The sequence below is a fragment of the Camelus dromedarius genome, chromosome 31 (assembly GCF_036321535.1).
Source record: "Camelus dromedarius isolate mCamDro1 chromosome 31, mCamDro1.pat, whole genome shotgun sequence".
NCBI lineage: Eukaryota > Metazoa > Chordata > Mammalia > Artiodactyla > Camelidae > Camelus > Camelus dromedarius.
The window spans coordinates 14,261,958-14,550,315 of record NC_087466.1 but is presented as its reverse complement, the minus strand read 5'-3'; the positions used below and the strand labels follow the sequence as shown (position 1 = coordinate 14,550,315).

General features: G+C 39.8%; 3 protein-coding genes, 1 non-coding gene and 1 pseudogene across 9 annotated transcripts; 2 read left to right on the top strand and 3 right to left on the bottom strand.

The window, feature by feature from the left end:
* Window positions 1-47,792: 47,792 nt before the first annotated feature.
* On the bottom strand, window positions 47,793-116,350 carry SUDS3 (SDS3 homolog, SIN3A corepressor complex component). Of its 4 annotated transcripts, none has more exons than XM_064481179.1 (13): window positions 116,050-116,350; window positions 114,108-114,177; window positions 111,310-111,365; window positions 109,724-109,795; window positions 106,524-106,543; window positions 105,108-105,264; window positions 99,385-99,480; window positions 98,356-98,417; window positions 98,171-98,192; window positions 96,934-97,039; window positions 90,878-90,962; window positions 87,955-88,040; window positions 47,793-47,856 (listed from the first exon to the last, which is right to left on the bottom strand). In XM_064481179.1, exons 1-13 carry the CDS (start codon window positions 116,189-116,191, stop codon window positions 47,811-47,813), a joined length of 1,020 nt encoding a protein of 339 aa, XP_064337249.1. In that variant the 5' UTR covers window positions 116,192-116,350; the 3' UTR covers window positions 47,793-47,810. The 4 variants fall into 4 exon arrangements, with proteins under 4 accessions (XP_064337249.1, XP_064337250.1, XP_064337251.1 ...); XM_064481180.1 differs by lacking the exon at window positions 47,793-47,856 and adding an exon at window positions 83,997-84,030; XM_064481181.1 differs by lacking the exon at window positions 47,793-47,856 and adding an exon at window positions 84,617-85,137 and having other exon boundaries at window positions 116,050-116,347.
* A 3,485-nt stretch (window positions 116,351-119,835) lies between these two features.
* On the top strand, window positions 119,836-264,259 carry TAOK3 (TAO kinase 3). 3 transcript variants are annotated; one of them, XM_031442819.2, is made up of 21 exons: window positions 119,836-120,118; window positions 186,190-186,290; window positions 189,731-189,942; window positions 195,977-196,048; window positions 196,421-196,522; window positions 199,274-199,319; window positions 200,217-200,313; window positions 203,001-203,114; window positions 204,286-204,377; window positions 212,696-212,789; window positions 213,815-213,896; window positions 220,998-221,165; window positions 223,706-223,912; window positions 234,258-234,392; window positions 242,444-242,680; window positions 244,421-244,549; window positions 248,075-248,278; window positions 254,824-255,063; window positions 256,515-256,727; window positions 262,766-262,948; window positions 263,999-264,259. In XM_031442819.2, exons 3-21 carry the CDS (start codon window positions 189,823-189,825, stop codon window positions 264,158-264,160), a joined length of 2,697 nt encoding a protein of 898 aa, XP_031298679.1. In that variant the 5' UTR covers window positions 119,836-120,118; window positions 186,190-186,290; window positions 189,731-189,822; the 3' UTR covers window positions 264,161-264,259. The 3 variants fall into 3 exon arrangements, with proteins under 3 accessions (XP_031298679.1, XP_064337247.1, XP_031298680.1); XM_064481177.1 differs by lacking the exon at window positions 119,836-120,118 and adding an exon at window positions 128,346-128,468; XM_031442820.2 differs by lacking the exon at window positions 119,836-120,118 and adding an exon at window positions 128,891-129,080.
* Window positions 150,396-150,468, bottom strand: TRNAV-AAC (transfer RNA valine (anticodon AAC)). The gene has a single exon. It is a non-coding gene; the product is annotated as a tRNA-Val (tRNA).
* An 11,744-nt stretch (window positions 264,260-276,003) lies between the features above and the next one.
* Window positions 276,004-276,632, top strand: LOC116150005 (lysophospholipase-like protein 1; annotated as a pseudogene).
* An 893-nt stretch (window positions 276,633-277,525) lies between these two features.
* PEBP1 (phosphatidylethanolamine binding protein 1) lies at window positions 277,526-283,549 on the bottom strand. The gene is made up of 4 exons (XM_064481178.1): window positions 283,286-283,549; window positions 281,989-282,102; window positions 281,200-281,296; window positions 277,526-278,559 (listed from the first exon to the last, which is right to left on the bottom strand). The coding sequence occupies exons 1-4, from the start codon at window positions 283,487-283,489 to the stop codon at window positions 278,342-278,344; spliced, it is 633 nt and encodes a 210-aa protein (XP_064337248.1). The 5' UTR covers window positions 283,490-283,549; the 3' UTR covers window positions 277,526-278,341.
* Window positions 283,550-288,358: the final 4,809 nt, after the last annotated feature.

The window sequence follows — 288,358 nt, the reverse complement described above, 5'->3', positions numbered from 1 at the left end:
ATGAATCCTGGCTATTGTCTGAGAATCTTCTTTTGATATTTTCTGGTAAGATCAAGAAAACACCAACATTAAAACTTGCAGAATGGGTTTCAGGGGCTTGAATGAAAATCCTGAGTCCATAGTAGTGCCCTCTCTTAAGAACTGCTCCTGACAGCAGGACCTGGTTATTTATTGCTGCATAACAAAGCTCCCAACACAGTGCTTAAAACAACAGCAATCATTCATTTTGCTCCAGGATCTGAGGGTTGGCTGGGTGCAGCCAGGCAGCTTTCGCTTGGGACTGTCTCATGCACTTGCATTCACTGTAGCTGAGTCCTGGGTGACCTCAGAGGTTTCTCCACTCAAATGTCAGACACCTGGGCTGGGAAGGCGCAGGCAACCGAGGGCAGGAACTGCTGCGGCTCCTTGAGCATCTCTTCTTGACATAGTCTCACCACATAGGGTCTGCAGGGTAGCCAGGGTTGGTGAGGAAGGCTCCCAGAGCGAGAATCCCAAGAGACACCAGCAGAGGCTGCATGCTCTTCTACGGCGTGTCTTGGATGTCACACAGTGTCACTTCCACTGCATTCTGTTCATCCAAGTGGCCACAAAGGCACACTCAGATGAAAGGACAGGAAACAGACTCCACCTCTTGAACAGAGACATGTCAAATCACATGTGGACAGTCTGCCATAGCGGCATAAATCATACACATATAATACAAACCCACCCGCTCCCAAGGGCCCCAGAAAATCTCTCCAAGAAGCAGCAAGCTCAGCTCAGGATCCTGTTGTCTAAATCAAGTCTAAGTGTGGTTCAGGCTTCTTGCGTGAAATTCAGCAAACACAGTTCCTCTTGATGGGAAGACCTGCGGACTAAAAAGACAGTATCTTCCCTCGACATACCCAACCAACAACGGTGGGCCAAGCAGACTGCTATAGACATTCCCATTAAAAAGCAGGGAGGTGAGAGGCACTCAACAGTCCATAGCAATTTTTTTAATTGAAGTAGAGTCGCTTTACAAGGCTGTGTTCATAGCAGTTCTGAAACCGAATAGGGCATATGCTGCCAGTGCCTTGATTAGGGCTCAGTCCAACTGCCTGGGATGCACCCAGCCAGGATCATGAGTTTTACGGGGGCTCCCAGAAACTCTGTCCCGCAAAACTGCCCCAGGCAGCAAGCTCCATGGGAAGCCTATCAGTGAGATCACCTTCCTGCCCAAGCTCTGTCTTTAATGCTGACTCTGACTCTCCTTTCATTCCTGAGGTTTTTAGTACGCTTTCCCCAAAATCTACATTGAGATTTTTTTTCAGTTGTATTGTGAAGGTTGGGACACATCTCTAGTGCTCTGGTTAACTAGTAACAGGCAGAAGGCCTGAGGTCGTCCAAGGATCACTCACTCCTGAACTGAGAGGATGACAGGAAGGTTCAGTGTAATGAGATTTTGCCCAGTAACTACTATGGGCCAGCAGCAGAATAAACCAGTACATAGCACAATGTCTAGCACACAACAGGTATTCAAAAGTCCTTACTGATGGAAGGAAGAAGGGAAGGAGGGAGGGAGGGAAAGAGGAAGGAAGGAAGAGATGGAGGGAGGGAGGGAGGAAGGGAGGGAGGAAGGAAGTCTATCCACGCCCTCAGGAGAAAACTGACTCATAAATATATCATTGCAGTAGCACAAAGGGCGAGGCACTTAACTCAGCCTGAAGGAAGGCACACTAAGTGGAAGGAACAGCAGAGGCAGACACATTTTCACATCCAGTTATCTACCCTATGAAGGAGGCAGAGGACATGCCATCCTGCCCTGTACACCAATGAGGAAACTGGGGTTCAGAGTTACATTTCTTGCTAGTTGTTTTCCAAAACTGGCAGCCCAGAAGTAGAACTCATGCTTCCTGACTTCTAATCCAAGGCTTGTTCCCAATAAACGAATCAATATTTACTGATACAGTCAATGCTGCAGCCCTTCAGAGATCCCAGGAAGGAAGCCATTTCCTCTCTCATCAAAACAGCACCCGAGGGTAGTCCTCAAGGGCTCAGACCCTGGAATCAGACTGGTTCCCAATCACCAACCTGTTGGTTATTAGACGTATAGTCTTGAGATAATTACTTTAATCTGTCTGAACCGCAGTTTTAAATATGTCAAAGGGAGTAGTAATAACACAAACCCTGAGTAGACCTGTCACCTTTTCCCTCTCCTTTCCAGGACTCAGTCCCCCTCTTCTGGTAAAAATATGGACATATTTCTTTTGAAGAATCACCACTACCCCATTCTCAGTCCACTTGTTTCAGATGAAGTTAAGTTAACCACACCCACAGTTCCAGAGTAGGCACATGACCAAGTGCTGGCCAATCAGAGTATTCCACCCCCAAGCACATGACTAAGGCCTGGCCAATCGGAATACTCCACCCCACATGTGATTGGTTCAGAAATGAGTACAGGACCCAAACTGGTCCAATGAGACACCATTATGGTATGAACCACTGGAAAAGAGAACCTGTCTTCCCAGTGGGTTTGCTGAGCTGGTCACTGGCACTCCTATAACTGCTAGAGGCCAACCTGCCATCACTGAAGGGAGGGGACAGAGAAGCTGCCTGAGAGTGAAGCCAACACAAATGAAAGCACAGTAGAAAGGCAGATAGAAACTAGTGACATTTTATTTAAACTCCTGGATCCAGGCTGTGCCTAATTCCCCTAGATTTTGCCATTTCGTGAGCCAAAAATTTACTTCCCCGCCCTCTCCTGAGCCAGGTTGTCCTGGGTTTCTATTACCTGTAACAAAGGAATCATAGTAGGACAGGAGATGATGCTCGTGGGGCACTGAGCACAGAGCCTCACACACAGCAAGTGCTCAGTAAAAGACTTACTATCTTATCCCAGGCCTGAACCAACTCATCACCCTCAAAACAATTAGCAGAACAGTGGCCGTGACCCTGAGGACAGAGCTGCTGACTTAGGCTGGTGCATTCACTTACTTCTCCCTCACTGCCCCTCAGCTCCCTCTGCAGAAAGCTGCAATGCCAGATGACTCGGGAAAATGGTGACAGATGAAGGCTGGTGCAGCAAAGGTGGTAGCAACTCCTGATGGATAGAGAGGCCACTGGAGGGGTGAGAGGTGGGAGGGAGGAGGCAGTCAGAGACTAAATGAGCCCAAGGGACGTCTGAATCTCCAGACCTCCAGCTGCTGGACAGTCAGCCTTGGCATGGGCAGGTACCCAAGGCTCCCTGGGCCCAGTGACCTCATGCCAACCTCATCCATCTAGCAGGGGCCTGAGACAGCCGCTCTGGCATCCCTGCTGCCTGTACTCTTTGCTGAATCACCGCCTCACCTGTTTCTGCACAGTGAGGTCTCAGCATGTTGCTGAGGACTGTAAGGGCCACTGTGATGATCGCTGCTGTCAGTGGCAGTGTGGCAGAAAAGCAGGGGAGGTCCGGGGTGGGGGCTGCTTCTTGGTTTCTCCTCCTCGATGCTGACCAGGAGGAGGGACCATTTCACCTCCCCATCTTCTCACGGGAGCCCATTCTTTCCCTTGCCCTTGCCTCCTCCCCTGCCCTCCTCCTTCTGCTCTGCACATCTGTGACCTCCCCCCGAGTACAGCGGTCTTAGATTCCCTGGCATCCCTTTAACCACTCCTGTAGACCCCCGAGCTTCTGCGTGCTATGCCGCCAAAGCCCCACTCCTGTGACCTTCTTCAGAGCACTGTCCTTGAGCTACTGTTGCTCCGTCCACCACTTAGAGATGCAGAAGTCCCTGGGATTAGCACACCCAGGGAAGCCCATTGCTAGTGACTTATTCCTGAGTACAAAGACCCAGCTCCTATGCCTCAAGGTAGGACATACTCTGAGGTGTAATTTACATCCCAGAACTCCCCATAGGATCGGGGGGCTGGCTTGGTTGGAAGCCAAGAGAATTAAGATCTGACCATGCCCTTATATCCACGACATCCCACTTAATGATGCAATGGAGAAATCAAAGGCCCTGGAGGTATAGATATCCAGGGTCAAATCCATAGTCTACCAATCACTGGCTATGTGACCTTGAACAAGTCACTTGGCCTCTCTGAGCCATTTTTCTCATCCATAAAAAGGACAACTCACAGATGCCCCTCCCAGGGTTGGTAAGTAGCACATGGTAGAAACTCATTAAACACCAGCTCCCTCTAGCATTTTTCTTTATTCTCCTGTGACACGGTTCTCCCACAGTAAAGGCAGAGATGACGGTAACCCTTTCTGTTTGAAGAGAACTGAGTAGTTGCCAAAGCCCTTTCACGTAATAGCCACCAGCTGCCTCCCCGGGGAACTGGAGGCTTAAATGGGACATTGGACCTGAAGCGCTCTGCGGGCCTTGAGAGAAAAGGGAGGAGAGAATCCGGAGAGTTATTATTAGACATGGAAGCGGGAGCACGGGAGCCCACACACGCCTCTCGTATAATCAAACTGACACTGAGGTTTCCAGTGCATTGAACACTGCGTTCCAGTCCCGGGAGCTAAAAATGGAAACCTGTGAAAACAGCAGCTGGGTTCAAAAGGGAGAGGGCCCGGAGTGCACCGAGCGGGCTCCCTCAGGCCAAAGAGCAGGAAGGACACAGAGCCTTTACCGCCCGAGCTGAGGCAGCAGCGGGCCCCATGCCGGCTGGGGCATGGACCCTGAAATGGGCCGTGACCTTGTGGGACTCTTGGAAAGAGCCAAGTCAGGGCTGCAGCCTGTCCTTAGGCCAGACACTTCACCACTCTGGATCTCAGTTTCCCCATCTGCAAAGTGGATGTACCACAAGGACTGCTAGGAGGATTTATTTAGTTAACACAGGAGAGAACTTCGCAGAGTGGCTGGTGCATAATAAGCGTAAACAGCCATTGGCTTACGTTCTGGGGACCTTGTCTGTCCTCCTCTTATGCCTTCACTTATGCTGTGGTCCCCACTGAACCATCCCCTCCCCTCAGCCTCATTTATTTCTTCCTAACTAAATCCTGTCCATCCTATAAGCCTAAGTTCAAATTCCATTTCCTGGTAAAACCACAGACGTGCTGGGAGAGCCACGCATTCCTTTATTCCCTGGGTACCAGCTGTGTGCCGGGGGCTCTCCTACATGCTGAGCTACAGCCATGAACAAAACGGACAGAAGCCCCTGCCCCCGTGAGCCTCCTTTTTACTGCATATTTAGTTATATTATAGTTCTTCTAATTATATTAATACAACTACATGACAATGAACATTTCTAAGTGGGTCCTTGCATTTTGAGAATCAGCTCATATACTATGAGAATCCCTGAACTGAGGCTTCAAATACACAAATCTTCCCACAAAACAGGCTGCTTAACTGCTCCAGGGCAGGGTGGGCCCCATTCCTCTCCCCAGAACACCAGCTGATCACTTTTCTGGAGAAAAAAAAAAAATTCTGGAGGCCTTGAGTCATGAAATCAGGCACCCATACCTCACATTTCTCTCCCTATTTATCCCAAATAATGCCAGTTTATGCTAAAATAATCCTCTGTACAAACTTGCCTCTCTGCCTGCATGTCCCATATTACTCCACACCTCAGTGACATTTCAGCAGCCTGGTTAGCCCTGCCCAGATCTCTCCCCAGAGAGCAAGAGGCTGTTTTCCGAGTCTGGCAGCCCCTGGCACGGGTGTGTGTTCTCAGATGGAGCTGGCCTTGGGGATCTGAGGGCAGATGGTCTAAATGAACAGCACCCAACTGCCCATAATCACCCTGGTTTTTTCTAACCCACAGACCCCATAATCCCTGGGGGAAAGGAGTCCGCAGTGAGACTCTCAGCCCTGCAGGAGGGAAGGCTGGGAGGCCCAAGATCTGCTGATGAATGCAAAGAGTGTCAGAGCCAGTGACCCTCAAGCCTCTTCAAGGGGACACTCTTCATCCTCCCACAGAAGGCACATAACAGAAGCCATGCAACAGCCTGGGGGTTAGAAGATCGGATCTCCCACCTAACACAACGTCCACTGACCATGGGAAAGTCATTATCCTTTCTGAACCTTGCCCTACCTGTCCATAAAGTGGGGATGCAAAAAATCCCTCCCTAATCTTACAGGCTGCCCTGAGAGGAAATGAAATAATGGTCATGGTAGTATTTTGTGTGACCACTGTCTACTGTGAGATCAGTATTCCCTGTGCCTCAGTTTCTCCATCTGCAACATGGGTTTAACCAGGAGAACATTCCTTAGAGATCTGTTGTAAAAATAGGTGAATGAGGTCAATGAGAAACAAAAGCTTGGGGAAGGAGTAAGTAGGGTGACCAACCATGCTGGTTTGCCCACATACAACCTAAGGAGGTTCTTGGGATGGAAAACCCCAGTAAATCAGGACGAGCTGGTCACTCTGGGATTCAATAAGGTAACACAGTGTCTGGCACCTAGTATGGCCCAGTAGGCATTAATTAGCTCAACGAGTAAGGCTGACATTCAAACCAACAAGCACAGAATCTAGAAGGTCCCAGACGGCATTAATGAGCAACCAATGCCTAGAGCTAGAAAAAGAAAACCTCTACACCACAGGTTTCCAATCCAGTCTACAGACGGGGATCACCCAGGGTGCTTTTGGAAACTCCCTATGCAGGGCCCCCCACCCCCAACCAAGAAGCTCTGCTGTGGGGCCTGGCATCGTTTTTTTTTTTTATTGAAGTAGAGTTGATTTACAGTATTATATTAGTTTCAGGTGTACAACATAGTAATTTGATATTTTTATAGGTTACACTCCATGTAAAGTTATTATAGGTATTAGCTATATTCCCCGTGCTATACCTTATACTCTTGTATCTTATTTTTTTTTATGCCTAGTAGTTTGTACCTCTTCCTCTATCATGTCCCTCCCCGCCACTCCTTTCCCCGCTGGTAACCACTAGTTTGTTCTCTGATTCGTAAAGATATATACACCCCAATGTTCATAGCAGCATTATTTACAATAGCCAAGATATGGAAACAACCCAAGTGCCCATCCACAGATGAATGGATAAAGAAGATCACACACACACACACACACACACACACACACACACACAGGACTATTACTCAGCTATAAATGAGAATGAAATTTTACCATTTGCGGGAGGAGGGTATAGCTCAAGTGGTAGAACGCATGCTTAGCATACACAAAGTCCTGTGTTCAATCCCCACTACTTCCTCTAAAAATAAATAAATAAGTAAACCTAATTACTTCCCCTCAACGAAAACAACAACAACAACAACAATTTTACTATTTGCAACATGGATGGACCTGGAGGGTATTACGCTTAGTGAAGTAAGTCAGATGGAGAAAGACAAATACTGTATGTTTTCACTAAGACGTGAAATCTAAAAAATGAAACAAATGAATGAACATAACACAAAGGAAACAGCTCACAGATACTGACACTGTTATTTCTGACAAGTTCCCTGCATGAATCTAAGGAGCAGGCAGGGATGAGGACCACTGATCGAAAACAAAACAGGCTCCCACCCAAGGGAAGTGCATCCTTGCACAGGTACTGGGTGACTTTTGGGGACCAGTCATTTACTCAAGGTTGTTACGAGGATTAAAGAAGAGAAGCCACCAATAAGAGGCTCAGTAAGTGGTCAGCTTATTATTATTCAGTTAATCAGCATAGTGAGCTGGTGAAGAGCCCAGACTCTGGAGTCTGCCTGGATTCCAATCCCAGCCCTGCCACTTTCTAAGTGTGTGGATATGAGGAAGTGACTCACCTCTCTGTGCCCCAGTGCCCTCATCTATAGAATAAGGATGTGAATTTCTGCCTCAGGGGGTTGTTATGAGAGTTAAAGGAGTGAAGGTGAGTGGCATCAAATAAGAGCTGAATAATCAGTAGCAGACACACACTACTATATATAAAATAGATAAACAACAAAGACCTACTGTATTGTATAGGGAACTATATTCAATTTCTTGTAATAACATGTAATGGAAAAAATCTGAAAAGAAAATATATTTATGTCTGTACATGTATTACTAAATCACTTTGCTGTATACCTGAAACTAACATTATAAATCAACCATACTTCAATTAAAAATTTTTTTAAATTTTTTTTAAAAATAGCTGAATAATCAAGGTAAGGCATATTATTCCTCAGCACACATTAATGAACCCATTTTGCAGTTGAGAAATTTGAGGCTTAAACAGCTTGTCCCAGTTCACCTACCTACTAAGCACTGGGACCCTCAGCTGACAAGTCAGAAATCACTTGCTTTGTCACCCTTCCACGGAGTTCCATACCCTGGCTGCATACCCTCCCTTCCCTGGTCCTATGTCTGTCCCCTGTGTTCTTCTCACCATTCTCACGATTTCTGTTTCTGGGCCTTGCAGCCACAGGCAGACATGCAATGTTAATCACCAAAATGAGTTCTGAGTCAAAGACACAAAACAAACAGGGTCCCTGCATCCAGGTGAGTTTTCCAGGTGAGAATCTCAGAGCCTGACAATCCTGCCACCTTCCTCTCCTCTGTGGAGAATCCAGACCCTGTGGACACCTGGTGACAGCACATGCCAGGCCTGGTCTAAAGGTCTAGAAAATGGCCTACGACTCATTTAATCCCCACAGCAACCAATGCAGCAGGAACTGTGATTATCTCCATTCCACAGATGAGGAAACTAAGGCTCACAGAGAATTAAGAAACTTGTCCAACTGATCCAGCAGTCCCACTCCTGGGCATATATCCAGAGGGAACTCTAATTCAAAAAGATACTTGTACCCCAGCGTTCATAACAGCACTATAGACAATAGACAAGACATGGAAGCAATCTAAATGTCCATCAACAGATGACTGGACAAAGAAGTTGTGGTATAGCTATACAATGGAATACTACTCAGTGATTAAAAAAATAATAATAAAATAATGCCATTTGCAGCAACATGGATGGAACTGGAGATAGTCATTCTAAGTGAAGTAAGTCAGAAAGAGAAAGAAAGATACCATATGATATCACTCACATGTGGAATCTTAAAAAAAAAAAGAAAGAAAAAAGAGGACACTATGAACTCATCTACAAAACAGAAACAGACTCGCAGACATAGTAAACAATCTTATGGTTACCAAGGGAAAGGGCGTGGGAAGGGATAAATCTGGGAGTTTGAGATTTGCAAATCTTAACCACTATATATAAAAACAGATTTAAAAAACACCTTTTCTGTATAGCACAGGGAACTATATTCAATATCTCATAATAATCTTTAATAAAAAATACAAAAACGAATGTGTGTATATATATATATACATGACTGGGACATTATGCTGTATACCAGAAATTGACACATTGTAACTGACTATACTTCAATTTTAAAAAAATTCCAAAAAATAAAAAAAAAAGAAAGAAGCTTGCCCAAGGAACCCAGGGGGTCTGGCTACACAGCTGTGCTCTTAACCTTGTCCAGCCTTCACAGGCAGCCAATCAGTCCTCGATAGAAAGGAAGATCAGGATGCAAGCCAAAAAGACACTCTGGCTTGTCTGTCTGGGTTTTTGTTTGGTTTTGCTTTTCTTTGCTTTTTTGTTTGTTTATTTTATTTTTGTTTTGTTTTGTTTCTCTAGCTTCATAAAGAAAGCCTGAGGCTAAGAGTAAAAGAAACAAGAAGCAGTTTTCAACACAACATAAAGAAGAGCTCTCCAACCATCAGAACTCCCTTAAAGAGAAAGATTACTATAACCATTAGAAAGCATGCTGGAATTATTAAGCATGGTTAGCCCCAGGGAGGTGGTGACAGAGGGGGCTAGAATAACCCCAAAGAGCCAGTTAAAACTTCTAGATGCCCTGAGCTCTGGGAAGATTATATATTCCGTTTTTTTTTAATGCAGAAAATAAGCAAAAGGAATAACAACAAACGCTTCCTTCGAAATATCAAATTCTTTATCCCAACAAGAAAAATGGGGGCAGGAAGACTCCCTTAGGCTGCTCTTGGATAATCCAGCCAGACAGGGTAGGGAGGCTTTATTTTCCATTCCACAGACTTCTCCATTGGTTGTCCTTGGGACAACAAACATTTACCACTTCTGCAGACAAAATAATATGAAAATTATTTTAAATGGTTTGAAAGAGTATTTATGATGGGGGAATATTCATGATGTAGGATTAATAAAAGTAATGTTTTAATTAAAAATTTAGTCAACACTACATAAATTGTGGACAGTGCAATTATGATATAGTAAAAACTGAATATTATTGACTTTTTAACCAGCATGAATCAATTGTGTCAGAGTGGAATAATAAGATCATTTCTGTGAAAAAATTTCCAGTTGCTAATAAAATCCTTTTTTTAAACTAGCTGGGGACGAGGTAGATATACTTAGCTTGTTTTTAACTGATCAAAATATTTCCCTCTGTCATCATCTTCAACAATCTGGTATCTCATTTGATAACTTTGCGTTTTTTGAACAAATTTTTTACTTTTGAAAAGGCTGTAAAACTTTATTGGTGTCAAGCTGAGTTTGTTTTTTCAAGTAAAGCGTTTTGGGTTTGCGATCTCCTTTAGTTTTATCATCCATTGACAGGGATTTTTGGTGCACAGTCACGTTCACATTTATATTCCACTTGCTCTGAAAGTCTTTGGGCTAGATAAGGATTTTCCTTGCATCTGACTCTTGAAAACTCCACAATAAATTTACTCACTGAGGTCCACACTGGTACAGGTTAGCCCAGACATGCAAATGGTCCCGTGGTTTGTTTTTAAACAAGTTCAGTCCTTAACTTAAAATCCTACCTGTTAATCATTTACATTAGAATAATAATGTATATTGATTCTGTTGTTATAAAATTTAAACTCATGTTATATATCTTTATAAAGTACCTTTATAAATGTTTATAGAAGTAAATACCTATCTACAAAGGTTTTATAAATGTGTACATAAAATGTAAAAAGAAAAAGAAATATCAAATTCTTTATCCCAATAAGAAAAATGGGGGCAGGGGGAACCCCCTTAGACTGCTCTTGGATAATCCAGCCAGAGAGTGAGGAGGCTTTATTTTCTATTCCACAGACTTCTCCATTGGTTGTCCTTGGGACAACAAACATTTACCACTTCTGCAGACAAAATAATATAAAAATTATTTTAAATGGTTCTAAAAGAGTGTTTATGATGAGGGAATATTCGTGATGTCATTTTAAGTAAAAAATGACATTACAAAAACATTTCACAATATAACCTTTTTTCTTTCTGTTTATTTTTATATACCTATACATTAACAGTAGTAGAGGATAGAATTATGGGTGGCTTTTATTTTCTCCTTTATGCTTTCAATATTTATTTATATTTTTCTACAATTCACACGTATCAGTTGTATAATAAGAAAAAAATAAAACTGTTTCTGAAAAGGAGATAATCCTTGCCCAGGACTGAGCTACCATGGCTAGAAAGTTTCAAGCAGAGGCAAAGAGGTTCCAGCTTTGGGTAAAGGTCAGAGATTTGAATTCAGAGAATCCTTGATGCTGGATTCTGAGGTTTATAAAAACCTGAATCACCAAGCTAATGATGGTTACATTGATCAGAAGAGAAATCTGGAAAATGAAAAAGATGGTGAGTTTGATACAATCTCAGACACATCCATATAAGCAGAGGATGTAAACCTCGGAATCATGGAAAAGGTCAGAGCTGGAAAGTTAAATGTGGGAATTCCATTGTGAATTCTGACAAAGAGAAAGATCCTCCAGAGAGTTTTGCCCAGTAATTCTCAGCCTTGCTGTACCTTAGAATCAACTGAGCCAAAGAAGTCAGACTCTCTGGTTATGGGGCCCAGGCAACAGCATTTTTAATTAATAGACTTCATTTTTAAGAGCAGCTCTAGGTTTACAGAAAAACTGACGAAAACGTCCAGAGAGTTTCCACCTGCCTCTTTCCCCACCATATACACAGAACCACCTTACCATCAACATCCCCCGCCAGAGGGCTTCACTTGTTATAGCTGATGAAGCCACACTGACACATCATTACCACCCAAAGTCCACAATGTACATACATTAGGGCAAACTCTTGGTATTGTACATTCCACAGTTTTGACAAATGCACAATGACAAATATCCACCATTGTAGTATCATTTAGGAGAGTATCCTTGCCCTAAAAATCCTCTGTGGACATCTTTTTTTTTTTAATCTCCAGATGATTCTTAGGTACAAGGCAGGCTTAAGAATCACCATGGTAGCCAGCGAGAAGAGCGTTATAAGCATTTAAATCTTGAAGACAGCTTGCTCTTGGAAGAATGGAAGAAGTGAGTTCTGAAAGGGAAAGATGAATAAAGAATAGTTTTAGAGAGAACACTGTCATGAGAACCAGGGAAAGGACAAATATTTAACAGAAGAAGATGCAACACGCTGCAGGAGTGAAGACTGAGAAATGAGGAGAAGGAGAATGGAGAACTGTATCTGCAAGATCTTTGGTGGCCTTTGAAATTTCAGGTTCGATAGCGCATCCAGGTGAGGTAGGCTGTGGAAGCAAATCTGCAGTGGGTGGTGTGGAGTGGCTGATGAAATGGAGGCTGCAAACATTTTTTAGGTTGAAAAGAATGGGAATAAGGCAGTCAAAAAAGAGAGCAAGTTCAAGGAAAGGGACTTTCTTTTACATACACATATATAAATGCACACACATACGTATACATGTACCTACACGCACAGGTTTGTAGGCAAAGGAAAAAAATCTGTAAAGAGGCAGAGATCAAAGATGCTAGAGAAAAAGAAGATATTTTGGGGTGAGACCTTGAAAAGCAGTGCCTAGAGGTGTGATGAAGAACACATTAGGTTCACCCACAGGGAGAAAAAAAGAGAATTCGTCTACCTCTGAGGCTAGAAAGACAGAAAGAAATAGTGCTGAGGACATGTCTATAACGGTGAAGAGGTCACCTGAAGGTTCAGGTGTGGTGGCCCCAATCTCTGAAGCAAAGTAGAAGCCAAGGTCACCTGGTGGGACTCGAGAAGCAAGATGAGAAGATAGAAGAGGAAACTTGAGGGCTGAGGAAGGTTGAGAAAAGAAAGGAAGAATTCTTGGAAGGGCTTTGATAGCCCTTATTACAATGCCTGGCACAAGTTAATTGCTCAATACTTAGTTTAGTTTAGTCAGCTAGTTAGTTAATTTTAAGAGGAGAAGATGTAATTTTCTAAAGTGGTGTCTTCACTAAAGGATTACAGAGAGATAGGGCCAGATGAGATACCCTTTTAAGAGCTTTTATCACATACAAGATAAATTTCCTTATCAATTCTGTTGCAGACTCTCTTTCCTTAGGATGTGAGGGCCCATCCAACATCCCTGTGACCCACCTCAGATTTCACCTGCATCTGTGGGGGACAGGACCAGGTCGATGGGGAGCGTCACACATTAAACGCTCCCTTGACTCTCTGGTTTTCTGCCTCAAAGCCACAGGAACAGCCTTCACAGGTGCATTCTACACGTATAGAATCCCCAGGGGTAACCCTTAGCCAATGGGGGATAGAGGCAGTTAGTACACAGCTCTGTCCTCTGAAGGGACAGTGGTTGCCTACAACGTTGGTCTGCTCAGTGATGCTCCTCTTTGTCCCCCCATCTCACCTCCCCATTCCCTCATTTCTGCTTCCTGAGGTAACTTTCTGAATAAACTACCTACACCAAGTCCTTGTCGGGGGCCCTGCTTTGGAAGGAACCCCAACCAAAACACTCACCATCTGCTATACTGCGAGCCCCAAGAGGGCTGCACTGAACTCTGCTGCACCACCCAGGTGCTCCTTCAGGACTGAAGGATTTATTCCCCCAACTGCTGGGTTCCTGCAAGGATTGCCTCAGCTGGAAAGAGCTGTTTCACCCAAGGTCACTTTCCAAAGCTGCCCACATCCAATGACTGATGGTCCTCTCATGTCCAACCTGGGACAGCCCTGAAGGAACACCTGGCTTCAGAATGTCCCAGAGGGTGGGCAAAGGCTTCCATTCTGACCGCATCACAGCTCAGCTGCCCACATGCCGAATCCTGCTTTGTCCCTTCCGCCAACAGATGTGGATCCCGGAGCGCTCCCTAACAGACCTGTAAGTTCATCTCTGCCTCAGAGTCTGTTTCCCAGAGACATTTCTCTGCAATACTTCCAGACTGCATTCTCAGTGCCCAGACAGGAGCTGGCTCACAAACTCTCAGTCTGTAATTACTGAACTAACTGATTGATTGGCAGACTGATTGGAAGGTCGGGGAGCTCTGTACAGAAACTACCATCTCAGTTGTAATATCAAGACGAGAGAAGCCCACCTTCCCCCTGCTATCAGCACCTCTCTGCCATTTTGAAGTCTGGACACACCACCTCTCAACAGTTGCTCCCAGTAGCCTGGGTATGGGGGAAGGATTTCACAGTTTACCTCTCACAGACCTTTCATCTTTTCCCAGTCACAAACCCAAGGTCACAAAAGCCAACCTTGTCCATGAACATCTCAAGCCAGGAGAAATAAAATCTCTATTACATTTGACCGCTTGCTCTTTATTCGGGTGGTTATTTAGAAGAGAGTCCAGGTGTGGGTCCAGAAGATGAAATGCAATTGCAAAAGATACCTGGGGCCAAAAGAAGTGTTGACCTGTAAGCAAACCATTTCCCCGGGACCTAGGTCTCTCTGTATATGATTAATTGTCCGAGGCGGCGAACTGACTGCATTCTGGTTCCTGCCTGTTGAGAAGGGTCTGGCTGCACCGGCCCCTCAGCCCAGCAGCAGGGATCTGGCGGGCTAATACTGGGACTCAGCAGCCTGAGCTTTGCAGCAACATCTGCTTGGGATAAGGCCACAGCAGGCTGGCCATAGAGGAGGCGGCGGGCAACGGCTATGCCTAAATCCTGAAGAATTTCCAGGCTCTGGGTCATGAAGACATGGCGTTGAGTGTCTTCTTTTAGAAAGTACACCTGTGCATACACAGCAATCCTTTAACCAGCAATTCCTCTCCTAAAAATGTATCCTGATGATGAATTAGCTACAAGGATGTTCATCAGAGCAGCTTTTCCAAATAATGGTGCAGGACTAGAAACAACCTAAGTGTCCACCTGAAGGGGATTTGTTTTTTATAAACCAGGGTCTAAACATGCCAAGGAATATAGTCATTAAAATGAGGTTATGCTATACCACTATATTTGTTAAATTGTAATGACATGCCTAACGTGTCGTTAAGCAAAAAAGTCAGTGTGTGCTGTGTGCTTCCACTGGAAGGAAGAGAGGGAGGAAGGAAGGAGGAAGAAGAAGACGAAAGGAAAAAAGGGATATGGTTCCCACCTGGCACCTCAAATTGCCCAATGGAAAATGGCCACAGTCCTCCTGGAGTTCCCAAGAGGCAAAAAATTATCTCAAGGCAATTTCTTCAAGGGCCCCCCTTTTATTTTTAAAGTCAGGAAAGGGAGCAGGAACAAAAGAAGAAAGAGTGGTGTAGTAAATCAACAACGAGGGGCCCCTGTCTTCTGCCTTGAGATCTGCCACTGAACAGCTTCCTGATCTGGGCCTATTTCCACAACGAGGGAGTGAAGTTAGCCTGAGTGATCGCCAAACCTGACACTCTGGACTAAAACTGATTCTAAGAATCTCTCTAGTCGATCCTTAGCTCTCCCTCTGCCTCTTCTCAGCCCTCCACTGCCGCTATTGATGTTCCCTAACTATGCTTAACTCTCCTAAGAGTAGGATGTAGCAGACATGTTTTAGAGCTTCTCTCTTGCCTCACATCCCTCATTTGAGAAGGAACCCATAATTCGGTAGGGCAGGACCAGGCGGATATATTTGTTTCAAGTGATCCTGCCTTCCATAGTCACAGCTGACTGGGCTAGAGCTGGACACATGGCCCCAGAAAAGCCAGTCCCCTTTTCTGGCCAAGGACCAATTAGATCCTCACTCTTTCTTTCTCTCCCCTCCTCTCTCTCTCTCTCTCTCTCTCTCTCTCTCTCTCTCTCTCTCTCCTTTCTCTCTCTCTCTCTCTCTCTCTCTCTCTCTCTCTCTCTCTCTCTCTCTCTCCCTTCTCTCTCTCTCTCTCTCTCTCTCTCTCCCTCTCCACCATCCCTGTGATGGACAATGAAGTTATCAGGCCATCTAGAGCTGAGGCTGACAGTCATGCTGAGTCATGGATAGACAAGGGAAGGCCATTCAAAACAAAGAGGATCTAGAAACAGAGAAGAGAGAACGTGTCCATCCTGGGAAACGAGGGCTGCTCTGTTTCTTGCGGTTTCCGTAGCGGTTTCCATATTTCAGCTTCCATGAGGCCTGGCTATATTTGATTTCCTGTGTCCCTAAGATTCTCAAGTATATCCCTTTTCTGAGCTAGCCAGAATGTTTCTGTTTCTTGCAATGAATAGCCTCTAAGTAAAAATCAATGACTGTGGGTGTACATTATACTTTGTTCTACACCTCTTGCACTTGGCTAAAGGGTCTGGTGTATATTTCAAATGTTGTTAATATACTAATAATGAATAATAATAGCTAACAATTTATTGAGCACTTAGTATGTGCCTAATCCTCTGCCAAGCACATTGTCATTGAAACCTCACACTAAACCTATGATGGCTACAAGTCATCCTCATCTAACAAAGGGAAAAACTGAAGCTCAGAGAAGTTGAGTCGCGTTTCTTAACTTTGGCTTTATCGACACTTAGGACCAGGTCATTCTTTGCAGTGAGGGCTTACCTGTGCACTGTAGGATGGTTATCAGCACCCCTGGCCTCTACCCACTAGATGCCAGTAGCAGCTTTACCCTCTTCCATTTGTAACAACCAGAAATATCTCCAGACATCACCAAATGTCACCTGGGGGGACGGAGGCACCGCTGGTTGAGGACCACTGCTTAGATGACCTCCTGCGGCCGTGGGGGGTGAGCTGGGAGTCCATTCAGACTGTATATGCTGGAGACAAAGCTCTTTACCACTGTCTGCCTCTGATTCGAAATGATTTTCTAAGGATATGGGGAAATACCTATGGCATAATGTTAAGTGAAAACATGTGGACCCCAAATTACATGATCCCATCCAGATAAAAGTCACAGGAAAAAATACCCCAAAATGTTAACCACAGTTCAGTCTGGGTGGTGGCGTTTGGGGTGACTGCCTTTATTGATCCTTCTCTGTACTTCCCCAGATTTCCAAAATGAGCTGTTTTGGCTTTCATAATTAGAAGTAATCAATAGATATTAAAAATTATATTAAATCCCACTTACCAAAAGAAATTAGCAAAGCACATTTGAAAAGGGCTCTGTGACTTCTGTATCAACTGTGTTTTGATTACACGTTTGCTCAGTCGCTGATCTGCCAAACGCCATGAACAGTCACACAGCGGGGTCCCACATCACAAGAGCCGGGCTGGTTTGCTGCATTTCCTAATGAGCCTGGTCTGTGCTCAGGTGAAGAGCAATCACTCAGTTCTCCCCATCGCCTCCTTTCAAATAGAGGGCTCTGAACACTCAACAGAGGAGAATTCAATCATTTTCCCAGAAGCATCTGAAGGAGCAGTGGGGAAGCTTGTTCCTCTCCATCTTCAGGGGAAAGAACTGCTCTTCCCAGGGAACATAACACCCAGATGAAATTAAATGTGACTCACAACTCCACTCTTCTTCCACACACACCAACACACCCACAGCGACACCAGTATCCTACACCAGCTAGTGCGAATTTGCAGCCTGACTCTGCTTGAGGCATTCTGTACAAGCCTGGCGTCTGGATGCCTTCCAACACCCACTGGAAATGGTATCTTCTAAAGCAAGAAGAACAAAGTCTCAAAGCTCACACACGCGCACACACGCGCGCACACACACACACTTTCTACCTGTGTGACCTTGGATTCCAGTTCAAGCTGGTGATGTGGGAGGATCCTGAACTCATCTCCTCCCACAGACACCAAATCTGCAGCTATGTAAGAACAATTTTCCCTGAAAAAAACTTAAAAACTGGCAGAGGGACTCCTACGCATCAGTGAGTGAGAGAAAGCCCACATCGAAGCGGGTAGGAGAGGCTGGGACACAGTGTCACCGTGAGTCCCACCCTTGGTGTGATGACACAAAATCGGTGTGTGGGGGGGGGGGGTGGATTCAAAACCCGGAGCTTCCCCCTAAGGAGCGAAGGGTTTGAACCCCACGTCAAGTGCCCCCACTTTCAAGACCTGTACTTGAGATGAACACCCAAAACATACAGCTTTGAAAACCAACAGGCCTTGCAGCTACAAGACCCACAAGGCTACAAGAAACTGACGAAGAGTTCTTAAAGGGCTCCTGCGAGGACTCAGCCACCGCAGGGCCCAGCACAGAGGCAGCCAACTGAGAGGCGGCGCCCAGAGTTTAGGCAAACGAGGCTCATTTGCTAATCTTCAAGCATCAGCCTGAGGGCAGGCATCTAACTGGCACATGTACAGGGGCCCTCTGGCTGGTGCGCAGCATCTTCACGCTCTCCCTCTGACTCACTCCAGCGGGGGGTTGGGGGGGCGGTTAACTCTAGGCTTTTTTCCCTTTTCTTTTCTTTCTTTTCACCTGCAGACGCTATCATCACACTCTCCCTCTGCCGTGCTCCAGAGCACCAGGATCTCTCAGACGGGAGATTTTACATGCCATCTGGTGCTCAGGTTTCTGAAGCCGCCACCCAGGGGGTGCCCTCTGATCCCCTAGCTCTGCAGGCCAGAGGAGCCAGCAATTCTGGGTCCCCCAGGATATAACAACCCATAGATCGTTCTTGGCGGGTTACCACCCGCAAAGGGGCTGCACAGATAGCAGACTGAAATACACCTCCATCTTTCTGAGGAAGAGGTCTATTTGCTTGCCAGGAGCGTCAGCCTGAGGGACAGGCCTCTGCTGTGGTACAAAACGAGGAGCCCTCAGAGGGGTTCTCAGGAGCGGACAGAGGCCAGGACACAAACTGTGCTCTCTCTCTGCCTCACTCCAGCTCGCTGGTGTCACCCAGAAAGAAGCTCATATCCTTGTCTGGGACCCCAGTTTTGCAGCTGCCACCAGGGGGCACTTCTACATCACTTGGTTCTGGTGACCAGTGGGGGGCTTCCGCTCGTGGGTGGTCCCACAGGACTGCATATATTTGCATGCTTCCAAAGCTCTGCCTGATGGTCTGGCTTCCAAACAGCCTGGATCTAGGTGCTGACTGAGATCCTGCCCTTTGGGACATGGACAGGTCTTGGCACAACCCCCACTACTGGGAGCCGCTGAAAATAAAACAGGTGCTTGGACTTTCACAAAGGTTTGAAAAACAATCAAGAGCTAAGGCAGGGTTGAATGATAAGGTCCGTCTCCTACACCCGCTCCTTCAAGACTGGGAGAGGTGGCTATTTCATCTAATGCACAGACACCAAAATAGAGAGTCAAGGAAAATGAAGATACAAAGGAATATGTTCCAAATGAAGGAACTAGATAACACCTCAAAAAAAAAAAATCGAATGGAGAAAAGTAATTTACCTGATAAAGGTTCAAAGCAACGGTTACAAAGATGCTTACCTCTGTGACATTGAGCTGGTGATGTAACCTCTCAGAGCCCCAGTTTCCTCATCTTTACTAAATGGACATGACAGTCTCTCCTCACAGGGCTGTTTGGAAACTAAATACTACAAATAAAGCACTAAGCATAGTGGCTGGCAGAAGGTAGCTACAATGAACAGTCTGGCCGTTAAGCATGGAAACTAGCAATTTGTGGTGTGGGGTAGATGCTTGTTGCAGAGGGATGTATGAGTTTCCTGTTGCTGCTGTAACAAACTACTACAAACTCAGTGGCTTAAAACAACTCAAATTTATTATCTGACAGTTCTAGAGGTCTGAGGTCTGAAATGAGTCCTTCAGGTGATAAATTCAAGGTGTCAGCAGAGCTGTGCTTCTTCTAGAAGTGTTAGGGGAGAATTATTTTTCTTGTTTTTCTGTCTTCTAGAGGCTCATGGCCCTTCCAACCATCTCCAAAAACAGCAGTATAGCATTTTCAAACCCCAATCTCCATCTCTCTTTCTCTCTTTCTGTCTGTCTGTCTGTCTCTCTCACAACAGACATACCTCTGCTTCTATCCTCATATCTCCTTCTGTGACTCACCTGTCCCCTCTTATAAGGACCCTTGAGATGAGACAACATTGGGCCCACCCAGATCCTCCAGTATAATCCTCCAATCTCAAGATCTTTAACTTTACCTTATCAGCAAAGTCCCTTTTGCCACATAAGGTAACATATTCACAGATTTCAGGGATTAGGGTGTGGATATCTTTGGGGGGTGCTATTCTGCCTACCACAAGGGACAAGAAAGGAGTCCATCCTTATAATCAAACAGCCAGGGCTAATCACAATACTGAGAACATTCAGACAACTTGAGGGCTAGAAGTAACCTTAGATGGCCCAGTGGTTTTATTGAGTCCTTACTACATGCCAGGCCCCCCAGGGGAACCTCAAGGAATCGGAAGGTGTGAGGATGAGGTCTGGGGATCCTCTTCAGGCTACTAACTACTCCTACCTGCTTTATATATTGGATTGTATTTTTTAAAAAATATTCCACTACATTAAAATATTCTTAGGGGAGAGGGTATAGCTCAAGTGGTAGAGCACATGCTTAGCATGCACGACGTGGTGGGTTCAATCCCCAGTACCCCCTCTAAAAAAAAAGTAAACAAATCTAATTGCCTCTCCCCTATCAAAATAAAATAACTAAACATACAATAATTTTTTTAAAGTATATTTCTTTCCTTAAAAAAATATTCTTGAAAAATTCTAATCTAGCCAAATGTTTTCATGGTGAACTGAGGCCTGGTGAGATTCAGTGACTTATCAGAGAGGCAGAGGACGATCACCCCAGAAACGAAAGCTCTCACCCTGGCAGTCACTGAGCTCTGAGCTAATGTGGTCAGTCACTGAGCAATCAATCATCCCAAAGGGAGTAGCACCTAGCGGCAAAGAGCATGGCCTGCAGGCACACACACGCAGGTTCAAGTCCTGCCCAGATACTTGCTGGGCAGTGTGTTTTTGAACCTATTGTGAGGGCGAATTAAGTGAGATAACGCACTGAACGCACTTAACATGTAGTCTGTCATTGTTGGCTAATTGGTGTTGTCATTATTTCCAAATATTTCTTATCTCTTAAGAGTGAGTGCCTCACTCCCTCTCAGCACCTGACTCACCTCTCAAGTCTCATCTAAAATAACCCTCCCTTAGGGAAGACATCCAGACCACCTAGGAGGCATCAGATCTCCTGGCTTACACTCTCTTGGCATTCCCAATTCTTGTTGTAGCCTTCATCCCAATTATTGTTAAACAATTATCTGTGCAATGATTTGTTTGATCCCTGCCTTCTCCTACAATGCAAGCTGCAATGCAAGCTGCAATGCAAGCTCTCTAAGGACAGTTAGGCATATCAAATATTCCGTGTGCTCCCTCCGCATTTCTCAGCCTCCTTTGAAGTTAATTGGAGCCATGTGACTAATATCTGGCTCATGGGCTGAGTACAGAAGTGATACATGTCACCTCTGGCTGAAACACAGAAAAGCTGGCACAGTAATTCTCCAGTTATCAATTCCCCTACTGCAGTGATGCACTGTTCCATCAGCCTGGGCCCCTGAGTGACTACATGGAGGAGCGCCCTCTGTTGATCCACAGTGGATGTGCAGCTTAATGAGAAAAAAAAATCTGTTGTTTTAAGCTGCCAGTATTTCAGAGTTAACTTGTTACTCAGTGCAACCTAGCCTATCCTGACCAATACACCACTATATTCACAGCATTCACATAGTGTTGGACAGGTAGAAAGTGCTCCACAAATATGTGAGGAAAGAGCAAGCCTCTGAAGCAACAGTAAAAGCCAGAACACATGGTAAGTCCTAAGTCAATGGAGAAAGACAGCTCTCCACTATGAAAAATAAAAGATTGGACCACTAAAAAGTGAAACACCAGGATCCCTGTCGCCCAGGACAGAAGCTAGAAACACAGGCTCTCTGACCTTGAAACTGCTGGGCTCTGAGTCACTGTCGTGTTGCTGCAGGTCACAGAAACATTCAGTGAGGCTGAGGACGATTAGGTGCTCAACAAAGTGACAAAATCCACTACAAACAAAGCCATTAGTCACAGGGCATTTAGAAATTGTTGTAATTTATAATATTTATGAATTGATCTGCAGGAACCCATAAACATTGCTCATCAATATAACTAATTGGCATTTATGAGTTTGTTTGGTTGGCTGATACAGTCAGGCTGGTGTCATGACGGTCTTGAAGGAAAAAGGAACCCATGCACACGGGGGCCTTTGGCTGGGGTGTTGGCATTCTGACCATTTCACGGGACTGGACAAGGAACTGAGTGAAAGTGGTATGTTTAAGGAGAGGAGGAAACACTGGTATAGAAGCAAGGAAGATACAGCAAATAATGGGTTGCTGTTAAGCAAGCTACCACAGAAGGCAGCAGAAGCTTAACGACACGAGGAAGCTCTACAGAAAGGTGCAAACACACCTTTTCCCTCCTACTCGTCGCTCACACTTACCTCTCTCTCTCTCTCTTTTTTTCTCTCTCTCTCTCTCCCCTCACTGGCCCCACTGACCAGTTTTCTCTTTCCCCATCTTCATGGGAGAAAAACAGCCATCCACCCTCTTCCATATGTTATAATTTCAGCCACTACGTGTTCAGTCCCAGGGAAGCACGCTAATAAGCCCAGCTAGGGTCCAGAGTATACATCTGAACCAACCACCTAAAGCAAAGGGCTGAGTCTTGCAGTAACACCAACAGCTCTCTTGGTGCCCTCGTGATCAGAGTACTGAATTGGGGTAGGAGTGTGCTTTACTCAGATGAAAAAAGGAATTTTCCAGAAATAAATATCTGTTAAATGAATGGTCCTTAAGATCCCTTTACAGTCTGGAAATCTTAAGATCTGAACTCCAGACAAAGTGGTTTCGGTTAAAACGGCTAACAGAGTGATTTTTGGTGAGGGCTGGCACCATTCTTGAGCTGCAAGCACAGCAGGGCAGCATCTTGTGCCCAGCAGGGCCAGGCAGAAGAGTTGGGTTTGGGGACATAGCAGACCTCTGCAGCAGCCCTTCATCTCAAGACTTGGCCTCCCAGCCCCGCTCTCAAGAAGATAGTGACCCCCCCACAGGGCACCCACATGGGCCTACAGATGACGTCCCGTCGCCAACTCAGCTGAAATGCACTTCTCCAGATCACGCAGAGATGGTCCTGGCTCTCGTCAGCACCGCTCTCACTTGAGCCACAGATGGCAAATGGACTGCTCATCCCCACCCCTGCTCCCCAGCCTGGCTGCTTCCACATTCCTTGACAATAATGCTGGTTCAGAAGCTGGCATTGGAGCCAACCCTCGCTAGGCACAGCAGGGTGGGCAAGGCGGAAGGAAAGCTGGCAATGTGAGAAGTAGGGGCTATTTATTTTATGCCTGCCCCAGCAGCCTGGAAAGTACTGTGAAAAGTGGGCAGCGAGACTGCAGCAGACAACAGAGCTTTATCAGGTAAGGGGTGGCAGGTGGGGGGGCACGGGAAAATTACAGCCCCCCTTGTCAAGTTTCAGAGACACCTGCGTCTAATTCAGCATAAGGAAGAGATTATGGAAAAGGGCTGCCACCTTCCCCAGATGCAGACTCTTACAAATCTGGTCTCTTCCATCTCCTCAACCTTTCTCCAGCTTCCTCTCCATCCCCACCCCACCTGCTCTAAGCCACCATCATCTCCTGCCTGGAGCATGTGACTACCGCACAAACCCTCCCTCTGTATTTGCTCCTTGGCCACAACAGTCCATTCCCACCCAGCGACCAGAGTGATCTTTTCTAAGTTCAGATCAGCTTAAAATCCAACAATGGTTCCCCAAACGCCAGAGTTCTAAAATCTTTCACAGCAGCTCATAAGGGCCTTCACAAGCTGATACTGCCTGACCCCAACAGCTCTAAGCATCAAAGGGGGCTAGAGTATGCAGCAGATGCAATGATGCCCTGCCAGGCCCCCTCGCTTCTACCGTACTGGCCCAACTTCCAAGGGCCAGCCCCTGCTTTCATTTGCCTAATGGCTTTCTCTGGCAGTTGGAGCCCACTTTTGCTCATGTATATGGCAGAATAGAAGGGGCAGGAAATTAATGTCCTCTTACCCCAAGAACAGTCATCAAACAATTATTGACGGCAGATGGTGTATAAATACCCCAGCTCCATCATCCATTGGATGGGATGTTTGACACTGGCCCCCCAAGTTCCCCACTTGCCCACAGTGGTAACTAGCTTCATAATGCATCCTTTCCTGCCTCCTTCCCTTCCCTGTCTCACCTCCCCATTCCTCAACTCATATTCAGAATTGCCTCCCTGAATGGAAATATCTTGCATTGAAATCTTTATCTAAGGGTCTTCTTTAGGGAGATCCCTGAAAAAGCAATTATTTTCCATAACCAGGCTTTCCAGCTATGTACTTTTTTTTTGCTATGTACTTATTCATAAATATTAGTCATGTGCCATGTTCTCTGCAGCCACAGGACCTTTGCACAAGCTGTTTCCGCTGCTTAGCATACACTCTCCTGGCCCCACCCCCACACTCTCACTGCCTTGTCTATCTCCTGGATGAGTTTGACTCTACCCTTGGCTAGATCTATGTTCTCAGGTAGAACTGCTCTGATTCCATTCCACATACACAGATACTCTGATTCCCTCGGAATGTGTTCTCCTCACATTCTATTTCTCTTTCATTTCACTCATCCCACTTGTAATTATTTTTGAAGCCTGCATTCCCCACTGAAATGTAAGCCCCATGAGAAGAGGGACTGTGTTTATGGGATCATTTCTCTATCCCCAGAGTGGAACACAAAATAATGCCCAATGTGGAATCAAATAAGTCTTGCTTTGACTTAAAAAAAAATAGAAAAAGAAAGGTATAAAATCACCCAAAGAAATGATAATTATGTGATATAATAGAGCTGTCAGCTAATACTATGGTGGTAATCATATTGCAATATATAAATATATCAAATCAACATATGTACACTTTAAACTTAGTGCTGTGTATCAGTTATATCTCAGTTAAAGAGTTCCAAAAAAAAAAAATCACCCAGAAACAGAAATGTACAACACATACTAACTGGGTAATCACAGCCACCACCACTCAGCACATACGATGCACCTGGTACCATGCCAATAGTTTCACAAACATCAGTTCACCCTCATAAGTGGATACAGATGTTATCCCTATTTGACAAAGGGGGAAACAGGGTGAAAGAGAGGTTAAGTAGTTTCTAAATGGCACACAAGTAACAAAAGGCAGAGCTGAGATGTGAACCTGGAGAGCCTGGTACCAGTGCACACGTATTTAACCACTAAGCCCTCCTGCCTCTTACCACTCAGGAGTGAGACTCCGGTGGTAGAGAGCTTCATGGCACCTGTATACAGAGCCTCTCCCCTCAGGAAACACAAAGTAAAGAAAAACAAACAGAATTACTGACCTGGTGACATTTGTTCTTTGGACCAGATATTTATTAAGTACCTACTATGAGCCAAGCATTATGCCATGCACCAAGATGGAGTGGTAAACAAGACAGAGGCTGTCCCTGCCCTCCCGAGCCTTACAGTCCAGTAGGAAAGACAGACAATGAATAAACACACAAATAGGTATACAATTACCAGTTGCTGAAATCACAAAAATAAAAGACAAAAGGGCATGGTAAGCACCTAACTTAAATTGGCCAGAGACAACATTTAAATGAAGACCTGAAATGGGAAAAGAATTCAGCCACCCTAAGGGGGTGGATGGAGAACGTTTCCCACCAGACCTTAGGAAAGGCTGGGTGTTATTCTAGGTGCAGGGGGAAGCCACTGGTGTGGATGTGGTCTGATTCACATTTTCAAACATCCCCACCAGACGTCGGGGCACAGTGAGTGGCAGGAAGCAGGAACACAGAGACCAGCCAGAGGCTACAGTGGGTTAGCTGAGAGATGATGGTGCCTCCAGTGAGGCTCTCCAGCAGGAGAGATGGGGAAACAGGCTCTGTTCAGGATATATTTAGTGAAAATCTGCAACAGAATTTAGCGATGAGTTGAGTGAAGGGTTGAAGCAGGTGGGGGAATATCCAAGTTGACTCTCAGGAGCGGGTGACGGGACGTCTCAAGTCTGGTCCAAGTGAACCAACTTTCATCCAGGCAGTTCCACTATCCTCAAGGCAACATCTTTCCCAGTCCCTCCCTTCACCATAACCTCATTCCATAATAAACTGTTGGGGCATTTTAGGAAGGAAGGAAGGGGAGAGCCTCAGAGCTAGTGGTTTTTGCATGCTCATTATGTGTCAGGCATATATTTCCTGCAATTCTCTCAAATATTCTATGATAAAAAGCCTACTATCACCATTTTACCAAGAAAGCTTAGGGGCGCTAACTTTTGCCCAAGGTTCACACAGCTCATCAAGGACAGAGTGGGGTTCAAACTTAGGACTGGCAGCTTATACAGCCATATCGCACCCCTTTGCTCCGCATTTGGACAGGTTTGTCCTTGGAGGACCAGTGGGAGATACTGTCTTTTATGGTGGACTCGAGCATCCTGGGACTGCCAGTGGTTGCCTGAGAGAGCGAGGAAACTGACCAGATGTGCCCCATGGTGCCTGACTCTGAGACCACTGCCTAGAGTCACACATCCTCACCAAAATCCAGCAAACACCCCAGTTCTGCACACCCTGCTAATCTCAGTCCAGACTAAGGAAACAACAACTGAAAAATACCAAGGATATAAAAGAAACTAGGATTTCTGTGGTGGATCCTTTCAGTACCACCAAAAGAGTGGAGAAGGCAGGCCTGAAATGCCCACCTATCACACCCTTGGTCTGTTCAAGCAACTCTCCTCCGATCTCCTGCCTCATTAAATTTTTCACAAACATTATCTCATTCACTCTGTGGGTACAAAGCATTCTACCCAGTCCTACAAGATGAGTAAACTGAGGCTCAGCAAAATGAAATGGCGTGCAAGCTCAGAGCCAAGTTCTGAAGCCAGGGCCTCTCAGCCTAAGCCCAGCAGCCTTTCCAACACCACTCAATGGCTTGCTGTGAAAACCTTCTCAGAAGTTTGCTCTTTATTGATTTTTGCCCTACATGCATTTTTACCACTTCAGCAACAGCCAGGAATTGGAGGGGGAGGGTGGAAAAGGGAGGGTGGGGAGAGAGGGAAGGCTTTAAAACAAGGGTTTGATTCAAAGAGGAGCTGTGATTTGAACTGAGTAGAAATTGGTTTTCTGTTATCTTTGTGGCCACTACATTTGCAATTCAGGACCTGATGCCCATGTATGGAGCCAAACACTGCTACAGTTTTCTGATCAAATCTCCTTTCCAGGAAAACACTATTAAAAAATTCTCTGTAACCAATCAGATAATCTAAGCTCCTCTAAAACACCCATATCACTGAACAAGTTCACAGAGGACTCCAACCCTGATATAGCCAGAAAAAAAAAGCCATGCACCACCACATTTGCAGGGCCCAGGTAGTAAGATAAATTCACAAAGGCCTATGTGGAGCCAAAAGGAAACATACAGGTGCTGGGACACCAATCAGCGCCTCCCCCACCCACATCCTTGCTAACAGAATCTGCCCCCAGTCACAGCCTGCGATGTCCTGTGTGCCTCATGACTGATATCCAGCCATTACACACAAATGCAGGTATCCTAGAGGTTAAAACATTGAACTCCCTCGGTACCCTTGGGTAAGTGACCTCCCTAAATGCCCCTGAGGAGCTTCATCTAAACAATAAGGAAATGTGTCATCTCGTGCAACAGGAAGTCCATATGTAAGGAGGTTTCAGGTCTGGTTGGTTCAGGGGCTCAACAAGGACCCAGGTTCTTGCTGTTCCTCTTCTCTGCCATCTGTGGTATACACTTCATCCCGAGTCTGACTCCTGTCATGGCTGTACCATGGCTGTCAGTGGCACTCGGTGCTAAGGTTTTCTTGTTTAAGTCTAAGAGGAGAGAGAACCTCTCCCCTAATCATGGACTATAAGCTCTTCCAATTATTAGTCTATTTGGACCAATCTGAGTCACATGACTAGCCCTGGACCAGTAACAGTCCCCAGGGAAATGCCCCCAGGGACATTTCGCAATGTCTGGGAACATTTCTAGTCGTCAGGCTGGGTGGGGGATGCTACTGGCGTCTCGTGGGTAGAGGCCAGGGATGCTGCTGCACACCCTATCGTGCACAGGACAGCCCCCACCACAAAGAATTGTCTGGTCCATAATGTCAAGTGTGCTGAGACTGGGAAGCCCTAGCTTAGATTAATGTAGATCAGGGTTGGCAAACTACAACCCATGGGCCACATTTGGCCCACTACCTAATTTTATAAATAAAGTTTTATTGGAACACAGCCACACTCCACCATTTACATATAGTCTATAACTGCTTTCGCACTACAACAGAGAGCTGTCACACAGCTAGTTGTGACAGAGACCATATGCCCCCACTAAAGCTTAAAATATTTACTCTCTGGCCCTCTTCTGAAAAAGCTTGCTGATCCTTGATCTGGATCTGCCCTAAAAGCTGGGGATGGGAGACTATCTAAGCAAAATTAGGGTTCTGTTAGGAAGAAGAATTGATATGGAAGTAATAAACAGAAATGACTACCAAGATAAATTCTATTTCTGGAGATCACACGATAGGGCACAGCTCTCAGCAGGAACCTTCTCAATGAATATGTATTTCCACATAAAGGATTTATTATAGAAACTAGGGACTTAGACCTTATGCAATTTTTAAACTGGTGGGAGGTGTGAAGCCTCCAACTGCACCTCCCTCCCCAACAAAATCAATCAAGACTGTCCCTCATTCAACTCCTACCACAAAGAGACAGAAATGAGCAACAGACAACGGTGAGTTCTGAGCCCACAAAATCTCATGCGTCAGGCCTGGTGTGAGCTCCGTGGTGGGCCAAAGCCACACAGAAATCCGGGGAGGGGCACACACAGGGGTGTTTCAGAATACTCCTGGGAGAGGAAGTCACTCAGCAGAGAGAATCATAGGATAGATGAGCCAGGCATCTCCAGAAAAACAGCAGCCTGACATTAATCCTGTCCCATAACACCCAGGGGGCCTGTGAGATTTCACAACGCATGCTCAGTAAGTCCTTTTCCCTCTATGAGTTTAAGTGGGTTTCTGGTGCTTGGAACCAAAGGATTCCTGAGGAAGATAAGACTACCGTGTCACTGAATACCCAACCCAGGACCCCAGGGCAGGGTACCTATTTACCCACTGGGTTGACTGGCTCCTCTTCTCTCCTTCCAGCTCAGTCGTCCAGGGATTCCCGACCCACTTGGCAGGAAACTGGACAGGCCCAGAGGCCTAACAGAACATTCAAGACTTAAAAATTAAGAAACCCAGAAGGGAAAATGGTACCTGACTTTTCACAGTTATTATAAAGGTTTCTTTTAATGCCAACTCGAAGTGGTTACTGGACTTGTCAGACCTGAGTCAATATCAACTCCTAAAAAAGACTAAGGAGGGAAAACACTTCCCATAAGTGGAAAAAAAAAGTCCATGGCCACTTCTTTCCCACATGTGATAACGACACGACTTTGATCTTCTGCCCACTCAGCCTGGTCTTTAAGTTATCAGAAGCCCCGCACTAAATGCCGTTCCTGTTACTTCCCTATTCGATATTTTAATTGAATGAGAACCATCATATCCTGGCCAATATTCATTCCCCATCTGCTGCTTCTCTGGTTTTTTTCTGGGAGCGCCTGGGGGCAACATTCCTTCCTGGAACAAAATCTCCTCTCTCTGACTTCCTCTGGAATAGATTCTCTTTCCTGAAGCCAGAATCATTTGCCTCCTGGAGGCAAGTCTGTCCTGGAGGAGTCCCTCTGGGGGCCACCATCTGGGTTTCCAGGCTGGCTTTACTGGGTGAAAGGCAGTGGTGCCCAGTGAGTACGTTGCCACCGCTGGTCCCAACCACCCTCCTCAGGCTGAGGCTTTGGAAAAGGGGTGTCTCTCAATTGCAACCACAACCAAGCACGATCAAACAAATGAAGATACCGAGTTACACAAACCGACTTCCTCCCAGCAAGTTCACGGCAGAGACAAACACTTCATGTGAACGTATTCAGTGCACGCACACCCCGACTAAGTGTGGATTCTACAGAGAGAGGTGCAGAAAATACAATCCAAACCCTCCAAGAGGCCAGTCTTGAACAACAAATGCTGCCCAGCAGAAAAACAGCACAAGCCACGTTTGTAATTTGGGAGTTTCCAGTAACCACATGAAGGTAAGCAGAAGGAAACAGGTGTCTCCAGGCATATCTCATACATTATTTTCTAATTTAATCCTCACAACAAGCATATGAACCAAGAACTTTTCTCTCCTCGTTTTGCAGATGATAACACCAAGGACCAGAAAGGTTAAAACTGCTCAGGGTCTCACACTGGTAAGTGGCATCAGGGGAATTTTCACCAGACAATTCCGTTGTAGAGCCTATGCTCCTGGCACACCCAATTGTTGTGCAGAAGTTGTTATTTAGAAAGGCCAAGTAAGTGGTTCCCTTCCAAATCAAGAAGCCTTTTTTCTTCCATCCTTTAATCTATTTCTGGCCTATAAATATAGATTCTGAAAAATCGAGGATTTTTTTCTGTGGCAAACATGTCAAGCCAGGATATTAATTTCAGACCTAACTAAATACGCTTTCATCAGTGCTGCAAACTGGCTCTCTGCTTGTTTGGCCCTTGCTTGTTTACAAAATTCTTCCCTCCAACCTCGTATCTGTTGGTGCCATCTAGCAGAGACACAGGGAGGTTGAGTAGCTAGCTATGGGTCACACAGCTCATAACAGGTCAGAATTAGAACCCCTTCCTGGGGTTCCTAATCCACACTGGGGCCCAAGGATATTCTCTCAGATCTAAACAGCCTCTCAGAGGAGCCTTTCCCCACAGACACAAAGGATTAAAACGGAACATCTTTAGGCATTCATTTATTGAGCACCTGTTATATGCCCAGCACTGGGCTGGATGCTGGGGTTAAAGAGAAAAAGGCAAGATGCCCACCCTCTGAGAACTCACATTGTCCCAGAGGCATCAGACAGAGTGGACAACTAGGGTACCATGTGATGAGAACCAGGAAACGGAAACTGGGGGAACCCTTGGGCAAAGCACTTAACCCTGCCCAGGGGGCTGCCAGGGGATGGGGAGGGTAGTAGTCAAGGAAAACTCCCTGGAGGAGGTGATGACTGAACTGAACCTTGAAGAATGAGAGTAAAAACTGCAGGAGACACAAGGTCAGAAAGACATGAGGCTGGAGAGATAGGCAGGGCCAGAGGGTGAAAGCCCTTGAGTACCCGAGTAAGGAGTGTGGACGTTTCCTTGAAGAAATGAGGGATTTCCACATCTAAAATGAGGGCATAATCCTATCCACCTCTTAGGGTTGTTGTGAGATTAAAGTGCTCCGCATAATGGTTGATTCATATCAAGTGCTCAATAAATGCTTGATAGCTACAATTATTGTTGAAAGGTTTTAGAGAGACTGGTAACATGATATTAATTACTGTTAAGACAACTACCATTAATGAAACACCTACATGTGCTGGACATGGAGCTAAGCACTTTGTGTACATCACTATTTTTCTTCTAAATATCTGTCACTACCTGACGTTGCGTTGTGTACTTGTTGGACTATGCCATGACTGCCTGTCTCTCCACTAGAATAAAATCTTCACGGGGGCAAGGCCTGCTTGTCTTGTTTGCTGCTATGTCTCCAGTGCCTACAGTGGAGAATGACACATGAAGAGGAGCTCAATAAATCACTGTTGGATCAATAGATAATAATCCCACCTATGGTAATCCAGAGAAGTAGTATTTCCTTGATTTTACAAATGAGGAAACTGAAGTGTAGAAAGATCATTCGAGCTGCAATGTGGACAAAAGATGCCAGATGAGAAAGGCTGGAGGCAAGGAGACCAGTGGGGAGGCTGTTTCAGACACTCAGGGAAGAAAACTGGGATGGAGAGAGGGAACTAGATTGAAGAGATATTAAGAAAGTGGGTGAGCAGGCAAGTGAACAGATGGATGGATGGGTGGAGGGATGGGCAGAGGAGTGGATGGGCAGATAAGTGGATATGTGGGTGAATGGATGGGTGGGTGAATTGATGGATGAGTGGATGGATAAATGGGTGGGTTGATTACAGACAGGTGGATAAACAGATCTTCAGAAGGCCCTCATGCTCCTCCATGAAGCATTTTATACATAGAATTTTTTTTAACCAAAAGTAACCAGAACGGATATCAAAATATTATCCAGATGATGAAGGCAAAGTCTGTAACATCATCATATTCAAGGACTATAACAATCCTCTCCAATATACCTTTGCACCAATTTTGTCCAAGGCTTGTGTGCTCAATTATTCTTCCCTTTACCCCTCCAAGACAAATATGGCATAATCAGCCCTTAAGCTGTCATTCCTTCAGCTGATTTCCAAATCCAGAGCACCGAGGCTTTAAATTATTCTGTACCTAACTTGGTTAAGCAGTACCTGGGTCCAGATAGGATGATCTCATTGTCAGGGAAACAGAGTTGGTCTGACCTGCAGAAGCTCCTGCTGCTGCGGCCGCCAATCCAGGGAGAGTGTTAAAGCCAACTCAGAATGGCTTTGAAAGATGAGTCCTGTCCAGTCGAGTCTGAACAGACATCCAGTCATTAAAAACTCCCAGCTGGATCATTCTCCCTTATTAAAGGCAACGCATGGACAGACAGGAGTCCAATCTGTTCTTTCTTTTTCTTCAGCCCCTCCTCCCCACCCTGTTCCCTGTGTCTAGAAAACACACACACACACACACACACACACACACACACACACACTCGCTGCCAAATTCAGGGCTAGAGTACCTGAAATATACTAAGATATAAAGGAAAGCCCCACCTCAAAACAGTTATCTTCCCAATCTTTCCTTGAAATTCCCCCACGAGCAATACATTCTTTTGTGACAAGCATTCGCTGGTGATCTGATGATCGCGTTTTAAATAATATTCAAGAATTCCACAGGCTGGAGTAACTGGAATCACTACGTCGCTATGGGAGCTTCCTCTGGCCTGTAAATTATTCACGTTATCCAGTGTGTCAGTTTGCTAGGGTGGCCGCAGTAGAGCTTAACCAATAGAAATTTTTCTCCCCATTCTGGAGGCTGGAAGTCCACATTCAAGGTCTCCACTCTGTACCTGTCTATGTCCTAATCTCTTCTTAAAAATGGAGAGACACGAGTCATACTGGATTAGGGCCCACCTTAACGACCTCATTTAACCTAAGTTCCCTCCTGGAAGGTACTGTCATCTCCAAACACAGTCGCATTATGAGATACTGGGGTTAGAACTTCAACATCTGGACTTGGTGGGGGAGACACAATTCAGCCATAACACCCTGGACACTGAGCTGTCCAGCATCCACATCTCAATGGGTGGGTGCTGGCTGACTCTGTTCCTTGATATCCCAGGGAGAAAATGGAACGTCATAGTGTGCCTGGCAACACTGGGGCACTCCATAGTGGCCACCTGTTGGGCCAGCTCCTGGACCAGGCCTTTACCCCACTTATAAGGAAGAGAGTGCCACTCCCTCATGCCAATCTGGCTGAGAATGCCACCCTTGGGTTCCCTGTTCCATTACTCACCTAACCTCGGACCAGTGTCTTCTAGGAGTAACAGGGTGGGTAGATCAAGAAGAAAAATAAATTTTTTTGTGGTAAAATATATATAACATAAAATGTATCATTTTAACCATTTTTAGCCTCCACTCTCCTTTTCTTCAACTTGATTTTATTTCATGATTCCCACAGCTCTTCTCTGTGCCACTAGGTTTTGGTCACGATCCCCTCAAGTCCCTCCCTAACTGCTAATCTGGGGGATTAGAGATTGGGGTATTGATTCTGTCCTCCCAGGAAGCCCCAGGACCCCGATGCAGGTTGATCCATTGTTTCCCCTCCTGGGGGTGATACAAAACAGGCAACTGGGGGGACAACGTTGGTTGAATCCCAAGAGTTTTTCTAATGTACTTATCCCAAAACAAAGGCAGACAGCTCCTACATTTGCCCAGCAAAGAAATAAGATTAGTTTCTCTCAGCTGAAAACAAAACTATAATCCTGTACAAGTAAGCAACCAAACACTTATGGAATGGCTATAGAACACGATATTAAAATGACTTTATTTCCCGGAGTTGGACCAACACCCCCACATCCTAAATTAAGGTTCTGCATCACCCACACAGGGATGATTACACTGGATTGGCAGGCATTAGGCCATCTCACATCTCTGGACTACAAACATGAGGTTGAGGTTTGAAGGAGCTGGAGTGAGGATTTTGTGACGGACATTTGTTGAAGGGCTCTGCTCCCCAACACCCCACCACAGAGGAAAGGAGGTATGTCCTCTCATCTCAAGACAAGTGGAGGAGGCCTCATAGAGCTTGATGTAGGCCTCCTGGAGTCTGGTGAACTCGCGGCATGGTGTTGGACCCTCAACAGAAGTCCAGCAAGACAAGAGGCCATGTCTGGAGCTCTCCATGCCAGGGAGCAGAGTGAAGAGAGGACTTCATTGAGAGCAAGCTGCCCCTCCACAGGCAGGGAGGGTCAAACGAATGAGTTTCCTGGACACTAATATGGTTCCCATAGAAGGGAGCTGTCTGGCATCATTTTAAAAGGTATCCTGCCCAGGAGAACCGCTCAGAGACATGAAGGGACCCACGTGAGTCTAGGAGGTTAGCAGCAGAGAGAGCACTGCAGTCAGAGACCCCAGTGGGAGGCACTCCTGGGAACCCATAAATGAGTCAGCTTTGACGCCCACTCTGCCCAGAGGATAGCGATCTCCAACTGCAACTGTACCAGTTGCAGGAGAGCTTCCTCAAGGCTGCCACACCCCCACCCCAATTTCTCCTTTCCACCCACCCACTCTCCTCCAACCTCACGGGGACCAAAACTGCAGCCTGCAACAGAGGGTAAGCTAGCTCCTTCAAAGGGAGAAGGAGGAAAGGTTTAAATCAGATAAGAGATGGGCCTTTGTAGTTACTAAAAGGAGCCTGCCCTTGTAACTGCATGGCTCCCCAAAGCTACAGACCTGGGAGGAATTTCTTCCAAGACCAGGAAAGGACAGTTCCAGAGGCAGTGGACTTCCTTCCTCTTTATACCCTGTCAAGTCAAAACCACCCAACGAACTCATTACACTCGTCACGTGCACTTTGCAAAGCCCCGGGACTCGAAACTATAAAGACTTACAGTCTTGCCTCGAGGAAATCTTTATATAACCCTTTATTTATTATGTGGGAGTCTGTTTCTCTTGGACAGGTGCCTGCGTAAAGAAGGGATCAGGGGCTTGCTGGAAGAAGAAAGCCCACACATAAAGGATAATCTAGACTCTGGGAAGGTGACAAAGACAGTGACGTGGTTTTAGAATCACCCTCAAGTCTCCCCATAGAAACAAAGAGAATAGCTGGGAGAGTGTCGAGGATGCTGCTGGTGCCCCCAAGCCGAATACGGGGCCGATACACCCACTCCACCACACACACTGAGGGATCACAACTGCCCTCTTCTCTGGAGACTTATTTTCAGTCCAACAGGATCCCCTGGTCCAGGAGGTGACATCGCTCAGAAGGCAGCCCGCACCCGATGGCTGACTGACACGGGGGTAGAAAGGAGACCCCCTCACTTAAGGGAGGACTACTCTGTGGTGCAAGCTACACCCCAGAACAAGCTGGCTGTTCATCAGGTTGACGCTTCTCCCCAGCTTTGGCTCCGTCTTTACTCAGCTCCTGTCTCTGCTCTCCCTCTCCTGCTTCCCTCCCTCCTTTTCTTCTGAGGACTCACCAGAGTCCTCACCTCAAGCTCTGCCTCTAGGGAAGCTGACCCAAAAGAAAGAGCCAAGCCGGAAACTCACAGACAAGACCTACAATGAACGAGGTAACAAGTGTCCCCACAAACCCCAAAAGATGAGTGGGTGGGGACAAACCCTCAGCAGCTACTGGCCCCACGTGGTATCAGCGTCTTTGTAAGATGAAACAGAGGGAAGGGAAAGGGTCCTCCTGAAACCCCCCCCCCAAACCTACTGATGCTCACAGAGAAGCAAAGCAAGCCCACCTGAGAACATCAGTGAAGACTCGAATCTGCAGATTCCAGCTCACAAGCAAGCGCAAAGGGACCAGCATGTGATAAGGAAGGTCTGAGTGCTGGTCTCAGATCTAGCAGAGAAAGCTCTCTTCCAGGGCAAAGGCCAGACAGAACTGAGGAGAAACTGCTGAGAGTAGGATCCAAACAGAGCAGGGACAGCAGTGACAAAGGAAGAAGAATGCACAGACACAATGCAGAAGAGGGACAGCAGAGAAAGGACCAGCTGGAAGTGTGAAGCCATGTATTCGATCACGTAGTGAGAACAACTGAAGATGGTGCTCTAGAAACCGGAAGCTGGAGAAGCTCTCCTAGCCTGACTTTTCCACGTAAAAATAGGAAAATTCATTTCACTTAAGCAAGAAACAACAAAGTAACCCCGTCAAATACCATTCAAAATGAAAAAAAATAGAAAATTTACAGACAAGGAAAACATGCCAGAAACATAAGTCCCCCCAGAAAGAGAAGGAAAAACAAGAAAATTACAAACTGATATTGGAAAGGAGCCAAAAGGAATTAAGAAAGTAATTGCTATGGAATATTCATATAATACAAGTCCCTTAAAAAGAAATCCAAAGCAATGAAACAGAAAAAAAAAAACCCTAAGAACCATAATTCAAGAAAATCAAGACAAAATAACCAACAGTGAAATATATCCAAGAAACATTATAGGAATAACAACAACAACAAAAAACCAATTATACTTTGGGCACCAGGCCAAAAAGATCAAGTCACTATAAGGTGAATAAAATCAGGTTGCCATTAGGCATTTTTAACATCAGCACATTATGCTAGAAAAAATGAAGAAGCCATATTTAGGATCCTCAAGGAAAGAAAATGTGGGCCAAGAACTTCTAAACTGACCTTCAAACAAAATTAAATTTTAAAAGTAATTCCAACAAATTCAAAGTAAATTAAAATAAATGAATCTCAATATGCATTCACTTAGTATTATAAACACACAGAAAATAATTCTTCCAAGTAACTTTAAAATATAAAAGCTGACTAGATACCCCTCATAGGGTCTACCTCAGGAATAAAAAAGGACTGCAGAAATATATATATACACACCCACAAGAACTGAAAACAAAACTTGTACATGCATGTTCATAGCAGCATTATATATAATAGCCAAAATGTAGGAACAACCCAAGTGTCCCATAATGAATGAATGAATGAACGAACAAACGGGGTATATGCATGCAGTGGAATATGATTCAGCCATAAAAATGAATGCAGTACAGATACAGGCTCTGACGCAGATGAACTTGAAACTGTTATGCCAAGGGACAGAGAAGCCAGACAAAAGACCACATGTGTTTGATGCTATTTATATGAAATGTCCAGAATAGGCAACTCCATAGAGGCAGAAAGTGAATTATGAAGGTTGGAAAAGAAACCAAAAACCTGAGTGTGTGCTTGATGTGGGTGCACACAGAAAAAAGTCTTCAAGAATCTGTTAAGATTACTAGCAGCAAGCATGTTTAGGCAGTGGAAAGAAAAGTGGCTAGGATTTTTCACTATTTACCTTAATAACATTTTCTAACTTAAGAGTATTTTAAAGAGCATTAGGACTTTATAATAAAAATACATTTTAAACAAAAGCCCTCAAGCAAATTGGTGATACGTACTACAAATGTTAAAACTGTGCTTGAGACAAATTAATAGAGCTGTTTGTGCATATGGTTGTTTGTCTCATTATTATATAATATGGGAAATTTTTAAACTACCAAGGTCCAATAATAAGGCACTGGTTAAATTAATTATGCAACATACATATATTGGAATGCTATTATGCATTAAAATGCATTAAATGCATTAAAACTCATGTTTTCCAAAACCATTTAAGTGAATAGAAACTGTCTATGATACATTTTTAAAGTGAGAAAAAAACCTAACTCTAAAAAGTATTGTATATGAAATCCAAAATTTTGTTTAAAATATTTGTGTGTTTGCACATGCATTACATACAATCAATATATCTGCATGCATCAAAACAGGTCGGAAAAAATGTTAAAGAGGTTACCCCTGAGTTACAAAATTATGGGTAATTTTTATTTTTATTCCTTCAGTCACTTCATAATTATTGTGTACAAGTGTTTTCTGTATTTCCCTTTGTATAAATATGTTTTATTTTTGTAATTAGAAAAGAGCAATAAATGTTCATTTTAAAAAACTAAAAAAGGATCTCTAGAAATGAAAAAGAACACCAGCTTCCTCTCACTCCCCTAAATCTGAATAGAGGTTTGCACTTAACCTGAGCACATGAGTTCTGATCACTGCAGGAGTCTTAAGGGAACAGAGACCAACTGGGGACCTAAGCTTTGCTTCTGCTCAGAACCAGAACCATGTGACCACTCACCATCACCCCTTGTGGCCATCTTCCAAATGTATCAAAACCCCTCACTTCTCTCTCCTTTCCTACCTGGTTCTCCGCTTTTCTACACAAGTCTGAATTTTCCACACTAATACTCAGGGTCACATCCCTAGGTTGGACATCGGTAGTTTTTGCGAACCTGCATCCATCCACTCTTCTCCTAGCAAAGGATCCAGAATTGTCTTTGGGGATTACCACCGTTCTGTTCTCATCCAGTGTGTTACAGGTTGGGCTCCATCCCTAGCCCAGGGTCAGAACATATGGCCCAGGTTCAGTCCAACCAGTACACTAAATGTTAAATCCCTCTGGTCAAAATGACTGGTTCAGGGACCATCATGTGAGCTGATGAAAGCCCATGAGATGCAACAAGAATTTTGCTGGGAATGCTGGGGTGAAGACTGTCATACTTTTCCTGTTGTGAGTAAACATGAAAGGAAGTACATATTCCTAGGAACTGCTAGCAGTCATGCTAAGACCACAAAGGGAAAACTTGCCCATGAATGGGATCAATTCAAAGAACATCGAGCACAGAGATGGAGAGGGAGAAACAATGCACCCTGAAATCACTTAGGCTCCTGGATCCAGGTGTACCCTGATCAACGCCTGGACTTTTCAGTTACTTGAGCCAGTGAAGTCCCTTCTTTGCTTAAGCCAGTTTCAGTTGTGTTTTTTCTCTGACTTCCAACCAAAACCACCAACTAACATACCTGGCTTCTTCTAAGTGTCTGAAGAAAGGGCACCATGCAGTCACATGTATTAAATGGCTTAAACAGAAACCCAGAATCTGAAGACCTGCATTTGAATCCTTCCTCTACTGCTTACTAACTCTGTGACCCTGAGCCAAGCACTTACTCTTGCTTCAGTTTCCTCTTCTGTAAAAGGATATGAACACTTATCTCATAGCCTTGTTGTGAGAATCAGATGTTAGGAATTTTGATTTTTAAGAATAATGGGAAGCCTTTGACAGACATTAGTGAGGAGAGTTCTTCAGTCTGTTTTGAAAAAATCACTTTGGCTATAGTATAGAGAGAACAGGTTGGAGGAGGGCAAGAGTGAAAGCAGAGAGATCTGTTAGGAGGGGGCTTTAGAAGTCCAGGCCGATGATGGTGGCTTGCACCAGGACAAGATTTACCTTATGTCAACTACCAAATGACAGTTGTCAAAATGGCTATCACACAGACCAGCTCTGACTTTCTGCCATGTTATCTTAACATAAATTAATTTCATGCTTAAATAAATTCTGCCTCACCCTAAGCAATAACATGACATCTCGAGGATGATTTACAAGAGATATATACATGATATATTACACATCATATATGTGATAAGTTACATATCATATTTATTACATATCATATGTCATAATATTTCTAGTCTACATTAAAATAAGTACATAACTATTGTGAAGGAAAAGTCGGGCTGGTCTAACAAGATAACTCATAGGTCTAGGAATGTGAAGGAGAGGCTGGACTGGGCTAACAAGATAACCCACAAATCTAAGTATTGGAATACTGATTGATCTGAGTTCTGCTAGACTAACTTGTAAATCTAGGTTAATTAGTGTTGGTTTGCTGCTCATGTTTTTTTTGCTAGCCAGCTGGATTTTCAAAGATACATATTTGGCTTTAGAATGTTGGTTTGCTGCCTCCCCGCCTCCACTTTTGTGATGATAATGCTGCTAAAGCTGTTCCATGCCTATTGGCCTAATACCCCAAGCTTGTACTTTACCCTATAAAACCTCATGCGCACGCCTTGGATGTGCTCAGAGCTTCGGAGCAGAAGCCCCTCTGAGCCCGCCGGCGTAATACATCTGAGTACTCCAACCCTCCAAGTGGTGCTTGTTTCTTGACTGGCCTGTCGTTTCCGTAACACTATAAACTTTTAAAATGGTTATGTACAAATCACTGAAACCCAATTCAAACACTACCAGGAGGAGACAATAAACCACCCAAAAGGATTGTGGGAGGTACAGGGGACAGAAAGAAGTATTTCTTCTAGTTATTCAGAGAAAAAGTGCTACTTGGCATCAAGTAGGGTAATTTAAGAAGGCTAGTAGAGAAGTATTTACCTGTAGATGGACCTTACTTTAAGAGAGAACCCAATTAAAAAAAAAAAAACAAAAAAAACAAAAAAAACCTCAGCTGAGTAGAGAAATTAGAGGGTGATTATTTAAATGACATTCTTTCTTTTACAAAATGGCTCACCACGGAGACCCTTTAAACTGAGAGCTCCCCTACCGAATAAGTGCCTAGTACAATCATTAACTACTTGACAGAGAAGCTGGGGGCAGCTGGGGAGGAAAGAAAGGGTAGAGAGGAATCTTAAAGCCAAGCCCCAGCCCATTTAAGACCAATCTGAAATGAAGATTTCAGAAAGTCTGAAAGTATAATTTAAGTGAATGGGCTAAGTAGGCTTCCATGAATAACTCTTCCACTTAGACAGTGTTCCTCAAGAACACCCCACTCTGCTGCCATTAAAAAGTGTGTTTTAGGAGAACATTTAATGACATTGGAAACATCTCAAAAGCAGGTGGCAAATCAGCATGTACAGCATGATTCCAATTTCAGATTTAAAAAAGAAATTCTATACATGGGTGGGAAAAAAAAACTAAAAGTCTACATTAAAATGTTAACAGTACTTATATTTAGATGTTGGGTTAGATGGATGGTATATATTTTCTCCTTTATTCTTGTATGAATTTACCCAAGTTTCTGATAATTTTTTAATCAGAGAAGGACAATTAAAGGGTTTTTTTTTAATAAGAATTCACTGATGATCTATTATAAATTGGACCAATTCCTTATTGACTAAAAAACTAAAATAGGAAATTTTTTACTAGAAGGGCCAAATCTCTTATTTCAAATATGATGCTATAGTGATAGTTAACATTTGTAATCACTTATTACGTGTCAGGCACTGGGCGCAGCACCTTATATAATCATGTCATTCACAATGCCTCCTCACAATCACTCTATGAGATGCGTGTTTTCACACACATCCCCCTCCCCAACTCAATTCTCCAGACAAAGAATCTGGGGCTCAGAGCAAAGATATAACCTATTCAAGGTCACTAGCTGGCAGGTGACAGAGAATCCAGGTCTCCTTATTTCTAATTCAGGGCTTTTGCCTCCATAGTGTTGGGTTTCCACAGATGCCCTAGTTTATGGGCTGAAAATTTCCCATAATTACCCCATAAATAAGCCATCGAACTTATTTATTCCTTGCATTTAACTTATTATTTAGCATTTAAAGGATACATTACATTGAGAAAGAATCATCAATCTTTCACATAATGCTCTGGTTAATAACTTGGTAATTATAATCCACAGTCACAAAGCTGAACATGCCTGTCGTTTCCATGGTGCCAAATCACCTTTTAAAGAAGAGAACTCATCAATTATCTCCAACCTGCTCATATGGTGAATTTACACCCTCTCAGAGTACTAGCACTTACCCTCATCACTGGAGAGTTCAATAGTAATTGCAGAGCCCCTAAACCTAAGGATTTAAAGGTCAAGTACCTATAATCCCCTTTAACATGATATCAGAATATCATCTGGCCATTCATCAATGCTAACAGAACTCCTATTAGAAAACATTCACTCTGTGTGTTCCAAGACCTCAGCTAGCTCCTTTGTGTATGGGAAGAATAGTAGAACACAATGTTTATCAATTCTATCAATCTTACCAGACCCAACATCTCTTTGTATCAGTTAGTTTCTGGTGCATAACAATCTCAAAATCTCAATAACTTACAAGGGGAAAAAAAACTTATTTTTTTAACTCATGAATCTGTGGTTGGCTGTGGTTCTGCTGAGCTCAGTGAGCTTGGCTCCAGGCTTCAGGTTGGGTTCAGTCTGTTTCAAGGGTCTTCGCATTCTCCATAGAGTGGTAGAGGCACATTTTTCTCAAAGCAAATGTCAGAAGAATAAGAAGATGAGTGAAAACACATGATGCCTTTTGAGGACTGGCATATTTCCATTACTGTCCAAAGCAAATCTCACGGCTAAGCCCCAAAATCAGTGAGGCACACAAATATTCTCCACCTACTCTAGTGAGAAGTACTACAAAGTCACACGGCAAAAGGTGTTGATGTGTAATTCCTTTATAGGAAAGAACGAAGACTTGGGAGCAACAATTCATTCTACCCACTTTTTTATAACAAATTTATTGTAATGTGCCCTTTACTATCCCAAAATGAAATTCAGAGATATTGTAATCTTCATATGTGTATAATTTTCAGAAATCAACTTCATATGTAAATGCTAGAAGACATAGTGAGGTAGTCTGATGTTAGCACATAAACAAAGAGCTGCCGTGTGCATAACAGATAAAATGCAAGCTAATTCAGTGGCGTAATTTTGGCCCCTCAGATACCTTGCCATTGGTAATGTGATCTTTCTGAAATTGTATACAACTATGGATAAAGTTCTTAGCAAAATAAACCACAACCATTCCTTGATGCACACTGCAAGCTGCATTCCTAGAAAAAAACAGAATATGCTAACACCATGTAAAATATACTCTATGTGTAAAACAAGCTCAGATGATAATAAATGAGTTTTTCACCTACAAGAAGGTCTGGCAGGACACTGGAAAGTCAAGCAGAACACAAGACAGATCTTTCCCACACATCACTGAGTATCTAGCTCGCGTGGTCCCCTAAAGCAAATCATGCCAATGTCATGATTTTGTAACTCCCCATCACCATAACTACGAAATCATCCCCAAAAATTTCTGGAAAGAGTCCTAGGGGGCAGTATCACCCCTGTGAGACCACTGGCATTGTATTAGAGCTAAATCTTTGACATTCCACAGTCTGATTCTGAATCCAGACACTGAATCCTACTTACTAGTTGTGTGACTTTGGACAAATTATTGAACTACTTTGAATCTGCCTTATTCATAATGTTGCTTTAAGGATTAAATGAGAGCATGTAGATGGCAAAGCATTTAGCACAAAGCTTGCACACAAAACGTATGCAACAAAAGTCAGAGCCTAATGTTGTACTATTAAATTTACTTATTCACATTTCACAGATGAGGAAACTGGGGCTGGAATGAGATGTCTTTGGGTGTCATTCCTCCTCCTCTCCCTGCTGTCTTCTAGTCTGAAGATGGGCAATCATTAATGTTCTGCTGAGGGTCAGTTTCAGGAGAACGGTAAGGCTGGAGAGGTTGTGGGATTGGCATGTGAGTCCATGAGTGGAGGATCTGGATTCAAATTCTAGGCTAGGATGTGTAGTGGTTTTACTCTGAAAAAAGAACTTCCTTTCACATCCACATCAAGTCACCACTCGGCACCCTCAAGAGTGGTGACAGTGCAGAATGACCCAACAGTGGTCCAAAGGAGGGTATGGTCTTCAGTGGTAATGTCAGGAGAGGTTTTAGAGAGCGGGTATCAAAGAAAGACTCTGGATTCAGGTGCCAGAGTTCAAACACTAGCTCTACCATTTACCATTCATGCATCCATATGACCCTGGGTAAAAAAAAAAAAAAAACTCCCTTGTGCCTCAGTTTCCTAATCTGTAAGGGGGGCAACACTAGTACATACCTCACAGGGTTGCTGTGAAGACTAAGTGAATTAATATATGTAAAGTATTTAGAAAGGGTTGGCTTATAATAATTTCTAACTAATTGTGCACCATTGCACAACTGATGTCCACTCCTAGGTTCAGGGCAGTCATACAGAGCCTGACCCATGGTGGATGACAGAGTGGTGAAAGGAAGAGATGAATGGTTGGACAAGGGTTGGAAGTAACTGTGAATTTTGGGAATGAGATTTTCAGCTTCTGACTTGGCATCTGGAAAGCTGCAGTAGAGTATTTATGCTTATTGGCCAGGTCTCAACCAGCAGACCGTATGGTCTTTCAAAAACACAAAAAAAACAGGGGTGGGTCAAGTTGTGCTCACAGCAGTTAACAATCTAAATGAACTAAAACCATCGGCATCAATCTTATACAGACTTGCTCTAACAAGTATGAAGTTTTTTTTATCCATTCTTATCAACATTCACAGAGGAGAAAGAAGGAGAAGAAAGAAGGAGGAAGTATGGATGAGAAAAAGAATGAGACAACAGGAAAAAGGAAAGCAGACAGAAGCAGAGAGCCTCGTCCAGTGCCTGACACATAGCAGGCCCTCCATCACTGTCTGTTGAACGAGTGGACAGCTGGATGGACAGATGGACGGATAGATGGATGCGTGGATGGATGGATGCCTCATCTTCCTTTCTGCCCCCATTTCAAACTTCAAACCAAGTCGGAAGATTTCCAGAGATGAAGTGATCATCCCTGTTCATTTTTTAAAGTCAACAGCTTCCTTAGGAGGAGATAATGAAAATACTGTGTTTTCCCGTGTTAGACAAATCATAAATATTTCAGATTCTGGTGAAAACTCTGCTTACTAGCTATATGACTGCAGTGAGTTGATTTGATTCTGAGCCTCATTTTTCTCATAGGACCTCTAAGAATCCACACAGCACAGACGTCATATAATATTACAAACAATATGTGCATGAGTATAGGCTCCTGTTTACGCACTATAGCCAGTGCCTAATTTGTTAGTGTTGCTCATTCCAATCCTCTTATCATTATTATTATGCAGAATGTTGTTATATATTGATGACTCTTTACTTCTACATAGTACTCAAGCATTTGTAAAGCACCGTAATGCCATGGCTACCATTAAACATTTATGTGCTCTTTCACAGGTCCTCACCACTCAGTGAGTAGATATCTCTAACCCTGTATCAGTCATATATTCCCCCAGTGATGTTGAGTAACAAGCAAGCACAAAAAAACCCCAGAGCATTTAGCAATAAACATTTATGTGGGGTTTCGCTGACTCGGGAGAGGCTCATCTGATTTTGCTGCCTCACTCGAGTGCTCGTGGGTAACTGTAGGTTATCTACACAGCTCTGCGGATCTTGGCTAGACTCACTGACATGTCTGGGGTTTGGCTGGATGTTGGCTTATTTAGGATGGCCTCTGCTGGGATGCCTGGAACAACCTGGCTCCTCTACATGGGCCTCTCATCCTCTAGCAGGCTAGCCTGGAAATTTTCATACTGCAATTGTATGAAAACTTTTGCAGACTTCTGTCTGCAATGCCTCTAGCATTCCCTTGGCCAAAGCAAGTCACAAGGCCAACAGAGATTATTTAAACAGTGGGTTGGGGGGAGGGTATAGCTCAGTAGTAGAGTGCATGCCTAGTACGTGCAAGGTTCTGGGTTTAATCCCCAGTACCTTCATTAAAAAAATAAATGAATGAATGAATTACCTCCTCCCTCCAAAAAAAATTTTTTAATCTCATATAAAAAAAATAAAGGATGGGTAAATACACTCTACCTCTTTTATGAGAAGAATTAAAAAGGCTGTGAGTACAGGAAGGTTGTTATCATTTGACTTGTCTCCCTAAAATTCACATGTTCATATAATTCCCAGTATAATTCATATAACTCCCAGTATCTCAGAATGTGACATTATTTGGAGATAAGGTCTTCACAGAGGTAATCAAGCTAAAATGAGGTCTTTATGGTAGGCCCTACTCCACTATGACTAGCATTCCTATAAGAACGAGAAACTGGGACACAGACAAGCACATAGGGAAGACAGTGTGCCATCTACAAGCCAAGGAGAGAGAGGCCTGGAACTGATTCTTCCTTACAGCCCTCAGAAGGAACCGACCCTGCCAACACCTTGATCTGGGACTTCTAGCCTCCAGAGCTGTAAGATTACAAATTCCTGTTAAGCCACCCAGTTTGTGGTACTTTGTTAAGGCAGTCCTAGCAAACTAACACAAGGGGTAAAGAATTAAGGCACTAATGCCATCAGTCTTCAGTACCCTATTTCAAAGTGGGGAAACTGAGGCTGAGAGAGTCCAGTTAATGTACCGTCCAAGAGGCATCAGAGTTGTGAGTGGAACCCAGAGCTTCTTTATCAGACATCCTTGCACCTGCCATGAAGGCACTTCAGTTCCCAGTCCTTTGTCTTTCCCTAGGTGGCTTCCAACAGGGAGCCACTGGCACATGCAGGACACTGTTCATGCCCAACTAGGCAACTCTGTGCATGTTGTTTCAAAGTCTCTGTTTTATAGCCCTTAATGATCTAGTAATTGTGTTTATGGCTTTCCAATGAAGTGTGCAGAGCTCTGATAGCCGTCACCGGTTTCTTGAGGGCCTTTTTTTTTTTTAAATCTGAGACTGTACAAAGCTTCTTATAGATTAAAAGAAAAAAGGATATGTGAGGCAAAGAGGAGAAAATTCGGGTCAAATGCTTTTCGGAATGGTTTTCAGCTAACCACTCTACATACTTGAGCCACCAACTACATTTGTATTGAACATACTCAATTATTTGGGATAACTCTGAAACCCCTGGAATGATTTCCTTGGACAGAATAAAAGGAAAGGAAAAAACTGGGTCATTAACTCAGATCAGTCAGGGTTCTCCAGACAAACAGAACCAACAGTAGATAGATAGATAGATAGATAGATAGATAGATAGATAGATAGATAGATAGATATGAGATTTATTATAGTTTTTGGCTCATGTGATTATGGAAGCAGAGAAGTCTAACATCTGCAAGTTGGAGACCCAGGAAGGCCAGTGGTGTAGTTCAAAGGCCCCAGAGCCAGAGAGCTGATGGCACAGATTCTAGTCCAGGTCCAAAGGCCTGAGAACTAGGAGCGCCAAGGACAGAAGACCGATGGCCCAGCTCAAATAGTCAGAGTTAATTCAACCTTCCTCTATCTTTTTATTCTGTTCAAGCCCTCAACAGGTTGGGTGAGGCCCATCCAAACTGGGAAGGGCCATCTGCTTTACTTAGTTCATCCATTCAAAAGCTAATCTCCTCCAGAAGCACCCCCCACAGACAAAATCAGAAATAATATTTAACCAGCAACCTGGGCATCCCATGACCCAGCCACGCTGACACACAAAACTAACCATCACAACGCATTCACAAATATTTACTGACTACCTGCTATGCGCCGAGCATTGTTACAGGTCTTAGAATACAGACAGGAGTGAGGTACAATCCACACACAAAAGAAGCTTAACTGCCTCATTCAGTGTTCACTCATCAAATACTGATTATGAGCATCTACTGAGATGAACGAGACAGGTATGGTCCCTGCACTCATGGGGTTTACAGGTGAGCTGGTGAGAAAGGTACTGGATAACTCACGGCACAATTAAGCAATGACAATTGTGACAAGTGCTGCAAAGGAGAAGCTGAAGTTGTTAGTGACTGCATAACAGGAAGATCCGATCTATTCATTTTGCTGGGGGTGGGCTAGGGTTGGGGGAGAGGGATGGCTAAGGAAAGACTATCCTTAGGAAATGAGGTTTGAGCTGAGATCTGATGGATCAGTAGAGATTATTCAGGAAAAGACAGAGGAAACTTCCTTCTGAGGAGAGAAGAAGCCACCCTGACATCCACGAGCTGGCCTGGTACTTACTATGAGCTTGGCCTCCGTGTTCCTATGAGCTGATCTGCTGGCACTCACAGCTAGTGCTTGGTGTTCCCCTGTTGAAAATAAACAATTGCACAGAACATCAGTATCAGACGAGGCCACTGTGAAACCACAATGGAGCAAGACAATGGAACACAGACCAAACATGAACACTGTCCAAACCACAAATTTGACCAAAATTCCCCTACCCTGATATGAGGGGCTGCTGCTTCTTTAACAATTTACCAAGTGAATTTCTGCCACTTCCTGCCAGTATCCAGTCCCGAGCAGAGCCCTAGCTCCTTAAACCCTACCCAAATCATCCAACCTAAGTCCAGATCCCATACTAAGTCCTTTCTGATACCCTCTAACTGAGATACCCCACACCTCCCATAGTGCAGTTCCCCTCTCACTGCAATGAATATTAATCTTAACTTGTACAACTGCAAGTTTTATTCCTGGTGGTCTTTAGTTGAAGGGCACTTTGACACTCGGTAAAGGCTGTTAAGAGATCTGAGAAATCCAAACCATGCACCAAAAACACTTCTAAATTTAAAGAGGCAAAAAAAAGTTTATTATTTGGATGTTTAATTAATATTTATCATAGCTAATCTATTAGTTTTATGGTAAATTTAAGATGGAATTGTTTTCATGTGCCAGATATACACTTTCACAGTACATTGAGAACCTTTTATAATTAATGTATCTAGTATATCTTTATTTAGATCTGAAGCATAGTTTATTACCTTAAATCATTATGAAGGCTTAGAATTCTCATAGTTCTGCTTCAGGCAATCTCTAGTTGTCACTTTTCTTCAAGTTTTAACCTGTGTTACTAATGATTTAGAGGAATCCATAGTGACCTTGGCCTTTAGCACCTTGACCTTAACTTGACCAAACCAGAACTCATTAATCACTTCTAAAAACGAGACTGTCTGGCAATTTAGAAGAATTTATCCAATTTTTTAATGTGCTTAACCTTTGGCCCATCAATTATAGTCTACAAAATTTATCCTATAAATTCACTGGCACAAAAATCCAAAGATATACAAAGTCATCCATTGTTCTATTGATAATAACATCAAAAACCAAAAAAAAAAAAGGAAAAACTCAAATTTCTATCAATATTCAGTTAGCTAAATGAATCTTAATATGTACACCTATACAGTGGAATACTATGTAGCCATTAATAATAATGCTGAAAATACATATGAATTGGTTTGGAAAGATGCACATAATATACTGTGGGGAAAAAGTTGCAGAATAATATAATCCAAGATTAATACACAGACACACAAACACATGTTTGTATAAAGATATATTTTTATACCATGGATAAAAGTGGGTTCCTTCTGGGGGATTGGTATGGAAGAATTTTATTCCATCTACGTGTTCAAAAGTCATGTTGTATTGCTTTTACCTTTAAAAATACATTTTTTATATGTTCCATTTGCTGTATTCCCTCCCCAGATTTACCAAACACCCAATCCCCCTCCAGGATCTTATCTTCATTTCTTGTCCCTACGTCCAGCCATCAGCTGAGCCAAACATCTCAACCTCTGAAACACTTAACAGAGCTTCACTTTGCCCTTCTCTCTGGCCGGGGTCAGTGTGACCTGGCAGTTCTCCCCGAATCTGTTTCCTCACTGTCTCGACGTAAGCTGTGAACGGCCGCGGGGGACTCCTTCTAGCGTGCAAAAACATAATTCCATTCCTCTGCCCAAAACCTTTTGGCTCTCCTGGACCAACAGAATAAGCCTCAAGCTTTCACTGAGGACTCCAAGACTCCCTTTTACCTCCACTTTGCCATTTCAGGTTAAGGTCAAGCATCCAAGGCATCCGTCACTCACATCCCAGACGCAGCAGCATTAAGGGACCCCCTGGATTTGAACCTGCATTTACATACCTTCAAATCTTTCTCACTTAGTTCCCTCCTTTCCCCTGCCTCTCCTTTTAAGTCCCATCCTACAAATACAATTGTCTTCACTTAACATTCGACACTAAATGTTGCTTCTTGCTTGCACTGAGAGGTAGCCTAGCATGATTGGAAAACGCACAGATTTTGAGCCAGCCAGATGAGATGAAATCTTAGCGGCCGTTTACTAGCTCTGTGACCTTGCTTCACTCCTATCTTGGTTTCCTCATCTAACATAAGGATAAGAAAGCCAGTCTCCTAAGCTAACACTTGCAAAGCACGGAAGGACTGAACACAGTAAACACTTGAAAAAATGTTACTTACTTTGGTTACTGGACTCTAAAATGGTAACTTCCGTCGCTCCTGAGGCTCGTTGTTTTTTGCTCCTAAAGTTAATGCTCCCCTCCCAAAGCTCCCAAGCCTTTGAGTTCCTGTGACTCCTTTTTATTTATAGCATTTTTGGCATTGGTCTCCGTACAAAATAGTTAAGCGGTTAAGCTCTGAAGCAGAACTTTCTGGATTCATGACCTTGACCCTTGGCTTGTGCAAGTTAACTGTCTCTATGCCTCAGTTTCTCCATCTATAAAATAAGGTAATCATAGTTCCTGCCTTAAGGTGAGTTCTTAAGAATAAATGTGGCCATCTCCAACTCCCGGTATTTGGCGTCGCGTTCAGTCTTCGGCGTCGCGTTCGAGAACAGCGGGCGACGAGCAAGCGGCGAGGGGCGGGCTCAGGCCTGGCCAGCGCTCCGGATTGGACAACGCGGCAGGCCCCGCCCCTGCGGGAGCCCCCCCGTCTGGCCGGGCGGGGGAGGGCCCTCCTCCCTCCCCGGGTGACGAGCCACAGCAATTAAAAAAAAAAAGTGATCATCTCCTGAAAATACTTAACATAGTACTAGCACTCAGTAAGTGTTAGCTATATTATTTATCAGAGCGGGAGAATGAGAACATACGCAGCATAGTTCAAATAAGGTGGAATTCATTTTAAAGACCCAGGCAGAAAAATAAAGCTACCTCAGGGTTTCTCAACTAAGCCCTGTTGACATTTTGGGCTAGACTGTTCTTTCAGTGGGGGCTGTTTTGTGCATTTAAACAGTATCCCTGGCGTCTCCCCGAGACAAGAAGGAAGGCGGCAGGGCACAACCCTTAAAAGAATGAGGAGGGGGACACAGCCGTTGAGGAAAACAGGATTAAGATAAAAACTGGTTAGAACTAGACTCAAGATGGCGTAAGATTTGACTTCCAGTAGACCTCCAGCCTGGGGATACTGCTCGTTGTAATATATTAGCAAGCTAAATACACAGTATTATAAGCATACTAGACCAATGTGTTTTCTTAGCTTTTCTTGAAACAAAGACCTTTTGGAAGACAATAAATAACACTTTTAAGTTACATATAATTTCAGGGTGGTTCATAGCCCTCATCCTATGACCATTTCTTGGATCCTGTAAGATTGTACACATACATAAAAATACAACATGCCTAAAATAGTTAAACATATATTGTATCTAGTGTGTTGTCAACACATACACATTTGCCTTATTTGAACTCAATTATAAGAAAAAGAGAAAAATTTATCCTGTAGCTCTTAAAATCAATCACATCAGAATTTGGCCTCAATGCCTTAGAGAAAGTGAGGGCACAAGCAAATGCAAAAAGAAACAAGGTAAGTTAATTCTTGCCTTTTGCCCTTATAAAGACCCAGGGCAATTTAAGGTGATTTTGGCCACATAAGATTTTTGCCCTAAGCATTAACTCTAGAGCCTACCCCTTTAACCTCTCACTCAAGATGTAAGCTTTCCATATCAATGGTTTTCAAACTTTAGGCCTTCACCTATAAGTGGTCAAAAAAATCAATATACTGGGTCATGACCAATCAGCATTTTTTTTTAATTAAACGGAACTGAATGGAAAATATCAGAGTGCAAGATTCACAGTATGATGATTATTTCATGACTGTTATGCTTCATTTTTAGTGTGTATGTTTCTTACTCTGTTCAAAAATGTTTGAAAGATCTATGTTGTGTGCTGCCCAGTGTTGGTAGCCAGTAATCTCACGTGGCTACTGAGCACTTGAAATGGTTGACCAGAAGACACATGCTGTAAGTATAAAACACATGAAATTTCAAAGACTAAATAGGGAAAAAAAAAAAAGAATGTAGAATAACTAATAAGTTTTCTATTGATCACATGTTAAAATATAACATTTAACTTCATGTATATTTTGTTGAACGAAATATTATTAAAGTTGTAAGTAGATAAGGTAGGGGGTTCTTGAAGAAAGAGAACCAGGCATGGCTTTCTTGACATAAGAGAAGCTGTTTTTGTCCTAAGCTGTTTTGTGATCTAAGGCTGGCTGCAGTGCTTGCCTTTGAATAGGTATTAGTAATTAATGATCTTAAGGGGACAAAAGAATGCAGAAACAAAGGACTGTTATCAGGCCAGAGAAGTAACTTCAGCAAAGATAATACATCCGTTGTAAGGACTCCCAGTTCTATTTCAATGGTAAAAATTATCCTGAAGCTCTACCATCAGATCAACTGGAACCTAAGGGATGATGTAGACCTTTGCCAACCCAGCCTCCTGACTTCAGCAGCTAAAGCTTGGACTCTATCCACCACCCAAGCCCCTTCATGAATATGCATACACCCTTAGCTTAAAACTTCCCCAGTTTTGCTCTTCAGGGAGACACTGCTTTGGGGAAGACCCCTGGTGTTCTCCTTACTTGCTGCAAGTAATAATAAATCCTTCCTTCTCCCGTTTTTTTTTTGGCTTGATTATGTCTTTTACCCACAAAGAGGCAAACCCAGTTTTCAGATAACAATATTAATTTCACATTTTTTTTACTGTTATAATGTGGTTACTAGAAAATTTTTAATTATGTATGTGGCTATCATAATATGCCTATTGGACAGCACTGCCCTATATGTGTTAGCAAAGTATTGCGTGTATATACATGTTCACGATATGTTTATAATCTGGCTTATATTATCTTTATATTGCTTTGTCACCATATTACTACCAAACACTTGAGGGATTTGTTCAATGTCAAAATGAGAACCAGCCTTTCAGGGTCAGCTAAAGTGTCTCTCTGCATGGTCGGAAGCACCCACTTTCAAAGCAGAGAGTGAGTACCCACTGACTCAGCCTGACTGACTCCATCCCATGTTGCAGGGCCTTGGCAGCGATGACAAACCTCTTAGGAATGTTTCCTTCTCTTTTTTTCTCTTACTTAACCTTGTTAGTTCAGAAAGGGTTACAGCCATCCTGCCAATGGTTATGTGCTCAGAGTGACCACACCTCTGGATCCGGCAGTCCTGAGTTGTGCATCAGCTTTATATCTCATAGTCTCCTTTGCTCTCCTAGCTCAGGGAAAGTCCCACTATCTGTCAATCATAATCATGACCTTTCTACTCATCAGAAGTGTGCTGCGGGGACCCTCCCAACATGCACCTGCACGCACCTGCCCCTTCTGATTAGTTTCAGCCTCCCTGGAGCCACTCATTTCCCCCCAGCTTAACTCCTTCTGCATTCAATACCTTGAATCATATTGATCTTAGGAATTCTTCCCTTCCTTGAGGTTGATAAAAAATAATTAAATAATCACAAAAAGCCATTAATATTATATAGAGTACTTATCTTGAGACATTATGCTAAGCACTTTCTCTCACGTAATCATCACAACAGTTTTGTTGTGCTGCGAATCCTCCCCCTTTAAAAATAAAGAAACTTTGCCTTATGAGGTGACCTAAATTTTAAGATCCAGGATGTCTTGTTCACTATAGACCCAATGTATACAAAAAGTGCCTGGCACATAAGTGCAAGTGCTCGATCAATGGCTGTTGAATAAACAAGTGAATGAATAAATGGTGCCATACACCACTTTCTACTTTTACTTATGGTTGTGTCTACGTGCCAACAACCTTATTAGGTTAAGCTATTAGTTCCTTGAAGGCAGGATTTATTTTTGGCATTTCCTGTGGTTATTAGCACAATGCCTGACACAGAGTGGACACTCAAAGATAAAACAAATAAATCAATGATTACATGAGAATCACTTTCCCACAACTTCAGCATATGACATTACCTTGCTAAGAACCATTCAATGGCTCCCTATTACCCTTAGGCTGAAGCCCAGATTATTCTTCATGGCCTACAAGGGCTCCCTCACCACTTGAGCCATTCGTTATCAGCTGCACTGAACTTCTTTCAGTTCCTCAAGTTCCGAGTGATGTTAGTGGCAGAGTCTCCACTACCCTGTGAGGACCTTTCACCTGGCCATTCTTACCTTCCCCCAGCCCCCCTGCTACCCCTGCACCCGGCTGACCCTCGTCTAGGTTAGTTTCCCTCAGATGGCTCTCATGATACCCTGCACTTCCACTCTTGCAGTGCTTATTGTAAGGATAACTCAATAATTATTTTTATGTTTTTTTCATCTAGTGTTTATGTTCTGTAAGCCCCAAGGAGCATGTCTGTTTTGTTTACAACAATGTACCTTGTGTTTAGGCCAGAGGTAGGAAACCAGTGGCCCACACACGTTTTTTGGCCCACCCTCCCAATGTTGTGTCTGTGCATTTATGTGGATAGAGAGATAGATAGAATTCTATTTCTATATCTATATCTATATCTATATCTATATAGAACTCATTATAAAACTACTCTAATTTGAAAAGACACATGTACCCCAATGTTCATAGCAGCACTATATATAATAGCCAAGATATGGAAGCAACTTGAATGTCCATCAACAGATGACTAGATAAAGAAGCTGTGGTATATTTATACAACGGAATACTACTCTGCCATAAAAAAGAATAAAATAATGCCATTTACAGCAACATGGATGGACCTAGAGATTGTCATTCTAAGTGAAGTAAGCCAGAAAGAAAAAGAAAAATATCATATGATATCACTCATACATAAAATCTAAAAAAAAAAGGGCACTATGAACTCATCCATAAAACAGAAACAGACTCTCAGACATAGTAAACAATCTTATGGTTACCAGGGAAAGGGGCTGGGAAGGGATAAATTTGGGAGTTTGAGATTTGTGAATGTTAGTCACTGTATATAAAAAGAAATTTCTTAGAAGTTTCCTCTGAAAAAAAAAAGTTTATTCTGTATAGCACAGAGAACCATGTTCAATATCTTGTAATAACCTTTAATGAAAAAGGATATGAAAATGAATATATGTATGTATATGCATGACTGGGACATTGTGCTGTATCAGATATTGACACATTGTAACTGACTGTACTTCAATTAATAAGTTTTTTTAAACTTTAAAATATTTATTTCACAAAAAAAACTCTGTATTTATGGCTTCTCTTGGGAAAAAATATCCAAAGATCTGGCAATGCTGCACATAGGAGTCAGGACAGGCGAGCAGTGCTACAGGAACAACCCCAGACCACTGGTTTCTCACTCACACCGCAGGGCTGATGGGGGCAGGTGGTGGCTCTGCTCCCCATCCCTCCTGAGTTCCATCTGGAACACTGACAGTCACTGGGGCAGAAGGAAGAGGGGACGCAGCAAACCATGCTCACCGCTCTCACCCACAAGTGACACACACCTCTTTTTTTTTTAAGTTTTATTTATTTATTTATTTATTTATTTATTTTGGTGGGGGGGAGGTAATTAGGTTTACTTAGTATTTACTTATTCTTAGAGGAGGTACTGGGGATTGAACCCATGACCTCATGCCTGCTAAGCATGAGCTATACCCTCCCCCCACACACCTCTTCCACTCACGTTTCATTGCCCAAAGCCAGTCACCAGCGTGGGGATAGATAACCCCCTGCAGGGAGGGCCGCTTCAGGAGGGAAACCCGAATATCTAGGAAGCAGTAATCCAAATCTACCCCAGAGACACAGTCAGCTGGAGCTGAAGCGCAGCTGTCTCCTTCCGATGGGACATTTACTCTCTAGTTTGACACATTCATTACTCTTCATATATTACATTCATTTCCTGTGTGATTTAAGTTTGCAATCCCCCTAGTAAAGGGCCATAGAAAGAATGAATAAGTGGTCCATCAACAGGTAAATGGATAAAGAGGTGGTATATATACATATAATATATATATACACACACACACCCCATTATAGTATAATGTTCCATTATATATACACACACACACACACCCCCTTATAGTATAGTATAGTATTTCATATCTATAATGGAATCCTACTCAGCCATATAAAAGAATGAAATATTGCCATTTGCAGCAACATGGATGGACTTGGAGGCCATTATGCTAAGTGAAATAAGTCAGAGAAAGACATGCTGTATGATATCACTTATATGTGGAATCTAAAAAATACAACAAACTAGTGAATATGACAAAAAAGAAACAGACTCACAGGTATACAGAGCTAATTAGCGGTTACCAGTGGGGAGAGAGAAGGGGGAGGGGTGAGGTCAGGGGAGGGGATTAAGAGGTACAAATTACTATGTATAAAATAAGCTACAAGGATATATTGTACAGCACAGGAAATACAGCCAATGTTTTATAATAACTAAAAATGGAGTATAACCTTTAAAACTTCTGTGTCACTGTATTGTATACCTGTAACATATAATATTGTATATCAACTATATTTCAATTTTTAAAATACATTATTAAAAAAAAGAATGAATAAGTGAATAAGTAAGCAAGCCCTTCTGTATATTCTGGCACAAGCAAACACTAGCTCTTTGAGAAGCCAAGCCCTGGCTAGTCAGTCACTGGCTTTCTTAGAACGCTTCTGCCTGGACTAGCCCCACATCCGGTGACTGCCCTGTTAGCTGCCCAGAGGAGGACAGCACCCCCATGCAGTCTCCCCATGATTACAGCACAAACGGAACATTTGTCTCCCAAGTGGCTGAGCAGCCATTACTCACGGTGGGCTGACCCATCTTCATGAAACAGATGAGCTTGGCGGGGTGAGGAGCTGGCATCTCCAGTAGGTGGGAAAACTTGTCGGTGTGCAGCCTCCTTATTGTATTCGTAATGGCCTCGGGATCAAATATTGATCTCAAATGCCTGGCCGCCCACAGTGACAAGAGTCTCTTTGCTCTGCTGATGGACTCAGGGATATGGAAGGCAGATTTCCTATTTCCTTCACACTCGCTTTCGTCACACTGGAAAGGTATAGGCAACCCAAGTTTTTCTCTAAACTTTTATCTCCAAGAGGTCTTAAGATGCCACAATCAGGCACCTAAAATGTGAATCACCTGCAAAACAATCTCCTGTCCCAATCAGTTCTGTTAACGTCCTTTCATCAGGCTACCAGATTTCAGGTTATCTCCTCCTATATACAGCCCCCCAGTGTTCTCATTTGGACACCTGAGGGGACATCATTCTATTTTTACCAGCCTTCCAGATTGTCCCCTTTTCTGATTCCCATCTGCTGACTCTCTCATGTGTGTATGTGTGTGAGTAAACATATACACACATACACATTTATGAATGCATTTGTAAATTTCATTATTTCTTCCCATGAATACTTAGTACAATGCTAGATACTTGGGGTAAATGATGAGGCAGATAAGCAGGGACGCTAGCCTTCTGGAGCTCACAGTCCTAATGGGAAGACAGCAGCAATAGGAAGAAATGGTTATGATAAGTGCTGCAATAAAAAGAAGTTCAAAGACTTTGGGAAGCCTGAACACAGACCAGGAAGGTTCATGGACCACTTCCTGGAAGAAATGACATTCAGCCTAAGAGCTAAAGGTCGGCAGTAGTGAGGTAACTCCAGACAGAGGGACCAACTGTGAGGAGACCCAGAATCCAAACAGCATGGGATCCTTAAGGAACAAATGAGTTCAGTTCGGCTGGGACACAAGTAGCAAGAGGCAGGATGGGAAACAGGTGGGAAAGCTAATGAGGGATGCAAGGGCCGGATTGTATAAAGCCTTGGATGTTCCATGAAGCAGCTGGAACTTAATTCCGAGTGAAACAGGGAGCCAAGGCAATGAAGTGTTTTGCAAGCAGGAGGGTGATGTGATCCGATTTACATCTGCTCCACGAGGATATTCAAAATCCATGAGCTGGAAGTCTTATTAGCACTGACCCATCAGAATGGATTTAGACAGGGTCCTGGAGGCACCCTGCTCTTCTAGGCATTTACCCATTGGCTGCTGGAGGTCTGAAAGGTCCCAGGGGAGAGGCTGAGCTGCCTGGAGGACAGAGGACTCAGGACAGTGGCTCTTAATAACTGTATAGTGTTAATTTACCCCTGCATTAATTATATTCATAAATATCTAAAAATACACATATGAGAAAGATGAAGAAATATCCACCAGCAAAAGTTGTCTTTTAGGATAATAGGCTTTGTAGTCTAGTGCAGAAGCATTTTAATGTTTAAAGAACCAGCATGGCCATCCTGAGGCATACCAGCTAAATACATGTGCTAAAGTCTGCACAGAACAAATAAGCCAGGATGGTATTTTGAAAGATTAACTGATGTTCTTTTCCCCCACCACTCATATGTAATCCAGTGGCCGTTCTCTGTTTTAAGGGGTCAGATCATGGTCAGACCATGAAAGCAGAAAAAAAGTCTTTAAAGTTCCAAAAGCCTGAACCTAGAAGAAACTTCGGCCAGTGGAAAATAAACACAAGGAAGCAGACCAGGGATTCTTGCCTTCAAGATGAGATCAAAGAGGAAGAGGAGCGGAGAACCGGGAACTCCTTGGGGGAGTACGTGCCCCCATCCCACCAGGGGGCGCTATCCACAGCCGCCCCAGTTGGGAATCTGAGTGCTGGGGATGCGTTCTGAGGGATTCACCCAAGAAGCCAGCAAGAATCTGGCAAGAACCCAAGCAGGGAAATAAAAATCAGGGACATGAAACAGTCTTACAGATCTCCTCCCACAGAGGACACCACACCTCACCCACTCCCCATCTCACGACACTGATATCATTTAAGCCTCCGGGAACTTAAGAAAGAGTCAGGCTCTCAGAACCCAGATGTAAGAGGTATTCTCGGGACAACTGGAAATTTTGAATATGGATCAGATTTTATACAATATTAGGAAATTATTGTTAATTTTCTTAACTGTGGTAATGGTATTGCAATCATGTAGAAGAAAGTACTTTTATTTAGGTAAATCATGCTGAACTATTATGGGGTAAAATACCATAACTTCTGCAACTTATTTTCAAATAATTTAGAACGGAAAACATACAAGTTCATAGGCGGGAGAGAGAGAAAACAAATCCAGTAAAATGTCAAGAACTGACATTGAAGGGAGGGTTTATGGGTGTTCACTGTACTAGAGTTTCAACTCTCATAGGTTTTAATTTTTCAATAATGTATAAACTTCTAAAATAAATATTTATAAAATTCATAATTGTAATTATAAATGCCAGAAGTCACAAGGAAAATGTTGATCCAGTAACATTAGTTTAAAATGTGCTAAGCAAAGAAAAATACCATATGATACCACTCATATGTGGAATATAAAAAAATAGGACACTATAAACTCATCTACAAAACAGAAACAGACTTGCAGACCTAGTAAACAATCTTATGGTTACCAGGAAAAGAGGGTCGGGAGGGGACAGATTTGAGAGTTTGAGATTTGCAGATGTTAGCCACTATATATAAAAATAGATTTTTTAAAAAAGTTTCTTTTGTATAGGGCTGGGAACTATGTTGAATATCTTGTAATGACCTTTAATGGAAAGGAATATGAAAACAAATATATGTATGTATATGCATGACTGGGACATTGTGCTGTACATGAGGAATTGACACATTGTAATTGACTGTACTTCAGTAAAAAATAAAATAAAATGTGCTAAGCAGCATAAAGAATTGTTTGTATTAAGGATATTCATAAATTTGTAAAAATGTATACACATGAAAAAGATAAAGAAGGTAAAAATAACAGTTGTTAAATTAAGGGGGAGGGTATAGATCAGTGGTAGAGCGCATGTCTAGCATCATGAGGTCCTGGGTTCAACCCCAGTGCCTTCATCAAAAAAAATTGTTTTAATAAAAATAAAAATAAATAGTTGTTGAATTAGAATGGTGGGATTACCTGCGGCATTTCCCTCTATTTCTCACTCTTCTGTGCTTTTATATTAAAAGTTACTTTTAGATGCTACCTTGAAAAAAGTTGGGATGAGAAGGAAGAGATTCTGAATTGACTCAGATTAAGTAACTTCCACCCAACAGAATGGGAGTTCCGAATAAAAATTAAATTCAATTATGGAAAAGTAAGAAAGTTATTGTTATTTTTGGGTTAGTGGACCACAAGTTTACACAAGTCAGATTTCCTAGCTGCAAGCAACAGAAACCACCCCTGGCTCCTTTAAGCATTCTGGGGGTGATGTGGAGCTCACAGAATCACCTGGAAGGCTGGAGAGCCAGGCTCGGCAAGCAGGCAGGCATAAAGGAAGGCTGGCCAGCAGCCACGACCACTGCTAAATTCAGGCGACAAGAACAGTTCAGAGAGGACTGCCGCAGCCATTGCACCGAGGGTGCCACAGCTCAGACCTCCACCCCTGCTGGCCTTGGCACCATCACTGGCTTCTGGAAACCTACTGATACTCCTGCCATCTCCAAAATAGATCCCCCACGGCCCCTACTTCCGCGTAACACAGCTCCCATTTCAAAGTCTCACCTGTGTGCAGCTAAGTGGTCAAGGCTAGGCCACATGCTCACGCCTGAGCTGCAAAAAAACTGGGAAGGCAATTACCTCATCTTTAGAGCCCCTGCAGCTTAGGGAGGGCCCAGCCTCCGCCTAAGACTCATATAATGCGAAATTTTCCAAAGATAGGATGGAGATTCTGACAGTGGGCACCAAAACATTGACAAATGTCACCATGCGGTTGTTCCTGCTGTAACAACTGGACCAGGCACTATGTAAGAGAAAACAAGACCGAGCCTTGACCTTTGTCCTCCAGGAGCCACCTGAAGACTGGATACTACATCTCAGCCTTCTTTGTTAACCATGGTGTTTGACAGAGAGCAAACACTGAATAAATGTTTGCTAAATAAATAAAAGCAAATGAACAGTCTACCCTGGACAAATCAAACGGCCCCTTTGCTGGCCGGGGCCTGGACAAAATAATACTCCAGGATCATCTAGCAAGAGGGTTCTTGGAATTCATGCTCTTCCCTGAGAATGGCTGAGACTCCCGGGGATCTTCCAGAGACTGTCTGTGAACCAGAAGCTACAGTAAAACTGCACCGATGCACTAAACCTTAACAAAACCCAAATATTAAATCTTGTACATGGATCCACCTAGAAAACCAATTCAAATCAAGTCTGAATCCAAGCATCTAAAACAGTTGAATGAGAATGAAATTTGTTCTGAGTCCCTGCTTAAGGTTGAATTCTCTTATCTTTTAAGCAAAAAGCCCTATGTCATTAGTTTTGGTCATACCCTGGCCTGTGGTGCCATGCTGGGCTATGTCACAGCACACATCAGCAATAATTTTATAAAGGTTCTCCTCAGCTGCCTACCTCTGAGCTTGAATCAATTTCCAGTCACAGTTTGCACATTTCATGCCAAAAGGCTGCAATGGGCGTACTAATGGTTAGTGAGAAATCACTTGTTCTGCAGATCTTTAAACACAGGTAAGAATCATCACTCCTTTCACGGTTTTAGTCTCATTAACTAGATGTAAAGTTGCTAGATTCTGTGCAGTGTCTGGACTTTTCATTCATTCATTCATTCAACAAATTTGCATGGACTGTTTAGTATGGGCCAGGAACTAGGCTAGATGCTGGGGACACGGCAGAGACCAGAAGAGATCTGGTCCTTGAATTCATGGCACTTAAATTCACAGATGAATATGCAATTACAAAATGGAATAGGTATTAGAGGGGGAAAAAGAAACAGAGTGCTGTATGAAAGAATAATAGGAAATCTAATTTAGATTGGAGTGGGGTAAGACACGTCCTTCCTAAGGAAGTGACATTTAGGCCACAGTCTCAACAATGAGAAGAGTTGTTATGGGCTGATTTGTGTCCCCTCAGAATTCATGTGCTGAAGCCCTAAGCTCCAGGACCTCAGAATGTGACTGTATTTGAAGATAGGGGTCTTTAAAGAGGCAATTAAGTTAAAATGACATCATTAGGGTGGGTCTTCACCCAACATGACTGGTCTCCTTACCAGAAGAGGAAATTTAGACAAAGACACACACACACAGAGGGAAGACCATGTGAAGACACGGGGAGAAGACGGCCGTCTACAAGCCTACAAGGAGAGAGGCCTCGGAAGAAAGGAACATGCTGACACCTTGATCTTGGACTTGCAGCCTCCAGAGCTACGAGAAAATAAATTTCTGTTGTTCAAGCCGCCCGGTCTGTACTTCGTTACAGCAGCCCTAGCAAAATAATACGAGGGTTAATCAGGCAGAGGATTGGGGTGGGGGAAGGAGGGCGGCAGAGGGGAGAGTATGAAAGACAAAGACCCAGAGTCAGAAGAGAGCTTTGCCCCCCTCGAAGAACTGAAAACCCAATAAACGGATGTGTTTGGAGCTGAATAAAGAAGAGAGAGGAGGGGACAAAGTGAGACTGGAGAGGGAGGCAGAAGCCAGAACATTTAGGACCTGACAGGCCAGGCTGAAGAGCCTGACGGTTTCCTCTGAACCATAAAAGGAAGTCATTGAGTGTCTTTTGAGAAGGGGGAGGAGGTGGGGTGACATGGTTCGATTTGCATTGTCAAATATTGTATTGTCTAGTGAGTGGAGTCGGGGGTGGGGGTGGGGGTTGCCGCAGGGGGATCAGCTAGCAGCCATGATGGTGTTTGGACCAGGGTGGTGGCGGTGGAGGTGGAGAGCTGTAAACAGATACATATTTAGAAGGCTTCAGTGTGTGGGAGCTGGAGAGGAGGAGGCGGCAAGGATGGGAACTCGGCTCCTGGCTTGAATACCCAGGAGCGCTTAAGGAAACATTTCCCTCTGTGGAGAGGAGCTTGGGAACAGGGTTGGACTTCCAACCCTGCCATCTTGCGGCTGAGATGCCAGACAAGAGGTTTAACCTCTTCAGGCAAAGGCTAAGGTGCTCAACCTGGAAAACAAGGTTCTTCTAACCCCTCAACTGCCATCTCAGCTGCCTTTTCCATCACCTCCCTCCCACCCAATACATTCCAGGCTCTCAGACACACGAAATTTCTCAGTGCCCATCTTTGCTCCCCCTATGTAGAAGCTGCATATTCTCCTCAGAACCCCTGCCCTGTGGAAACACCTCTGCCAAACCTTCCTTGACTCTCCTGTGTTTCCACCTTGACCCCACCTCTTCCTCAGGCAGCTCTTCCTTAGAGGTCCCCCCACTGTTCCCACGTCCCCTCCTCCCTGATCACACCACTGCCATCTGGCTTTTGCCTCCCCCATTCCACTAGAACTGGTTTGACCAAAGCACAAATTACATCCATGCCATTCCCTCATATAGCACACTGTTCTTCTTTTCCAACTCCATTCCAATCTGTAATTACATATTCATTTATGGGTTTCCTTCTAGAATGTAAGTGCCATTAATTCAAGGCTAAATCCACGTTGCTAAGTCCGATGGACACTTCCGACTTTTATCTTGACCTGACTGCACCACAGAATTTGACAATGTATAATATATATCACTCCTTTCTCTCTCTCTCTCTTTAAACATTTTACTTCAAAATTTTTCTATAGAAAAGTTGTAAGAAAAGTTCAAATACCCACATCTCCTTCACCCAGATTCACCAATTACTATTTTTCCTTTTATATGTTTATCAATTTTTTTATAGACCGTGGCAGAGTAAGTTACAGTCATTATAACCCTTCACTCCTAAATACTTCAGCATGTTTCCTAAGAACAGAGATTCTCTATTATATCATCATAATGATCAAATTTAGGAAAAATAACACTGATGAAATACTACTGTCAGTCCATCTGGGCTTCTATGATGGAAGACCATAGACTGGGTGGCTGATAAACAAAAGAAACTTATTTCTCACAGTTCTGGAGACGGGGAAGTCCGAGATCAGGTTGCTGGCAAATTCAGTGTCTGGTGAGGTCTCACTTCCTGGTTCATAGACAGTCATTTTCTGTGTCCTCACATGACCAATAGGAGCAAGGGAGCTCTCTGGGTCCCTTTTATCAGGACACTAATCCCATTCATGAAAGTCCCACCCTCATGAGCTAATCACCTCCCAAATGCTCCACCTCCACGTATCATCACACTGGGGGTTAGGATTTAACATGTGAATTTTAGGGGAACAGAAACATTCCGTTTATGGCCAACTCCTATCTAACAGACAGCATATTCTAAAATTTTTATAAATTGTTCCTATAATGTCTTTTATAGTGACTTTATTCTGACCTAAGATCAAATCAAGAATCACACCCTGCATTTCGTTGTCATGTCTAACAATCCCTTAGTCTTTCTAGCTGTGAATATTTTTGAAGAGTACAGCCCAGCTGTTTTGTAGAGTGCCCCTCAATTTGGGTTGGTCTGATGTTTTGGTTAGATTCTGAATACGCATTTTTGGCGAGGATATTACAGAAAAGAGGTTGTGCCCTCCTCAGTGCATGGTACCATGAGGCATGTGATACTGGCTTATCCCATCATCAGTGATGAAACACTCCTTCCTTGAAGCTCTCTCTTCCTTTGGCTTCTGTGGCTTCCCTCCTACCTCCCTGGTGGATGCTTCTTGGTCTTTTTCAATCCCTAATTGCTGGCCAGGCAGGCGCCTATGGTAGGAGCCTAATCTAGGCTCTGTACACATTAAACTCTCCTAGGTAGCTTCACGTTTCTTCTGTATCTTGACTCTAATCTTCTGTAATTTCAGCTACCACCTTTGCATTGATGGTTCTCAGATTCTCAACTCCCCTCACCCTGGGTCTCTTGCCTCAAATCCAGACCCAGACCTGCCTACAAGACAGCTACACCAGGATGTCAGCACAATGTGCAAGACCGAATACATCATCTTCCCCTGCCCCAAGCCTGCTTCTCTTTCTCCTTTGGGGAATGGCAGCACCCAGAGCCCAACATTCCTGAAGGCACTCAGAACTTTTCTAATTTGGTTATTCAGAGTCTTCCTTCCTGGATTGTCAGTTTCTTTAAATAAGAACTCTGTCTGTCTGGTTTGCTATTGTATCCCTAGAAATCCCTGACACTTGAACATTTCTAATTAGACTCTCAGTTTCCTCATCTCTAAGGCAGAAATAATAATGGATACCTCACAGGGCTTGGGTGAGGATCAAATGAGATCATATATGAGCAAGTCCTTTATAAACCTGACACTATGTCCCCCTACCAAGTTTTGCTTTTTTGCTTTTTATGAGGGGGAGGTAATTAGGTTTATTTATTTATTTGTATTTGGAGGAGGTACAGGGGATTGAACCCAGGACCTCGTGCATGCCAAGCATGCATTCTATCACTTGAGCTACCCTCCCCCTATCTCCCCCTACTCAAAATGCTCATAGATCAGCGGTAGCAGCATCACCTGGAAGCTTATGTGGGCCTTGGGCTCCAGTCCAGGCTTCACCCACCTGCTGTATCAGAATCTGCATCTTAGTAAGATTCCCAGGTGATTTGTATACACAGTAAAGTTTGAGAAGGGCTACTTAATCCCAAGGGAATTACAGACACATCCACTGAATATACCATAACTATTTGTGAACATTCAGGTCATGGTCCTTCCCATACAGGAGGTCTGTCCTGATCAAATGAGGAGATGTGAGGTTCCCGTGAATGGCGCAGCATCACAGAAACAGCAGGCTTTCAGAGCCTGACTCTTGATGCATGCGGTCTGTTTGACCTTGGGCAAATTGCTTCACCTCTGCAAACCTCAATTTCCTCATCTCTGCCATGGTTTTGAGAGCACCAGGCTCCCTGAGTGCTGTGAAGACTGATGGAGATAATGCACATTAAGGCTCATATACAGAGCATGGCATGTGCTGAATACTCAGCTAATTATACTTGTTTTTTAAGAAACTCACAATCAGATGGCTTCCTGTTTGCCACGAATGTGTAAAATCTGAGCTTGTTTATGGGTTTTGCCTAAGAGAAGAACGGGAATTTCTCCTTGTTCTATGTCTGGAACAAATTACCATTTCACAGAGATCTGGATGGGTGTGCTTTTTCTCATCTACTGGTTTTTTTTTGTTTGAATTCCTACTATGTGCCAGACACAAGCTGAATCAAGTTAAACTGTCTGGTCTTTACATTCCCCGGGCTGGTTCCAGGCCTGGAGCACATAAGGTGGGCAGGGGCTGGAGCAGCAGAACAGAAGGAGGGGAAGGAGCTGGAAGGACAGGGAGACAGACGGTTGGAGGCGCAGCCTGGCGTGCTCAGACTCATTCCACCAAAGTTTATTTCAATCTGGCTGGGCTTTCTCAAGCTTCAAACTTACAAGCTCGAAATAATAATTCCCACAGCTCAGCGCCTTACCTAGGTAAAGGTGCTTCTTAAATATCAAGGACCTCTCATACCTAAGATTATTGCGGCTCTTCAAAGAGAACGGCGTGCCAGGTAACATGCATCGTAAAATCACACACTGACATTCTCTAAAACCCCTTTGAGATTCTGATGAACACTGTATTGTGCACCTTCCAAAAGAAACAATCATGCTATAGACACAAAGTTTTGCATACAATTTCAGGGAAGGGGAGGTTGCAGTCCTTGAAAAAAAGACTCAAGAACTTCCCATTTAAAACCTCTAGATTTAAGCCATGTTTGCTTCTCAACGTGCAGATCCTTGTGTATCAGCACACAGGTGCAGGCGCGCGCGCGCGCACACACACACACACAGACTCACTGAGTGGTCAATCACTTCATTTACCTCTCTAGATCCAGAAGCAGAATAAATTAACATTTTCCTGGCAGTAAAGTGGAGACATGTTTTGTCTAGAGATTACACAGATTAAGTCATCAAGTGCCATAATCTACTCCCCAATAAGGCAGAAAGACAGACAAGAAAATTTGAATATAGCCATCCAAATCCCAGCAGGAAACTGCAAATTCACATCTCAGGAGTGTCCTGGCCAACGGAAATGCCCGGTGCTTCAGCCTTCCTCCTGAGAAAAGTGCTCCTCTGATCTAACTGACATTGTTCAGAGGAAAACACATCTTGCATGGAATGTGATTTTAAAAAGAAAGAAAAAAAAAACAAAAAACCCATATAGCCAGAAAGACCAGAGCTGCTTGGAAGCCACTAACAATTTCATTTCTCCTTTATTACTGCTTAACTAAGTAAATGCTCAAAATAGGTTTTTTAATCCGGCGGTAAGCATTTGGCTCCAAATCTCAGCAAAAAAGGAGTCCAATGGTTAAAAGCATGGGACTCATATGGAACCTGACTACCGGGGCTTGGTTGAACACTGGCCCACCCCTTTCTCTGAACCTCAGTTTAATCGCAAATATAATGGGGTAATACAAGCACCTACTTTGCAGGGTTGTTTTGAGAGTTAGATCAGGTGATTTGTGTAAAGACTTTGGCTCAGAACATGGTAAGTACTTGACAGAACCTGTGTCTCTAACATGGATGTCTTCAAACTCCACAGACGCTAATCCTAACGGTCAGAACAAAGAGTCCCCGAATCCCACCTACTCCTTCCCCGCAAATGTTCCATCATACACGACAGCATCTTGGGAATTAAGGCACTGCACCAAAAGCTACAGGACCTGGAAAAAACTTATGACTTTAACTCATCTGAAATTCTTCTGTTTACTCTTATTTATTACATTCACAATGTTGTGCAACTATCACCACTATCTAGTTCCAAAATTCTTCATCATCCCACATTGAAACTCTGTACAAATTAAGCAGTAAATCTCCCTTCTCCCCTCTCCAGCCCCAGGGGTAATGTCTATTTTTTTGTCTCTATGAATTTTCCTATTCTAGATATTTCATGCAAGTGGAATCATGTAACATTTGTCTTTCTGTATCTGGCTTATTTCACTTAGCATAATGTTTTTAAGGTTCACCCATATTGTAGCATGCACCACAATGCCATTCCTTTCTATAGCTGAGTAATATTCCACTATGTATGTAGAAATCACGTTTTACCTATTTATTCCTCTGTCAGTGGACCCTTGGGTTGCCTCCACCTTTCAGTTATTGTGAACAATGCTGCCGTGAACATCAGTGTGCAAATATCTGCTTGAGTCCCTGCTTTCAATTCTCTGGGGCAATACAGCTCGGAACAGAATTGCTGGGTCATATGGTAATTCTATACTTAACTTTTTAAGGAGATAAACTGTTTTCCACAGAGGCTGCACCATTTTACATTCCCAGCAGCCATGCACAAGGGTTCCAATTTCTCCACATTTCTTGTCATTTTCTGTGATTCATTTATTTTTAATGACACCTCAAGACTCTCCCACAAGGCAGTTAACTTACTGTTCTAAAATCATTGAGAAGTGAGTAATTCAGAAGTGAGTTATTCTAGTTTAGTAGTTCTCACCTAGGAACAATTTTTTCCACATAAGGAATATTTAACAATGTCTGGAAATGTTTTCAGTTGTCATGATCGGGAACAGTGTGATACTGGCATCTAGCGGGTAGACATCCTACATGCACAGGACAGCCCCCACCGCAAAGAATTATGGCCCCAAACAGCAACAGTGCCAAGGTTGATAAACCCTAGTTTAAAAGTTAGCCTATAGGCCAGTCTTCAAACTAGGTTCTGCAGAGTCACAGCATTCCAGAGGAAACTTGGAGCCTCTTATAAGGGAAAATATTGGGGTCCAAGTGGGCAAGATTGCAGCACTCCATCCCCACTTCTTCTAGGGCAACTCCTCATATAATTACTTTACATATTAGTCTTCCATATAAGATTCCATTCAAAATCCTCACTTCTCTTTTCTACCTAAAAAAATTCTGGAAAAGTTATTCCAATCCAGTTGCTTTTGGCTGCACGTAACAGAATGCCAAATGAAAGGTGGCTAAAAAATAATGACATCTCAAATTTTTAAAAGTCTGGAAATAATGAGGTTGATAGTTCAATACCACCACAGACACAGATTTTTTTCCATCTCCCTGCATTACTACACTTGGCAAGCTGGCTCCATCCACAGACTTGTCTCCTCATGGCCTCAAGCAGATTGCTGCAGATCCAGTCATCACATCCTCACATAGCCATGTATAAAGGCAGCAAAGGGCAGTTCACCTCTTTGTACCCAAGAGGAAAACCAGTCATAGAATTTAGGCAGGAAACTTCCCTCTGAGTCTCATTCACCTGGGTTGCATCACCTACTCATGCCTAAAGCAATCATTGGCAAAGAGAATAAACTCACTATGTTCAATCTAGGCTAATCAAAGCTTACCCCTAAGGCTGGACAGAGACCACCTTTGCTGAGCTCATGGGAGGGTGAACATTCAAACAGATGTTGCAGGTACTAACTAAACTGCAGGTTGTTTCATTGGTGCTTTAAGACAGTTAACACTTCACTTGGTTTCAGGTGCAAATAAGAAAAACCTGTTTTGTTTTGTTTTTTTAAAGTAGGGATTATCAGCTCATATAATTGAAAAATCCAGGGACAGATATTGCTTTTGGATACACATGGATACTGGTGGTCAAATGCCATCATCAAACATGGTGGTGCTTTCTCCAGTTCTCAATTCTGCTTTCTTCTGTATTGGCTTCCTTCTCAGGCTGCCTCTCCCGTGCTGGTGAGAACATGGCCAACACAAAGCCCCAGAACTGAGTTCTCATTGGCTGTGATTGGTCTGGCTGGTATCACATGTCGATTGCTGAATAAATCACCATGGCTAGGGAAATGGAATGCTCTGATTGGCCATACTTGGATCACATGGCTCCCAACCAGCACAGGGCAGGGATCTCCCATAAGCAGGTAGGGTAATGGATGCAGGGTTTGCAAAATCAACAAATATGCATTACACAGATACATGAAAAAAAAGTATTTTTGGCCTCCAGGTAATCTGGATATTATAAAAATGCATCAATTCATTCCACAAACATCTGTTGAATGCTAACCATACACCAGACACAGTGCACTGGGGAGGTAAATAAGAGTCTCTTCCACAAAGACTCTAACCCTCTGCCACGAACCCACTGTGTGACCCTGAATAAGTCCTCAACCTCAGATTCTCTTGCTCATCATCGGTAACAAGAAATAGCTGGAGTGCTTGACTTCTGAGTTATTTCCACTTCTGTATTCAATTAATCCCATCACTTCCTCCCTGAAAACTGCTTTGAATATTTTTTTCTAGATGCTACCAATCAGACAAATTTGATTCTACTTGCATGGCTTGTTGCCACCAGAGAAGAACAAATGAAAAAGGAATAAAATCAACTTAGAGCCCCTCCATGACTAGGCAGTTGACTTAGGCATCCAGAGTTCACTGACTCTTGGAGCCAGACACCTTGTGACTGACCAAGGTGAGGAAGCCCAGTGGAGAAAGAGGTGTGTGGGCAAGAGGGAGGAGGATGACTACCCTTGGGAAGGAAGCTCTGGGCCACACACACTGCTCCTCCCCAGCTCCCAGCCCCAGCCTAGGTGAGCCACTTCCAAACCATGTCTGTTAAGGGTCCTTGGCAAAAAGACTCATTGTTACCCTCTGCAGATTGCAAGCTAAAATTAGCAGAGGGTGTGAAGCCAACTCCTTCGGAGTGATTGCAGGGCCCTGGAGGTTCTGGCTTCTGTCGATTACTCATGACGCTGGCTTGCAAGGAAATGGTGTCAAGTGCTTGAAATGTTTAGTGACCCTTAAAAGACAGAATATTGCAGCTGAGCCCAAGTTTGCTCTTACAATCTTGTATTCTTTCCCCAAAGTGATGAACAGAGTAATAATGAAGAAGTAAGAGGCTGACAGCCCTCAAATGAGGTGTTGTGCTGGCTAGGCACTGCACAACTCCAGAGGTGCCAGGCATACTGCAGTCTATGAACTCCTAGGTGAGTGGTGCCCCCTAGAGTTATGCAGTGCTCAACCTGTGTAACCTCACAGGGCAGTCCTTAACACTGACACCAAAACTAGGGAGAAGAGGCTGCCATGGCAGGAATGCAGAGATTTTCAATCAACCAACACATAATTTTTAATATTGATTATATACTGAAGTAATATGTTAGATGTATTGGGTTAAATGAAATATATTATTGTTAATTTCATTTCTCTTTACTTTTTTTTATGTGGCTACTAAAAAATTTTAAATCTCACATGTAGCTTGTATCTGTGGCCTGCATTATATTTCTACTGGACCAACCTATCTCAGAAGATCCCCGGCAGGACTGTACCCAGTTGCCCACAGTGGTAACCCACTCTTTTTTTTTTCAAAAAAATTTTTAAGGTAACCTACTCTTTATCACACACTTTTCTTTCTTCCTTTGCCAGTCTCCCTTTCCTACTCCCTCACCACGTTACATTGGATCACCTCCCAGATAAACTAACTAGACCCAAATCTTGTCTCAATGCATGCTTCTAGGGTAAACTAATAAACACTTATTCTGTACCAAGAACCATGCTAATGTCCACCTTTCCTTATATTCAATTTGCATAAAGTCAGGTAGAGAGAAACCAACACAGGAAAGGTTCAATACCAGATTTAAGTAACAGGACAACAGACATGCATGATTACCTGCCAAGCGGGCAGTGCAGAGAATAAGTGCTAAGAGCTTGAAGGAGAAATGGTATGAGTGTGGAGTAGTGTGGTTGGGGGAGATTTCTGCTTGGCCCCATGAGATCTAACTGCTGTTCGGTTTGCTGCCAAAGAATGGGTTGTAAAATGTGAAGTATGAGCAAGGACTCAAGGAATGACTTCGGTGCTGACGGCAATGCGCTGTGTATCTTGTGGGGAGTTCACTTTGAAGTGCATTTATGGGTGTGGTGTGTATGTGTGTACTGGGAGTGGGGGGTGCCAGATCTGATTCTCTTATTTCACTCATTCCTCTTGTGAGCAAAGTTGGCAGGGGGAGCTTATGCAGCCTCCCCTTTTTGTTTGGATTTTTTGAAATCCAAACAAAACATACTTTCCGGAAAGGGATCAAATTGATCCCTTTACCATTAGCACCTTGCTTTCTGTGACTGAGATGGGTGATTGTGTCACCATAGGAGGGGCAAGCTTTCATTCTCTGAGCATTGCTGACCGTTCACTATGTACCAGACGCTATTGAAAGAGCAGTGCAGAAAGCAAAGAGCAAATGCTTTGTAGCTTTCAGGGAGAAGAAATAACCCCCTGCCACCATTCAGTCCTTTAAAATAAGCAGTAAATAAACCCCCAAAAAAGTACATAAGGGAAATAATTAAAATGTCCTGAAGACTAGACATCTTGGTAGTTACCCATTCTCTTATTTGCTGTTCCCCTTATCAGAGTTACATCCATTAAAAAAATAAAAGTCTGGACTTAGTTAGAACTTTCAGAGTGACTGATACAGTATTTCCCCATGTAGAAGAACAAACTCGCATCAAAGAACTGGGATGGTGCTGTCCAAGGTACCAGTTGGCTTCTCTGTGAGCCCAGCTGGAATTCAAACGTAATTATGAGTTCTCCCATAATGTTACAGGGGTGACATTTTGCCCTCAATAAGTAAGCAGGTATCACAGTCTACAGTTATATATGTGTGTACTAAAAATAGCTTTTCTTTCATTGATACTTTGTTTTAATGTCCTGTTCTAATTTAAAGATAAGTTTCTTTAAAATGCATAGAGAGACTTAAGGGTTTTGATCAATTCAGTTCAAATGATTGTAAAGTGCACTTCATCTCGTAGATGGTGCTCTTCCTTATACCCAGCTGGAAATCTTTCCTGCTTCGCTGTGGAAGTTACAAAGTCAACTATCTACAAAGATCAGAGGGCAGAGTAGGTGACTAAAATGGTGCATTTTAAACAGCACCTGACACGGCTTCAGTGTTGGGGAGATAACAGGCATGATGGGGACTGAAAGTGAGTGTTGTCTAAAGGGAGACCCTTCTACTCAACTCTAGTCATTGTGCCCACATAGGAAAACAAACTCAGTCTTGCAAAGCTATCTAATTATTCAGGAGAAGCTAAGAAATCTCTCAACTTAAAAAAAAATTTAATTCAACTTCTAGCAATTCACTGAGGTAGCCAAAGAGAACACCTGTGGGTTGGATCTTACCCACGGACTTCTGCTTTGCAATCTCCGTTCACTTCAAACTCTCTTGCTTGAAATCTCAAGATCTTAGCGAACTGGAAGATGTAAAAAAAAAAAAAAAAAAAAAAAAAAAAAGGTGTTCTCTTCTCCATCTCACAGACGAGGAACTTGAGGTACAAAACATCTTAATCGACAGAAGTTAAAATCTCCAGGGCCCTGCAATCACTCTGAAGAAATCAGCTTCACATTCAATGCTAGCTTTAGCTTGCAATCTCTGAAGAGTACAATGAGTCCTATTGCCAAATAAATTCAGCTTCGTGAGCCAGTCTTTGTTGCAGAACTCTGCCCTTTCAGTGTGAAAGCAGTCATGGGCAATGTGTAAACTTATGGGTGTGGCTGTGTTTCAATAAAACTTTATTTACAAAAACAGTGGCAGGCTGGATCTGGAGTCATGGTTTGCTGACTCCTGGCTTAGATTGATGACGATGTGATAAAGCATGCTATTCAGTTCAAGAAACCAACAGCAGAAGCACTTAACACCCTGGAATTTAAATAAAAACTCAGGACAATCATGGGAAGTGAGGTACCAAAAACAAATAAAAAATTGCTAAAGTGATTTTAGGCCACAAAAGCCAAAAATTCTACCCTAGTGTGTTTGCATGGTCCATGCCTAGATCAGTTGTGGATAAAGTAATGTGAGCTGGAGCATGTTCAACCAAGACTGATAAAAGACCCCAAAAGAAATGGCTATTATGTTCCATCTGGTGTAACTGCCACTCCACCTCACCCTCAATTAGTTGCTGGTAGCCACAAAGAGCACGTATGGAAAAGGATCGTGAGACTTTCTTCATCTGCAAACCCAGAGAGAATGAGGGCCATGACTGATTAGTGACTGCCAGGGTGGACAAGGGGGAGGGCACTGATGAGTACCAAATTAACTGCCATCTCTAAAACCATAACCACACGAGGAAAGATAGGGAGTAAATAAATGGAATTTGTTACCCCAAATAAGTTGTACAAACCAACATACGATTATCTTCGAACTGGGAAGATAGCACTACAGTTTCTAAATATTAATCTGGTCTTGCTAATAATATACATGACATACCCAAAAGTTTTTATTACAGCAGGCAGCAGGAGGCTGGGCTGGGTCACCTCTGAATATTCTTCTCAGCCCAGCACGAAACTCTGTGATTTTCAAGATGCCTCACTGTACTATCACAGCTGTGTTCCAGGTGGCTATTCTCCCAACAGCTTTGCTTTGAAGATGACATGAATATTTAAACATACTTTAGGCTAAACATGTTTCACGCTTCTCATTTCATCCACAGTCCAAAGGTGGGTTTTGTTTGGCTCACGTTTGAGATGTGTGTATGTGCATGTATATGCATATAAACCCACAGGCACTGCGTTACATACACATCCTTGGACCTCCAAGGTGTGCGTATGTAAATTCCTCCTCTTAAATCTTGACACGCAGCTCATAAGTCAAAGTCTGTAGTTACAGGCCACTGACGTGTCCTCAGGCACACACAGCAGCTCTGCAGTAAGTATGAATGTACTGATTATTTGGAAATGACCTGTTAATGTTCCCACTGCAGTGATTCATAGACTGTGACCTCAGAACCATAGTGACTATGAAAAACCAATGTCTTCCTCACTGTTTTGATGGGCAAGAGGCTCAGTGAGTCACAGAAGGTCCCAGAGAGAGACGGGGGGGTCAGGTAGGGGCATGAAGGGTTGAGGTTAAAGACATATATTTTCTTTCTCTTTGCCATGAAATCCCACTAAAACAACTATAAAAATGTTTTGCTTTTTGTTTTGTCTTCTTTTTAGTTTAAACCCACCAGAATGGAGAGAGAGTAGGTGAGGGGAAAACCAAGGTGTCGAAGCTGAATATAGATGAAAAAAGAAATATAACAAAATCTTAAGCCAGCAGTGGAGAAAGTGAAGTATCATGGATTAGCAGCACCTCATCAGAAAGGAAGGCGCGTCTAGACATGAAGGCGAAGGCAGCAGGACTGGATGAAATTCAGTTTAAGAAGCTGTCAGTTCTCTAGATCTGTTTCCCTACTTCATGTCACTAGATTGCCAAGATTCCAACCTGGCAAGAGACTAGAGGTTTCTTCTCTAGAGAAAATAAAACTAAAGATCTCTGGACTAAAGGACTCCAGAACCAGGTAATACATTTTAAAAAGAAAAGAGGATGAAAAATCAGAAAATAAAAATAGCTCTTAGAAAAAAAAAAATTCCTTTTAATGAAAGAGCAAAAGTTAAACTCAATAGAAAGTTTAGAAAATAAAGTTAAGGAAATCTCCCAGAACAGAAAGCAAAACAAAAAAGAGAAATAAGAAAGAAATGAAAATTTGAAGACTGTTATAGGAAGTCTACTATCCAAGTAATAGGAATCCCTGAATGAAAAAAACAGAAAAAAAATGGGAGGAGGAAATCATCCATTATATTATGTATTTATTGCTTCATAAAAAAATTACCCCAACACACAGAAACTTAAAACAAATATTTATTCTTTTACCCAGTTTCTGAGGGTCAGGAATCTGGGAGCAGCTTAGTGGGGTAGTTCTGGCTCAGGGTCTCCCACGAGGTTGCAGTCAAGCTGTCAGCAGGGGCTGCTGTCTCATCTGAAGGCTGGACTGGGGAAGGAGGATCATTTTTTTTTTCCCCAAAGTGACTTGCTCACATGGCTATTGGCAGAAGCCTCATCTGCTAGCTGGCTGTTGGCAGGAGGCCTCAGTTCTCTGCTACATGGGCCTCCCTGTAGGGCTGCTTCACATGGTAGCTGGCTTCCCCCAAAGCAAGTGATCCAGGAGAAGAGCAAGCACCACCAAATGGAAGTCACAGAGTCTTTTTTACCCCAATCTCAGAAGTGAATTACATCACTTCTGCTCTATACTATTGGACACAGAGACCAACCCTGGTTCAGTAATGAGAGTGGACTGTACCAGGTATGACTATCAGCAGACAAGGATCATTGGGGCCATCTTGGAGGCTGACTACCACATCCATGAAATGTACATGTGTGCATATTATGTATGTGTATATTTTAATTCTCAGATTTTGAGGACCTAGGTTTCCAATACTGGAAAAGCCCCACTAACTGCTTAGCACAAAGGGCCCATGCCAATGACCTACCATCATGAACTTTCAAAATGCCAAGCATTGTATTACTTTCAAGAGATGTTAAAAACTCAGATCATGAAAGATACACAAATGGCCAACAGGTATGTGAAAAGGTGCTCAACATCGCTCACCATCAGGGAAATGAAAATCAAAACCACAATGAGATGTCACCTCACACCTTTTAAAATTGTTATTATAAAACAGACAAGAGTTAACAAGTGCTGACCAAGATATTAGAGAAAAGGGAACCCTTGTGCACTGTTGGTGGGAACGTAAATCGGTGCAGCCACTATAGAAAACAGTATGGAGGTTTCTCAAAAAAATAAAAAAGAAAACTATCATATGATCCAGCAGTCCCACTTCTGGGTTTGTAACCAAAGGAGATGAAATTGCCATCTCAGAGAGGTACCTCCTTGTTCATTACAGAATTATTTGTAATAGCCAAAGCATGAGAAAAACCTGTGTCCACTGATGAATACATGGATAAAGAAAATGGGGTATACATACGAAATGGAGTATTACTTAGCCATAAAAAAGAAGGAATCTTACCATTTGCAACAACATGGACAAAACTTGATGGCATTATGCTAAGTGAAATAAGTCAGACAAAGAAAGACAAATACTTTATGTTATCACTTGTATGTGGAATCAATAAAAAAAATTTTTTTTAAAAAACTCACAGAAACAGAGTAGATTGCTGGTTGCCAAAGGCAAGGCCTAGCAGGTAGGGGAAATGGGTGAAGGTGATCAGTGGTACAAACTTCCAGTTATAAAATAAAGTAAGTCTGTAGGTATAATTGGACAGCATGGTGACTACAGTTAACAATACTGTATTGTATACTTGAAAGCTGCTAAAAGAGTAGATCTTAAAAGTCCTCACCACACACACACACTATATGGTAACTGATGAGGTATGAGTATGTTAACTAGCCTTAGTGTGGTGATCATAGCACACTATGTGTATGTCAAATCACGTCGTATGCCTTAAACTTACACAATATATCAATTATATCACAATAAAGCTGGAGGAAAAAGTCAGATCAAAGTATTAGTAATCAGAATGGCTTCGGACTTCTCCAAGGCAACACTGGAAGCTAGAAAGCAATAAACAGTGCCTTGAAAATCCTGAAGGAAAATGATTTCCAAGTTAGAATTAAATCCTCCAGAATGAAAAACACTGGAGAGGAAGCAACAAAATTTTAGAAACTGGAAAGTAAATTCACACACACACACACACACACCCCTGAATTCTAGAACTTGACAATGGAGAAACCTGAAAATAATGAATTAGCAGCATAAGGAACCTCTAGAAAGAGGTTAAGGAAAGGAGGGGCCGGTTGAGACATGGTTAAATGCTAAGCACTTACTGGGCCTTTTCAGTTCTGGAAATGTATGGGCCTAAATTCTAGGAATTAAAAATGTAGTTATACCAGCCAAAACATCAATGACGTAAAAGACAGAAGGAAAGTGTTCTGAATCATGCTTGGTAAGCTACTGCAAGATTTGTTTTACCCGAATAGGGGAGGAAGCAGAGAAACAGGAAGACAAGAGAAACAAGAAATGGGAACTCAAAGTCAAACGAGGTAAAGAGAGGGGAGCTCCAGTATGGTGGTGAAGGGGAATCCCAAAGGGACAGCTGTGTGCCAGGCTGCCCGGCTCCCAGTCCAGAGTAGAGGTCAGAGGTCCCCAGGAGGAAGCTCTCTCCCGGCGATGAAACCAGGTGCCTCTCAATGTCTTAGGGGGGATTTAGACATTCGGTAAGGGCTTTGAGGATGAGTTTGTAATAGTACATAGAAAACCAAGCAAACAATAAAAATGAAAAATATACAAGATAATTATTAATTCCTGGGGGGCACAATGTCAAGGAAAGAAAAAGCAATCAGTTTACAACCCAGCTCAGCTTTGACTAGCGTTGACAGCCATAATAATGTAAACACTGAATACTGACCTAATCAAAATTATGAGAGAACTGCACTCAGGGAGAAGGGGATGACTTCCACAGTGGGAATTTAATAAAGAATACCCAGAACTGAAATATCTAGCATTAGTAACAAGTAGATGTAGATAGAAGGTAAATATCAAAACAATCAGCGAAAGGAGGCGAGACAGTTGCTTGTAGGAGGGGAAATCAGGGCGAGAACAAGGGACTACTGTATTTTGTGGTGAATTTTGCAGAACTATTTGACTTTCTAAGCTGCACATGCATTACTTTGACCTTAGAAAGAGATTAATACGCTGCAATGAGAAATGACGAGGCAGACAGCCAACCATCCATTCATTCAATAAGCATTTAACATGTGCCTACAGTATACCAGTCCTTGGGGATTTGGAAGAAAAACAAACAAAAAACGATCTGTCCCTTTCTTCCCTGGCTCACAGTCCAGTGGGTTTCTCAACACAGGCAGAGGGACAGACTCTCTTCTAGTGAGGCATTAATAAGGTGAAGAAGAGAGGCTTAGCCACCTGCGTGCCTTGAACTTCACGGTTTGTGGCCAGTGGCTTCTGTTGGCTCGCCCTAGGCAGGGATATCCTTGGAAGGCTGCTGTGGGCTTAGCCTCAAGTCATGATGGGACCCAAGCAGGTGGGGTAGCTGACAACTAAAATTAATAATGGTCCCTAATACGGGCAGTCAGCAATGAGGGATACATTTTCTGAAGCACTAGAGCAACCTAAGGCTTGTTTCAAACATGAGGGTCATTGCTCTGGCTGCTCTGCTTGCATGACCTTATTTAGTCCTCACAATAGACTTCTGAGGTGCTACTATTATCCCCACTTTCTGGATGAGGCAACTGGAGCCCAGAGAGGTTACGTGACTTACCTAAGGTCACACAGCTTGTAAGCAGCAGAGCTAAAATTCAAACCTGAGTCTTGAGTCCACGCCGAAATTCTAGCTCCTGCTCTACCATTAATCGGCTGTGTGATCTCAGGCAAGTCCCTTCCCTTCTTGGTGTCTGTTTCCTTCCTTCTCTGTGTGATCAGAGGAGGTTGACTCAGATGACATGTAAGCATCCTCTATACTTCGGCAGTCTACGTTAGGATAGGGGAAGCCAAAGGGGAAAGGAAACATGAAGAGGGTACAGAGGCGAACATTCATTTCTCCTCCGAGCCTCAATTTCCTCATCTGTAAAATTAGGGAATCATTAAGACACATCTCGCGGGGTTGTTGAGTGTATTAAATAAGACAACGTAAGGATTCCTGAAAGTTTCCACTTCTGGGAAGGTCAAAGCACCATGTTTGCAGAAAGAAGAGTGATCAAAGCAGAAGAAAGGGAGTCAAACAAAATTACTGTCTAACAGGAATGTGCGCTGTTGCCCTTTATTGGTTTTACATACGAGTTAGTTTACGAATACTTTCAGGAGCATGTAGGTGTGAAATTGGAAAGCGTCACCGCAGGACTGCCACGAGCCACTGCACTGGCGATATCAAAGGGGGAGGGAGGCGGGAACAGGGTGGGCCAGGGATGGGGAGGAGAGGAGAGAGGCAGAGGCAGAAAGGAAAGGAAGGTGAGCCCCAGGTGTGGAAGGACAAAAAGATACGGGGCTGGGGAGCAAACTGATTTTTAAAGTTTAAAGCTCATTCACCCAGATTTATTGCTGAACACACGCTGTCTTGACTTTCTGGACATGTCCCGAACTCTCCCGCCTCTGCGCTCCCGCTCAAGCCATCCCCTCTGTGCGCTTTCCTGTTCCTAGCCATGGACACTGCTCCAGGCCTGCCTAGCTTTCAGGCCAAGCTCGAATTTTATTTTCTTTCAGAAGAAATTATAAAGCATTTGTCGTTAATACAGACTCTGGGTCAGCAAGACCTGCTTTAGAACTGAGTCGGCTGAACTTGAGGCAAGTTTCTTAACCTCTCAAAACCTCAGCTTCCCAATCTGTAAACTGCAGACACACAGGAACCACCTCACAAGGTTACAATAAATAATGAATGATACTGCACATGAAGGCTTAACCATCTGCTCAATAAATGTCAGGTGCTATTATTTTCTCAGTTGCCCGCATTCCAGTCCCACTTTCTCCACGGCCTATTACACTGAACTAGAATTACTGACAACCATGGCTGCCCATCCCCGCTCTCCCAGAGGGAAGGAACACGCTTTTATTTATCTCTGAATCCCTGAAAAGAGCCCAGTACACTATGTAACATGCAACAGAAGCTCCACAAACGTCACTTGAATTGAATGCAATGATTATCCCATTCTCAAGCCCATGATTACTGTTTCAAGTAGAAGAAAAAAGTATTCCAAACAATTGGCTGTAGGTAACCAGATGACCATGGAGGTTCCCCATCTTGTCTGGGATGAGAGCGAAGCTCTCCAGGAACCCATTCTGTGGCAGGGACCCTTCTGCTCCCATAATAATGAAAACAAGAACAATAAACAACAAACATGTACTGAGGGTTTACTCTGTCCCAAACAACTACTTATAAGGGCTTTACCCAAAATAAACCAGTTAATCCTCAAAGCAACTCCATGGAAAGGGGGCAATTCTCATCTTCATTCCACAGAAAACTGAGTAGAGTGACCCACTGTCCCAGTTTGGCAGAGTCTGAGCGGGGTTCCTGGGGTGCAGGACTCTGCGCTAAATCCAGAAAAGTCCCAGCCATGCTGGGATGAGTGTGCCCAGACTCTGAAGCACACCGATGTTATGCAGATGGCCCAAGGTTAATGAGTGGCCCAACCAGGATGATGAACCCAGGACCCCCATCACCCCTACTGCAGGCACAGAGGCAAAAACGAATCCACTGAGACAACAAATTGTCCAAGTCATAAAGGGGCCTGTCCACCATGCTTTCCAGCATAGTCTGATCCAAGCAGGTATTCAAATGACTGTCCCAGCTGTGTTCTAGCCACACACTGCCCACGGCAGGCCATATGACCTAGGCAAATTATTACCATCTCTGGGCCTCAGATGTTTTCATTGTCAAAATGAAGTGGTCAGACTAGATCAGGGATAGCCTATGACGTTTACTCTACCCAAGCTTGAGCCTCAGAATCCTTCTCAACCCATCCCGCTGGGCGTTTACAACCCAAATGTAGGAGCTGACACTTACCATGATCTCTAAAACCTGCAGCTTCACCTTTTGTCTGATGGCGCTAAATTACCTTACCAGGAACGGGCGCCGATTTGGCACCTAATGTCCAAAGCGGCGGCAGCAGCAGCAAGGGAAGGGGTGGTCTGCACAGGCTGGGGGCACGCCCCGCGCCCAGGCCTGCGCTACCCACACCTCATGGTACAGCCTGGTGAATGAGGGCAGGGACTCTGCGGAGACGGCCTGGGCTTGGCCCTGGCTCACCATTTACGAGCTGTGTGACCTTAGGCAACTTACTTAATCTGTTTCTTGATTTCCTAAACTATAAAATAAGGATTATAGTACTATTTACCTCATAGGATTACAGGATTCAGTAAGTTAATGTGTGTACAATGTCTAGCATGTAGTTAAGCAGTACGTGTGCTGTTATTATTAGAATCCTCAAAATCACTCTGAGGTAGGAACTGAGGTTCAGAGAGATTAAGTTGCCCCAGGTCACACAGACAGTTAAGAAGCAAAGCCGGATCCAAACACTAATTTCAAAGCCTTTGCTCTGCTGCGCTTGCCACAATGCCACACTGCATCTCAGCAAACACTCAAATGCTCATTTCAATGGTGAAATGAAAGCGATTCTTGGTCACCTGCAGGGGCTTGCCTGCATTCCTGGGGCTGCTGCACCCCCATCCCACTCAGCACCTGCTCGTTCCCCACGGGCACTGCTCTTCCACCTGGGTCCGCAGTATCACCTGCTTTAACCTCTGGCCCGTCCGCACCATCGGCTGAGAGAGGGGTGTTGCCCACAGATGGGGGCACCAGTCTACAGAAAACCAGAGCACAGACTACTGAGCCTCCAGCTCTCGAGAAATAGGGCAGAGAATCTTTGTAACTCTCATTATTGGTCTTCCCCTATCAGCAAAGTAAATTCTGCTATTTTATAGATCTCTATCTTTCAGGGAATTATGAGCAAACGCAGATTAGAGAAAATGGGTAAAGGTATTAGCATCTGGGTACCTGTGCTGTATCTTATGTCCCTCACTCCCCTAACGATCTTCCTAAAACATATGTATCTCTTTGTCTTAATAACCAGAGTTAGTTATTCACGAAAGTATCTATTCTGGTTAACACTAAAGTTCCTGAAGCGAATATATTTCTTGCTATGCTATTATGCCCCAAAAGAGTGAACTGGTACCCATGTTTCTAGTTCATTCCATCCAGTGCCTTCTTTTTAAAAGCAGGAAAAGGACTTAGCTTTACCAAAAATGGGGCTTGGGGTGTCTCTAACACTAGTGAAAGACCAGAAACTGGTTCCATTCCTGCTTCTGCCCAAAGACTGCAGCCCCCCAGGATCTACTGTAGCACAGCTTGCTGGTCGGGGCTGAGCAGGCGGTCTGCAGCAGGCGACGTGGGAGTGGTGTGCTCTGCCAGCAGTGACCCCACAGGACGTGACAGGGAAGGTTCACCGACACCCAGGAAGCAGCAAGAGGTAGGATGTCCAGCTCTTCATCTAAGTTTTTGGAAACCGGTTCACTGGCTCCTACCCTTCCTCCTGACTTTACAGATAGGAAAGGTGGGAAGAAAGTCATCCGGAAAAACAGAGACACGTTTTCCTCCAAGGCTTATCAGATAAAGTCGGCTCTACCGAGACCGATGACCCTCTACGTCCTGAATCGTTCCTCCCTTTGTGGAACCGCCATGCTCATGTCTTGTTAAAGGAAAGTAACTTCCTGGTGAAGAACTTGACTCCCTTGACTCTACTGCCAAGGGAGAAGCCCAGAGTTATCCAGCAGGGAGGAGGGCCCTACCCAATAGTGTTTTGACCTCTAAATTTGCTCTGGGAGTATGCCAGTCCAAGAGGTGAGAGCAGATAAAAGCCAACCCCCAGGGAAGGCTGAAAGAGAAAGGTGGAAACACTGAATGTGTTTTAACAGAGGAGGTTGGGAAAAGGACAGCAGAGGGCAGCCGTTAGGAAACCTGCCTTAGATAGATTCCAGAAGAGTGGGACCCGGCCACTCAATGTGTGACCTTAGAGAGGTGCCTGAACATCTTCTGTGACTAAAGGGGTCTGCTTTCTCCTCTGAAAATTGGTGGTAACGACAAACCAGTGTATTCTTTCCAGGGCCGTTAAGCGACTTAAATGACATGACGCCGGTGGAGGGCACGCCACCTGGAACTGGAGCCACTGTAACCAGCCTGCCTTGCTTTGCCTGTCACTTGGTACAGTAACACTGTCCAACAACTGACATTTACGGAGCACTTCCTGTGACCAAGCACAGTGCTGAGCTCTGGCTCTCACAGGAGAATTAAAGCCTCAAGTTTGGGGGTGTTAGTACTCTTTACAGATTACTCCTTTGAAGGTTGAGTCTAGTGCCTGGCATACAGGCAGTACTCAGTACAAGGCGGATATTAGCGTCAAGGGCAAGCCCCATTCGCCTTGGTAACAAACAGGAGGGTGAGATGCGGGAGCTGAGTCTGTTTTTTCACTGCCTCTCTTTAGCCACATCCTTCGCTGCCTGCCAGCTAGCCTACCCCTAGGCTACCCCAGGGACTTGGCTCCTTCGGAACAACTGTGGAAGGACCCGCAGACCTCAAGAGCTTGAATGTTAAAGTGATCAAAACAGAGTAAACTTAGTGGGCTAGCAGTTACACTAGTGAGGAGTGGTAACTGGAAGAAACGCTACGGGGCTCATGGACGTTGGTGACATTGTTTCATGGTCTGGATGCTGGTTACATGGTTGTCAGTGATGCTGTCTCCTGGTCCAGATGCCGGTTATGTGGACACTGGTGACACTGTCTCCTGGACCAGGTGTCGGTTACGTGGACATTGGTGATGCTGTCTCCTGGTCCAGATGCCGGTTATGTGGATGTTGGTGATGCTGTCTCCTGGTCCAGATGCCAGTTATGTGGATGTTGGTGACACTGTCTCCTGGACCAGGTGTCGGTTACGTGGACATTGGTGATGCTGTCTCCTGGTCCAGATACTGGTTATGTGGACATTGGTGATGCTGTCTCCTGGTCCAGGTGCTAGCTACATGGACACTGGTGATGCTGTCTCCTGGTCCAGGTGTCAGTTACGTGGACACTGGCGATGCTGTTTCCTGGTCCAGATGCCAGTTGTGTTGTGGATGTTGGTGACACTGTCTCTTGGTCTAGATGCTGGTTACGTGCATGTGTTCACACTGAGAAAACAACTTCTACAATTAAGATTTGTGCACTTTTTCATATGTATGTTATGTTACAATAAAATATTATTCAAATATTGACTGCCCCCTCCTCCATTATTCAAAGCATGAAGCAGCCCTTCTAATGAGTGACAGAAGCACGACTAGGTTACAAGCACAACAGAGTGGTCACTTGCAGCAGTGAGTGGCCTCATCCGTTTACCGCCTAGGAGCTGCAGAAACACTTCAGGTGCTGGTGAGACGGGCCAGCACTGCTCCAGGGTACCAGATGAACATCTCCTCCTCCTACCAGTTTATCTTCACGCTTTTCCTATTTAAGGCCAATTTTAGTTACTCAGTTTCTAAATCAGATTCTTTTATCCAACCAGGAGACAGCTGACTACCTTTAAGGGTCGACACCCCTAGACTGCTCTTTACAAACCCGAGTCAGTCTTTGATGCCACTCCACCTCTCACTCTCCATAACAAGCCAATGTCTCGTAGAGCCTTCCCTCTTCCTCAACTTCCTTCCCCTATGGTCGTTGGAGAGAAAATCTAATAAATTTCAATCATTTATCAAGTCAATGGATGTAACACAGACTATATGCTGGTTTTCTCTTTGAAAGTTTATTGTAATTAAAAAAAAAACACACAAAAAACCTCTATCTTTTACATTTTACATTCACCTCTCAGAACATTTAATGTACCAGTTAACAAGTTATTGTATAAAAAGCCCACCAGTTGCCTGAAATGGCTGCTGTTTTTTGTTTTTTGTTTTTTTGCCATGTTCTGCTATTAAAGTGGTTTGAACTCTTTGGAAAAACTGGTGTAACATTATATACCGAGTTTTCAAATTCCCAGATTAGAAACAAGATTCTCAAATCAGGAGGAAATTTAGTAAAAATTCAAGGCTAAGAGGAAATGTTAATAGAAAAACGAAAACAAAAATACTGTAAAAAATAGGATTTCCCTCCACCCCGAAGTTAGGTAAAAAAATTCAACCAACCCCACCCCACCCCCCACATTTCTCTTAGAAAAGTCACCCAATCCTAAACGCAGGATCTCACACACAAATACAAGCAGCTTGATTTGCAGACCAGCCTCTGCGATCTTACACTGGCCCCAGCTAGAAGTTTAAAAAAAAAAAAAAAAAATTTACATTAGGTAGTTAGACTTCCAAAAATACTGGTATCCAAATGAATGAAAACGTCCTGGGCTTTGGTATGGCTACAGAATCTGGACACTGTTAAGAGGACACTGGCTTGGGGGGGGAGGGGGAAGTTGAGGGAGGCACATAAAAACCTCCAAGTGGAGGTAAAATAAATACAAGGACACATCCAAAGCAAACACCGTGTATAATACTTGAGGCAGATGCCTCCAACAAAATAAACGCATAGGTTCTTGATCAAAATAACACACATACAGGTTCTTGATCGAAACTGTCTGGATCAAATTTTATCAAAGTGTCACCTGTAGGAAACAGGCTGAATTTGGGGATCCATCTGGTGCCCTGGGGTCTAAGGAGAGACGGAGACCTTTTGGAATAAGAATAGGCAGCCAGGCCCCTCTTACTCTAGGAAGCTCAAAGTCTGTTTTTTTTTTTCCTCTCTAGGTTGACTTTGCTCATCACAAAAGCACCTCCATTTCCTCCTAACAAGGGGCCTTTTCCACCCCTGGTCACCACAGGGGCCTGTCCGATGGGCTGAACTGCTGATTCTTCCATCTGCAGAGTGACTAAATAAAAAAATCAACTCATCCGGGATTAGGAATATAATTTACTGTGCTGTGTCTCAAGAGTACTTCACAGTTTACCCCATTTTCATGAGATCATGATTTTTAAGGGCTGTGAGGCTACTGAGGAGAAGGCAGTGATGGGGCCGAGACCATGCTGAAGTCTGACCTCAAACATTCATAGAAGGGAAAAGGCTCAAGTGCCTGGTCTTCAAATGAACGTCTTTCATGACAGCACAACAGAGCCACCAGACAAGGCAGGAAAACCAGGCAACTTGTTGCTGCTTCAAACTGAACCTCCAGTGATTATCAATACAATTCTTCCCCCTAAAAAACAAACTTTGCTGTACTGTTAGGAAGACAAAACAATCATTTCAAAACAACAGCAACAAAAGACCCACCACTTTCAGTGGCAACATACACTAAATACATCTAAATAAATTTCCATTACAGGGCACTAAGGGGTAACAAAGAGCTCCCTGACATCATGAGATGTTACGTACACCACCGGGACAATTCCATCGAGAGAGCCTCTCTTACAGCAAAGGCCGCCAGGAAGAAACAAAAGGTGAAGCCCCTGATCTTACTGTAAAGATCACAATTATGGAGGTGGGGCTGGGAGGCAGAGAAGAAACACAGAGCGCCCAGGCAACTTGATAAACAGCATCATTTATCCTGTTTTCTAAAGGAGACTCCAACACCAGAAAAAAATGAGAGAAAAATTGGATTATAAATTAAAACTAAAATGTATCTGTGCAAATCTCTACTCTGAGTCTGTAAGGTCTGGTCTCTGTTGAAGCCAGGACTTCGGAGAAGGTGATTTACTTGTCATCACAGCTCCCCAAGTCGCTTTTGGGTATGTGCATCAAGAAACAACACAAAGAGAATCACTTGAGACCAAGGGAGTTAGTTACAACGATTTCTTAGGCTGTGTAAGGTCCATTGATTGTCCGTAGAGATGCTAACACTTGCTCTAATTCTAAATATTTGAAGCATTTAGGTGGAAAGTAGAATATTAAAAAAAAAAAAAAGTCACCCAATGAATCATTTCTCTGATGATGGGAATGAGGGAAAGGGAGCAGGGAGAGCAGGGAAGTCTGCTTCATCAGGACTCATTAGGGAGAGTGCAGGTTTAGTGGCAGCCACAGCCTGCCCTGTCTCCACCTGGGCCAGATCTCCCAGGAGATGGCCTGGGAGGCCGGGAGTGCCCACAATGAGGTTCCATGGGTTTGGAACAGCCAAGTGCGACAATGGCAACAGCAACAGGAGCGCAGTGTGAGTTATGAGTGAGAGTCTATGGACCACTGACGATGACACCATCCATCTCATCTCCCCACCTACAACAGACCCCCCAGATAATCAGCCTGCGGCAGGCACCGCCTCATCTACTTGCGAGCAGGAGAGAGAAGTGAATTACAGGTGAAAACTTCCAAAAGGACCACTTCTTGTTCCAGCCTGAGCTAGAACAAACGTGTCTGAATAAAACCGATTGCACTAAACAACATTTAAAATATGGTACCGTCAGTACTTCATGAATATGAAACGGCCCCTCCCCCGACCCCATTTACTGCAGCGCACATAGTCTCCCAGGCAAGTTTTTCTGTCTTTTAGCCAATGGAATGGATGGCATACGCCAGATGTTACACAAGGCATTTATTTCTCCGAGAAGGCTGAGAGCCAGGAGAATTAATCTCCTTCCTCTAGGACCTTTGCCCCGAGCTTCTGGGGAAACAGCGAATTGGGCCCAACAAAGAAAGTAGCTAAGTGATCCACTAATCAGATTCAAAACATGAAAACGCATTGTAGAGTGTATCCCTTCCTACTCCTCTTCATGGCAGGAAAACCTAAAGAGATTTTAATCGAGTTGTCCCTTCAAACTCAAAGGAGGCTTAATTTAAAAAAAAAAAAAAAGAAAAAGTATAAGCAAAAAAACAAAGAAGTAAAGCAAACTCCCAGTGCTCCCAGAAGTGAGAGAGTCTCATGGTGACTGACGACCGGAAGGAGTCGAGGTGGATCAAGAAGGACACACAGATGGGGAGTGGCTGGCCACAACAGCGCCTTGCAGAATCCACAACTGTATTCGCCATTTTCCATGGCCAAGGAGCAATCCCCAAGTTAAAAACTTTCTATTAAGAGGAAAACAAAACAAAACCAAAAACCGCTCCAGGAAAGGGGTCAAGGGAAGAACACTGTAGGAAGTCAAGCCGCTGACCTCCGGCGGATCACGAAGAGCCCGCGCTGCAGCTGGCCCAGGTAGATCCTCATCTTGGTGCTGTCACTGGTCTTCCTCACCCAGATCTGCAGGGGAGAAGGAAAAGGGACAAGATGAGAGGGGCTCATACTGAGGAGGAAACGCTCCAGGGCACAGAGACATGCGTGAATTGGGTGCAGGCAGACAACTGGCAATCTCTTCCTGCCAACCCGTGGGGACTTCACAGGCGCCTCCCAAAGGCACCCTCTATTGCAGAGCAGGGATCAGCCTTCTCTCCCGGTCGTCTCTCTCACACCCTCGGGTAAGCAAATGGAAAGCACAGTGATCTTGAGTTCTAGTTGTGCCTTCATCTTGAAGACTCTTTTTGATTTGGTTTGATTACCTAATTATCAACTCAAGATACATATATTCATTGTTATGTTCATGTATGACTGAAGCCTTGTGCTGTACACCAGAAGTATACACAACATTGCAAACTGACTATACTTCAATTTAAAAAGAGTAAAACAAAAACAAAAACAAAAACATATACTCATGAACATAAACTTTCAATCAAATTTGGGAATATCTTCCTCTTCCCAAGGGACTTCCAAACAGTCTAGCCTTTCAATAGTCTAGTTTCCTGGCAATTAAGGCTAAAGGTCATAAAAAGAAAAGAAAAAAAAAAACGGACAACAATAAAAGCACCCATGAGTGAGCCAAGGGCCAAGGAGGATCCTGAGGAGGCCAAATTAGCTTAAGACAGTCCTTCCCTCCTGAGCATACTGCTCTCCCACAGATGGGATCAGATGTCTGGTATTTTCAGGGCAGACTCGACTCCAGAACTGAGATGGAACGCTTCCAACAGGGGTCCTGCCAGCGCTGCCTGGTGCACTCGGTACGAGGCACCCCTGCTGCCAGGGATGGGAGGGAGAGCTGCCGGCTCCTCAGTCACCTGCCACACTTGCAGGAGGGATGACTGGGGGCTCCACACTGCTGACCAAGCTGAGCCTATTCATCCTCAGAGCCACCACATGAAGTAAGTACTGTCATCACCCCCATTTAACAGAAGAGCAAGAGTGAGTCATCTTGTCCCAGGTGAACCCTGGAGCCTGACATCAAAGCCCCATGCTCTTCTTCATTAAACCACAGCCCTCGACTCTCCTTCTCGCCCTTTCTTTCACCCGTTTAACATGCAATGAGATGGAGCCAAAAGCATGACTCTTTTAAAGATCTGCATCTCACCCATATACGCAAGCACAACTCTGCAGATTTATCTCCTCCTTCCCCACTCAGTTTTCAGGTTAAAAAAAAAAAAAAAGCTATGTTTCATTTCAACTTCTTTACCATGATTACTTAACAACACAGAGACTTTAAAGTCAAACACATTGGTTTAAAAATAAAGACCTCACATGAAGCTGAGCCTCCAAAGGACCCAAGGAGGGCTGCACTAGGCAGTCACCAACATGCTGAGACCCAAGCACCTGATACACCCAGAGTCAGGTAATGCAGAGGCCAAGGGACCCTCAGTGTCACTTAGGACTTGACCTGGAAAATCAGCGGGGACACTTCCAAGAAGTAAGAAATGTTCCCTGTTACCAGGGTTGTATGCCTGCGACGCACTGAGGCTTCTCCCCTCCAGGATAACATGTCTCAGTGTCACCGCTTCCTTGTCAGATCTTGTTGACACTCTATTATGACAATCTTCAACATAGAAAAAAATCTAACTTGCATGTCTATTTTCCTGAAAAATCCTGAGATGTCACAGAGAATGATGATGGCTTCTGGATTTGGGTTCAGGTACTAGGAGGCCACCTGCGCTTAGGACAGTGGCCCACGTGGCCAGTCACAAATGCCCTGCTGTGACATCGCAAAGCCTCCTGTTGAGGAACAGCAAGCAGGTCTCTGAGATCCTCTCTTCTAGTTTTGACTTGGCTTGGGATGACATACAAATCCCAAGCCCAGAGAAAAACCACATTCATTTATCTGGAAGGCTCTCTCTAACTTCAAAGTAAACAATCACTTTACAAACTAGTCACATTTGAGGGCATTTTCAATGCAGGAAGCTGGGAGAACAGAATAGGCTTAAGTCATTTCATAATCCAGTCTCATTAGATTTACTGTGCACTGGCACGAATAAGTTACAGAGGGTAGACACATAAAAATCAATTTCTTTGCAGACATTTGTGCACTGATAAAAGATGAAGCCAATCCAGCTAGTAACGTTTTAAACTGTTTTTCGACTATTAACAATGCCAGCTACACACAGACCACATCCCCCTAATGAAGGGCCAGTTGGAGAAGTCACAGGCCACGCACATCACCCCTGAGCATGACCCTCTGAGCTGACTCCACTCAGTCCCCATCCTACAAGAGTGACTGGAGGAGATCAGAACCTAAGGGCATGAGCCTGGTAGTTCGCTGTTCGGGAGCACAACAGGACACATCAGATTAGAAACAGCAGTGAGGAGTAGTGTGCGGGTCAGATCAGGCCAGCATCCATTTACTGGGCACTTACTGTGTGCCAGACGCCTTGTTAAACCCTCAGAGCAGGAAGCAAATCTATCAGTACACACGAAAGCTTGAGAGAAATAACACAACAGAGAAGGAATGTGCTCCACAGGCAAGTCCCATTCTCAGTAGATGGTTACCTTAAAGAGCAGCAGGATGTGAATGTGCAGATAGCACACCAACTTGCATCTCAGTGGTTCCTAACTGGGTTCCTTTACAGGGAGTTCACAAAACCACAAGGAATACACAAACCCACGTATACCGTAGTCAAGCAGAGTAAGGGATTTTCCAAGGGTGACTTCTGCCTATGTGCCATTTCTGCCTGGAAGTGCTGGCTTTAGACTCTAACCCACATGGAGCACGTGACTCTGCACTTGCACTGCAAGTCTGTCCCATTTCGTTCTCCTAAAGGGTGAGGGAGTTCAGGCCTTACCTCATTGGCTCCGACAGAGCTGATCACACAGCTCAGTTTCTGGTTGTCCTTTGACTCCAGATAGATGGCTTGGCTCTTGTGGTACCTGCCAGAAACAAGACACACACTTTTTTTTTTTAAACACTTCACTGAGGTATGATTGATATGTAAAAAGTAGTTCATACATATACAACTCAGTGAGTTTGGGGATAAGGATACACCTGTGAAAAACCATCACAACCATCAAGGCCATAAACATAGCCATCTTCCCCCTTAAGCATCATGGGAGGTGAGGAGAGCGTAGGTTTCACTTCCTGGAGACAAACGGGATGCCAGTGAGCCAGCAATCCTGCTCCTGATTATTTACCCCAAAGAAACACTCTTGCAGGTCTAGAAGGGACTCAACAGATGTCGTGTGTGACATTATCTGTGGATAATGGGAGTTCGCGCCAAAGCAGGGTGGCCATCACTGGGAGGGTGGAGAGATGTAATTAGTGTGGACCCGTGGACACAAACAGCAACATGGGTGGATCTTAAAAACCCAGTTCTTAGTGAAAATGTAAGAAACAGAAAAATATGAATACAATATCATTAACACAAATTAAAAACACCAACATGCTCCATTCCCCAACAAAATAAACAAACAAATGAAATAAAGGCTTCCATCCTTGGATTAGTTTAGATGACTTCCTGATCTTCTAAAGCTAAAGCTTATATTCTTGGTCCCACTGCAAAGGAGAAAAGGGGGTGAAGCAAAGGGCTGGGAAACTAACTCTGTATTTTTTTATTCAAACTGTATGATCCAATTCAAAAGATAAATTATAATTTTTCAAGTAAAACCTCTGTTCCCACTTTCTGCCTCCACCCCAAAATACTGCAGAAGGCTGGGTGGACAGAACAAATGGGCTTGAACGACTGCCCTGTTTTTTTCTTTTTTTTTCCATGTGTCATCCACAAGACGGGACACCAAATTCAGCCCTTACTTCAGTCACTCATTCAACGAATACTCATTAGTCACTTGCTGTATACCATTGACCAGGCTGGAGGTTGCAGGTAGACAGTGAGCAAAGCCACAAGGCCCCTGCTATCAAGAGCTTCAAATACAGTGGCAGTGATGAATATTAAACAGTCACACCTGGCAGACACTAACGAACAAAGTTCAGAGCATCTTGACATGCAACAAAGGGTATCTAATTTGACCTGGTCAGCCAGGAGAGCTGCTCTGAATGGAGGAGACGAGACAGACTCTCCCCTTTCTGACTCTGTATCTATTCTCTTGGCCTGTAGTGCAGGACCACCTTCACCGTCTTCTATGAGCTCAGGGACAAGGCCAAAGACGGAAGTGAGGAAGCCAGGGCCGAAGCCCAAATGAGTCAGTAACAGATGCCACAGGAGAGGGGAGCAGCTGCTGGGTTGCAAGAGTTGGACACATCAGCTTAGCTGCTGCTGGCAGCCCTGGCCTGGGCCAGCCCCAGTTCAGTCAAGAACATAACCTTTGGTTCATTCTGGCAGCACAGATTTAGCTAAACAGACCCACTAACTTATGTAACTTTCACCAAAATGCATCTCCCAGCAAAGCACTTCATCTTATCGTTATTTTTGTGGGGGAAGAAAACAGACTCTGTTCTGCTGGTGCAATAACACACTGCTGAGACATCACAGTAAAGGAGGAACACTCCCACGGTAAGTTTCTTCCAATCCACAGTCTATGCACTCCCTAACCTGCTACTTAGGAGCTGAAAACTCAGGTTTCCAAGACAATTTACTTCCTGAAAACACTGTTAAATGAAATCAAATCATAAATTCAATTAGAACAGGGAGATTAGTTTAGACTCAGCTTTAAAGTTGTTTTTGGCCAGAAATTAGTTGGTAAACGGGCCAGGGGACCTTCATTACACTAAATATGTAATATTACAAGGTCTGAATTGCACAGTGCATGAAGAAGGGCTGAACTAGTTCAGAGCAAAACTCAGACTTGAGTTTCCCTCCCACATCTAAGCCAACCACCCTATGTAAGTGGTAATGTCTTAAGTAACAGTTAGAATAAAAACACAGAGGGGGAGAACATCCAGTTATTCTATGCAGGTTATGAGTTATTAAAAAGATAAAAACACAAAACAACATGCAACTAGCCTCAAGTCATTCTATACTTTCTAAACACTTTAATAAAGGTCATGAGTGTGGTGAAGACGTACATTACCAGTGTGGAAATGTGCTCAACACAATGCTAAGGAAAAAACCACATCCACTGTGTTTCTCTGTGTGTAACAAAACATGATGTATGCTTTACATGCATATCACAAATACACACAGAAAAAATTGGGGAAGTTAATATTAAGATGTTTAGTAAGTATATATTAAAATTTTATAAAAATAAAAAACAAACTAAGAATGACATTCCTTTTATCACGTAGATTTTTTTCAGAAGAAATAGGTATTATTTACATTAAAAGTAATTATTTTCTTATAAATCATGGTACTGGAAAATACCTAAGTAACAAAGAAAGGATGAGGAGAAAATCTAATGTCACAAATTAATGTCTTAATGTCTGTTAAAGACAACCTTGGGAGACAATTCCAACAGCTCTCATGAGATGTGCTGCATTTTCCTTCAGATGTGCTCAGCTCCCAAACCCCAACACACCCGACTGGCTTTGAAGTCAACGTCAGGAGTAAACAATGCAATCTGGTCTTTTCCTCCTGGGAAGTGGTATGGGACTAAGCCCAAATCTGTCTGCTCTGGGATCACCAAATGGTGGTGGCTTGAATGCCCACCATTAGCCATCATGTGCCTCACAAGAGAGCTGGCCAGCGTGTTTCCCAAACCTGATTCCCAGGTCCTCTTGAACCAGAGGCTCTGGGACCTCCAGGAGATTCTCAAGCACCACACAATGGTCTTAGGGAACCATTATCCCTGGGTATCAAATCTATGCAATTGTCAGAATTCTCTGAAAAAAATAAGTCTTCAGAAACTGAAGTCTTCATATTAGGGTGGGATTTCCAAGATAAAACCAAAAAGTCTATGACACCCTTCACATACAAATTTACTTTCCAATTTCTAAAGACTAATAAAAAAAGGGAGAGAGGAATTCAAAATATGTTTAGACATAAAAATGTTAAAAAAAAAAACATCAATGGAGTTAAATCAGTAAAAATGCACATTACCACTTTTTTTTTTGCCAATTAACCAGTTTTACAAGCTACAACTCATCTCTACTGAAAAAAATACTTTAAATAGCCTCAGAGAACAAGCCTCAAATGTCAAATTGACTTTATTACTAATGGAAAATCTGACCTGGGAATCCTCACAATTACGCTCTTCAAGTTTTGCCTCTGTTCTTAAACCCAATGAACCAGAACCACCACCATTATTATGGAAGAAAGCAATTTCTTTAGAAGATGGGTCACAAAGTGAAGCAGGGAAGTGGGTAGAATTAATTTTATACACTACTGGGAATCTTGATATTAACATTTCAGACCCCCTTCCCCTCAAAAAACGAATACTACGTGACAGCTACAAAACAGCAAGGAGTTCCAATTTTAGTTGTAAACAGCCAGTTTTGGGTTAATAGTCTCTCTTGTGTCAGGCAAAGGCTGGAGGGTTAAATTCAGTGGAGCAAGTGGGTGAATGCATCTGATCCATTTTAGCAGTTCCAGATTTAAAGTGAGAAGAGAAAAAACAGTCCGCCAGCACCGTCAGTGAGTTATTTTAAAACCTCAGCTACTTCCACAGTACTCTCTAAGTAGAGTCATTAGTCCAAATCAAAATGTGAGGAAAACTTACAGCAGGATGTAAGATGCCTTAAAAGCAGTATAAGACCAAGGCCAAGGGAAGATGCTTATCTTTCAAAAAGAAACAGCTTGATAAGCGCTCAGGCCAAGATGGGGAGCCCCAGTCATACTCCTTTTGCTGAAGGCATTTAAAACTCAATGAAACGTGTTTTGCCAGAAATACTGTTTCACCGAAATACTCCGCACTATTGCAAAGAGAGTAAAGCGCCTCAGGCGACCTCTGAGCCACGCGCCACGACTGCTGGTAAGTAAGGAAGAATGACAGCTTCCAAACTGACAAAAGCCAAACACTTCAAGAGCCTGGTGAGACTGTGAGAGGCCTGTTCTGCACTGGTGGAGGCGCCGGCCAGGACTCCTGCAAACACTTCCCAGATACAGCAGGGAAGGGAGAGACCCACCTTTCAACAGACGAGTCACAAACTCTGACTGCCAAGGCCGAAGAAGAGAAACACACAGAATACAGAAGACAACAACACCCCAATACTGAACAACAGAATAAGCAACTTTCAAGTCTTTGAAACAGTAAAACGCTCCAAGGGACCTTATTTCAAAAATTTCTGCCACCACTGGGAGAAAGAGTGTAATTTCTTCAAAATGCTTAGGTGGTCTAACACATCCCCTCAGACCACTGTCTACACTGTAAGACACCAGTCACCGTGGGTCCTTTCTTTAGAAAAACAAGACTTTTCTTTTACTGCATTTTCACCCTCAAAACACATCTCATAAAGTCTAAAGATTACGCCTTAGCAAGAGGAAGATCGGAAGCAACACAATGACAAAATGAACATCATCTGAAATATCACATGGCTTTAAGACTCATAGGTCCGTAACAATGTTAGTGATAAATCTCATCATTTTTGAAGACGGTTCTTATGTGTGGGCTTGATCTTTAAAGGTTATTTGGTTTTCATTATTAAAAACATTTTTCATCTGATTTTGCCCCTCAGTGTGTTGAGCTGTCAGGGCCTGCCACCTAGTGGTCACAGGCTCTGATAAGCAATGTTAGGACACAATATAACTGGCCTTTTTGAAGAAGGTCAAAGAATCACCAAATGACAAGGGCAGAAGTCACTAAGATCAGGCGTACAGCCAGAGCAAGCCTTCACCACCTACTGGGTTATTAACTCGCTGTGATCTGACAGGTGGAAATGATTTATTTCAGGCACGTCAACTTCAGAAGTGCAATATTATAAGGTTATCAACTGACACAATGTTGGAGTTTTTCCTTTAAGAAAGCTGAAAACATCTGAAATAACCTTACTCTAATTTTGGAGCCCTGGGTTAAATAAATACACTGAAACTCAAAAGATTATACAGCCATTATAGATGACAGTTACAGAGAGCATACAATAACCTAGAAAAACATTCTCCACATAACCAAGTGGAAATACAGAACGTAAATGCCTGTCCGCCAGAACTTAACTCTGAGTGAGAGTCCCTGCATGTGGACAATGAATACAAGGAATAAATCAGAATTTAAAGAGCTGTGAAAAGGTGGCAGGGTCTGGGTGACTGGATACCTAGCAGAAACTCTAGTTACAGAGCACACAGTAAATGTTTGGGTAAATGCAGGAGTATTTAAAGTTCTTTCATATTGTTTTGCCATTTCCTTCCCAATGAAAATGCTGGTGGCCTGAAGGTTTTCAACCATTTCAATCTAAACTAGTAATGTTTCAGGATACAAATCCCGCAAATAGGTCTCCTGGAACACTCGTGCTGCAGGATGATGCACACAAAAGGTTATCTCGGTCAAATACACAACACCTAATAACATCTTAGGAATTCACAGTGCACATTAGCATAGCAGAGAACCCAAAGAGCGCTACAATGATGAAATCCATTTATCTTAATTAACATGGTCATCCCTCAAACTCACCTGACCACAAAATCCTTTCCTCCATGGAATTAACATCTATTAATTTTAATACATGGGGGCAGAGGTAAGGGGAGGGAGAAGGGGACATAAACCCTGACCTCAGTCTACAGGAGCATTGCATAAGATGCAAGGCTGCAAATTCCAGTACAGTGACAGCAGTGCGGAGAGAGAAGGGGGGCCGCCATCAGAAGAACACGTTTTTGGGAAACACTGCCTTCAGAAATCCAACAAGTAGTTACCGATCAAAGACCCCTGATACACTTCTACACGTTACTCCACTTTTACTACTTCCTCTAACAGTTACGCAGCAGCCATGCTCTGAAATAACAACTACAGATAAGCCCCAGCCCTCATGCCGAGTGGTCCTTTTGAGACTCTAATGAGTCACCTGCGTTTATTCATGACATACCATCTTTTATCATAGTACAGTTTGCCGTCTTCTATCCGAGCTTCAAATCTCTGGGCTGGAGACTCTGCAGGTGTGGCCGGCAAGTGTTCAGGAGAGGATGGGGATGCTGGAGGAAACAACGAGATATTTCGATGACTAAGCGTGTCCACCAGCTAATATGCTTCAATTGAAATGCTAATAAAAGGTGATGACAATCATGATCAAGTCCTTATAGCTGTCAAAAATGGGAATTCAACACAATTCTTGTATATCACATCTAACTTGATCCTCAAGGCAAAGATTAAACTCACTGCACCGAAGAGAAACCTGCAGCTCGGGCAGGCAAAGGGATCTGCCAAAGGTCACTCAGAGCAGGACTACACCACCAGTGACCATCACAGTAGCCCAAACAGGCAAAAAATTAGAAAAATCTCTTTAAATTTATAAAAATGAAATCATCTCTAAAAATATTTATTACAAGGCAGGACAAGTTACTGGGTATGTATAAAGCCAAGCTAACACAGGGCTGATAATTACGGTGGGTTCAAATCATCTGAATTCACACACCTACTCAAAAAAAAAAAAAAACCAAAAAAACCCCTTCCCCACCAGGACTTCAGAAACTCAGGATCTCTCTGAGGGTGGACCATGGTGGCTCTTAGGAGGAAATTATTTAGAGGAGGAAGAGTCTTGTGAGGCGTGTGTAAGTAATCACAGTGCTTAAGACAAAAAAAAAAAAAAATCTTCTGTCATTCCATCCTCCAGCCTAGCGCTGACTTAAGTGCCGTTTGGGAAGGAACCACCATGAACACCGGGCTGGCCTCTCCTGTAAGCTGGGACTGGGAGCGGCCTGCGAGACCCTCACCAGAAGCGAGCCGTGAACAGCTGCTGGGATTAGCGGCGCCTAGTACTTAACTCCACAGAGAGAGCAAAACTGAAAAAGCCTTCTGGTTTCATTTTCAGAAATGGATGTATACTTAATCTTAGACTTGATGCCTACACAGAAGAAAACAAGCAAATGTTTCTTTTACAATAAATCTTAAAGAAAAGACAAAAACAACTTTTAACACAGCAGGGATAAAAAGAAAAAAATCAGGGAGGGTGTCCTAAAGGTTTGCTCCAGTTTTCATGACTGTTCTTAGCAAATGATGGATGTTTTAGTTTTGCAAACTGCAACAACTCCCTGTCAGACATTCAAATGCTTTCTCAACAGCATGATAATGTGATCACACAAATGGCAATAATATCGTGCACTTACCTGGTCTCTTGGGTGACTTAAGCTGTAAGAAGAACAACAACAAAATCTTAGAGAAAATCACTTCAGATGCAACTTAACGTGTCAAAGTTATCGAAATGACTTCACGAGTAACGTGTGAACAAAATAAAGCAGAAAACTGTAATCAAGCCTAAGCTTTCAAGTAAATAAAAAAAATCAAACTGTACCTTATTTAACGTTCTCAGATCCTCCATGATCTGTTCATCTGTTAACAAATAGTTTAGCTGGGGTGTTGAGAGTTAAAGGAATGTGTTGGAAAAGGATGGCTTCGAAGCAAATAGAAATCAACAAAATGGTGTCAGCGTTTTAGAATCTACAAAGTAAGATTACGTTCGATGATGTTTCTACAGTTTGCCTCTTGGAACTTTTTGATCCTCCTACGAAATGTCGTGGAGTCAGTTACATAAAAGAATTCACACCCTACCCCTCTCCACCCCCGCCCCATCTTACAAATTTCTATGCTGAGAAGGTATAATGAGAAACAGTGAGAGCTCAGGACACTGTAAGGACCTCATCCTCCATTGATGAAATGCTTTTGTTCCAAAGATGGGGAGACTTCCATACACATGGGATTAACCTTGCCCAGCAATAGAAATTCTCAGTTGTGAAGATGAAGGGACCTGAAGTTACACCCTTTCCTGGGGGCAGACAAGTAACGAAATCATTCTGTACAAATGGCTATTTATTATGCCCCCAAGAGGACAGAAACAACACTCCCCGATGTGTCCCCTTCCCATTCATTCCCATTTTTATGATTAAAGGGGCTTCTTGATGTCTGACTACAATCTCATCTGCTTTAATTAAACCAGTTTGCAATCCACTGTTTTGGGGAAACTGCTAACTGAAGTTAAAAAAGGAGGCAGATATTACTGTTCTCATTTCACAAGCGGAAAAATTCAGGCACATGGAATTCTCACTTACCCCCAAATCTCCAAGTGAGTGTTCAAACCAGCACAAGGTACCTTTCCAAATAACTGCTCTCTATATTAATCCCTCCTACTCAAAACAGTAACGACTAAGGATTCCAATTATAAAATGGCCATCCTCTATCTCATGGATAAATACATACGCTTTCCAACCAAGTATGACAATTTCTGTAGGACAATGACCATGTATATAGTCCATCAAATGGAAAAGCAAAGGATTCAATACTCTCAAGGAAAAAAAAGTGACTAAGGCTCGATGCAGATGGATATCAGGTGCAGGTTTTCTCCTCTTGTCTGGGATGGGGACGGGGTCATTCGGTCGCCTCCGCAACTTTCTGGTCATGATGGGTTTCACTTCCATTGAATCTGTGGCAAAAATAGAATGGGTAAGTCTATCCAACTCCCACCTGAAGTCAGTAGGAATTCCTGTAGTGTTAGAACGTCAGCCCCAGAGCCACCCAGCCAGAACTGTTTTACTGGGGACGTGTGGTCCACACAGGGCCCATGTCAGACACCCGTATCAGACTGGAGGGGCAGAGGGGCCTGTGCTCAGGAGACTCACACTGGCTGACCGAAGCGCACGTGCCTCTCAGAAACACAGCCCCGCCCTGCAGCCTCCCACCGCAGCCACGCCGGCATCTCCCCGGCTCCCTGGAAACGAGGCATTCTCCTCCTCCCTCAAATCAAGAGGCCACAGAGCAGGGGGCTCTTGGGATTGGAAGGAGCCTTTGGATCATCTCAGTTGGTTAATTCCTGCTGTCCCCACAGACGGTGGGTGAATAAAACCCACTGGCATAAAAGGCTCTTTGAGAGGCCACTGGCTTCAGTCCCAGCATTTTCACATGGGCTCTTCATCTACAAACCTGGACTGCCCCTTTATTTTATTTTATAACCTTTTGTAGCTACTTAACTATCAAGAATGATACAGTGAAGACTCTTAATAAAGGCCTCTCTTCATCCTCCTTGACACCTCTGTACAGTCTGACGCTGCTGCCAACTACCCTCGCCTCCAAATCTCTCCTCCTCCAGCCACTTCCAGTCTCTCCTCCCCTGATTTGCCTCCTTGGGGTCCCTCTTGGTGGCCTGTTCCTTAATTGCTGGTGATCTCTGGGGTCCAGTCAGTTCTCAGCCCGTATCCCAGTGAATCTCCCATCACCAATTCCGGCCCTGCCCACCCTGCTGAATGGCAGCCTGAACCCCATGACTCCACACGCTCTTCTCCAGGTTCCGTGAACTCACTTCTTCCTTGTCTCACCCGGCTCCTGTGTCTCAGGGTATCACATCCACACATCCTTCCCAGCTAGAGCAAACTGACATCTGTGACTTGTCTTTCTTCACTCACACATCAAATTCAACAGACAACGGCAGTTCTGCCTTTTACCCACCTTTCAACTCCATCCCTTTCTCCAACCCTCGCCGCCCTCAAGAGATCCTCCTCCCAGGACACCAATCATTCAGCGCATCACTCTCCTCATTAAACACTTCAGTGGCTCGCCACCTGGTACAGGACAAAGGCCAAGTCTCGTTTCTGGTCTTCCACCCGCTGTCTTTCCACACACAAAGCCTGTGTGTGAGCTCTGAGCTGTTCTGTTACCCGAAGGCCCCCTACTTCTTACGCCTTCAAGCCTCTGTATGCTGTCCTCTCTGCCAAGTGTGCTCTTTTCTGCCTGGCAAACTCCTACGTGACATCCTTTGAGAGCCAGCTCAACATTTCCCCTTCTGTGACGCCTTCCACGGAGTCACACTATCTTCCCACTAACTAGAGCATCTGTACAAATCTCTACCACCGAGCACCGCAGAGCCTTACAGCACGGTCCCTATGGATAGAGAGGCCTGGTTACATCAAGTAACCACAATTAACATACAATCACGGTTTACTGGTGCTTTTTTGTTCTGCACTTCTCAAGGCCAAGTCATTCCTCCAAGGGCCCACCTGCCTACTATGCACAACTGCAGTAAAAGCTGCATTGTAACATACTTTCACCATGAAAATAAACTCATACTTGTTCAGCTATTGAAAAGAAATGAGTTTTCATTCAAAGGAGCATCCTTTTAAGAGAATGTGACAGAAAAGCTACCGCAGAGTCAACACTGTAGCAAATCAGCAATTATCCCCAAGCCCGGGGCAGCGGACCCGGGGCCAGACTGCAGGCCCCGAGCAAACCCCCGCAAGCTGCCCTCCAACAGTGACTGCCAGGCAAGATAAAAATCAAGGTCAGGTCTTTGGTGGCCAAACCTGGGTAGGAAGGAAGGGACCAATCTCCATTAGGCCAAAGTTGCCCATAATGCGGGGATGGCACTTCAAGAGTGAAGCCAATCAAGCCCTTCTCTGGGCCCTCAATCCCATTAAAGAGCCTGGATTCCACATGGCAGCGTCAGGAAAGAACGTCTTGGGGACAAGCCCATTCCACCCAAAAGCCAGGTTCCACCTTCCATCCTCCCCACTCCAAGATGTGTGTGGGAGCCCCTCTCCTCGCCTTGACTGTCAAGGTTCCCTGCGCACGGGCACGCTTACATATTGTGTGACCCTGCTCCCGTATCACTACAAACACATGTACCGTTTAAAGTTTACAGTCAGTAAAAACAAGCCTGACACACCTTTACCTTCATTTAGGAGTCCTCTCTATCAAAACTGACATGGAAACTATGTCAGTCTTAATAACTGCCAGAACATAAGCTCCTTGAGGACACAGACCTCACCTCCCAGACTCACTCTGTGAACCACTAAGACCATACAAGTCCATGGTATTTGTGCAGAATCGGTATAATGTGGTGCATAAGAAAACATGCCTGAAGTCAGGTTCTGGCTGAAGCACTACTTCACTGGGGCACTATGAGCAGATGGCTCCATCCCTGCACACCCGTTTGCCAAGTCAGGTCAAAGGGAGTTGCAGGAACTAAATGAGGTTCCCACTTCCCAGTCCTTTAGTGCCCACTCTGTGTGCCAGCCACTCTCTGAAGCCCTTTATGGGTATTATCCCATCTCATCTCTACACCAAACCTCCCCAGTGGGTTCCATCATCTCCTTGCCAAATGAGAAAACCCCGTCCCCAAACCAAGTTCATGGCAGGGCCGGGATTCACCCACATCTGTCAGCCTTCAGCGGCACCTCTGTTATTTTTATATAATACCTGGCTCGATGTAAGTACTCAGACTTTCTATTTTGATATCATAACTACTCATAGCTCCTGATACGAATTCAGTATCTTCTAAAGGAAACTCACAGGCTTGAATAGCTTCCACAGGTTGGAGGAACTTACAAAAGATGGAGGGAGGGAGAGAGGAAGGCACGCAGGCAGGCAGGCAGGCAGGCAGGCAGGCAGGCAAGAACTTACGAAAGATGAAGTGGCAGTTAGTGGGCTGTTGGCAGAGAGGAGAAAAGGCAGCTGGCCTCAGACAGGAAGAGGACAAATCAATTAAAATGATAAAGCTCCCCACGTGTGAAAGCTCACATTCCCGTTGATTATCTGACTTACTTACAACCTTGGCCTCAACTGCAGAGAAAACTCACACTCAAGGAATTCTACCTATAACCTACGACCTATGACCTATGACCTATGAGGTTACCTATAACCTCACTACTTCAAGTGTGGTCTGACCAACAACGTCAGCAGCCCCTGAAAGTGGTAAGAAACGCAAGATCATGGGCTCCATCCCAGGCCCCCTGAACTAGAATCTGCATCTTATCAAGACCCCTTCTCTCCAAACAACTCACATACACATTCATGGTAGGGGATCACTGACCTATAACCCACGCCAGCTGCTTCACTGACAGTGCACCTTTCACCTGCACAACCCAGCCGTCCCAAGTTCTCCACCAGCGACTCAGGAGGTAAAGAGAACTTCCCACCAATGCCCACGGCGGTCTGGAAAGGCTTAAGCCCTGTTTGGACGGAGCAGGTCACTGGGTACACGCATGTCCAGCGGATTACTGGGCTGAAGCTTCTCAACGGCCTCTTACTCTGCTTTGTTTTTCAAGAGCTCTTCATGTTGAACCAGAAAGGATTTTATTTAAGAAGTATCTTTTCTGAGAAGAGCTCGGCAGTACTGACATTGGGCATCAACCCACAGAGGTGAAATAAGTCACTCAATGAGAGGAATGAGAGCGGGCCTTTAAGCCAACACCAGAGCAGCACCATCTGTGGAGATGCTCATTATCCTTCTAGCTCCAGTGCCTTCTCTTTCAACACTATCACTACCTTGGCAGCGCTTTCCATACAAAGGGTACCAAACGGCCTGAACAAGGACATCGGTACCTTTAATGCCCACAGTTGGCTTTAAGCACTTCTGTAATCTATTTTACTGTGTCACAAATGAGTTCCCTGCATTTATTTGTCTTTTCTACCCTGGCAGGCTCGGCCTTTCAAGTCACTGAGGACGCCTCCTGTCCCCGTTAAGGTCCTGGCTGTAAACCTGCCTGGCCAAACAATGCGCATCGCTTGTCAATAATCAGGATGCCAAGTCGTAGGTGAGGTGATGATAGCCTTCCCTGCAGATGGAAAGGGAGCGGCTGTAAACTGACAATCTCTCCCACCGGCCTAATGCAGGCTCCTGAGCATCTGGTGGCTCCAGCAGAGAGCGATGAGGCATTGGTGCTGGCCAGGGCCGCCTCAGAGAAGATGGTTGTGCAGGTCAGAAAACAGGCAGGCAGACTGGCACCGGACAAGGAACCACAGTGCTTGCAGTTTAATTAAAAAAGCATTTCAACAAGAACAAGACAGAGCTGTTCTCAAGCTGTTATCTCAGCATCCATTCTCACCAAAGCACATTTCTGAGCTGCTGTCAGCGGTCTTCAAGGAATTAATTCCTTTTGCCAAGTCTTTCAATTAGGAAGCTAGCGGAGGAGAGATTTTCCAAGAGTTAGACTCCCCACTTTAGACACAACCCCATTCTCATCAGTGTATCAATGGGGACTGGGGCTAGAAGTCTGTGTCTATCGGAGGGCCACATTAGGTCACAGCAATGGAAACACAGAAGGGAAAAGACAGCTCTTAACTGTCACTTTTAGTTTCAAAGTCAGCCCTGAGGACTTACATAACAACGTCCTTTCTTAAGGACCCCTACAAAATTCAGACATGCCAGAACCCCAGGACCTCCTGAACATGATTCTAAGAGTTAAATCTGGGGGTGTGCAGAAGGCATGCCACTTATGTATCCAAGTGACAAGCTCACCACTGACATGCCCTGCTGGTATTTGCTGATGGCAGTTTTGCCAAGCTCTAAAGTTGCTAGTTCAAGCCAACACCCACCTGTATCCTTCTAGGAGTCAGTGGACTACATACGGCAACACAAGAGTCAGCCCAGATTACTTCTTCCCTAACCTCGCCTACAACCTGCCGGGTTCCACATGCAGACTGAATCTTAGAAGGCCAGGGAGGGACTGGCTCTGAGTCCAATGTAACTTTACTGCCTCTACAGAACAGTTCAGTTGGGTTTTCCTTCTGAAACTGTACCAACTCTTTCTGAAACATTCACAGTAACACCTGGGGCAAAGGGATCTAATAGTACAGATGATATAGCCAAAGCCTCCGTTCAGGTCAAAGGAAGACAATGCCTTTTCCGTAATGAAAGCAGACTGGAAAAAAAAAAAAACAAGGTGGAGGGATTCTCACCACCACAGAGGGACTTGGGCAAGTAATTCATGACTATAAACCAGGAATTACATGAAATAAAACGTCACTATTAAAGGTCTACCATTTACCGAACACCTGTTATATACAGGGCCCTGTACTAGGCACTCGCATTTCTACCATCTTGTGAGATAAGGAATGATCAGCCCCACTTTATGGGGGGGAACAGGCTCAGAGAGGTTAAGCGGTTGACTAAAATCACACAGCCAGTATGAGATGGAGCTAGAACTCTGGTCACCCAAAGCCCACTTCCCTTTCAGACTCCTCTGCTCTGATGAGGAACCGAGATGTAAGACAGAGGGTCACTGGAGCGCCCCCACCCCCGCAGGTCTCCCAGAATCCTGCTCCCTGCCGCTTTCATACCTCCGGTCAGCTCCATCGTGAGCTTTTCATTTTCGATCATTTTCTTCTTTTCTTCTAGCTCAGCAATCAGGTTCTCTTTCAGCTCCACCTTCTTGTCTTCAAATTCTTTCACCGCCGCCTTCTTTTCTTTGATGTAATTTCTTTCCACTTGCTCAGTCTGAGTAAAAGAGGAACACAGGCTGGGGTGACATGACCCAGCAGCAGGGCTCCAACTCCAAGCCTGGCTCTACGCTCAAGTGCAAAGAAAATACCTTTACTAGAAATAAGAGAAAGAGCTACCCTTGCACGTTGACTTGCGGTAACAAGGTGTCTGGGAGCAAGTTCTCCAACGAACACATGAAATGGAATCGCTCAACTTCTTGTTTTTACATATATACCTCACTTGCTACGCAGACACCTCCTCTTTTCCATATCTGATATTTTACTGTTTGTATGTGAAAATAGAACATAAGTTTCTCAAAGGTAGTAAACAAAGGAAGGACACAATTCCAAAGGAAGATAGTACATTCCAGATGAAATATCTACATTCGAAACTCGTTACAAGATACCGAGTCGAGACAGCATGAGTTACTACATTCTTTGATGCTTATAGTAAGATAAAGACGAACTAGAGCACAAGATCACTTATTAGGTGCCTGAACCCCGAGGTGAAATTACACTGAAATCATACTACGAAAGAAATGCACAAGCATCCATTTTCTCAATCTCACTGCCACATGAAGTGAGGAGTAAGAGAGCTCATAAGGGGCTGTGGCTGTGGATCATGTGACCCTTCAGGCTGTGACCATGTGGCTATGCTGACTTTAGTCCTAAAATGGTTTTTCCAATAACGTGGCTCTGATAAAACTCATGACCCACCCCCAAACTCAAACACACACACACACACACACACACACACACACACACACACACACAAGCCACGAGCGCATCATCCAAGATCCTGGCCCTAATCTCCACACTGCAGCGCTGTGCCTCACACAGAATCAGCACTCAGAAGTCTGATGAATGAATGGTTTTAAAACCGTCTTTCCTATGGACCCAGAGTTTCAGATGTAAAACAGCGAATTCAGTCACTGGGCTGCTCTGAGGACCGATATAACAAATTACCAGGCCATTGTAATTCAGACACCCTCCCAAATGGCTTTAACGTGAGATAAAAGTCAACAAGAAAGCAGTGAGGAGGGAGTATCCCCCAGTCCCCTGTGATAAGCAGAGGCTACCCATCCAACAAATGAATAGATGGAATTGCTGAGCTGAGACCAAATGGCCTTCTGTCAAACAGAACAGTGGTAGAAGCTTCTAGCAGGGGGATTCCCCACTATCTATTTGGTGATGGAAGCAAAGGCCCCTGGATTGGGAGAGCAAGATTCCAGTCTCTGAAAGAGCCTGCAAATCCCGAAGATCCGTGGTACTTACTTCCAGCTGGAGGAAGAGTTCTGAAAGAGATAAAATATGCAATTAGATTCACTAGGCTGGGTCACCTTTCTATACAGTGATGTTAAGATTCATTCAGAGGCAGTAATTGCTTTCTGAAAGCACAGTTACCCAGAGCAAATGTTTCCATCAGTAGAGTGTTGATATACACGAAGGGGAAGCATGCAAGAAGTGCGCTATCTGGTTACAATCTGGCCCTGAACGGAGTCAGCTTTGGCAATTCTGTCCAGGGGACCAGCAGCAGGAAGCAAACCACCTTGGCAAAATAAAAGTAGGAGCAATCCCTTCCTCCACTCAGTACATGCCTTCCAACGGTCCTACGGGCACGACGGGTCAGGAAGAAACAAAGCGATTACTCCAGAAGCAGAGGCCACGTGGATGTTTTTAAAGCCCTGTGCACAGGGTTCTGTGTGGTAAGGAGGGACACTCCCTGAGAATCCAGAAAGCAGAGGTTCTGAGCCTCCACTCACACCAGGCCTCCACCCACAACGCCCTCCAGGCTCTGAAGGCAACTTCAAGTTTCAGATCTACTGCAGCCTCCTCTGTGAAGCCTTTCCTGAGGACCCTTCGCTCACCAAGCCCCTCTCAGACAGCTGAAGTCTCCACTCAACAGTATTCACCAGCTTACTGAGCACCCCGTGTGCCAGGCGATCAGTGGCAGTTTACCCAGCACCAACTCCCAGCCCCTCTACAAACCCAGTACGTGAACAAAACAGGTTTATGGCTTCTAATCTTTTCCGGGTGACAGTGGAGCTGAATGTTGGTGGACCAACAATGCCAAGGGCACTGTTCCCATTTTACCACGGTCGCTTTTGCAAGCCTAATAAATCCTATGCATCCACTCCCCCATAAAAAAGCACATACGCACATTCACATGTAAAATTTTGAGTTTCAGAAACTCAAGATGAAGAAACCAATCGTCAATCAAGAGCTGTCGGATGAGAAAATCACCCGAGGAAAGTGACCAGCCACTTGCTATTTTCTACCCCTGGATGCCCCCATCACTCTGGCCCTGGGAAGCACGGGACACATGAGCCCCAGCACATCCGGCCCAACACACTCACTGCTACGCGGGCCTCAGACCTCCACCTGCGTAAACGGGCCAGACACCTGGAGTCTGCACCATTCTGAGAGATCACGCCTGCGCCAACAAGTCAAGTGACAGCACTCAGAGCTGGTGGTGTTTATTTTAAAGCAGCCAGACACCAGACACAACAAAAGCAGGCAGATTATCTCTGCACGAAACATGCTTTTTAAAGCTCAAGATGTGACTGATTCAGGAGCCCTTATGCATATTTACCCAGAGGTGGGGGGGGGGGTGATGTTTGTGAAAGAACACCTGAGGACAGGACTGAGAGTAAAGAAAAACAGTAACACTCAGCCTGTAGTTCTTGTTTAAGAAAAATGACATGAATTTTCAATCCTTATTTACATCTTACACCAATCCCATGAAATATGAGTATTCCCCTCTACAGGTTGGGAAACTGAGGCTCCAAAAGCAAATACCTGCTTACAGGTATAAGATATTAAGAGATGAGGAAGCCCTCAACCTAGGACCTCAGCATCCACAGCACCACCTCCTTTCCCTGCTTAAAGGGAACTCCGGGAAGAGGGCTGAGGATTTCAAAGCTGTCCCGAGGAGATGCCTCAGTGTAGCCCCCCGACTGTGGGAACAAAGGAACGAGCCTTGGGCCAGAATGGTAAACAAGGTATAAAAAGCTGCAGACTCAGAGGTGAGAAGGCTGGTTAGCCAATGACGGGTAAGATCCCCAGAGGGGGGCAACCTAAGACAGGCACAGCCGCCTGAGTCCAAGAAGAATGTTGTTAAGCAGCTGTTTCTCATACGTTCCGCCCTGATAAGCTATAAGGCTCGCTGGTGCCAAGATGAACATGTTTTACCAAAACATAAAGGGTCTTCTGACCTTGAGCCAGACACTGCCTGTTAACCATTTCCCTTAACATTCTTTGCTATGTAAGACTATGTAACTTAATAAAGCTTTAGAGTAGCCATCAGTGCTCTCTGCATACGGTGTGTATGTGTACATTGACATTGCGACACCAACACTCAGGAACTCAGAGTGGGGGCCTGGGATGGGGGGAGGGGTGAACCACAGCAGCTCCATCTCCTATTTTCCCTGCACCCCCACGGCCTACAGCTCCTTTTCTGCATGTTGTTGGACACGGACATCTACTCACTGGGGAGGAGAAAGAAGGGTTCCATCCACAGAAAGTTGGAAAGTCAATGGATCAGAAAGCGAGAGGACAGGGGCCTGGGGAGTGGCAGCCCAACATTCATGTCACCACTGCAGGAACAAGCACCACACTTGCGCTGAAAGTGCTGGCCAGCAAAGAACTTCAAAATGTACCACTTACAGAAGACTTCCTGTCAGTGCCTCAATCTGTCTACACATTTTATTTCAACAGTCATCGCATCTTACTTTTTGAATGAGTCTCTAACTCATAAGGTTCCTTAACTTGACATGTGTGGATATCTTTTGTCAATGAAACACCAAGCTTCCTGAAGTCAAGCGTTACTTTACAACGCTCAGAGTGGGGATGGAGCAGATGCTCAACACATTTTGCCGAATGAATACACTTACTGTGTACAACAGACCAAAAGCACACTGTTTTTCTCTAAATGCTTATAATACAACACTTGAGGGGAAAACCATGAAGATCCCTTTTCTTCCCAGAGCACAGGACACCAGAAGCAGCAAACTCAAAACAGGAGTGAGACAGCCAACAATCCTTTCCCAAGTCAGCTTCCCCGATTGTCCACTAAACCAGCTATGCAGATCCAAGAAAAAGCGTGCGAGACTGCTGTGGGGGCACCAGGGAGCGGAGCCCGACTACAGGGAGCCCCACTAACAATCTCCACTCCAGGCCATTTGTTGGCAATAAAGATGAACAGCTGCACAAGACTGCGGCTTTGGGGTCTCTCCTTCCCAAAACTCACCCCCGCAATGGGACATTTCAGAAACATACTGGAGGATGGCTCTCATGGCCACAGTACATCGAAATCGATGATCAGTAAGAGGGCAATTGGAAGAGGATTTGTTTACTGGTAAGATAGAGCCTTGTGGGGAGGGTATAGCTCAGTGGTAGGGTATGTGCTTAGCATGTACAAGGTCCTGGGTTCAATCCCCAGAACCTTCATTTAAAAAAAAAAAATAGAGCCTTACCTGCATTTCGTATCCTCTCTTTGTACTGCTGATCTAGTTTTTTCATCCTCTTCTGATATTCCTGTAATGTACCTGATTGAGATTTACAAAATAAAGAGTTACTTTGAAGATCAATCTGCTCTACATTTTGGTTCCTAAAATTATTTTCTAGCATCAGCAGTGACTGTTTCAGTCACAGAGTAAAACACAAACCATGGAAAGGTGCCTGTGAACAGAGCTAACCTGACTGTCAACCAAGGCACACAGCCGACATCACCCCAACCAGTGGATTAAGACTCTCTAGTAAGTGAGGAGGAGTAGAAAGGTGCAGATACCCACCAGACATGCCCATCACTTGCTGCCACAGTTTCAGTCAGCGGGCCTCTCCTTCCTGGAAGCAGCTCACGGTCCCTCAGTAAGGTCTAGGTCAATGCCATTTAGTAGGACTCTGTGCAGCGATGGAAATGTTCTACATTGCCCTGTCCAACATGGTAGCCACTAGTCACACATGACCACTGAGCAGTTGAAAAGAGGCTAGTGCAAGTGAGGAACTGAATTATTAACTTTATTTAATTAAACTTATATAGCCGCATGTGGCTAGTGAGAATACTGGACAGCTCAGGTATAGATTACCAAATTTCTACTCGCTTCATCGCTCTTCCTCAAAGCCACTAGTTATGGGGGTTCCAATTAGTGTGGGAAGTGTTTTCTATCATCATGCTTAAGCAGGAGGTATTAATGGCAACTTTTTAAAAACCTCTCAGTCAGGCCAGGTAGGCCTCACAGACTTGCTACAGTGAAACGAATTTCTTTCTCCCGCAGTACTTTCATTACCATGGAGAGAAAAAAAAAAAAAAAGATCTGTGATTGCAACACATGGGAACATTTCTCACTATGAAGCAGAAATCAATATAAAATGGGCTGGTCCAAGCAATAAAAGTACCTCGTGGAAAAGCAGTTTCACTGCCGGGGACGCCACAAAATGAGGCCAAAGAGCTAATGACAGCAGCAGCCGTCCCCAAGTTGTCACCGGGCGCCCGGGAGTGCGAGTCACCCCTCATGCGTAAACTCATCTGCTTTCATTTTCTTCCACTTCACAGATCAGAAGACAAATTAAGCAAGAGACAGTGAGGTGCCCATGGTCAAATTTCTATGAAGTAGTGAGGGTAGGACTCGAACTCGTGGTGGGACTTGAGAGCCTGCGCTCTTAACCCCTGTGCTGACCCACCTCTAGCGGGAAGCAGCACGCGGCAAGATACAACCCACTTGTGGTTCATGAAGCAAAAAAGAGAAAACAGTGCGGATAACCCACAGCTCAGGAGCGTTCAGTTTAGAAAGAACTGTTTATAAATAAATAAATTATATTTATTCTTTGGTAACAGTATCTCTTCTGAAAATGGCTGGCTTTAGGCACAGTGGTTTTCGGTTCATGCTCCACAGAAACCCAAGCGAAATTTCGAAAAAGTAGGAAAACTGCCTCTTTACTGACTGCTAAAACCAGCCAGACCAAACTTTAAGTCACTCCCACTGAGAAGTGAAATACGTGGATTTCAAAGGTGGGCAGTATTAGGAAGTATACTTAGAGAAGGATTAAATCACACACCAACCTTCCTGAAGCTGTTGCAACTGTCTCTTGAGAGAAGCCAGTTTATCCTGATACATCCTGTAAAAGAGGAAAGCCACAATGAAAGGCAAAAACGTCCACCACCCAATCCAAAATAATCTACACAGAGGAATGAGCTGGGTTTTTATGGGAATGTCATTAACGTCCTCTAGGGAGGGAGGAAACTGAAGTCTGCTGCTGGTTTAAAATGGACCAGCAGCTAAAGGGTCAGAAAGGGACAAGGATTCTGTGCTCCTGAATCGTATCCCAGTGTTGTAGACTCTCCTGTGCTCTCTCACCTTTAGAGAATCAATCTAAAACCTACAAATACGAAGATGTGTGGATGAGAAAATGAGAAAGAGAGCTAGACAAGGACACACAAAGGAAAACTGAAAGTGTGATGTGATTTTCTTCTGGATTTAAAAGCACAGGTAACACACACACAAAAATGCAGAAAAAGAATGAACCACAGCTCTTGTATCAGCTCTATAATTAGATTATAAGTCCCAAAGGAGTAAGATTATGCCTTCAACACATTATTCTATTTAGATAGCATAACTGTGTAAGCACTAAGTTAATAAACCTTCATGTCATTTTTAAAAAACACTACTCTTTCATGATCAGAGAAATAACAGCAATTCAGTAACAAAAGTTAAAATGCAGGATTTATTTGCAGCCTCAGCTGGATAAGAACACAAAGCAAAAGAACCCGGTAGGTTATTTTTGCCCCCTCACACTGAATGGATTATAGGCAATTATACACCCTCGTAAGTCTGTTTGATGGATTCCACACGTAAATCATATTTCAGCAATATTTTTACTTCTACCGGAAAAACACCTCCAATTTCACAGTGACAAAAACAAGACCTGCAGCCTGAAAGGACACTGTCCAACAGATAACAGGCATGACAGCCTTCTGACTGCTCAGGTAAGAGCTGCAAAGACAACCCAACTATTTATAGGCTGAGGAAGAGCAGGCAGAATCCGAGAAGTACACGCAAGGTCTGATTCTTTTAGGGAGAATTCTGATGTACTCTCAATGCTCAACTTGAATCACAAAGGGAGTTCAATTTTAATCAAAACTATTTTCTAGATCAAACATTAAGGGGTGCATTCAATTAAATGACTGTCTCAAGAGAATGCTTAAGCACACCAAGTATAGGAGAGGGAATGAATGGGTCAACTGCACACAAGAAGTAAATGCTTGGAACCTGGCGTATTAAATTTTCCACCACACTGAGTGTGCCAGACAACACCTTTGAATTTTTAATCCATCTTTGAAAGAGAACAGTAATAGATACAAGAAGTAAACAACAACAAAAATTCAGTTTCAGGAAAGAATAGGTACGTGAACATACATCTCAAATAAATCCGGGTAAGTCAATAAGAAGCCTGAAACGAATAAAAATAAAATAAAAAGCAAGGACAGTTTCAGGGATGAAACTGTGAGAAAAAAAATCACATGAATTATTAAAGAAATCCTTCACTCGGCACTAGTCAGTTACCTCTTTGGATTCCAAAGCTTGAAAAGGATGACAGAACCCAGAGGATGGTCATAAAACGGGCATATAAGTAAAACATTCTCCAAGGAAAGGATTGGTTAGCTTAAAGGTAAAGAATTTAAAAGCCAAATCAAGATCCTCAAAATACATTCAACCAAGACTTATCGAGTCCAAGTCACACTGACCTGTCTATGAGTTCACAGCAAGAGGGGAGTGGTTTCACTTTCCCTGGCGCACTGAGCTGTGGCTCTGTGCCGACAATGAGAAGGCTCAGGGGGGTGGATGCAGGGTCAGCGGCACTGGGGTGGGGTCAGGAGTCCTCCTTTCCAGTCCTGGTCTCCCCGAGCTCTCTAGGCATCGAGCGCACCTTGTAGTCTAGTGCTTGGTAGGGTTGCACCCATTCAAGAACCAAGAAACTGTGAAACACCATTTACAGGCTGTGAGCAATGATTTTCACATCTTAAAAAAAAAAAAAAAAAGTGGAAAATGGTTCTCTCCTGTTACACAGCCTTACTCCCCTGGGATTGTTTCCCTCCAGGTTCTTTCTTGCCTAACCTCAAAATGTTTTTCTAACAAGAAGTCTGATTAAATGTGACAAATTTAAAAGAGGGAAATTACATACATATATCCGGTCTTTGGAAGAACTGTGTGAAAATCATACACACAAGGTCACACTTAAAGATGCCCTTGCCCAATGTTCACAGTAACACTATTTACAATAGCCAAGACATGGAAGCAACCTACGTGTCCATCGACAGCCAAATGGATTAAAGTGTGGTATATGTATATAATGGAATACTACCCAGCCATAAAAAAGAATGAAATAATGCCATTTGCAGTAACATGGATGGACCTAGAGATTATCATACTAAGTGAAGCAAGTCAGAGAAAGACAAATATCATATGCTATCACTTATTTGTGGCATCTAAAATGTGACACAAATGAACTTATTTACAAAACAGAAACAGACTCACAGACAAAGAAAACAAACTTAAGGTTACCAAAGGCAAAAGGGGTGGGAGAGTGATAAATTAGGAATTTGGGATTAGCAGATACAAACTACTATATACAAAATAAATAAAAACACAAGGTCCTACTGTATAGCACAGGGAACTATATTCAATATCGTGTAATAACCTATAGTGGAAAAGAATCTGAAACAGAATACATATATGTATAACTGAATCACTTTGCTGTATACCAGAAACTAACACAACACTGTAAATCAACTATACTTCAAAAAAAAAAGTCCTTGCCAATTCTGTTCTCCAAAAAAGAAATGTAAAAAATCATACTCACTGTTCCTTCATTTCTACATAATCTTCTTCATCATGCTTTGCCAGGTCAGTTTCACTAGCATCCTCAGTGTCTAAATAAAATTCAGGGAAAAGGATTTGTTAAAACCGTAATTCATAGAATAGGTGTCATCTAACACAGTGATGCTTTATAAACTTCTGGAAAATGAATTTCTACTCATTGCAGGCCTGCATGAAGCAATCAGTGAAAAATATTACATCAGAAAAGAAAATGCCATTTCCAACTCATACACATCCAGATTTATACAAAGGGCCTGCTTTCACCTGAAGTACAGCCGGAGAACAGAATGCAACACACATTGGCAGTTATGGTCAAGGCTGCTACTTCTGCTGAAACAACGCTGGCAGTTCAGGAAAAGGAGATGTGAGTGTGAGACTGGAAAACCACAGGCATTAAGCCTTGCTCACTGCTCCAAAAGAACGTAATACGTACATTCTCTTCTGGTAGCTGCCCAGTCTGAACCCCTAAAAGATTTTACATGGTATATACAAAGGAGAACCGGAACCAACTAATTGAACTCTAATAACAGAAACTGTTTCAGGACACTTTAAACATTGTTCTTAGACTAAGCAAATGGCTTGAGTGTCTACATAACTTCAACATCCCAAGTTGAGATGGTGGGAGAGGAGAATCAATTTTGAACTCGCTGCTCCCTCTTGTGCTCGTTAAAAGCAGTACAAGTGATTCACATACAAAATCTCTGGTTAAACCTTTCTTCAAATGTAATTTAACCAAATTGCAATCAGCTCCTTAAATTTTGTATCTGCACATACAGCAGCCTTTTTAAAGGCTTTTGCAGATCCAACTCTCCACATACCCTTCTCCCCTCCCCAAGTGAAGAAAGCTTCCCTGAGTTGCCATGTGCCAGGCAGCCACAGTACTTGGCATTCGGGGAAATGAGATGATTAAAACATACTCCCGATTCCAGACACCTGGTCTAGCTTCTGCTCCACGGCTCTATTTTGTGCCAGAATATCTTACCTACACATTAGTCTCTCTTTATCTCTTCTTTTTTCTCTCTTGTCCTTTTATGTCTCTTCACTTTTCTCCCCTACAGCCAACTCCTTTCTCAATCCCTCAAAGAGTGTCTCTTAACACTGGCCGAACTATAAAGCCTAGTTTGCAGAGCCAGGGTCTGACAGGCAGTAACGATAACGTAAGCGGTACGGAACTGAAAATACAACACCTGGGCACCATTAATCAAATCCCTCCCGCCCTCCCCGTGCCTGTTTCCCCAACAGTGAAAACACTTCATTATCTTCTGAGGCCCAAGCCAAGTGCTTCACTTGTATCTCATTTAATCCTCACACCTACGCTAGGAAGTAGCTGCCCTTGCAGTTGGGTAAAATGAGGCTCGAAAGAGCAAGTAAATTGTCTAATATCGTTAAGATAGGTTACGTAAGCCAAATTTAGCCATAACTCTATCTGGCTGATTCCAGGTCCCGTAGTTTTAACCACTCTGTACCGCACTGCCCAAAGTAGGGCTGATTAAGCATTTCTCCGGGGTGAGGGTGGGGGCCTTTTGGGAACCAGGAAGCCAAACTGAGCTTGCTCTGATCCTCTCAGGAACGAAAAGGTGAAGGGGTACTCAGTGCATCTAATGAATGGCATTCCCATTCCAACCAGCGAAGACTTGAGATTCAGAGAGACTTGGGGGAAGAGGGGCAGGACCTTTAAGGGACCTAGAGCTCTGACAACAGCTCCTTAAGGCCACTCTCCGCATAACTGTAGGGTACAAGGTACCCAGGAATTCCCCTTCCCCAGCTCGGATGGGGGTAACTTCCGGGAGCCACGCTCCTCCCAGCCGCCCCTCCAGCGGCCCCCAAGCCCCAGAGGTCGCCCCGCCCCTCTCCCAGGCAGCCCCACCCCCTCTCACAGCGGTCCCACCCCCGCCCCGGGCTGCCCAGCAAGCCGGAGGACGTACCTTCGTCAGACTCCCGGCCCCGGCAGCTGCGCTCGTCGTCCTCGGCGCTCTCCAGCTCTTCGTCCTCCTCAGGGTAGTACTCCGGCGCCGGCGGCGCTCCAGCTGGGGCCGGAGCCGGAGCCAGCAGCCCCGCGGCACTCATGTCGCCTCTGCCCGCAGCTGAGCGTGCCACCCGGCGACTGCGGCCACCCGCCCTGTGGACTCCACTTCCGCGTAGCAGCGCCCGAGGGAGCCGCCGACTCGAAGAGCGGGAGCCGCGGCGACCCCTCCGCGGTCTCCGCCAAGCTCCGCCCCTCGCGCCCGCTCTCGGCAACTGGGGCCTCGCGCCGGCGGTGACTTCCGGGTCGCGAGCTGCCCGAGGATCGCCTGACTCCGCCATCCTAGAGGGAGTGGAGAGGCCGCCGGACACTCTCTTCGCCTTAACCCCATCTCCTTTATCGCCGTCTTAAAATCCTCAACGGGTAGGGGGGAGGGGCGGAGACAGCGTCTCTGGAGTTAGGCGAATCCTTGGGCAGGCCCGGCCGCGGCTAGGACCCCGAAACGCAGAGGCCACTTCCGGAAATGGCCGCCAGGCGGCGCCAGGACCCGAAACTAAAAGATGATCTTTAGGGACTTGAGCGCACAGGATTTGACGGGCTCTTGGCAGGTGGAGGTGGTTTCATTTAATTTAAACAGGTGAACGTTATGAACCATCCCGTTTGTAGGTCGGGAAACCTAGACATCTAGAGTTTTTGCGATCATCCCGAAGAAAAAGAGCCTGGCTCCTCCCCTGACTAATTGGAGGGAACTAAAATAAAGACGAGGCTGCTAATACTGCATCCTGGGGTCAACAAAACAGTATTTTCCCACTTGGTGGGTGCACATCCTCTTTGTATAGGTTAGCTTAATATTGTGTTCTCCCAATTTGACAGATGAGAAAAGAGCTGTCACCTGCCTAAAAAGAAAAAAAAAAAAAAAAAAAAGGTAGCGTCCAGGCTGCCTTGTTTACACTTGTTTAGATCCAGGCCCTCTACAGTACAGCTGCTTCATACTTATTAGAATATTGATTTTTTAAAAGATGGATTTCCCCAATCTAATAACTTGCAACTCTCAACTGAGCAAGCGGAACATTTGCCGGCAGAAAGTTAATTAAGCTAAGGTAAGGAAGGTGCCAGCTGGTAACTTAGAAAACAATAGAGCATGAATTAATTTGTGTGATTGAGTAGAAGGGGACACTTACAAGCTTTGCTTAATGAAGGATATCCCTTGTCTAAGTGTGTGTAGCAAGAAAAGGGATAAGGCAAAGGACCCAGAGAAGTGTAATGGTTTGTCCAAAGTAACCCTGCTCTTTAAGTTGCAAACAAGTCTCCATAGAAAAAGTAACTTACAGGCAGTAAAGTTGGACACAGATGTAAAAGCCAGGGTGACACCCAGTATTCTGATTCTCAGATACTTTGTGAACAAATTTATCTCGGAATTGGCTCCCAAAGAGTCTTCTCAAAGTGAAAAAATTTATTCTCGTCCCTTTTACTTTTACATTTCTTATTTTCTTCCTTACTGTAATTAAAATCTTGGCTCTGTTTGCAAGGGATTTTTCCTCCCAACAGAATTCAAGAATTTTCAGAATGGAATGTTGCAATGTCTTTCCAGGAGTTTAGAGATCTTCTGAAGCTCTAAGTAAGAGTCATTCTCAGGGCTCTTTGTAGGTCCACCACCTATATTTAAACTAGAACTTTAGAACTGTTTCTTGTCCAAAGGATGAAGTCATTTTCTTTTTTTATGCTGTTAGGTCATGTCTAAGTTATTTGTAATCAACTATATTGAGCAACTTGAATTTCTATCAGTGCAATAATTATAGACCAGAAAAAGCAGGAACATTTTAGAAGCTAGAAGTTCCTTAATACAATGAATCAAAAAAAAAAAAAAAAAAGTGATATTGTTAATTGGTTTCAAGATCCTGTAATTTTTTTAAACATTTTTTATTGAGTTATAGTCATTTTACAATGTTGTGTCAAATTCCAGTGTAGAGCACAATTTTTCAGTTATACATGACAAGATCCTGTGATTTTTATATTACTAATGTTTTATCTTGCTTATGTCTTCTTGATTGCAAATAACATGTTAATGGTCATGCATTCCTTTTTTATATGAATAGATAGAACTGAACACTTATGTAGTGAAATCTTACCCCATTTTTTCTATCCATATTGCAGTTGGTAAGATGAGCTCTTAACTGACAAATGCTTGGTAGAGAAGGAGGACCTAGTCAAAACAATTCTCTCATGACTTTAGTCTTACCCAACTTTCATAGCGGTCTAATAAGATTTTGGACAGTCTTTCACTAGGCCTATAAATATCCAATTCCCCTAAAATCAAGTTTTTCCACCTTAAAATCATTCTGCATCCTTTCCCAAAATGGTACTCAGTCACCCTGCTCAGGGAACATCCTGAAAAGAATCAGGAATTCTTAAAAGGCGTCCTGCCTTTCTACATGCCCTAACGCTCAAACTTAAACATTAAAAAGGAGCATCATAATTGGGATAGGTATGGTTTTTAAACACTAGGGAAAACACGAATAGTGTTTGGAACACAAATTTTGTCAGGAGTCAAAACAAAACAATTATGATGGAGAGTTTTCTAAGAGCGAAGTCCTGTGTACATCTGACAAGGCTTGGGAACAAACTGTGTTCCAGAAATGAAACAATTCCTTCACAAAATGCTAAATTGTCAAAGTTCATTAGCTTTGGGCTTTAAGGGTGAGGGTAGCAGTTTTCAGTTTCCAGTATTGATTGAATTAGCATATCCAGTTTCACAAAAATATAAAGACTGGTTCTAAGTTAACATGGGATGCACTTTCACTCCTGGCAGGCACTATCTTTCAGCCTGGGTCAAGATGGGTTTCTGGTAATCACCCCCGTTGCACTTGGGTCAAAGTTCATTTTACTTTGGCCATTAGTTCCCACAAAAATCATTAAAACATGTGACCCTGAAAAATACGTTGAATAGGCTGGCTGAAGCCTTGCTAAAGCTAACAGGGGTTCCTCCACCAAGACAGTTCCTGTTCCTACTTGTCATAATGGTTATCATAATCCACAAACTGAGTATTTCTTAAGCTTTGTCCTTGTACCTATAAAAATGTGCCCTGTCAGTGTTGAATGCCTAGCTGTGCAGAGTACACATCTAGTATATAAATTTTTTTCTTCCAACAGCATCAAATTGACGTCAGTTGAACGCAGTGCAAGGAAGGGCAACTCCTTTGCCAAAGATATAAAAGAGTTCAAGTCCAGGAAATACTTACAAAGTCCTGAATGAATAATTGCCACTATTAATTTACAGCCGAATTACTTAGAAAGCTGTGCCAGGTCTAACGGGGGTAATGGGGACCTCCTCAAAGGCTCTAACATGGTGGTCCTGGGGGCCTCTGAGAGTCTCCCAAGAAAAGTAAAGGCTCAGAGAGTAGTGCCATGAACTTTGACCCCCACCTCAGCACAAACAGGGCTGACCGCACCCCAGGCGGGCCAGTGGGTAACTGAAGTTGCAAGGTCTTCCGCATCTGAGGAAACCCCGCCTGCCCCTTCCCGCCCACCGTCAACTCCGCCAATCGGCAGGTGCCATCGACCGCTCGGCTTCCTAGGCACCTCCAATCAAGTACCTATATCCGGCCCAGGTCTGTGCCTCGAGATCAGGGAAGGTCAGTAGAGAGCCTATCGGATCCGGTTTGGGGGCGTGGTCGGGGGGCAGGGGGCGGGCGGACTGGGACGGTGGGGCGGAGCACGCTCGGCGCAGTCGGGTGCGATTGGCCACCCCTGGCAGGAGCCGCACCTCGGACAGCAGCAGCGGCGGCAGCGGGAGGGTCCGTGTGGCGCCCGGCGGCAGCGGCGGCGGCGGCGGCAACGGGGTCCTGCGTGCAAGAGTGGGACCCGACGTGGAGACCGCGGGCGGAGGCTGCGCACGGCCGGACCCGACACTCAGCGACCGGAGCCGGGGATACGCCGGGGGACCAGAGGCAGAAGAGCGACTCGGGAACAAGTGTGAGAGAGGAAGCGGCGGCGGCGACGCCGGGCCCCGGGGTGGTGACAGCAGGTCTGAGGTGAGAGAACCGGGGCGCCGGGAGGTGACTGAGTGAGCCGGGGCGAGGGGACCCGGGGCAGCGTGGGGTCGGCGAGGAGCCGAGGAGGGTTCCAGGAGTGGGTTTGACAGTACGGACTGTGGAGAGGAGACCCTGAGAGGGGCCGGCCCCGCTGGTCTGAGAGGGCGACCCCAAGAGGGCTTGGGACAGCGGTGTGAGGGGAGAGGACCTCGAGTTGGGCCAGAACAGCGGGTCTGTAGAAAGGGAGTCGGGAGGGCTCGGAACGGCGGGTCAGAGTGGGGGGCCCCCGTAAGGAGCCGGGACAGTGGGTCTGGGGGGGGCGACCCCCTGAGGGGCCGGAACAGAGTTGTCTCAAGGGAGGAGACCCCGAAAGGGACCAGGACAGGTGGTCTGAGCGACAAGGGGACCCTCAGAGCGCTTGGGACAGCAGGTGTGATGGGGTACCCCGAAAGAGGTTGGAACAGTGGCTGTGGCCCGGGGCCCCGGGTCTGAGTGGGGACCCGAGGGGCGTGCATAAGGGCGCTGTCCCGCCAGGTGGGCGAGGAGAGGGGCCTGGGTCGGGTTCGCGGCGCCAGGCGAGTCGAGACAGCAGTCCGCTGCTCCTCGGGTGCAGTCAGCCGAGCTTCCTAAAGGCTGAGTGGGAGACGGGGGACAGCCTGAGCCCCCGTGACTCTGTGGGTGACTCTGAGGAACGGAGATTATGTAATGAAACATCTAGCAGAACGCACAGCCTGAAGGGTCTCGCCCGAAGCACGGGGATCCTGGAAAGGGCAGGAGCGATGGACGCCAGGACCTCTCATCACTGGCCCCCTGGCTTCTCGTTCCTTTCTCCGAGTTGGGCGTGGATGCCTTGACATGAGGGGCTTCCTGCCCTAGAGAGCTTCATCAGGATGTGAAAAGTTGGGGAGGGTGTCTTTAACTCGCCACAAACTAGTGGAAAGGGAAAAGCATCCTTTTTGGAGAGCTGCTTTTGAATTAATTAGGCTGTTTATTTTGATAGACCTTGTATTTTTTCACTTTGGCTCAGCCAGGAGCTAGGAAACTTTGTCAGGTTGGCAGCACATCAGTATTAATGTTTACAATGCAGGCTTAAAGGAACTATATACTAAGTTTGACAGTCTTTGATGTGTTGAAAAGATGGGAGGTCAAGCTAAATTTTTAAAGGAGGTATTGGAGTAGCTAAACTAACGGCACTTCCCAATTAGATTTCTTGTCCTTAAAGCTACCAGGACTGAGCTTCAGGCATAATTCCAGGACAAGCTAAGGAGAGAGATAAGCCTATTTAACCACTGTGTGCACTGGTAGGAGGCAAGTGTGTGTCTGTTAAAATGCTGAAACAAATAGTGGAAAGTAATAGAGGGTAGGAGTTGAGGGGCAGTCTGCTACTTTGACGGATGTGAAAATTAAGCTAATGTCCAGGCCAGTTGTTCAGAGTCCTTAGGATATGTTAATACCGCCCTACCTTTCAAATGTTCTCTTGAATGCAGACGCTTTGTTAGGGTTCTACCCAGCAGCTTTGCATTTGAATTTTTTAATTCTCTTCTGTTTGTGTGCTGCTTCTCCTTGCCCTTTCTCTTTGCCATGAGTTTCTTTTTTTCATAGGAGATTTAGAAAATGACGGCTTGGGGGAAAATAATGGGGAATGTAATTACTATATCATTTTGCCGTTATTTGGATATCTTCTCTTTGTTTCAGGTTTCAGATAATGTCTTATTAGAAGCCTTTGCCCACATGCAGTAATGGGCAGCTTCAACTAAGAGGAAGAAAGAAATTCTGTATTATTTCCCAAAGACATAATGTAGAAGGCTTCTATAGAACTGCTGACTTAAATCCAAGACAAAAATTACTGAAGTCATCTTACATTAGGGTGATAATAAGTAGACAGAATGTATCGTTTGGGGATTTTTACTTGATACTACCTGGTAAAGAACAGTTCTTATATGGTTTCAGTGAGTGTACAGATTGTTGTGGTTATGAAAATTTCACCAACTAGAAGTCCTCCCCTAAGAAGCAGAAGTTACGGAGATGGGAGGAACAACAGCAAAAACACAAATACAAATGGAAAGTATGAGACACTATATTTAAGATGTATTAAGTGTAACTTTTTTACACTAAATTGATTTTTCTAGAACCCTAGGTAGAATTCAAGTAAAAATGAGACCAGTTAACTCAAGAGGTTATTTACAAGTGACATGTATTCATTATGTAGTGCGTGTTAACATATGAAGTGGTCTAGGGGAGGACTGGGAATCTCATTACTAATATTCTGCAAAGTAATAGAAATGTTTCAGCAGATAAGCTCTTCCATCATACTTGTTAGCTTATTTCTGACTGGTACAAATGGTAGTTTCTCTAGACAAATGTTACATTTAATTCCTCATAAGAAAAGAAAGTGTTCTGATGCTCCCCTGAGTGATTACTAAAGCAGTCATTTCAGCCACATTACGTTATGGTATTGATCCAGGGAGGATGACGAGAGAGTCATTATAATAGAGTTTTTAGTGATAGGAAGGGCCTGTAATAACTGTTTATTCCTGGGGACATAGGGCGGAGGTCGATTAGGAGGGTAGGAATTCTGTGGGAATTTATTTTCATTTCTTTCACAAAATAAAACTACACCTTGAGAAATAATTAATATGTAAATTAACTACACCTGTGTTCATTTAAACTGTTTCTTTTCCATTGAACAATATAATCCAAAGACTAAGGCGGAGCCTCACACTTCCTTATGAATGGTCATAGCCACCAAAGAATGCAGGTTCTTTTTGGCTTAGAGTCCTTAAACTATTCTTAGTTTTAGCAGGATGCAAGTACTGCCCAGTAAATATAATAATCCATTTTATACTTTCTTTACCACTTGAGTCATATACAGTCAAATCATTGTAATCTCAGAGTCTGCCTTGCTATCTAATTTGGTTTAATGTTTAAACCAGCCTGAATAAAAGTTCTCATTGCTTGCCAGTGTTCATAGTTGTTGGTTTCAGTGGTGTGGAAGAATGAATGAAAAGTAACAATTGGTACTTTTACTTAAACTTTATTTGTCTAGAGTTTATTTTAGAGTCATTAAAAACATCTTTCCATCATAATCTTTTCCTCCAGTCTTTGTTTCTTCCCTCCCCTAAAAAGAAAAGAGACTGACAGAAAGACAGAAAGCTTCTATGTGAAAGTGTTTTGTGACTCTTCTAAGAGAAGATTTCTTTTCAATCTCCAATGAGAGAGTCCTGTCAATCAGAGAGAATAGTTTTGAATTAATGGTTTAGAGTTACAGGATATTGTACAGTTGAATTTCTTCATGGGGAGTTTAGTTTGTAATTAGTTAGTTTTAACATCTGCTTAATTGATTGCCTTGCTATTTGTGAGGATACATTAAACTCAGACTTACCTTGGGGAAAAAAAATCAGTTATGTCTAACTGTAATAATGGATTAGATGCACTGAATTTATGGGCCAAAATATGATCTAACTCATTTACAAGCTATGGGCACCAAATTTAAAAACAACAAGTATTCAGAATTTTTCTGATAGTCAATGGGAAATAAGTGATAGATTTTATCATTCCAGCTGTATGTTATTAAAGTTATCTAAATACTTTATAAATCAGCCTAATGCATTTTTTCTATTGGACCTGAAATTCATTAGCGACATTGGAGTATATTTTAAGTCTTTGTAAATTATTTCTATTTTAGAACAGAATGACATAAGGGTCAGTTTCTTGATTTAACACTTGTTCTCTCCTAACCATTGTCCACTGTCTCACAGATACACATTTCCCATCCCCAGAGTGAATGGGAGAAGGAACATGCCTTGGGATAAATGGTTTATACCTAGCAAAACCTACTCTCATGTGGCCCATGTGGCTTCTCCCAGCCTTTGGAACTGACATGCTGGAGTCTAGTTTTGGCAGCCCTTTAACTTCACCCCTGGCCTCAGTGAAATGATGCTTAGCAAAATCAACCACTTATTTTGTTATACTTATTGTTTTAGTCAATTATCAAAGTACTAATTGAAATACTTCAATTTTACCTTCTTCCACTATTTTTTATGGACAGTGGGGTAACCTTTTACTTACAAATCAAACTAGGATTCTGCACAGTATTTATCTTTATATGTTTCACTTTCTGTCTAATGACACTGGGTTTTGTCCATAGCAGTCAAGGCTTATTACAATTCAAATACATTTTATTTACCCATTACAATAGATGGCACTAATCAAGGCAGAATGCTTTCTTAAATAAACTAATAACGTAATTAGTCTGGGCGGTAGACACACAAAACACAATTATATTTCATGGCCAATTTTCCAGTCTGTTGTGAATGTTAGCCTTTACTTTTTTTTTTAATTACACAATTTTCATTTTAATTTTACCAGAAATTTATATTTTGTTGAAAATTAAATCAAGTTTTAAAATAAGCCAGATGTTTTGAAAGAAAGTGAAAAAAAAGGTCTTGGATGAAGAATATTTTGACTTCTAAAACAAAGCCTTTACTTCTTGAAGGCTTTGTGTGTAAATACACAAATATTTCCAAAAACCTCATAAATATAGTTTTTAACTTATCTAGGTCAAGATTTAATAGCAGATATACAAAATAAACAATAGTATGCTTTGTGTACCTTGTCTCTTGTGCGAATTTCTCTTCTGTCATTGTATACCAGTTCCTTGTTCACATCTGTTTGTCTTTTACAAGATTGTGAGCACTTTGAGGGCAGAGACGGTCTTGTTCATCTTTGCATCACTGTGCCAAGTATAGTACCAGGCACACAGTATGAAGGACGCTCAATAGATGTCAATTGAAAAAGTGAATAAATTAGTGATCAGCAAATTAGTAGATTATATTTGTTTACACTTAGTTTCTTATCCTCATTAAGGGCTTTTAGTACATCAAAGGGGTGTTAAAAGAGAGTGATTCGGTTGGAACACAAGAACAAATGTTAGCATTACTTATCTGCCATATAAGAAACAGCATGATACATTGGAAGGAGAAAGGGCCTCAAACTCAGAGAGACCTAAGCACCTATTTTGGCTTTGTGACTATTTCAGGTGGCTTACCCTGAGTGAGTTACTTAAGTAGATACGTACCTCACAGGATTCTTATAAGGAGTAAATGAAGCAATTTATATAAAGCATCAAGGACAGTGATAAATGCATAGGAAGTGTTTAATAAGTGGGAGCTGCTTGTTATTTTAATCACTTGAAACAGTTTTTTACTGCTGTTTTTGCCCTACCCCAGTATCTAATCATTTGCTGAATCCCCTGGCTCCTGACTCCAAAAAGAATAATGAACAGATTCACATATAAGGAAATTGAGATTCAGTGAGGATGAGTGACTTCCCAGTGCCATACAGACAATGGCAAACTTGACCTCTGTCATCTAGATCTGATTTTTCAACTCCAGTACGTTTTTTACTTTATACCTCTCAACGGTCCAAAAATAGCTGATGAGGGCCCCAATAATGTGCCAAGGAAGGACTTCTGTGACAATTTTTCAGTCTCCTTTTCTTTTCCGTCCTTCCTACGTATACTGTTGCTCTCCGATTCCCAATTCAGTTCTGAGTTTGTCACTCATATGTTCAAAACCTTTAATAATTCCCCCAGCCTACTAAATTCAGTACAGATTTATCAACCTGTTTTTGAGTTCCTATAGCCCTATAATCCATATATAAATATATATATGCATATATATGGTAAATATATAGATAGATATATAGAGATATCCTGTGCCCCAACCAGAACAGCCTGCTTACAGCTGAGCACTTGCTGATTTGCCACCTTCTGGCCTTTGTTCCTTTTCCCTAGAATGCCTTCTGTTCCTCATTTTTCAGACCTACTTCTAATGCTGTCTTTCCTGAGGCCTTCTCTAATCATCTTTCTTGCTACTTTCTCCTTTAAATTCCCTAAGTACTTGCTTTGTACCTTTTCTTATTACACTGGTATTCTCTGTGATAGTACATTATAGATTTTGTACTTGTCCTTCCTAAATGTCCATCTTCTTGACTTTTTTTAAAAGGGCAGTGTCTTATACATCTAACCAAGTGTCTTGCAGCTAGTATCTGCTCAATAAATATTTGTTGAATTGTATTAAATTTAAGTACTTATTTTAGATTCAAAAATAATATTTAAATATTATTAATGCTACCAGGGAAGATAACAGATAATTCTTAAGTGAAGAACTTACTTCTGGCTCTGACCATTGGTAAACTGATGCCAGTGGTAGCAAATATTTGGAAACTTGGACATTCACATTCAGCGTGATAATATTCCCTGAAGTGACCTTTGATCTGGGTGTTAGGGATTTGTTGTTTTTGTTTCCTTAAGTGATGTTTTTATCTGTAAGGAGTGGGTTCTAACTTCAGGTCTTTGGGAGCTTGGTTTCCTTTCTCTAGGTATTACAGCCAAACCAAGTAAGATTCTTTGTCATTTGCAACAGAAGGTGGTGTTCACTTGAGTCAGAGGCAGAGTCTGGGAGAGCTCTGAAATTCTGGTCTTGCAAAGCAAAATTCCTTACTTTGTGATAGAAGCAATTTGCAACTGTGAACAATTAAACTTATTGTTATCCCTATCTTTCACATTGTATTCTCCGTAGTGCTTGCTACTTTCTGACACAGCGCATCTTTTTATTTATGCACTTGTCTTACATCCCTACACTAGATTTATACTCTGAAAGCAGAGATTTTTTTAATCACTGCTCTCTCCTCAACACATAAGACAGTGCCTACCTAGCATGTAGTAGTTGCTCAATAAGTATGTATTGAATGACTAAATAGATCAGTTTGGCTCTGGGTTTCCTCCAATTTGTTGGCTAAAAAGGCTTTGTTATTTTAAATATAGGAAGTAAAATCCTAAGGAAGTAAACTATAGCTTGGGAGAGTTGAGCTTATCTGCATATTTTATTCTCTGGGTTTTACATTTTTCTTTGAGCAGCCTTGAATTTAGTATATTTTTGTTTTACTGAGTACAGATAAATCCATTCCTACCACCACAACATGCATCCAAGTTGATTGTGTCTCAGTCTGACTACAATCTAAGAAAACTATATTCATTGTAATAAAATCTAATGGAAGCTGCTGACATGGCCCTTAGAGCCCAAAACTTAAGACCAAAGTTATAATAAAATTCAGTACAGGGGCATTCTCCCATTAAAAGCAATTCACTTGTCTTTCCTAGATGCTAAGTATTAACCCTGAAGGTTGGTCATATGAAGCTCCTGACGTTAATTTGGGGTTATCAGTTTTCTGCACGTACAAGTAATTTGGTTTGATATGTGTTTTAAGCCTGAATTAAAAGAACTTAGTCACTGGTGACTCATGGTGAGAAGTTTTCTTTTTCCCTGCTAGAACATATGCCATTGCCTCCAACCTGGCCTTTTTAAAACGTTGAAAACATAGAGAATCCTGTATTTATGTACTAGGTTTCTAGAAAAGTTCTGTTAGGTTTAAGGTGGTGTGGCCTTAATTATAGTGCTTTTTAGTAATGAGCACTACAATTGACTTTCCAAATTCCCATACAAATTTCTTTAGTCTCTATCTTTATGGAAGTTTTCTCATTATATGTGAAATGGTCAAAAGTCTACTAGTTAGTGGATGAATGACCACAGGGACTTTGTTCATTACTGTATCCCTAGTGCCTAGAACAGTCCTTTGTACTGAGAAAGCAATTAATATAAATTTGTGGAGTAAAGTCACATACATTCTTTTTTTTTTTCCTTCAGAGAACTGTTTATTTTTGTTTGTTTTGGGGGAAATAATTAGAGTTACTTAATTAGATTTATTTATTTATTTTAGTGGAGGTACTGGGGATCGAACTCAGGACCTCGTGCATGCTAAGCGCACACTGCCGCTGAGCTGTAGCCTCCCCCGTCACATGCATTCTTAATAACAGTGCAGCTTAGAAAAATGCTCAAGGTCTATTGAATTAAATTTTCTCCAGCCCTTTTAAATTAGGTAATCATCAATTCACGGTCAGCCTGGTTTGGGAGGCTGTTGGTGTTAGCCCACGGTAATTCTGCCCTAATAGCTTTTAGCATGGATTGTGTCCACCTGAAATCTCCTTGAGCAGTTCACTTACCAAAGGAAGGGTAAATGGGCAACACCCATAGGCACTTGCACCTGTGGGAACCAATGGGAGTTGTAACAGGAAATACTTCAGCTTGCAATACCAATCATCATGAGCAGCGACCGGGTCACACTGTTTTCATCTGCAGTTCCTTATTAGGATTGTACAGGGTTTCTTGGAGTTTTTTGTTTGTTTGTTTGTTTGTTTTTTAATATATATAAGTTTAAAAGAGAATTAACTTTAAATTTGAAAATTAAAATGTGAGTGGTTACTGGCATTTTCTTCATCATCAAGGAATTGGTGAGTTATCCTCCTTTGAGTTCTTTCTTTACCTTCTAATGTTGTGTCCCCCGAAACTTCATTCTGGCACATAGGGAGGGTGGAGATGGAGGGCGCATAAATGTAAAATAACTAAAACTCAAGCTGTCATTATCAGTAATAACAGCCAGTTATGATATTTACATGATACTATAACAGTAGGCATTGATAGAATTTCGTAGATTTTAACGTAAGTTTTTTTTAGCCTGAGCCAGTTTTCCTCTGTTGCGGAGACTGGAGGAAAAAAATCAGGAAAAGTTTTTAGAAAGTTCTTAACAAAATGTCGAAATGTGAATCTTATGTAAAATGCTGTTGACGTTAACTGTCTGACCAGGAAGTACTCTCTTTAAGCCTCATGCATAAAAACTGTGTCTGTAATAACTTCCTTTCTCGGGATGAAGGTGCTGATAGCATGGTCTTGTCCTTACAACTTAAGTGCAGTTCATTTTTTATCTTGCCTAAGTAAGAGGCAGCCTTTTAAAGAAAGCCATCTCTGGGGCAATCTTACTGATTGCTGTAGCTAAATAAAGAATTTTTAAAGTCTTTTTGTGTGTTGGATTGGAAACGTAGGACATGCATTTGGAAAGATCTACTGTGAGTAAGCTTGGTGTTTTGTTTTACATTTAATGCTTTGTTATAAATATGGTTTGCGTCTAAGATTGCTGATAAATTCTGTTGAATTTCATGTGAATATTTATGGCCTTAGTACAAAGTTGAGCTGAGAGTAATCAACCTCAAAAGTCACTGGATTCATATGCTCTGCTTATTTTAATTTCTGGTTTGATATTCAACAAATAAACATTAGTGAGAATTTTGGTCTTTCCTTTCTCCTAGATAAGTAAGGTAAATACTGAGCTGCAAATAAAATATCAAAATCTTGTCAGAAGGGTCTTTTAAACAAAACTTTTAAATATACTAAAGGCCATCTTTATTAAATGGATGCAGTTTATGCTATTGAATGCTATTACTAGAAGACAGTATTTCAAAATTAAGCTACTCAAAATGGCACACTATCCTGGAAATCTTAAAAAATAACAAGACCACTTCCTATTTTTCTTCAACAGAAAGGGGGAAAAGGAGAGAAAGCAGAGCAGTTTTTTAGTGTAATACCCAAGTTAGAGACAGAAAATTCAGAAGATTTGATCACTTTTACTTTGTTTTGTAATTTTTTTTTGGGTGTAGTATATAAGGGTAGTTGTATAAGAAAGAAAATACCTTAAAATATCTTAGCCATGAGGTAATAATTTATGGGGCTGCTCTAGTCCATAAAGTGAAATTAGATGAAATAGGAAAGAGATAATTTTTATTTAATATCTCATAGTTTGTATGTCAAAAAAATCATGCAAAATATTTTATAAACCAGGAAAGCTATCTTAATAGTTTCTTTTCCAAATTTAGTAGGCTTTTGGAGCAAGGTTTAAATGAAATGTGTATAACCTTGACTTCCAAAAACTAATATTTTCCATGTTAGGTGTGTAAATTAAAGTCTTAGGATTATACATAAGATGCATTTTCATTCAAGAAGCATTGCACTGGATATTACTGATTTGGGGGGGCCTCTATTCATTCTTACATATAAAAAATGAAATTGAAACTTTCAAATAATCTTTGAAATACGATGTCATATAGCTTGTTTTTTCCTTAAGATTATGATTGTTAAAGACTTAAAAGTACCAATTATGTAAATTTCAATAATTATAGATAAGGAGGCCTTTTATGATCGTCTGAGCGTTATGTTAGTAGTCCGGAGGTATCCCAGTCATAGTTTGGATGGCGGTGGGGCAGAGGAAGTGGGTGGGACTTCACAGTAATGACAGATTATTGCAGATTATGTGGCTGCCTGCCAAAACACCACCAGTTGGAGGGAGAAGTGGTAGTTATTAATTGTATCCTATTAATTTATACATGTTTATTTAACCAGTTATAACTGCTGGTTTCATGCCCAGATGACAAGTTTTAAACTTCTAAATTACTTGACATGTGCTTAATCTTGTTGACTTTACCATGGTCGCGTCCGTTATCTGCAGTCTGCAAAGATCACATTGACTCTTTTGTGAAAGACTATGTGTTAGCAAAAAAAAAAAAAAAAAAAAAAAAAAAAAAAGAGGGACGAGGGGAAACCGAACTTGAAACCGTAACTGCTTTACCTTCTAGTTAAAAGTATTGCAGAGTTAAAATGTAAAGTGTCTGATCATGTTCAGACAATTTATATAAAATACTAATAAAACTAGTCTCTTGTGGAGGAGTTTGTAGTTCTCAATTGTTCTGGTTCGTCTTGAAGTGGAGATTCTTACTATTGCAACATAAAAGGAAGCTTTGTGGAGGAAATACGACATCTCTGCCCAGATGCATAAGGAGGAAAGTTATTTTTAAAAGTGTTTTCTTATGAATATATTTTATGTACTGAGAAGTATCTTTAAAATGCTAGTTTCTATGTCAGGGCCATTAGTAGGAGTTACGTAGGTTGCTCAGATCACTGGAATTCTACTAAGAAAATACTTTTTTAAAGCATTTTCATGTTACCAATCAGCCTAATGTGTCTTGACTTGGCTGATCTAAGTAGCATTTTTTTTAATGTGATCAAATGAAGAAGATAGTGAGATCCTGTCAGTATCACCAAGCAGTACCATAATATGTGTCCTACTAGGGACAGTTACCTCCCATTTCATAACAGCGTCCCACTCTCTTTCAGGAATAGAGTATAGTGTTCAGTATGAGGAAAGGTTAGAAATGAGTCAGAGAATCTATCCATTTGTATCACTGACAGCAGTTCTTAGAACTGAGGCTCCTCCCAAACCGTTTTACACAGTGATCAGCAAATCCAGGTTCCTTAACTCTTACTTTTGGTTTTGGTCACATATATTTGGGGTTGGCAGTATAATCTAACAATTAACAAGAGCATGTCAGATGAACACATCTGCCACTTACTAGCTCACTATCTTTGTGACCTTGTACAAATCACTTAATTCCCGAAGTCTCAGTTTCTTCACCTGTAAAATGGTCATAATCATAGTACCTACCTCACAGGATTGCTGTGAGGATTAAATGAGATTGTGTATGAAAAGCACAAGTTTGGCCACACGTTGTAAAGGAAGAACTCAAGGAGTGATAGTAGATAGGGTTATTTTTGCTATTTTGGAACATCTCAGGTCTGATTCACAGTTCTACCAGAAAATGATTTTGGGAAGAGATATAAAACAATACATGTTACACCAGAAATTGATACAATGTTGTAAACCAACTCTACCTCAATTAAAAATAAAATAAAATAAAAACAAAACCTGCAGTCATATGTAGGTAATAGGATCAATGTTAAAATAATAGAAGAATTTGAAAGGACTATGGGAGCACGTAAATTAAGATCTATAGATCTTCATTTATGCTACTGCTCTTAGCACATTATGTGCTTACTACCCATTCTAAGGGAGAGTGGAAGCAGGAAAAGAGTTCACTGTAGACTTAAATATTTAGTAAAAAAAATTAGCCTGCCAAATTTAGCTTAGTAACATTTTTCTCTTTGTTTTTCACTTCAGGGTATTTCTTTGCAATTTGATAGCACAGCTCAGGAAAGCAATATGGCAGAGTATGGATTTCTTAATTCATTTTCTCACTAGAGTTGGTTGGTTTTCTTCTGATTGGATCACGATCAGATAAAGTTGGGGCTGTGCTTCAAGATTTTAGATCAGCTGAAAAAGCAAGTTAGGTTTTTGGGGGATGGTTTTTCTTTTCCCCCCATGGTAGGGGAATGGAACCAGACAGTAAAGAATATACATTTGAGTATAAAGAAGATTTTTTTTTTTGTTTTCACTGTGTTAATCTCTGGGGGCTCACATCCTATAATGGGTTAATTAACTTTGTATTGAAAGATGTATTGAAAAACAACTAATTTTTACCTAAGCAGATTTCATAGAACTGTGTTAGCAAAGCAGTTTTGAAATTTGGGGGCACCTGCAGTAAATCCAATAAACAAAACAATGAAACTACTTACAGGGTACTTGAAAAACATTTGACCTTGTGAATATATTTCTAGTGTTTGAAATGTCCAGGTCTTAATCCGTGGTATAATCCCTTTACCGAGTAGCCAGCCAGTTCCTGGACTAGTCTCAGTCTTGTCCTTGTTTCTGGTACCCCCTAATTTTACAATCTCAAGGCCCATCATCTTGCCACTAAAATACACTGTCTCCATGCACACCTATCCCACTCAGACCCTTATTACCTTATCCCTATATTACCACAATTGCCTTCCTTCATTTCCCTCTGTTTTTTCCAACTCATCCTGATTAACCATCTTTAAATGCTATTACTTTCCATGTGTCACTCCCCTTTTCAGAAAGCTTCATTGGTTCCCTGTTTTCCACCACATTAAATCTAACCTCCTCTGCCTGACTTTCAATGCCTTTCCTAATCTGTCCCACACTACTTATCCAACTTCATTTCCTGTGTTCTTTGGCCCACTCTTTCTGCTCTGTTGAAGTCAGCCTGTCGTTCAAACACTATACTCATTCAAGTCTGTGCCTCTGGTACTATTAGTTATTTCACTCAAAAGCCCTCCTCTCTTCTCTCTGCCTTTTCAGATTTTACCTTTTCTTCCAGACCCTGTGTAAAGTTTACTTCCAGTTTGAAACTTTTCCTTACTATTTGAGCTCTTACTGTTTTCCTGCAAGCTCCCAGGTGATTTTTAAATTGGCAAACCAGTGAACAAAAATGTGCATAGCATTTTCTATCATTCACTGTCTTATCTTCACTGATGATATAAACCTTTTTAATACAAGGACCACATCTTACAATTAAACCTTTCACTATTCCTAGCGTAATGCTGAGGTACCTGACTTTTATTTGAAGGAAAAGAAAGTAGTGGAACTGTTTCACCATACTTGCCTAAAAGTAAGGTTAATAACCTGGTAATATTGAAGGGATCTGAGTATTTTTCCAATTTGGGTCAGGTCTGTCTCCTCATTTATGGAAATAGGCAAGGCAAATAAAGACAGTTTTGTGACTGGTTATAGGTTGACGTGTTTGCTTTTCTTTATGAGAAATTATGTATGTGTGTGTGTGTGTGCATCTGTAAATATACATACATATGGTTTTATTTTCTTTCTTAAAATGATACAACCAGCTGCACATGGAGAGGTGTAGTTCTGACATTAACAACTTTTCATCCTCTCACTATGGATTAAGTGTGATCAGTACATTTTATATACCAAGAAGTATTCTTACTCAATTCTTTAAGTAAACTAAGTACAATTAAATGCCTACTGTGTGTAAGGTTAGGCTCTGTGAAGGGATACTGAAATTAATTACATATGATTCCTGCTCTCACAAAACTATTAGGGAAGACAAAATATATACTCAGAAGCTTAAACATAGTACTTGTTACTTTAATTGAATGTCAATTGCTTTACTTCTTAGTCTGCTGTCTTTTGAAATAGTACATGCCTTTCTTTGTATTGAGGCCAAACTGCGTATAGGACCCCCAAATGAAAACGTTTTGTTTCGTTTTCCCCTTTATTTTTTTTCCAGTTTTATTGAGGTTTAATTGACATACAACATAGTACTTGTCCAAAGTATACAATGCAATGATTTGATATATTTATATATTGTGACATGACTACCATACTAAATTTAGTTAACATCAATCAAGGGATGTAATGGACAACATGATAAATATAATTAAGACTACTATATGTTAAGAATGAAAGTTGCTAAGAGTAAATCCAAAGAGTTTTCATCACACACACACCCCACACACACAAAATCTGTCACTTTACATAGTTAGTTTTTTTCCTTGTGAGAGAAATTTTAAGATTTACTCTTTTAGCAACTTCCAAATATACAATACAGTATTTTCAACCATAATCACCATGCTGTACATTACATGTCCAGAACTTATTTATCTTACAACTGTAAATTTTAACGTTTTGAACACCTTCACCCATTTCCCCCACCCTCTCTACCCTCTGCCTCTGGCAACCACCAGTCTGTTCTCTGTATCTATGAGTTAGGTTTTTTCAGATTCCATGTATAAGTGAGATCATACAGTATTTGTTTTTCTCTGTCTGCCTTATTTCATTTAGCATAATGCCCTTAAGGTCCATCCACGGCACATCCAGGTCACAAATGGCAAGATTTCCTTCTTTTTTATGGCTGAATAAGATTGTATTTTGTGTATACACACACACATACTTACCGAATTTTCTTTATCTATTCATCTGTTGCTAAACACTTAGATTGTTTTCAAGTTTTGGCTATAGTAAATAACGCTGCAGTGAACATGGGGGGTGCAAATATCTTTTCGAGATAGTAATTTCATTTCCTTTGGATATATACCCAGAAGAAAAATTGCTGGACAATTTGGTAGTTCTGTCTTTAAATTTTTGAGGAACCTCCATACTGTTTTCCATAGTGGCTGCATCAATTTACATTCCCACTTTTTTTTCTTAGTATGCATACATTCCTTTGTTTTATATCTACTGCCAAACAGCAGATAGGACATCCAAATGAGAACTTTTAAAATACAAAATGTTTTATACAGTAAAAGTATGGATATTTGGAAATGTCTAGTTAATGCTTTGGATTTGGTGTTAATGCCTGGTTGTAGATACAGCCCGTAATACCATACTCTACTTGTTTATTCAATAAATATTCACTGAGTATCTATTTGTGTCAGACCTTATACTAGTGCTGAATAGGACTATATCTTTTCTTTAACTAAAAAGCAGAAAATTAAACTATTTGGCTTACCCCAATGCTATAGAGATCCATGTGATTCTAGAAAAACACATAGGAAGGGCACTGAATCATCCTCAGCCTAATGACCTGAGCTGGCGTACAAAATATGTACTCCTTACTCCTGGTTATGCTTCAGATTGACCTCATAAACTTACACCAGTCACTTAAACCTGTTACTCCACAGAATGAAAATAATAATGATTGCTGATTATTGAGTGCTTGCTAGTTACCACATATTGGAGTATGATCCTTATATAACAAATGTCTCAGTGAATCTTCTGACTCCTCTGCTATTGGCTAGGTCTCACACAGACACACATACAAACACTTTACAGTATACTGATGGTCGGAGAGGTTAGGTATTTGCTCAAGGTCAGTATAAGAACCCAGACTTAAGCTCAGTGCTGTGCCTTTGTTCATAATCGTCATGCCATGCTACCTTTCATTGAGAAGATTGGAATTAAATGAGTCTGTAACATAGGGTACCATTAGTGCCTGCAGGATAATTGCTACAAGTCCAAGATGCCATTCATTTATGACCATAAAATCTGGTTAGATAACATGCCAATGATTTAAAAAAAATTGAAATTACGAACTATTTAATACAGTTTAGGATTGTTAAAAATCATTTCAGTATACAAAATAACAATAAAGTTTTTCATTTGTCAAGGGCTTTAGAGTTTACGTAGTGATTTCACATTAATTCGTGAGTCTCACCACTTTGTGTTTTGACTTTATAGGTGGTATTATTGAGGCTTAGAGAAGTTAAGTGATATCCTTAAGATCACACAGCTGGTAAGTGGCAGAAAGAACTTAAACCTAGGTTTGCTGACTGAAAGGTTGGACCTCTTTTCCATTATACCACAGATCCAAGTCGAGTTAGTCAGGAGACCAAACTCACAACAGTTTTTTTCTTTTTTTCTAGTTAAGCTAAAATTCACATAACATAAAATTCATCATTTTAAAGAGCACAATTCAGGTTTTTAGTCTATTCACAATGTTGTGCAACCATCACCACTATCTAATTCCAGAACATTTTCATCACCCCAAAAAGAAATCCTGTACCTGTTAGCAGTTACTCTCAATTCCCTCCATCCCCTGGCAACCACTAACTTATTTTCTGTCTCTGCAGGTTTGCCACTTCTGGATATTTCATATAAATGAAATCATACAACATATGGGCTTTTGTGTCTGGCTTTTCCACCTAGCATAATGTTTTTAAGGGTCATCCATGTTGTAGCATATATCAGTACTTACTCCTTTTTATGGCTGAATTCTGTTTGATTTTATGGGAGGTCCACATTTTGTTTATTCATTCTTCAGCTGATGGACATTTGAGTTTCCACTTTTTGACTGTTATGAACAGTGCTGCTGTGAACATTTATGTACAAATTTTTGTGTGAACATATGTTTCCAGTTCTCTTGGGAGTAGAATTGCTTATTTTTTATAAAATAATTGAAATGAAAGTGTTTTGAAATGATTTCTTTCAAATTATTTTTTTAAGCACTACCCCCCACCCCCAATGCATGCACACAGTGTTGTTTATCTAGCTAATTTGTTTCCCAGATCTTTTCTTCAAAAATCAGGCAGAGCCAAACTTCAGCTCAGATCTTGGAAAAGCGGTCTGTAATTCTAAATTAATCTGGGTTCAGCACTCCCTACTACATTCAAGGCGTTATGGAGGACAAATAAGTAGATAAGATTCCTACTGTTAGTCATATTTGAATAGTGGTTAATAAATGTTCATGTCCTTTAAAAGCAAGGCAGAATGACATCAGCGCCACAAAGTTGTTGAGTATTGTCTGCACGTGAAAATGGAAGAGATTACTTCTGTACCAGGGAAATGGGGTAACTTGGAGACAGAATTTGAGCTGAGTCTTAAATACTGGGTAGTTTTTCAGCAAGTGTGGTTGCACATAATCAGTGTATTTTTTAGCCCACTTCAGGCATTGGGAATGAAGTATAGAATACTTAGGGATAGTGGCAAATCAAAGGCCCTGGAATCACATGCCAAAAGGTTTGATCTTTACGTAGTAGATGTTGGGGAGCCATTTAAGGTGTTTGATTAGAGACTGATGTAATCAGAGCCTTTGAAAGGTTACTCCATCAATAGTTTGTAGAATGACTTAAAAAAAAAGAAAGAGATTGGAAACGGGAACTTAACTGGTAATGAGGTTCTGGAACTAGGACAGCCTCAATGGAAAGAAGATCAGCCTGTAGGAGATTTACTGAGGGTGTCCACAGCTTCAGAGAGAGAGCTGAAAGCATATCAGGTAAATTAGAGGAAGTGCAGAGAGAAGAGAAGAGGCCCAGCGCAGACTCTGTGTTAAGAGGGAAGAGGACAGGCCAGCAGAGATGGTTGGAAAGGAACTCAGAGAGCAAAGTGCCACACAAACCAAGAAACTGGAACCGTGTAGGGAGATGCTCCATGAAGATCGTGGAAGGATATGACCTGGGAAGAACCTGACTTGATCTGGAGACTAGGAGATTGGGAGCTAGGGAGTTTAATAGTCCCAGGGTATCTTCCTGTCAGGGAAAGTTCCCTCTCCTCCCCTCAGTAAATGATACCTTGAGTGTATTGTAGGCCAGAAAGAGTCAGTGGAGAGCAATGAAAGATTTAAGAAAAAGGGGAAAAGTGAATTAATGAAATGAGAAGGTAATAGGATATAAAATTAAGCCGTTAAAATTTTTTTTTTATTTTGGGGGGGAGTTAATTAGTTTTATTTATTTTTTAACAGAGGTACTGGGGATTGAACCCAGGACCTCGTGCATGCTAAGCATGCAGCTCTACCTCTGCGCTATACACTCCCCCGCAAGAAGCCTTTACTTGGTGGTGATGTGGAAAGGTGGTTAACCTGAAAAAGGGAGACTGAAGGGTAAAGAGAAATTTTAAGGTAGAATGAAGAAAAACTGAGGAAGCTTACACTGAATGGCCACAATGTAGAATTTATAGTATCATTGCTTATTTGTAGTACTATAGATCAACTAGTTAGAAAATACCTTAATTTACTTCAGGCATATGTAGAAAGATTGAATTCTGTCTTTCCATCCTATGTAAATGTTTTATTCTTTAAGCTGTGTATTGAACATATCTTTGCCTTTGCTTTTAAATAGAGTTTTCTCCCCAAAGCATAGCTACATGATGTAATAGAATATATAGACTACAAGTTAAGCCTGTTGAGTCCATTTTTCCGATAATGATTCAAGCTGCATATTTTAAGTGCTAATAATAGTTGGAACTCAAGTAAGATATTTTGTTTTAAAGTTAGTTCATAATCCTCAGTTTGGATTCTTTTCATACAACTGTTTTATTCTCTCTGAAAGATGCCTAAAACTAATATTATATTTTCTACAGGCTAGAAATTTGTTAGTTCCATTTTGTAGTGTGGCAGGCACATTTTAATCTGCACAATTATTTATTTAGTTAAAAGTAATAATGATGAATTTATATCACTCTGAAATGATAAATTCCCTATTGTAAGGTGTTGTGAAATCAGTTGCTTGTTAATCCTGAAGTTCGGAGTTCCCAGCAGGAAGACTTGTTGGTAAATGAGTAGATATGGAAGCTAAGATCTCCTTTATTCTCTTTAACTTTTCCTCCTTTTCTGCACAAAATGGTGGGAAGTCCTTGACCAATATAGCTCTTCTTATATAAATTTTAACAACTATGTAAGTTATACATGAAGTTTATTTTAATAAATAGAAAATACAGGTGGTAAATTATTTAGAAAAAAAAAAGTTATCTTCTATATCCAAATATTTTTTGATGTATAACCTCCCAGACTTTTTTTCAGATATTTAAAAATAATAATTAGGAAGGTTATATTGCATATATTATTTTATAAGCTGCTTTTTAAAAACTTTACCATATCAACAAATACTCATCTTTCATCTAAATATACTTCTTCCATGTAATTTTTAAGCCAGCATTATTACATGGTTATTCAAGGTGGATTTTTTTTTTTTAGTTTTTATTCTTACAAATTGTTCTAAATAGTTCCTTAGTTATTCTATCTTGCGTACAACTCTAGGTTTCTTTTCAGTCATAGGAGATTCTACAGCAGATAGGTGATAAGAACTTGCTTTCCAAGAACATAGTTTACTTTTTTTTTCAAATAGGATGGATGAGTAGCATTATTATACTGTGTGTCCCAGCCAAGCCTCCTGTTGCCAGGAATATGTTCCCCATTTCCCCATGCACCAGAAACACAAGCTAATAGTGTTCTGACAATTCTTTCAGCCACCAAGGGCTTAAAAGGATGCATACTTATCTCCCTAAACACATGGCTCTTTTCTTGGCCTTCGTCTATTCCAAAGGAACTCTACCTCCGCTTCTTCCCTTAGACTGTCACCCGTCTTCCTTCCTCGTATATTCCTGCCTATTCTGGACTTTTTTGCTTCAAGTTTTGCATTCAGAAATTCTCACTAAATTCTTAACTAAAAATTTTACTTCAAATTTATACTACTGTAAATTTGAATACAAGCTTAGATGCTGCTTTCACAAAGTAGATGTGATTCAGTAGGCATTTTTTTTAACACTTTATATTTAATGACTAGGTGACTAAGTAGACTGAGCTTACAAATTTTAAGTGACCCTTAACTGGCTAGCGTCTTAGAAAAATAAATTGAGTTGTTATTATCCCGGGCAAGATGAAGGGATATGTGGGTATTAATAAGAGGACATATACTGAGAGACTCAATGAAGTAGTAAAAAAATATAATAATAAAGTATAAATATAGCATGGGGCTCCAGACTCTGAAAAAGCACAGCAGAAAGAGAACTAAATAGTATTAAGTATGGGAAGATAAAATATTATTATTTAAAAAGCCGTAATACTATTAACAGTGTTATCAACAGTAGTAGTGTCAACTGATCATTATTTATTTCGTGGTTAAAAAGGAACCTAATTTATTTTTTTATTTTGACTATATTATTTCCATAGTTTCTAATATGCATTAAGAGAGAAGAGAGGGAGAGAGAGACCCATGGAAGTGATTAAAAAAACAGGACTGAGTGATCAGAAAGTTCTAACTGCCACATACCTTTCGTGTTATTGAACGCATTGTAAAATGATAGCGCTGATACCACACTTCCTAGATGGGATTTTCATCATTGTCAGCATGTGAGTAGGTATTGTTGATGTGAACACTGCTCTCCCTCGTGAGCCTGTTAAGATGGATGGTTGTGTTAGAACGTGGTACTCCGTCTGTTGTGTATGTTAACAGAGATTTACACCAGCACTTTTATATAATAACCGAACAAATCAACTCTATAATTGCCTTTCCTAAATCTGGTGGATTATGTTTACTATGACACCTGCTTTCACTTTGTTCTAAAAGAATCAAGAGCTTGAATTTTTTGTATTTTGGTAAGTCAGAAAAAAAAATTAAAATGTACACAGGATAAAGGGCAATGAGTACATTAGGGACTCTGGGGGAAATGAGTGACACCAGTATAAACAGTAAAAATACACAGGATTAGAAGTCAGCTCATTGTCAACGTTTAAATTTTCAAAGTCCACATAAAGCTTTTTTTTATGCTGTAGAACTTGAATTAAGTTCTAACGAATTTTTACAAGATGCTCTGAGTTTAAAAGAAAACATTAAACCTCAAAAATTCCTATCTCTAAATTACTCTCTTTAAGTACTTCCTTTAATCCAAATGTGTTAATGGTTTAATTTGGAATCACTCTGACACTTTATTCTATAGTTTACCAATGTACCTAGTGCTATTGCCCGCACATATCAAACACTCAGTAAGTATTGTTAATTATTTTACTTGGCATTCTAAGCCCTAGGCTTAAAGTAAAGAGTCACATGTACGGAGTATGGAGACTCCTGAATTTCTGTAACAAACTTTTGCTTTTGATTAATAAATTTACTTCACAGTGAACTGCTATCTAGAAGTTACCAACGAATGTGGAAGGGACCACTGTATAATTTTTTTAAAACCTAAGAAATACCATTAGAGCTTGATATGGAAACTTCAGAACACCTAGTAATTTCTCATTACAATGTCTCACAACAGAGTACCATCAGATATTTTATATTGCATTTTTAGTTTATTGGTAGTGTATAAGCCTGTTATAATATCTGAGTAAAGAATCTGGCATTTACTTTGTTGATTTCTGCAGGCTTCTGTGGATGATAAGCTTCTAACCTTTATTATTTCAAATCTTAAACTAAATGTGCTTCTTTCTTACTGTATAACAAGATCTATTTAACATGTTGGAGAAAATATTAACTTTGCCAAGCTTTGTAAAAGGATAAAATTGAAAGTTATTTCATGTTGTGCTAATAAAACTTTACTGATAGTATTTACATAGCACTGTCAGTTAACAAATTAGAACATAGTCTGTAATTGTCAGCAGATTGATTTCTCATGCTAGCTTTCTCACTGGAAACGCCAATATCATAATAATATCAAAGCTGCCTACTCTCTGGGATGAGGAAGCCACATGATCTCTCCAAACTCTGAAATCCTGTGATTTCAAGCTAATTTCAAATGAAGGAGGAAGTATTTGGCCAAGTACAACAGTGCAAATGTTAAAACACACAAGTGAGAGATTACAAAAGAGTTTTGTTAGCATCGTTTAGTGGACTTTCTTGATAAAAATCTTACTAAAATCATTATTATGGGTAGTTGTATAGTTAAAACAGACCGAAAAAGGACATGTTTTGAAAATAGGCAAAAATGAAATCAACACTTCCCCCCCTTCTTTTTTCCCTAAGTTTGCGTGGTTTCACATTGTGCCTTTATCATTTGTAGCACATATATCAACATTGTCCTGCAAAGGTGACTTAGCCTGGTTATTCACTTATTTTTTTTATTAGATTTAGTTATTTAAATTCATGAAAATGCCTAAGTTTAATTTTTAAAACATATTAAAATTACTATTACTATTAAAATAAAATTTGGCCACATCAGCTAACCACAACACAATATCTGGACCTAATGTTGACTTGTATAGAAGATAATAGAGTTTTTTTAAAAATTAAGAGGTAAGCTGGGAACTTTGAAAATTTGACCTTATTTTTGATGACATTAAAGTTGATTGTTACATTTTAGGTATACTAATGGTATACTTACTATGTTTTTTTAGCAATAGTTCTTTTAGAGATACAGTCTGAAGTGTTTATGAATGAAACGGTATATCTAGGGTATGTTTCAAAATAATGGAGGGTGGACAGTGAGTTGGTAATTTAAAGCTGGGCCTGATGTGGTTCATTGTACTGTTCTGTCAGCTCTTCATGTGTGACATTTTCCATAATAAAAAGAAATTTCAAAATAACATTTAATACCCATCTAGAAAGTTTTATATATGAAACTATTTAAATGTCTTTATTCCTTGTGAAATGAAAGAAAAGCTTTACCTACAGTAAATTCCATACGTTGCCATTCTCTTCTCATAATCCATGTTCCTGATCCTCTTTTCTTGCTGTTAGAAAAGAACTGTTAAAATTGTCACATGGTAGAAAAAGAAAGTAAGGGGGACAAAATCACTTCATTGTGCCCAGAAGGAATTATATTTAACTCCTTTGCTCTTCCCTTTCCAACCTGGCAGAGAGTTTTCTCTCTCTCTCTTTTTTTTTTTTTTTTTTTGGCAAGGGGTGGTGTGGAGGAGTTAGTTTCAGTACCATCACATTAAAGAGATATCGTTCAATTGTATCTGCGTTTTATCACAAATACTTATATATATGCACAGAAATGTATGGAAAATACTTAGTTATTCTCCACAATTCAGATTTATAATTTATTCCCTCCAAAGATCAATATTTTATTTCCTTAAGCTCTAACTGGTTGCTAAAATAGCCCTTTTGTGTTTTCAGAGATGTAAGTGTAATTCCTTAATAGCATGAATATGGCACGTGAAAATGGTCATTTTTGAGGACAGAATGGACCACCAACATGCAAGATTTTGTGAAATATAAAAAGTTTATTTCTTCAAAATTTAAAAAATTGGTAGAAGGGGTATTTCAAATTAAAAACTAATTTAAAACAGCATGTTTGTATTGGAAGGATTTGCAGAAAAGAGCAACTAAAATGCTCAATAAATGTCTCTACTTCACAGCCCCGTGATATGATTCATTACACAGCTTCAAAGATAACAATGTTATAAACCATTCAGGCCAGTAGTTATGAAGACTTAACTTCTACAATTGCAGGACTTTGGGGAATTGAGTTTTCTGGTGAATTGTTATGAAGAACTGGGAATTCACGTCAAGCCCTTGTCTTGGTTTCTTACCTTCTCTGTCTCCTTACTACTGTGCATCCTCTTCACTGCCATCAGAGTTAACTTTCTAAAAGACAAATCTGATCATCATTCACTGGCTTCAAAAACTCTAGTGTCATCACATTGTTCATACGAAAGCCTGACTTGTCTTAGTGTAGAATCCACAGACTTCTAGCTTCATCCTGCCACTCTCTTAGTAGAGACCTGTATAAACTTAAGCACATCAAGCCCTTTGCTGGCCCCAGGGAATCCTGTGCTTTTCTTCTACCACGGCACTTTTGATTGCTCGATTCCCTTTGCTTGGAACGGTTTTCCTCCACTTCCCCCATCTCATCTTTAAGACCTGGCTAAAAGATCACACCTTTGAAGCCTTCCCCCAGGTACCCCTGACAATGCTAGTTATTCCCTCCTCTGGTTTCATAAGCACTTTTCATCATGTCACTGTTTTTTGTACTGTATTCTAATTATTTGGTTGTGTTTATTCACCTTTTCTATTGATTGTTTCATTCATTCAGTCATTCATTCATTTATCAGGTATCAATTGAAAAGTTACTATATTCTGGACAATGGGCACTACAGATAAGAGTGGTGATTAAAACAGTCTTTGCCATCTGCTAGTGGAGGACACATACATTTTTTTAAAAAATCACGAAAACATTTATATAATTAGAATTGTGACATCAGTGAAGGAGGAGTCTCAATACCCAGATGGCCCACCCTCTTTCTGCCCACTTCCACTCCACCAGCACCTAAGCTAGTGCCTCACACACGAGCAACTCAGTAGATGCTTTAAAAAGTGAGCGATGAATGTATGACTGTACATGAACCACATGGAATATTTTAGATTAAACTTTAGTTTGAGATTCTGTAGATTCACACATAGTTGGAAGAAATAATTTAGAGATCCCTCACACACTGTTTCCCAGTTTCTCCCAGTGATAACATCTTTAAAAACCATAGTACAATATCACAGCTGGAACACTGATAGTATTCAGAATTCTCCCCAGCTTTATTGGTACTCATTTGTGTTTCTATTTAGATCTGTGTGATTATTTACATATGTAGATCTGTATCTGCCACCAGTCAAGATAAAAAAGCAGTTCCATCACCACACCTGCTACCATCCCCTTCTTCCCAACCCCTGTCTTTAACCCCTGGAGACCACTAATCTGTTCTGCATTTCTACAGTTTTGTCATTTCAAGAAAATTATAAAAATGGAATCATACAGTATAACCCTTTTCTTTTGTAATTCAGTATAATTCTCTGGGGATTCGTCCAAGTTGTTGCATGTATTGTTAGTTCATTTGATACCTTAAAAATTTAACTCAAATGGATTACAGACTTAAATATAGACATAGAAAATAGTCCTTTTATTGCTAAATAGTATTCCATGGTACAGATGTGTTAACAGCTTGTTTAATAATTTATCCATTGAAGGACATCTAGGTTGTTTCCAGTTTTGGGCTGTTAACAAATAATGGCTACTATGAACATTTGTGTATAGATTTTTATGTGAACATATTTTTCCATTTCTCTGGGATAAATGCCCAGAAATGCAGTTGCTGGATCATGTGGTAATTGCATGTTTAGTGTTTATAAGAAAGTGCCATGCTGTTTTCTGGAGGGCTATACGATTTTATATGAAGGAGAGCAACGTAGGAGAGATACAGTTTCTCCATATCCTTACCAGCCTTTGGTTATGTCACTATTTTTTGTTTTAGCCATTCTGATAAGTGTATAGTAATATCTCATTGTGGTTTCAATTTGCATTTCCCTAATGGCTGATGAAATTGAACATCTTTTCATGTACTTATTTGTCATTTGTATATCCTCTTTAGTGAAATTTGTGTTTGTCTTTGCCCATTTTCTAATTAGACTTTTTTGCCTTTTTTTTTTTTCTAACTGTTAAGTTTTGAGAGTTCTTGATATATTCTACATACTAGTCTCTTGTCGGATATATGGTTTACAAATATTTTCTCTCAGTCCGTAACTTGTCATCCTTTTAGTGGGGTCTTTTGTTGCAGAGCAGAGGCTTTAATTTTTGATTAAGTCCAATTTGTCAGTTTTTCTTTTTATGGATCATGCTTTTGGTGTCAAGTCTAAGAACTCTTTGCCCGTGGCTAGATCCCCCAAATTTTCTCCTATGCTTTTTTCTTAAACATTTTATACACTTATGTTTACGTTTAAATCTGTAATACATTTTGAGTTAATTTTTGTTTAAGGTATGAGGTTTAGTTCAAGGTTTATTTTTAGCCTATGGATCTTCATTTACTGGAGCACCATTTGTTGAAAGGGTATCCTTCCTCCATTGAATTACTTTTGCACTTTGTCAAAAATCATTTGGGCTTATCTGTGTGTGTCTATTTCTGGGTGTTCTCTTCTGCTCGGTTGATCTTTGTGTCTCTCTCTCCACCAGTACCAAACTATGTTGATTATTCTAGCTGTATAGTAAGGCTCAGTATCGGGTAAAGTCACTCCTGATATTTATTCATTTTCAAGATTGTTGAGCTATTCTAGCTCTTTTGCCTTTCCATATAAATTTAGAATTTTTGCTACGTCTACCAAAAAACCTTGCTGGGATTTTGATACGAATTGCATTAAAACTATACGTCAATCTGGAGAGGACTGACATTTCTTTCTACATTGAGTCTTCTGATCCTTGAGCATGGTATGTCTTTTCATTTACTTAAATCTTTGATTTCTTTCATCAATAGTTTATAAATTGTCAGCATGCAGATTATTTACATCTTTTTTTAAGTTCATACCCAAGTATTTCATTTTCTGTGGAGTGATTATAAATGATACTGTTTTAAATGTCAGTATCTGCACACATGTTTATTGTTAGTATATAGAAATGACATTGATTTTTACAGACTGCTTTTACATCTTTGTGACCTTGCTCAACTCACTTATTTGTTCTAGTGGTTTTATAGATTCCTTGGGATCTGCTACACAGACAATCATATATCTGCAAATAGTACCGTTTTATTTCTTTCTTTCCAGTCTGTGTGTCTTTTTCTTTTTCTTGCCTAATTGTCCTGGCTAGAATCTTCAGTACAATGTTGAGTAGAAGTGACAAGAGAGGAAATCCTTGTTTTGTTCCTGATCCTAGGAAGAAACCATCGTTTTTCACCATTAAGTATGATGTTTGCTTTTGTTTATTTTTTTGGTGGATGCTCTCTATCAAGTTGAAGTAGTTCTCTTCTGTTCCTAACTTGCTAAGAGTTTTTATCATAAATGAGTGTTGGATTATGTCAGATTTTTCTACATTGGTTGATATGATTACATGATTTTTCTTCTTTAGCTTGTCGATGTGGTCGCTTACATTCACATGTTGAACCACCCTTGCATACCTTAAATAAATCCTTCTTCGTCATGGTGTGTAATTCTTTTTACAGATTGTCAGAGTCAATTTGCTAGTATTTTGTTGAGGATTTTTGTGTCAAAGTTCATGAGAGAGATTGGTTTGTAGTTTTTGTTGTTTTTGTCATGCCTTTGTCTGGTTTTGGTGTCATTGTAATATTGGCCTCATAAAATGAGTTTGGAAGTATTCCTTCCTCTTCTATTTTCTGGAAGAAATTATGTAAAACTTGTGTTAATTCTTCTTTAAATATTAGATGATATTTTCCAGTGAAGTCATCTGGGCCTGGGGATTTCTCTTTCGGGACCCTTTACATTACAAATTTGATTTTATGGTTATAGAACTATTCAAGTTATCTAATATTGATGGATTTTTGATGGTCTGTGGTTTTGAAGAAATTGATCTGTTTATTCTAAGCTGTCAAATTTGTGAACATAAAGTTGTTCATGGTATTCTGTTACTATCCTTTTAATGGCTACAAGATCTATTAAAATAGCTCCTGTCTCATGCTTGATATTAGTGATTTATCTCTTCTCTCTTCTTTGTCAGTCTTGCTAGTGGTTTATCAGTCTTGATTCTTTTTCAAAGAATCATCTTTAAATTTCGTTGATTTTGCTTGTTTTTTTCCTCTTTTCAATTTCATAGATTTCTGCTCTTAATTTATTATTTCCTTTCCTCTGCTTACTTTGGTTTTGTGTTGCTAATCTTTTTCTAGGTTCTTAAGTTCCCTTTATGGAAAATTATATCATTGAGCAGTGGGGAGTGACTGACTTAATGACAGGACAACAGCATAGTTGCTTTCTGTGTATCCTAAGGAAGGAATGCAGAAAAAAAAAATTGAATGAAGACACTTTATTTATTCTTATCTAACTGTAGCCTTATATTAAAAGAGAAGTATAAAATATTTCGGTGCTACTGAGATGTCAGTTGGCCTAGAAATAAAGGAGAAAATTTTCTGTATTGGTAGTTTTAAAAAAGGAAAGGAGAATTCTGTAAGACAGATATATTAATGGAAAAAAGAATAGACAAGAGAAGAGTATCTTAGAAAAGATAACTTTGTTTATAACCAAAGTATGAAAGAATAAAGTCTTATAATAGAAACTGAATGCTGGATAGTGGAGTTGGAGGGGCAAAAAGAAAATATATAAGGAAAGAAAAGACTATCTATAGTTTTAAAAAAATAAACAATTAGTATAAATACTAGAAATTCTTCTTAATTTTCTATGCTATTCATAGGTATTATAGGTATTAGAAGTAAATTCATTTATTTCTAATGTGGTAATAACCATACTCTACCTTTATAAGTTTCAAAATGCTTTTACTTACTAATCATAGATTATATTGTATAACAATTTCTAAAGCTCCTTTACATACATTATTTTATCTGATCCTTGAGATTATCGTAAGGTCAGATATTATTGTCTTCATTTTAGATAAACACCTGGCTCAGAGTCACAGGGCTAGCAAATGGTGCAGCCAAGAGCAGAACCTCGCTTTTTGGTTCCTAATTTAGCGTGGTAGAGCCATTTCCTGGGACCCCATGCTGTTTACCTCTTACATTTATTCCCTCTCTACATCAATTCAGGAATCGAAGGTTAAATGGTATAGACTTCCTCCTAAAAGAAATGGAATTGAATTCCAAGTTACCCTTCTATTCTCTTGGAATTACTCCCTCTTTAAAAGTAATAATATATATGCATGTTGGAAGAAATTCTCCCCCAACATAAGATGAGACCACAGACCTGTGTGTGCCATATGTAGAGTTTTGTGTTGCTTGTTGGTCTATTGTTTTTAATTAATTCTTTTCTTTTATTTTGGGGGGAAGGTAATTAGGTTATTGATTGATTTATTTTGATGGGGGTAACTGGGGATTGAACCCAGGACTTTGTGCATGCGAAACCTGTGCTCTACCACTGAGCAATACGCTCCCCACCACCACTGATTGTTTTTAGTAGGTGGCAGTTAAGCAGAGATGCCAGAAACTCCAGTCTTGTTCTTCACACCAAAGGAAACAGATGTCTCACATTTTCACAAAGTTTATGGCAGTTCAGACTTATGACCCTCCTAAAGATAAATGAGAGCTGTCAAACCAAAGGGTCCTTGTTCACCAAGATTGCCTTCTGCTGCTTTTTACCCATTTCTGTCTCCTTCTTCCTCCCTAACCCTTCTTCTGTCTTTTTTCTTTTTCTTCTTTTTTTTCCCCCCTTTTTCCCTCCTGGGCTTCTTTTTCTTTCTTGGTTTGTTTGGTTTTTTTCCTTTTCTTTTTATTATTAGCCAACGCACATGAAGTTTAATTGTCAACTGCTTTCTTTTGCAATCCAGAGGGGCTGCAGTGCAGTATACTTCCTCTTTGTGATAACTTCCTCTTTGCCCTACAATCAGCTGGAACCAGATAAACACAGACATGATATCTTAACTATCTGGAGAGTGCCTAGGGCCTGGGTTATGATAATGGAGTTTCAGTCAAGAATTTGAACACTACCTAAAAATACACTATGCTGCTTTGGTATATTTTAAAATTCACTTAGAAATGGGATTTTTTTTTCTGCCACCAATAGATAGATTTATATTGACATGTATAAATAAACATGTAGCTATTCTCTGCAGTTAAGAGAAGTGGATGTAGACTTACCAGACTTCACTATTCTAATATAACTGGAAACAGTTTCGTTCTTAGACTTAAATATAATCTTTACATTTATTTTCTCAACTGTCATTGTGATTTTTTTATAGTGAAGGTTCTATCTTGTCTCTCATCCTAACATCTCTAAATATAAATAACTTTTCTGTAGAGAAAAAGAGACAGGAAATGAGAGTTCACATTTTAAGACTTGTCATTTTCTAAAAAGTGCACATCATTGAACACCTAATAAATCCCCCCCAAATGTTGAAGATACCCAAATTTTTTTTAATTGTTATTAAGCCAGAGTTCTAACTTAATGGTAAACATTGACAGTGTATTGTCATTCTTCAGTCATTATTTACAAGACTCAAAAGGCAAATAGCCTATTGCTTTGCTTTATGTTTCTGGTCAGCCACATATCAGAGTTCCATTTTTAAGTCATGGCAGAAGTGGCTTTACATAACCACTTAATGCAAATCCTGATTAAGTTTTGTCAAAGAAGTCATCTGGTATCTGTATACAAAATAACAGAATTGAGGGGCTATTTATTTTCCATGTCCTTTGATTTTTATCTGGCTCTGCTATTCTTATTTAAAAAGAGCAGAGAGAATGACCTTCCGAGTGTAAGCCAAAGTCATAGAATATAGCTCAGCTTCATATCTTGATATAAAAATCTTGTTCCTCCAATGCCTATAAGTAGGAAATGTATAGAAAATGACTCATGGCATAGAATACAGTCTTTTTGCTATTTATGGTTCTGGCAAATATTTAACATTAATCTTAACACATTATCTTCCTCTTCTCCGTTTTACTTTTCCTAAATATGCTCTGAAATAAATAATATATAATATTTTTGATATTTTGCTAAGTTTTAAAAGGTTGAGAATCAATTTTTTTTAGGGTTTTGTTTTTTTTCTGTTGGGGAGGTAATTGGGTTTATTTATTATTTATTTCTTTTAATGGAGGTACTGGGGATTGAACCCAGGACCTCGTGCATGTTAAGCATGTGCTCTACCACTGAGCTACACCTTCCCCCAAGAATCAATTTGAATTGCTTTGGAATTCAAGTTTTTCAGGACACAGAATCCTGGTGTGTTCCCATGTTAATTCTGGAGAAAATAACCCAAATTTCGAGAACTAAATCACCATTCCTAGTAGAAGGAGATAATCACACCATTTCCTTCAGGGAACATTGCAAACATCGTGCTTAAAGCAAGGTCCAAGGTCCAAACATCTATATTCTGTTACCCAGTTTGTTGGTTGTGTTTATTCGTCATGAACTCGCTGTCATGCTGTCTTGCCTCCAAGCCTTTGTGTTAACTACCCCCTGCTTCAGATACTTTTTGGTTTCTCTGGGACTTTCTTACCCTCTTCCCTCAAGAGACTGGGTTACAGAAACTTTATGTGTGCTACACTTTTCTGTTACTGCCTTTGCTTCTGGCTTGCTTTCTCACTAAATATGATCTCCTTGAGAACAGAAAACTTAACACGTTCGTGATTATGTCTTTACTTGGCCTAAAGCGTGGCACATAACAAGTGTTAAATAAATGAGTACAATTTACAGGAAAAATCGTTGCTTAATTTCATATTGCTTTCAGATTTAAAAGCCATTATAAATCCCTTATACCAAAATATTTGTTATCTTGATGAATACTACACTTTTGTGTACAAGTGGGGAGTTTCAGTAATTCAGTTATATTTTAAATTTGGGGACTGGGAATGGATTCTTTAGTATGAGATCTCCAATTGCCTTTGAAGAAAAAAAATTTTAGCTCATCTACCCAGAGGAAATAATTAGTATAATATGTTACTCATTAATGTGAATTTTTGAAATAGCTGAGTTGTTTGTTTTTTTAATAGTAAACTAGAGAGTTTGCTGTATCCTAGTATAGAGCTTTGAGCTTAAGTAGAGTCTGGTTCTGCATCCTCATGTAAGTGTGAGTAGAGCATTAACTTAGTTGTTTCTTCCATAGACTACAAACTTCCTGAAAGTAAAGTTTGGGGCTATCGTATTTTTGTGAAAATTTGTGAAAGGAAGGGAACATTACAGTGGAAATCTTAGTTCTTTATGTGAACTCTGTATGGTAGAATGCATATATGGCCAATTTCAAAAAATAGAACTTGTATTCTAAATATAAAATGCTTTCTGAAAATAAGCAAAAAGGTCCTATTAGGATTAGGAAAACCACAACTTTGGGATTGGTTTTATACAATATTGTCAAGTCTTCCAGGCCAAGTGGGTCTAAAAATTAAACCATAAAGAGCAAATGGACTTTTCAAATTTTATCTACCAATAAAAATTGGGAAGGACAGTGTTTGTGGTCTCTAAGTAGATCTTTATTCAGGAAGACATAAAATGGAAACTCTAAATGCCAATATTCCTGAGGCTTATTTGTGAACATTATATTTTAGGATTTTTATAAAAGTTCATCTTCTGCCAAAAAGGAAACTTGAGTTTGAGAACCAGTCTCCAAGGACTTGATACTGAATGAATTTAACTGTTTGTCTAACATTGGTTGATTTCATTATTTTTGGCACAAGATCAGAATAGCTTAGACATAGCATCTGTATGAATGTTTATGAGAATTTTCCTTCACTATTATGATTTCTCAACATATGTAAATACATTTCTTTCGGAGTGATATATGTTTACATTATATAAACAAGTAGTTCAAACTTGTTTAGACTTTAACTTTCATGCTGTGATTATAAAGTTAATGAAACGAACTTTCACTAGTCCTGGTTCTTAACCTTTTCAGGAACTCAGCTTCTTCCTCTGTACAATTGGGATAATAGTGCCTACCTCTTAGGACTTTTGTGGGAATTAACTGACATAGTATACATAAAACCTCCAGCACAAAATAAGCATTTCATAGATAGACAGTGATAGGGTGAAATCAATAGTTATTTTTATTATTAAAGCCATGTGCAGGGATTGTGTTAGGTATTTCGCTTGCTTGTTTGTTTTTGATCATGTGATCCTAGATTAGCCCAAATGTGTCTTTTAAATAAGAAATAACCATTAAGGAATACTTTGCAGTAATCATGTAGTGATCTCTTTAGGCTGATAGTGAAGATATGTGTCAGCAGGTTGCAGATTAATATTTATGGCATGACTCCATTTGTGTAATAAAGAGGGGTTTATCATTACACATATTTAAGGAAAAGTTTTTGAAGAATACACAGTAGTTTCTTAGGAATTACTTTTGAGGAATGAGAATGGGGAGACCAAGTAGAGAGGGAAACTTTCATCTGTACCCCCTTGTACAGCTGAAATGTTGTTGAATGTTGTTGAACATGTATTACTTTTATAATAAAAAACAAAAATAAAGACCATTGAATGTTTTGGCAGCAATTGGTAGACTGAGGATTGTAAATAGAATAAACTGCCTAATGTGCTGGTGAAATCTAAGAGTAAGTTTTTTTTTTTTTTTATCATAACTGATAACATCAGTAGAATTAAATCCATAATTATAAAAATGAAGATATAATGATGAATTATATAGAGAGGTTGCTGTTAAAATTATAATTCATTAATCCAAAATGCCTTGCACGATGCTGGGTACCTTAAAGATGTATTCCTTATAGTTTTAAATTCAGAGTAATTTCTGTTCTGTAAAAAATGCAAACAATACAGAAAAGTTGAAAATGAAATTCCTCTGTAGTAACACCACCACTGAAGTTTATTTACTGTTAGTGATTTGATGTATATTTTTCTGCAATTTTTTCTATGGGCTTATGTAAACCCATATATAATTATATGCATATATTTCTTAAATAAAAATGAGATATTATTATATGTACTGTTCTGCAACATGCTTTTTTTTCACTTGATACATTTATATAAGTATGTAACTATATAAGTATATAACTATATACTTATCTCTTTCTTTTAACTAAACTGTTATGCCATAATTTACTCAATTTTGTTGATGAAAGTTAAAGTTCTTTGCATTGCCTTGCTGTGTTGAACACTCCTATCTTGTTATGTATTTCTATAGAATAAATGCCCAGAAGTAGAATTTTCAGATGACAAGGTATCTTTATTTTAAAATTTGATAGCCAGGGCCAGATAGCCCACCAGTGAAATTGCCTTACGCTTCCAGCAGATTGCAGGGAGACGGGTTGATAATCAAGTATATGAAACAAAGAGTATACGAAATGATAGCAAAATGCTGTTTATTGGTGGGCTTGTGCCAAAACAGATCTCTCATCTACTAGGCAAGAATAACATTTTTTAACAAGGGGAACAGAAAAAAAGGATGTACTGTCCTATTGGGTATCCCAGCATTCCTAGTATGCTGTCTTGTTTCATTATTCATGTGCTGGCAGCATCTGCTTCAAGATGTGATGGTTCAACTTGTGTAAACCTATTTTTCAAAACATAAAGAAGTCATACACCTTTATAAGACCACTAAATTTCGTTCGACCTGTTATCCTATATTTCACTAGACGTACGATTAAAAGAGATTACAAGTAGTTTACCATTAAATGGGGAAATGTTAAATTTTACTAATCATGCTAAAATGTAAATTAAAGTAAGGCTAAGTATCATAATTATTACAAATACCTTTTGACACATCAATTTCACATATAGAAATTTATCCCAAGCAAATAATTACGGGTACATCACCACCATCTATTTCCTGAACTTTTTTGTCATCCCAAACAGAAACTCTGTATTCATTAAGCACTAACTCACCATTCTCTCCTCTTTGTCCAGGCCCTGGTAACTTCTCATCTACCTTCTGTCATACGAATTTGCCTCTTCTAGATATTTTGTGCAAGTGGAATCATGTTATATTTGTCCTTTTGTGTCTGTCTTATTTCAATTAGTGTAATATTTTCAAGGTTCATCCATGTTATAACATGTACCAAAACTTCATTTCTTTTTATGGCTGAAAAATACTCCTTTGTATGTATAAACCACATTTTGTTTATTCATTTATCTGTTGATAGACACAGGCTGTTCCCACCTTTTGGCTATGAATAATTCTGCTATGAACATTGGTGCACAGATATCTGTTTGAGTCCCTTTTGGATGTATGCCTAGGAGAAGAATTGCTGGGTCATATGGTAATACTATGTTTAACTTTCTGAGGAGCCACCAAAGTGTTTTCCACAGCAGCTGCAGCATTTTTTATTTCTACCACCAAAGTAAGGGGGTTCAGATGTTTCCATATCCCGGCCAACACTTATTTTCTTTTTCCTTTTTTTTTTTTCTTCTTTAAATTATAGCCGTCCTTAGGTGTGAAGTGGTAGCTCATTCAGTTTTTTTTTTTTTAATTAAAAAAATTTTCTTTTTAGGTGGGGAGGTAATTAGGTTTACTTATTTATTTATTTCTTTTGGAGGAGGTACTGGGGATTGAAACCCAGACCTCGTGCCTGCTGAGCATGCGCTCTGTCACTTGAGCTGTATATCCTCCCCCCAGCTCATTCTGTTTTTGATTTACATTTACCTAGTGACTAATAGTGTTAAACATTTTTTCAAGTGCTTATCTTTGGACAGATATCTAGTCAAATACTTCTCCTGTCTTAAAATTGGGTTATTTGTTTTTTATGTTGTTGAGTTGCAGGAGTTCTTTACATATTTTAGACATTAGCATTAGAAATAAATTGAGGGGAGATCAAAGAAATCAAATAATTAGAAACAGCCTTTGAGTCACATATAGGCAATTTCCCATCCCATTACCCTTGCAGGCTTTGCCAGTGTACTTATGTTGGCATCAATACCTCATAATAACCTCCCTTCTCTCACCATCCTAAAAATACCCCATCAGCAACCAAACTGTCCTGCATCAATATCACCAGCTTACGGTGAGCTTGGAGAACTATCCAATCCAAAATTTACAGTCTCCTTTACTTACTATTTTCCCATCAATTTTCCTTTGTCATTTACTTAAAATTTAGTTAATTTTACTCCAACAAAGTTTTTTCTGTCATGTGAATATATATATTCACTCTTTCCCAAGACTCTCATAGTTACCTCAAATAACTGTTCGATCTAGTCTCTTCTATTTTTAAATCCTCCTCTTTTGGGGGAGGAAGTTGGGTTTTTTTTTTTTTTAACATTAAAATAACTAACATCTATGAACCTATCTCTTAGAATTAATTTTTTAAAGAAATACAGCATTATGTAATTGAAGTCTCTTGTACGCTTTCCAATTCTTTCCCAGAGGCATCTCCTCTTTGGAAGTTGGTGTGTATCCCTCCCCTTCCAACTTGTACTCTAATTATAAGTGTGCCTCTACAAATAATAACGTTTTTTGTGTTGAAATTTGCACAAATTTCAATATATTGTACATATGATTCTTCAACTTGATTTTTCCTTCATTATGTTTTTGAGACTTAATGTATATAAAAACATTTAGATCAGGTTCATTGATTTAAACTATGACATGTCTTTTACATAGGATCATTATACCATGATTATTTTTCTCTATTGATAGGTGTTTAAGTTGTTTCTCATTTTTTTTTACTGTTACAGTGCCTTAATGAATATTCATATGCCCATGTGGGAGTCATGTTCTATGCACATCTCCAACTTCGCTAGATAAATGCTAAATTATGCTGACAAAATGGTTACAGTGATATTTCCTTTTTACTTTATTTCTGAGCAAAAATATGGTGTTGATCATGACTGGTAAGCATTGTTATAATGGAAAGGACACTGGATGAAAATTAGAATGGAGTTTCAGCTCCAGAACTAATTGCTTAGATAACTTATTTAAAGTTATTCCATCTATCTGAGTCTGTTTCTCCTCCTGCAAAGTAAAGTCAAATTGAATGTAATCTCCAAAGTCTTTTCCAACCCTGATGCTTTGTGGTTTTAGTGCCAATGAAACATGTGTTGAGAGACAGAAGAGCCATACATTTTTTAATGAAATTAAATCTAAGAACTAATGTCAGCAGTCCCTAAAGTCTTTAAGTAGTTCAAAAGTTCAGTTCAAAAGAGTCTCAAATCTCAATTTACTATATAATTTTTATAAACCCTGTCTTAATTCAAGATACAGTTTTAAAATTATTACTCAATTGAATGTTTTCTGATTTGCATAATTAGTTGTATTTCAAGAGTACTTTTTAAAGATATTTTAAAATGCAAAATAAGGTATTAGATTTGCATTATGGTTAACAAATTCTGTGAACTAACCTAAAAACCTAAATTTCTTATGACACATTGATTTGTGGTTAAAACATATTCAGCTACAGACACTTCACTTTAAAGTGAACATTTGGAACCCAATGCTTTTGCAAGCTGGAGACTTCCTGTAACTTTAATTTCAGGAAATCCTAGGCAAATATACAGTTACAACTCTAGAAAATTTATGGATGGTGTGTACTGTGATGGAAATGAAAATGTCACTGCTGAAAGAGTTGCATTTTGGGGGCTTGGAAGGACCAAGAACTTCCTTCTTAGGCTTTGTTTTCTCCACTAGCAGTATCATTCAATTTACTACTCCTGGAGAAAGGCAGACAAGATTAAAGTCATGGTATGGAGAAGTTTTTAACAAATACTTTGCAAAAGGGTGAAGATAACTTTAGGGGCAATGATGGTAAATAACTTATTTGAGTCACCAAATTAAGATGAGCCATAATTATTTATTCCAGTTCGAAATCTTCATTAGAAGTTGTCTTTGCTTTCCTTTAACGTAAAATGTTAGGTTTTCATTTCTGTAAATTTTTGGCCTTAGATTACTGGACAATTCAGTCATCTTTTGTGTTAAAAATTACCATAAGAGTATTTAGTACAACCTTATAAAGGGGTTACTATTGACGATAGTCTTCAAGATATTAAAGTATCCCAGTCTTACTTGAAGGTATAAGATGGCCTTTCTCTCTTTGTAACAAAACTGAGAACACCTTAATTCTATAATGCCCTGCCTGACCTTTCTGCTAGGATCGAGGATTTTCCCTACATGGTTGGCTATCTGTTATATGTGAGTTTTGAACTGTCACTTTTTTTTTAAACATTTTTTATTGATTTATAATCATTTTACAATGTTGTGTCAAATTCCAGTGTAGAGCACAATTTTTCATTTATACATGAACATATATATATTCATTGTAACAATTTTTCTCTGTGAGCTACCATAAGATCTTGTATATATTTCCCTGTGCTATACAGTATAATCTTATTTATCTATTCTACATAAACTGTCACTTTTTAAGATTTCATTTTGTTTGCTTTTAACTTTATTAAATAGCTATTTAGCATGTTTTCTGCCCTTTCCCCCCCTTTAATAATAGGAATTTAAAAATGCATTTTTATTTTTATTTATTATTGTATTATTTTATTTTGGCAAGGGGGAGGTAATTAGGTTTATTTACTTTTAGAGGAGGTACTGGGCATTGAACCCAGGACCTGGTGCATGCTAAGCATGCGCTCTACTACTTGAGCAATACCTCCCCACCAACAGGAATTTTTTTTTAATTTATTTTTTATTTATTTATTTTGGGGGGAGGTAATTAGGTTTTATTGATTGATTGATTTTTGATGGAGGTACTGGAGATTGAACCCAGCACCTCTCACGTGCCAAGCAGACACTCTACCACTGAGCTATACCCTCCCCACCAATAATAGAGATTTTTTTTTTTTTTCAGTTTCATTTTCACTCCGGTTTTTAATACAAGACTCAGCAGAATAAAGCCTCAGCTGATCAGCAGTTTTGATTGATGGAATTCACATCTGTTGTGTTTCCCAAATGTATTTTCCCCCCACCTTTCAACATTCTCATCATGATTTTGTTGTGCTAGATCATGATACTACAGGCCCCTGGTTCAGATCACTGTTACTCAGTAGCCAAAAATAACGTTAAGACTGCAAGGTTGTGACTAAAGCTGTTAGAGACAAACAAAAAATTTATAGTAGAAGTGATACTCTTCTTTTTCTGTTGATTCAGTATGCAACTTTGGGCAGTTAGTTTCATTCCATGTAGCTTTCATTTCTTCATTTGTAAAATGAAGCTAATAGAAGCTGTCTTGTGGATTTTGTAAATAATGCAGTTATAAAACATTTGTGAGTTGTGATGTCTGTTGAATTGGATATTAGTAATAAACCTTTAATAGATATTTTAAGAAGCTATTTTCTCAGAACTATCCATTTCCCTACCCCAAGAAACATACCTTACTTTATTGTAGTTGTCTAAGACATGACTGGTTATAGAGGATAGAAACATGGGTAACTATTATAATCTAAAAGTATAGCATTGTTGCTTATTTTAAAAATCATAGTTGCTTACATAATTTAATCATATCTATTCTGTGAGCTGTTTACTAGTCTTAATAAATGTTAAATTATAAATTCAGGTACTAGATTTTTTCTTAAAATTTTTAATCCTTAATACAAGGGGATTACTTAGGTTTCTGAGTTTTATTCAACTCATCTGCTTTAATTTTCTATAGCTATAATTTTTGTCTAAGGTTTCTTTTATGAAATAAGTAATACAAACATGAAAAACTATTTTGATGATAAATGTTAATTTTTAAACTAGTAATTCAAGTGGTAGAATATTGGGATTATGGTAATCTTTAAATTACAAATGTTCTCAGACTTATCCTTGAGCCTGTTTTGCGTGAATGCCTGAAGAATTTTTTTTTTTTTTGCAATCTTTGGAATTCAGTAGCTTAACTAGGACATGATTCAGTGTTTAATTATTTTATGACGATTTTCCCTGAGATACTGTGTGCCCTTTCAAACTGAATGTAGCTCAGTCTGTATGTAGACTTAAGTCTTGTTTCTAGAAGGTTTCTTTTCAATTTTCTTAATTTAAAAATTTTATTATATATCCATTCTCTTTCAGGATGCTGATTATGAATATGTTCATCTTTAAAATCTTCTGTAATTTTTTAATTTTCTCTAATTATTTTTTAACTTTGTTCAGGGCCTTTTTGTTAATGTTCTTAGTTCTACACTTCACGTCCCTTACTATGCTTTCTATAACATTATAAGTTCTTTGTCCTGCCTCCAGTGCAGGCTTCATTTTGGTAGTGGTTTTATTTCTTTCCACTTCTTTCTTGACTTGTGTCAACTTCTGTTTCAGTCCCTTTTTGGCTTAACTCTTGTATCCCTACTAGGAACTCCTGTTTTATGGACCAATTACTTCATTGAGTTCTTCTTCTTCTTCACTTTTTTTAATTCACTAGCAGTGTGTTCTGACACAACTTCCATCTCGTGCATGACATTTTTTTCTGAAGAGAGCTTTACCTCCCACTTCTTTTCTTTATTTCTTTGTTTTGTTTTTATAACATCTTTACATAGATTTGAAGCTGTTCCCTTTTTATTAATATTCATCCCTAAATTAGATGAATTCTTTGTAGTCTTGTGAGATTCCTAGGGGGAAGGGCCCAAGACCATGTTTTAAGCTAGCGCTAGTAAGAATTTTCCCAACTTAATGATGAAGATCCTTTTAACAAACTTATTTATGAATTCTTTTAGTCTTTACTTTTACTTAGGCAAATGTCATTAAAACAAACTTATTTGCGACTTCTTTTACTCCCTATTTTTACCATGACAACAGAGCTGCTGTTTTATTTTTTTAATTTTGATCTCTAATTTTGAAGGAAAGGCCAATACAAATTTTTCTGGACATAGTTCATTAATTGTACTTAAAAACAAACTTACATGAATATCCACGAAATAGTTTTAAGAAACAGTAGGACTGTACACTATCCATGAATATCTACAGAAATTCTGCAGATGTAGCCAGTAGCTATTATGTATAGATTTACTGAGGAAGTAATGTTGTTTTAAAGTGCCTTATGAATGTGATTAGTTTTCTCACTGCCCTAAAACTCTAAATTCAGAACATGTTAAGGTTATCCTCACTATATGGTTTGCACATTCTTGGCTTTTTTCTGTCCTATACTTTAAATCCCTCCTCCATACTCTCTCCTACAATAGGAGAAAAGATCTACCAACATCACCAAGTAAATGTGGTAAACCTATTTATATGGCTAGTTGCAGTATAATAGAAGGATGATTATAACATTTAATAGGTTATATCAAATAGATATTTTATATTAAATAGATAAATTCTTGAAATCTTCCCAAGCAAAATTATGGATAATTTTTTATTTTTCTTTTAAAACATTTTAAAACTATGTAATATAAAGAAGGGAATAGAAAGGTTTCAGGGACTAAATTTGAGAGCTCAGTTAGTTAAGAAGACCTAAATATCAGAAAGAGGTGGACCATAGACATTTTGTATAGCGTCCACCATTTCCCAGAGCCATTTTGGGGTAACACCCTTGGTATACTGAAACTTGGTATACAGAAACATTGGTATACTGGGAAATGTGAGAAACTGGAAATCAGATACTATTCATAAAAGAATCAGAATAATAATAGCAGATCTTCCTATCTTAACCAAGATGTTATAATAATTGAATGTGATTAGGTATGTGAAAGAAAGCACTTTATCCAAATGTTGTTGTTATTTGTTAAAATTTAAAAAGAGACCAAACTTGTTTCCAGCAGCCTTTTCAAGCAGCTGGAGCAAATCCCAGCATCTACCTTGGAGTGCCAAACCCTCTTTTTCTATGACCAGTGAAGATGCTAACAAGTCTTAAAACTACTCATTGGAGCAGTACGCAGCCACACATTTGTAGTGTTTGAGTAACAAGATCCCATTTTCTTGGGTAGAGTGTTTAGTATTTAGAAATCTTTTAAGGGAAGAACCCCCTGAACTTCGTTAATAGCTCTGGGAGGAAACTATTAACTTCTAGAGAGTTGTGGGACTCTACTCTCGAGTGCTTGGAAATTTGTCAAACAGTAGGAGGAAGGAAGGGGTAGGTGTAACTGCTCTCCTAGACCCTGTGAAAACACACATACACGTATACACTCTCCCTGCTCCGTGATAACTAAATGCAACAGTTCCTGTTTCCTATTGTGTTTCCCTTTCATTCCTGTTTAAAATAAAGACAGCCTGGTCAGGAGCTAACTAAATGTGACCAGTCTGAGGAGAAGGTTTTAGAGTGAGAATGAGAGGGATGGCATGGGTGGTGGTCCCTTCCTGTCTCAGAGGTGATGCCAATAAAAACAATTAAATTACCACAGGAGCCTAGGGTCAGAGTTAGACTTTAGATCTTAGCTTTTTGTTTCACAAGTGATTTCAAAGAAGGAGTGTGAAAGCACCAGTGACGGTGAGGAGGGAGAGGCTGGTGGAAGGTTGATTTATACAATGGTCAAACAGTGCTGAAACCTCGGTACTTCTTGCACAATCAGTCAAGAGACATGTCAGCAATTCCTGAGGCAATGATACAGTCTTTATTGTTTAGTTATGAGAATCATTATTATTCATTTTCGATATAATTACCGGTGTTTTTTGAGCTATCTAAAACTGTGCTGTCCAGAATGGTAGCTGCTAGCCGTGTAACTATTTAAGTTAAAATTTAATTAAAATTTTAACAAGATTGCAAATTCAGTTCCTCAGTCACACTAGCCACATTTCAAGTGCTTAATAGCCACATGTGGTTACTGACTGCTATATTGGACAGTGCAAATATAGACTATTTCCTTCGTCATGAAACATTCTAGTTGAAAGTACTGATCTAGAACAAACTCTGAGAGCAAAAATTTAATGTTAAATATATGTCGTTGACAATCAAATGATTAAGGTTCAAAGTACAGTATGTAAAATAATTGCCTTTTTTTAAATTGAAGTATAGTCAGTTTATAGTGTCAATTCCTGATGTACAGCATAATGTTTCAGTCATACACATACATACATAAATTCATTTTCATATTCTTTTTCATTATAGGTTACTACAAGATACTGAATATAGCTCCCTGTGCTATACAGAAGACACTTGTTTATCTATTTTATGTATAGTAGTTAATATTTGCAAATCTCAAACCTTCAGTTTATCCCTTCCCACCCCCTATCTCTTCACTAACCATAAATTTGTTTACTATGTCTGTGAGTCTGTTTCTGTTTTGTAGATAAGTTCATTAATGTCTTCTTTTTTCTTTTTTTAGATTCTACATATGAGTGATACCATGTGGTATTCTTCTTTCTCTTTCTGGCTTACTTCACTTAGAATGACAATCTCCAGGTCCATCCATGTTGCTGCAAATGGCATTATTTTATTCTTTTTTATAGATGAGTAATATTCCATTGTGTAAATATACTACAGCTTCTTTATCCAGTCATCTGTCAGTGGACAATAATTTCCTTTTAAAGATGAAACCTCCATTGTGGCAGGATTATTCTAGGCATAAATAATATTTCTAAAATGAGCATAAGTGTCTATTAAATAAAAGGACAGATCATTGTTAATTTTAGATTCAAGGACTTTAGGGAAACATGTATGGATTTTTTTTTTTAAAAGGAGGTAATTTTCATTCAATTCACAATCCTTAAACACAAAATAAGTCGAGATGAAAAATGTAGACACAGTATTGGTATAATGAAAGTTACTGGTAAATAAAGGATAGAGCATGAAAAATCTGATTCAAACAATTACATAGGATCATTATACATTATTTTTTATTTTATGAAACCAAGATGTCCTCTTGAACATAAAGAGGACATAAAATCACTTAAATGTGATTTCTGTGACAAAATTTAAATATCAGTAAAAGAAGACTGATCAGATCCTTAATTCTAATGTAATATTGAGTTTTATTACTATATCCAGAGCAGCAAGGGGGAATACTTGAATTATGGGGAATTGAGCCCATTTTTTGGCATATATAGAAAAGTAAAAATTTAACAGTTAAGCACTTCATACTCTCTATATATGCTCTACACAGACTATCACATTTAATTATTTCATTTATTAGTAGTAATGGATGAAGTTTATTGAATGCTTATTCTGTGCCAGCCACCTTGCTTAACACTTTGCATGCACTGTCTTAAGAAATCTTCACAATATACAATCTTATTAGTTAGATATGTTTATTATGTCCATTTTACAGATGAGGAAATTGAACCTTGGAGAGTTTTGAAACTTGCCCACAATCATATGGCTCGTTAGGGATAGACCTGGGTTTTGAATGCAGTTCTGCTTTAATCAAAACCCCATGCCCTTAACCATGGTTGCCTTTCTACGCAGCAGGCTGAAGACCATATTAATAAAGAGCAGAGCAGGATTTAAATATATCCCTTTCTAACTTAAGATGTCATGTTCTCTCTAGTTTGTCATATGCCTCTCATATCAACTGTAAACAGGAAGAAATGACCATAATTTTATAATATTGAATGGAAATTCTTAAACTATTTTGGCACAGTTTTCCTAAATTTATTACACATCATGATTTAAGAATGCTGTGTGAACAAATTGCTAAAAATCCCACAAATTAAAACAAACTGAAATACAAGTAGTGTTCATGTGACTTTCAAAAATCAAAAGCCTTAAAGCAATAGAGATGTTATTTATCAGAGGCTTATTTTAACATTGTCTTAATTTCAAATTGCATTCATTTTTTAGAGAACATTGGAACCTTACAAACTTGTTAAGGGATATTTAGGGAGTTCCTTATTTGTAAACATAAATTATGATAATTTTCCTAAACTGGGTTATGAAGAAATAATCGAACATCATACCAAGACACTAGAAAGGGGCAATCAATAATCAAAGACCCAGTAGTGAAAGCCTCTTTTTTGAATATATTTTGCAGTTAGCCTAGTCCCAAACTGTCCATGTCTATTCTGAGACCTTTGAGGGCCCTAGTGCTCAGTCTGAGAAATCTCACCAAATATGAAGTATCTAGAAAGTAAAAATTAAAAGAGAAGCTAAGTTCTCTTCAGTTGTCTTCAGTAGAATTTATCTCCAAGTGAATGAAATGTAATTCAGCCAGTTGAATCACTATTGAACTATTTTATTGTATTGGAACTCAGAAAAGAATTTTGTTTGAAAAGTACTGCTTGCCATTTCAACAACTTAAAACGATAGTCTGTTCAATCACTTCATAACAAAGCAGTGTGGAGAATGACTTTGCTGAAACGGTGCCAAAGTCTCTCCAGCAAAGTCACGTTGGCATGAGGCAGCAAAAGGGAAGGGCAGGACCAGGAAAGTAAAGAAGAGTTAACTAGACTTTATTTATTAGCTAACATTTAAAATATGAGAGCAATAAGGAAATAATTAACAATAATACGTGAAGCCATCTTCCGGAAAGTTACCGTCTAATTGAGAGAGACCCAATTCGTATGAAATAATATGAGATTTGCAAAGTAACATTAACACAGAGAAAATAGTGCGTAGATAAAAGTCCATGCGAAAGAAACTTTTTTACGATATTGTTTTTGTTACAATGGAATTGATTTACTCAGTCTTTCATCAACTATGTTTTGCACAAGTACTCTGTCAGACGATTTAAGGGGAGGAATAAGTTAAGAGTTTGGAATTAACAGATACATACTACTGTATATAAAATAGATAAACAACAAAATCCTGCTGTATAGCACAGGGAACTATATTCAACGTCTTGTAATAACCCACAATGGAAAAGAATTGAAAAAGAATATATATATTATTCTGTTATGCATATATATATACGTGTATGTATTTATAGCTGAATCACTTTGCTGTATGCCTGAAACTAACATGACATTGTAAATCAACTATACTGCAATAAAACAAACAAACAAGCATTGTTTCAGGCGTTGGAGATGCAATAGTGAACAAAAAAAACCTATCCTAAGGAGTTTACATTTTTAGAAGGGGAGACAGAACACAGTCTGTTAGAAGGTGATAAATTCTATGGAGTATAAAAGCAGAGAAGATGGACAAGGGGGAGAGGTTACAATTTTGAAAAGGGTGATTAGAATTTATAATACGTCTTTTATTAAAATGATACTAGTCTATAGAAGCCAAAGTTGAAACAGGGCCAAGCGCTTCTCTCTAGGGAAGGAATCTGTGAATGAGAATGGTGTCAGGTATTTTATATCCCTTTCCTGGCTCCAGATATGTCTTTGTTTGGGTGGGTGTTTAGAAGTACATTTGGTGTTTTGGTAGTGTCCATTGGCCCCTGAGATAAAATAGGGGGACGGGGGCAGGAGTGCTAGAAGATATTATCTTTGATAGTAGAGCACAGTTCCACTCACCTTCCCCTGAGATCTCAGCACACACTATATGCAGTTGTGAAGCATTACTTTTACTGAATAGTATTCGGGATAATGAGATTTTCACTTGTAGAAATTTTTTTTTCTCTATCTTCTTAAAACCTTGAGAAGCCATCATAGTTAAGAAAAATCTGTCTCTTCTATGTCTCTTTATAAAACCAAGTCTATCAAGGTATTGGCACTGAATAGTTGTTTATTCATTGAGTGAATAATTCATGCAGAGAATGTTTTTCTTTTTCAAGTGTATCCGAGTTATTTCTTTGCCACAGTTTGAAAGAATAACTATTAGCTGTCCTTATCTCTTCCTTTCCGCTGACCCCTTCCCTCTTTCTTCAGGCAAGCTCAGATCTCTGTTCATCTACAAAAACCGGTACTACTCTGTTTTGTTTTACTCTAGTGTGCCTGTAAGCACCCTCTGCTCCTGCCCCACCCTGGCCTACATTTCCTTCCCTTTTTTCCCTCCCATCCCAGCCTCATTCCTGCAGACTGAAGTGATTTTCTCAAAGATCACCAGTAATTTCCACTTTGCCAACGTTCATCATCTTTTCTCTTTATTTAACCTGTCCACTTGATCTCTTTGAAAATCTCCCTCCTTGCATTATATCCCTTAAGTGAGATAAATGAAAGCATATCATAATGTCTGACACAAGAAAGTACTCAACAAATAAATGTTGGTTGAATCTGAACTGAATATGACTTTATACTGTCTGAGTTCTATTCAAGCTCAATGCCTTATATATTGTGGGTAACTCGGTGCGTTTTGATTTGTTTTATGTATAAATGAATGTGTTAATCTGTCCCTTCTTCTTTGTCTCCTTTCATGGTTCTTCCTCTTTTTGACCTCAATCGTATGCTTATAAGAATGTGTATATTAATTACTGTGCTGAAGGCTTTATATTCATTATGTCATTTATTTCTCACAACCACTTGATATGGTAGTTATTCTTATTTCTCTTTTACTGATGAGGAAAATGAGACTTAGAACTCTTCAATGGCTTCGCAGGCTCATATGTTTAGCTAGTACATGGTGAAGCCACCAGTTAAACTAATTGAGTTGTTCTAAAGGACTCAGATACTATTTAGCTCTCTGCCCATTCTTTACACCCTTCTCGCCCTTGTAGGGGCCGTCCATGATTTCAGTTGGCAGTTATATGCGAGTGACACCACAATCAATGCTTTAAGAATGGACATTGTGGGGAGGGATAAATTAGGAGTTTGGGATTAACAGATAAACACTACTGTATAGAAGAACTGTATTCAGTATCTTGTAATAACCTGTAATGGAAAATAATCTGAAAAAGAATAAGTATATGTATACATATAATGGAATCACTTTGCTGTACACCTGCAACACTGTAAATCAACTATACTTCAATTAAAAAAAATTGTCATTGCATGCCATTTCTCCAACTGCCTGTTCTGAGCTCTCTTGTTATCATGTTGAACTCAGCCTGTTTGAAACAGACCTCATCAGTATTACCTCAGAATGTACTCCTTTTAGTGATTTAGTTGTAAAACTTCCATCATCCTGATCACTCAGACTTGAAACCATCTTTAGCTTCTTTTTCTTTTCCATTTCCTTATCTTACACTCACATCACCTGATACAGTATTATTCCCAAGGGATACACAAATACATGACTAATCCTTACACATGTCTACCACAGGTAGCAAAGTCAATCTGAGCCATGTCTTTATTACTTCCCTTTAATTAATAACTTACTTATTGTCCTCTGTCATTTTATTTTGGTTCTTGGTGGAGGGGTCAGTAATTAGGTTTATTTATTTATTTATGTTTAATGGAGTTTCTGGGGATTGAATCCAGGACCTCATGCATGCCAAGCACGGGCTCTACCACTGAGCTATACCCTCCTCTCCACCCCACCCACATCATTTTAGAAACATACCATGAAAAACCTAATGAGAGCTGTTGGAAATTTTAGACATATTTGAAACTATTTTCCCAGAATTGTGCAAACTGGATAAATGACATATACTGCTAACTTACTGCTTCCTCCTACAGTGGGGAAGACTTTGTTTAAGAGATATTTTGAGGAGTTAGAAAGGTATCCCTGTTTCTTTAAGAACATACTATTTATAGGAGCATCAATATACATGGAAAACATAAACTGTCATTTATTTTTATTAACAATAATAGCTAATGAATTTACTCATTGGGGTTTGATATGTGACAGTCAGCCTTCTGCTTGAAATATCTCACGCAATCCTTATAACAACCTATAAGTTACAGGTATTTTTATTATCCCTATTGACCGCTGAGAAATTGACACTTCACAAAAGTTCAGTTGCTTGACCAGTACTGTATGTCAGAGGCAGAAGCACTATTCAAACACAGGTGAGCTTGCATGTGAGTTAATGTTCCTAACTAGCGTGCTCAACTGCCTTCAGTAGTTGGCAGTGGAGATGAGGCCCAGCCCAAACTTGCACTATCATTCATTATGAAACGTAGGGCTCGACCTATTTTTCGTCTTGCTAACATTTTTGCTCTGCCTCCTGACCCCTCCAACAGAGTGGAGGTGATCCATTTGTTGAGGGTAGATAGAGATCACTCTAATTTCCTTCCTTAATCTGGGCAGAAAGTCATGCTTTGTTTTGTTTTCCCCACTTAAAGCTGAGTGAATAAGGACAGAGAATGACACAAGACATATAGAAGAATATCTGAGAACATACAAATATTCTGAAGGAGACATTTTGAGTTTAAATTTTGTTCATAAGTAATGTAATACTGTGAAAGTCAAAGGGAGAGAGTCTGAGAAGTAAAATATATATCATAATATGATCATCTCCAGACTTTCTTATTTTTAATGCGCCCATTCTTGACACACTTTGAACTCTGACTTTTTCTGACCACAACTTCAGTCCTTAATAACTGCAGATTTCAATGAAAATAAAAGAATCTTTGCTGAATCACCATTCATGAATTTTTCTAGCTTTGGGGAGGAGTCTAGCTTCAAAGTACAAAAGTTGCTTGTGGTGAGAAAGGTCCTTAAAATTTCAATGGAAACACTTAAGCAAACTTCTTTTATTGAGTTCCCTCTGTATACCTCTTAGGCACTCTGCTAAGTGCTAGGAATTTTTTTTTTATTTCAACTTCCATTAGCTATTTGGCTTTGATGTTTTCACCTCTTTGCCACTGTAATCAAGCCATCATGATGGTGAAGCTTGTGGCATCATTCTAACCTTTATCAAGCACCAAGGAAACCCAGGCAGATATGAATAGCAGTGGAGAAGGCAAAAAATACAAAATTAACACATCAATACTAAAGGAGAACTAGATTTGGTCATTTCTGGCTGTATGAGAGATAAAAAAAAGAGGAAGGGAGGGTCCTAAGAAAGGAGAAAGATGAGCAGAGAATGAGGAAATAATTAGACCACGGACACATATAATTACTGAGGAACAGAAAGAAGAGCAGAATTCAGGAAGAAAAGAGCACTTTGCATAATATCCTTAAATGTGCTGGAGATTTTTCAGTGTGTGTATGTTTAATGTAGTGAGAAGATTTAGAAACCTTGCTCAAGTTCATCTTTACTCAGGGTAAGGTTTAGGTTTTTGAACTCTCTTCACTATGCTTACTTAATCCTCGCCTCTTTGGTACTCAACCCCCAACCCCAACACACAAACTTGCAGTTGCTCAGAATTATCTCTTTTATCGCTTGATATTCAGCTCACATTTACTTTCTCAGACTTGGGGAAGTCACTACTCAGAGAGATGCAAATGCAGTATTATGCCTGCCAAAGTGCTGAGCAGAAAAGAGACTTCTTTTACACCTTCCATCTTTTGAGCCTTCGGTCCTGCTCTTTCAATCTTTGCTAAATAGTAAATGGGGAGATTGTTGTTCAGATGAACACAAGGGCATTTGCATTTAGGCTGTTTCTAGTCCTAAAGAGATTTTTCACAATTTCCTTATCAGCAAAGTAATTGCCTTGATTTCCTTTTGATGATGTGTCCCAGCTGATATTCTAGAACTAGCACAGAAGCAATTCATACCGTTGTGAAATGGCTCTTGTCCAGTAATCCTGCTTGATTTGTACATATTAGGCTTTAATTACAGGGTTAAGGGGATGGATGGAGAAGAAAGCCCCCAAATTGAACTGTATCAAATCAGCTAGACTCCCTCAACAGAGACTTGCAGGAATACATTTGTATTGTAACTTTTTACCCCTAGTTGTCAGACACAAAGAATAAAACACTTAATTAAAAAATGAAAACAAAAAAATAACCTTTAGTAATTTACACTGAACACAAATAGAACTCTGTTAATAATAGTTCATAAAATTGTGGGAAACCTTAAGTACCATAAACCTATAAAAAGCATCTTAAAACACATTTTGTGCCTTTTTTGATTTGCCATTGTGAGCTGTTATCTTTTTAAGTACTGTGTTCTGATCTCAAAATAGCTATAAAAGGTTGTATGAGTCTAACGGTTTTGTATTAAATTAAAAGTTTACCTATACGAAGGGAGGACAAACAGTGCTGAAACGAGAATATTCTTCAAAGATTTTGGAAGATTATTGTTACCAAACTTGGGTTCACTTGCCATCGCGCAGCAAAGCCAATCTACTGACAATGGGTTGTGGTGAAGGAAAGTACAGTGTTTATTGCAAGGCACCAAGGCACCAGCAAAGAGAATGGGCAGCTCACACTCAAAAGACCTGAACTCCCCAGTGGCTTTCAGGGAAGTGTTTTTTAAGACAACCTTAGAGGTGAGGGTTGCAGGGTGCCTGATCAGGTTGTGGACATTCTTCTGACTGGTTGATGGTGAGGTAATAGGGTAGAGTTTTAGGAATCTCAGTTATCAGCCTTTTGATTTCAACTAGTTTGAGGTCCAGGACCTTGTGGTCAGTGTGTAATCACCATCCTCCACTGGGTGGAGGTCTTAGTTTCTGCAGAACAACTCAAAGATAAGCATCAGATTGTTATTTGTATCCCTTCAGGGGGAACTGGGAGTCCTGTGACTCTACTGTTCTAAGCATTAACTGCTTGAGTCTGTTCTTTGGAACTTTAGTCTATGAGACTAAAGCCTTTTTTCTATAAACAAGAAATGGGGAACATGAAGGCGCTTTTGTACCTGGGAAGGCCCAGCAGGGTCCTGCTCTGTTTTATCTTCATGTTTATATATTTGAAGGATCCTATTTTTGGCTTATTTTAACTTTTTTGGTATAATTTTCATTTTGATTTACTCTTACATAGTCTTTAGCTACTTGGTCTTTTAAAAAATCTAGGACATAACTTATGTATTTAAAAATTATAGTATGAGTTAATGACCTCCTGAGAAATGGCAAGAATTTAAAAGCAGGAAATTTTTTTTCTGACTGGTAAAATTGCCTAGATTTTACTACCAAAATTAGTGCTCCCTGTCTAACTTTAAGGCTTCCATATATACTGATTAAAATGAAATTATTTTGAGCATGAGGAGGTAGAGAATGATAGAGTTTTAAATAAATGTTTTTCCTTTTTTTATTTAATTAAATTTAAATAGTTGATTCTGGTTAAAGGCATTGCCTTGAAAAAAGATCTGGTTTTATAAACATGGACTTGAATTTATGGGGGGACAAGGGTAAATGAATAGTAAAAGCTTTATGAAAAGCTCCTATCTCCTTTACAGCTTTCAGCTGCCTAGCATGTTCTTTTCCTTTCCTATGAATGTAAGTACACATTTTTAAATTATAAAAATATAGCGACAGAAGAGCCTTGTTTACAGTTTAATCTGGTGCCTTGCAATTCAAAGTGTTGTCCATAAACCAGCAGCAGTAGCCTGGGAGTTTTTTAGAAGCTCTGGCCCCTGATCTACTGACATTCGGAATCTGCATTTTAGCAAGATACTGAGGTAACAGATGTACGTCACAGTTTGAGAACTACTGATCTAGTGCTTACAGTTTGAAGGTGACACCCTCAAGAATTGTTGATAAACTTCCCTTATATTATTAGTGATCTGTGAACAACTAAAGGCAGCATATATTGGGTTGTTTCGAACTAGTATGTTTTTCCCAATCAATAATTTATTGTCCAAAAGAAATTGTGAGAGTGCCTTGGAATTTGAGAGACTTTGTAAGGAAGGGTTGAAATATGGATTGGCTCTCTGTTTCTGAGAAATACAGTAGTTTGGATTAAGATTGAAAAGTACCTTATATTGAGGTGTATAATCTGACATTAGCAACTGTGTTATCCACATTTTTGAATAGTGTTACTTTTTTATATAATTTAAACAGTGTGCTTCATCTGAATAGACACTAGTTCTTTTGTATTCTCTTTTTTTTTTCTTTTGGGGGGGTAATTAGGTTTATGTATTATTTGTTTATTTTAATGGAGGTCCTGGAGATTGAACCTAATACCATGTGCATGCTAAGCACACACTCTACCACTGAGCTATACCCTCCTCCCCTTTGGAAGAGAGGGTTTTTTTTGTTTGTTTGGATTCTTAGTAGGATTTTGCAGATCACTTTTTTACCATGTGATTGATTCCAGTATAAGAACATAATTTGGATATCTCCTTTTATTCTTTTAACGATTATTTGTCCAATGCCTGTTATGTTAGAGAAAAAACAGCAGTGAATAGGACAGACAGGAGAGAAATAATAAAAACTTAAACAAACATATGTTAAAATAATTTCAGATAAGTTCAAATGCGATGATGTAGACAGAACCGTGATGATAATCACTGAGAGAGAGAAAAAGTACTTTAGATACATGTGGCCTGGGAGGGTCTCTCTGAATTGGTAACATCTGAGCAGAGATCTTGAAGTCAAGAAAAAACCAACCTTGTGAAGCTCTGAGATATGAAAAGAAGCCAGTGTGGCTGAAGTGTGGCAAAAAGGAGCAGAGAATGATGGGGAATGCAGTCAAGGAGTTAAGAAAGGGCCAGATCACATGGAGTTTAACATCATGACATTTGACTAATAGTTGTCATAGGGTAACATCACTTTATTTAACCAGTGACTGGTATCTGAGGTTTTTAAAACATATGCTTTAAGCCCTTCACCTTCCATTCTAGTTCTTAGGGCAGCTTTTTGCCTTGTTTGCTTCTGCTATGACTGAAGCCAGTATCAATCATTTAAAAAATTTTTTATTAATGAAAATTACTTAATAAAGAGAAAATCTTTCCAGGGCTAGCAAACACAGGACTAGAGAGATGAGGTAAACTTGTAAAGCTTTGGAGTCAAAGACCATAGAAACTGTGGCACAGGAAACAGTGCCTGATCTACCTAAAGGCAGTCTATCAAATAGGTGGTTGTCTGTTTTCTAAAACAGTGTCATGCTAGCTAAACAGATCAGTGGCTTTATTTGTTAGTCAGTTTTACTTCCTTTATCACAGTTATTTAAAATCCATATTCATATATAATGACTCAGTTTTATCTACATTAAGTTTATTATAGCTACTCAATAGCTAGATGTGGTAAGCTAACTGGAGTTTGAAATATTCATTCTCTTTAAATTGTAAGTGTAATAAACACTTCGGCATTTTTAAAAATTTTAGAATGCATGTGTAATAATTAAATCTCACATACCTTAACCATGAAGATAGTTAAAATGTCACCCATTCTAAGGAAAATAAACTGAGGTACAGAGGTTAAAAGGCTGGCCTATTGTCAAAGTTAAAATTAAACTGCTGTTTAATTAAAAAGAGGTGATTGCCAGTCTCCCTCATCCCATTCCTTTTTTTTTTTCCTCAAACACGCAGAGGTTATAAATTAGAAAAGACCCATATACCTTTTACCTAGATTCACCAGCTTGTAAGCTTTTGCTGTGTTTTGTTTTTATCATTTTCTCTCTTCCCTGTTCTCCTGCAATATCTAACACACACCCAGTCTCACATGCACACATATATTATCTGGTCATTTGCCAGTGTGCCATACCAGGGCATTCTACGGGATCTGAGTCATTTGTAACATGAAGATTATGTATTAGCTGCTGCCTACTCTAATCATATTATATACATTACTCCCATTTTTAATGCTAAAAGAGTGATTCCTAATGCTGGAGGTGCAATGTGTTACTCAGAATGGGTGCAGGTAAAGTTTTTTGAAATTTTAAATCATTTAAGAAGAGAACATGAAATTTTTATGTTTATCAAAAGTGGGCCAAGATTTTCTTAAAAATTGACAAGCTAGACTAAAAACTAGAAGGACAGACAGATTTATTCACCATATTGGCAACTTGTTTATACCATAGAGTTTTCCATCTGCATTGTTGAAATAAATTCAAAGAAAATTTATAGAGAACCTGTTTCAGTCAAGACCCTTGTGCCAGGGAAATAAAGCCAAAAGACCATTCTTGCCTTTAAGAAGTTTGTATTTGAAAAAGGAAGAAAACATATAGTATTGAAAGTTACACAAAAGAAAATATGGTTAGTTTTCTTTTTTTTCCACTTTTTAAATTGAAGTATAGTCAGTTTACAATGTTGTGTCAATTTCTGGTGTACAGCATAAAGACGTTTACTTTTTTAAAGCATTTTAATACTGATACCCTGGTTACTTGTGTATTAGCTGGAATAGGTATGGATTCATATACTTTTGAAAACAGTCATTCCTGTGAGAGAGAATTGCCCAAACAGTGTAAGGCAACTTTCAGCAGGAGTAAACTGCTCTAACATGTATTCTGTCAGCATATATGGATGCTTGCCCTCTCTGTCAGTGGCAAAGCGAAGTTAAAAGTGACTAAGAATGCTGAGCTATTCTTTCAACATAAGAGATTTGGCAAGAGTTTCAAGTTCTAAGTACCAACTTTCTAGGGTATAAAGACATGGCTGAAAGTCCCAGGACAGGATTACCTCCTGCACAGAAGATTTTGGAATACTTAGGCTTCCCTTGTCTTGAATTGGCACACACTTTTCACTGAACAGAAAGTCTCAGCGACGACATTGCCTTTTTTTTAAAGCACAGAGTGAAAAGAAAGTTTTAGACAGAGGGGCTTGATCTTCTGGTTTGGCCTTGGGTGAAGCAAATCAAATGGTTAAGTAGTTAGTATTCAGGAATATTGTAGGCTAGATGGAATCCTTTATAATTTGTGAAGTCATTAATTTCTGAAATCTTTTTGTACAGTGATTTAACTGAAAACTGTACCATAGTGGTTAAGAGAGTGGGCTTGATGTTGGATACTGTAGATTTGAATCCCAGCTCTACCATACACTGGCTCTGGGAAGTTAGGTCTTAGATTTTTATCTGTAAAATGAGATCAATAATAGTAACTCTTTCATAGTATTGTGTTAAGGTTTAAATGAGGTGATGTACAGTGCCAGGCACATAGTGAACATCAGATAAATGTTAGTACAATTTTGATGATGTTAATTAAATTAAACCAGGCCCTACTAATGAAAGTAACTCTTCTATTTTTAGTGTCTATAATAATCTAAAATAAATTCTTGTTGATTTTCCCTTTCTATTATATTTGTTCTAAGATTAGTCTATTTATCAAAAGCAATAATGAATGTATATTTTTTTAAGTACCTGAATAAAAGACTGAAGATGTCCTATAAACCAATATAAGTGGTATTTTGGACTTGCTGACTGAAGGAAGACCTAAGTAGTGGATTCTAAACTCCTTAACGTAAAGATACCATGTATTATGACTGTCCAAGTGGAAAAACTATTGTTTAATGAAGTTAAATCTTTGTTTAATATGTAATATAGATTTTATTCACTTTTTAAAAATTAATATATGTGGACTTGGACTCCAGGGGGCTTTCTAGGTGTTTAAATTGGATGATATTAAATGCCATTTCTTTAAGACACTCATTAAAAATAGGTTCTTATACAAGTAAATTGAGAGTGCCGATAATTCTGAAATTATTGACGTTTGAGTACCAGGTAGTTCATTAAAACAGTAAATTTCCAAGTAAAGGCCAAGTCATTTTTAAGTAAAACAACCTATAGAAATAGTAGTTCAAACACATGAAGGAGTGATGGTTACCGTTTGTTAAGCAAAAATATATGCCGTAATACTCCGTAATATCATAAATGCCTTAGTATATTGGGTATGTGAATTAGTATAATTCAACAGCATACTTTGGCCACATGCAGTATACCAACCAGCATGTTAGGAACTGAAGATAGAAATATGACCCCTTTCCTCTAGCAGTGTATGATCCTAATGGGCAGACATTTACCTAAGACAACTTAAATCTGTGTTTATACCAAGTATGTAAGAAATGTTTATAGCATTATGTTTTGTGGGACATAAAGGAAAAAACCCACCCCAGCTTGGGGGAGAGTCAGGAAAGTTTCTCTGAGGAGGTACTATCTAAGCAGATTCTTGAACAAATTCTAATTATCTAGGAAGAAAAAGAAAGAGGTTGCGAACAGATGCGTCTTGGTATCCCAGGGAAGTAGTTTGAGATAGCTGGGCGTCCCATGTGAGGTGCTGGAGTTACTAAGGACAGGGTTCAAGAGCAGGCAAGGAGCAGATCATAGAGGATTTTATTTGCCGTCTATCTACAAGGAGTTTGGGTTTCATATCCTATACGTGATGGAATTAAAGGGTTTTAAACTGGAGAGTGGCATGGTCAGATTTTACTTTCAGGTTGATAATGCTGGCAGTAGTGTGGGGAAAGGATTCCATTCAGAAACAGCTTTAAAGAGTTTTTTAAATCAAGTGATATATAAAGAGCTGATAGGGTTCATTAAGTTTCTAAATTTCAAGTAAATCATTCAAGTATGAAGAAACTGCTTTAAATACCTGGACAAGAAAGTACTTGTAATCATTTATATCTTGTGGAATTTATATTTTTGAGGTTCATATTCAGAGGCTATATTGTTCAAAGATCAAATAAATGCAAAGAGTCTTTGGAAACAGATTTTAGGTCAAAATTTTATACTTAGTCAAGTATGTGTACTTTAATTACCATATTCATTTTTTAAAGTTATTGGGCAGAGACTATGGAATGATTGTAAACTTTTTCTTGTAGTCCAAAAAAATAAAATTTCTACCCAATTCTTTGAATTATCAAGATGTATTTTTGAAAGGAAAAGGATTATCAAAGGATGAGTTTTTCTAGGTACCTGAAAATGAATGCATTTTGACAATTAATTTAGTAAACCATTTGAAAAATTGTCCAAATCTTTGTCCAAAAATTAATTAAGGAGGCTATCTTAGTCTGCTTAGGCTGCTATAACAGAATGCCACAAACTGGGTGGCTTAAACAACAGAAATTTATTTTCTCACAGTTCTAGAGTCTGGAAAGTCCAAGATCAAGGTGCCAATCACTCAAGTTTCTGGTGAGGTTTCTCTTCCTGTTCACCTTATGGAGTTGTGCTCACATGGCCTTTCCTCCTTTTGTGTGTGAGGTGTGTGTGTTGGGGAGAGAGAGATCTTTTTCTCTTCCTCTTCTTATAAGGCCACCAATTCTATTGCATTAGTTCCCCATCCTCAAACTTCATTTAACCTTAATTACCTCCCACAGGTCCTGTCTTCAAATATAGTCACATGAGATATTACAGTTTCAAAATATGAATTTGGGAGGGACACAATTCAGTTAATAGCAGAGATCAAGTAGGCTTCTTTTCAAAGAAGTAAATATAAACTTAAGTATACACAATTTAATTTTGACATTTTGGGGTTCCTAAATCTGATTGTTTTCAGGGCAACAAAGTGGTAACAGGCAAGAAATAGTCCCAAACAAAGAACTTGCTAATAGCTGTGGCATTTTAGAAAAATTGCATGCCAGATAATCCTTCATTAGCTGTAAGAAGGTTTATTTTCAAAGCTCTTATTTCTGCATGTTCTTTTGTCTCCAGCTCCTGGCATTGTAATCCTGTAGCTGGGAGTCAAAAGTTATAAATACAGGACTCTCACAGTGACTTCATGTATTTGGTGATCAATGGCAGGTAAAATTTGCAGAGGCTAAAACTGTTTATATCTTGGGTCTTTCTTTCTTTCTTTTTCTTTCTTTCTTTCTTTTTTGACTTTGAAACAATTACAGTGAAGATTGCTGGGAATTTAAGTTATATTGAACTCAGCATTTTTGTGTGTGCGTGAATTTGAATAAATGATTTTAAAACCAAGCAACACGCCAAAGTCATAGACTTTCAGAGTTGAGTAGAACTTAGAGATTGTCTCAACTAGCCCCAATACCAGGAAACTGAGGCTTTGAAAAGTTAAATAACTTGATCAGTGCTACAGAACCATTTAAGGACCAATATGGGATTAGGACCTAAGACTTCTATCTTCCATTTAGAGTTCTTTGCATTATATTATGATAATGCTTGCTTACCCAGCTGGCAAATTTCTTTGAGCAGGAATTCAATCCAGGCTATATTGTATAATGGCATGAGTACCAAGTCATTGTTACTTAAACTATTTAGAAACAACTTGAGCCAGTCTTAGATCCATTCCAAATCTAAAGTTCTGATTATAAAGAGAATATAAAATATATATAAAAGGCATAGATTAACTTAACAATTTAAAGTCAGTTGGTTCATTTTATTGCTGTACTGCACATACTTTCTTCTCTTAAAATGCATTTCCAATGGCAGGAAGACAGGGAACTTTATATATTTATAATTGACTTGAAGCAAAAGCCAGTTTATATTTAAAAAACTAAATTTTATTTCTGATATTATTCTTTTGACTATTCATCTCAATTTGTTAGACTCAGGCAAATCATTTTAACCTTTTGATTATATATAAAATGAATGCCTAATTATAGAAATATAATATTATACTAACACTTACTTAGCATTCACTAAGAATTCAACTTTTCCTCGAGATTTTATTCTCAGCCTTCTCTTCTCTCTGCATTTTTTGGCTAAATTACCAAAGTTCCTTCTTGAGTTTGTTACCTGCCTTATACAAATAATTCCAGATCTGAATCTCTGGCTCTGTCGTTTCCCCTGAATTTTAATCTCTATTTATTTCTACTTGCTCTATATTTCTACCTGGATGCCCATCTAGCACTTAAAAGTCATTTTGCACACCAGAAATTGACACAACATTGTAAACTGACTATATCTCAATAAAAAAAATTTTTTAAGTCATTTTGGCTAGAAAATGCTCACCATCTTTCTACTCTTAAACTTGTTCCTTTTACTGAATTCCCTATGTTAGTTCATAGAACAATTATCTTCCCTGTCACTTGATCTTAGTGCCTCAGAGCTAACTTTGACTCCCATGTCTTTTTCAGGCTACGTGGCCCATCAGTTGCTGGCTTTAAGCCATGTTATTAGTGTGTTATTCTTGTATCCAAAGTCATGATACTTGCCTTTTCATTTCAATTTTATTGCTAATGTTCTAGAAGAAGCTTATCACAAAACTCAGAGAAAGATTTACTTATGTTTACTAGTTTATTATAAAGAATACAAATAAACAGCCAGATGAAGAGGCACATAGGGTGAGGTCTGGAAGGGGTCCTAGGCATAGGAGTTTCTGTCCCCATGGGGAACAGAGCTCGTATGTGCCACCCTCCTGACATGTGGATGGCTCACCAATCCATAAGCTCTCCAGACCCTATCCATTTAGGCTTTTATGGAGGCTTGTGTAGACATGATTGATTAAATCTTTAGTCACTGGTGCTTGGACTCCGTGTCCAGCCTCTCCCTCTTCCCCAGAGGTTAGGAGTCTGGACTGAAAATTCCAACCCTCTAATTAGATTTGATTCCTCTGGCTACCAGCCCCTATCCTTAGGGGCTTTCTAAAAGTCACATAACAACATAAACTCAGGTGTGGTTGAAAGGGGTTTGTCATGAATAACAAAAGACACTCCTTTTACCTTTATTGCTCTTACACTTAGGAAATTCTAAGGGTTTTAGGAGATCTGTACCAGATGAAGACTAAATACAAATTTCTTATTATAAATCACAATATCACATCTATAAATAAAATTTCTAAGTTAGCCAGAGTTGGTTTCTGTCATTTGCAACCAAAAACCCTGACTGTTATCTTTAGTACATTCAGTGGAACAGCATCAGACGTGCATTTCAAGTAACTCCCACAAGGCTAGATGCAATTGTAAACCAATGAGACTACCAATGCCAAAAGGCATAGGACTGATAGCTGTTCAGTGGAACCACTGGGAGAAATGCCAAGGTATTCTCCACAGCTTTTCAAATAACAATGTATATTATATGGATGTTAATCAAGTAAGAATTACAGTCACATCTAGCAAACTTTTTCTCTGTACCTACTGCATACTTGGCATATATTATCTCATTTAATGCTTACAACATTCTATTAATTTCTATTAAGAGAGGTTGTAGAGGCTTAATATAAAATAGGGTGGAGTAAATTTTGCAGATAAGAAGGTTCTCTTTGGAATTCCTCAGAATTCCTCATTTATACTGATTGTCTTGAAGAGAGAATGATTTGAATATCCAGATTTCTGCTGATTAAAGAATATGTCAGAAAACTTTCAGTTTTTGTTTTTACTAACCTCTAACTGAAATTTAGCATTTTCTATAATTTACAAATGTTGACAACAAACCACACAAGTATTAGCAATATCTGAGATTTTGTCAACAATCACGAAAAGAAATCCCAGATATTTTATAGCACATTGCAGATACAGAAATCTCAAAATACTATGTTCATTACTTTTTGAAATTGTTGTAGTTATTAGACTCTCTATTAGCTCTCATTACTACTAATAAAGAAGCGTATATTAATATATCACAAACTTATATTGTAATATTTTGGCAACTTTCAGAATGATTCGTTTCCTTTCCTTTGTAATGCCAGGTGGTTAATTTTTTTTCATTTAAAACATTCTGAGTGAGGAGACGGTATAGCTCAGTCGTAGAGTGCATGCTTATCATGAGTGAGGTCCTGGGTTCAATCCCCAGTACCTCAATCAAAAAATAAATAAATACCTCCCCCTCAAAAAAAAGTAGACAAAAAAATAAAACATTATTCTGAGGTGCCATAGGCTATGGACTGCCTGTGATCAATGTCACAAAAATGTTAAAAATTCCTTTAATAGATAGAATTTTCCTCCTTTAGACTAGTTTATTGGTGCATGAGAACTACTTTAAATGATTATAGAAACAAAACCATATATTACTGGGATTTTCAAGAATAATTTGAACTGTATACAGCTTTGACCTTAACTGTCCACCTTTGTACCCACCCACCTTAGGTAAGATATGACTCCATTCCAGAGGGTTTTCAAGTAAATCCACTGACTCCTAGGAATTTGAAGACATGAAAGTAGGTCGAAAAGTTCTCCATGAGGTTTTTAAATGTTATATTTTCATTTTGATGGTTGTCTCTGAAAAAACAACTACAGTAGATTGTCTGGATGACTCCCTTATTACCAAAGAGTTCTGCAGTTTATCCTGACCGCTGACTCTATTTTATTTTTCTTTATGATACTTATTAGTGCCTGACATCAATATTTATGTGTCTTGCTCCACTGGAATGTAAGTTCTGTGAGAGTAGGAAAGACCTTAAAGCCTTGTTCCGTACTGGACACATATTAGGCACTTAATAAATATTTGCTGAATGAATGAATATATGAATAAATGATTGGAGTGAAAAACTAAAAATAATTTAAGAAGTGTTAGGGATTTTTGAGAATTTTCCTATAAGGAAGCTGAGTATTAACCAATTTTGAGAAACCATGTATTAAAGAGTAAATTATTATTGTGTATAATACTTTTTTAAAGTTTTCATACCACACATATGATTAAGTGCAAACTGAAGACTTCCAAGACTGATTAAATCTATTAGAATAGTTCCAATTTTATGTAGACATAGAGAACCATTTTTGTACTGGTCTTAATTTTAAGATTCATGTAAATGCCATTTTGCCAGCCACATACAAAAGTATCAGACAGAACAGAAATTTTCAGGGTTAACCTTAAGAAATCCAGAGGAGCTGTTCCTTTCCCTTTTGTCTCTCAACCTAAACATCTTTTTCTTTTTTTTTTAAGGGAGGGAAAAAATAATACTCTTTAAGAAACCGAAATAGTCTTAAAGGGTGACTAGAAAAGGCTTCTTCGTACAATTTAGTGTCATTTGGCCCAAAAGTAGCCAGTAGGTTATCAATATTATGATAATCAATAAGTCCCAGCTACTTCTTCATTATTTGCTGAGCAGAAATTAGATGATCACTGAGGTCCGTTTCCAATTCTCAGATGCGGTCACGATGGGCTATGTGATCATTTGGCATAAAAAGCACCTATCAGCTAGTTTCATTTTCAAAGTGAAAGTACCATAAAAATGGTTTCTTACCTCAGAATAACAGTTAAGTGTTAGTGGCAGACGATGGCACAACTATCCAAAATCAGTTTTCTGTTTCTTTCTTTAAAGATAGTTTCTCTTTAAGACTGTATGGGAGGTTGTATTATAGGAACAGGGGAGGGAAAACATCAGACTAGTCTTGACTTTGAAAAAGTCCAATCACCTATTTATACTTTTTCACTGCTATAAAATGAAGATTCTGCCTGCCTCTATGTACCTTCTGGGAGCAAGATAATGAAAATAATAGAAATTTACACCAGCTAAGTTACTCTGAAGGTTAGATTTCAGAGCCCCTCATTTACACCAGCTGCTTATAAGGCCCTATACTAAACTACTGTTGTATGGAGATTTTGTAAAAATTTTCTTCTTAAAGGAATCCTCAAATTTGTTGATGCTTCAGTCTCCATAAGAAAGAAATCCACCACTATTTATTAAAATGGTATGAAATCCTTTGGAGAAATAATGACAGAGAAGTCTAATCATATATCAAATTAAACTTTTCTAATTACCCCCCAAAATAGAGCCAAATAAGAAGCCTTCAGGTATTTTCAAGACTTAGGCAGCTTGATTCAGAAGAAAGTTTTCTGGAGTAGGAAATAGAAGACCTGGATTTTACTTTGGGATAACAGTACTGATAGGTGTGATTTGACACTTAACCTTCTGAGATTGAGTTTAAAAAAAAAAAATGAAATGTCTGATCTTTAAAATTCTTTCCAATATGAAATATTCTTATTCTTACTCTCTTCCTTAACGCTGAAATATTTTGGGTTTTTCAAACTAGTTGGCTCCAGGTTTATTGTTGAAGTGTATGACTACAACATTGAAAGGCAACTCAGACCTTCTGTGAATCATCTTTCAAGAAAGTTTCTGGGAAAAGGGAAAATATGAAAAACATTTATATTTCTCCTATCAAGTGTTCTTTCATATATTAAGTTAGAATGTCTATGAAAAATAATTTACTTGATTATCTTTGTTGAAGGATTTCCATTCCTTAGAATAAAGCATGAAGAATATTATTTCAGCTTCACATTTCTGATGAAATCTTCTCCTCTACACTAGCTGGACTGTTCAGTTGGCCCAAGAGCCCAAGACCTGAAATACTACATTCTTGGCACAGTTCTGACTCCTCACTATAAATGTAATACCTGAGGTTGCAGGAGGTCAAGGAAGAGGGGGGAAATAATTTCATGCACATCACTTCATCTTTAGTTAATTCTTAAAATGCTGTCCTCTTGGAAGGAAAAATATCCTTGTTCAGATTTTGAGGGAAGGATGAATTTAAAGATCATTTTTTAGTGTTAAGATTGGGGTGGAAGGGGAAGGAGATTTCAGCAGATTTTTATAGACTATCTGTTATATAAAGATGCCACAGGGCCCAACAGTTCCACTCCTAGGAAAACAATAAAGAGAAACGAAAATGTATGTGTACAAAAGTGATTATAACAGCATTATTCACAATAGCCAAAAAGTAGAAACAACCCAAATATCCATCAGCTTATAAATGGATAAACAAAGGGTGACACATGTATACATTGGAATACTATTCATCAATAAAAATAAATACTGATTCATGCTGTAATGTGGTTGAACCTTGAAAACATTATACTAGGCAAAGAAGCCAGTCTCAAAAAAAAAAAACAAAACACATATGATTTCATTCAAATGAAATGTTCAGAATAGGGAAACCTATAGACAGGAAGTAGACTAGTGGTTGCTGAGGAATGGAGGGATTGGTGGGGGTGGGAGCGCATTGATAGCTAAACGCAATAGTATTTCTTTTTGTGCTAATAAAATTAGCTGTGGTGATGCTTTCACATACTTGTGAATATACTAAAAAAAAATTGAATTGTACACTTTAAAGGGGTGAATCATATGGTGTGTGAATTGTATCCCCCCAAAATTTTTTTTCAAATATGCCATGAGAATATAATAATTAATCAAAACATAGATTTAGACATGTATGCTCCTCCGAAGAAGCACTTACTCAGTTAGGGTCTAATATGTAAGTATTTAATAAAGTAAAAACAAAGGGAGAAAATGGTTGGTCTTATAGAAGAAGTGACATTTAGCTGGACTGTGAGAGTAGCTGGGATTTGGCTATTCTGTGTAAAGGGAATAGCATAAACAAAGACAAAGGTATGAAAATGTAACTAGATAGTAATTCATTTTTTTCCTGACTATAGAGTTTAAGAATTTAGATTAGAGTCATGGTTTGAGGCCAGCTCTGATAAAGTTAGTTAAAGTTAACCTTTATAGTGTAGGCAGTATGGAAACATTGAAGGACTTTGAGCAGAGCTGTGATATTATCTGAACTGTGCTTCAGGAAGATGGTTGTGATAATAGTGTTTTAAAGATGAATTCCAGGAAAAATAGGCTGGAGGCTTCTTTCAGCAGAAACAAAGGGAAGAGATAATGAATGCTAACAGAACAGGAAAGTGAAGAACAGATAAAAAGAAACATTTGAAGCATGTTTATGATTTAATTGAACGTTAAGGACAAGGGAAAGGGAAGAGCAGAATTAATGTGAGATGCATGTGAGCTATTTAGGGGGACGCCATATAGATAGCTGAAGGTATGGGACTGGGATTTAGAATGGAGGCCAGGACTGTCTAGTGACATAGCGTTACTTGAAACCTAAATTACACGGACAGAAATTAGGGATAGCAGCTTGCATCACACAAAGGGCTTTGGGCGAATACCTGGAGGAACACAATAATTTGGAGATAGAGAAAAGAAGAGGAACTATAGGAGGAATATGTGGAAAAACAGGAGATGACAGTTTCATGGAATCCAAGAAACATAAAGAAAGAAGGGAGTTGGTTAAATGGAATAAAACTGAGAACATCTTTTAGGAGTAATGAGTAAACTTCAGGAGTGTGGTTTTCATCCTCAATACCATGTGCAGTATTCTAGCAGGGGGAAAAAATTAGGAAACCAAGGAAGTGTAATTCCTAGAAGTCTTAGTGAGTTTATTTTAAAACATTTATAAAGCAATGCAACTGAAAATGGAAAGAGTACCCATTTCAAGAAAATTATGTAAAAATGAATAAGCAGACAGAAGAAAAATACTAAGCATGCATGTCCATAGCATGAGAAAACTATTTCTAGGAGTGCACACCGCCTGCATTTGAAACTAGTCAGGACACGATGGTGTTAGTAAATGCCTCGTTTAAAACTACTTTCTCAGGAATTTCGCAACTAGTGTCCATACAATATTCTAAGGAATATTTTAGTTCCTTGAAGGTATGGTCAGACTAGATGAGCAGGACAGACATGCAGGCATTGCAGTTATTGACTGGTTGATGGTTAGGTAAAATATGATGCTGAATTCAGGCAAGTTTTAGCTACCAATTAATCTAAAGCATTCCACAGCCATAGAATCAGAGTGAATGACAAAATAATGAAAAAGATTCATTTATAAGTATAGACATGAGAGGAGATTGGGATATTCTCAACGGGAAAAATGTGAAAATGGAGAGCAATACCTTTTTTCTCCCCCCCATAAGGCCTTCATCTCCAAAGCTAGTTAGGCATCCAGAAATTAACTCAGTATACATAAGTTTTAAATTATTATATTCTTTGACTCAGTAATTCTACTTCTAGAAATCCATTCCAAAAAAGCCCTAAGTGTATATGGATAATAATAAGCACAAAGACCTTCAAAGCACAGTAATTTTTAATAGTTCAACGAAGAGTTGATTACAGCCTTGGTTTCAAATTGTGGAGAAGTGATTGTGAATGAATTGTTGCTCTCCCATGAGATAAACACTGAGCAGCCATTAAATGACCTTTATGAATAGTATTTGATAACATGGCAAAAGGCTTATAATCTAGAGTTAGATCAAAGAGGTTGACTGTGGAATTATATGTATAGTGTGATCACAGCTATATAACAAAATAAATATGTGTGTGAAGAAATAAATATGTTCATGGAGAAAACTATCCCAGATTGTTAGTGGAGTTTGTCTGGGTAGGACTGTGAATTTTTTTTTTCATAATGGTATGTATTTCCCAGATTTTCTACATTGGGCATGTACATCTTTAATAGATAATAAAGAATTACCACTACCCCCAAAATGTGAGACATTGGTTATAGTGAAACTAGGAAAGGGAAGATAGATGAGTCAATGTAAATCATCATGCCTATTGGAAAAGCAATTCAAAATATAAGCCGTACTGACAGAATCAGTAGCATGACATCAACCTGCTGTCAGATTAGTCCTGTCTATCGGTAGCCTCTATTGAGTTTTCTTGGACGCAAACGGTTCAGTGGAAGCCTCAGTATAGATTCTGAAATGTAATAACACATTTGTTTCCCTGGTGTTGCTTGTGAAAGAGTAGCCTGTGTCTTTGTTGCAAAATTTTACCTTTTACATTTGTCATCCACAAACAGCTGACTTTATAATATTAGATTTGTAAATATTTAAAACTACCACATTATCAATTATTGCTTCTTGAATTGTACCCCTAAATTACGTATTTTATTCTTCTTTTCCCATAGGTGCACCATATATACGAAAAACTGAAGTTATAAAAGAGGGGGAAGATTGCTGCTAAAATGAATCTGAGCAATACGGTATATTTTGTGCCATACACAAAAAGGTATTGTCCCTAGATCCATGACTTAGTTTTCTCCTATAAAATGGGAACAGATTGTATTTTCTGTTTTTCTGTAATGAATTTTTATTATATTTGTAAGAAAACTTAAAAGGAAAAGTAAAAAATGTTAATAAAATTGGGATAAAATATTTTTATAAAAATTTTTTATTTTCAAGTTATTTCCTTATAGATTTTCATTATTCTCAGTTATAGCTTACAATATGGAGAATTACCTGGCTAAAGTTTGATTCTTATTATCAAATTATTTTCTGGAAATAAATATTGCCATTTTTTATTGTAGTGCTTTATTTGTAGTGTAGACTTTGAAATAACTATATTTTTCATATCGCTTTTCCTCTAATTACAGAAGTAGTAGGCTTTGCAGAAAGTTTAGAAAATACAGATAAACAAAAAGAAGGAAATAAAAAATAATCTGAAATCCCAACACCTACTTCAGATAAAACACAAACCTGCAAAGAAATCCAAACTTGCAGGTGAAAGAAACCGTATTTCCCTTCTTCACTGTCCCATCCCTTCTATGCTCTTACACCCTGCCTTTTTTACTAAAACAAATCAAAACAAAACAAAAAACAAAACAAAACAAAAAAGAAACTGCCTGTATAAACTTCCTTGTAGAATATTACTTGGTCAAAGAATGAACCCATTCTCTTCTTCCAGGAATGTATAAAAATGACAGTTTCCTTATGACCTCATCCAAAAAAAAGTGTCTTTTCTCTATTATTTTGTCAATTTGGTGGATGAAATGATGTGTCCTATTATTTTAGTTTTTATTTCTTTGATTACTACTGAAATTATACGTTTTATATCATTAATAATATTGAAATTTCCTTTTTAAATTTCCTATTTGGGTCCTTTGAGTGTGGGGGTGGGTGTATGTGTATGTATGTGTTCACCTCTCTGATATTAAGATCAGCTTCAGCAATTCCTACTGCTGGGCACGTGTCCAGAGAATAATACAATTCGAAAAGACACATGCACCCCAATGTTCACAACAGCCCTATTTACAATAGTCAGGACATGGAAACAATCTAAATGTCCATCAACAGGTGACTGGATGAAGTTGTGGTCTATGTATATATATATATATATATATATATATATATATAAACACACACATACATATACACACAATGGAATACTAGTCAGCCATAATAAAATAATAATAATGCCATTTGCAGCAACATGGATGGATCTGGAGATTGTCATTCTAAGTGAAGCAAGTCAGAAAGAGGAAGAAAAATACCATATGAAAAAGGACACAAATGAACTCATCTACGAAACAGAAACAGACTCAAAAACATAGAGAACAAACTTATGGTTACCAGAGGATAAATAAAGGGGGTGGGAAAGGATAAATCAGGAGTTCAAAATTTGCACCTCTTGGGAAGTGATGGAAATATTAGCTATCTTGATTGTGGTGTTGGTTTCATAGGTGTATATATCTACCAAAATTCATCAAATTGTACATCTGAAATATGTGTAGTTTACAGTGCAGGAATTAAACCACTATAAAGGTGTTTAAAAAAAAGAATAACTTAACTGGCACATCCTGCAAGAACCACCCCCACTTTACTTGCCTTTCAGTTTTGCTTGTTGCAACTTTTTAAAGCAACCTTATTATTCCTGGTTACCCCTAGACAAACAATAATCTGAACATATTGAATAACATAATATGTTTTAACAAATGTATTTTATATATGTCTCCATCATCATGATGAAGATAATAAGCATTTCCATCACTTCCCAAAGCTGCTTCCTACCCTTTTTCAAAACCTCTCACACCTCTTCTCACCCCAGCTTTATCCCCAGGCAACTACTGATGTGCTGTCACTCTAGGTTAGTTTGCATTTTCCAGAGTTTCATATAAATGAAATCATAAAGTGTGTGCTCTTCTTTTGGTCTAGCTTCTTGCACTCAGCATAATTATTTTGAGATTCAATCATGTCGTAGCATGTATCGATAGTTCCTTTTATTGCTGAGTTGCATTCCATTGTCTAGGTGTACCACAGATTTTTATCTGTTCATCTGTTGATGGATATTTGGGTTGTTTCCAGTTTTGACTATTAAAAATAAAGCTGCTATTAACATTTTGTGCACAGGGCTTTATATGGACATTTGCTTTTATTTTTCTTGGTTAAATACCTAGGAGTGGGATGGCTATGTCATATGATAGGTGTATGTTTTTAGAAACTGCCAAACTGTTTTCCGAAGTGTTTGTGCCATTTTTATATTCCCACCAGCAGTGTCTGAGAGATCTGGTTACTTCAGATCCTTGCCAACACCTGGTATGGTCTGTCTTTTTAATGTTGCCATTCTGATAGGTTTGTAGTAGTATCTCATTGGGGTCTTAATTTTTTATCTCCCTAATGAATAGTGATATTAAGCATCTTCCCCCCCCCTTTTTATCTTTCTTAGCAAAATGTGTGTTCTAATCTTTTTCTTATTTTTAAAATTGGGTTGTTCATGCTCTTCTGAGTTTTGAGAATTCTTTATATTTTTCTGGACACAAATCCATTATGAGATATATGTTTTGCAAAGATTTTCTCCCAGCCTGTGGCTTAACAGGGTCTTTCAAAAAGAATGCATTTTTAATCTCAATGAAGTATAATTTTAATCATTTTTTAATTTTATGGATTATGCTTTTGTTTTTCTATCTAAGAAATCCTTCCCTAACCCAAGGTCACAAAGATTTTCTCGTATGTTTTCTTCATGCTTTTTTTAGTTGTATGTTTTACATTTAGTTCTATAATCTATTTGGAGTTAATTTTATTTTATTTTTTTTGTATGTGGTGTCACTATAAATCAAAGCTAGACATATGCAATTGTTCTGGCACCATTTGTTGTATGGATATATCAGTTTTGTTTATTCATTCACCAAATGAACAGTTGGGTTGTTTCCACCTTCTGGCTATAATGAGTAATGCTGCTATTAATATCCATACACAAAGTTTTATGGGGATACATGTTTTTATTTCTCATAGGTACATACCAAGGATTGGGAATTTCTGGGTCAAATGGTAACATGTGTTTTAAGTTTTTGATGAACTGCCGATCTGTTTCCCAGTGTGGCTGTACCATTTTACTTTCCCACCAGCAGTGCTGGAGGGTGCCAATTTCCTCACATCCTTACCAATACTTATTATCTGACTTTTTGGTAATAGCCATTCTAGTGGGTATGAAAATGGTATCTCATGTGGTTTTGATTTTTATTTGTCTAATGACTAATGGTGTGGAGCGTTCTTTCATGTGCTAATAGCTGCTTGTGTATCTTTGGAGAAATGTCAATTCAGAGTCTTTACTCATTTTTGGGGGGGCGGAATTACTTGTCTTTTTATTATGAATTTATAAGCTCAAGATGCTTTTTAATATGAATTCGTAATAAAATGTGTAATAAATTAATGTAAAAGTGTGGTTTTCTACAGGTACTGAACTTTGATTCTCCAAAAATATCTGTCAATGAGAGAGAAAGCTGACTGGGGTATCAAAAGCAAAACACTTGCACATACTGGTCATCATGCGGAAGGGGGTGCCGAGGGACCCAGAGATTGCTGATCTGTTCTACAAAGATGATCCTGAAGAACTTTTTATTGGTTTGCATGAAATTGGACATGGAAGTTTTGGAGCAGTTTATTTTGTAAGTAATTAAAAAGAATTGTTTAGATCAAATTGAGAAAGTTTGAATTTCACACATTCTAATTATTACTTGTAAAATGCCCTTAGTTTTTAATGTTTATTCTACAAATTAAATAATGTCTGCAGTAGAGACAAATAGTCATTGCTGAAAAGCCCATCCTTGAATGCTAGGCATTATTCAAGTCAGTGGTATCCATATCAAATGACTCTGTCATTGAGGTCGTGTGAAAAAGTCAGAAGCTTGGATTTGAACCCTATACATTTCCCCTGTGTACCAAATTCTTTCCTGCCTCAGGATCTTTAAATATGCTGTTCTTCCTTCCTAGAGAACTGCACATCATATCCCCATTCCTGTCTGACTCTTATTTATCCTACGGATACCGGCTTAAGTGTTACATCCACGAGACAGCCATTCCTATTCAGACCCCAAGCACTAAATTAAGACTTTATGGTCTCATAACACCCTGTGCTTGTGCTTTGTTGCATTTGTCACAGTTATAATGGAAAAATTATGTGTGAGTTTTGTTTTATTTATATATGTGCTTCCTGCTAAAAAATATGCTCCATAAGGACAGGGGTTATGTCTACCTGTCCATTGCTATATTCCCAGTACCTAGTATAATGTCTGAATAGTAGACACTCAGTAAATGATGGGTGGATGGGTAGATGGGCAAATGAACAGCTACTCAGACAGATGGACTGATAGACTTTTAGTAACAGTCGTGTTAAATCAGTATTTTCAGAGTCAGTCTGAATTCCAAGACTGTGATCATCTTCTGAAGAGAAGAATGAAAAATGACTGAAATGTTAACATAGGTCATTCATTGTATAAAATACATTTTTTTTCCATAACCTTAGAAGTTTGCTTCATCAAATTAACACATACTTTCTTAAGAGTACTAGTTCATTAAAGCTGGTAATATTTAAGTACTACTTATTACCTATTTCTCCTCCAAGCCTGTTGTCAAATAATTGTTTTTCTTAATCAACCAGTATTTGACTTTTCTTTTTTAAGTGGTCCTTTATGTTCTTCCATCTGAATAGGGCCTATCTTCAGTTGTCTTTCCAAATGAGATTTTATTAATAGCATCTTTAGCTCATCCTTTTGTTTCTGATCAAGTCTTCAGCATGAGTCTTCTCTGAATGCTCTCTCGTCCCTTCATGTCTATGCTCAGCACTACCACCCCTTCTCCTCCCTCACCCCTATCTAATACTCGGCTGTCACTCAGGTACACTTTATCATTAAGTGACCTTGCATGACTGAAGAGGGTGCTTATTTTTTATTCAATACACTTTTGTCTTTGGGCTTAGAGTAGTATTTAAGGCCCAATGTCCTGTCTTTCTCATTCTGTCAAAAACATTTTTTTAAAAGGATTTTTAAATTATAAATATATCATACATACATAAGTGTGCATAATACATACACAGTTATGTATTTCAACATATGGTTTAAAAAATAATTAAAAGGCATATCCCTTTATGACCACCAGCCAGGCCAAGAAATAGAATATTGCCAGCCCTCCAAGAAGTCCCTTTTTTGTTAAGAGAATCAACTATCCTAAATTTTACGATAATGATTTTCTTGTTTTTCTTTATACGTAACCCACTTACTTCTGCACCCCTAATAATATAATTTGGTTTTGCCTGGTTTGAACTTTTTAAACATGGAAACATTCTGTATATATTTGCTTGTGACCTGTTTGTTTTGCTTGGAGATACTTTCTTCAGTCATCTTTTCTTAACTTTCTTCTATTACTTTGTAACTAATTTTTCTTTTCAGACTCTCTTGGCCAGAGTCAGAGGGTAGTTCCAAACTCTGTGTGGCTCTTCTGTTTTAAAAAAGCAACCAGATCCCTCTCAAATTTCTCTTTTAGAATAAATGCAATAAACCAAGTATGCTTCAAAACTTACTAACAAGCCATTTGTATGAGGGGCAAAGTGAAACCTATGTTGTAGTAGGCTGTAGAAGATCTGGTCCTTTATTTGCCTTTTGTGCTAAGATCTGACTGTTTAGCAGGGGTACAGTAGTTCCCCCTTATCTACAGTTTCGTTTCCATGGTTTCAGTTATTTGCGGTCAACCTCGGTCCAAAAATATTAAATGGAAAATTCCAGAAATAAGCAATTCATACGTTTTAAATTTCAAGCCATTCTGAGTAGCATGATGTCAATATAATGCTATTTGTTGATTATGATAGACTCCAGGAATCATAAAGATACCTGAGTGGCTTTGATACTGAAATGTGATCATTAACTATATGTAAGGCCCATATAAACCCATAAGGCACTAAGAAACAGATTAAAGGAGAATTAACTCATTCTTTACTATAAAACTTACAAAAAGCTTTATCCTTTTATCTAAAATGGTCACCTTAAAAATGGATCTTTCTCACAGCCACAGAAATATTTACATATTTCTCCTCTCTGTTAATAGATTCTTCTCCTTTTCACTTGTAATTATAACCAGGAACACTACCATCTCGTCTCTTACTTGGACAACTGCAGTAACCTCCAAACCGATCTCTGTGCATCCATTCTGGTCTCTCTCCAGTCTTTGATTCACAGCACAGTGAGCTTGGGGGTTGGTGGGGAGTGGAAACATGTAAATCTGATCACATCACCTTTTCTCTGTAAAGTCTTCAGGAGCTCTCCTCCTCTGCTCTTAGGCTGAGATCAAAATCCTTCCTGTAGCCAGCCTGCAAGGCCCTTCGTGATGTGGTCCTTCTCTATGTAAACTGTAGTCCCTCTTACTCTCTTTGCTTTAGCGATACTGTAATAGTCTTCTTTTGGTCATCCGTCATAGGATCTTTGTGTAAACTGCTCTCTGGAATGTTTTCCCCTCTCATCTTCATCTTCTTAACTCCTGTCCATCCTTTAGTTCTCAGCTGAAGTCTCATTTCTTCAGCGAAGCCTTGTCTGACCTGCCTGATCACATCCCTACTTCTTTGATTCTCTGAGTAACACCTACCTTTCTTTATAACACATATCACAGTTGCAGTTTTATATTAGTTATGATTTTATTTTTGTTGCTGCCTGTGCTACTAGAAGAGAGATAGGCACTAGGCATATTTACTCACCAGTCTATCCATAGCATTTAGCCCAATACCTGACAGATTTTGAACACCTAAGAAGTATTTGAATTTTGAAGAACTTAAGAGAATTTGGTACTGCTATTGAGTACATTTCATGAGTCAGAGTCATGTTAGCAAGCTATAAAGACCAGACAACCAACATTTTTTATATCTCAACAGTATAATTCCGTTAGACTCTTTGTAGTTTACAGCTTTTACACAGAGTGATGCCAAGAAATATGTTAAAAGTGAGTTGTGTCCTGGCACAGCTCTTATAGAATCAATCAGCTGAAAATATATTCCAAGAATATGGAAACTATTGATGAAATACCTCTGTGTATTTGGTTATACATAGGTAACTCAGAAGTTAGCAGCAGTAACTAATGAAATAGTAAGAAATTCTGTATTAAAGGAAAATATAAAGGGCTGAGCATGTTTACTTTTGAATCACTTAAACACAACTATCAAGTTTCTAGGTTGCTAGTGATACCTTGTTGAATTCAGCACAGCATCCGTAATCCACCTAAAGCAAATAATTTAGTTTTGTTCTTCTGGATATGAATACCTTTTAGTTTTAGGTGAGGCTTAATAAGGCAAAAAGAAAAGCTTATGTTTACTTTTTATATTTCTTTATAAGCTAGCAAAGAGTTGACAGTAATCTAAATGTGGCTGAAAATGGTTATGAAAATATCAGAAACACATATGTAGTTAAGTTCTCAGTAAATACATTCTGAATCAGTGATCTTGCTCAAAGTTAGTTGAGACCATTGAGACTACTGGAAGTATTAAGTACGAATGTACATTTCAAGGATAAAACTTGAAATGTTTAGAGGGTGTAATCATTTATAATACAGTAAGATGCATTGGAAAACTGAAACCCCACTGATAGTTTCCTTTCTCTATATTAAACCATTGATTTTTTTCAAGTTTTAGTTTCATTTCTGAATTGTAACCAGTATAAAATTGCATTAAAAAATTCACATCTATAGGTAAATAGAAATATTTTTCAGATTTCAAGTCTCTGCCCAGTAGATAGGTTCTATAAGCAGGTACACTTAGCAAGTTCTAAGTGATGATAACTCTGTAAATGTAAAAGAAATACAATTTTATTTTAGGGTGATTCGTTTGTTCCAAAGAAATGTTGATTATAAGTACCCTTAATAAGCAGTTAGATAATACTGATTCCATTTGTGTAGGCCTTTTTTTTTTTCCCCTTTCTATAAAGGTTAAGGGTTTTTGTTTGTTTGTTTTGTTTTTTTAACATTCCAAGTTAAATTTTCTCACTGAGCATTTTCTGAACCTTTCCCTGGCTCCTTAAGCTGCGCAGTGCATAGATTCATACCCAAAATATCCACTTTTCAGATATAGTTCCTCTAACTTTTATTGTATTACTGAAGTTATGTCAACTTTTATTTGTTGTCGTGTAAGCACAGTCTTAGTGTTAAATTTTAAAAGTCAGCAAAATGTGAGAGATTCTTGTTTTTAACAAAAGTCAGTCTATACCTTCTAAATGAATAAAATATCTAAAAAATGCCTTTGTGGAGTACTGTTAATTGGAAAACTGTAGCTAGTAAATACCTTGTTTTTATAATAGACACTTTTAACCTTAGTGCTTGTACAGAAATTTTTGTTAGTATGTGTTCATTTTCTCTGCATTTTAGCATTCATTAAAATTCCAGGGTTGAATTATTTTCACATCGAAATTATTGTTTATTGTTGGAATTAAATTTTTTTTTAATTAGAAAGAACCCATTGTTATATCTGAGGAGCTTCTTTAATTGTATTTAAATACTGATTAGGCGTTTTTCTCTAAAATTGATGACCTGATTTTACCAGAGAGTGAATTCCAGATTTTTACCTCAGAAACACTGCTATAGCTTTATTGATTCACAATAATAATATGATAGAACCAAAGGAGCTTACTTACATCACAGGTATGACACTCATGCAGAGCCCTGTTGTTAAAAGAAAGCTAAGATTAGATAATCTATTAATGTCTTATATTTACTTTTTTGAAAATTTTTAGAAAATTACCTAGTTTTAAATTTTTTGAGTAAATTTGGAGGAAAAGATTATTACCTAAAGTATTTATGGTTTTCATGTGTGCTTTCAATGAACTGTTATATTTTGGATATGGAAGACACATAGAGAGATAATTATGAGACAAGGCAAACTTTATAGATGAATACACACACATACACATGTGTGTATGTATATATTTAATGCATTCTTATAAAATATAAGTACCTTCGAAAGTGACAGTCCCACTTAAAATTAATCTTACCTTCTGTTGTGCTGTTCAATACAGGAGCCACTATTTAAATTTTAAGTTAATTTAAATTAAATAAAATTTAAAATCCCCTTCCTCAGTCACACTAACCACATTTGACATGCTAACATAAACTTTGTAGATACAGAACATTTTCATCATCGCGGAAAGTTCTATCAGGTAAAATAATATGTACTCTGATATAAATTCTTTTATAATTTTTTTCTACACATACACTCATTACGATTTTGCAAAAATAAGATCAGAATGTACAGCTTATTTTTGTCATATTTTTACTATTTCTGTATACATACATATTGATTGCCTCATTCTTTTGTTTATTTCATTATATAACTGTATCATATTTATTTAACTGGTTCTCCATTGATAGACATTCCACATAGTGAAGCCAGTATGGATATTTTGGAAATCTGACTTGTTTTGATTGGATATATTTTGTTAAACCCTAATCCTTTTTTATGTTATAGACTTTGCATATATAGGGAAAGGGATAAAGAGAAGTTGTACCTTAAAGTGGGGTGGAAATGTCTGTCTCGCCCATCAAAAGTTGCAGCATCTTTAAATTCTGAGAATGAAGTGTGAGACTGTTATAAAAGTCTCTAGTCAAAAATTTAAGTTAAACTGGCTGAAACATAATTCATTCTTTTTAATTTTTTTCCCTACTCTCGTAACACAGGCGACAAATGCTCACACCAATGAGGTGGTGGCAGTTAAGAAGATGTCCTATAGTGGGAAGCAGGCACATGAGGTATGTTAAAGACACTGTGTACTTAAACTGACATAAGCGAGTTAATGTGAAACTGATGGTAGAAACAAAGTTCTTTAAACATTTCTTTATCACAGTTCTTTTTTTCCCTTCTTGTGGAGCATATAATAAATGTTCCTAATATTCTAGTTCAATCAACTATTTTGTGGACTAGAACATGGATAAGTATAATGGATTTATTATATTTGGTGATGTACTAAAACAAGAAATAATATAAGTTTAAATAGCTTCTTCATGTATTAAACATTTTCTTTGTTCATTAAAGTAATGAAAAGAATATTAATATATATACCTGAAAATAAAATAACTATTTTCAGTTCAAAAATTATGATATTTTCTCTTTGACTTCAATAGAAATGGCAAGATATTCTTAAGGAGGTGAAATTTTTACGACAGTTGAAGCATCCTAATACCATTGAATACAAAGGTTGTTACTTGAAAGAGCACACTGCTTGGGTAAGTCAAAGGACCTCTATTATGTTTTAATTTTTTTCCTATTAATTTTTTTCTTTTTCTCTTTTTCTGCTATCTTTTTGGTCTGTAAAATTACCAGTCTCGTTTCTGTCCCATTTGACTTCTGCTATCGGTATTTAACATTTGTTACTACCTCAGAGTGTGCCATGTGTTATACATTCTGTAAGTTTAAATATAACATCTAGCCTATAGGAAATTTTATTCTATAAACACTCAACAAAGAGATAGTGAAAAGTTAACATTGTTTTTATAATGATTTATTTGCAAAAGTAAAAGACAGGGCCTTTTATTCTCATCCTAGAATTTTTATCTTTGTCATTTCTCTTCCCCACTCCAAGTCCTCCCAAATTTGGAATTGTGTTTGATAATTACCATCACTGTCTAAATTTTGCTAAACAAGGCCTAGATTATGATTAAAATGAAATGGTCTTTTATTCCACTTTATCTTCTTAGTATATTTTTATTTTACATGATTTTATTTTTGATTTTAGACTAGTATATTAGACACTGTTTAGAACAAGAAAATGCTGTACTTTGTACTCTATGAAATGGCACATTCCAATTTAAAGTAGTCACTATAACTATTATTTATTGAATACTTACCACTTACAAGTCCTTTCCGGTGCATGATGTCCAAAATAGGGAATGAAATTTTTGTTCCCAGATAGACTATCAAACAGTATATTTAAACATAAACATTTCTGCTCAAGCAACTCTTAAGATAACTAGAGCCATTGCTTCTGTTCTGAGCAGAAGAAATTAATAAGAGGAGTATCTCATTATGTGGAAATAGGTTCTCTGGCAATCTCTGCTGGCTTGAAGGAGTCAAGAAAGGGATTTTGAGCAGGCAGAATAAATGTTACAAAATCAAGTGCTAAATCTCATGTGTTTCAAATCTTCAGAAAATTCTCTGAGCTCTTATTTGAAGCCTATTTACTCTTAGATTACATAGAGTGCTAATAAGCTTGGTTACCTGGTTTCTGTCTACAAAGGATTTTGATAGGCAAATTAGAAGGAGCTCCTGGGAACTAAGCTGCTGGAGACATGTGTACAAACAGCCACAAATAATTTGACCATAAAGCGGAAGTTGGCGAGGTTAGAGGGCAGACCTAATAATTTAAAGGCAGAGCAAACTAGAGCTTTTTAATGTCAGGAGCAAATGACCAGACACAGCTCAGGTGCCCTTATGTTATGGAATAATTGGGAAAAAAATATTTGTGACAAAAATACAGAGTTAGCATGTAATTTTAAAAATAGAAACAACTATAGACATATTCACTTCATTTGGTTTTAAACTTCTATGTTCATTTTCCATATACTCACTTTAAGGAAGTTATATATACATATTAATTTACACAATTTAAGAAATTAGAAGAGTAAAGTGATATAGTTGAGTAATGTTTCCATTGAAATTAAGGAAAAAATGTGTTTGCAATCATACCTTAAGAAAGCTAAAAAAAAAATTGTGCACATAAAAGGCTCATGTTAACCTGAAACATTGTAAATCAACTATACTTCAATTAAACAAAGAATCTGCTGACAATAAAAAAGGCTGATATTCATTATAATATTCACTTAGGTGGACTCTTTCAAAATAAGAAATGAAAGTAATGTTTCTGAATCTGCTTACTTTTAATATCAAGCAGAAAACTATAATAAAGTTTCTAAACTTTAAACCTGTAAGTTTCTCACATTGTTTTAGATTATTCCAGAAATGGAATAACTTTTTATTATATGTATAATATATATTATATGACATATAATTTTAATAACATATTATATTTCATATTCTTCTAAATTATTCCAGTAAGGCATATAATACCTAGATATATTTTCACATTAACTGTTTTTAATGAAAGGAAAGAATATGTCTATATGATTATAGGAAATTATATTTCATAATAAGCATGTTGTATTTTTTAGACTAACAAGATAATCATGTGTAGGAGTATGTGTGCTTGTGTGTATGTGTGCTTGTATGTGTATGTGTGTGTGTGTATAGACTGAGCACTCCATTTCTGCTACAAATCAGTAGTCTGGGACACCTAAAAAAATGTAAGATGAGAGTAAAGAGTTTTCTTAGTTCTGCTTTTAAAAAGCCTCCCAAGATTGCAAACCCAATAAGTAACAATATTATTTTAATAATATTATCCTAGAAATATTTTAGGGCATAAATTTAAATATCTCATCTCTCTCAGGAATTCAAGCTAACTTAATAATACATACCAGACTACATCTTTAGACTGAGTTCTAACCAATATTTTCTTGTTTAGAATTTTTTACAATGGGAAAGTAAAGAATTTGCTACTTACTGGTTTATTTAATTAATATTTCCCAGTGTAGATTTTACTGACTTACATACTTGGTTAACACTTTCTAAGTTACAAAATTTAATTTATAGTGCAACCTAGCCACCTTAAATCCTTTTGAAGTAAGATGTGGAAATTAGTAAATAGATAAATTGGCACACTCACCTTGACCGTTTATAGTGATTATTTCCACATTCAGTCCCTGTTTAGTCTTAGACCAATTCCAGTTCCAAATAGGAAATAACAAAAACAGATGAAAAAATTATAAAAATCAATTATGAGTGCCAGATGACCAAAATTTAATCAGGTTCAGGTAGATTAGATAATTTATTCTACTAGTAGTCTTAGTTCCTTGGTAGTTGATTGATTTTAGCAGCTTTTTATTAACCTTTATTATTCTGGTTATTATTTCAATCTTTTTCAGTTGGTGATGGAATATTGCTTAGGCTCGGCCTCTGATTTGTTAGAAGGTAAGGGTAAAAGCACTATTCCCCTCTTTCCTGTTCTGCCTTGACCAGAATGTTACCTGTTCCTATATTAAAGCACATGGTGGGCAAATTAAATGGTTAATGACTTAGACTTAACGTTTGTGTAGATAAGCCATGGAGACTTTATCTCTGCAGTGTCACTGAAAGTATCTGATTAGCAGCCACCCCCACCCCCATCCCCACTGTTTTAGTCCATGGCCCACCCAGGGCAGGTACTACTGAAATGTTTGGGTATGTGTAGCCAGAAACATCAACTTCATGTGTATGTATGAAATAGAGGTAGAAGGTATCAAATTATATTAATATTTAACCCTTCCAAATCTCTTGACTGACCCAGTTCTCCTCTGCAGACACTGTTGTAACCAGAGGCTATGTTAAAATCTTACATTTAAAAAAAAAAAAACTTTCTTATATTATCCTTGATCTCTGAATAGAAATTGCTTATTAGCTGCTTTCACAAATAATGAAAACCTGTAGTTAGAAGGGGTACTTATAGATGGTTTGTGGCAGAGGAGAATAATGCAGTCTAAAACACTCTAGGCATTTAAAATGTCAGAGGGACTGGTGAATTTGGGTCTGGCCAATTGGAATCAGGGTGGCTTTGACTTGCAACTGACAAGTAAATTAGCAATTCCCTACAGTGACTATCAGGCTTTGTTTTATTTTATTTTGAAGGGGTTTGTTTTTATACTTGAGTTTCTTATTATCTAATTTTTTTTGCTATTCTATTGAAAATATATATCCTGTATATTTAGGTGAATGTGTTCCCAAATTGTCATTTAAGAAAGTATATAATTCAGTTTGGTGTAGCTGTATAAGATAATACAAACAGGAATAAAACTGATCATCTACTCCTGGCCTTTTTTTTTCCTTTCTCAGTTCATAAGAAACCACTTCAGGAAATGGAAATTGCTGCCATTACTCATGGTGCCTTGCAAGGGCTAGCCTACCTGCATTCTCATGCGTTGATTCATAGGTAAGATTAGAGACCAGTTCTGTTTTCATTTTGGTTACAGGACTGTCTGTTCAAGGAACCTTGAAAATTAGTGCATGCTCGAATTTTTAGGGTTCCTAAGGATATATGGGAAGCAAATAGATAGCTGCTACTTCTGGATGTGGAGTAACGTTGCCAGAATTTAGTTCCTGTCTCTTGGCCTCTCCCATATATCCACAAAGACTTACGCCTCTGTTCTGTGGGTAACTGTTCTCCAGGCACAACTGCAGGGAAAGAGCCCAGCAACCTTTTGATACTTTGTCAAGAAGAAAAGGAAAAATTAGCCTTCTTGCATATGTTTATTTCCTAGCTGAGTTTCTTCTCCATTTCCTATTGCAAATAACAAGTCAGTCTTATGTAAATACATGCTGTTTTATCATTTTTTAAAATTTTTTGCATTTCTTTAGTCTGTTATTGTGTTTATTCCCACAAATGAAGAAAGTGAGACTCAGCAAGATTTAAATAATTTGACCATAGTTTCCTAGCATTTATATGATAAAGACTGGGAAGAAAAAAGATTGAAAGTCAAATTTTCTAACTCCTAATCCAGGGCTTCCCTCTAAATTATATTTTCTTTACCACAACCCCACTCTCCTCTCTCCAACCTTCTTCCCACCACTAACTTCTAAACAAAGATGCTGTTACCATTCTTTTCTTCTCTTACTAAGGAACTTTTGGTACTGTTACTTTAATGAATGTTGGCCAAGTAGTGGAGTATGAGGTAGGCATAAAGGATGTGAGATGGCTCAAAAACAGAAGAGGAAAATTTTACATTTACTAGGAAGAAATGAAACTATTACATCATAGGTTCTTCTTTTGCTAGAGTTTTAATCACCCTAGAATAGCCATCACCAGTTACCAGCACATACTACAAAACGAAACTTCCTTAATTCAGGCAGACCAAAATTCCTGTCATGAATTTCGCTTTTTCATAGGGATGAAGAATGAACCTAACCATATCTAATAAATATTGATAAAATTAATTTAACTATAATGTCTATCAATTTCACAACTTTAAAATATGTACATATATCTTCTTTAATGTGCAAAAGGAGTTGAAAAGACAAGACAACTTTTAAGGAATACTCTTTATTTAAAAATAAATACCATTGAGTGAAGTAAGTCAGACAGAGAAAGATAAAAATCACATGTTATCACTTATATGTGGAATCTAAGAAAGATGATACAAATTCTATCTACAAACCAAAAACAGACAGATGGACATAGAAGACAAACTATGGTTACCAAAAGGGGAAATGGTGGGGAGGGATAAATTAAGGGGTTGGGATTAACACACACATTACCATCTATAAAACATAAACCACAAGGACCTACTGTATAGCACAGGGAACTGTATTCAGGTTCTTATAATAACATATAATGGAAAAGGATCTGAAAAGAAAATATGTGTGTATGTATATGTATAACTGAATCACTTTGCTGTACACCTGAAACTAACATTATAAATCAACTACACTTCAATAAAACATTTTTAAAAATAAATTTTAAAAAAGTAAAAAAATCAATCAATCAATACCATGTTTCAGATTCTTATTATTTTGATTTAAAAGGCAAGTCAGTGTTCTAATTGAAGATAATAGAGAAAAGATCTTTTTCTGTTGTAAGAGAAATAAATAATGCTTTTTTTTAGTTCTCTCTGCCAATGCCTAATGTCATCATGAGGAAAGAAACTGAATTTTCATGGGAAGATTTTTGGAAATGTTATTTTGGGAGCATTTGAACCTTATCATTTTCAACTGGACATAAGTTTTCCTCATTCCCTCTGCTTTATCTTTCCACTGCCCATCAACATACAATTCTTAGTTCCTAGTACTCATTACACCTCATGCCTTTTTAAAAGAAAATAAGGGGCACATCTACATCTTCTCACTCCAAATTTTCATACCAAAGATTGAATTTTTTTAAATCATATTTTTAAAACTTTTTGCTGCATAAAATATCTAATGGCTTTTGTAGTAACCACTTGAGATTTTTTTGTAATGATTCAATAAAAATGCAATTTCCTAACCCCTAATCCTTCTTTGTTTTGATCTTTCAGGGTCTTCTTTTTACTGTACAGTGTTATTTTAAAAATAACACCTTCTCTATAACATGTACCCTCAAATGCCTTAGAGTTGCAGTTACAATTAAAGGCAGAGAGAAAGGGTCACAGGCAAGAAAGAAAAGGTATGTGTGTAGTTGAGGTTTATTGGTAGATAGTCAATGCACAGAGTCACTGAAGTTTGCTTAGACTCCAAAAATGTCATGTAATTTGGAAAAGAAACAAACAAACACGGCAGTTACAAGTGGCACCAGTTTTCCCAGCACAAGGAATACTGTTGGTGACTGGATTAAGAATATGCTCTTTTAAGTGTAGCAACTGAATAGATTTCCTTGTCTGCCATGTCTGCCTTTTTTCTCATTGTATTCCCTCCCTCTGAAGAAACCTCTACCTTTTAGTAATTACTATGACCTATCAGTAAGTACACCGAGGAATCTGGGCCCCCTTACAACATGCAGTAATTACTAAATCCCCTCCTGGCTACCTGAGCAAGGTGTTTTTGTTTTTGTTTTTTAAATAAACTTTTGTCTTACTAATTGCATGCTCTGACCTATTCCATAATCAAAATTGAAAAGTAGTTTTCTAACCCTCTTATTTTTTCCTATAGGGATATTAAAGCAGGAAATATTCTACTAACAGAGCCAGGTCAGGTGAAACTAGCTGATTTTGGATCTGCCTCAATGGCTTCTCCTGCCAACTCCTTCGTGGGCACACCTTACTGGTATGTGGAATTAGAAAACATGACAAAGTTTTAAAATATGCGTATACAAACAAGATGGACTTATAGCACTGGTTTGGTTTGGTTTTTTGACAGTGTCTCACTATGTGCCTCAAATGAGATTTCATTTCCTAGGAGAGAAAACTCACTAGCAAAAAAACACTCTGAGTTAGTATAAAATTTCCAGTGACTTTAAATTGTTCAAATAAGGTTGATGTCACTGTGTGTAAACTGAGTAGAATTATCAACTCACTGACCAAGCTCAGGTTTTAGATTTCATTTGAAGTTTCTTTTGAACTTTTCTCCTTAGGCAGAGTCTCTAGACTCTTTTCTTTAACCTTCTCTAACTAGCCAGCAAGCATGAATTTTACCTTTCAATGAAAGAAATCTAGGTTGTTGTTTTTGTTGAGTTCTCTGATACTTTACCTCGCTTGTCATTCTGTCATACACCCCATTCTATTCAAGACGCCTATCCTTTCTTTCAGAGATACACTGGAATTCCACTGTACCTTAGAGAATGATTTATGGCCCTGGAAAATTACTTACCTACTAAAAAAAATCAACTACTATTTGAATTTTTTTCCATCATCAAATAGTACTTATTAAGCAATTAGTTACACATACTAATAAGAGAACAAAGCATATTAAACTAGCATACTAAATTTAGGAGACCCTTACCCTCCTAATGAAAATCCATTATGGACAAAGTCATATCCATTACTATAGCCTGTATATTTGTTTTTTGAACTTGTAACATCTTTGAAATATCTGGTTATGTTGCTTTATGTAGTTGCATGAAGTGTTTTCCATGTTGTCTATTTCAGTGTTTCATACATATTAATTCTTCACAAATCTCTCTGAAGTAGCTACTAAAATTCTCTCTACATTACAGATAAAGAAACTGACATACAAAAAGATTAAGTAACTTAGCCAAGATCAAACACTAGTAACTGGTGGAACCATGATCTATTGAAAATAATGTATTGTTTCATGTAAATCACCAAGTATATTGTTTATATTTTGAATAATGTTTTTCCAAATTATTTGTGCAAGGAAATAGTATCTTTATCATATCTTTAAAATATGCTCAAAAACAGCTATTTCACTGACTCACTTTATTAGGTGAATTTTGTTTTTAATTTGCAAGTTGAGTTTTGCACATTATGTTTGGCAGGATGGCTCCAGAGGTGATCTTAGCTATGGATGAAGGACAGTATGATGGGAAAGTTGATATTTGGTCGCTTGGAATCACCTGTATTGAAATGGGTAAGTAGAGAGTTGCTTTCATTGTACTTTTGAGAATCACTCATTATGATTACTCATTCATTCATCCAGCTATTATTTAGTGAGTTACTGCTGTATGTATTCTAGGCAATGTGAATTTATTATAATCTTTTCTGTGCTTTGGTATAACATCAGAAGATTGCTTTCTTTCTGCTATGTTTTCATGTTATTAATTTAAGAAAAAGTTTGAGCAGATACAACAGTTAACAAATGTAAGAATATACATTGGTATTAATATTTGAAAAGTATCCATTCTCCATACCATAAGGACATAATATATGTCCTTTCTTCACATTAATATTCATTACTTAATTTATATTCCAGCTTATATAAGGGAAATATGAAAAAGTAATAGCAGGTGTATCGAAGATCTGACTGAAAACTGACCCATATAATAGAGAGCAACCCAGAGAAAATTTCGTATTAGGGTATACTCCCAGCTTTAAAGTTGTACCCCACATATTGTTGCTGTTATCTCAAATTATCTCATGTACCATAGAATCTCAGTTGTCTAGTTGTATATTTTGAACTTTAACATACCTTAAAGTTACCTTTATGCAGTGGTATGCTGGTAAATTTAACCAATGACTATCCTGGGGCAAGGTAGAAGGAAGCTCAAAAAGCCCTAATTTGTAGCATTTGCTGATTTCCTTGGTGTAAAGATTCCGATCATAGCCAATTTCAAGCTACCAATTTGATTCAAAGCTAGGGCCAAAATTAATTAATCAAGGCAGTTTTTGGACAGAAGAATCACTATACTAGACTCCCTACCATAATTATTAAATCAGTGTGATATTGGTGTAGGGAAAGATTAATATCCAATAGAACAGACTAGATTAATATCCAATAGAAACAGACTCATGTATAAGTCAGATTTCGGCCTAACACAGAAAAGGCATTACAGATCAGTGGGGAAAACATAGCCTATTTGATTAATAATGGGACAATTTGGTAATTATATGATAAAAACCAAAATTAGATTTGTAGCTTATGCTATATACAAAAATAAATTCCAGATTTTGGTCAAATACCCAGCAGTGAAAAATAAAACTTCTAGGAAAAGCTCCCTTATGCCCCAGTTTCTTTACCTATAATATAGAGATAACAGTCCTATGAAGTAGGGGCTATTATAATGAAGATTAATGAATTAATATATATAAAGTACTTAAAACATGGCCTGGCATATAATAAGCACTATGTAAGTATAATTCTTGTTATTATTCTAGGAGTATACCTTTATGAGTATAGGGAAGAATTTTTCTAAACGATATAAAAAAAAAGACAAATACAATAACTTTTACTACTTTAAAATATAAAGCTATTTAAAACACTAAAATTAAAAGACAAGCATAGACAGGGAGAGGATATAGCTCAAGTGGTAGAGTGCTTGCTTAGCATCCAGAAGGTCCTGGGTTCAATCCTCAGTACCTCCTCTAAATAAATAAATAAGTAAACCTAATTACCTCCCCCCACAAAAAATTAGCACACATACGAATAAAGACAAGCACAGACTAATAGAAAGTAATCGAAACATATCTTATCAACAGAGTAATGGCCCAGAATTTATAAAGAACTCTTACGATTTCTTTACCAAGTTTCTTTATCAAAAAGAAAAAGACAGATAGCCAGTTGAAAAAAATGGGCAATGAATATGATCAAGCAGTAAACATTGAAAAGAAAACCTAAGTGGACAACAAACATCAGAAGATACTCTGCCTCATTAGTAATCAGGGAAATGCAAGTTAAAACCATTTCACACTTATCAGATTGGTACTTTTTTTAAATTTTTATTGAAGTTAATAAATTTGAGGAGGCTGCTAAAGAAATAGGAACTCTTATACACTATCGATAGGAACGTAGATTGATATAACCTCTTTGGAGGGCAAGTTGGCAACATCTAGTAAGGATGAGAGGGAGGAATGTCAGTGAGACATTTCACTTCTAAGTATATACCTTAGAGAAATTTTGTGCAATGTACATTACTTTGGTGGAAAAAACAAAATCAAAATCTGTTCTCTGTGTAACGTAGAGTTAGCAGTTAGGCATCCTGGATTTGAATCTTGGCTTTACTAATACTTAGCTGCCAGGACCATCATGTATGGCTGCACTACAGGCTGGCATTCTTGTAGTCTAGGATGTGAATGACCCGTTCTGGGGTTGTGTAACGTGTTGATTCTGACTATGAGACCTTGGACAATTTTCTAAGCTTCCCTAAGCCTCAGTTTTCTCACCTAATTGAAAATAACAATACATACATCATAGGTATTGTCAGACTTCAATGAGATAACATATGTAAAGTGTTTAACATAGTGCTTGGCATGTATCAACACTCGAAACAGCTGATTGCATTCATATGTAGGATTATTCCTATTTTTGTCATTTATATTCTAAAATGAACCAAAATTATATTCTAAAATGAAACTATAGCAGCAGCTCAGTTACAACACCTTAAAGGGATGTCCCCACGGAGTTGAACCTTACAGTTAATTAGTGCCCAGCCATTGTTTTAACAAGTTTTTTCTTAAATCTTTCTAAAATGTAACATGGATTCTGCCCTTTCCAACTTTCTTAAATAAAGCAAACGACACATACCCTCTTATGATGATTCAAGATCATCATCACATCAGTTTTTGTACTATTCAGATGTCGTAATGACTGGAGTTTCAAACAGTGCTTGACGTGAGCAAAGTAGGTGCAGATCCCAGGAGATACCTTAGTGCTTCTTCTCTTGAGACAGTCCTCGTGTGTGCTTAATTTCTGATTTTACCTTGTTATAAAAATGAATTTAAATATGTATAAAACATTGCTCTCTCTATCAGCCCAACTTTGATTACCTTTTATAAAATGATTTACTGAATCAAAGAACAAAGTAGCCTTCTCCCAAATTGTCTTATCTTCCACAACCACTATTCCTTCAAATTGATAGATGATAGTATCAAATTATGCCTTCTAAGAGCACAGACTCAGTAGTCAGATAAACTTGAATTCTAATTCCAGCTCTGCCATTTCTTAGTTGCATGACTTTAGTCACATTATTTTAACTATAAAATTTGCATAGTAAGATCCTCTACCTTATGGGAATTATCTGGCTTAAATGCAAATATGGACTTGAAGTGTTTATTATTATATCTGGTGTGTAGTAGATGTTCAGTAAATGTTAGCCATAATCAGCACAATCCTAGTATATCTCATATTTCATCCAAATTTTTAATTTACATTTTAACATCTCTTTAAAACTGGGTGGTATTTTACAGGCAATAGCATTTTATAATTATATTTGGCAGCATTTTGTTCTAAGTTCTACATAAAATAGTGGTGCTTCTTAAATTGCAATGCATCTTATTGTCAGTGACATCTTAGATTCAGAAAAAGATGATAGTACATGCTCAGTTAACATTCATCAAATAAAATTGTTACCAAGGACATTTAAATTTTCAGCAATTATTCAAATTGTATTATATTGATAATATAATAAGCCATACAGTACTTTTTGTCTGCTTTACCATAAATCTCTGTCTCCTTGGCATTAATCTTAATGGACACATAAAAGGAGGCTATTTTTTTTTTTACATGAAATGTGGTTAAACTGCTGCATATATAACCCTAAGCAATGATTTTTCTAAGTTTTCTGTATGTTTGAAATTCTAGGTATTTTACAGTATACTTTAAATGGTACTTTTAATGTTGAAATTACAGTGAAGTTGTGGATAGTACCTGAACAGTACATTGTCCCCTTTCCTTATGATATCTCTTCTGTAACAGTGTATATTTTTAAAATGCCCTGTAGTCTGAAATTGAATCACTGAGGTAACATCACAAAGCAGGAAGGTGATAATGTAATTGTCCCTGTCCCTTTTTCCTGGATCAAACTCTAAGGTCTCTAAGTGCTGAAACCTGCTTTACAAATTACCTTTTGGTAAATTGATCTTCCACTGAAAGAATTAGTTAAATGCATGCATCCTTGGGAAATTCTTATACATTGAAATTGTCTAGTCACAAGATATTTTATTATTCAAGACTATTTCAAGATAAGTTAATCTGATGCTCTTCTGTTTAAACTACAGACCAGCAAAGATTATGGTAGAAGCTGGCAAATGGTTCATCAGCACTGACAGGGAATTGACTGTGTTCAGAAATTTTAAAAAAGGATAAAAAGCATAAATGTTATGTCATTTCCCTGCTTAGAATTTTCTTCTTCCATATTTATTATTGTCACTCATTGTTTGTGTTAATAAATGAATGTTCTGAAGTCTGTTGAGGGGACAAGGGTATATTTAGTCTTGTAAGGCTGCTTCTTTCTGTTTTTCTTTCTCATCTTGAAATATCAATATTACAGATAATAAAATGCACAGAGTTATCGAAGAGGCTCTGAGACCTAGTGAAAAGAACACAGGCCTTAGAGTCTTACAGGACTGGGCTGAAATTTTTGTAGCCATTTTGTGACTTGGTTTCATTTTTTAGGCTAGCTTACCCCCGTTTCTTCAGTTGAGAAATTGGAATGATAATGCTTATCTTGCCAAGCTACTTGAGAATTATGAATAACATGCGTAAAGTGAGTGCCTCACGTGTAATAGGAGCTCAGTAAATGGTAGCAATGATTATTATTATCATTGATTATTAAAGTTGTCAACCACATTTGTTCATAAGAAATCAGCTGCCTTTTCATGAAGAATTTATCTAAAGACAGGGGTGCTCTCTGACCTTCCTCACTAAAATAAAGCTCAGTGTAGGTGTTCCAATTTAGCATGAGATTTGCCAACAGAGCCATGTCCCAAGGCTTCACTGAACTCTCCTTCCCGAACCTTGATCTCAGAAAACATACGTGGAGCATTCACAAAAACTTGGTCATTATCTTTAAATTAAGTAGAAGTCATTATTTTTTCTTTTAAAATTGTGAATTCCGCTTTTTTAAGCTTTCACCTTTTTCCTTTTGAGAAAGTGTGGGTTACATATCACAAGGGAGCTTCAGAAGCACTTTCAGTTCTGCTCTTTATACAGAAGCGTCTATGCAGGATATTATATTCTATAGTAAGGGCCGACAGACTTTCAGTTAAGGACCAGTTAGTAGGTGCTTTAATCCTTTCAGGTCATACAGTCTCTGTCATCACTACTGAGCCCTGCTGTTGTAGCATGAAAGCAACCACAGACAGTACATTAGTAACTGGACGTGGCTGTGTTCCAATAAAACTTTACAGGCTGCTAGCTGAATTTGGCCCGGAGGCCATACTTTCCCAGCCCTTGTTCTGTAGTATGTTGGTTGGCTCAGCACTGATCCCTGTCACCATGGTTCAGAAGATTGATGTAATACCTGTAGCAAAGGACTTGAACATAGGTGAGGCGATCTGAAACTGACACTTAACGAATGCATCTCAGACCGTAGAGCTGTGTACTGTGTTTGGAATACCTTCAGTCCTGTGATTTTCTCCAGGAGCCATCTCACCCCTTGTGTGGCCAGCTGTCTTCCTGTCGTGTTCACACTCACAGGCTTCACCATTCCTGCTCCAAGTCTGAGCTCCTGCCTTTATTATCACTACTGAATTGGGTTTTATTATTGTTGTTTCTTCATCCTTCTCTTTCTAAATGTTTCACATGAAAATTATAGTCCAAAGAATGGCTCAAAAGAATAAGTATTAGAATCGTGACGAAAGAGAGATGGCTGAAGAACAAAATAGTAAAAGTTAACTTCTTTTGAATTAGGAAGAAAACAGTTAATGTCTAAGATTTCAAAATATTTAGCTTTTCTTTAGAAAGATTTCTTCTTTCTTTAGTTCCCCTTCTCTGCCCTTTCTCCCATGTAATTCTGTGTTGCTCTGAGCAGTTTGAATTGTATACCTTTTGCCAGTGAGTGAGAGGGTTCCTATCCTTGTGACAGTGAATGAGGCCATTACACAGTATATAATGTAAGCCCTAAGACTTAGTCATTTCTCATTCATTTTTTTGACTTCTTGCTGCAAAAAGATTCTTTATTTGTTGACAGTTTCTTCTTTGCCTTAATTTGCCTTATCTTCACTTATTCACTTGATAGATATTTTGGGGTCACCAAAATATATATAACCAGGTGCCATGCCCAGCAGTGGGAATGCGAAGGTGAACATGGTAGACATTGTCCCTGCCCTCATGAAGTTTAGCAAAGAACTACATAAATAATTAGTTAGGGTTGTGATAGGTGGTGGGAAGTTTGGACTGTAATTTGCAGTGACAGATCTAATGGGAGACCTAGTCTTGAGAGGTCAGAGAAGGCTTCCCTTAGGAAGTGATTGTAAGCATGTAAGAAGCCTTGAATAAATATTTATTAAGTTAATGCCCAAGTGCAATTATATTTAAGGTGGAACCTGCAGGATTGGGAAGAATTAATCAGGTCATGTTGAGGGAGCAAAAGTAAGAGGGGAATCCAGACAGAGAAAGCACCATTTGTGAGAGGCTTTGAGCTGGGTTTTTTCAGTGAAGCAAAAGATGACGTGAGAAGAGAAGCAAAAGATGCTTGTGAGAACAAAGGGCCAGAGGTAGCCAGGGTCGTGTTAATAAAGGCCAATAGACAATGTTTAAGGCTCTGGACTTTGTCCTAAAAATCATGGGAAGCCATTGATGGTTCCACAATGAGTTCCTAGTTTCATGTGGCTTCAAATACTTGAAGTTATCAGAAGGCCAAAAGCTCTAGAAACTTTCTAGAATCTATCTCCTGATAAAATAAAATAAAATAAAATAAAATAAAATAAAATAAAATAAAATAAAATAAAATAAAATAAAAAAAACTCAAGCCATTTTTTTGTCTTCTACATTTGAAACAGGTATAAAATCTCTTTGTTCACACTGCAACTTTCAAGTTTCCACTTGTTATGTCCCTATAGTACTGGTATCTATTTGGTGAGTGTAAAGTATCCTTTGGAGAAGGTAATAAAAAAAAATTTGCGGAATCATGGACTGTCATATTTCAGAGGTTTCAGAGATCATTTAGTCAAGACTGCGAGAGGCCCCTCCAAAGTATCACCGATGAATAAGTATAGTTGCCTTCTGCCGGAACTCTGCCAGTGACTTAAAGTTCACTACTCTCAGCATTATTCATTCTGGGTTTTGGGGGGTTTTCGTTTTGTTTTGCTTTACCACCCTGGCTTTTCATGAGTTCTTCTTTTTATGAGTGAAAGTGTCTTACCTGTTACTTCTGCCCTGAGTTCTTGTTCTGTTTCTCAGAATTGCATAGAATAAGCCCAGTTTACCATTTTGAAAGTGGTTAATAGAAGAATCTTTACTTAAAAACCAAGGTGCTCTGATGAAACCTGAGATCAGATTATGAATTACGGAATGGGACTATGTAAATAATCCATTCGGATAAGCACAGTACGGTGAGAGAGTGATTTAGCTTCTATGGCATAATAACTAATAAATAGCATAAAATTAATTGTACTCAGAACTAGAACCTTGTTTCTTTCCTTTGCTGAACACATGGAGCATCTAATATGTGAATAGCATCTTATTACATCTGCTCCGGGAATAAATTTTTAAAAATAGGCGTATTAGGGTTATAAGATCTTACTCTTAGAGCTTATGATTTCTTTTGAGAGAAAAGATCTGTATTTTTTATGTAAATGCAATAGGAGAGAACATGCCAAGTGAGCAGTGTACTAAAAGAGAGTGATCGAAAGTCCAAAGACGAGATCGTGTGGGTTGGGATGGAGTATATCTTCTACTAAGAAATATCTGATTTGCTGAGTTTCCTCCTTAGAAGGGGCTAGACCAAGCCTTGCTTACATTTATCCTCCGTTTCCTTCCTCCCTTTCCCCTTCCACCCCGACTCCTACCAGTTCTTTGGCCTGGATGAGCCTTCAAAAAGTATTTATTGAACTGAATTACTTCATCTCCCATACTATGTCAGTGATGTTTAAGATGTTCCATTCCATAATAATCTCCTTTTTTTCATTCTACTCCTCTGTGCTTTCTGTATTTTTTTCCAATGAATACATATTTTTTTACATAAAACACATGCACACAAAGATGTTCATACCTATGGTGAGAAAACAAAGACCAACCTGTTGAAGATTATATATGAAGAATGAGAAAAAAAATTTTCACTCTCTCGAAGTGGGTTTGTTAGGAGGAGCTTTGCCAGTGTACTTTAAGATGACCAGCAGCTTCTTCTGAATGGCTATCCTGGGCGACCTTAGAGATTAAAATAAGTGGATTATGTAGCATGATGATTATAATGAGCTCCTGATTTAGTGGTGAGACTTTGCTCATAGTTCCTTATTTCTCTCCCTGCCTGATGTATTTTTAGGAACTGCTTTATCATGTTTCCTTTCTTTCAGCGGAACGGAAGCCCCCTCTTTTCAACATGAATGCAATGAGTGCCTTATATCACATTGCCCAGAATGACTCCCCAACGTTACAGTCCAGTGAATGGTAAGACTCAGCTATCATTTTAAATCTCTAAGAAAATCATCATATGTCTTTGGCACCTTCATTAAATTACATTTTAAATATCTGACCTAGAAAGCATTTTATTCCTTCATTGTATGTTATAGTGACACTGATGCTTTACAGGCCTGAACTGCCTATACACAGACACACACACACACAGTTCTCTTTATTCCTGCCTCACTATGGCTCACTGTGTTTGTAACATGTGTAGTAACTGAAATTTTACAGGCTACATGCCTTGCTACCTTCCTAGCAAGTCTAGTTCCTCTTAAGTCATAGTGGTCTTGTATTGATCATCTCAATCTTATCACTTCTCAGCAGAGATAAAGCCCTTCTCTGATGTAATTATTGTTCCAGTTGTCGTTTTGTCTTTACTGCATATATATTTAAATCTGTTGAGACAGAACATATACACTCTATTTAGAAGATGTATTTATTGTTCCTTGCTGAAAATTATGACATTTTGATAACTATTGGGGCCACAGGATTATAGAAAAAGGGCAATGTCAAAGAAGAGTAGGCAGAATGGAATTTTTAAGAGAAGTATTTTCATCCAGAAAACATATTCCTAGGTTCTCTATCCCTCATGCTTCAAGTCTTACTACCTGCTTATAGATTGTGGGTGTAGGAAGAGTTACCAGTTGGTCATGAAGAATATAGGCTTGAGACCTGTGAGAGTTGTTATCTTTGGGGAGAAAAATGTGTATAAAACTGTTATATATAAATATAGTATTTTCATTTTCTGATACATATATTATGATTTGACCTTGCTTATATGATATGTTTATGTGTTGACCAACATGAAACTGTCCACTTTCATTATCCAAAAGAATTAATTTTAGATACTCTAAACTTGAAAATGGTTCAGTTCTCTTGATATTCCAAAATATTTCATTAAAAATCTCCCAAAATATATAAAATTTCCCCTTGGATGAAAATTGTTTAAAGTGATCAGTGTGTTCTACAGGTCCTGATTTTATTTTCTTTCAATGTATTTGCACACACAGGACAGACTCCTTTAGGAGATTTGTTGATTACTGCTTGCAGAAAATGCCTCAGGAAAGGCCAACATCAGCGGAACTATTACGGGTAATTTTTCAAATTTATATTTGAGGAGGGGGATTTAAAGTCATGTTGTAGTAGAATATAGTAAATCATTCCTGTGGCAGCTCATCATGACAAACTGAATTAGAACATGCTGCCTTGCCATTTATCCCGAAATAGTAGCCAGGCACAGAAATGGTAAGATTATCACAAGGTATGTGCTTTATATTCCCTATGGATAGTTTCTTGCTCGTCTTTTCCCTTTTTCTTTTTTTCCCCCCTCTTTTTGCCTTATGACAGACAAAGAGTATTTCTCCTTGCTCTGGTCATCATTGTGATGTTCCTATGACTAATATCTGCATGAACTTTAATACAGTGCTTTCAGGACAGAGTCTGCCAATGGTTCAAACACAAACTCTGGGATTTTCAGTTAGATTGTTGCTAAATCATCAGGCAGTGAAGATATGTGATAAATATATAAAACATACATTCACATAGCATTGTATTACTCATGTTGGTGTCAAGAGCATCATGTTAACTGCATTCATTTGATTTAAACATAGCACTTTTGAACATCTCTTCATGTAACATTTTATTATAGGCTTTATACATAAGCAGTGTGCTCCATTAATATCACTGAAGTGTGTGGGAGTCTTTTTTTTACAATAAAAATATATTTTATTGGCCACAAAATAGTCCAGGTTTCTTTCATCTTTTTCTGCATGTGTGTTTTTCAACTCTTTGTTTCTTTGTTTGTTTTAAGAAAACTTAGGATTGTCTTGCCTAAATTTGTGAAGCTTAAAAATGTCAGCTGCTTTTATAATTGTTCTTTGGCTAAGTCACAAATTCTTGATTTACATTTTCCTTTTCTCAGAACTTTGTAAGCATTATTGTATTGTTTTTCTGGCTCTGAATGTTCCTGAAGAGGTAGGTCTGAAGCTGACTAGTTTTTCTACCCAAAAGGAAGTTTTTTCTTCTTATGAGTAATAGACCACAAGAATATGGGGACAGAAGCAATAGGGCAATGGATTCTTACCTTATTCTTTTGTTGTATAGCCATCACATGTTGTAGGCATGAACTACAGACAAAACAAAACCCCAGAAACACAGCATAATCTCTTTATTACTTTGAAGTAGGCAAGGATTAAAAATAAGAACAAAAACAAGCAGGTTACAAAAGGCACTGCCGTAAAGGGAAAAATTTGTAAATTGGCACTGTAAATTAAGAAGGAAAAAAACCTCAAAGAAAGATACTACAAGCATTCAAAGATGAAATTTTAGGGCAGTAGACAACAAAAGGATATAAAAAGCAAGTAGGAAGAGGTAAAGAAAGAAATAGAGGAGAAAAAGTAAAACATGGACTCAAATCATATCATAAGTAACAAACTAATACATTAAACCAACCTATATAGGGAGTTTCCAATGGTAGATAATCTTAGGGAAATAAAATTAAATGCAGAAGGAAAAGTTCTAAAGATGATTATGGAGAAATGGCACATGTGGAAGGCAGAGGAGATATAATGTATTCCTGAAGAAGAAAGCAAGACACATGTGGAGCAGAAAGTATTTAAGGATATACCTGAAGAAAACTTCTGTGGAAATAAACGTTTGGATCTTTATTTGATTTGATTTACTCTTTATTTGATTTGGTGAGGCAAATCAAGAGAGCCTACTATTTAGTTAATAATATGTACTGATTGTCTACTCTGTGCCAAAGCACTACTGTAAGCACTGAAAAGCATACAGCAGTACAAAGAAAAAGATAGTTCCTGCCATCATGGAACTTATATTCTAATGAAGGAGTAAGAAAACAAACAAATATTTGATATAATGTCAGGTGGTGGTAAATTTTTGCAGAAAAATACAGCAAGGGCAGGGAGAAAGAGCTACAGGAGCTGCTGTTTTAGGTAAGGAGTTAGGGAAGGCCTTTCTAGAGAGGTGAAACTGATCTTCAGTCATCAACAAATTCTATCCTTATGAAGTTCCTAAACAATAAGGATAAATAAAGATCCATACAGACAAGTTGAAAAAAAATTATTTTGTGGTGGAAAAACCAGTTGGCTTCAGATCTGCCTCTTCAGGAACACTCAGAACCAGAAAACAACAGAACAATTTTTACAAAGTTCTAAGGAAAAGACAATGTTAAACCAAGGACTTGTGACCCAGTTAAGGTGCTGTTAAATTATAAAGGCAGCTGACATTTTTAAGCCTCACAAATTTAGGCAATTTTCTTTTCTTAAAAGCTTTTTCTTAATTGGTCAGTAACAAAATCCAGCCAATCTATCGGTGAAACAAAAACCAAGAGAGAAAGGGAAAGGGAGGGGACAAGGAAGAAAGAATGATTCGGTCCTGGAGAAACTGGTAGAGGGACTGGTGGTGAACACTGAATTTAAATTTGTCCCCCAGTTTATTTGTTTGTTTGCTTGCTTTTCATGTGAAGGGACTACCTTCTTCATTTTTAATAGGCAGTACAAACTTCAGAAGGTAAAAATACAGTGGAATTTGAGTATGAAACGTAAATCTTCCCATTCCAGGCCCTTCCCTAGAGTTAGCAACCACTGTCACCAGTTTTGTACATGTCCTTCTAGAGACAGCTTTTATGCATACCAAAGTAAATATTCCTTTTTTATTTGTGCACCAATGGTAGCAAACTTTAAACCCTCTTCTGCCTTGAATTTTTTTTTAACTTTATAGGGTATTTTGAGTATTGTTCCATATTACTTCATGCAGAGCTATCTCGTCCTTCCTAGTGGCTCCATTATATTCTGAGATGGACTGTAATTTTTGGTGTTCGCAGTTTTTTGCTAGTGCAAACTGTGCTGGAATGAATATCCTTACACATGTGTCATTTTGTACCTGTATACAGATATCCACAGCATAAATTCCCAGAAGTAGAATTGCTAATCAAAGGGAATGTGGATTTTTTTTCAGAGTATAATAATTCTTTATTAGGTCTGTTAACTTTGTTAAACTTCTGCTGTTTAACCATTGGTTGGACTCAGATTAATACAAAGGATTATGTCAAAATAATTAAGGGTCATTCCACCAAAGAGATAAAACAAATTCTCAATTTGAATTTAGTTAATAATATAACTTCAAATTATAAAAAACAAAAAAGGACATAACTAAAAGGAGGCATAAATTAATCTGTAATCACAGTGGGAAATTTACTATACCTCTCAACAACTGATAGACAAAGCAGAAGGTAGTTTCACCAGATACAGAAGATCCAAGTAACACAACTAAAACGCTTGATCTAATTGACATACACAGAACATTCCACTTAAAGGCAACAGAATACATGAACATTTACCAAAATTGACTATATATTAGGCCATTAAAGACTCCTCAACAAATTTCGAGGTATTGGAGTCACTTAGAGTGTGTTCTCTGATCATAGTGGAATTGAACAATAAATAAATCATGAAAAGATAGAATATCGCCAAATATTTTGAAAATATTTAGATGTAACCTAAATATCCAAATTAGGTGTAACCTTGTGAGGTTTTGGACTTACTCTTTTTTTTTTTTTTTTAACTTTTTTTATTGAGTTATAGTTGGACTTACTCTAAATAATGTTGTCTTTGTTTATTGTAGTTTAAAAACATGGAATGTGGATTTTAAATTTAAATAAATATCGCCAAATTTCCTCCAAAGAGGTTGCACCAGCTTATAGTCCCATTAACAAATATTCTCATGTACCAGAACTTTTTGAACTTTTAGTCAGATCAGTGAAAAACTTTTCTCACTGTCATTTTAATTTTTATTTCTCATTATGAGTTAGGCTGCATATCTTTCATATGTTGACAAGCCATTTCTATTCCTTCTCTGTGAACTCTCGATGATTTTTGCCCATTTGTTGGGTTGTTGGGTTTTTTTTCTTAATAATTTGTGGTAGACCTTGCAATATTTTTTTCTAATTTCTCTTTTGACATTCTTTATTCTGGGCTTTTGGGGGACAGAATGCAGAAATTTGTTACAAGAAATTCAGCTATTTTTTTCCACCAGCTGGCTATCTAGTTGTTCTCAAGTATTTTAGAGGAATCTGTATTTTTCTCACATTTTCTTTCTGATATTAAAATGTCACCTTCACATAGAATTAATTTAAATAGAGATCTAAAGTAAAAGCACTGCTGCAATTAAAAAGTAGAATGTAAATTTTATAAACATTGACAATGTGAAAATAATAATGTAACTAGAAAAAGGTAAGGGTAGGAAAGAAATGTGAATGTACTAATTTTCCTATTTTTCAAAATAGATAGTCAATAATAGTTCTTACATTGAGATATATATATATATACACATATATTTTTTTAAGTAACTCTAATCTCTTAAAGCTTTTCATAATCTTTTTATCCCCCTTAACTTTAGAGGACCTTTAGGAACTGGTAACTCTTAGTGAAGAAATTATAACTAAGCAATTATTTTACTTCAGTCTCTTCTAATTCTATTAAATTCAAATATACCTTAATTTAATAGATTATTCTTTAAATTAGCTTTGTATAATAAGTTTCTCATGTAAAATTTCTAGGTATCCATCATTGTGAGAGGGAGTGGAGAATGTCTAAAATGACATTTCATAACTTAACAATATTTATTTCTGAGCGGTGGAATTTGGGGTGATTGTCTTTTACTTTCTTTTTATGGATTTCTCTGTATTATTTAAATGTTCAAAGTAAACATATTTCCAAGGACAATAAAAGCATTCCTTTAAAATGGTCTGAGAACTTTCCAATTGTATGAGTTTGGAGAACAGTGAAGAGACAGAATTGCAGACAAAGAGAACAGTCAGAGCAAAGATGTGCAGGTGTGAAACTCACTGCATGAGGCAAGAATGATCTAGAATGTACTATGCATTGGGTGGGAAGGAGGAGTAGGGGTGACTAGATTGGAGTCTAGAAATTCAAGCAGGAATATAAAGGGCCTGTAAAGGGCCAGGCTTTACAATGGTGGCAGTGAAATATTTTTAAGATGATGAGTGTATCAGCTTTAAAACACTTAAACAGGTAAGGGTTTAATTACCTCATGCAATGAGAGGTCCAGGACATTGGGAAAGAAGGTGTTAGAAGCAGTCCAGAGCTGTAAGCAGCTCAACAGCTCCTCCTGTCTTCCTGCTTTACCATCCGTAGCATGTGGATTTTATCTTCTTGGTCACAAAATGGCTCCTGCTTCTCCAAGACTCAAGTCTCTATCCCAGGCAGGAGAAAGGAGGCAGGGCAAAGGGCAAAATGGCTACTCGTCCTGTGCCTTACTTCTTATTCTAGAAAACAAAGCCTTCCTCAGGGGCTTCTGCCTTTATCTCATTGGCCAGAACCTGATCACATTGTTATCTCTTAACTGCAGAGAAGGCTGGAGTCCAGCTCTTTTACTTTCTAGTGCTCACAGTAACGGAAGACAAGGAAAAGAGGTTGGAATGGAGGATAAAGGGGACACAGTATCTGTCACAGTGCATGACACGATCAGACCTATGTTTTAGGAAGAGAATTGTGGTAGGCCACCAGAAAACACACTCCAAAGTAAGGAAACCTGGGTTGCAGCCCCAGCTCTTCCACTGTTCAGCTGTGTAAATCACTTAACCTCTCTGGGACTAAATTCCTCACCTTGGAAATAAAAGAGTTTCTAAGACCTATTCCTGCTCTAAAAATTCAGTATCTTAGGTTGTAGCTTGAGATTTACTGAAAACTGATTTGCTCTTTTGTATAATTGCAAGCACTCAAGTAGCAAAATAATTTACTTTCTCCCTTTCGTTTTTCTCTTAAAATATGCAGGCTACAGTTACTTCCAGGAGCGGGGTTTCATTTTCAGAAAGGACTCTTTGCAGGGGAAGAGATATTTTTACAAAAAACAGTAGCAAAAGCTACAGTTCCCCGAACAGCAAAGTCAGGGTGAAGAACCACAAGACGTGTAGCTTTTTTTTTCTCACAGCGATCCTGCTCCTCTTTTATATCTTTTTAACCTATAAAGAAATTAAATCCATTCCATCATCTAAGGCCTACCACATTATATCTCACTCTCCTAGCATCTTCAAATTATGATTTCACCTAAGTGAATTTTCTACGTAACTGAACCTTTTCCTTTAAAAAACAAAACTTCTTCCTCCTACTTTTAATCATTTTCGGTGGCAGTCTTGTCAAAATATATGCTGTGCTTTCCTGCCTTCTTAAAGAAAGCATAATGAACATAATTTCACTTGCTGTTGGCTCCGAAACAGTAGCATTTCATGATCTCTTGGAGTATTAAAGGACTGTATGAAGGGCATTTGCCCCTTTGCAAAATAGCCCACAAACCTTAGTTCATTTTTATTGGGTTGGTCAGTTGGTGGGTTAGTCATGGAATTTCCCTCTTTCTCTACCATCAGGCAGTCAGAGAACTTTCAAAGAACTCTTCTTTCTAGGCCGAATAACCCTCTAACAGTTCTCAACCCTTTATTCTCCTACTTTTATTCCCCCTTTTCTAAACTACTGTAAGCTGAGAAACCAGGAAATCAGAATATGTAAAGATCGCTGATGATATTGAAGGTGAAGCCCGTTTTTCCAAGAAAAGTGTATAGACTTTGGGGTAGTTATTTTCACTCCTCAGAGGCCTTGATCCCTTAGTTCTGGTTCTATAGAACTAAGAGGAAGCTGCCAGAATTCCGACCTCTGGGTAAATGGAACAGCAGCCATATTTTCAAATGTGACATATTTTCAAAGGTGACAACAGAAACAGAAGACAAAACATACACAAGTCTGTTTTCAAAAGGGTAGAGTAGGGTGGGGAAGAGGATCGGGGCAGATTATAACAAAAATAGTCTGTACTCTGCATTGCTTTTGCTTATTATTTAGTTTGAGGTTGAAAGTCACAAGCCTCTCAGCTACTATTTAAAGTCTTAGTCATTGTTATTACTTGTAAGGTAAAGTAAACCTCAAGAATGTTGAAGTAAATTCTAGGACAAAGTTCACAAAATGGGGCTTGAGGAAGAAGAGAAAAGCATAGTTCTCCCTTTATAACAATTATACAAGATGAGAGGCTACATGAAATGAAAATCAGATCTCATTTGTGCAAAATCCACAGGACTGTTTCATGTGTATTTACTTTTATGTCTAATCTTACACCTAAAAATATGTTTCCTCCTTATCAGTTTGTGTTCTCTCCTCCCTTAATCAGCATGACTTTGTTCGACGAGACCGGCCTATACGTGTCCTCATTGACCTCATACAAAGGACAAAAGATGCTGTTCGTGAGTTGGATAACCTGCAGTACCGGAAAATGAAAAAAATCCTTTTCCAAGAGACACGAAATGGACCCTTGAATGAGTCACAGGAGGATGAAGAAGTAGGTTCAGTTCATTTTAGCTGGTGCTCACGGAGTGCCTACAAAGTAAAAAAGTTCTGGAGTGGGCATCATGAAAAACACTTTTGGAGGTAACAGTGCAATGGATGCTCTCTGCCTTAAGAGACATGCAGACTTGCAGAAGAGACATTCATAAAATAAGTCTTATTATATAAGGCAAAATATGAAAAATGCTATTGAGATATAACACTATGCAGGGGTCCGTAGTGGGGAGAGAATAAGTCATCTGCTGGTGGGGATTAGTGAAGAGGTGGGTAGTTTTTGATGGACAGGCATAGGGCGTTTTAGACCCAGGAAAATGTTGTGCTTTAGGAAGATCATCACAGCAACAGAGTGTAAGATAGATTTGAATGGGTGACATTCTGGATAACAGTCCATGCAAGAGGTAATAAGGGCAATGTCTGTGGGAATGGGGGGAAAGGAACACTTGAGAAACACCATAGAGGTACATTTGTAATACAGTGCTTCTCATTGAAAGTGGCAGTGACAGATGAGGAGGAGTTTATGGTGACTCTGTGATTAGACTATGTCAGACCAAGAACAGAGAAAAAGAACCAAGGAGAAAGAGTAAGTTCAGGATAATTTCAGTTTGGTGCCTATTGAGTTTAAGGTCCTGGCATCCGATGCTACTGACACAGTACACAGAAAGAGTTTTCAAAGGAAAGATGACTTTCTGCTTTCTCATTCAAATAACTTAAGAAGGATTGGTTGAAGGCAAGGATAATGACAGCTGGGACACGTGAATGGAGATGTCGAGCATTTGGTTGTGAAAGACAAATCCAGAACAAAGGAAAGGGTAGCTGGTTTGGGGGTGAAGAGTGTTAAAATGATAATGAGTCGAGGAGTTGAATGTAGAATGAGAAGAGGGCCCATCATGCCATATAAGAAAAGAGAGGCCTAGGAAATAAAGGTGTCACAGATGTTAAGAGAGGACACAGCTTCAAGGAGGGAGCATCCAGTACCATCAGATGCCACAGAACGGTCAAGTTAGGCAAACACCAAAATCAGCGTTTCCTGGGTGTTATGCGTAGGGCCTTCTCGGTGACCTCAGTAAAAGCAGTTTTACAGGAATAGTAGGATGATTACTGTGGGTTGTGGAACAAATGGGAAGTGAGACAGTAGAGACAGCAAAATTTGGTTATTTGAAGATTCATAAATTTAGCCAGGAAGGAAGAGTGACAAAGAGTTGTATGTAGAAAGGTACATAAATATGGGGAATACCTCTTCATAGTTAAATGCAGAGGTGGAAGGAGCCAGGACAGAGGCACTGAAGACAGAGGAAAGAGATGTAGTTAAAGAGTGGATCTCACTATAACTCAATTTAAAAATGTTAAAAAAAAAAAAAAAAAAAAAAGAGTGGATCTCAGGGAGTGCACAGGATAGGAGCATGAGTCTTAGTGCAGGGATTAGCTTCAACAAAAGAAAGGACTCCTCTTCCTCAAAAACTATTTTTTAAAAAAGAGGGTAAGAATGAAGAATGAATTTTAGTTTAGCTTTTTAATATTAAAGAAAATAAAACAAATTTTTTTTTATCAGTAATTATAAAAGTGAAATTCAGAGAGCTGAATTGGGATTTAAAAGTTCTTGATTGCATATATACAAGTGATTCCCTTTAATTGGGAAAATAAGTCTATTAAAAATATAATGTATTATCTACCATTTTAAATTACCCAAATTACCTTTGTCAGTGATTCCTTACATTGCCATAGCTAAGTCACAATTCATTAAAGTTATGTATGTACGGTATGGTTCTTTGAAAATAGGGTTTATTTAGAGCTAAGTTGCTTTAATTATATTATTTAATCTTGTATCAAAAGATATCCCACTGTGATGGGTAAATTATATGTTCTGATTATTTTACCACTTCTCAAATAGTAGTCTTTGGACGAGCAGTGATGAATACCAGTATTATTTAACAGATATATTTAATAAGATTACAGAGGTAAGCATGATGGAATTGCTTGAGGGAGGCAGAATTTAATTACCTGCACCGGACAGTAGAATTAATATCCCTACTTAGATATGAAGTTACTCAGTAATGACTTGCAAAGGAGCATATTGCTTGTCACAACTCTGAAAACTCTTTTCACTCTCTTAGCTTCAAGAGACCACTGCCATGTTTGCAGATATCCTGGAGGTCACCTGTTCAGTAGCCTGCCATCTTTCTCTAGCACCTTGATGTTCCTGAAGGTCTCTTAGAAACCTGCCCTGGTTCCACTTACTGAATAGCAATACGACCATAAGATAGTTGCTTATGACAGGGGAAAGCCCTGGGATAGCAGTATTTGGAACCTTACGACCCATGTCCAGAGGAGCCCCTGGGGAAGGCATGGAAGCGAACTAGAGATGTCTGAAAATGGTGGGGGGAGTAGTGGAGCCCCTACATTAAAAGTTTATCCTTGGAGATTTGGCAGAAAAGCAACTTTGCACTGCAAAATTGAGTGTGCTTAATAACTTAATCAATAGATTGGCACTTTATCTCCAGTCATTTTTTTTTTAACCCGAATGCCCCATTTTTATAGGACAGTGAACATGGAACCAGCCTGCACAGGGAAATGGACAGCCTGGGCAGCAACCATTCCATCCCAAGCATGTCTGTGAGCACAGGCAGCCAGAGCAGCAGTGTGAACAGCATGCAGGAGGTGATGGACGAGAGCAGCTCTGAACTTGTCATGATGCATGATGACGAAAGCACAGTAAATTCCAGCTCCTCTGTTCTGCACAGGAAGGTAGGTGTCCTGGTCCCCTTCACAGCTCTAGGCTTTCCAGTCATAGTGAAGACAGCTCAGGTCACTCAGCATCCAGATATTTTATTTCCCTTTTACGTAGGGGACTCAACCTAGCACTTGATAGTTCTCTTACAGTAGAAAGATGATGAAGGACTGCCCAAGCTGTATCTGTGCCTATTTCTTCATCTTCCTGTCTTGTTACTCTGATGTCTATCAATAAACAAAAATAAATAAATCCATAAATCTCCAAGTCGAAGAAACCTGTAAGTTCCTCTCTAAACCAATAACCTTAATACTACAGACTTTAAAAGCTTTCTGAGTATAACCCATCGATTGTGACCTTTTAGAAGTATGTTCTTTCAGAAGTATGGTTCTTACTGTATAGTCCCAACCAAAGTACTATTTGTTTTAGAACAGTTTCCACTCTTTTCTCTTGTTTCTTGGATTTATTGTTTCTAATTCTTCTAAGACTAGCTCTCTATCAGCTTAATTATTCTGAATTTTGAGTGAGTGATTCTGTTTTTGTTTTGACTTTACTTTTCCAGTTGAAGATCCTCATTTCATACAAGCCTATCATGGTTTATAAGTGGAAATACTTTATAAAACTGAAAAATAATTTTAGAGCTTCTTTCAAAGCAATTTCTATAAGATGAGTATTTCACAGAATTATCAATAATTCTTTGGAGTAATTCCCAAAAGTGTTTTAAGTAACCTTAGGTAAGCAGTCCATAGTGTGGAATTGTAGGAAAGAATCCGTTATAACTTTTTCCTTTTAGGTATATGTGAGTTATGTATGTACTTATTTTAATAAATATCAGTGATTACATTCCAGTTCCAGTAGGAGAGCAAGTTTAAGAATTTTTTTCATGTAGACTATTGGTTGTACATTTTTATTGAGAGGAAAAGAAAATTGAACAGGTAAGGATGAAGGATGGGAGAAAATATGTTGGCGCTCAGTCATGAACAGTGGAGGGATATACATTTATTTTTCTGTACTGATTAACTTATTCATGTATTCAAACATTCATGGAGACCTTTATTATCTGTCAGGAACTATGGTAGGCCCTTTGGATACAGACAAATAAAACAGACATCATACCTTCATGGAGCATATTATCTGTAGGAGAAATTAAGCAAATAATCACACAAGTAACTATATCATATAATTATAAAACTTGCTCTGGGTAAGAGGAGGACTTAATGTAGCCGAGAATAGGGGCAAGTCTCCCCAGTGAAGTGACAGTTAAGCTAAAGCTTCACAGACCAATAAATGTTAGTTAACTTGGGGTGAAAGATGAGGGTGAGTCGGGAAGCAATATGTGCAAAGGCTCTGAGACAAAAGGAACTTTGCTCAAGGAAGAGGGAAAAGATCAGAGAGGTTAGATCTTGGTGAACTATGTGGAAAGTGAATTGAAACTAGAGAGACAGCAAGGACCCAAATTATCAGTAAGTCATAAAAGCATTTTGAAGAGTGGAGTGATATCAGACAGATGCAGAGATCTGCTAAGAGTTCAGCATTGTCACCTGGCCTTCTTTGAACTTGGGCAAGTGATCGAGTATTTGAAAGGCAGAAAAGTTTTCACTGGGCTCTCTTTTTGGAAGGAGCTATCATAGATTCTGATAGATATGGGCTTTTTCCTTTCTGTTACCTCTGGACCTCCATGGGGACAGACAGCAAAAGAGAAGGAATTCTGTTGAATCTCTAGGACCTCTCAAATGAGCACCTGGAATTAGAAGAAAGATACTACTGGCCTAATCCACAAGAAAGAGCACCCTAGTCTTGAACCCATTGGTGGTTTTAATTTTAATCTCTGAATACTAGTATAGAACTTTCTTGTAATAATATGGGTCTTCCAATACTTTTTTTCTCCTTGGTATAATCACTTAAGACTAGATGATAATTTATATTCTGAAATAGAAGGTAATTGTATTTGATATGCAAAAAATATTTGTCAGGAAATTTTAAGTTCTAAAATGTATTTCTAATTTATTATTAAATATGTAGAGGAAATGTGATGGAAAACATTGAAAAGCATTTGCAAATAAAACTTTGAGTTAACCTCAAAATATAAGCAAGCTAATCAAAAAATATCAACAGAGTAAAAAGGCAACCCACAGAATAGGAATAAATATTTGCAAATCATATATCTTATAAAGGATTAATATCTGGAATATATAGAGAACTTCTGAAACTCAACAACCACAAAAAAAAACCTGAATCAAAAATGAGCAAAGGACTTGAATCAACATTTCTCCAAAGAAGGTACACAAATGGCCAATAAGCACACGAAAAGATGCTCAACATTGTTAATCATTAGGGAAATCCAAATCAAAACTACAATGAGATACCACTTCATACATACTAGGATGGCTGTTATCAAAAAACCAGAAGGTGTGGGGTGTGGTATAGCTTAGTTGTAAAGTATGTGCTTGGTGTGTACAAGGTTCTCAGTTCAATCCCCAGTGTCTCTGTTAAGGATGAAAAAAAAACCAGACTATAACAACTGTTGGTGAGGATATGGAGATATCAGAACCCTAGTATGCTGTTGGTAGGAATGTAAAATGGTGCAGCTACTGTGGAAAATGGTATGGTGATTCCTTAAAAAATTAAAAATAGAAGTACTATAAGATCTAGCAATTCCACTTCTATATATATGTCTGAAAGAATTGAAAGCAGGATCTCAAAGATATTTTTTTTTACACTCATGTTCATAGCAACCTTATTCACAACAGCCAAGAAGTGAAAGCAATGCAAATGCCCATTGATGGATGGATGAATAAACAAAATGTGGTCTATACGTACAGTGGAATATTATTCAGTCTTTAAAAGGAAGGAAATTCTGAAATATGCTACAATATAGGTGAACCATGGAGACATGCTAAGTGAAATATGCCAGTCACAGAAAGAGAAATACTGTGTGACTCCACTTATACGAGGCCCTTAGGGTAGTCAAAATCATAGACAGAAAGTAGAATGGTGGTTACTAGGGATTGGGGGAGGGGATAAATGCAGAGTTGTTATTTAATGGGTCTAGAGCTTCAGTTTACAAGGAGAAAAGAGTTATGGGAATGGATGGTGGTAATGGTTACACAACATTGTAAGTATATTAGCACTGAACTGTACACTTAAAAATAATTAGGATGGTAACTTTATGTGTATTTTAACCATAATAAAAAAGGAAAAAGAATATAAGCAGGCTAGAAAAATAGAATATATTATATATTAAAACTTAGTGTTAAATAATTGTATCTCTTCATTCAAACCTATTTATGTCCCATACCTGAGCTTAAAAGTATATTATCTTCAAATACAATAGAAATAAATTATTTGGAAGCTTAATATTTGTTGGTTTACTTAAATTCCTAAGTTTCCAACTTGGGAACATAAATGAAATAGAATCTTAAGGTCTCAGTAGAAATCTAGTTTTGTATAGTGGACTATAGGAATGAGGAAACTAAAGTACTGTCTGCCACTGTTAGTTTTCTTTTAATTTGGACAAGTCACAAACCTCTCCGGTCCTCAGTTTTTCCATCTGTAAAATTAGAAGTTGATCTGAATGATTTCCAAGATCCCGTCCAGCTCTAAAATTTTGTGTTTCTATTCCTGTAATTTTAAAAAGAGCTACTCTCTAATGTGACTTTCAAGCTGTTTTGTAAAGAGGTGCCTCAGGACCAAGCCTCATCCACCTCACTCGAGACAAGTCTACCTTTATCTCTTACATTATGTATTTGGATTTCACTTGAAGGGTTTTTTTTTTTTTTTTCTTTGTTGTTTCCCTAAAAGCCACTAGCCTGGTAATTCCCTTCTTCGTGCAGATAGGTGGTAGCTACACCGTATTACATGTAGGTGCAGGTAACACGTTGCAGTTCGGATTCTCCAGGAAGCAGAGCTGAGATGGCTTAGCATGGGAGATTTTTTGTTTTTTGTTTTTAATTAGGAAATTCCTTTAGGGTCAACCCCTGTGGAAGGGAAGAGAAAGAAGCAGCATTGGGTAGAGGGCAAAATTGAACTGAGATGGAGGTCCAATGGCAGCCTCAACCAACCCCTCAGGGAGCTCTGGAGCTAAAAGAGTCCTTCAGAGTTGTCCATACTGAGCCAGGTCAGTCGTTGCATAGGTGAAACCCAGGAAGAGTGTGAACTTGGACAAGGCTGTTCTCGATAGGGCAGCCCTGAGAACTGACAGTCAAAGATGATTGCCAACAGCAGCTCCTTCCTTAAAGGGGGACTCTGGGTAGTGCATTGTTGGGTCTATCATAATTTGTGACCACGAAGATTATTTTAGAGAAAAAGCAGTCAATATTGTTTTAGGAAACACTTTCCAGTTTTATATTTCCAGAATCTTAGAGAAAGCTATATATATCAGTAAATTATCATATTATAAATAATGTTCTACCCATTATCTCATTATTCTATTTTATTTTATTTTTAATACTTGTCACTATCCAAAACTTTATTATGTACTAATTTGTGTAATTTTTTCATGAGTAGAATATAAATTTCATCATGGATAAGGCTATGCCTACCTTGTCCTGCACTGTATCTCAGCACCTAAAACAGTGCCTGGCACAGCATGGGCTCTCAGTAAATAGCTGTGGAATGAATGAATGAACAAACAGAAAATACACAGTGAATGAATTAATTACCAGACACCATGCTATTTTGGTTCATTGAACATATAGATTTAAAAGGGTCAAATAATCTTAAATATTATCTTTATGATTTGAAAGACTTAAATGAATAGATTTTCTCCAATGATGGTACTCTAGACAATAAGAACATGCTCAATAAATATCAAAATATAAAAATAGGGGTGGGGAAGTTTTTGTTCCTCACCCTTGATTGTTACAATCCAGATTACAGATATATCCTAAATTAGTCAAATCATATATATGAACAGATGACCATTTTATGTAGGAAGTAAACTTACTTTTAAAGGCCGTGTTTAACTAGTAGGAGCGTGACTTGCAGTTACCTGTTCTGCATCCAGAATAAAGATGCCCTGATTTTAGGACAGTTCTGTCACAGATAAAGCCCCCAAAATGTAAAGGAGACGCTGAAAATTTTCCTTTAACATCAGAATTTCAGGTTACTTTTTCTCCAGTCTTTGCCTCTACTCTGGTCTATCCCAGGCACTGAAGGTATCCTAATCTAATCTTCCTTTTGAGCAAGAATGATTTGATAAGACAGAAGGTATATTCTGACAAAATAAACTTAAAGCACTTATTTCTTTTCCCCTTGCTAGTGTTGCCACACTGCTTTTTCCAACAACAAGAATATTCACCACATCTCTGGACTGTTAGCTGCTCAAGGACATCTCTTTTCACATGCCCCCTAGCCTGGTGTCTGTCACATAGTAAGCACTCAATAAATGTTCAATGAAGATGAACTTTTATAGGACACAACTTTACACCTCAATTCTTGATTATTCACAAATGAGTCCCAGGGCAAACTCTTAATCCAGATTAGTTTTTTTTTTTTTTGTGGTCACCTAGCCTGCCTCTAAGCTTCCACTCTACCATTGTGTACTTAGCAGTAGCAAACAGATTTTAGTATCATCCGAAGCAACAAAGTATTTTAATTTGTCAGTTAAAAGATATAGTTTTATCTTGTTAAAGTCTAAAATCAGTTATCTTTGCTTGCTGCTGCCTTCTATTAATACAGATCACAAGACTTTAATATATTAAAACTATTTGTTCATTAATCAACTTGTTATTTTCAGTTTACCTAATGAACTCTAGTCATCATGGCCTCTTTTTAGAGACTATTTTTAAAAACCATTCTATCCTAACTCCTAAAGCTTTACTTGGCCCTTCCTAATAGTCAATGTTAGCGAGGTTCCCCCCACCCCCCACATCTTTTTAAAAAGAACAACTTTACCATTTTCATGGGAGAAAAAAGAGCAATGTCCTTGAGGGGATAGGATGTTCTAGTTTAATTTTCACTTGCTTCAGTGGCCTTTCCTATTTTTGCTGAAGAGAGGAGCAGGTTCTTTGACTCTTCCACTCACATTGGGCAAAGTAAAAGTAAATTAACATATGAAGGTAATGTTAATGTTCCTTAAACAGTAGTCACACTGACCACCTCGCTATAGTGACAGCTTTATCCTCAGCATCCTGCTGGTTGATTTTTCTCCCTGATAAGCTATCCTTCCAGGTGAAGAGACCCTTTTCCATCTTCTCCCCTTCCTGTAGCCCCAGCTTTTGATAGCTGCACCTGCTTAGGCAATAATTTAATAATTTTAAAATGAACAAAACAAAAGAGATAGTAGGTTTGCTGATCCCTTCTCCACAGCGTGAGAAGTATGGGAATCTATAAAAAGGCTTCTTGTCACCAGAAAAAAAGCCATTTTTAGATCCCCTCCCTCCCTCCACGTAAAGAGGTGCTTGTGTGTGCATGTCACTATTTTATGACTTCCTTAGAGTACAGAGTGGCAGGTTTTTTATGAAATACAAATTCAAATTCTGTTAAATAATAAAGGAGAAAATGTCATTTTCTCACAATCTCCTCAGACCTATACTCTGGAGCTTATTTATTCAGCAAATATTTACTGAATGCCTACAAAGTGTCAAGCACGGTGCTAGGTGCTAGGGAGACTGAGATTTTTCAGACCACATTCACTGTGCCTTCAAAAAGCTCACAGTCTCATGCACAGACAGACAAGTGTAAGCAGGAGGAAGGGTGTGATAAAGGTATACCCAAAACAGAACAGAGTCCAGTGGAGTGGCTTCTGAGGTTAATCTCAAGTTAATCTAGAAACTTTAAACTAATGACCACACCATGAATCTTCATTTCAAAGCATAAATAGTAGGATATTTAGGGGGAAACTTCTAAATAAAGAGTAAAGCCCCTTTCCCAGGGTGTAATAGTAAGATTTGTGTCTCTTGCTTCACATACTTCACTATGTTGTATAAAGTTCAATTATTTTTACTAAAGGATTTTTTGAGGGGAGGGTAGTTAGGTTTGTTTGTTTATTATTTTTTATTTAATGGAGATACTGGGGATTAAATCCATGACATCGTGCATGCTAAGCATGTGCTCTACCACTGAGCTATACCCTTCCCTACAATTTTTTTTTTTTACTAAAAGTTTTGAGCAAACATTATGACAACTTTTTTTTTTAATCTCAGGAAGTTTCATTTTTTGCAATGAAAGAACATTATAAATGTATCAGATGAACACAGATTTACTTAAAACTGGTCCCCAATACATACTGGTTTTTCAAAAAGCTGTTTTGTTTGTTCCTGGATGATAATGTTTTAAAGATAAATTATAAACTAGTCATATATTTTGTCTTGGTAAGCAGGACATGGTATTTGTTCTTAATCTTCTAGAATCATTCTTCAGCATCAAAGATGTTGGCCCTCTCATCATCATTTGTAAATAACACGCAGCAGTGCTTAACTGCATAAAATAGCAAATTGACCCTTTCCATTAACAATCTTAAAATGTGTTCAGTTTAGAAATTCTGGGAGCCAGGTATAATCATTTTCAAAAGGACTGCTACTTAAAGGGTCCAGTGTAACCAACAGGCAAAATACCCAGTAAAGCTGATAGTTTAATTTGTTCTTAACTTGCTTCTCAAGTCACATTCCTCTTATTTTAAAATTGCTTTAAGTTGTCTGCAGAGTTTTGAACTTGTTTTAAGCAGTGGTGTTGAATATCTTAAAATTTATTTCCCTATGCACATGAAGTGGCTATCCACTGTTAGACTAATTTTGCCTTTTTTGTGGTCCCTTGTGGTATACTATTTGAAGACTTTTTGTGTTGGTAATCTCTGTTACAAAGCTGCTACAGAAACTAAGAATTCTTTTTTAAAAGTTAAAAATATTGGGAGGAGTAGCAAAGAGTTCTACTGTGAGCATTATTTATTATACTTAAAATAGATTAAAATTTTGGACCTATTCTTCAGACTAACTTCTAAAATAGCATTATTTTTTAAATATACCTTAATGGGTTATTTAATTAGCTACGTATCAACTTAAATAAATATGACTACACATTTTAATTTTTTCAGGGTGTTTTATATCCTTGAGTATAAAAATTTAGCAAATATAATGTGACTTTTAATTTGATAAGCAGGGTCCTAACCTACAAGTGTTAATTTTTATCTGAGAGAAAACAAATATTAAAGTTACGCATATTTGCACATGAATTTGTTTTGTTTTATTCTGTTATATGAATAGTGTGGATTTTGGAGTCCTAGTTAACTTTGTAAATCAAGTTTTACAATTTGAAACTGAGCTGCTGCCACAGCATTCGAGAGCTCCCTCTCAGCAAGTGTACTTAATGTTGTCTAATACTCACCAAAACTGTGACCTATAAAACCACAGGCCTCTACCTAGTCTGTCTCTTCTGATTACTGACATTTAGAAGCTTCTTGCTTTTCTGGGATTATAATGTTAAGTAAGACCCATGTTGGAGATAACATAATTTAGTAATAAATATTCAGCAATATGATTGGTATTAGATCCCAGTGCCTTCCTCTCTAGAACCTTAAATCTAGTGCATAAATCTAGTCCCATACCTAATCTCTCTTTGCCTGGTAAAATAAGAGTTTATATTTCCCTGGAAATAATGTGGAAAAATTTTAATTGACTTATTGAGTATTTTTTAATAAACTTCAAAAATACAGGTTGAGATGCATTCTTAACCTATAGTGCTATCTAATAGAACTTTCTGTGATGATGGAAATGAACCAAACCTACACTATTCAGTATGGCAGCCATAGTGGCTATCTTGAAACATAACTGGTGTGACTTAGAAACTGAATTTTACATGTTATTTAAATAAAATATCCATGTGGCTAATGGCTATCTTATTGGACAGCACAGCAATAGAACACCCCTTGAATTTGGTAAGTATGCCTTCAGTGGTGTTAAAGGTGTCTTCATTATTTGAAAGCAAAATAGACCACAGTGCAGTAAAAAAAAAAAAAAAAAAAAAAAAAAAAACTCTAAACATAGATGTAATGCTACATACCTTCCCAACATTCTGAAGCATTGTAATTTTATAAAAGGAAAAAGAAAATCAGCCCAGTAATGAATTTAATCATGGCTCTTGGCTTTTACATAAAAACTGGGATATAAAATTTAATTTTCCTCAAGGAGTATATGTTTTGACTTTTCAAAATTTTAGACTATATAATAAGATTTTGTATTTTTTAAATCTCTTTAATTTTGTTATCTGATGAAGGAAAGAGCAATTATAAAAAATTTCAAATAATCATGGACAAAATGCAAAACTGACTTCTCACCATGGTTTCTCCTAAAACCCTAGGGCAATAAGAGAATCAATTTCTCCTTCCCTATCCTGAACATGTACTATTTTAAAATCCCCCATGGTTGTACATGTTTTAGAGCTATTAATTTTTATAGTATCTTTTTTTCTGAAGGGATAGAGCTTCTTACTGACTGACCACTCTGTCTTTTCTAGAGCAAAGCATCACCCTTTGAAAGCATTTTCCCCTTTAAAAGTCCTTTCAATTGCATTTAAGAAACATCCATTATCATCCTTCCAGGGAATGTTATTTTTCACTGGGCGTTACAACAAGATTAATCATCTTTGCCTATCAAGAAGCACAGAATTATTAAATCAGTCAAGGACGTTAAATTCCAGCTTTACTCACTCTGGTGACTGTACGGAGACTGAGTTGAGGAAGAATTTGTGAAAGTATCGTTTGGTTAAAATTGTATGCCTGTCTCTTTAAATCTAAAAAAAAAATCCTTTCAGAAGCTGTAGAGAGAAGGTGCTAGAACTGTGTACGATCATGACTGGAAAGCAGGATCCCTCAGTGACTGCCGAATCTTCCCAGCACAAGACAGAGAGGCAGTTCAGCACAAGCCTACACTGATTCTAGGCAGAACGATGATCCTACCAAACAGATCTCAAATAAAATTAAATTGAGAAAGCAGATCTTTCAAGGGAATGAGGCGGAGGCTCGCTTTTATGTTAAAAGCCACCAGCATCCTCCTTGCTAGACATGGACATGACATTTTTAAAGGAATTATTTGGTTACAGCGTTTTAAGCAAACTGTTCTAAGGAGTCTGTACATTGCCTTGTTTTTTCTATTCTTTTTTTCTTTTGCATATATGTAATTCTGGAGGTAAAGAAAAAGCCTGCCAGGGATTCAGAAGGCATCCCACTAGCGATCAGCTGACATTCCTAACTGAAGGCTGCAATGTGTTGCTTATTCATTTTGTACCGTGGGAGCTGCGGGGACTAGCAGAGAGCTAAACTATGCATTTCAAACAGCAGTGCTTGTGCAGAAAGAGGGGTGAGAGAGAGGCAGCCGGCGAGGAAAGAGCACAGCTGGACTTTCTCCTTGTTTTTATCCATTTCTGCAGGATCATGTATTCATAAGGGATGAGGCGGGCCACGGCGATCCCAGGCCTGAGCCGCGGCCTACCCAGTCAGTTCAGAGCCAGGCCCTCCACTACCGGAACAGAGAGCGCTTTGCCACGATCAAATCAGCATCTTTGGTAAGCAAACACCCCTCTACCCACCTTCCCTTCCTTCCCCTCCTCCCCATCTGGCAGCCTCTCGCCCTCCCTGAGCCTCTCTCGGCTTCATGGATGGGAGGAAAGGAGTCAAGAATGTTTTCTCCCTCCTAATAATTTTATTCATTTTAGAAAAAATCTGTTGGCATAGCAACCTGATCTCAGATATTTTAGCATTGTCTCCGGCATGGGAAAAAAAACCCTTTGTGTGTGTGTGTGTGTGTGTGTGTGTCTGTGTGTGTGTATTTATATATGCTGTATGTGCAAAATAAAAGGCCTTTGAGATGAAGTTGCTAATCTATCCAATTTTGTAAAAGCTATTTGTCTTTTCATTGAAATATTCATGCTAAAAATATTTTAAAGGTATTTGATGTATGTGTATGCAGGGCACTATGCTTCTTTTTGTATAGGTGCATGTGTGTGTCTGTAATGTGTATACCCACATCAAAAGATAAAACACAATTTAAAAAAAAATATGGTTTCTGGCTAATGTATATAATTGTAGGAAATAAGATACTTGCTTCCCAGGAATGGATTGCTGGTTCGTTCTGGTTCATTCATTTATTTATTGCAACAATGGTAGTGGCTGCACTTCCCCATTTAACCCCTGAAGAATTTTCCTGGCACCAATAAAGCAAGAGGGGCTTTGTAGGAGAGGGGAGGGATGGTTGTGGAAGAAAAGATACTGTAGGAACCTTCAGCATTTTTACTATTGCAAATGTGATTGCTGGATGCCCTTGTAGTAGCAAAAGGGGTGTGTACTGGAAGAGTTAGTTTTCATGCCTCCTCCCCTTGGCCCCCGACGCGTGCGCGTGCGCACTCACACTCACACACTCACACACACACACACACACACACTCACATCGTTTCATCCTTGGCACTCTTAACTCTTTTTAATCTTTTGCTTCCGAATATCACTTCTCAGCCAAAAAAATTATTGAAATATTAGTTGTTGTGCCCAGATTGATGCTGGAAGTCACATGGGCAGGAAGAGTTAGTGTACACTGCCTGGCTGTTACATTTAGAACCTGTGATGACATCATCCAAGGCCGACCCAGAAATGATTCTTTTCCTTGTCCTATTTTTTAAATCTGATTTCCACTTTTATCTCTCAAGTGTTTTAAAGGCTTTTCAGTTAGTTACCTTTGGGACTGATAATGGGTTATAATTTTTAAAAACCCAAATAGAAAGAAAATGGAAGTTAAAGCACCTACATATTGCTATGCCTACTGCTGTCTAAAAGCAAGCAATTTAATTTAGATGGCTTATAAATCAGCCTGCCTTTAAGGTCCTTTGTATAGAAGTTTCTTGTTGTCTCTTCAGTGGGCAATTTTTCATTTTAAATGCATGCCATACTGTGTAATGGAGGTCTTAAAATGTCCACTATGTATTTGCTAATGATTGTTAAGCACCTACAAAACATGCTTTTGAATCTAAATAAAGCATCATGAAATTACTGAACAGTAAATATCTTCATACCATGGTATCTGACAAAAAAAGAAATATGGTATTTGGGAAATACTACTACTTACCCCTGACTCTTGTGAGACTTGCACCTTTATCCAGACCTGTGCATGCTGAAGTGAGAGGAGAAATGCTGAACCACCACTGAGAATCAGAGCACCATAAGCAGGTTTTAAATGTGAAGCAGATATTGTACCAAGCGGGCTTTCCAAACCCTCTGGGACGGGTTCTCTTCTCTTCTCACTTGCCACACCCTCATTCCCACATCATATATTCATGACCTCTCCTGCCTCCCAGGAAGATCACTACTGCCATCCCAGAATGATCTCACGCTCCCATTTGTGAACTCACCCAGGGCCACCCTGTGTGCATCTCAGCCATCACAGTCTCCCTTTCTGTGGATGATGAAAGCTGCTTCCCTACTAGGCTATCTCAGGGCTATGGGCAAAGACCTCAGGAGCCCCTCGGAATCCTGCAGGCTTCACAGTGCACATCCAGGGAACGCTGGGATCAGTCTCTCTGATGGACTTTGGATTTGCTAAAAGGCCCTCCCCCACCTATATTAAGTTAAAAACAGAGTCGCAATAGGCTGTTGCTATAGCCACAAAATAAGTTGTTTCATGTGTAAAATCTCCAAATGTGATGCTTTGGGAGTCACGGTGGGATTGATGCAAGCTTGTCAGAGTTTAATGGTTTTTGTATTTGATGGTTTTTAGAGAGAAAAAAAGTTAAAAGGAAAAGTGATGTGGTGGTATGCCGTTTTGTGTCCCTTTTTGGACAATATAACTATTGGTGTGGATATTTTAATGTGTGTTATCAAGTACTACAGTTCTAGTTCCCATTATATTATTTTCAAAGGCTAATTCCAATAGGAATATATAAATCAGGACATTGGAATATCAAAAAGAAGCATCTAATTTTTAAAAATTTATCTCAAACCTTAGTGTTTTTCGTAGATCCCTGCTGAAATGAAAGGGGCTAAAATTACTTAAAATAACATAAAAATAAGAACAAGATCATGGGGAAATGAAAGTCCAGCGTATTGAATAATCAAGTCATTGCTGAAACCTCTCTTCACTTCTCATAGTTAGTAGCAATACTATGTTGATTTATTTATTTTGGTTTTACTCTTTCTTTGTAATCTTCTAGCAGAAGTGCCAACAAGCCACAGAGTGATCCGAAAGTGAACAGCAAAAAGAAAAAGAATTTAGAAATTAGTTTATCAGTTACTAGATAAATAAGTGATGAGTATATATTTTAACTAGACTTGCAAACTGACAAAAAAAATTACGATTCCTCAAATTTGTTTTATCAATCTGCCCCTTCTTCATAAACCTAAAAGAGGCCTATCTCTGTGATTTTTTTTTCCCCTTAGCAATTCTTTCTACATTTTGCTTTTGAATGGGGCTATTGACAAATGTATTAAGCCCATGGGCTACAGGCTTTTACTGCTAGATTTTTTTTTATTATTTTGGCACCTTAAAACTGAGTTTTTTATGTTATGATACACTGTTGCACAATTGCACTTGTAACAAAAGACCTTGATACTAGAGGAAACCCTGAGGGAACTTTCAAATTTGATATACATATATTTTTAAATTATTATTATAATCATTTAAGAGCAGAGATTATTGACCTTCTTTTGAAAAATTAGAAGGAAGGGCCTTTCATGGGATCTCTTTTATTCTTTCTTTTTCTTCTTCTGTACGAAAGTTCATATTGGGCTGATTTGTTACCTGAGTAAGGAGATGTTTATGTAGTTCTTCAAAATTACTCACCTGACTTCTTGGGCCTTTGAGAAGTGCCTTCCTTGAGTTTTTAATTGTTCTTGAATGGAGAGGCTAGTATTTTAATTAGATTAGTGACTCATCAGAGTATTTTCAGCTATTGTTACATCTTATGTCATTTAAAAGAATTTTTCTTGGGGGGGGGAAGGTAACTAGGTTTCTTTATGTATTTTTAAATTAATTTTTTATTTTATTTTATTTTTTAGTGGAGGTACTGGGGCTTGAACCCAGGACCTTTTGCGTGATAAGCATGCACTCTACTGCTACCCTCCCCCTTGATGTCATTTCTTAAAATTTCATAGTATTCTGGGTCACCGGCTGTTCCCATAGTAGGTGTTCCTATAAAGAGCACCAAGGCCACATCTATCAGACAGTTCAACATTTGGCCTTCTGGAGGAGTACTCACTAGAATGCAGTGGTCCAAAACATGGGAACTGATGTTAGACTACACATTAATGAGAGGGGTGTGAACCTCTTAGTTTCTAATCTGCAGCAAAGCATGTAGGAGAAAAATTTTTATTTTTCTATCCATACAAATATAGATTCTTCTACTTTGGTTTTTATCAGATTCAATAAAAGAGCTCATATAAAAATGAAATCTTCACTTGATTTTTTTTAAAAAACGGAACCTAATCATTCAGCTAATTGTGAAGTCGTGTACTTGAATGAGTTTGATAGACCAGTGTAAAATATTAGAGTAAATGCTACTGTTCCCCCTTTCATGTGCCCTGCTGTTCTGTTTCTAAATGCTTGGAAGTGTGTTCTCTTCCTGGGTGGTGCACCAGAGGTTGCTTATCAAAATGCTGTGTATCTCCTCTTTCCTTTTTCTTGGCTTCTTAATCTCACTAAGATCCTTCCTAATACCATTTTTCACTCGTGCTGCCCAGTCTATATGCCCCATCCACTTGACCAAAGTCCCTCAGTAAACATGTGTTGAGTGAATGAATGAACAAGTGAGTGAATCAATGAACAATGAATGAATGAAGTCTCTTCCAGTCCTGCTATCACAGAAGAGTTTGGGTTTATAAGTGTGTGTTTTCAGAGTTCTTCATATCAGTTTTTCTGTACAAGGCAGAATTGCCTGTTACCAGTCATTACTTTTAGTATGAATTTAAAATGTTTTTTCCCTAGGTGTTTTCAAGAGTGAAATGTCAAATTTCTGATGCCAAAATGTGACACACTGTATTCTTTTTAAGAACTTGCTATAAATTTCATTTGTTCTAAGTGCTGAGGTAGCCAGTTTTATCATACACATTATTTTGATTCTTACACATAATTAATCTTGTAAGGTGCCTTTGATCTCTGAAGAGAGTAATGTTATCAGCCACCATGCTCCTCTTTTATGTTCAGTAAGTTGCTTATTGGCCTTCTAGTGCAGTATTCGGTACTTGGTAGGCATACAGTACACTTTGGATGAAGTGGTTTGTTTTAGGGCCAAAATTTGCTAGAACTAAACAGGGTAGAAGGCAATGGCTGTAGAAACTTTCTGAAAAAAGTTCAGTCTTCCTTTGTTGTTCTTTATTTTTATGTATCATTCCAAGTATACGAAATAGTTAATTCATATTCAGAAATTATATATTCTAATCCACAACCTAGGCACAACAACAGTTTTATTGTTAAACTTGCCGTTTCTCTTGGATCCACTTCTGCTCTATGTCCCCATCATCAGAAATGCTTAGTGGAAGAGATTTAAAAAACACCCTACTCTTAGCTTGGCGGAAGAAGGAAACCAACATATATTGAATATCTTGTGTGTATCAGACCTTGCAAGGCACAAGTGTTATCTCATTATAGCAGTATTTCCTCTTAACATATGAAGATATTGAGAGACTTCAAGAGGTTATGTACTTTGCCCAAGGTCACCTGTATAGTGAGGGGTGGAAAGAGATTTGTCTGCAAGCAGCCTACTAGGTATGGCAGGATGCTGCTGCCGTCCTTTAGATGATCACATTTTTGACACCACACTTGTGAAAACCAGTCATTACCTTTCTACAACTTTCTCTCATTCTTAGAATTACTCAGTTTGTAACTTAGACTTAACCACTCTCTCCAATGCTTTTTCCCCTCCATTACTTCCTAACAGAAAGGTTCTTTCTTTGCTGCCTTGGTAATGTGGATTTCTCAGGCAATTCAAGAGCTGTAGGACCTTAGTGCAAATCCCAGGCTTTATAAAAATTAAAGAGATTAATTACATGTGAAAGCATATTATGTCAACCATAAAGTATGATAAAATTATGAGCTATTTTTAATTCTGTTGACCACATAGTGTATTTATAAGACATGAAGTATAAACTTAAAACACACAGGTATACATAACTATAGATAATATGTTTTATATGTTTCATGTTAGACTCCATAAATGAAACATGGTTATACTTTTATTTAAATTCATCTAACTTGAGCATGGAATTCTAAAACTCAGTATCTCTAAATGTACCTAAAAATTTAGACAATTACTCTGCGATTTAGAAAGTTTAGTTGTAACAAATGGAAGGTGATATTAGGAGTTTAAAATGATGATTAACCAAATTATGGGAAGCATTCGCATTTGCAGGCAAAGTGGCTCTTGTGGAATTCAGTTATGTACAGTGGTAGCATGGTGAGCTTTGTAATTTGTCTCTGCCACAAGCTCGTATGATCTGGCATGCAGCAGGACCACCCTCTTAACAGGGACTCACCCACCAATTAGAATAGAAAGTGTTCTTGATACAAGTCATTTCCGTTTTATCTGGAGACTGCCTGGTTTAGGGAAATGGCCATCCTGAAAATATTTTATTGACCACAAGCCTGTCAGACATTCTGCTAGCCAGTTTTAAATGTGTTGTGATAGCTGTAGAGTGTACCATGCCTCAGCTTTGGGAATCTGATTAAAGATGGAATGCTCAAATAAGAAAAAAATAAGTTTGTGGATAAAACATGCCTCAAACTCATTACCCCAGAACAGACACTTGACTGCCTTATTTGTCTGAAAAACAAGTGAATTCAAAAAGATTGAATGGTATCCTTTCCGTTCATTGGAATTTTTTTCCCTATAATTGAACTTCAGGAAGACGCAGGCATGAGAAAGTGAAATGTACACATGTATTTCAAACTGCTTCTTCCTTTTATCATGAAATAAGTACATTAAAAAATGTTATTGTAATGACAAAATAGAAATAGATTATTTTCTTTAGAGTGTTAGATGTGTCTTTAGTGATGGTATCTTTTTTTTTTTTTGGTCTTGAAATATCTTCTGCTCTTATTCTTCATACTTTAAAGAGGATTGTCCTTTAGAAAAGAGAAATGAATATGAGAAACCTAGTGTTAGTTTCAGCTGGAAAGGTTTCAAAGTTCAACTTATGTTTAATGGTGTGCTTTGATAATACTATCCAGTTACAGAACAGCACTCTTGATAGTAAGGACTCAGTCTAGTATGCAGGGACACCTTCTAAAAAGAGCAAAGAAACAAACTGTTCTTTGTACAAAATGCACTTTGACCCATAAACTGAAAATAGTAGAGAGAATTAATAGCAGCGTGAAAATTTCCAGTAAAACTTGTTTGAGGGTTAGATTGGGGAGAGTTGGCTTATAATAGTAGATTGGAGTGACTGAATTTCTTAGTAAAAAAACAAAACCAAAGTCATAATTGTGTAATTAAGATTTTCTGCTAAAATAGGGAAGATTAGAAGGAAGTGACTAGAGAATCTAGTAGGAAAATAATGAAGGGTCATAAATTGAAGGAAAGACTGGAAAATCAGAAAAGGTTTAATGTAAAGAAACAAGAAATGCTGAAATTTACAGTTGCAATCTTCAGTTTGTTAGATACTCATTTGAAAATGGGTTAAGGAAAAATTGCTAAGAAAAGTAGGCATCCAAAAATTATAGAAACGCTTTCTCCTCTTTAGGAGAGCAAGTGAGTGTGTGTAGTTTGTTAACATCTTTTTTGCAGGGAAGGGGAGGAAGGAGACAGATGATTTAGAAGGATAGCTCGCTCTCTCTCTCTCTCTCTCTCTCTCTCTCTCTCTCTCTCTCTTTCTCTTTCTCTCAGTCACTTTCACTCTTGCTCTCTCAGTTCATATCAAGAACCGGAAATAAATCTTGTTCAAACTATTTTAAAAGGATATTCAAGATTCCTATGACTATTAGAGACATGATCTTTAAAAAGAAACATATAAATAGTATAATATAGTACCGTGCTTCTCAACTAGAGGGATTTGCCCCCCAGGGGACATTTGGCAATGTCTACAGACATTTTTTTGTATTATCTTAACTTAGGAGGAATGCTGGTAAACATCCTGTAATGCATAAGACAGCCTCTCAGAACCAAGAATTATCTGGCTCATTGTCAATAGTGCCAAGATTGAGAAATCCTGGTGTAGTGGAAATAGCATGGCTCTGGAATCAGATAGAAGCAGGTCTGAATTCCAGCCCTAGTCCTTATTAGCTCTGTGACCTTGAGGATATATAGAATGATATGTCAAAAAGATGTAAATACATTTTGGCTGAAGAAATACATTAATTCCCTCAAGTCTCAATTTCTTCATCAATAAAATGATGGTGGTCACACCTACCTCATGGATGAATAAAATGAATGAGTGCATGAGATGGTTTTTTGGATTAGAGATAAAGAATGTAAAGAGCACCCAACACAGCGCCTGGGACATGTGAGTGTTCAGAAAATTATCATTAAAATGGATGGCGACAATAATAAATAAAATTATGCCAGAGGATTCTTCTGCTTTGCCTGAGAGTCTGTCTTCCACGAGTCTGGTTACCTGAGTTCTGTTCCCCAACCCAAATCAGGTTACACGACAGATCCATGAGCATGAGCAGGAGAACGAGTTGCGGGAACAGATGTCAGGTTATAAGCGGATGCGGCGCCAGCACCAGAAGCAGCTGATCGCCCTGGAGAACAAGCTGAAGGCTGAGATGGACGAGCACCGCCTCAAGCTACAGAAGGAGGTGGAGACGCATGCCAACAACTCGTCCATCGAGCTGGAGAAGCTGGCCAAGAAGCAAGTGGCTATCATAGAAAAGGAGGTCAGTACATGCACACATGCCCCCGTGCCTCAGCCAAGCCCAGCCCGTTCCAGTCAGCGACATCATGTCTGCAGGAGACAGGACTGATGTGCTTTTTGGCAATGGAAGAACAATATTGGTTTGTGGCGGGGAGGATGTTTCTGGGTTTATGGGGCTACTTAAAATTGTCGCTTAAAGTTAAAATAGTAACTGAAAGTATATATTACATTCTTGTCTATTCAGATATATTCTGAGCATCACTCCCTTGATGGGGGTCTGGTACACATGAAAAGAAATGGGATGCTTCTGTTCTTGGAAATTTGTACCATTAGGTCTGTCACTGTGCCTGCCTTACCGACAGTTCTCTTCAAAGGAAAATTGCCCTACAAATAGTCCCTTTTAGTGGTGATAATCCCTGCCTGCTGATTGGTCTAAAGATGGGCACCTGACCAATGGCAGCAAGTAACTGATCTGGCTATTGCATGGGTCCTCTAAGGAACATCCTCTCTTCCCCATCCAGGTTCTAAACTAATTTTAAAAACAGACAAGATGGTAAGGCAGATAGAGAGTCAAAACGTCACCTTTATTACTGATAAATGGTAGATGGGAGAAGTGATTTATATCTGAAGGGAAATGGCTAATATTGAACAAAATTAAACAGACTTGCCTACCCAGGCACTGGCAGTGCTAAACCAGTCACCTTCCCAAACCCCCACTCCCCATGTGACTTACATGGTGTGAAAATGCTGGGGTGAATTTGTGCTCTGTGGGGATGGAGTGACTGAGGACAGGGTGTCAGAAGTGTTTCAGTAATTATGCCCGCTCACTCTCTCTCTACATGGAAGGAAAAATCAGAATTGTAGAAGCAGTTCCCCAAACAGCCATCAGTCTGTGAGGCAATCTGGCATGAAAACCTCTGCCCAAACAGGGATGAGGTTGATTAAGTAAACCAGTCAGAGTCTTTCTTGGACATTTGATTTGGTAAATATGTGGAAAGAATTGTACATAACAGAAAAGTTGTTGATAATACAAGATAAAAGTGAAAAGCTACATAGAAATAACCATGAAGCATAATTCCCTCTCTGTTCACTGAGCACCTCATCTTACATGTGTGCTTCATCTGGATGGTTCCCTGAAACTTAGATTTGGTCACTTTCAGGAGCCAGTACTGATTGGGTTATCTTTTATTTGGTCTGTATTCTATCCATTTAAGAGTCCACAAAATGCCCTGATGTCCGACTGTTGCGAATTAAGCAGATGCCTAAGAAAACAAAATGTCATTAACTTTGCCTGTTATACTAGAGATGATCCCACTCAGAAATCTGACAGTTGAAATAATCAATTAGAAGTTTAGATTCTTGGGAAAAAGCTAGCCAGTCTTGATTATTTATGCATTTTTATAATTTAGCCCTTGGGCCATCAACAATATCATAAAAATCTTTTACTATGATTCTTACTTCACCTTTCACCCAATATATTTTGTGTGTGTGTTCAGTGAAACATGTGTATGGTTTTCCTCCATATTTTTCCCATAACTGGGAATATATTATCCAATGGTAAAAATTTCCTTTTTTTTTTTTTTTTTGTATGTTTGATACAAGAGAATCAAAACAGGCAGGTCCTTATTTTGTTTTTTATTATTTGTTCAAAAAAGGACACTAATTCAGCACTTTTGGATTCTTTTAATGCATTGGAGAATATGATCAGCTGAATTCTGTGTGAAGAGCAGTTCATTGTAGATCATATTTGCTATTTTTTCAGGCAAAGGTAGCTGCAGCAGATGAGAAGAAGTTCCAGCAACAGATCTTGGCCCAGCAGAAGAAAGATTTGACAACTTTCTTAGAAAGTCAGAAGAAGCAGTATAAGATTTGTAAGGAAAAAATAAAAGAGGTAAGAGTACCAACACTTGGTAGTCACCAAGTTGCCATCAGAATGGTTGGAAGTTGAAGTCAGTTCATCTTACATTGTGATCAATACTATAATCCATTGATTCTCAGACCGTCCAGTAGAATCACCTGAAGTGCTTATTAAAACAGATTACTAACCCATCTCCAGGTTTTCTGATTCTGTGGATCTGGGGGGAGGGGGTGGAGTTTGAAATATGCGTTTCTAACAGGCTCCCAGGGGATGCCGATGGTGCTGGGCCTGGCAACAGACTTCAGAAACCATTGCTCTAACTCTAACCCATTCTTGCCTACTTCTGGTTTATTCTCCACACTTCAGCCAGTGATCTTTCCAAACCGTAAGTCTCATCATGTCACCTCATGATTTTAACATTCATTGGCTTCCCCTTGCTCTTAGGATAGATCAAAATACTAGAAGTCCCTGTGTGGGTTCCAGTCTCACCTCATACCAACGTTCCCCCCACCTGCCTCCCCGACCCCTGACTCTCTGCTGCTCCCACCACAGTGGTCACCCTTTGCTTCCTCAAATGGACCAAGCTCTGCCCTTCTCCAAGGTCTTTGTTCGTACTCTTTCTTCAGCCAGGGTGCTCTCCTCATCCCCAACCTCCTTGTAAGACTATGGATTGTTTATTAGTACCATAACTTCAGTTTCACTTCCCCAGGGAAGCCTTTCCTGACTGCCTTGACCAAGACAGGTACCTCTGGCTTTATAACACTAATTTTCAATTACATTTTTTGTTTGTTTGTTTTTAGTGATTATTTAAGCTACTTTACCCTACTAGCCAGTAAGTGATAAGAGAAAAGACCGTGTCCCTTTTCTTTGGCTCATGACTCTATCCCTATGTCTGGTACATGTGAAATATTTGATACATGAATGATTGTTTTTAAATGTTTTTTAAATGTTCAGTTGAAGACCACTAGTGGACTTAGAGAGCCCCCCTGAGGAACTGCAATTTGATCTGAAAGCTCAAATTTCTTCAGTTCTCCTTTTATCGGTACTTACAGATGAATTGCCTGCAATTCCATAGACTTTGCTTCTCATAAGACTTAAAATTTCTTATTTGTAGACTACTAGTGTATTAAGATTTAATAAAATTCAGATAGGACATTTTTAATATTTGAAATTGTTAATTTGAGCTCATATTCTAGGTTAACAATATGGGGCTTAACATGGTTCCTCTCCAATTCTTTTTAAATTAGGAAGTGAAATCAAGTGGGTTGGGGTGAGCCTCAGGATCTCTTGCCCTGCCTAGATGAGTCACTGGTGACTGTTGGGACCGACAGAAGTTTGTGTTTGGTCCACACTGCCAGGATGGGAAGAATCTCTGACACTGTAAGGTCTAGAGAACCAGGCTGTAGAGAAACGATCCAACCAAGAAGGTTCACGTGCTCTCACATTTTCTCTTAGTTATTGCTTGAGCCTGATTATTCTATCATAATAGAAAGATGTCACTGGATCACAGAGATCACCATGATTTTTCAATACGAAGTTTTGAAATTTTCTCAACTGCAAATAGGTTCTTCTAGCTCGTGTGTTCACTCATGCTCTAGAGGCCTTGCTTCATGGCCTCAGCCACCATTTCGAGCATATGTCCCACCGAGGGGTTTGGAGATTTGCAGGAACTCCACCTTTAGAAGTTCTCCCACAGAACGACATTCAAGAGTCTCCACTCAGTCCTCAGGCATAGGGCCATTTTTGGTTCAGGATACGCAGATTGATGAGTGCAAGAGACCACAGGCTTTCAAGGCTTTCAACGTGCTTGTGAAGACAAGCCTAAACCCAGTCTAAGACAGTCCCACTATTATATGGCTAATATTACTCCTTACGAAGTAAGCTTAGTTCAGGCTATTGAAAGTGGCATGTATGTTTGGTTACCAATATACTTAAAGATACTGTCCTTGGGAATAACAAAACCATCTCCATTATTCCCACCATTGATAGGTCACAGGGATGTGGGTAATACAGAATGATGGATGGTCCAAGGATAACGTGTTCTTGATTTTGGAGTGGATTTTTATGATCGTTTTTGAATCTGGGTGTGCAGTATAGTGGTTAATGCCAAACCTAGTAGTAGAGTCATGGCATCAAGAGACGAGTCAGCCAGGCTTTCTGGTGTGAGCCCAGCTTACTCCATGCTGGAAACCACTCTTGCTTTCTTTGATCTAATATTTCACTTGAGACTTCACTGAACAGGAAAGTTGAAAGTTTATTCACAAGAACTTCTTGGCTAAGTGCAAAAACAATAGAGATCGTGTGTGATATCCGCATCACAAAACAATTAAGTAAAATAGATATTAGCAATTAAAGGAGATTTCAACTGAGTAGTTAGCCAACTATTACAGATCCACCTTGTAGATACGCATAGTATGAGCAAAGAAGGATGCCCTGTACTTTGACCACTTTTAAGTGGTCTTACTTTCCCCATAGACTAACATCTTCTTAACTGTTCTGATTCACTGCTTATTCCCTTTGCGCATATAGTCTGAAACAGTTACGAATTTTATCCTTTTGAAAATGTAGGCGATTTATTTACCCTTTAATACCAAATAAAGAATGCTTTTTCCTGAAATTCAAAGTAGTGACATTTGTAGAGTTAGCTCCTGTCTGTGAAATCTGCCCGCTTCTCTTGATCTTGTCACCCACCACCTCCTTTGTCCAAGCTAGTATTGTCTCTCACCTGGACCTTTGCGATAGCTTCCTAGCTGTCTTCCTGGATGCGCTATTGCCTCCTTCGTTCTGTTCTCCACATGGCAGCTAGAGTCGTCTTTTTGAAATGCATCTCATTGTGACACCCCCACACATATAAAATCCATTTCTCCTGTGCTAAAGATCAGTGTCCTTAACTTGCCCTGTAAGGCTTCAAACGGTCTGGCCTCCCTGTCCAGCCTCATCTCATGTCACACTGCACCACCACCCTGGCGACCTCTGAGTTCTGTGATCACACCATGTTTTGGTTAACCCACCCTAAGGGTTTTGTTTATGCCATTTCCTCTACCCAGAATAGTCTTCCCTCTCCTTTTTCACTGGTTAACTCCTAGAGATTTTTCAAATTTCAGTGTAGTTGTTACCAAGGTCGAATATTTTCTGTTAAACATCCTTCGAACCAAGTACTCAAGTTCACAGTAGTTATCACAGTAACCCAGTTCGTTTCTGTGGTTCTTTAATTAATTTTCGATTCCAGACTGTAAAGCCCCATGGTGAAAGATGACATTTTCTTTGCTCACCCTCGCATCTTCATGCCTTGCACAGTGCCTGTCACATGACAGGAACTTAGTAAGTGTGTGGTGATTGAGTGGGTGAACCAACAATTTCTGAGAGTGAGAAGCCCAAGACATGGAAACTAATCCGTTAAAAAAAAGGGGGGGGAGGCGGGTGGAACGCCAAGCCTTTCTGACCTTACATTCCCTGTTGCTTTCAAAATAATTTAATCTAATATTGCAATAAGCTATTCTGGTTCCTTTTGCTGGATGAGACTGGCATGGTTGTTTTGTTTGTTTGTTTTTGGTGAAGGAGATGAATGAGGACCATAGCACACCCAAGAAAGAAAAGCAGGAGCGGATATCCAAGCATAAAGAGAACTTGCAGCACACGCAGGCTGAAGAGGAAGCCCACCTTCTCACTCAGCAGAGGCTGTACTACGACAAAAACTGTCGTTTCTTCAAGCGGAAAATCATGATCAAGAGGCATGAGGTGGAGCAGCAGAACATTCGGGAGGTACGCATTGTGCTCATAGCTGTTGGCCCTGACTTTTGAGACGGTAAGCTCTGTGAGGATGGTGATGGGTCTGTTTTCTCCATCCCTATATTCTTATCCTTTGTAGGCTTCCATGCAGTGTATCTGATGCAAAGCGGACACACAAAAATGCCAGGGAGTGAACTTCCCATTGATAAGCGAAAAGCCCTTTTAAGGAACAAGGGATCAACTTTTTCCAAATAAATGTCATAAAATTCTGTTGAACACCTGTTATAAGCCATATCATGCAGTAGAGAATCAGAAGAAGTAGAATAGAGAATTTTGGCTTTTAGCCTGTTTATCAGAGGCATGTGTTTTTGTGATTCTACATGAAATATTTAAATAAGAGAGTCATGCTCTACAATTAACTTACTTCATTCAGTCACCCAGCACTTACTTAACAGAGTGCGGCCTTTATGCCAAGCACTGTGCTCAAGACACCAGGGCTACTAAGAAGCTATCCTCCCTGCCTTCAAGTAGCCCTAGTCAAAGGAGAAACAGACACGTAACACATTAATTACATTGTAATATGTTAGGTGCAGTAGTAGACACATCCATGAACTGTCAAGGGCATATAGTCATGAAAGGGCTTGGAGGATTCCATGACTGATGAGAAGTTGCGTGTTCTGGGTGTGTGGAGTGGAGTGAAATGGATTGTCAGAACAAGAGTAGTTGGAAGCAGAATGGAGGGCCCTGGGTCTTAAGGCAAGGCTTTTAGGTTTTAGCCTGAAGGGCACCAGAGGTTTTTAAGCAGGGGAAAAACAAGGAGAGTTGTCTTTGTTTTGAGGTGCGAATGCATCAGTTTGAGGGTGAGAAGCAAAGTACAGTGAGCTCAGCTCGGATGCCCTTTCTCTAGTTCCACCTGGGAGAGGCAGTGGGGATAGAGATTAGATCTGAGTGCCGTTTCTGAAGCAGAACTGACAGTAATTCAAGCCAAATGCTGTGAGAATTTCAGAAGGAGGACTCAAAAATGACTTCAAAGTTTCGAATTCGAGCAATTGGATGAATACGATGTTACTCATCGAGACGAGGAATACAGAATGTGAATCAGTTGCAGAAACAAAGTTCAGTAGGAAATCGTTGTGACCTGGAGTCATCAGAGGAGCCCTCAAATGAGCTAGCACATTGGTAAAAATATCAAAGTTTGATAAAAATCCAGTGTTAGCCTGCATGAGGAAAGCAGGCCCTTCAGGCACGTTTAACGGGAATGTGAATCAGTAGAAGCTTTTTGGAGAGCAGTATTCAAATGGGAAGAAGAAAGGATGGTGCCAACTAAAATTTATTGAACACGTAAATTTGGGTCAGCCTCGGACTCTTTATCTGTGTTACTCTTTATCTGTTGGAAGAAGGAGAGGCTGCTGAACATTTTTGAGCCAGGCAGTGAGTGATGTGGCTAAAATTTTGCTTTGCATAAATTAGCCTAGTTTGGTGGTGGTGCATAGATTGTTTAGAGTATGCATGGTCAGTGGGGGCAGTATTGCCCCCATGGTTCTTGTGGGGGAGGAGTTTTAGATATTATGGTGGCATGTGGCCCTCTGAAGGGCCACAGAACAGAAAAAGATACACAGTATATCTGTGATAGTAAACATTTCAGGGGTGAGGATGATCGGGGAAGGGGAGAGTCTAAAAAGGCTCCTGATGGGAACAGTAGTGGAAAATTTTAAAAGGTTGGGAAACTTTGAATTGGACGGAAGAAGCTAGAAGCAAAGACATCAGTCAGTAGGAGATCAGGTGTAGACAAAGATAGCACTGGTAGCTGTCGAGAGAGATGGTTTTGAAACATTTTAAAGTATATAATAAACAGGACTTGGCATACAACAGGATATGAGAGAAAAGATGTGGGTAGAATCAAAATTATTTCCAGGGTTTAAGACTTAGGGGAAATGTAGTTTTGGGCAGAAACGGAGAAGCTTAGAGAGAGGTATTGGTCAGAAAACTGATTAAATCAATACTACACATACTGAGTTTGTTAGAAGGCAAAGAAGTCCAAATTGAAAAGTCCTATAACCAGTGGGAAGCAAGGTATTTGGGACTCCTTTCATCTGGCAATTATTTTTATATTAGTAGCTTGTATTTGGAAGAAGTCTGAGGTTAAGGGGACAATTAATGCCAGTAAAAGCTGTAGAAGACAGTTATTCCCCAAAAATGATAGAAACTCTTTTCATGACTTCATTAGTATCAGATTCTAACCAGTTGGGTGAAGAATAACTATATAAGGGTATTTTTCTTAAGAGTCTAGATTTTCCTTTGTTTAGTCTTATACCAGAGCCTCCTTGGTAAAAATGTTCAGTTTTTTCTTTTTGGTCTATTTGGAAAAGTAATAAAAGAACATTGAAAAAAGACAAATATAGAAAAATACTGAATATCGATAGTTCTTGATAATCCCATCCCACCCGTTTTCTACCCTGAGACAGTCACCATTAATTTGGCAGATGTATTTCCAGACTTTTTTTTCCTGTATACTTGTTTATATACAGACAGCTTATATATTGTCTATAACTTTATGAAAATAAGGTTAGTACCGGTGGATTTATTTGATTAGCAAGCAATAGAAACAAACTCTGGCTGACAGCATGGGAAGAAATTTATTGGAAGGATATCGGGTAGATGGGAGAGCTGAAGACCCAGTCTGGAAAAGATGAAGAATTAAGCTGGGGAAGCAGCTTCGGTGAACTAGAGGGCAGGAGCCAGTGCACATTCCTCAAGGCACTGCCGTTTGGATGTACCTCCTCCAACCATGTTTCATCTTTGTATCATTTCTGCCTGAGATTCAGATTCCTAGGAGAGGTAGAACTTGATTGGGTAACGTGCTTATTCCCTTATTCAGTAACCTCTGATTCCAGATAGGGTGGAGTAGTTTCTCAAGCAAAAAGAGGAGCCTGTTAACAAAAGAAGAGGAAATGGATACTGAACCTACAAAACTGTAACTCTTTTTCTTTTTAAATTTACTATGTAGGACATAGAGCTCTGCCTCATTCTTTTTAACCATCAATAGTACTTTCTTTTTTGGTATGGCTATAAAATAATTTAATGAGGTACTTCTTTTCATATTTGGTTGAAGTTTTACAACATTACTAGCAGTGCTGCAGAGAACATCTTGGTACACATCTTTTTACACGTGTACAAGTATTTTGTAGTATTTTATAGTATTCTCAGAACTAGAGTTTCTTGGTCAGAGTGTATACACTTAAATTTTTCTATTGGTATTTCCAAAGAGCCTTCTAAGAGTTTAAACTCCCACCAACAAAAAAGTACCTGTTTTCCTATACCCATGCCAAAACTGATTGTTAGTAATCTTTTAGTTAATAAAGACATTCGAAAGGATCACCAGAGGCTGCATTGAGCCTCTTCCTCTGTCATCACTGCACTGCACACAGATGCTATTTTCTAACCAGTTACGAAAATGAGAACTGAAACTAAAGAAGCATTAAATGTCATAGTCTAACAACATCTCCACTTTAAAAAGTTTGAATTCTAGTTCTTACTCAACATGGGCATGAGGACAAAAATTTTTACTTGAGTGAAATCACTTGCTTTTAAAGAAGTCGGTAGCATTTCCATTGAAATTAAACTAGGACTGGATGTGATACATGAAATCACTTTTAAAAACCGAAAGCACATTAATTACACATTATAATGTAGACACAGCACTTGACTCACAGTAAGCCAAATAAAGTTTTTTTTTCCCATGGTGTAAAATATTACAGACAGTTTACCAGCTTACATCCCAGCAACTCAGATGTATGAATTAAAGGTAAGGGAACAACCTACAGTTGTTCCAGAGATACCATTTCAGTATCATGTTTCTCTCACTTTTTAAATAGTTTATAAAAATTGGACTTAAGTTATTATTTGCCGGATACTTCTGAATACAGAAAAGTAATAATGACACTTCTGTACATTGTAAGCATTTTTGTATGGTCTTTCATTTCATCTTCACAAGAATGGTAGTTCACAATGGGTGCTAGTATTCTCACTTTACACCTGAGGAAACTAAAGTGTAGATGAAAAGTCTTGCCCAACGCCATACACAGTGAGTCAGCAGAAAAGCTGAAACTGACTCACCCCCTGAATTATTTTTCCGTTGATGCTCAAACTTTAGTGTATATCAGAATTTCCTGGGTGGCGTGTTATTAAGGCAATTGCTTCCATCCCAGGTGATTCTGATGCAGGTATTCCGTGAACAACATCCTGAAATATTCCATTAAACAAAAACAGAAGCATTTGTTTTCTTCTGAAAGTATTGTTTGCTTTGTGTCTTTTCTTTTCTTCCCCGCTATGAGTTTTAGGTCTCTGGGCAGCTCAGACCTAGTTTGAACTTCTCTGTTTAGGAAAATGTGGAATATATAAATGCCCAATATTGAGACTCCTGGTACTTGAAGGTTAAAAATGATAGCGTGATCTAGGAACAGGACCTTTACCCATCTAATGAGTTTCCCTTGGTTTTTTTTTTTCTCTTGGTCTTTGGTCTAGAATAGCTTTAGTCTCTGAGAAGCCCTCACCATCCTTTGGTGCCACCTAGGGGCTGGTTAGTGATTTTTAAAAGAAGACATTTGATGGTTCAGGTAAAGAGGAAGGATGAAAGGAAAAAAGCAGGAGGAGATGGGGGGAAATGCTCTAGGAGATTATCTTTTACTTCTTAAAACAAGTGTAAATTGCATTTATACTTCGGATATTTCCCCACTAGAAAATAAGCCCGTGAGGGGATGTACTTGTTCACTGCCCCCTCCTTAGCACCTGCAGCATTGCCTGACACATAGCGAGTGCTCAAAGATATGTGTTAAATAAATAAATGAATGATTAGCAACTTTGCTCCAGTAACAGATGCTGTGCTGTTTAAAGGACTTCTCTTCAAAAGGATAGAAAGCCCAAGTATGCAAGATACTCTCAACCACACCAATGTGCAAATATTATTGACATCTCTGTGAAAATAGTTGCATTTTCTCCCATAGTGGATGCCATTGGAGAAAAGAGGCACCCTGTTGTTCTGATTTAAAGTTCAGCTCAAACACTTTCCTTGACCTTCTTAACTAGTAGTAATACTTCCCTTATCCAGAAATCTTCAGCGTAAGATCTTTATCTCTTTAATAGCACTTAACATTTATATCCTTGCCCCCTACTTTTTAAAAATTTACATGTAAAATATATTTCCCTGTATTAATCAAACTTCATTTTGTGTGTGTGTTACTGAAATTTATTTGCACTGGCTTAAACCAAAACCAGTGAATTTACCACAGAAATACAGGGATGTTTCATAAAACCCAGTAGCAATAATACAGTGGGATCTACAAGGAGAGATTAGAACCAGTCAGGAACTGGGACATCAGTATATTTCCTACACTTCTTTCTTCTCTTTTTCATTCTTCTTGCTCTGAAGACCAGCTTTCTCTAATCCTCAGCCCTCATATCAGCAAGCGGCTACCATATATGTAGTTTTTATATGCCCCTCAATTCTAGTGACATGTAAGGATTAACTGTCTCTGAATCACAAATTCCTAAGAGAGAGGATAGATTGATTCGGTCTGCTGTAAGCTGAGCATATACTTCAGTAAATGTCAGTGAACTTCCCTGCTAGAGTGTTAGCAAGTTGAGAACCGAGTCATGGCTTAGTAAACTTTTTTGTGTACCCAGAGCACACACAGTTCAGATCTTTGATATGGTGCTATTCAGGAAATATTCTTGAATTGATGAATGAAAAAATTTCACCCATCTTCCTCCCTCCTTTTTTTTCTAGTTTCCTTTCTTTCTCCTCTTCTACAAAAGAGAGAGAGAGAAAGACATGAGTGAAATTGGAAGGAACAGGAAGATTAGATCTATAAATAATCAAACAGCCTGTCATGGAAAAGATGAACAGGGAGAGATCTCATCCGCTTTTTCCCAACATGCCCTGAACTCTGAGATTTTAAAAATAAGTAATTGGTATACTTGTGATACATGCAAGAACAGGCAGGATATTTCTAAGAAAACTAAGAACATTGTAGACATTATCAGTTTAATCCAGTGGTTCTCAACTCTGATTGAGTATTAGCTCCCCCGGAGAACTCTTAAACCTGTTGATGTCAGGATCCCACTTCAGACAAGTATCAGAGTCTCAGGTTATGGGACTCAGGCACCTTATGTTTTAAAAGATTCCTCACATAATTTTATTGGGCAGCCAGCCAGTATTGAGAACCACTAGTTTAACTGAAGAAGCATTTATTTAGACCCATTCATCACCCATCACCTAATTAAAGTTCACAGCAGCCCTGTGAGGTAAGAGGGGGTCAGGTAGAATTAATCCCATTTTACGGATAGAATAGTTGTGATGGCTGTGAAGTTGCCCATCTTGTAAGTGGTGGACCCATGTACAGAACCTCAGTCTCCCGGGACTGGTCATCTAATCTCATTAAGTCATGCAGCCAAACACTAATGGGCTTAATTAAGAGGCAGTTAATAGTGCCATTCCTTGCCATCCCTCACTGAGTAATGCCTTCCTTCCAGTTCACCTCCATTCATCTCTCCTGTGTATCTTTCATCCCTGAATGCAGGAACTGAATAAAAAGAGGACCCAGAAGGAGATGGAGCATGCCATGCTAATCCGGCACGACGAGTCCACCCGAGAGCTTGAGTACAGGCAGCTGCACACGTTACAGAAGCTCCGCATGGATCTGATCCGGCTACAGCACCAGACTGAACTGGAGAACCAGCTGGAGTACAATAAGAGGCGGGAAAGGGAATTGCACAGAAAGCATGTCATGGAACTTCGGCAACAGCCAAAAAACTTAAAGGTGAGAGGAAATGCAGGTACTTCCCTTGCTGCGCTCCAGGACCCAGCTAGACTGGATCAGTGGCTCCTACACCTGGGTGGCTGTCAGAGTCACCTGGGCGACTTTTCTGGGCCCCACACCTGCTGAATCACAGCCTCCAGATGTGAAGCGCAAGGGTCAGGTGTAACAACTCCTAAAGAGATGCTGCTGGGCGAGGTGATCGCTCCATTTCTGCCGTGTGTCCTTTATGCACCTGCTTTGGCCCCTTCATAACCTACACTATTTAAAAGTATAACACATGGACTTACAGCAGCCCCTGGTTCTGATCCCAGGAAATGAGAAAGTTACCGGGGAGGAAGATGGGAGATAAATTTTATCTGTCATGCCAGTCATGTTATTGGTTGGAGCTTCCTCGAGTGCTGCTCTATTGAAAAAGACTCTAAAGCTACACCCAAGCTTATTAGGGAAGAGTATGGTTTATTAGTGACATCTGTCATGGGCATGGGAATCCAGAGTGAATCTACACGTGCTGGGCATATATCTCAGGCCTTGCACCAGAGATACACAGCTCCTTTCGCCCCCACTGCCTCCAGAAAATTTTAGCTGACTGCTAATTAACAAGCTAATGGACTAAGCCATTCCTATATGTCAAGGGGGTCATTGTGAACATTGACAAAGATGTAAGGCCAACCTCAACCACACCATACTCCTCTCTAGCTAGATCCTAATCTAGCTAGTGATCCTTGTCATCACAACTCCTCCACGTGTTCATGAAATGTGCATGTGACTTCAGGCAACCTGCTGGAATGCCTTCTGGACTTATAATAATACACCCCCACCTCCTCCTCACCAAAATGCATATTTGATATTGCTACATGCAAGTATGACCTCTTAATGGAGGGAAAAAAAATCTAAAATCACTTTTCCCTTCCCATTTATGCTGAAATCCAGTATAAATAGGTTATGACGTAAAGTGTAATCCAGTGTTCTCCTTTATTGATATGTCAAAGAAACACAGCAGTGAGAGATGGCTTATACATTGCCATCCCCTTTCTTACTTGGAAACGGGGTGGGGGTGGGGATGACCCAAAAAAGACCAGGAGGAAAACAAACAATAGAAGACTGAAGATTTTGACTAGGAAACCATTAAAATAATAAGCAAGCTTTTAACAAACTAATCTTCATTGTATTCTGCAATCTTCTTAGATTGGTGATCCCCCTTAAAACAATTCATTTTTTAATCTGTTTGTAAATTCAAAATTACTTCTATTCATTTAACATAAAATCAAAAGTATTGGTGGAGTTAATTCTCATCTGTGACACATGTATTATTTTCATTATTATTGACTAGTAATATGGGTCACTGCACCAAAGGCAGTTGGTCCCAGCACCTGTATTTTATCATGAGAATGAAAGGCTTTCAGTATTTACTGATGTGTCTTTATTTTCCTTTTGTCACCTTTTCTGCCCAGGCCATGGAAATGCAAATTAAAAAACAGTTTCAGGACACTTGCAAAGTACAGACCAAACAGTATAAAGCACTCAAGAATCACCAGTTGGAAGTTACTCCAAAGAATGAGCACAAAACAATCTTAAAGACACTGAAAGATGAGCAGACAAGAAAACTTGCCATTTTGGCAGAGCAGTATGAACAGAGTATAAATGAAATGATGGCCTCTCAAGCGGTAAGTGGTTAGGTTCAGTGCCACGGCTTCAAGAGCTTTGGGAATCAAGAAAATTCAAGATCCAGCCTTTTGGTCCCAGGATGATTCTTGTGCACATTTAGGATATTGGTGTTTTTCTGCCCAAAGAACTGAGGAAATGACGACGCTGAATAAAGCCAAGCCAGTGCGGATACTTGCTGGAGTGTGTCCTATAAGATGGAACTCAAGGAATGACGTGCTAACTCAGACCTGTGGCACATAGGGACTTTGAGGGCAAGATGTGATAGATACCGCATGTAATATCATACTTGCATTCATCAAAGATTGCACAGCTAATGTCAGGCACAAATGAGTAAGACAAGCAGATGCATTCATTTGGTAAAATGTTGCTAAGGTTCTGTGTTCAGCACTCTGCTGGGCTCAGAGATAGTGGATGGGCTGGAGAGACAGCAGTGGTCCCTATCCTCACACTTTTGTCAGTCAAGTAAGGAGGTCAGATAATTAAGCGATAAAAATAAAGCATGAAAGTGCTTTGAAGTGGGAGGTGCCGGGGGCCATGGGAGCTTAAGTAGGAACAACTAATTTAGTCTAGGGAAAGCTTCCCAGCAGGAGCCAAGAAACCTGAAGGAATTTATTGGAGTAAACAGTTTCCATGGAAAGGGACCTATATAGGCAAAGGTCCAAAAGATGAAAAGTGTGCATTTGGGGACCAAAAGAACTTTGGCGTGAGCTAAGAGTTCAAGGAGCAGGATTGTGGGAGCCCAAAATGGACAGGTCATAAAGGTCTTGGTGAGCCAGGGATGGGAGCTTGCCTGGTAATTCAGTGACGATTTCCCAAGGAGATGAGTTTTAAAGAGTAATAGTTCGTCAAGCAGGCAGAAGTGGAAAAGTCACACCTGGCAGACAGTACAGTACATGTAGAGACTAAAAGGCCAAAAAGAGGATGGCACATTTGAGAAACAAGGAGTAGTTGATATGGCAGGAGTCTAACAGGAAGCAGGTGGAGAGTCAGGGTTCAGAGCCTCCAAAGCCAGGAGTGTGGACATTATTCCATAAGCAGTGAGAGCTGCTGAAGCCTGTTTTAAGAAGGAAAGTGACAGGATCAGATTTCCATCGTAGAAAGATCCTGGCAGTGATGTGGCAAATATAGGTAAAGAGATCTGTTAGGAAGCTATTGTAATAGGCCAAGAAAACAAACGAACAAACAAACAAAAAGGCCTGAACTAAGAGATAACATGCTAACAGAGATGGTGAGGAGGGAGGAAAGTATTTGAGAAATATTTAGGAGGTAGAATAGATAGAACTTAGTGACCAATTTGAGAGGTAAGTTTGATAACAGTAGAACGGGTCATCATTTCAGCAAGATAGGAAAATTGAAGAAGGGATGAATTTGGGTGCCTTGGAAGATAATTGACATGTCATCTGAGCTACGTGGGTATCTAGGTAGAGAGGTACAGAGATGCAAGCCTATAGTTCAGGAGGGTGTCAGCGTTAAGGTCAAAAGTTAGTCATTGTTATATGGGGGCAGTTGTAGCTGTTGGGAAAACCTGAGATCTCCTAGGGATAGGAAATAGTATTAGATTAAAGAGGAAGGGGACTAAAGACGTAGTTGTGGACACCAATATCAGAGGACTGAGTAGAAGGCAGACCAAAGAAGATGAATAGTCAGCAATATGGAAGGGGAACTGAAGACAACATGTCACAGAAGCCAGAACAAAAGTTTCTAGTTGATGATTTCAAATGTTGCAGAGAGACCAGTTGGACCTAGCAGTGGCTTTGTCCATTGATTGTCACAGACAGTGGAGTGGTAGAAATGGAAGACATTCTAAGTGGATTGAAAAAGTGATTTTAAAGTGAGATAGAAATTGTGAGACTGCTTTTCCTAGGTTCTCGTCTATGAAGGAAAGAGAGAGCCCTAGACAGAGGAAGAGACAGTTAAAGGAGGATTTCTATGAATTGGGAAATGTTTAAACATCTCCTTAGCTGAGGCTAGGAGCCAGTATATTCATTCATTCATTCATCCCATAAGTATTTACTGAGTGCCTATACAGTGCCCCAGGCATCCAGGAATACTCTGATGAATAAGACAGTCATCCATCATGTCTTTATGGAATTTATAAAAGAGCAGAGGAACCAGACGTTGGAAAAGTCTACTGTGTAATGGCAGGGCAAGTGCAGTGTGCTCGGAGAGTCTGGAAAGGCCTCTCAGAGACTGATTATTTAAGCTGAGGAGCAGGGAACACATTCTAGGAAAAAGGAACTACATTTGTAAAGATGGGAAAGACAGTGGCACTTTTGAAGACCTCAGAGAAGTCCATTGTGTTTGGAATACAGAGCACTAGGAGGAGACCAACGTGAGGGGAATGAGCTAGATCATGTAGGGACGTGTAAGCTTTCTAAAGAGTTTTGATCTGTGTCCTAAAAGCAATGGGAAGCTATTGAAAAGTATTAAGTAGGAGACTGACGTCAGCTTTGCAGTTTTGAATGATCAGTCTGGTGACACTGGAAGATGGCAAGGGCGGGTATAAGGAGATCATTTATAAATTTGCTATCTTTACCTGGGCATGAGGGAGTGGTGGCCAGACTAGAGAGGGGACAGTTGGGGTGAAGCAGAAGATGACTAAAGGTGAGAGATAGGCAGGCTGTGAGACTGGAAGCATTTAGTAACAGACTGAATGTGGAGAGTGAGGTACTAAGAATGACTCCCGTGCCTACTTTGAACAAAACAGTAGATGATGATGCCATTTACCCACACAGTAAAAAAGGAATTAGAGCAGGTTGGGAAAGTGGGAAGGGAAAGATGTTTAGTTAATACTAGTCCTGCTGAGCTGGAGGCTGGGAGCACCCATGTGAAGCTGTCTCTGGTAGAGTGGATAAGCTAGCTGGCACGTCAGAAGAGAAGTCTGAAATAGAGGAATGGATGTGGGAATCATTTGCATACAGATGGTAGTTGAAGCGTTCAGAATAAATGAGGTTCCTTAGGAGGAGAGGTAAAAGGAAGACGAGCTCCCAACACCCACATTTAATGGCCCACCAAGGTAGGAGTGGCTGGAGAGGGAGAGGAGGGAAGAAGAACCAAGAGGGTGTGGTGTCTTAAAGACAAGAGAAAGAGTGCAGGAAGGAAGGGGCAGTCCACAGTATCTAGTGCTGCTGGCAGGTCAGGTCAAATACGGACCCCTTCATGGTGGTCATCCGTGACCCTAATGTGGGCAGTAGAAGGTGAGTGTCAGGGTGAGGCGTGGTGAGACAGAGGTTAAAGGTAAGGAGAAGGGGAGAGAGTTGATAGGGGCACAAAGGTTGATAGATTTTTGTCTTCTTCATCTTCGTATCCTCAGCATCTGCACAAGGCCTGGCACACAAGTGCTCTGTGAGTGAGTGTTACACAAGGGAGAACAGAGCAGGATCAGGAGCATAGGTTTTGTGACTGCCCTTGAATGGAAGGAGAGGAACAGTCCTTCCTTCTGAGGTGGGGAGGAGGTCAAGAACGGATGATAATGCCAGCTGTCTTTTACTGCCTGCTTACCATGTGCCAGGCACCATTTTAAGTAGTTTGTAAGTGTTACTTCTTTTTTTGAAACCCCTTTGACCTTTGAAGTAGTTACTTTTTTAACCCTAATTTACCTGTGAGGAAACAGGTTTATTGAAGTGAAGTCACTTGCTGAGGGCAGGGTCTGGTAAACTTTTTTCTGTAAAAGGGGCAGATAGTAAATGTTTTAGGCTTTGTGGGCCACAGGGTTTCTGTCACAACCATTCAGCTCTGCTACTGTAGTCATAGGCAGTAGGTAAATGAATGAGTATGTCTGCCTTCCAATAAACCTTTATTTACAAAAATAGGCAGCAAGCCAGATTTGACCCTTGAGCCATAGTGCACCAGCTCTTGACTTAAGGGGTCATTTAGTGAAAACTAGCTAATTAGTGGTGGAGCTAGGATCTGAGCCCAGTCTGGGGAGACCCTGTGAGTCTGTACGCCTGGACTCTAGTACATTATGCTGCTTCTGTAACATCCGTTTCTTGAGTTTATCCAGTGGAGAGAACAGACATATTTACCTATGCTTAAAAAATTTTTTTTTGTTGTTTTTTGTTTCATTTTGCTTTGCTTTTGGGGGAAGTTATTAGGTTTCTTTATGTATTTTTAAATTAATTATTATTATTTTTTTAGTGGAGGTCCTGGGGATTGAACCCAGGACCTTGTGCATGCTAAGCATGCCCTCTACCACTGAGCTATACTCTCACCCAATATTTACCTATACTTTTATGAAACTTTTTAATGGATTTTGTATTTGCAACTTTTGGTTGATGAATACCAAATACTGGAATATCCTCTGATTTTTAGACTGGCACTTTTATAGGTCAGAGCTGGTACAGAATAACATAGTCACTGACATTAATAATAGAACGCCAGAAATAAAGAGAAAGTGGAAACTGCCCGTAGAATGAGCCTCTCACCTGCTTGGCCAGAGCTCATAGCAGTTAACAAAGACAAGTAGAAAAGAACAGGCTTTCATTCCCTTTATTGATAAGAAAGCCCTCGTATCAGGAGGGAATTGATAACAATCTCCTTGGGAGCCAGTGGCCCCTTTGGCATTTATCCATGAGGCTGTTACTGCTGCAGACTGACTGTTTATTGTACCTAGTATCTCTTCTCCCTTCACTTCTCATTGGGAAAATGAGAAGAGCGGTGTCTTCTTTGGTGGGTTTTAGTGAAAGCTGGTTAGGATGAATTATCAGGAAGTACCTTGGAAATATGATCCCATTATTTATTTTGTGTTCATTTGATACAGTATATTTTTCCAAAAGTGCTGAAAAGGAACTATGCAAATAACTTTCTAAAACTATTCTAATAACATTTCAAAAAGTCAAATCTCAATCAAGATATTGAGATATGTTGTTAATTGTCAGAAATTGTACCGAACAGGGAAAGCAGCATAAGGTGGAGAAGAGGTATCTTGGCAAAGTGGTCTCTATGGAAACGTGCAGATAAACTCAGGGAAGACAGTACTGTCTAATTCAAGAGTTCTAATTTCATAGCTCCTGGCCAAACTGAGGGCCTGCTAAATCTAGACAAAACCAAGCCTGGTGGGGCAGAAGGGTCATCATCCCTAAACAGCCCTGCTAATGGCCCCAAATCTTCAGCTATGCTCACTGAAAGGTTGGCATTTCTCCCGGCCTGCTTGGCTCATTCCCCACACAGGACTGGTATCTTGGTATGTAATACAAAGGACAGGTGCTGTGGGGAGCAAGGGAAACTTTGTCAGGCTGCCTTATAATCCGGACTTCACTGCTTCAAACCAGAACATGCCCCTTAGGATGATCCAGGCTACCTTCTGTGGGGAAGAGATTTTGAACCACTTGAGTTTTAGATGGCTGGCCAGCAGGATAAAGTATAGCCAGTGTTAGAGGAACCAGCTTTACTCGCTTAGAGCCTAACAGCACTGTGGTATATTCCTCAAATGTTATAGAGATTGGACTCATTTGTTTAGAGGTGAGGATGTATGGAGGTTAAAGATATCTAAGTATGGAAATGGTTAGTCAAAACAGCTACTATTTATTGAACCCTTGGTATACATCAGGAACAATGCCTAGGATTTTATGTGAATTCTTCCATTTAACCCTCACACCAGTCTTAGACAGTTGGAACTGTTATTGTTAATTTCTTGAGATGAAAAAAAAATGAGACTTGGGCAGGTTAACTTGCCAAGTTGACACACCTAAGTGAACCGTGGAGCCAGAATTCCAGCCCCGGAGTCTGCCTCCAAAGCCCACAGGCTTAATCACTGGAGTGTGGAGCCTTCCTGACTCCTGCTAAGCGTGGTTTTAAGAAAGCCCGTTTTCCTTAAGAATGTTTTTGTTTTCTTAAAAAAATATTTAAGAAAAGGATGTGTTTCTAAAATTTTGTAACCCATTGGGCAGAATGTACTATTCTTGATTCCTGACTCTGAGTGTACCCAGGGTATCTTTTTCTGAGGGACCTGTTTCAGTCCAAAGAAGGAAGCCTCTTCCAGTAGTCACCGAGTGCTGTGAGCTAGGAGCGAATCACTGTGTGTCTTCTGTGCCCGCAGTTACGGCTAGATGAGGCCCAAGAAGCAGAATGCCAGGCCTTGAGGCTACAGCTCCAGCAGGAAATGGAGCTGCTCAATGCCTACCAGAGCAAAATCAAGATGCAAACAGAGGCACAACATGAACGTGAGCTCCAGAAGCTAGAGCAGAGGGTGTCTCTGCGCAGAGCACATCTTGAGCAGAAGGTATGGGAGTGTTGCTGAGGGTCCTGTACACAGCTGGGTGGAGGACGGGGCACGGCCTGGGGAGCTGCCCTTTACTGCGCCCTGTCTGTGAACCGGGGGATTAAACGAGGCGCTGTTCCCTTCTTCTCTGCTTTTATCCTCCCGGTACCCCTGAGAGGTAGGCTTAATCTCCATTCTACAGGCAGGATACCAAGGCTCAAAATGGTTCTGTTACTTGCACAAATGTGATCCCACAGCCTAAGTTCTATTACTCTGCTGGAAAACCCTCCATCTTCACAGCCTGAGGACTTACATGGGTTACTGGGTAGTTGATTTGACCTATGAAAAGTACTGTGAACTTAGAGCATGGTTGCTAAATGGTATGAGGAAGCCAAATGCAGATTTGGTTTTTATCCTCAACTATGTCTAAACCAAAAGAAATCACCAGCAGGACTCTTCAAAAAGAACAAAAAATTAAAATGAAGAGAGGCTGATATTGCCATGCACGTTAAATGCCGTCAGTATTGAAATATTCATTGCTTTAGATATTGCTGAGGTATGTGAAGAAAAAATTTCATAAAGCATCTCAAGGCTGTTAAACATGTATTTGCTTAACCAGTGATTTGTGCTTCCGTCTAGTAGTTCCCAGAAAACAAGGCAAGAGACTATCTTCCCAGCCTCCTGCTCTAGAACTAAATTGCTAATTACCCAGGGGGGCATGTGGCTCTCTCTGGGAAAGCCACACAATCTAATTGTGTTTGAGTGTCTTTTAGCTTCCCCTGAGCCATGTCCTGCTGAGACAGGACACTGACCTAGATCAGCCTAGCTGCTTGGCTTGCTAGAATGGTAGTGCTAGCCCCAGGTGGCCCCAGACATTTTTATTCTTGTGAGCAAGTTTTAGATATGATGGATTAGACACAAGACACTTACCACAGGACTCTCCCAGGCTGCCCCAGTCTAGTTTACTCTTAGTTCCTGTGTGTTTGTGTGTCGTACGTGTGCTTGTAGGCATATATGTGCGCCTGTCGGGAGATGCTTTTTATTAAGACCTGCTCATTGTGCTCATTTCAGATTGAAGAAGAGCTGGCTGCCCTTCAGAAGGAACGCAGCGAGAGAATCAAGTACCTATTGGAAAGGCAAGAGCGAGAGATTGAAACTTTTGACATGGAGAGCGTCAGAATGGGATTTGGGAATTTGGTTACATTAGATTTTCCTAAGGAGGACTATAGATGAGATTAAATTTTTTTGCCATTTACAAAAAAAAAAGAAAGAAAAAGAAAACAGAAAAAAAATTCAGACCCTGCAAAACCACATTCCCCATTTTAACGGGCGTTGCTCTCACTCTCTCTCTCTCTTACTCTTACTGACATCGTGTCGGACTAGTGCCTGTTTATTCTTACTCCATCAGGGGCCCCCTTCCTCCCCCCGTGTCAGCTTTCAGTGCTGGCCAGAACCTGGCCATCTCTTCTATTCATAGTACACGTCACAGTATTGATGTGATTCAAAATGTTTCAGTGAAAACTTTGGAGACAGTTTTAACAAAACCAATAAACCAACAACAACAACAAAAAGTGGATGTACATTGCTTTAAGCAATCACTCATTACCACCGATCTGTGAAAGTAAAGCAAAAAATAATAATAATAATAATAATAATAATAATAATAATAATAAATGCCAAGGGGGAGAGAGACACAATATCCGCAGCCTTACACCTTAACTAGCTGCTGCATTATTTTATTTTATTTTATTTTTTTGGTATTTATTCATCAGGAATTAAAAAAAAAAACAAAGTTTTATTAAAGATTGAAAATTTGATACATTTTACAGAAACTAATTGTGATGTACATATCAGTGGTGACATATTATTACTTTTTTGGGGATTGGGGTGGGGTGGGTGGGGTGAAGAGATCTTGTGATTTTTAAGAACCTGCTGGCAAGAGTTTAACTTGTCTTCAGCATATTCTGATTGTATCATAATCATTTTCTGCTGTTGCAGAGGATGTGAATACACTTAAGGAGCTCACAGAATCCCAGTAGCACAAATTGGGCTTTGGCAAATCGTGTATTTTGTGTATAGAAGGAATTTAAGGAGAGGTATTACTTATTTTCATATTGTATTTTAACTGTTTCTCTGATCAAATTTTTTTACTTCCTCCTCCTATTCCTCCCCACCTCCCTCCTTTTCCAATTCAGTATTTGGAGTTCAACACTGTCTCTCAATCAGATCATCTTGATCTTTTTCTTTATTTCCCCTTCCCCTCCCTAAGTCCCATATCTTGGTCATAAATATTGCATTATTCACACTTTCAAACTGTGTATTTTCTTACAATAAAAAATGATGAAAAAAAAAAGGCTTTACTTCTTTTGCATGCACTTTAAAAAAAACAAAACAAAACATTTTTCAGGTTCCAAGGAAGAGCATGATAACTGTCAGAGCTTTTAATTATATTTGTAAATAAAAGTGTTCATCACATCGCCTTGCTGTGTTATTGTAGCAGGAAGTTTCCCTTCTAGGTTCGTCAGCTCACGACGCAGAGGGAGAGCCGCCCTCCGGAAACCGTTCTCCTCGGCCCCGGTTGCTTCAAGAAGAGCCATTCGAGATTTTCAGGTAAAGCTGTGTCTTCCAAATTCTTCTACAGGGCTGAAGATAGTACTGCACTGTTTGAAGCGGTCAGCTGCATCTTTCTACCCTTAAGAATAGAAAAAGGCATGTGTGCCCACACACACACACACACACACACACACAACACACACAACTCACATACACACACAATGTGCCACTGTGCCTCGGAGCACATATTGCTGAGAAAAGTTAGACACCCTTAAAGAAAAGCAGGCTATGAAGAAGACATTATAACCAAATATTTGAAGTGTAATAGTAGTTCCCCCCTCCCCTCGTATTTCTGCTTTTATTAGAATAATTTTATGTGCTTGACAATGAGGTAGTAAAATATATAACTTCCAGGATATGGTTTTTGGGGTCAAGACAATCTCAGTAAGATCTCATATTCTTAGGGTTCTAAGTTCTGGTCATTGAAAACTGATCTCTGGCGTGATGACCGGAAGATCACTCTTGAATCCTACAGGATGTTCAGTCATGACAGACAGATGTGACCAGTCATTTTTCACTGTGATAGAAGAAAGCAGAGAGGTACGCTCAAAAACCTACAAAATAATTACCAACAAGGGTTAACCCCAACCAAAAAGCACTTTAACAGTTATCAGTTTCATCAGCTTAGTTCATCAAAGTTTTCATATTAGGTACATCAGGAAGTAATATTGTAAGGGACTGGAAAGAAGACTCATAATTTTCCACAAAAAAAATAGATAACCTGTATTACTTTGTGCCTACTATTGTGACAGAACTCTACATTAAGCATTTTGTAGATAAGGAAATAAGCTCAGACCAGGGTAAATGGAGGAAGTGGAGTCTGATTCCTGAACCCACACTCCTAAGCATACTCACACTGCCACTCAGAAGGACATAAAATCACCAGTAAGACAAAAACTTCCTGTAGTTTATTTCATCCATTTTTCTCTGTAGTGAAAACTGTCTAGGTAGCTTGTGAAAAGGCCTTATGACTGTGAGGTTATAGGTGCTGATCTTTATAAAAGTTCCCTCTGCACAAGTTTGTCAGTGATGTGTCCCAAGGTAGAGAAAATCAGAAAGAAGGGATGTGGGTCTGTGCTCCTAACACAGTGTTCCTTTAGGAAGAAATAGACAGGGACCAGAATGGTAGCAAGATGACAAGTATAAAAGAAGTACTTTTATAGACAGCAGCAGAGAGCCAGTGTCCTGCAGGAGTCCAGCATACACTAAACTCTCCTGAGTTAAAAGAATTATTGTAGGTTTGTCATCAATACTGTAAGGGCTGCTTACCTTTGATTTGCAACTGACCATTCAATGAATATTTACTGAGTGCTGTGTATGTCAGGTGCGATGCCAGATGCTTAAGATCCATCAGTGTATCTCAAACAGGTGAAGATCCTCGCCCTAATAGAGCTTATATTCAAGGTAGGAGGAAAATGATAACACATAATAATTATAATTTAAAATGATCTTACATGGTAATAAGTGCTATAGATACAGAGAAAAGTAGAGAAAATTAAAGGTGATCGGAAGTGCCTGGATCAGTGTAGCTTCAGCTTGTTCAGGAAATTTTAATGAGCATCTACTGTGTGCCTGGGGATGTAGCAGTAAATAAGATAGTTGGGGTCACTATGCTGAAGCTCATGGTTTAAATCTCCACTGAAACAAGTAAATCAGCAAGAGGTTACTAGGTTACTCAAGTGGAATAAGACAAGCCATGATGGTGCAGGTGCTGGGTGCTACCAGGAGTTTAAAAGAACTGAAACAATCATAGGGAATGTCAGAGAACACTTACCAGTGATATCTACTTAACTGAGTAAAAATTTACTTACTGAATTTACTACCATCTGTAATTATTTGCCTATAAATCAAAGTATTCCTTGGCCACTGGAAACAGGCCCATGTAAGAACTCCATATACCTCTCTGATTTTAATTTAGTAATGTATTTTGCCATAGAAATGATAAAACATTAAAAAAAAAACCCCACATTTTTGTTCTAGTTTTGCATAGCAGTGTGCTTCTCCTGCTGATAACTACTAAAACCTAGACAAAATGCAAAAGGAACTATCTGAGGATACTGAAAAATAAAAGCAGGTGGACTGTGGAGAAGCAACCTAGACAGAGGAATGAAGGCAAAATAAAACCATTCACAGATGAAGAAAAAGAGAAGTCATTGCCACCGCTTACTTTACAAGAAATGCTAAAGAATTTCCTCCTACTGAAGGGAAATGATACCTGAAGGAAACTTGGATTTCTGGTATGAAGGAAGAGCAACAAATGGTAAATATCTAGATAAATATAAAAGACGTTTTTCCCTCTTATATTTTTAAAAAATATTTTTAAAAAATTTGTATATATATGAAATATATACTTCGTTGAAAGCAAAAAATATAACATTGGTGAGGGTTTCAGTGTATATAAATGCAACCCATATGACAGCTATAACTTAAAAGTTGGGGGTGAAGGACCCATATGGTTGCCATGCTTCTATATTTTACATGAAGTGGTACAATTCTTATTTTAAGCAGACTATGAAAAATTAGTTATATATATTGTAACTCCTAGAGCAAGTTACCAAAAAGAAAACCTAAAGAAGTAATAGCCAAAAATCTGCACATGAATTAAAATACTCAGATAATCCAAAGGAAGACAGGAAAGGGAGAACAGCCAGTCCTCCTTTGCCACTCCCTCCCCGTGGGACCAGCCCCGCACTGTTTTGCTTTTTCTTTCTCTTTTAAATTTTTTGTTCTTGGTAGGATGGGTTTGAGATTATATTTCTATCTGTTTAGTACCAACGGAGAGGCCAGCGGGATGGAGATTAAACAACATGCTATTAAGAAATCAATGGGTCAATGATGAAATCAAAGTTGAAATTAAAAAATACCTTGAGACAAATGAAAAACACAACCACACAAAACTTAAGGGACACAGCAAAGGCAGTGCTAAGAGGGAAGTTTATAGTGATAGAGGCCTTCCTCAAAAAAGAACAATCTCAAATAAACAGTCTAACCCACCAGCTAAAATAACTAGAAAAAGAAGAGCGAAAACACCAAAAGTCAGCAGAAGGAAGGAAATAATAAAGATCAGGGAGGAAATAAATAAAACAGAGATTTAAAAAACAATAGAAAAAAATCAATCAAACCAAAAGCTGGTTTTTTGAAAGAGTAAATTAAATCGACAAACCTCTGGCCAAACTCACAAAGAAGAAAAAAGAGAGAGCACAAATAAGCAAAATAAGAAAGGAAAATGGAGAAATTACAACAAATAAAATAGAAATACAGAATATCATACGAGAATGTTATGAAGAACTATATGGAACCAAAATGGATAACCTAGAGGAGATGGACAAGTTTCTGGAAACATACAGTCCACCAAGACTGACTCAAGAAGAAACTGACTACTTGAACAAACCAATCACTAGAAATGAAATCGAATTAGCAATAAAAAACCTCCCTACAAATAAAAGTCCAGGACTGGACGGCTTCACCGGGGAATTCTACCAATCATGCAAAAAACTCATACCAGTCCTTCTCAAACTCTTCCAGAAGATTGTAAAAGAGGGAATACTCCCAAACTCATTCTATGAAGCCACCATCACCCTGATACCAAAACCAGGCAAAGACACCACCAAAAAAGAGAATTACAGACCAATATCACTGATGAACATAGATGCAAAAATCCTTACCAAAATACTAGCAAACAGAACCCAACAGCACATAAAAAAGATTACACATCATGATCAAGTGGGGTTCATCCCAGAGACACAAGGATGGTTCCACATATGCAAATCAATCAATGTAATACATCACATCAACAAGAGAAAGGACAAAAACCACATGATCATCTCAATAAATGCAGGAAAAGGTTTTGATAAAATTCAACACCCATTTATGATAAAAACTCTCACCAAAGTGGGTATAGAGGAAACATATCTCAACATAATAAAAGCTATATATGAAAAACCTACAGCCAGCATAGTACTCAATGGTGAAAAACTCAAAAGATTCCCACTAAAATCTGGGACAAGACAAGGATGCCTACTATCACCACTCCTATTCAACATAGTCTTGGAAATACTAGCCACAGCAATCAGGCAAGAGAGAGAAATAAAAGGGATCCAAATTGGAAAAGAAGAGGTAAAAGTGTCACTTTATGCAGATGACATGATACTATATGTAGAAAACCCTAAAAGGTCCACACAAAAACTACTAGAAATAATTGAAGAATTCAGCAAGGTAGCAGGTTACAAGATTAACGTTCAAAAATCAGTTGCATTTCTTTACACTAATGATGAATCAACAGAAAAAGAAAGAAAAGAAACAATCCCCTTTAAAATAGCACCCAAAGTAATAAAATACCTAGGAGTAAATCTAACCAAGGAGGTGAAAGATTTATACACAGAAAACTATAAAACACTGATTAAGGAAATTAAAGAAGACTGTAAAAAATGGAAAGATATCCCATGCTCCTGGATTGGAAGAATCAATATTGTTAAAATGGTCATACTGCCCAAGGCAATCTACAGATTTAATGCAATCCCTATCAAATTACCCAGGACATATTTCACAGGACTAGAACAAATCATAATACAATTTATATGGAACCACAAAAGACCTAGAATTGCCAAAGCATTACTGAAGAAAAAGAGGCTGGAGGAATAACTCTCCCAGACTTCAGACAACACTACAGAGCTACAGTCATCAAGACAGCATGGTACTGGTACAAAAACAGACATATGGCCCAATGGAACAGAATAGAGAGGCCAGAAATGAACCCACAAACTTTTGGTCAACTAATCTTCAACAAAGGAGGCAAGACTATCCAATGGAATAAAGACAGTCTCTTCAGCAAATGGTGTTGGGAAAACTGGACAGCAACATGTAAATCAATGAAGCTAGAACACTCCCTTACACCATACACAAAAGTAAACTCAAAATGGATCAAAGACTTAAAAATAATACAAGATACAATAAACCTCCCAGAAGAAAATATAGGCAAAACATTATCTGACATACATCTCAGAAATGTTCTCCTAGGGCTGTGGGAGCCCATGATTGGGTTAACAAATTGTAACAGACCCCAGCCACTTGTCTCCTTAAAGAAGAGCAAATGTGCTTAGTAACTGCCTTGCTTGCATAGTTGAGGTTTTAGATAGCACTCTTGCTCCTTGCAAAGCAACCACCCAGGCCCTCGGCTATAAGCACTGGGCGTGCCTGCTGTAGGATAGTCTTCTATCCCCAAAGCAAGGAACTGGCTGGGCTGGTGGTCTGCTTTAACATATCTATAAGAATGTATCTTGCTCCCCTCTTCCCATGACTTCCCTAAAGGTAAACTGTAGGCCCCCAAAAGGAACAAGTCTTGGGCTGGAATGGTAAACAAGTAATAAAAAGCTGCAGACTCAGAGGTGAGAAGGCTGGTTAGCCAATGACAGGTAAGACCCCCAGAGGGGGGCAACCTAAGACAGGCACAGCCTCCAGAGTCCAAGAAAAATGTTAAGCAGCTTCTTAGAAGTTCCGCCCTGATATGCTATAAGGCTCGCTAATGTCAAAGGAACATGATTTACCAAAAGATAAAGGGTCTTCTGACCTTGAGCCAGACTCTACAATCTAGATCCCACCCTGTCTTTCCCTAAATTCCTGCATTCCATCACACAGCTGTCAGTGGTTTCTCCTTTGATTGTACACAATAAATGTGGGGGCATTTGAGAGGTTCGTGGAGTTGGCTCCCGACTCCCTCTCGCTCTCTTGACTTTTCCACAGAGTCTTGAGTAATTCATTCCATTTCGGTGGGACTTCTGCTGGCCAGAACCCACAACTGGTGACAAACCCACATAGGGCAATCTACCCAAGAAATAGAAATAAAAGCAGGAACAAACAAATGGGACCTAATTAAATTTACAAGCTTCTGCACAGCAAAGGAAACCATAAGTAAAACAAAACGACAACCTACAGAATGGGAGGAAATTTTTGCAAAAGAAACCGACAAAGGCTTGATCTCCAGAATATATAAGCAGCTCATACAACCTAATAAGAAAAAACAAACAACCCAATCCAAAAATGGGCAGAAGACCTAAACAAGCAATTTTCCAAGGAAGACATACAAATGATCAATAGGCTCATGAAAAAATACTCAGTATCACTAATTATCAGAGAAATGCAAATCAAAACTACAATGAGGTATCACCTCACAGCAGTCAGAATGGCCATCATTCAAAAATCCACAAATGACAAATGCTGGAGAGGCTGTGGAGAAAAGGGAACCCTCCTACACTGCTGGTGGGAATGCAGGTTGGTGCAGCCACTGTGGAAAACTATGGAGATTCCTCAAAAGACTAGGAATAGACTTACCATATGACCCAGGAATCCCGCTCCTGGGCATATATCCAGAAGGAACCCTACTTCAGGATGACACCTGCACCCCAATAGTCATAGCAGCACTATTTACAATACCCAAGACATGGAAATAGCCTAAATGTCTGTCAACAGATGATTGGATAAAGAAGTGGTATATTTATACAATGGAATACTATTCAGCCATAAAAACCGACAACATAACGCCATTTGCAGCAACATGGATGTTACTGGAGAATGTCGTTTTAAGTGAAGTAAGCCAAAAAGAGAAAGAAAAATGCCATATGAGATCGCTCATATGCGGAGTCTTAAAAAAAAAAACATAAATATAAAACAGAAACAGCCTCATAGACATAGAATACAAACTTGTGGTTGCCAGGGGGACAGGGGGTGGGAAATGTAGAATAGATAAACAAGATTGTACTGTGTAGCACAGGGAAATATATACAGGATCTTGGGATGGCTGACAGCGAAAGAGAATGTGACAATGAATGTATATATGTTCATGTATAATTGAAAAATTGTGCTCTACACTGGAATTTGACACAACACTGTAAAATGACTAACTCAATAAACAAATTTTTTTAAAAAGATATAAAGTTGATTCCTTTGTATTTCTAGATAATACACAAATAATGAAAGTATAGATTATCTTTCTCTAAATCTCTTACTATTTTGTTTTGCTTTACTTTTATCCTATTATATTTTCTAGAAATTCTAGTGTAATATTAACAGTCCTAGTTACAGTGGACATCCTTGCCTTTGTTCTTATACAGGAAAGTAATCTATAACTATTTGAATAATGAATAATCCTCTACTTGTGATTCAAGGAAAATGGTATTCCTGGTGAAGAAGAACTTTTCCTTTAGGATTATCTAACAAGCTGTGTCTATTTTCAGGATTAAAATATTCATTACATTCATTCCAGCATAGATTTATATCCTGTGCTCTTTAATAAAAGAGTTATCCAGTGTAAAAAAAAAAAAAAAAAAAAAGGATGATAGACTCAAGTAAAGAATCTAAAACTATAAAACTTCTAGAAGAAAACAGGAGAAAATCTTTGTGAGCTTGGACTAGGCAGAAGATTCTTAGAACAGAAAAAGTAGGAACCATTATTTATTTATTTATTTATTTATTTATTTTTACTTTCATTAAAACAAATAAATTTTGCTCTTCCAAAGACAGGCCGCAGCCTGACCAAGAGAATATTCACAACACATTTCAGACAAAGGTGTGTGTCCAGGATATATATGACTCTTACAACTAAATAATATAAAGATGAGCAATAAGAAAATGAGACAAAATGTGGACACTTTCCCAAAAAAAGACATACAAATAACCAGTAAGCACATGGAAAAATGCTCAACATCAAAAGCCATCAGGGAAATCCAACCTAAAAGAGAGAACACTACATGTCCATTAAAATGTCTAGAAAAAAAAAAAAAGAAAACACTAATTTTGTTGAGTATGTGAAGCAAGTGAAACTCTCATAATGTAAAATAGTATATCTACTTTTGAAGACAGTTTGGCAGTTTCTTATGAAGTTAAACACACGCTTAGTGTACAACCCACAACCCCACTTTTAGGTTTTTACACTAGAAATGAGAGCCTAGGTTCACACAGAAACCTATACACATATTCATAGCAGCTGTGCAATAGCAAGAACACCTAGAAAACCCTCAAATGTCCAACACCAGTTGAATGGATAAATTGTCACGTGCATACGATGGATACTACTTGAACTGTTGCTATGTGCAGCAACACAGATCAACCTCAAAAGCCAGGCCAAAAAAGAGTATGTGCGATATGATTCCACTTATGTGAAATTCTAGAAAATGGAAACTATAGTGACAGAAGGCAGATCAGTAGTGACGTGGGAGAAGGCTAGAAGGAGAAGGGATGAATTACAGAGAGGCAAAGAAGCTTTTGGAGGTATGGAATTGTTTATCTTGATCTTGGTGATGGTTTCCTGGTATATACCTACATAAAACTTATCAAATTACAAGCTTAAGTATGTGCAGCATAATGCACTTCGATTATACTTCAATAAAGTTGAAAAAGAAATATTCTACCTGTTAACAGGTTAAGTGGGAGCTTATCAAGGTAGAATCTGAGAGATGGCCCTATTTAGTACTTCCAGAAATGTGATCGTAAGACTATTGGAAATTTTTCAGTCCATTTGAGTTTCCTCAAGAAAAAGGTACAAGCAGACCGAGGACAGGAGATAAGAGTAGGGTAAGAAAAAAGCTAAAAGATACAGATTCCTGATTGGAGGGGACATTAGACTGAGATTAGCTTTCTGTTGCTTGTGGTCATCAGAATTAAGGAGTTGATGAATGGGCTTTAGAGAACTCTGTAAAAACTCAGTTATATGTGAACTTTTGTAGAAGGATACATCTGGGAAAGGGAAGAAGGAACTCTTTTGGCACAGTGTATAGATATAAAGAAGCCCATGCTCCCTAAACTTAAGAACCCCTTTACAATTATTCATTTGACTGACGGTCACTGAGATTTCATTATATATGAGACATATGTGCGATGCTAGAGATAATTGAGCAGGAAATCGGTTGCCCTTCCCTCCGTGAAGGATCGACTAATAGAGGAGGTAAACATTAAATTAAAAATTACACAATATACATATTTTAAAATTACAATTTTAAGCAGCACAGGAGAATCTTACCTAGTCGTGGAAGGATTCCCTGAAAGTCAGTCAAGGAATACTTAAAGGGTGAATGGGATATTGTCAAAGAAAGTGGAAGGGGAAGATTCCAGGCACCGTCTGTAAAGGACCAAATCTGGAAGTAGTCTGGCTCATCCAGGAACTGAGAGGCAGCCAGCAAGTTTGGAGTTTAAAGAGAAGACAACTGTAGGAGGCTAGAGAGGAGAAAGGGGCTCAGATCATACAGAGCCTCATAGGCCATTTAAGGATCTACATCCCAGAGCAGCTGCAAACAGCTGAAAGGTTTTAAAAGTAGGCATTGAAGCTGCACCAGTTCACTCTCTGACCCAGCAGAGGCTTTGGGCCAGTACTATCATGTTTAAGTATGAGAGAGATGCCAGTCCTGTGTTTCTGAGGCCTGGTCTTAGGATCTGTTCATCAGGATCTAATATAGGACTTCCGGAGTAATTGCCCCGCTTGACATATGTTCTGCCATCAAGTCAGAATGATGGGCAAGGCTCCAGAGTAGAAATCCTGGGCTCTGGCAGGGCTGCTGAAGCTGCACCATGATATCGAACAGCCTCCTATCGCTCTTCACCCTAAACCCTGCAGACACACTTTTGATAAACCAGGAAGCAGCCTTGAGGAGAGCGGGCCACTTGTGGTCATGTGTTCCTGCATGTCAGTCAGGTCACGTTAATCACTGCCGTGGATGAATTCACTTAATCACAACAAAACATCATTTTGTGGTTCTGCAACAACCCTCTGAGATAGACAAGGCAGATTAATGTTTCCTCCCCCCGCACACCCCCACCCATTTTGCACATGAGGAGGCTGAGCCTCAAAGGGTATTTTGTGTGCAAGTAGGCACGGCAGTGATGAGCTGGGCTCTGAGGCCAGAGCTGCCTGCAGAACCAGAATCGCCCACTTCCTAGCCCGGTGCCCTTGGGCAAGTTCAAGTCTCCCTTCCAGTTTAATAGGTGAAGCACGGTATCCCTTTGCTTCTAAGATTACTTACACATCTCTTCATATGTATTATTTTTTTATTAATTCATTTTATTTTTTAAATTGAAGTACAGGTTTACAATGTTGTTAATTTCTGGTGTGCAGCATAGTGATTCAGTTATATGTATATATATTCCTTTTCATGTTCTTTTTCATTTAAGCTATTACAAGGTATTGAATATAGTTCCCTGTGCTATACAGTAGGAACTTGTTTATCCTCACATTTATTTTTAAGGTCAACAGGGTAGTTGTTTCCTTTATAACATCTGTTTTACAAAATACTATCTAAAAGCTGAATTTTAGTGGGCGGGGCCTGGGACACACGCCCCACCCCTGTTCAAGGCAGCAGCCACCGCGGCTGCCTCATGCTCCCAGGGCCTGCAGCGCTGCACTGTGTGGCTGGCTGGGAGGCATGGCGCCTCTCTGATCTTCCCGGCACAGCCCAGGTGACTCTGGACAAGGACTGAGAATGTGGACATAGCAAGTTTTACATCAAGGTTTAATATTCCAACACATAAAATTTATTTATCCAACAGCTCCTCCCTGACCATCTACTCCTTTGAAAGGAGCAATCTCCAATGGATGATTCAGACAGATTTGTATCTAATGACTACCCAGAACACCTTGAATCGATTGATGTTAATGTGTCAGGTGCTTACACATTTGATTGATGAAGTAAAAAGTGGCCTCAAGAAGAACATGGTATTAGTAGGCTTTCCTATGGGTGGGTGCGTGGCAATGCAATTAGCATATAGAAATACCAAGTTGCGGCAGTATTTGCTCTTTCTGCTTTTCTGAATAAAAACATCTGCTGTTTACCAGACTCTTCAGAAAAGTGATGGTGTACTCCCTGAATTATTTCCATGTTGTGGTACTGCAGATGAGTTAGTTCCTCATTCTTGGGGTGAAAAGACAAACTCAATGTTAAAAATCTCCAGGAGTGAGCACAAAATTTCAGTTTCCCAGGTGTTTACCAGGAGTTAAGCAAAGGTGAGCTAGAAAATCTGAAGTTGTGGATTCTCACAAAGCGACCAGGATTGGAAAGGCAAACTGAATGAATCAAGACTGATTGGTTTATAGGTGACGTCTTTGTGAAGAGATTTTTACCACCAAATTCTAATTTGATAAATACTTTAAATATTAAGAAATATTTTTTAAAATTGAACTTTAAAACCCTGAGGTTAAAAAAAAAAATTGACTCTACCTTATCCACCCCCAGAGACTACATGAGGCAACATTTCCAAGTTTTTCCAGAGAAGAAAGTACTGCCGTGAAAGGGAAGAAGGGCCCAGCCCTGCTGAGCACGTGCCAGGCCTGATCAGCATCCCTCCACATCAAAAGACCAGGTCAGTGAAACCTCCTTTGTTTTTTGGTTGTTTTTTTTTTTAAGTAAAAAACACCTGTAATATCATTGCCTAGAAGCATCCACCATTAACATTTTGTTATAGATCTTTCCAGAGAGTGTGTTATATGTATATGAATATATACATTTTTAATGTTATTTTGAGTTATAGTCAGTTTACGTTGTGTCAATTTCCATCCTTTCTTTTGGTACATCAAGTGGTGTCAAAGTCATCCTCCCACGCCCCACCTTCCCCTTTTTGGTACGGATTCTATAGGGATTACAATCAGAACAGTGAGAGATGAGGGGTAATTTCTCAGTAATTATACAGAACTACACCAAGGAGGAAGGTTTTCAACTAGCTTTACTGTCAGGTGGAAAGGGCCAATTACAAAAAGCAAAGCTGCTTTTGGGGCAAGAAGACTTGGCCTAAAGTTTTGTGATATTTTTTTTCTTTAAACCTCAAGTTTAAATGGTTGCTCCTGCTGTATTTAGTGGGACATGTATAAGTGTGGACCCTCTGGTCCTTGAATCAAGTCCCAATCATCCTGCTGGTTATGGAAACGGGATACCGACCCTTAGGGGCTCTCATGACTTCCCACATTTAGGAAACCCCACACACGAAAGGGCAAAATATCTGGAGGCCTGGTTCATCCACACAACGTTTTTATTTTTATTCAACTAAGCAAATAGCAGAATTAACACAACATTCAGCAAGTCTAAGCTGGCTTTTCTTACACCAAAGAAGAACAATCAATTTAACAGGCATAGATTTTCAGATTTCTGATAAACCTCTCACCCAGTCTTGCAGCTCTAGGTGGCCGGGCTCCAACAGCAAAGCAAAGCTCTATTGCTTTTCCAGTACTGCTCTTGAAAGCAGCCAGAGCAGGACACTGACACCCAGTAACCAGCCTGAGATGTACCACATGGGGGTGGGGGGTGGTTAGTGAACATGCCAGCCCCTGGTTGTCTTGGTGAGAGACAGGGCTGTGAGAACACGCTAGAAGATGGGCTCCCGCTCACCACAAATCTTTTTTCAACCTCCCTTGAAGATTCTCTGATGCTCTTACTCTATTACGCACACAATCCTGGGCTCCCGCTCACCACAAATCTTTTTTCAACGTCCCTTGAAGATTCTCTGATGCTCTTAATCTATTACGATAGGCCTGGTCTTTTTACCAGAATTTTCTTCTTCCTTAAATTCTGGGTTGCTACTCTTACGTTAACATTTTGATGACCCCATCACAGTATGAAATATCCCCCCAAATGGACTTCAGATTTGATCTAAACATAAACCAGAGTGTGTACCCTCTAGAATTAGGACGGGTAGAAGGAAAAGTCACCCTAAACCTAGATCTGACTGCTCAGAGCTCGGGAACAGGGAAGGGGAGAAATCTACATGCATCATTAAACTTGAAACACTGCTTGGCAACACTGGGGACGGTTCCCATCTCCTAGCCCTTCTCTACTTCCCAGACAGCTGCTCGTAGAGTTTGGGCACATAGTCGTCCCATTCCGCCTGGTAACACGTGCCGGCCACCGGGGCCCCCAGCCCGTACTTTTTGCGGAAAGACGCCACCTTGAATTTGCCGCGGTGGTCTCCAGACCGGTTGCTGAGGATGGGCTCGTCACACTTCAGTGGACTGTTCTGCTCGTAAACCAGCCAGACGTAGCGGTGAAGACCTGGAGGGAGAGGCAGGAGGGGAGACATACACACAGCTCGGCATCTGAGAGGGAGATGTTACCCATTTTTGGAGAACTCACCAACTTGGAGGGACCCAGACCACCCCACTGAGGAGAGGGACACTGAGGATCCTGAGAGGTGGGTCATTCACCTGCTGAAAACCACCCAGTGGCTCCCTGCTGCAATCTGCATAAAGCCCCCACCCCATGTTCCGGCCTCTAAGGACCCACAGGGTCTTCCCTTGACCACTCTCCTCCCGCTCTGCTCCTTCATCCCCCTCGAGGCCCCAGTCTATCCCACCAGAACCCTACTGCTGTTCATTTTCCACCACTCCCACCAGAATGCTCATTTTACTTCTTCCACAGTAACACTGTTCCCTAAAATCCTTACTTTTTAATCTCACTAGAAAGAGAGCTCTATAAAGCGATGATGTTTGTCTTGTTGACCATTTTCACCCCATAACCTACCCTCGTGCATGGTAAACAGGAGGTGCTAAAAAATATGTGAGAAATGGATGAAGGACACAGCAAGTCCCTGACCAGGTGCTCATCACACCACAGCAAAGCCTAAAAGTATCTCTCTGCCTCCAAAACTCACCTCCTTAGATGTCTAGAGACTTACTTTGAAAGAAACGACCCAAACTCACTTTAACCAATTAAGTAGCAAAGAATGTTTTAAAACCAGCCAGCAAGCACCCTATTACCCATGCAGTTTCCTGCAAACTCCAAGTACTCGACACAAATAGGTACCATGAGCTACTTAAAAATAAAATTTATTTAAATATTTATTCACCTAAGTTCACTGCAGCTTTGTTCACAATAGCCCAGAGGTGAAGCACCCCAAATGTCAATGTCCACTGATGAATGAATGGATAAACAAAATGTAGTATATATGTACAACAGAATATTATTCAGCCTTAAAAAAGAAGGAAATTCTGTCACGTGCTACAACACGGATGAATCTTGGTATGGATCTACATATGGTGCGAATCTTCTATGGATCTACTAAAACTCTCCTATACTGCTGATTAGAGTGTAAAAAATTTTCAGCCATTTTGGAAAACACTCAGACAATTTCTATGACCCGCCCTCGAACATTTCTACTCAGCATTTACCCAAGAGAAGTGGAGATACTTGCCCACAAAAGGACAAGAACAGAAATAACAGCTTTATTCGTTATCTCCAAACACTGGAAACAACCCAAATGTCCAGAGAAAGGCTATACAAAGCATGGTGTATTCCCACCATGGGATACCACTTAGCAATGAACAGGAATGAACTACTAATATGACAATAACATGGATTAATCTCACAGATGTTAACCTTGAATCAAAAAGACCAAAAACAAATGCACACTGCATGGTACCATGTGTCTGACTCCATGAGCAGCAAGAGTAATCTATGGAGGGAGGAGTCAGAGAATGGTTAGCTCTGGGGAAATTTAACTTAAAAGATCACTTAAAGAACCTCCTGGGACAACAGAAATATCCTACACCTCATTTTCAGTGGTGTGTACATGTTCGTGGGCACCAATCAATAGTCACTGACTAAACCCTCCTGATCTGTATGTTTTATTAAATGTAAGTTAGACCTTACTAAAGAATATGAAAAAAGAAAAAAAAAAAGAAGTGAGTATTTGAAGCTCTTTTTGTTAATGAGAACACAGCTCCTACGTGAGAATTGCTTTATTCTCATGGGTGTAGTTCCCATAATTAAACCGCCTAATTGTATAACTGCCTTAGAGAACTCAAGAGATCGCTGGGAAAGCTGTCCCTCTGCCATCCTCTTAGGAACACATGAGAGGGCTTGGAGCCGTGTGAAGCTTCTGGGCCTACAGATAAAACACGAGGTCCCTTGTCAGGGGCCTTCTTGTACCTGGTTCAGGCCAACTCACAGCTGGACGGTGTGTACAGAGCTCGTGTTCTGCCACGCTCCACCTACCACCACTTCCTTGTTCCAGCAAATGGAAACACCCTGTAAGGCACGGTGGGCACCGACAGTACTTCTCCCACCATGAGCTAAAGCAGCATTTGTCCAAAGTGGAGAGGTTCAATACAGTGTTCTCTCTCTAGATATATAATGTATAACACAATGCAATACAATAAGGGTATCTTCAATATAGTTCTTCAAGTCTTCCAGATCTTTTCAAGATACCATGCTGGATTTTCGAGACAAAGAGGGAACGATATAGAAGCCAATTTTTTATAATTAATTTGGAGACTATGACTATCTCTGAGAACTTTCATGGGAACTAGACACTCAAAGATCCTACAGGGCAAAGGTTCAATTTAGAACTTAGATGATTTAACTGTTTAATCCATGTGGAGCTTCCCTGGGAAATTGTTCTGAGCATTCTGCAAAGCTACTTCCTTGGTATCTCTTCACCAATTACCCTGCTTCCATCTAACTGGTACCCAAGACTCTAGCCCCCTGACACTACTGCAGGTCCCGAGTGCCCCAGACAGGCAACTGCCTCAGAGGGGAACTTAGTTGCCTAAAATCTTCACTAGGGTAAGGGCTCTCATAAATAAAAGAATAAAACTCTAAGAACCAGACTAAAATTTTGCAGCACTTTAAGGTCACTCCTAATACGCACCCAGCCTCCCTTCCCAGCCCCCTCCCAAAGCAGCCTTTACTGACCTGTGCCCTTGGGAGGCCCAGAGCCCACATAATCAGAGAGGACTGTGCCACTGCTGATGTTGTTGCCCTTCATGTTGACCACCAGGAAATGGTGCCACTCCCTATGTGGAAGAACGGAGGACCATCAGCACCCATGGAAGTGAGCACACACCCACACACACTCATGGTGCAGCCAGCCAACACACAGGAAGCACGTGCTCCACACCAGGATGCAGCGACGGACAAGACGGACGGCCCTGCCTTCTTGGCCAGTGCATACGTCATGGGCCAGCAGAGAGGACCCAGCCACTCCCTCCCTCCCTCCGATTCTCTAGGGCAGGGGTCAGCAAGCTTTTCCTGCAAAGGGCCAGGCAGTAAATGTTTTAGGCTTTGCACTGTCTCTATCACAACTACTCAACTCTGCAGCTACCAAAAGCACGAAAGCAGCCAGAGACAGGACATAAGTTATCATAGCTAAATGGACACCGAAATCTGAATTTCACGTAATTCCCACATGTCACAGAGTATTATTGTTCTTCAGGGTACCCCCCCATTCACTTCAAAACAAAAAAGCCATTCTCAGCTTGTGGGGCTGTACCAAAACAGGCCTGGGGCAGATCTGGCTCTTGGCTGTAGTTTCTAGACTCTTGCTCTAGGGAGTGAAATGCACACTCAGGCTTAAGCAGGGATGAAAACATCCCAAACTGGGTCTACTTCTCCCAGCACAGTCTGTCCAGTGAGGGACTTACACGGTGCAAGAAGCACCAGATCAGATTTGGATGACTCACTGTTTCCACATCATTCCCCAACTTGCCTGTATTTGGGGTCCTTCCTGCTGGGAGCATCCGGGTCTGTCAAGACCAAGGTGTAGAGTTTATCTGCATCAAGGCCATCCCATGCAATGCTGGTGGGCCGGTTCTTAACCTGCAGAAGGAATGGACTTGCACTTAAGTCAGAAACACTGAAGAAACCAACACTCTTTCTTTGACCTCAGATTCCTCATAGGTGAAGCAGAGTAAATTATTAATAAAAGCTCAAGTGCAGTGACCCAACTAAGAGCCAGGAGCTGAAGTTTAATATACATTATTTATTTTAGTCCCAGGAACACTACAGAGGTAGTATCCTAGCATGTTATTAACAGAAACAAGTGGGTCAGGATTTTAATCCTGGAGCTGATCGAATAGCTGACTGAGTGAGTAGTCCTCTCAACTACAATCTTACGTTTTCTGGAATGAGAGGGTCTCTAGATTTGGAGATCACGTTACCCCGGGTCTGCTAAAGTGAAATCTGAATTAATTGGATATTTAAAAGTGCACAGAAAATGAGAAAGCCAAGATGGGCAGACTTGACAGTGAGTCTGGGAAAGGGAGGCCGTGAGAGGAACACTTTATACTTAAACACCCAACAGAAACTCTGTAAACATCTAAACTAATAAACCGTCCGAGCAGTCTATTCACATCGCTGCCCCTCAGTTTAAAGACCAACAACTCGCCGGTTTCGGACACACGAGTTTCTCCACTTGCAGCAGCCAGGACCTGGTCGCAACCAGGGGCCAAACGGTAAAACAAGGCCGTTACCCTGGAGCTTCCATCTGCAGAACGCACTTACATTTGGATGGCTCCACGCTCCTGACCGCTAAAACAAAGGAGGAATGGCTGGGCACTGCTGATCACTGGTTACATAATGCGTCATACGCCCTCGGATGGGGCTTTTGCTCCCCAAACTGAGGCCTGAAATCCCGAGACCGTAGGGAAGCCTTTGGGGTCGTGGGGGTGGCCACTGCCCACTCCCTCTCGAGGACGGCCCCCTTCCCGACCCCCCCCCCCCCCCGATCTGGACTGTTTCCAGGACGATGCCACTGCCTGCGCCTCGAAGTACTGGGAAAATAGATCAATTCCTCCCACAGGCCGAGCCCCGCCCGCCACGTGCCGGGTTCCCCAAGCTCCGGGCGTCCTCAGGCCTGCTACATGGGTACAGCCACCCCTTTTTCTCGGTGAATTGGACGCACGGAGGCCGGAACGTCCTCCCCACCTCCTCCGGGTCCCCGCCCCGCCGGCCTGAGGGCCTCTTAGCCTCGGACAGCTGCACCCTCGCCGCCCTCGGGTACCTGGGTGGGTGTCAGCACTTTGCCCAGCTCATCGACCTCCACCCCGCCGTATTTAACCAGCAGCGGGTGCTGCGGCCGCTCATCCACTTCCTGCAGGCTCAGGGGCCCGGACCACTTGCTGAGATCCACCGGCATCGCGGGGCTGAGCAGGGCAGACAGCAGGGAAAGCCAAAGGAGAGCAGGGAAGGAGCAAATCCGCAACATACACTCCCAGCGGTCTGCAAACTGCACGGAGGAAACGCGGGCCAAGCTGCGGAGGAGCGCATGCGCTGGAGTCACCGCCCCGCCCCTCCTCGATCTTCCAATCACCGGCGAGGCTGGGCCCCACTCTGCTCTTTGATTGGTTGAACCCTGACCGCGAGTCGTCTGGCTATCCCGGGTCACCGCTTCAGGCTTGGCCTTTCTTTTCGCGCAGCAGGGGCCTGCTACCTGCGTCCCTCCTCCGCCTAACCCGAGGGGTGGGGGGGTGGGGGTGGGGGAAGAACTGGGTTTGCAAGATTGTTGCTTTAAGAAATGCACCTGAGCTACCTTTGATTGTTTTTTAACCTTTTTGCAGGATTCTTTGCTCTACTTTCTAAATGCAGAAACGGTAAGGCCTCGCTTTTCTCTTGCACCTCTTAAAACGGGCTGATTGCCTGTCCCTCACTGTACTCTCGCGCATGCTCACTGGCTTTCGTAACGGCCAGAAAGAGCCTGAGAGAACTTTTGAGTACTTTTTCCTAACGGAGAAATATATTTGCACTTGTATTTGATCCCCCTACCCCCTCATGGTCCAAACAGGGTTTTTGGGAAATGATTTTTTTTTTAAGAAGTTATTATTTTTAAACCTGTAAGACAAAGAATGTCGCTCATCACAAGGTTCTATAAGGATGAGGTCATTAGCCGCTGCAGTCCCAGACCCACAAATACACCCTGAAAAGAATTCAGGGCAAGAGCAGGATGAGGCATTCTGTGCTTTGGTGGAAAAGAGGCAAAACCCTTAGATAGTTAAATTCCAGGAGAAATTTCTTATGAATTGAGATTTTTGCATCTTCCCACACTTAGAAAAGCACCAAAATCATTAACTGAGATATCTCTTCCTAGTGACCAGCAGCTGCCTTCTACCAAGATGTATGCTTGATTGCATGTACCCCGTAGCCAAACTCCTGCCTCTTTCCAGCAGTTTCCCCAGAGCTTCTCTAGATGCACCACAATTTATTCAACAAACCACTTGGTGGATAGTTTTATGAAAATTTTATTAGACAGAAGATACTAGGTCAAAGAATATGTACTTTAAAGGGAATGAATCACAGCTAGTTAAGTGTCTACTTAAGTCCAGACCAGAAGTAATGCCTTCGACATGAAGCACTAATATGATTATTGCTTCTTTCCATCAATTCTTCCATAAATGGATTTCGAGAACCTTGTTAGCAAAAAGAGTCCCTGAATTCATGGAGTGTATAGTCTGGCAGTGGAGAGAAACATTAATGACATTCAACAAACATTAAATTACAAACTGTGATCTTTCTCAGATATAAATCAAATCAGTCCACACCTCATCTCCCTTCTTTAAAGCCCTCTGTGCCCCACTCTAATTGCCTCAGGATGGAGTCTAGACTTAATAGTCCCTGTAGACATCTCTCACCTCCCTGTCTCTTCTTCATTCTTCTCTCCAAACACTGAATTTGTTTCAGTTCCAACTTGTCTTTCTACCTCTGGACATTTGCACATGCTCTTCCCTCTTGGAACACTTTTCCATCCTTCTTTCCCCCAACCCTCACTGTATCTTGTCCAAGTTCACCTTTACTCATCTTAAATGTCACTTCCACCTTCTCCTACCCATCAAGACTGGGAAATGCCCTGATTTCTGCATCCAGACCCATTCTGTTCTTTCTCTTTCTGAACATTCAGAGCATTTGGGATTACAAGTTTATCATCTGAACCACACCATTGCGCACTGGAATATAAACTCTGTGAGAGTTATCTCTCTTGGTCACTGGTCTTGCCCCCAGCACTTAAAATAGTGCCTTTTAAGTGCCACTTAGTATATGAAATTGTTATTGTTATTATTATTATTATTATTATTATTATTATTATTATTATTATAAAACAAGTGAATGAAAAAAAACTCATCTGGTTGGTTTTAGGTTCAGATTACTGAAGCTTTGCTTTCTGATAAAATATCACATTCAGAAAAGATAGACCATTGCATCTGCAATACCAGTATCAACAGCACCTCCTTAATTAGCAGCAGTTGGGGAAATCAGAGCACCTTTCCTGTTTACATTGAACAGCTCTCAATAAATGCTTGTGAGATAATAGATGCCTCCCCACAAGCCATGTGTTAAAAAAAAAGACAAAACAAAACAAAAACAAAAACTCTTTGGTCCGAAGAGACGGTTGCACTTTCATAGAAAAGGCTCAGAAAGAGATTTTTAAAATCTGCTTTGAGTTATTCTCTGGGACTAAGCACAGATGCTCATTGGAAACTTAAGAGGTGGGAACGACTTTATGGAGTGTCTGCTAGGTGCATAGTGCTTAACTGTGCTTATAGGTGAGGTTATGGAGGCTCATGGAGTGATGGGGAGTGACCAGCAGGATCTGCCACGCCGTTCCCTGTCTCTGTTAGCCTAGTCTCCTCTGTTCAGCGAGGAGAGAGGACTGGAACCACTTCCATTAAAACAATGGTTGAAACCAACCAAACCATATTTACTGTGTGCAGGTCAGCATGCTCCAGTAAAGACTGCTGCCATTACCAAGTGCATGCTCTCTGCAGGTCAGCGCACTCCATGGATGAGTAGCATTAACCAAGCACCCATTGTATGTATGCCCCAATGACAACACTTAACATTTACTGAGCACCTACTGTGTGCGGGTCAGAGTGCTCCAGTGAGAACAGCTACCATTTACTGACCATTACCACTCCCATGTGCCTGGCCCTGACCAAAGGCCTTGACACTCAACGTTTCGTTTCATCCTCACACCCATCCAGTGTGGAAGGTACTCCTATCAACCCATTTCATAGATAAATAAACCGAGGCTTGGAGAGGTAGATTAACAAAGCAGATGAAAGCCCACCTGGCCCCCAAGGCTGGACACAGAGTCCTTAAGCTGGAAGTGATAGGAACAGGAGAGGCAGGCATGGTCTTTGTCCTTGTGAGAGCTTTCCGCTGGAAGTTTATACAGTAAATCACCATGAAAACCCTGCATGGCATCCATGAGAATGCAGCTCTCAGACCTCTCACTGCTGGGAGAGGAGCTGGCCAGGGCCCCAGCGGCTGCTCTCTGCTTTAAGTCCAAGACCACAATTTGGCAGGCTGCCCTCAGCCCATGACTGAGCTTGGCAGGGATACTAAGGCAGAGCTGGGAGACTGGGGGCTCCTCTGTGTCAGGACTGGCTTGTCTGTTTTCCTGAAACTGCCCCGCAGGCTAGGTTGCTTCCTTTGCTCACTCCCACAGTCAGGCTCAGGGTCTCTTCTAGCCTCCCCCCATTTTCCCTCCCAGCCATCTCTCCCAATAAATTCCTTGCACATTGAATTTCATCTTGTCATTAGCTTCTCAGATGACCAAGAGTGACACTCCCAAGTTCAAGAGACAGTGTGAGGATGACCTGAAGTGACAGCAAGCTTAGGGTGTTGCGGTGCTGGGCTTGGGCCAGCGGGCAGACTACCTTTGCTGGAATGGGGGATTTAGGAAGGGGCAGATGGATGACATAGCAAAAAGGCTGAATAAGGCTGAAGGGACAGGGAAGAGACTTTCTTTTTATTTTTTTAACCTATAAAGAGTTTTTAAATGACTTCAATATACAAATAATCAGCCACATAGCATAACCTAAAGGCACAGGATTGGAAGTCAGAATGCATTCACTTTCCTAATCCATCACCTTGTAGTACCTTATGAAACCCTGGGCAAGGAGGATCAGCTGAATGGCCTCTCAAAGATGTCCACATCCTAATTCCCAGAGTCTGTGAATATATTACCTGACAAAGGGGAATTACGGTACCAGATGGAATTAAGGTTGCTAATCAGCTGACCTTACATTGGGAGATTACCCTGAATTATCTGAGCGGACCCAATGGAATCACAAAGGTCCTTAAATGGGGAAGAAGGCAGGATTGTCAGAATGAGAATGATGCCATGTGTGAAGGACTTGACCAGACATTGCTGTCTTTGAAGATGGAGGAAGGGGCCAGAAGCCAAGGAGGGCAGGCAGCCTCTAGAAGCTGGAAAAGGCAAGGAAACAGATTCTCCCCTAGAGGCCTCAGAATGGAATGTAGCCCTGCTGACACCTTGATTTTAGCGCAGTGAGACCCACTTCAGACTTCTGACCTCCAGAACTGTAAGATTTGTGTTTGTCTTAAGCCACTAAGTTTCTAGTAATTTGTCACAGCAGCCATAAGAAATTAATACAGGATAGGACTTATCCTTGCTAAGCCTCAGTTTCCCCACCTCTAAACTGGGTTTACCAACACCCCTGAAATGACCATTGTCAGGATTAAATGAAACACATTGATGGGTTTTGTACACAGCCTGCACCTCATAAAAAGAAGCTATTTCTATTATTGCATGTTCATTATATGAAGCTCATAAATATAAATAAGCAAACATAAAAATTAATTAACTAATTAAATAAAGACCTTTAGCAATCCTACCACCCGAAAGCAATGAACATCTTGCTATATTTCCTTCCAGACTCCCTTCTACATACATAAATGTGAAAACGCATATATGATAGTTTTGATTCAGTATGAACTGGGTCAAATGACACACACCTGCTGTTGTATAATTTACCTTTCTTCACTTCCTCCCATCTCATCTATAAACAAATTACTCCAGCAACATTCTGAGTGGCCGTAGGGAATTCCATTGTATGGACCGTTGCTTGTTTACAAACAAAATCCTCCCTTTGGGAACATTTAAGGTGTTCTCACTATTATGGTTCAGAAACATCTCTGCAATATGTGTCCTTTTACATGGGCCTTCATGCCCTCATTTGGTTGTTTACTTGTTTTGTCCTGAGAATAAAATCATAGCAATGGGCCAAATAGCACTTACATTTTAAGTTTGGTACACCATATTTCAAATTGGGGGGAG

Coding starts and splice junctions, on each gene's coding strand:
- SUDS3 (XM_064481181.1), bottom strand. CDS start 116,191: ATGAGTGCCGCGGGGCTGCTGGCTCCGGCTCCGGCCCCAGCTGGAGCG. Junction 111,366..114,107: donor TATGTAGAAATGAAGGAACA/GTGAGTATGATT, acceptor CCTCTTTTACAG/GATGTATCAGGATAAACTGG. Junction 85,138..87,954: donor CTCTTCGTGATCCGCCGGAG/GTCAGCGGCTTG, acceptor TTAAACTTCTAG/CTGGGGCCAGTGTAAGATCG.
- TAOK3 (XM_031442819.2), top strand. CDS start 189,823: ATGCGGAAGGGGGTGCCGAGGGACCCAGAGATTGCTGATCTGTTCTAC. Junction 213,897..220,997: donor CATCAGCGGAACTATTACGG/GTAATTTTTCAA, acceptor TCCCTTAATCAG/CATGACTTTGTTCGACGAGA. Junction 262,949..263,998: donor GAGCACATCTTGAGCAGAAG/GTATGGGAGTGT, acceptor TGCTCATTTCAG/ATTGAAGAAGAGCTGGCTGC.
- PEBP1 (XM_064481178.1), bottom strand. CDS start 283,489: ATGTTGCGGATTTGCTCCTTCCCTGCTCTCCTTTGGCTTTCCCTGCTG. Junction 282,103..283,285: donor AAGTGCTGACACCCACCCAG/GTACCCGAGGGC, acceptor TTCCTTCTGCAG/GTTAAGAACCGGCCCACCAG. Junction 281,297..281,988: donor AGGACCCCAAATACAGGCAA/GTTGGGGAATGA, acceptor CCACATAGGGAG/TGGCACCATTTCCTGGTGGT.